General features: G+C 49.0%; 23 protein-coding genes, 1 non-coding gene and 2 pseudogenes across 39 annotated transcripts in view; 10 read left to right on the plus strand and 16 right to left on the minus strand.

Annotated features, from left to right (window-relative positions):
* Positions 1-253: 253 nt before the first annotated feature.
* On the minus strand, positions 254-5,032 carry RND2 (Rho family GTPase 2). Its single transcript, XM_059997458.1, has 5 exons — positions 4,910-5,032; positions 4,344-4,431; positions 3,420-3,529; positions 2,608-2,742; positions 254-2,399 (listed from the first exon to the last, which is right to left on the minus strand). The coding sequence occupies exons 1-5, from the start codon at positions 5,009-5,011 to the stop codon at positions 2,133-2,135; spliced, it is 702 nt and encodes a 233-aa protein (XP_059853441.1). The 5' UTR covers positions 5,012-5,032; the 3' UTR covers positions 254-2,132.
* Positions 5,033-7,168: 2,136 nt separating this feature from the next.
* Positions 7,169-14,050, plus strand: VAT1 (vesicle amine transport 1). The gene is made up of 6 exons (XM_059997440.1): positions 7,169-7,645; positions 10,598-10,805; positions 11,208-11,378; positions 11,483-11,572; positions 12,131-12,372; positions 12,530-14,050. The coding sequence occupies exons 1-6, from the start codon at positions 7,235-7,237 to the stop codon at positions 12,611-12,613; spliced, it is 1,206 nt and encodes a 401-aa protein (XP_059853423.1). The 5' UTR covers positions 7,169-7,234; the 3' UTR covers positions 12,614-14,050.
* Positions 14,051-14,069: 19 nt separating this feature from the next.
* On the minus strand, positions 14,070-24,341 carry IFI35 (interferon induced protein 35). Its single transcript, XM_059997445.1, has 7 exons — positions 24,193-24,341; positions 15,977-16,066; positions 15,465-15,612; positions 15,288-15,394; positions 15,000-15,186; positions 14,798-14,904; positions 14,070-14,561 (listed from the first exon to the last, which is right to left on the minus strand). Exons 1-7 carry the CDS (start codon positions 24,196-24,198, stop codon positions 14,370-14,372), a joined length of 837 nt encoding a protein of 278 aa, XP_059853428.1. The 5' UTR covers positions 24,199-24,341; the 3' UTR covers positions 14,070-14,369.
* A 1,733-nt stretch (positions 24,342-26,074) lies between these two features.
* On the minus strand, positions 26,075-28,571 carry RPL27 (ribosomal protein L27). Of its 2 annotated transcripts, none has more exons than XM_059997468.1 (5): positions 28,498-28,571; positions 28,176-28,258; positions 27,043-27,212; positions 26,310-26,420; positions 26,075-26,197 (listed from the first exon to the last, which is right to left on the minus strand). In XM_059997468.1, the coding sequence occupies exons 2-5, from the start codon at positions 28,254-28,256 to the stop codon at positions 26,149-26,151; spliced, it is 411 nt and encodes a 136-aa protein (XP_059853451.1). In that variant the 5' UTR covers positions 28,257-28,258; positions 28,498-28,571; the 3' UTR covers positions 26,075-26,148. The 2 variants fall into 2 exon arrangements, with proteins under 2 accessions (XP_059853451.1, XP_059853452.1); XM_059997469.1 differs by lacking the exon at positions 28,498-28,571 and adding an exon at positions 28,365-28,389.
* Positions 28,572-32,803: 4,232 nt separating this feature from the next.
* On the minus strand, positions 32,804-40,684 carry RUNDC1 (RUN domain containing 1). 3 transcript variants are annotated; one of them, XM_059997426.2, is made up of 6 exons: positions 40,078-40,684; positions 36,802-36,960; positions 35,602-35,800; positions 35,012-35,131; positions 33,718-34,619; positions 32,808-32,942 (listed from the first exon to the last, which is right to left on the minus strand). In XM_059997426.2, the coding sequence occupies exons 1-5, from the start codon at positions 40,570-40,572 to the stop codon at positions 33,754-33,756; spliced, it is 1,839 nt and encodes a 612-aa protein (XP_059853409.1). In that variant the 5' UTR covers positions 40,573-40,684; the 3' UTR covers positions 32,808-32,942; positions 33,718-33,753. The 3 variants fall into 3 exon arrangements, with proteins under 3 accessions (XP_059853408.1, XP_059853409.1, XP_059853410.1); XM_059997427.2 differs by having other exon boundaries at positions 32,821-32,942; positions 33,705-34,619; XM_059997425.2 differs by having other exon boundaries at positions 32,804-34,619.
* Positions 40,649-50,775, plus strand: PTGES3L (prostaglandin E synthase 3 like). 5 transcript variants are annotated; one of them, XR_011246276.1, is made up of 8 exons: positions 40,649-41,110; positions 41,483-41,596; positions 41,717-41,783; positions 41,888-41,986; positions 45,141-45,230; positions 46,139-46,192; positions 46,697-46,963; positions 47,506-47,639. XR_011246276.1 is itself a non-coding variant. In XM_069540101.1 (8 exons), exons 1-8 carry the CDS (start codon positions 41,103-41,105, stop codon positions 50,659-50,661), a joined length of 477 nt encoding a protein of 158 aa, XP_069396202.1. In that variant the 5' UTR covers positions 40,712-41,102; the 3' UTR covers positions 50,662-50,775. The 5 variants fall into 5 exon arrangements, 4 of the variants coding, with proteins under 4 accessions (XP_069396203.1, XP_069396202.1, XP_069396201.1 ...); XM_069540101.1 differs by lacking the exon at positions 47,506-47,639 and adding an exon at positions 50,645-50,775 and having other exon boundaries at positions 40,712-41,110; positions 46,697-46,724; XM_069540100.1 differs by having other exon boundaries at positions 40,712-41,110; positions 46,697-46,724; positions 47,506-48,037.
* On the plus strand, positions 43,016-43,486 carry LOC132414689 (large ribosomal subunit protein eL21-like; annotated as a pseudogene).
* TRNAG-UCC (transfer RNA glycine (anticodon UCC)) lies at positions 48,846-48,917 on the minus strand. Its single transcript has one exon. It is a non-coding gene; the product is annotated as a tRNA-Gly (tRNA).
* A 169-nt stretch (positions 50,776-50,944) lies between the features above and the next one.
* Positions 50,945-60,627, plus strand: AARSD1 (alanyl-tRNA synthetase domain containing 1). 2 transcript variants are annotated; one of them, XM_069540099.1, is made up of 12 exons: positions 50,945-51,061; positions 52,360-52,399; positions 52,835-52,994; positions 54,471-54,528; positions 54,935-55,091; positions 55,188-55,304; positions 55,686-55,816; positions 56,122-56,188; positions 56,380-56,471; positions 57,124-57,178; positions 58,313-58,407; positions 60,291-60,627. In XM_069540099.1, exons 3-12 carry the CDS (start codon positions 52,979-52,981, stop codon positions 60,424-60,426), a joined length of 924 nt encoding a protein of 307 aa, XP_069396200.1. In that variant the 5' UTR covers positions 50,945-51,061; positions 52,360-52,399; positions 52,835-52,978; the 3' UTR covers positions 60,427-60,627. The 2 variants fall into 2 exon arrangements, with proteins under 2 accessions (XP_069396200.1, XP_069396199.1); XM_069540098.1 differs by having other exon boundaries at positions 50,955-51,061; positions 52,357-52,399.
* A 5,037-nt stretch (positions 60,628-65,664) lies between these two features.
* Positions 65,665-68,822, plus strand: LOC132414958 (large ribosomal subunit protein eL43-like). The gene is given in 2 exon segments (XM_059997958.1): positions 65,665-65,671; positions 68,503-68,822. Coding segments are annotated over 2 exon segments (327 nt in total).
* A 21,235-nt stretch (positions 68,823-90,057) lies between these two features.
* On the minus strand, positions 90,058-99,444 carry G6PC1 (glucose-6-phosphatase catalytic subunit 1). Its single transcript, XM_059997441.1, has 5 exons — positions 99,125-99,444; positions 96,816-96,925; positions 94,112-94,217; positions 93,363-93,478; positions 90,058-91,744 (listed from the first exon to the last, which is right to left on the minus strand). Exons 1-5 carry the CDS (start codon positions 99,352-99,354, stop codon positions 91,233-91,235), a joined length of 1,074 nt encoding a protein of 357 aa, XP_059853424.1. The 5' UTR covers positions 99,355-99,444; the 3' UTR covers positions 90,058-91,232.
* An 18,202-nt stretch (positions 99,445-117,646) lies between these two features.
* On the minus strand, positions 117,647-120,111 carry LOC132414677 (primary amine oxidase, liver isozyme-like). The gene is given in 4 exon segments (XM_059997444.1): positions 117,647-118,455; positions 118,698-118,748; positions 118,750-118,828; positions 119,507-120,111. Coding segments are annotated over 4 exon segments (900 nt in total). The 5' UTR covers positions 120,001-120,111; the 3' UTR covers positions 117,647-118,179.
* A 10,411-nt stretch (positions 120,112-130,522) lies between these two features.
* Positions 130,523-136,708, minus strand: LOC132414664 (amine oxidase [copper-containing] 3). Its single transcript, XM_059997423.1, has 4 exons — positions 135,000-136,708; positions 133,186-133,471; positions 132,644-132,773; positions 130,523-131,906 (listed from the first exon to the last, which is right to left on the minus strand). The coding sequence occupies exons 1-4, from the start codon at positions 136,597-136,599 to the stop codon at positions 131,631-131,633; spliced, it is 2,292 nt and encodes a 763-aa protein (XP_059853406.1). The 5' UTR covers positions 136,600-136,708; the 3' UTR covers positions 130,523-131,630.
* Positions 136,709-137,283: 575 nt separating this feature from the next.
* On the minus strand, positions 137,284-142,877 carry AOC2 (amine oxidase copper containing 2). Its single transcript, XM_059997424.1, has 4 exons — positions 140,878-142,877; positions 138,614-138,899; positions 138,255-138,384; positions 137,284-137,914 (listed from the first exon to the last, which is right to left on the minus strand). The coding sequence occupies exons 1-4, from the start codon at positions 142,463-142,465 to the stop codon at positions 137,648-137,650; spliced, it is 2,271 nt and encodes a 756-aa protein (XP_059853407.1). The 5' UTR covers positions 142,466-142,877; the 3' UTR covers positions 137,284-137,647.
* A 2,603-nt stretch (positions 142,878-145,480) lies between these two features.
* Positions 145,481-150,753, minus strand: PSME3 (proteasome activator subunit 3). Of its 2 annotated transcripts, XM_059997454.1 has the most exons (11): positions 150,493-150,753; positions 149,779-149,811; positions 149,593-149,655; positions 149,292-149,396; positions 147,845-147,893; positions 147,180-147,292; positions 146,898-146,966; positions 146,694-146,761; positions 146,540-146,594; positions 146,328-146,414; positions 145,481-145,713 (listed from the first exon to the last, which is right to left on the minus strand). In XM_059997454.1, the coding sequence occupies exons 1-11, from the start codon at positions 150,532-150,534 to the stop codon at positions 145,633-145,635; spliced, it is 765 nt and encodes a 254-aa protein (XP_059853437.1). In that variant the 5' UTR covers positions 150,535-150,753; the 3' UTR covers positions 145,481-145,632. The 2 variants fall into 2 exon arrangements, with proteins under 2 accessions (XP_059853437.1, XP_059853438.1); XM_059997455.1 differs by lacking the exon at positions 149,593-149,655.
* A 6,605-nt stretch (positions 150,754-157,358) lies between these two features.
* Positions 157,359-168,138, plus strand: BECN1 (beclin 1). Of its 4 annotated transcripts, XM_059997437.1 has the most exons (13): positions 157,359-157,462; positions 157,773-157,901; positions 160,108-160,175; positions 161,063-161,121; positions 161,791-161,881; positions 161,986-162,122; positions 162,283-162,477; positions 163,367-163,513; positions 164,776-164,925; positions 165,436-165,496; positions 165,945-166,087; positions 166,827-166,952; positions 167,300-168,127. In XM_059997437.1, exons 2-13 carry the CDS (start codon positions 157,775-157,777, stop codon positions 167,307-167,309), a joined length of 1,314 nt encoding a protein of 437 aa, XP_059853420.1. In that variant the 5' UTR covers positions 157,359-157,462; positions 157,773-157,774; the 3' UTR covers positions 167,310-168,127. The 4 variants fall into 4 exon arrangements, 3 of the variants coding, with proteins under 3 accessions (XP_059853420.1, XP_059853419.1, XP_059853422.1); XR_009516997.1 differs by lacking the exon at positions 165,945-166,087 and having other exon boundaries at positions 167,300-168,138; XM_059997436.1 differs by having other exon boundaries at positions 166,827-168,127.
* On the minus strand, positions 168,118-175,967 carry CNTD1 (cyclin N-terminal domain containing 1). Its single transcript, XM_059997472.1, has 7 exons — positions 175,714-175,967; positions 172,445-172,520; positions 172,027-172,195; positions 170,355-170,517; positions 169,720-169,864; positions 168,983-169,079; positions 168,118-168,413 (listed from the first exon to the last, which is right to left on the minus strand). The coding sequence occupies exons 1-7, from the start codon at positions 175,880-175,882 to the stop codon at positions 168,219-168,221; spliced, it is 1,014 nt and encodes a 337-aa protein (XP_059853455.1). The 5' UTR covers positions 175,883-175,967; the 3' UTR covers positions 168,118-168,218.
* A 257-nt stretch (positions 175,968-176,224) lies between these two features.
* COA3 (cytochrome c oxidase assembly factor 3) lies at positions 176,225-177,387 on the plus strand. Its single transcript, XM_059997470.1, has 2 exons — positions 176,225-176,476; positions 176,830-177,387. Exons 1-2 carry the CDS (start codon positions 176,263-176,265, stop codon positions 176,934-176,936), a joined length of 321 nt encoding a protein of 106 aa, XP_059853453.1. The 5' UTR covers positions 176,225-176,262; the 3' UTR covers positions 176,937-177,387.
* A 574-nt stretch (positions 177,388-177,961) lies between these two features.
* Positions 177,962-193,284, minus strand: WNK4 (WNK lysine deficient protein kinase 4). Its single transcript, XM_059997419.1, has 18 exons — positions 192,673-193,284; positions 191,014-191,186; positions 189,979-190,199; positions 189,516-189,673; positions 188,930-189,018; positions 188,640-188,856; positions 186,609-186,873; positions 186,256-186,377; positions 185,974-186,032; positions 185,754-185,871; positions 185,365-185,481; positions 181,827-181,964; positions 180,687-180,741; positions 179,999-180,579; positions 179,849-179,909; positions 178,962-179,370; positions 178,674-178,873; positions 177,962-178,307 (listed from the first exon to the last, which is right to left on the minus strand). The coding sequence occupies exons 1-18, from the start codon at positions 193,282-193,284 to the stop codon at positions 178,189-178,191; spliced, it is 3,714 nt and encodes a 1,237-aa protein (XP_059853402.1). The 3' UTR covers positions 177,962-178,188.
* A 1,138-nt stretch (positions 193,285-194,422) lies between these two features.
* On the minus strand, positions 194,423-199,535 carry VPS25 (vacuolar protein sorting 25 homolog). Its single transcript, XM_059997464.1, has 6 exons — positions 199,371-199,535; positions 199,011-199,156; positions 198,052-198,105; positions 197,264-197,352; positions 196,440-196,515; positions 194,423-195,038 (listed from the first exon to the last, which is right to left on the minus strand). Exons 1-6 carry the CDS (start codon positions 199,421-199,423, stop codon positions 194,926-194,928), a joined length of 531 nt encoding a protein of 176 aa, XP_059853447.1. The 5' UTR covers positions 199,424-199,535; the 3' UTR covers positions 194,423-194,925.
* Positions 199,536-203,721: 4,186 nt separating this feature from the next.
* Positions 203,722-205,570, minus strand: RAMP2 (receptor activity modifying protein 2). Its single transcript, XM_059998562.2, has 4 exons — positions 205,370-205,570; positions 204,863-204,928; positions 204,289-204,400; positions 203,722-204,159 (listed from the first exon to the last, which is right to left on the minus strand). Exons 1-4 carry the CDS (start codon positions 205,467-205,469, stop codon positions 203,904-203,906), a joined length of 534 nt encoding a protein of 177 aa, XP_059854545.1. The 5' UTR covers positions 205,470-205,570; the 3' UTR covers positions 203,722-203,903.
* A 10,361-nt stretch (positions 205,571-215,931) lies between these two features.
* On the plus strand, positions 215,932-247,575 carry EZH1 (enhancer of zeste 1 polycomb repressive complex 2 subunit). Its single transcript, XM_059998258.1, has 21 exons — positions 215,932-215,969; positions 227,476-227,566; positions 228,179-228,299; positions 228,424-228,552; positions 229,432-229,551; positions 230,938-231,058; positions 232,804-232,980; positions 234,081-234,183; positions 234,644-234,807; positions 235,192-235,283; positions 237,529-237,709; positions 237,956-238,152; positions 239,909-240,000; positions 240,920-240,960; positions 241,441-241,566; positions 242,580-242,758; positions 243,251-243,346; positions 243,757-243,838; positions 244,300-244,380; positions 244,797-244,881; positions 245,165-247,575. The coding sequence occupies exons 3-21, from the start codon at positions 228,183-228,185 to the stop codon at positions 245,223-245,225; spliced, it is 2,244 nt and encodes a 747-aa protein (XP_059854241.1). The 5' UTR covers positions 215,932-215,969; positions 227,476-227,566; positions 228,179-228,182; the 3' UTR covers positions 245,226-247,575.
* LOC132415038 (eukaryotic translation initiation factor 1 pseudogene) lies at positions 223,867-224,953 on the minus strand (annotated as a pseudogene).
* A 312-nt stretch (positions 247,576-247,887) lies between the features above and the next one.
* CNTNAP1 (contactin associated protein 1) lies at positions 247,888-262,976 on the minus strand. The gene is made up of 24 exons (XM_059996458.1): positions 262,812-262,976; positions 261,790-261,891; positions 261,502-261,695; positions 260,905-261,052; positions 260,609-260,812; positions 259,813-259,997; positions 259,048-259,191; positions 258,168-258,429; positions 257,548-257,697; positions 257,118-257,289; positions 256,547-256,653; positions 256,281-256,400; positions 255,707-255,910; positions 255,354-255,510; positions 255,141-255,268; positions 254,658-254,843; positions 253,227-253,448; positions 252,731-252,970; positions 251,474-251,827; positions 251,186-251,313; positions 250,633-250,726; positions 250,200-250,445; positions 250,044-250,091; positions 247,888-249,206 (listed from the first exon to the last, which is right to left on the minus strand). The coding sequence occupies exons 1-24, from the start codon at positions 262,876-262,878 to the stop codon at positions 248,938-248,940; spliced, it is 4,131 nt and encodes a 1,376-aa protein (XP_059852441.1). The 5' UTR covers positions 262,879-262,976; the 3' UTR covers positions 247,888-248,937.
* A 510-nt stretch (positions 262,977-263,486) lies between these two features.
* Positions 263,487-265,823, plus strand: CCR10 (C-C motif chemokine receptor 10). The gene is made up of 2 exons (XM_059996459.1): positions 263,487-263,559; positions 264,609-265,823. Exons 1-2 carry the CDS (start codon positions 263,557-263,559, stop codon positions 265,674-265,676), a joined length of 1,071 nt encoding a protein of 356 aa, XP_059852442.1. The 5' UTR covers positions 263,487-263,556; the 3' UTR covers positions 265,677-265,823.
* A 2,052-nt stretch (positions 265,824-267,875) lies between these two features.
* PLEKHH3 (pleckstrin homology, MyTH4 and FERM domain containing H3) overlaps positions 267,876-272,860 on the plus strand; it is a 9,526-nt gene continuing 4,541 nt past the window's right edge. For 2 of the 4 annotated variants that reach the window (XR_009517101.1, XR_009517102.1), the window contains exons 1-7: positions 267,876-268,477; positions 270,487-270,542; positions 270,879-270,958; positions 271,057-271,248; positions 271,335-271,492; positions 271,604-271,724; positions 272,511-272,817. Coding sequence is in view for 2 of the 4 variants with exons in the window: in XM_059998397.1 (XP_059854380.1) it covers positions 268,316-268,477; positions 270,487-270,542; positions 270,879-270,958; positions 271,057-271,248; positions 271,335-271,492; positions 271,604-271,724; positions 272,511-272,817 (1,076 nt within the window). In the remaining 2 variants the exon portion in view is untranslated. The remainder of the gene's footprint in view (positions 268,478-270,486; positions 270,543-270,878; positions 270,959-271,056; positions 271,249-271,334; positions 271,493-271,603; positions 271,725-272,510; positions 272,818-272,860) is intronic. The other 2 variants (XM_059998397.1, XM_059998398.1) reach the window with 1 other exon arrangement.

A 272,860-nucleotide genomic window follows, 5' to 3' on the forward strand; every position in this document is an offset into this window, starting at 1 on the left:
CATAGGGAAGGGAGAAGCTATTTTATTTGTTTGTTTCTTTTTTGGCCACACTGCCTGGCATGCAGGATCTTAGTTACCTGACCAGGGACTGAACCCGTGCCCCCTGCAGTGGAAGCACAGAGTCTTAACCACTGAACCGCCAGGGAAGTCCCGAAGGAGATGCTATTTTAAATGACACATCACAGAGCCAAACCCCCTAGACACCCTCCCTGCGCCCCCCACCCCACCCCCACCCCAGCCCCCCATCACCTCATCCAGATAACCATCTATCCAAAAACCAAATCTGGTCCCTTCATTCTCTGCTTGAAATCCCTCATGCTGCCTCACATCCTCCGCATGAAGCCCTGGTTCCCTTGTGGGCCCTGCAGCGGCCTCCCTGTACTTTCCTAGCCTTGTCTTCCGCCCTCCCTGCCATGGCAGCCCCAGTGGTGCCATGCTCTTCCTCATCTCCACGTGTTTGCACATGCTGTACCCTCTGCTCAGAGTGCCTTTCCCGCCCCTTCCCTGCCTGGCAAACTCCTCTTCAACCCTCAAGGACCTGGCTCAGAGGATGGGCTTCTGAGGCTGTAAGGAGCTTCCACAACCAGGGAACCATCACACCTGGGGTACCTCTCTTCCCCACCGGGCTGGCCTCCAGAGCACAGAGACTGGTCCTTTCAGAATCCCAAGCCAGTGTCTGGCACACAGTTGGTGCTCAGTACACATTTGCTGAATGAATGAGGGAAAGATGGGCTGTGAATTAGGTGGGGATCCCAGCAGATGGGAGGGTAAGGTCTGTGTTCTCTCCCAGAGTGTGTCTGAAGAACTGGCTGGGGCTGGGGGAGGGGAGAGCCACGGATGGTTCCTGGGGGAGAATGTCACCGAAAAGAGGCCAGTGGGATCAGAGCCAGGGAGGGAATACAGGACAATGTGAAACCAGACTCCGGAGAAAACAGACCAGCACTGTCTTTCCAGACAACAAGTGCTCTGGCCGGCCCCTCCACCGTCTTTCCTTCTGTAGGGGGTTGGGGAGGTGTGACCCTCAACTCACATCTTGTGCTCCCTCCAAAATCATCAAGGAGCTCAGGATGGAAAGAGGGAGAGAGCCCCTGCCCCAGCCTCCAAGGAGACCCCAGAATCAAACTACTGTTCCCTTGGGAAACCACTCTGTACAGGGTCACCCTGATGTGGAGGCTTTTGGTGCCCTCCCTACACCCACAGCTCCCAGGGCACCAGCAGATTCCAAGTTGGGGCTGGACATGGTGAGCAAGCGGCCTGGACCACTTCAGCCGGATCCTTCCCACATTAGCAGGGGCCCCAGTTGGGCTGAGTAATGAATTGCACATCAGTCCACTTTAAAACCCCCTAACGGCTTTAGGATCATCTGGCTCATTAACTGACATGAATATTCCCAAGATATCTCTCTCTCCCGCCTCTGGCTCCGAAAAGGACACTGCTGATCCAACCCATAGCTTTTTCCTCTGCTCCGTCTGTGGGCATCGACAGGGAAGTTCTTACTGAAGTCTAACTTTCCCTCCTGCTGCTAGAGACTGGTAGATTGTTTTCTTAGAAAGCAACAAAACTAAAGCCACAGTCGTTTTCCATGGACATGGGCTTTATTTGGGGACTCTTGGGGGAAGGGAGGGAGGGAGCTAAGACTGGTGGGTAAATTGGGGGAGAGGCTTCTCAACTTGCTTTTTAATTTAGTGCATGTTGCCTGGAGGTTAGGATGAGTGAGAACAGCTGTAGAAGTGAGAGGAGAGGAAGAGGGAAGGTCAGAGAATGGACACTTTCCTTGGGGAAGGAAGCCAGGACCAGGATATGGGAACTGAAGGTGGGGAGGGAAGGCACCCTTCATATACTGAGACTCAACCAAGGTCACCGCTTGATGCCAGCTTCCCCAACCCCCTGGCCCCATCCCAGCTCCCAGCCCAGATGCCTGTTCTGCTAGTTCCCTCAACTTGCCTTGGAGAGGAGCTGAATGAGGATGTGGGGAATGGCGGTACCCTTCTGCCTCCAGCTTCCCTGCCCAGGAGAACTGCTCACTCGCCCACCCTAAAGTCCCAGCCAGAGTCAGGAGGTCAGGAGGCCGGGGGCCAGCAGGGGGACAACTGTGCCTACACCTTCCCTCCTCAGTCTGCCCACGGGGCCCTTCACATGAGGTTGCAGCTCTTGGCTCTATCCTTGTGTATCTCGCCCTCGTTTCCGGTCCCATTCCCGTTTCCCCGGTCCGGCCGTCCTGCCAGCTGAGTAGATCGCTGAAGTCCCCGGCGTGAGTCAGTACGGCGCAGCTGCCTATGGCCCCGGCCAAGGGAGGCCACTGTGGCCACGTGGAAGACATCTCTGACGCTGCGCTCAGAGGACCGGGAGGAGCACTCCACGTAGGACACGGCCCCCACCTGCTTGGCCAGCACAGTGCCCTGGAAGGATGGAGTGAGTGGAGAGAGTTACAGGGCTTAGCCTGCAGCTCAGCAAGGGGCAAGGAAGCTGAGGGCAGGGGGTGGTCAAGGGATCAGGTCAGAGGCCAGGGCAAGGGATTAGCCAAATAGGGTGTTTTCAAATCAGAGGCTGAGAGGGGCAGAGGTGAGAGGTCTAGGCTGGGACTAGGTCAGAGATCAAGGGTCCCACCTGTTCATGTGTAACAGGGATAAGCCTCTGCTTGGACAGCTCCCTCAGTGTGGCCAGGTCGGTCCGCATGTCTAGTTTACAGCCAACCAGCACAACCTTGGCATTGGGGCAAAACTCCTGAGTCTCCCCTTGCCACTATTTGGAGGAAGAAAACAGAGTTATGCAGGGGTAGAAGGCAGCACAGGGTGAATCCTTGCTCACAGCATGCAGAAACCATGCACCTCTCTGGGCTCTCCCATGTAAGTAAGCAAGGAAGTGAGAGTGGTGGGCTTGGGCTGAAAGCAGGAAGGGTGTGGGAGAAGGGAAGGGAGGAGAGGGCAGGGGTGGGGCCCTGCTTCTACCTTAGTGGCCATGAAGGGTCTGCCATCCCCTTTCCCAAATTTGCTCCTGGGAACAGACCAGTCCCGCCCTCCCTTCCCCTCCCTGGGAACTGGGGCTGCCTTAGCCGACTTCTGTCCATTCACCATGGGCTTTTCTCATGGAGATAGGGGCCTGGAGAGGAGACCACAGGGCTTTCCTGAGCTCCAGCAGCAGCATTCCTATCCCCTCCATCTGGGGCTCCCACACCCAAGGAGATGGGGAGGGTGGACGAGAAGTCCCTTGAGTACTCCTCCCTGTTGTCCCCCATCTCCCCCAGATGCCATATCCAGCTCTGAGGACTGATTTCCAGGAAGTCAGGGGGGGGATTGGGGAGGGTGAGAGCTTCACACACACTCTCCCTGATGGCCATGCTCAGCTGTAATTCCCTCCTCCTGGCCCATGTGTTTTCTGGTCCCCCTCAGTCTAGCTGTCCTGCTTCCCTAGGCTCCCACCTTCTTGAGGACACTGTCCAGTGTTTCTGGTCGGCTAATGTCGAAGCAGATGAGCACAGCATCCGAATCAGGATAGGCCAGAGGCCGGACATTATCGTAGTAAGAGGAACCTGAGAGAAGACAGGGAGGGAGGGGACAGACGAGGGTCCTGAGTGTGCAGAAGGCCTGGAAGGGAATGGGAGACCTTAGCAATCCTGGTCAAGGGATTCTGAGCAGAGAATGGAAAAGAGCAGGTATTAATACCCATCAAGGAGTCTGTGTTTCTCCAAGGAAGGGAGTAGACAGAGGGGAGGTTAGATGGCAGAAAACAGCTCTCCACTTCCCTAGGGGGTTCTCTAAAAGTAATCATTCTTAATCTTTTCTGAGTCTTTGAGAAGCTCATGAAATCTCTCAACATTCTCACAAAATTTTGCATGCGCCTTCTGGGCTTTGACAGACATTTTCTAAAGCTCTCCAGGGGAGCCAAGTAAAAATTTAAAACAAAACAAAAAATTTCTCCCTTTTTGTAGGGGAAGGGGCAGGGGCAGAGCCCTCCCACCCTCCCGGGACTTGATCTCAGATTTCTATAGTTCAGTCTAGAGAAGCAGTTTCCTGCCCCCAAAAGAAATTCTAAATGTCTTTCCTAAACCCAGGCCTATCTCCTAAGAAACATGTTCCAAAATAAAAGCCATTCCTTCCCAACTTTCCCAGGTATGCAGAATCGAGCTGCGGGGATGGGATACTGGGCTTTCTCCTTCAGGACAAGGTTTCTATGTGTCTCTGAAAGCTCTGCCTAGTTTTCCTGGCTTTAAGCAGAAAATTAATTTTCCTTCCTCCTAGAATAGGATGGATGGGCTGGGTTGACCTGGAGCCTAAGGGTCTAGTCCAGGGAGGGAGCAGGGTGGGGGCCTTGGAAGTCAGGGTGACCCCGAGGGACTTGGCTACCTGAAGTGTCCCACATGTTGAGCTCAATGCGGCGCTTGTCGATCTCAAAGCTCGCGGTGTAGTTCTCAAACACGGTGGGGACATAACTCTGCAGACACGAATGGCTCAAGATGAGATCCTCCAGTGCTCACCCCAGACAAATGCCCTCCTCATTCCTACACCCCGTGCAGCCCAGCCCGAGGACACAAGTTGGTCCGGTGTTGGGCAAAGGGGAGATCCCGGGAGCAGCTGCCTCAGCGGAATCTCTGCTAGGCTCCCGGACCCCCTCCCGGTCCTTTCAGGCCCTAGTTCTTCCCCTCTCCAATGCCCAAGACCCCCGACATTCCCCTAGCGCCCCCTCCGGGATCCTCCGGTTCTCCCAAACCCCATTCATCTCACCCTGCTCCCCAATGCCTCCCACCCAAAACCTCTGCAGTCCTTTCAGAAACCCCAACGCTTTCCCCAGTCCTCCAAGCCCCTCTCTCTGATCCCTGGTTACCCCAGCACCCATTTCCGTCCGTCCCCCAGGCCCCAGTCACCCACCCCCGCGGCCTCAGCGCCCCCCTCCCAAGACGCCGGTTCCTCACCCCGGGGTAGGCGTCCTTGGCGAACACCTGCAGCAGCGCCGTCTTGCCGCACTCCGCGTCCCCCACCACCACGATCTTGCAGCGACCGCTCTGCCCCTCCATAGTCCCGGCTACGCGCCGGCCCCCCGCGCAGCCCCCCTCCCGGGCTCCGCTGCCGCCTCCCCCGCCGCTGCAGCTGCAGCCGCTCGGGCCGCCGACACCGGCATCTCTCGGGCCCGCGCCGAGCCCCCGCCCGGGGCCTCGGCCCCCCCTGCGCCCCGCCCCCAGCCCGGCGGCCGCGCCCCCGGCCCCGCCTCCCGCCCCGCACCGCCTGGGGGCGGGGCCCAGAGGAGCGGGGCGGAGCCCCGGGGAAACGGGGGCTCAGGAGAAGGGTTCTAGCGCGCGGGTTTGGTCTAGTGGGCCCCTGCGGGTTTGGGAAGTGCTGAACCGGGTTATTAGACTGAGTTGACTTCCTTAGCGATGGGGGAGGGGCAGAGTTCGGGGAAAGTTCTGAGGGGTAGGGTGGGAGCTGCACAAGCGCGAGGCTTGGGCCTTCTGCGTACCACGCGTGAACGCCGGTGTGCTAGTGCGGACACGCGCGGGGGAAGCCATCCACTTTCTGAACAGAAGGGGGCGCGAGAAGGTAGGGGGAAAAAGGGCGTCTTTTTGGTTCGGTCTCCCTCCCCCACTCTAAAGTCCCGGCAGGGAGTCTTGGGGATGTATAGGCAAGGACTCCAACACACCCACCCGGACAATGGTGACGCCCTGGCTTTCCGTTACCATGGCAACGGACGGCCTGGCCTGGGGCTGCGGTGATTTAACCGCGGGCCCGGGCGATCAGGGAAGCAAGGACAGAGTTTCTCCAGCCAAGCGCAGGGTGGAAAGTTTTGGGGAAGCTGCGTCCTCTGGTGGATGCTTCGGGGAGACGGAGACGGGGACAAAGAAGAGGAAGATAGAACTGCCCAGGGTGACAGCCCTTCTGGAGCCAGAGACAAGCTCTAAAGTGATTTCAGGCTTGATTCGGAGTCTAACAATAATCAAACCTCTGTTTTGCATTTGCATAGCATCTTTTACCGTTTAAAAGCGCTTCTTTAAATAGAGGATACTCGATTTAATTTTATCTTTACCATGCACCTCTCTGGGCTCTCCCGTGTAAGTAAGCAAGGAGGTGAGAGTGGTGGGCTTGGGCTGAAAGCAGGAAGGGTGTGGGAGAAGGGAAGGGAGGAGAGGGCAGGGGTGGGGCCCTGCTTCTACCTCAGTGGCCATGAAGGGTCTGCCATCCCCTTTCCCAAATTTGCTCCTGGGAACAGACCAATCCCGCCCTCCCTTCCCCTCCCTGGGAACTGGGGCTGCCTTAGCCGACTTCTGTCCATTCACCATGGGCTTTTCTCATGGAGATAGGGGCCTGGAGAGGAGACCACAGGGCTTTCCTGAGCTCCAGCAGCAGCATTCCTATCCCCTCCATCTGGGGCTCCCACACCCAAGGAGATGGGGAGGGTGGACGAGAAGTCCCTTGAGTACTCCTCCCTGTTGTCCCCCGTCTCCCCCAGATGCCATATCCAGCTCTGAGGACTGATTTCCAGGAAGTCAGGGGGGGATTGCGGAGGGTGAGAGCTTCACACACACTCTCCCTGACGGCCATGCTCAGCTGTAATTCCCTCCTCCTGGCCCATGTGTTTTCTGGTCCCCCTCAGTCTAGCCGTCCTGCTTCCCTAGGCTCCCACCTTCTTGAGGACACTGTCCAGTGTTTCTGGTCGGCTAATGTCAAAGCAGATGAGCACAGCATCCGAAGATTAATTAGATTAATTAGAGCAAGCAACACCATCACCATTTTACAGAAAGGACAATTGAAGTACAGAGCTTTAACAAAGTCAGATGGCTCGGTCACCCTGCTCCAAGTTTGCCACTGCAAGCAAAGAATGGGTCTCATATGGGTCGTGTCAGAGCCTGAGGAACAACTCGGTTGGGTTCCGCTCCACAGGTGGCTGGCTCCCCACATCTGATGTAAGCTCAGGTTTTGGGATCGTCCTTCAGACTGTCCCTTAATATATTTTTAGCTTAATTATTATGAATAAATAAGTAAATTAACTCGCAGCCTTCATGATCCCAAGAAGGACCTCGCGTGGGCCCGTACCCAATAAGCGCCGCCTCTCCACTTCTCGCGCTCGCGCCGCACCTGCACGGTGGCCCTGGCCCTTTAAGTCCGCGCTCGAGGCCCCGCCCCCGTCCCGGCGCCCCGCCCCGCCCGCTCCGAGTCGGCAGCCTTAGCAAGTCCTGACTCGCGCCCCGCCTTCCCCAGCGGTGCACTCTCGGTCCAGCTGTGCGCGCACGTCGAGCGTCCCAGCCATGTCCGCCGAGAGAGAGGTAGCCGAGGCGGCCACCGTGGTGGCGGTGGCCGAGGCAGAGGCTGGAGAAGATGCCTCTTCGCAGCTCCCGAAGGCGGAGGAGGCAGCCGGCGACGCCCAGCCACCCGCGGCCTCCGAGGGGCCCGTCGCCCCTTCGCCGCCGCCGCTGCGCTGCCTGGTGCTCACCGGCTTCGGTGGCTACGACAAGGTGAAGTTGCAGACCCGGCCGGCCGCTCCCCCGGCCCCCGGGACCGGCCAGCTGACGCTGCGCGTCAAGGCCTGCGGGCTCAACTTCGCCGACCTTATGGCCCGGCAGGGGCTGTACGACCGGCTGCCGCCGCTGCCCCTCACTCCAGGCATGGAGGGCGCGGGCGTGGTGATCGCTGTGGGAGAGGGAGTTAACGACCGCAAGGTGAGCGGGCCAGTGCAGGGCAGGGCAGGGAGAGGCTGCGCGGGCCACGGGGCAGTGGGGCACGAGTGGGCGGGCGCCATAGGTGTGGCAGAGCCGGGGAAAACTGGCACGAACCCGGGTAGACGGGCATGGAAGACGTAGGAAAGGAGCCTGCGCTCTGAGGCTCCTGGAAAACTGGATTTATATTTGGGGGTGGGAGGTTGAGATGAAGTAATTGCCCCCTCCCCAAACATTTTAATTGTGGCCGCCGCCCCGAAACGGTGCTGGTGCTGGGTGGGTGGGGAAACAATAAGGAGCCTATGCGCATGCGCACAATGACCTTTAAGGCCCCCTCCCACCACCCGTGAAACCTATCCTGTACCCCTGCCCACTAAACACTCCGCGGGTAATTGTGGTCTGTGACTCTGAGTGACGGTCGGTACCTTTTTCCCGCGAGGGAGCCTGAAGAGCTATATAGTCGGGGTTGGGCGGGGGCGCAGGGCCGTGCCAGAGCCCTAGTCACATGCAGCCCCGTGGTCTGTGGGGGTGTGAGGCGGCCCCTCCCAGAGCAGGGCCTTAGAGAGAGGCACGCCCATCATGGAGGAGAGGGAGTCTGCCACCCCTTCCTCCCGCGCACCGGCCTTATACTGCCAGTCTGATCGGGGGTGGGTGGGGGTGAGAGTGGGGACGGGGTGGGGTGGGGTGGGGGGCGAGACTGGGTGTCTGGATCTTTGTCTTGGGCTCTCTGTCTCCCGTGACTGCACTGTCTCCTCCTCCGGTGACTCAGCCAGCGGACCACGACCCCGGGCTGCCCTTGGGAACTTTGGGCGGAACCCACCTCTGTCTTCTCGTAGAGGACCCTCTACTGAGAAACCGGGCCTGTGCCCATTTGGGCTGGGGAGGGGGGTGTGGCACCGGGAGCAGGTTGGCCCAGCTCTGCCGGTCTGTGACTCCTTTTTGTTTATCATTAATCTTGGCGACAGCCCCAGGCACCGGAGAGTTTCAAATGGTCAACTTTTTGAGAGACTTGGGGTGAGGCCTTTGCACGTCATTTGTTTAGGGGTTTCTTTTCAAATCTGGCCCCTGCAAGAGAGACTCATCAAATGCAGACTTTCTTCTTGCCAGACCTGCGGGTCCCAGAGCTCAGAGCTGGAATTTTTGGATTTATTGTACAGGCATACGTCTTCTTCCTCCTTAAGGGGCTTCTCTGTGGAATCAGCTCTGGCCCCACCCTTTCCACTGACTTCTAAATAATCCTACTCTAAGAAGGTGCTAAGAAGAATTTTTTTTTTTTTTTTTGGTTGGGGGAGTAATAGTTCATGTTACTGCTGAAGGCCAACCACCTAACCTCTTCTCCCCACACTTTCCGCTTCGTAAATACAGGATATCCTGTCCAGGGTAAGAATATGATGTAAGAGGCTGGATTCGGAGGGGAGAGCCCCCGCTCCCTCCTGATATCTGGGCTGGGGAAGGGTCATGGGCCTGCCCTGTAATGGGCTGAGGGGTGAGCATTAGCCTGGGTAAGTGGACCTTGTTCTGGGCCAAATCTGCGACTGGCCACCACCTGGACTGACCACTACACTTTCCCCAGCTCTCCTGGGTTATTTCTGAGTCCACTAGTCCTGAGTCCTGGGGTGGGATGCTTCCATTGCTCAGACCTCGTCTCAGGCCAGTGCTTGCAGAGAAGGGTCCTACTCTGCCCTCAGTACTCCTCCTCAATGGAGTGTGGACATGAAAAAGGGTATGTGTGGGAGTCCCATCCCCCTGCCCCATGGATCCCAAGTCTCGTTAATGTACAGAATTCCCATCATTCCTGGCAGGGACCAAGACAGACTCGGATTGTCCTGGAACAGCACCCACACCTCCCTCTCCATGCTCTTCAGAGGACCATGAGAGGCCTTCCTCTGGAGACTGACCCCTTTCCCCTATCCTCCCCTTGACCCCAGTTGTTAAACTGGAGGGGAAGGTTCTGCTTCCTTTGCTCCCTTTCCCTCCTGCAAGGAGGCTCTTGTGCAGGTGGCTGAGGGTATGGGGAAGGGGAGGGGGGATGCCTTTTCCTGGTAGGTGGGATTGTGTGGCTCTCCTTGGCCATCACTCCTCCCCCCAGTCTCTGGGTGAAGCTTCTTTCTGAGCCCCCAATGGCGGCTCAGATCCTTCTCCTGAGGTAACAGCCCTAACTGCTCAGAGGCCTTTACCTGCACTTTGGTCTGGCCCTTACAGCATACGGCCCTCTTCCTTCAGTTAATGGATTGGTGACCTCCCCTCCTTGCTTCTGATATTGTCATCATTGTTGTCCTTATTATCAGCTAACACTACGAAGTTCTTACTATGTGTCAGACATTAGGCTAAAAACCACTGATTTTTTGCTACTTAATCCTCATTAACTGCCCTGTTTTACAGATAGGAAAACTGGGGCTCAAAAAGGTTAGATAATTTTTATTTGCCCAAGGTCATAGTGTCAGTAAACAGTGGAGCCCATTTTTTTTTTAAACCTAAGCAGTTTGGTCTCTTCAATATTTCATGCTGCCCTAACTGTAAGCTTCTTGCATTCAGGGATCTTACACAATAATAAAGTGTAAGATCTGTAAAATGGAGATAAGGATAGTATCTTCCTCAGGGGGCTGACGTGAGGATTGAGCGTTTATATGTAGCGCACTTACAATAGGGCCTGGCCTTGGTAAGCAGTCAATAAAGATAAGTTGTTATTGATGATATTATTATTACTATTGTTATTATTATAACCATTACCACGAGTACTGCTGCTGCTTGTACTATTACTTCATTGCCAGGAAGAGGGCCTTGTGCATAGTAGAAGGTCATAAATTACCAGTGGGTGAATGAATGAGTGAATGAATGATGCTCTTTTTCCATTCTTTTTTTAAATTTTTTTAATTAAAGTATAGTTGATCTACAATGTTGTGTTAGTTTCTGCTGTACAGCAAAGTGAATCAGTTTCTTTTTCCATTTTTCAAGGTCGGGGACCGGGTGATGGTGTTGATCCGGTCAGGCATGTGGCAGGAGGAGGTGACTGTGCCTTCGGCCCAGACCTTCCTAATGCCTGAGGCCATGACCTTTGAAGAAGCTGCTGCGTTGCTGGTCAATTATATCACAGCCTACATGGTCCTCTTTGACTTTGGCAACCTACGGCCTGGCCACAGCGTCTTGGTACACATGGCTGCAGGTGACAGGCACCCTCCATTTATCCCTTTTCCTTACCCCACCCAGATCTCCTTCCGGGCCTCTTCCCTGCTGCTTGTCTGGACTGTTGTCATGGCAACACTAGCTGCCTCGGCCTATGGTGCCCAGAGGCCTCTGCAGTGTTGTTGCCGTGGTAGCATTCAGCCACCAGGTCCAGCCTGGTGTGCTACCCATAGCAACGTGCCCTTGCCCAGCACCCCCTCCTTCCCAGCCACCTTCCCCCCAATTCTCAATCTTGGAAATTAGACATGGAATGATGGGAGAGAAAGCCTCAAGATGAGCCCAGGCAAAATGAAGGTGATGGGCTGGATCCTTGAGAGGTGAGAATGGAGAGTGGTGGCTGGACGACTCTATATCCCCCCTTTATGAAAGTGTCTTGCTTTAGGGGGTGTGGGTATGGCTGCCGTGCAGCTGTGCCGTACAGTAGAGAACGTGATGGTGTTCGGAACGGCCTCAGCCGGCAAGCATGAGGTGCTGAAGGAGAGCGGAGTCACACACCCCATCGACTACCACACGACTGACTACGTAGAGGAGATCAAGAAGATCTCTCCCAAAGGTGGGGTCAGGGAGTGGGAAGGGCTAGGATGGCATGGGACAGGGAGGGGCGTCTCCAGATCTGTGAATCCTAATGCTCTTCCTGGGCCCCCTACTTTCTGACAGGAGTGGACATCGTCCTGGACCCTCTGGGCGGGTCAGATACGGCCAAGGGCTACAACCTCCTCAAACCCATGGGCAAAGTAGTCACTTATGGTGAGTTGGTGGGCCGGGCTGGAGGGGGAGTTAGGGGAAGCAGGGTGGGGTCTGAGGGGTAGGATATAGGGGCCCGGGGCATTTGAATGCAGAACGGACAGAGACTCCGGCGCTCTGTGGGAAGCATCACGGTTAGCCTGGTGCTGGATGTTGCATTCACATCGCTCCCTCCTGGGTGTAGCTACTCGCCTTCTCATTCATGAGTCATAGCAAGTTCTGTGTTCTCTCTGTGTTCTTGTTTGGGGATTATTCCTGATGCAGTGTCAACCAGTCTGCCTTCCTCTGTCCTACCTCCTGGGCTTCTTGGGCAAGTTGCATTTCCATTTAAAAAACTACTTCACACCAAAAATAAACAAGTATATAAAGCTTAGAGCAATCTTTGAGTCGGCTAGAGTCCATCTGGGCCAGGTAGCCAGCAGGTGGGAGGTGCTCCTGTCACTCCCGGGTGCCGGTATGGATAATTGTAAGGGGCCCGCGGGGGGCAGATGAGCTTGGATCCAGACACACAGGGATGTGCCTGGCACCTGGATTCACAGGATGTGTCTCCTCGTCCCTCAGGAATGGCCAACTTGCTAACGGGCCCCAAGCGGAACCTGATGGCCGTGGCGCGCACATGGTGGAATCAGTTCAGTGTGACAGCTCTGCAGCTGCTGCCGGCCAACCGAGCCGTGTGTGGCTTCCACCTGGGCTACCTGGAGGGCGAGACGGAGCTGGTCAGCGGTGTGGTGGCCCGCCTCGTGGCTCTGTACAACCAGGGCCACATCAAACCCCACATCGACTCCGTGTGGCCCTTCGAGAAGGTGAGTGTGATGGCCCTGCAGGGAGGGCCTGGATAGGAGCCGTGAAGGCTGGGGTCCCTAGGGGAGGAGTCGTGGGAGGAGGAGGGCTGACTCCTTTAGGCCAGCTCCCTGGATGGGCCGAATGGCGCTGGGAGCAGAGTCTTGTCTTCCTCTCCAGGTGGCGGATGCCATGAGGCAGATGCAGGAGAAGAGGAACGTGGGCAAAGTCCTCCTGGTGCCTGGGCCGGAGAAGGAGAACTAGGCAGGGGGCTGGGAGACCCTCAGGGCCCGGGGAAGAGAGAAGCTGGGAAGCCATGTGCTGTTGGCCACCAGACCCTCGCGGTTCATCCTCTATCACAATGCGCTGCCCTCTTTCCCCCCAAGGTCTCTGCGGTGATGTCCTCTCCCCTGTCCTGTTCTTCCTCTTTAGTCAGGGCTTCCCCCTCCCCGCTTCCTGCCCTCTGAAGAGGTTGGGAAGTGACCACTTGGATGTCTGGGCCCTGCCAAGGGGACAGGGAGGGTCAGAGAGAGGCCGGCCACTTCCTGCCCCCACCCTTTCCCCGGGCCTCGCTGTGCTGCTTTTGTGCCAAGGTTAGCCAATCCCTTCCCGTCCTGTTCCCTGTGCTTCCGCCTCCGCCTCGTCTGCCCTCCTGCCCCCGCCCCACACCTCCCCAAAGAATCGAAATGCCAGCTCAGGATATGGGGCCAATCTGTGTGAGTCCAGCATGTCCCTGTGTCGCCCTAGTGTCCCTTCAACCCGGGCCAGCCAGCGCCCACCTTGTTGTAAGGCCTCGTCCTCTTGTCCCCAATTTCTCGAGCACAATCGGCTTCTCCCACCTCCAGGGGTTCTGCCACTCTCCAGCAGGGGCGCCCCTTCCAGCAGGGGCGGGAGTCAGACCTGCTGCCCTAGGTCACCACTCTATGGGAGGGACACGGAGCCCCCTCCTCTTCACTGAGTTCTCTGGATTTGTTCTCAGTGCCTTAGCAATGGAAAGCTTGCTTGTGTGTGTAGGGGTCCCTGCCTCACACCTCCTGCCCCCGTCCTCCCCAGTGCCTTCCTTGTTCTGCTGGAGCTGGGGTTTCGCTGCTCCCCAGTCCCATAGCACTGCCAAAAATCTGTGTGTGTGCCGGTGTGTGGGGGGCCAGCCCCTAGCCTCCGGGGGCCTGTGCCATGTCCTGTCTTCTGGGGCTGTCATTTCTCTATGGTGGTTGAGGCGGAAGAGGCGGGGAAGCTTTTTCAGCCTTGCAGCTAAGTGTGCCACTTACCAGCCAGAGCTCTGAGAGGCGATGCCATCTGCCTCTTGTTCTGGGACCAAAGTAAAAATCGAAGCACGTTCCCCATGTAGTCACGGAGGCCCACTGTCTCCTCAGAGCAGGGAGGCAGCTTTTCAGACTCAGCCCCAAACTTTGTTTACAGGGGTGGGGAGATGGAACAGGGGGTCAAAGCGGAGGTTTAGGACCTGGGCCACTGGAACCAAAGTGGGGACTTCCCGGGGCTAGGGGTGTAAGTCCCTCTGCCCTTGGATCTGGAATTAGGGCGGGTGATTGCCCAAGCCACTGCCATTGGGAGGTGGGGGGAGGGGCTCAGCCTCTTCATCTGAACGAGGCCTAAATGTGTGAAGTGCGATTTTCACTTTTGTGTACCCACCCCGTTATGGTTACCGAAGCTGCCTTTGTGTTTGTGTCAATAAAAAGCCAAACCCTGGGTGCTGGATGTTGCCTCTGATAGTGGACGGGAAGGGGAGCTTGTGGAAGGCCAGTGCTGCTAGTGGAAGGCTAGGGTTTCTCCCTCCCCCTAGCCTTCTTCCATGGCCTAATCGAGTTTCCTTTCTTGAAATGAAATGAGGAAGAAGATCGTGCAATGCAGGCGCTTTTACTGTTCTCGGGGCAGCGTTTCACAATTCATAGTCCCTCCTGCCGTTGACCAGCATGATCTCTCTCTCCTGTATATGCGTCCAACCCCAGCCTGGTTTGAGAACCTTGGCAGAGGGGCGGGGGGTGATGAGCAGGGCAGGCTCCTAGCCCAACTTGGCAGTGAAGACTGCCAGGCCCTGCTGTCCCAGGGGCATGACTGCCACGGCTTCCACCTCCCCACCCCCACGGGTGGGCTTCTGGAAGTGGATCTCCAGGACGTCTTGTAACTCCGGGCCATCCAGGACATCGGGAATGTTGAGCACCAGCACCGAGTGGGGCACTGGCAGGGACCTGATCTGGAAAAGGAGCCAGGAGCTGGGCAAGGGCTCGTGCAGGTTGGGCTGGGGGGTCGGGGCGGGGCAGAGGTCGGGGCAGGTGGCGACCGTGGGAGTATGGGAGGGGGCAGGAGGCCTGGAGAGGTTGGCAGCGGGTAGGTCTGTGGGGTTTCAGGGCTGTGGTCCTTCCTTGGGCAAGTTTCTGGCAGGCAGACAGGTTACCGGGTCCAGTCCCCATCTTCCACCTTCCCACTTACCTCAGCCTTCTGGATCTTTCCACTCACGTAGGGAGAGACTCTCAGAGGGAACTGCTGCTTACCCAGTGGCACTGTGAACTGGCCCGTCTGGCACAGGTGCTGGGCCACTGCAGGGACAGGGAGCGGGGGACCTTCAGCATCAAGGGCTCCCCCCTCCTGTGGCCTGGTGCCTCTGCTCTCATCTCGCAGACAAGGCCCTTACCTGTATCCTTAGCGAAGCCCAGCATGACACTGCCTTGCAGCAGTTCCCGCGTCTCCACATCGCCACCCCCGTTCTTGCTCTTGCCAAAGAAGATCTCCAGCTTGTCCAGCAGCTCCTCCTCACTTAGCTTAAGCCCGGCAGGAAACCCACTGACCAGTACTCTCTGTTCATTCATCTGGCTGGACACCTAGGGGGAGGCAGGAGGGAGTCATCCCAGGCACACCCCACTCCCCTGTGCCCAGGTGCATGGGGCCCCGTGCAGATCCCAGGGCCCTGCCATTCTGTCACCTGGATGGTGGTCAGCATGGGCAGCTCCAAGGGCTGGACCTGCACCCGCAGTCGGAACCCTTCCACATCGATCGTGTGCTCCGTCTGCTGCAGCACCTGCTTGGCCACTGGGTGGGGGAGCAGGGTCAGTACTTAGGAAGCCTCCCAGCCTCCCTCCCAAGGTTTCCTGGAGCTCACCATTGGGGTCATCAAAGGTGACCAGAGCAGAGCCTCCAGGCAGAGGGTAACAGATCCGCAGGTTAGAAACCACAGACTTGGTTGTTTCCTTGCCCTGCTGAATGTCTCCTCGGAACACCAGGGGGGTCTCAGGCACTGGGAATGGGATCTGGAGGTGGGGGAGGAGAGGCTGATGCAGATTTCAGGGTTGGGAGAGCGCCCCACTCCCAGGAGGAAAGCACCCCCAATTACATGCCACTGATGCTGAGTGCCAGGGATGAACACTGAAAGAAGAGCTGGGTAACTAAGCGGATGAATGTGGGCCAAGCATGTACCGGCACTTTACATACAAAATCTTAGTTTGTCCTCACACAAGCCTGTGAGGTAGGTAGCTCCACTTTACAGAGCAGCAGACAGGTTCAGAGAGTTCAAGTAACACACTCGAGGTCACACAGCACGGAAATGGCAGAGGCAGTAGTGAAACCAAGACCTCCCCAGCTCTTTCTACCAGGCCATACCCCCTCCCAGCTTACCTTGTCTTGGGGGTTGTCCCTGAGCTTCCTTTTCAGCTCCTGTAGCCTGGTCTTTAGTTTGGCCTGTTCCTCCTGAAGGGCTTGGAGGGCCTATTGGAGCAGAGGGGAACAACCAGACATCCACCTGCCTTTCCAGAGAATGAATGACCCAGGGAAAGGGGGCCGCTATTCTGGACACTCCAGGAGCAGAGTTGGTGCTCAGCCCGAGAACAGCCCAACCCCTTTACCTTGCCCTGGGCTTGTCCTGGCCCAGCCTGGCTGCCCCCATCGCAGCTGCTCTGAAAGGCAGGAGCCTTTGCAGCAGCCACGGCTGGGTCATTCCTGGAGACCAGAGTTTAACAAACACTGATTGAGCTCCTGCTATGAGGTACTGGGCACGACACAGGCAGTGGATGAAAAGGGTCCAGCGCTTAGGCCCGTATAAAACGGTACTCAAGGGACTTCCCTGGTGGTCCAGTGGGTAAGACTGCACTCCCAATGCAGCCTGTCTGGGTTCGACCCCTGGTCGGGGAACTAGATCCCGCACGCATGCCACAACTAAGAGTCCGTATGCCGCAACGAAGATCCTGCATGCTGCAACTAAGACCCAGCACAGCCAAAATAAATAAATAAATATTTCAAACAGACAAACAAACAGTACTCAAGACAGTGCACAATCACACGACTGATGGTGGAGGAGAGGCTGATGGTGGAGGACAGCGGGAATTTGGAGGAGGGACCGTCCCAAAGGGGTTAACACAACTAGGGAGGCCTCGAGGAGTAGTAGGAGCTTACAGTTGCAAGATGTCATAAGACTATCAGCTAACATGTGCTAAGCCCTTTATATGGATTATACCACTCATGTCTTGCAACAACCTTATGAAATAAACACCCTCTTCTTATTTTGCAGATGAGGCAACAGTAGCTCAGAGAGATCAAGTGACTTACCTGAAGTCATCTGGCCCTAGGCAGTCTGACTCTCGACTCTTAGTCTATGCTTTACAGTGAAGAAATCAAACTCAGAGTAGGGGAGTAATTTACCCCACATCTCCCAGCTTGTCCCATGACTGCCACCCTTTCTGCTGTACCAAGCAGCCTTTCAGGCTGGGTGTGATTTGGAGCAGATCCAGAGAGAGCTGACAAATGGGCAGGGGAGTGACACCAGGGATGGGAATAAATGCACCTTTGTTTGTGGGATGGAGAGCTCACCCTGTGGTTGGAAGCCTGATAAATAAGGTCAGCTCAGGGAAGTGTGAGCTCACTGGGGAGGACGGGACTCTGTCCTGGCCATCTCTGTGTCCCAAGTGTTCAGCAGAGTCCCTGGCACAAAACAGGCATTCAGTAAACCCGTGTTGAATGAATGAATGAAGTGAGTGAATGAATGAAGTGAACGAATGACAGAACGGGAACATATTACAGTGGGCGTTGAATAATTCAGTGTGAGTTCACTCTATTTTAAGCAGAAGAAAACTAGGGCTTGACCAAATAATGCCAATTAATGAGTAGTGAGAAATAATCAGTGACTTTCAGGGTCAGTTACATGACATCAATGAGTCAGGGGAGCAGGTACAGTGTGATATGGAGAGGTGGGGACTCTTACATCCTGCAGACAGCATGTCCCAACTAAAGTGACAACCCCTTCTCGGCTCTAGCCAAGTTTTTTCACATGGAATGTGGTCTCAGTATCCTATATCTTCCCATTTCTAAGGGAAACCAGAAATCTGGATTTTTATTTGAAAAAGATGGCTTTATTTTATTTTATTTTTTTGCGGTACGCGGGCCTCTCACTGTTGTGGCCTCTCCCGTTGCGGAGCACAGGCTCTGGATGCGCAGGCTCAGCGGCCATGGCTCACGGGCCCAGCTGCTCCGCAGCATGCGGGATCTTCCCGGACCGGGGCACGAACCCGTGTCCCCTGCATCGGCAGGCGGACTCTCAACCACTGCGCCACCAGGGAAGCCTAGATGGCTTGATTTTAAATAAATATGAAAAATAAAAGTTGGATTCAGTCTTTAATCCATCCTCTTTTTACTTCTGCTTTAAATCTTGATCTAATTATACATATTGTTTGAAAATGTAGTAATTGGCAATGCTATTTAATAAATAGCTTTAAATAAATAAATAAGTAAATTTAGTTTTAAAAGCTTCATAATTACAGTTTAAAAAAAACATTCAAAAACGTCCATCCACTGGTGAATGGATACAAGGAAAAACAAACAAACAAACAAAACAATTCAGGCCAGAGAGTTTATCAGTGGGAAAATGGGGAACTGGTGAAGATTTCTGAAAGGGGGAGTGAGGTGATGGACACAGTGTTGAAAAGAGTGCAATCCGGTCATCAAAAAATGGACAGAAGACCTAAATAGATATTTCTTCAAAGAAGACATACAGGTGGCCAACAGGCACATGAAAAGATGCTCAATATTGCTAATTATTAGAAAAATGCAAATGAATACTACAATGAAGTATCACCTCACACCAGTCAGAATGGCCATCCTTAAAAAGTCTATAAATAATAAAGGCTGGAGAGGGTGTGGAGAAAAGGGAACTCTCCTACACTGTTGGTGGGAATGTAAATTGGTGCAGCCACAATGGAGTACAGTATGGAGGCTCTTTAAAAAACTAAAAATAGAATTACCCATATGATCCAGCAATCCTGCTCCTGGGCATATATCCGGAAAAGATGAAAACCCTAATTCAAAACAACACATGCACCCCAATGTTCATAGCAGCACTATTTACGATAGCCAAGACATGGAAGCAAGTTAACTGTTCATCAACAGATGAATAAAGATGTTATATATATATATGTGTGTGTGTACACACACACACACACACACACACACACACACACACACACACACAGAGGAATATTACTCAGCCATAAAAAAGAATGAAATAATGCCATTTACAGCAATGGATGGACCTAGAGATTACCATACTAAATGAAGTAAGTCGAGAAAGACAAATACCATATGATACCACTTATATGTGAAATCTAAAAAAAAAGACACAGATTAATTTATTTACAAAACAAAAACAGACTCACAGACATAGGAAACAAACTTATGGTTACCAAAGGGGAAAAGGGGTGAAGGACGGATAAATTAGGAGTCTGGGATTAGCAGATGCACACTATTATGTATAAAATAGATAAACAAGGACCTACTGTATATAGCACAGGGAACTATATTCAATATCTTGCAATAACCTATAATGGAAAAGAATCTGAAAAAGAATACATATATGTATAACTGGATCACTTTGCTGTACACCTGAAACTAACATAACATTGTAAATCAACTATACTTAAAAAAAAAAAAAAAAAGCTGGCAGTGATGGCAGGATGAACTGGAGCAGCAGGAACTGGGGAGTGGGGAGAACAAGCCCAGATCTGTGGCTCTAATTCTCACAGACGTGACAGGAGCTGACCTGAACCTCTGGCACTGGGCACAAGGAGCACACACAGATGAGTACATCTCAAGAGGAAAAGCTGCCAGACTCCGGATGCTGTATTAAAGCGACAGAGGGGACAGACTGGAGAGGCGATGCAACACTGAGGTTGCAGACTTGGGTGTCCAAGGATTTGGTATAATGTCATTGACCCAGCAGGCAAGGGAAGAGAGCCAGTAGTTACTGGGGACCTGCTAAGTGATCGGCACAGTTGGACTCCATCCCATTTAAGTATCACAAAACTGCCTCCTGTCTCCAACTCCCAACTGAAACTTCTCTATCACAGACTTCTTAAGGACAACACAGGCTGATTGTAGTCACTTACTTGAATTCAACTACACATGCTAATTATTTACTTAACTAACATGATAACTTGGTCTCTAAATGCAAGCCAGTATCCATCTGGTACTCAACTGAAAAAAGAAAAGGGATCCGTTTTACACTGAGCTCACTGAGAGACTGTAAATTCTGGATACTCAGGGGTGAGTTAATGATTTGAGGTTCATTTGACTACATGCATTCTTCTGCCTTACTTGCCAAGTTTAGAACCTAACAACCCCTAAGATAAAATCTCATGCTATCTGTGTTCATCATAGCAGTACTGAGAGGCAGTGTAATATAGCAGTTAAGAGCACAAGTTCTGGGGCCAAAACTCCAGGGTTTACATTCAGCTCCTCTTACTACTGCCAAGACAATGGGCAAGTTATTTAACTCTCTGTGCCTTGGTTTCTTCATCTGTAAAGTGGGAACAGCAATTTCTACCTATGTATAATTTTATTTGGAAAAGTAGTTCCCGGCATATGATGAGTGCTATGTTAAATGTTTTGTATTTTAATAATCCCCGTTTGATAGTTGAGGAACCTGAGGTTCATCAAGGTTAACTAATGGTGGGAGTTCCCTGATGGCCTGGTGGTTAGGATTCCAGGCTTTCACTGCTGTGGCCTGGGTTCAATCCGTGGCCGGGGAACTGAGATCCTGGAAGCCACGTGGTGTGGCCAAAAACAAAACAAAAAAAACCCACAAAAAACAAAACCAAACAAACAAAAAAACTTTGGCCCTAATGGGCCAAAGTAAGTCAAACCCAAGGCTGTTGAAGACACAGAGTGTCAGGGACAGGACTTGGTGGCTTGGACTCTGGGTTAGAACAGTATGTGGTAATAGTAGAAGCCAAGAGGATGGAAGAACTCATTCAGGGACAGAGCCCTTAAAAATGTGATCTTTGAAGATACCTAGTCAGGGGTCAGGAAAGATAAAGGAATGCAGAGAAGAAAAAGAAGGCATGGGGACTTCCCTGGTGGTCCAGTGGGTAAGACTCCGTGTTCCAGGCAGGGGGCCTGGGTTCGATCCCTTGTCAGGGAACTAGATCCCACATGCATGCCACAACTAAGAGTTCACATGCCACAATTAAGAGGCCGCATGCCGCAACGAAGATCCCATGTGCCGCAACTAAGACCCGGTGCAGCCAAAATAAATAAATAAATGTTAAAAAAGAAAAGAAAAAGAAGGCATGGTCAGGGTCAGGGCCAGGATTAGGTAGCATCATAGACACAAAGGAAGAGGAGTGATGAAACAGAGGCAAAAGAAAAGGAGGGCTACAGGAAGTCCCCTCCCTCATTTGCTTCCTTATTCACTCATGCAACGATCAGCTACCAGGCATCTACCACGTGTCGGGCCCTGTTCTAGGCTCTGGGGACACAGTAGTGAACCAAACAGACAAAACTTCCCTGTGGAGTTTACGTTTTAGGGGATGAGCCAGATAATAAACACAATAAATAAGTAAAATCTGCAGTATGTTAGTGATAAGTGTTATGGACAAAAACAGAGAAGGGAGGACAGAGAATGTTGGAGTACAGTTTTAACTGGGGTGATCAGAGTAGGCCTCGTTGAGATATTTGATCATATACTTGAAGGAGATAAAGGAGTTAGCCGTGTGTATATGTGGGGGAAAGTTTTATGCAGAGGGAGCGGCAAGTGCAAAGGCCCTGAGGTGGGAGTTTGTTGTATGTATTTGAGGAACATCAAGGAGACCAATGTGGCTGGAGCAGAGCGAGTGAGGGCGGAGTGGTGGGAGATAAAGTCACAGAGAAAACAGAGTGGGGCCATGAAGGGCCTTTCACATAAAGTGAGATGGGAGGCTGCAGGCAGGCTTAAATGCTAACAGTGTGAACAGACTGATGTGGGGAAAGGGCACTAACAGGGAGACTACTTAGGAGGTCATGACAGTGTCCATGTGAGCAATGCTGATGGCCTGGATCAGGTGGTAGCAGTGGAGGTGGTGAGGCGTAGTCAAGAGTTTAGATTGATTGAGGGAATTCCCTGGCGGTCCAGTGGTTAGGACTCCACACTTCCACTCCAGGGGACACGGGTTCAAACCCTGGCTGGGGAACTAGGATCCAGCAAGCCGCGCAAGCGTGCCACACACACACACAAAAAAGAGTTTAGATTGATTCAAGTTGCTGATGGATTGGAAGTAGGATGTGGAAGAAAGAGACGAGTCTGTGATGACACTAAGCTGTTAGGCTTGAGCAACTGAGGGGAAGGAGAGCCATTTGCCGAGATGGGAAATACGTTGGATGGAAGAGATTGGGGTTTACTTTGAACATATTAGGGATGAAGTGCTTATCTGACATCCCAGTAGAGATGTAAAGTGGTGGTTGCCTCTATGATGTGGCATCCAGGGAAGGGGTCCAGGCCATGAGTATAAATTTGAAAATTATCCAAGCAGAGATACTTAAAGTCACAAAATTAAATGAGATCAACATGTAGAGGTCCAAGGGCTGATTTCTGGGGCAACCAACACTAAGAGATCAGGGGAACAAGGAAGAACCAGCCAAGGAGAATGCAGAGGAGGGGCTAGTGAAACCTGAAGGAGAGCAGGCATGAAGAACAACACGTTTAAGGCAGAGGAGCCCGCAGCTGTGCCCAGTGCTGCTAACAAGCCTTCTGCCAGGAGGCATGAGAATGACTGCTGAGATTGAGCAACAAAAAACAGTCCTGCTTATCCTAAGGAGATGGTCAGTTCACGTACAAGGATGATTACAGTAGCCTTGTTTACAATGGAAAAAAAAAAGAAATCTACACGTCCAACAAGAAACAGCTAAATATAAAATATTTAGCAATTAAAAGACAGTCATAAAGAACATTTAACATGAAAAAATGCTCACAATAAGCAAAATATAAAGCTGCCTATACATTCCCTATTCTGATGGTTTAAAATGTTTTAATTCATGAGGATATTTATTAATGCATAAAAATTCTGGGAAGATAGACATCACAATGTCATTAATAGACTCTGTCTCTCAATAATGAATTTAGGGTGATATTTAAAAAATACAGTTTCCTGGGCTTCCCTGGTGGCGCAGTGGTTAGGAGTCTGCCTGCCAATGCAGGGGACACGGGTTCAAGCCCTGGTCCGGGAGGATCCCACGTGCCGCGGAGCAACTGGGCCCGTGCGCCAGAACTACTGGACCTGCACTCTGGAGCCCATGAGCCACAACTACTGAGCCCACATGCCACAACTACTGAAGCCCGCGTGCCTAGAGCCCGTGCTCCGCAACGAGAGGCCACCGCAATGAGAGGCCCGCGCACCGCAACGAAGAGTGGCCCCTGCTCGCCGCAGCTGGAGAAAGCCCGCGCACAGCAACAAAGACCCAACACAGCCAAAAATAAATAAATTAAATAAATTTATATAAAAAAAACTACAGTTTCCTGAATCCACCTTCCTTCTTTCCTTTCTAATATGTAAAGGCCCTTTAAGAGAGCACTTTTACCAGAGTGGGAGGAGTGAGGGGTGGCTGAACTGGGGAACTGGCAGTATTAACAATAATGAACATGTATTGAGCACTCAGTATGTGCCAAGCAGCGTGCTCAGTTTTTACTGTGTATTTTAGGGATTGTTTAGTTTAATTGTGGCAGGTAGGTATTCTTGTGTGGAAGTGTTACCATCATTCCCACCAAATAGATAAGGAAATGGGGCTTAGATCGTAAACTTTAGAGAGGCTAATAACTTACCCAGGGCCACACATTTGGAGGAACCAGGATTTGGAACCAGGCAGGCTGGCCTCTACAGCCTGTGTCTTCCTTCAACATTTGAGGGGCAAATGAAAAATTTCCAAGCAAGAGACCTATATATTTGTAACAGACGGGCTAGTATCAGGGAGAAATACTGAAGAAACTAGGGAAATGAGATTCATTCACTCAACAGCTGTTTATTGAGCGCCTACTGCATGCCAGGCACTGTGCTGGGCACCGAGGATCAAGGGTGAACAGGCTGAGACAGAGGACCAGCCCGCAGAGGGCTTAGTCTAGCACGAGCAGGGGCGATCAGGGGTTGGGAAAGCGGGGACCACAGCAGACAGGGTAACACTTCTTCCCCTCGCCCTCAGGAGAGGTCAAGGTGACATTTAGATGGAAATATAAGGAGGGGAGGAACTTGTTGAGGAAGATCTCAGGAGATAAAGGTTGGAGCAATTCTTAAACTTTTTGGGGTCACAGAACCCTTTGAGTATCTAATGAAAACGATGGATTCTTTCTCCAGAAAAATGCACATCCACACAAGGAATTCACGATCCCGAGATGCAGGTTATAGAACCGTCTCTGAGGCAGTGGATTAGGGGACCAACTCCCTTGCAGAGAGGTCATCCCAGCCGTCACTCCCCAGACCTGTAGCAGGTCTAAGAGGTGGGTAGGGAGAGGGTTGCCTGCCAGGCCCTGGGATACCTGTAGATTCCTGGCCAAGAGGAGCATTGCTCTTGGATTCCCCCCACCCCCAAGACCCTCCTCTCACCATCATGGTCTAAGGTCCAGTTAGCAAGGGCTGAAGCTTCAGAGCTGGCACAAACTGGCAGGGTCCAACGCGACTAAAGTCTTGCTTGCACTTTGAGGAGTTTTGGTCTCCCCAGCAGAGCCTGAAAGACACTTCTTATGGTTCTTACGCAGGCTCTTTGCTTTCACTTTCATTTCAGTAAAGTCCCTGCCCTTCCGTACTCCACCCCTGGGTGGCTTCCTGGTCTTCGAACTTCCCCCAGCTGTGAGGCCTCAGGGGAAGTTACCCCACAAGCAACTACAAACTGAATGCTGGCCCCAATCAGCCATTCATTCCCAACCTAGCAATCCCAGCACAGGCCTATTGGTAGAATTTTGTCTGCTTTGTTAATGGCTATTTCCCAAGAGCTTAGAATGTTGCCCAGAACATGCAGATGTTGATAACTGAATGAGAAATGCAACCAGGACAGATAAAGCCCCATCAAGTTGAAGAAGCTGTAGCAACAGCCAGCACTTGAGAGCTGTTATGTGCCCAATACCAATTCTGCTTCCCATGAATTAACTCAACAATCACTTGAAGTTGGTTCCATTTTCCCGATGAGATTCTAAACTTGTGAGGCACAGAAGTGCAGAAACCTGCCCAAAGTCACATTGCTAGGAAGTGATGCATGTATCCAAACCTGGTTGGAACAGTATTTGAACTTGAATTTTTAGTTAAAGGAGGGTTTAAATATAGTTCCATTTGTGACTGTGAGTGTGACTTACTGGAGACATCGAACACTTAAGGGTGAGGGGCTTCCCTGGTGGCGCAGTGGTTAAGAATCTGCCTGCCAACGCAGGGGACAAAAGTCTGAGAAGATCCCACATACCGCGGAGCAACTAAGCCCCTGGACCACAACTACTGAGCCTGCGCTCTAGAGCCCGTGCTCCAAAAAGAGAAGTCACTGCAATGAGAAGCTCGCGCACTGCAACGGAGAGTAGACCCCGCTCACCACAATTAGAGAAAAGCCTGCTCGTAGCAACGAAGACCCAACGCAGCCAAAAAAAAAAAAAAAAAACACACTTAAGTGCAGGATATAAGTTTTCTATTTTCACCTAGTCCAGGGCTTCCCACTCAGAGTAACTTACTGAGCCCCTTTCTCATGCCCCCACTCCTCACCCCAGCTGAAAGTGTGCCAAGTGTGAAGCTTGGCAAATAGGGCCATTTGAATCCTAGTTCCATTTAGTGACTTAGTATTAGCTTGCCTGGAGAACCTATTTCATCAGTAACACCAGTCACAGTAAATGCTATAGAAGGGCCAAACGCCTTTCCTGTAACACAGTGGTGACAATCCAGAGCCCCACCCCCTTCCTTGCCTGTCTCCGCTAGACAGACCACTTGGGGACCTCTCCTTGGTCCCACTAGGAATGGCTGCTCTGTGGCTCAGGCCTTCATTGTTGGTGTCCATCCCCATCTAGAGCAGTTCTCCAGTGTGGTCCTCGTCCAAGCAGCACCAACATCACTTGACAAGATGCTGAATTCTGACCTACCAAATCTGGCACTCCGGTTTAACAAACCACCTCAAGTTAGTGACTCTTAATCCAAAGTAGATGGTGTCCACTCAGAGGGGCCTTTGGTTGTCACACGGGGTGGGGGTGGGGGAACAGTTCTCTAGATATGTAATGGGTTGAAGCCAGGGATGCTTAAACAATTCCACACCTAAAAATGTCCAGAGTAGCTCTTTTGGGGAAACAGTTCAATATGACATTTTACCCACTGAGTTAGACCATTAAAGGATTATCAGGCTATGGACAGAAGTAGCCCATGTCTCACAAAGGCAGATGTACCTTTTATTTTATATTTTCCCACAGTCCCTCATCCACCACCCAGTGTCTCTCATCGTATGAATGTTCTTTCCCAGTCTAATAACAAGAAGAAAGCAGACACGTGGATTTTTTTTTGTATTTTTGTATTTGTAATGACTCAAACAAGACAGACCTAAAACCGCAGCTTCTGAAAGAACCATTTGTTCTTGCCGGTCTTGTATCTAGAGGGGGGAAAAAAGGACACTAATGAGGGGAGGAATCACAGAAGACAAAACTGTCTTCATGGAGAACAGTGAAACCATACTCCAGCATTCACTACCAAAGCCTACTTACCTCTCCTCAAACTTGACCTTGGCCTCTCGTCGGGCCTTGCGTTTGAGAGCAGGGTCTCTGAAGACATCCTTGTTGACAACAGTTTTGTCCAAGGGGATATCCACAGAGTACCTGGGAACAATGGCAGGAAGGTAGGAGCAGCCCACATGCTGCCAGGGCCTTCACCCCTCCGCCCCACTCCTGGGACATCGGCACGTTAAGGTCTGACTCCACAGGAGCTATCATCAAAACTGTGCTAAAGTCCTGATGATATTCTTTGGAAATGCCCAGTTTTAACAAACTCTTTTACATAGATTCAAGCCACTGAAAAACTTCATAATTCACTCTCAGTTTCCCACAACTACCCTACCCTATAATAACTATTATCCTTGAGAGTGGAAGAAGGCAGGCCAGATTCTATGCCTGTGTTTACTGTGGCTGGAAACAAATGGAACAACCTTTACCCAACACTTCAAAGAATTTTCAGGTGAGGAGAGAGACAGACCAAGAGCAAGTTTGGAAGAGGTTTTTCAATCCGGCTTTGCCAAGTCAGGGAAATCAATAGAAAACAACAGGAAAGTGAACACTTCCAAGATGGATTAAAGAGGCGACACTGGAAACCACGGCCAAATGACAAATTGAAAATGATGTCGCTTCCACTGGAGCGGCTACAAGGTTGTCTCCTTATTCAGCAGGGCAGAGAGTGGGAAAAGTTAGAAAAAGTCACTTTCATTCCCATTCTTGAAACGCTCACCTTGTAGGCATGAGATGATTATAATTATAAACTTTCACGAAAGACTTGATCTTTGACCTCTTGGCAATTTTCTTCTTGCCCATGGCAGCTGTCACTTTGCGGGGATAGCGATCAATTCCAGCCACCAGAGCATGGCTGTAGGGTCGGTCTGAGGTGCCGTCATCAATGTTCTGAGTGAGCAATTACATGTTATTGCTATTGAGGCCCTTTGATAGATGTAGGGCGTGTATAGAAAGAACACCGTCAACCCCTAGGCCTCTGAGACCCACTATTATAAAAACGACACAAAGCAGACATTCTAAGTGCTATGCTAGATGCCCAAAGAGTAACAGGGAAAAGGGTGGTTTCCTTCCCACCAGGAAAAATCCGGAAGGGTTCCTGGGAGGCAAGAGATTTAAAATGTAACAACAGTTAACAATTATGAAGTGATTGCTATATGCCAAGCACTAGTTCTCAGGACTTTACATCTCTTAACCTCCTCCAGGATTGCACTGCTAGGAATGGTTAGAGGCAGGATTCCAAACCTGGCTGCCTAACTCCAAAACCAGCCTCAGGCAGACGGAGGAAAGGGAACCAAGGGTGCCCCGGTGTCCCCAACAGTCAACAGCAGTGGTGTATGTGGCCAGAGCTTAGGAAAATCTCATAAAAGGCTAAAGACGTAGGTAAAAGGCAAACAGTGAACGGCTAGATTACGCTAAGTGACCATTTTAACTAGTAACAATTTCTCCTCTTTCTACGGAGTCCCAGCTGCAGAACTTACTACCTGTTTGACCTCAGGTTAAACTTAACATCTCTAAACCTTCGCAGTAGAAAGTAACCTTATAGTTACCGCAAGGATTGCACATGACGACACCTATAAGGCAGTGCCAGGTACCAAGCAAGCATTCAATAAACGTCAGCCATTAGTATCACTTAAAACCTCTCTGATAGAAAACGCGTTGGGTGTCAGCTGTCCAATTCAACTCGCATTTGTTATTATGCGTCTTTCTCTCTCAAAAGCTCTCATGCATTCAACCCCCCCCAACATTCGCAATGCTCAGTGGGTAATGCCCCCAAACTAGGTCTTGAATTCCAAGTCGCCCGCCCGCCCCATTCACGGGATACAAAGGGGCACAGGTTCGCGAGGTTGGTACCTTTACGATGACCGCTTTGCGTCCGGAGTAGCGACCGGCCAGGACCAGCACCACCTTCCCGGGTTTCATGAACTTGCCCATGTCTGCAGAGAAAAGAGAAACGGCCGCTCAGAAACCCGCCAGCTCAGGCTGTGGGCCCGGAACTTCAGCGGCGCTCACTGCGTCTCGGCTCAGGCCGCCCGCACGTACTGCTCTCAAGACAGGATCCGCTACGAAACCGTCAGAGACCGAGGAATGAAAAGCACCCGGCACCACCCCGCAACTCAACCCCCAGTCCGCGGATGGCTGCGGATTGTAATACCCTGCCCCAGCCGCTACTCACCGGCAGCAACCTCTCGGGCCTACAGCAGAGAAAGAAAGAGCACTTCCGCTTACCTTTCACCCCGGGGAGGGTGACCTCACTTCCTGCCCCGCCCCCTCGGGCTTCTTCCCGCCTCTTGCGTGGCGCTCAGAATCTGTGTTGAGGGCGGAAGAAGCTCTTGAAGGGAAAGGAAGGCCTGGCAGTTTTTTTATTCAAATCAAACTTTATGAGCAGCTCCAGCAGTAGAAAGGGCAAAGGAGTTCTGCCTCCCCCGGAAGGCTTTTACGTGGACGCAGCTGCTCCTCTGCCCCCTGGTTGTAGTTCCTTTCTCTGGCGCTAGCGGGTGGGGGAGGCACAGTTTGAAATTTACTTCTTTTGCTTTGGAAGAGTAAGAAACAAAATAGGACATTTATTAGTACCAACTGTGTACAGTTACGCATAAGGAAGAGACGAAGATCAATCAAACAAGGGAACTTGCCCTCAACATTTAGAGGCTAATGATGTCAGAGACATTTCCGACCAGAATAAAGGAGGGAGATGAAGGACGATTATGGTGATACTAGCAGCTCTGTACGCTGTGTCAGGCCAAGTTAATCTATTTACGTGTATTATCTCTTTTGATCCTCATAACGACAATAAGAGATAAGTTATCTCCATTCCACAGTTGAAGATACTGTGGTTTGGGAAGGTTAAGTAATTTGCCCCAAATCCACAGCTAGTACGTGATCAAGCTGGGAACTCAGATTCAAGCAGTCCTCCTGAGCCCATACTGTTTACCCAGTCACCAAATTGAGTACCCACTCTGTGCCAGGCAAGATACTAGGCACTTTAGGTAAGTCAACTGCTATTTAATTCTCAGGAATCTGCATCTTGGGTATTTTCCTCCCATTTAGACATGACGAAATTGAGATTTAGAGAGCCTAAGGCTCTGATCATCAAATCTGGGTTTGAACCCAGGTCTAGTTGGCTCTCAAACTGAATTATTTCCCATCACTTACTGGAAGAGTGTTTTTAGATGGGTCCTTAGGTGTCTTCCGAGTTCAAGAGAAAGAGAAACCATCTTATAGTTTTTGCTCATTTGAACACTGACGAATCTATAGGATTGGTCTTGGGCAAGACGTGGGAACAATCAGGGTTTCATCATTTCTCTTCTTCAGGCTCTCCAAGGACCAATTTCCCCCGCAGCCCTCAGGACTTCATTCCAATAGTTTATCACCCTGATATGTACTTATATTTCTATATTTAATGAAAATGTTTTAATTTGTAATATGACATTGTAGAGTTGGAAAGGAACTCAGAAATCGTCTACTCTGTCCTCTCAAAGATGGGAGGAAAGTTCTAGAGCAGCAAAGTCACGGAGTTGGTGGCGCAGATCAAGGTTCCCCTGTTCCCAAGCCGCTCTTGCCACTGCACCACACGACCCTGTCCATGTCCACCTCCATGGTCTTCTTTCACCCTCCTTATCTGCTTTTGTGTCTTTTGCTGTTTCTCTCTTGGAAAACAGAAACCAAACCCTGAAATCTTATCATTGCCTTGAACTCTTATCACATACTAAAACTCTCCAAATCAAATTAGTAACTAAATCCTGTGAATTTTGCCTCATGTCTTTTAAATTTTTTCTATCCTTTTACACCTGCTCCCTAACTGATCCAGCTTCAGTTCTTTGTTTTCTCCAGTCCCTCCTCAAAACTTTGGGTGGGTCAAAAATTGCTTGGGATGCTTAAATATGCATTGCCAACTGAAGAGACTCCAGTTCAGGTCTGGTGTGGAGCCATGAGCTATAGATCTTATTTTTAGAAAGTTCTCTAAACACAACTCTTAAGTCCGCCACTTACCTGCCTGAAATCCTTCGCTGGCTCTCTGTACCAAAGTTTGAACTCTCACTCCCTTCCTATCTTCCTTGCAGTATAAGTTCCTGTCTCCTCCACACCCTTCACATACCACCTGGGTTCCAGCCAGCTCAACTACTCAAAGATCCGACCCCTTCTGAGCACCAGGGTCTTCACGCAAGCCGTTCCGTGTTTCGTTATTCTCCTCCACTGTAGCTGGGCAAAATCCTATCCATCCTTCAAGGCCACTCTAGAATTCTCCCAGGCAGAATTCATCTCTTCCTTCTCTATGCTCCCTCAGCAATCCAATCCACACTTCATTTTACTATAGAACATATTTCAGTTGGTTTGGATCAGTGGTTGTCAAAGTGTGGTCCCCAGACCAGCAGCATCAGCATAACAAGCATGGGAACTTGTTAGAAATGCAAATTCTCAGAGTTACTGAATAAAAAACTCTGGGGATGGAACCAAGCAATTTGTAGTTGTTTTTGTTTGTTTGTTTGTTTTAATTATTTATTTTTGGCTGCATTGGGTCTTCCTTGCTGCGCGCAGGGGGACTACTCTTCATTGTGGTGCTCTGGCTTCTCATTGTGGTGGCTTCTCTTGCTGCAGAACACAGGCTCTAGGAGCACAGGCTTCAGTAGTCGTGTCATGCACGCTCAGTGGTTGTGGTGCACGGGCTTAGTTGCTCCGTGGCATGTGGGATTTTCCCAGACCAGGGATTGAACCTGTGTCCCCTGCATTGCCAGGCGGATTCTTAACCACTGCACCACCAGGGAAGTCCCAGCAATTTGTGTTTTAACAAGCTACTCAAATCTCCAATTGGCTTGCTACCTCCTTTGCTAAACTTTGTGTTCCTTGAAGGCAGGCAGAGATAAGTTCTGAGCACCTAGCCTGGCCCAAGCAGTTGGTGGGTGCTCAATAGTGAATGAATGAAGGCAGAGCATCTTGGAAATCTTTAACGATGCCTTGCAGATCATACAATGGACCCTGCACTTTCATTGGATACATATCCACGGCTCTCTTTCCTTCTGTTCTTGCATAGCCTTAGACCTCGGCTGACAGTCCCTCCTCTCCTCCTTCATCCTGTCTGCCTCACTCCAAGCCAAGCACAGACCTCTGTGCTCAGTTATAATACAGATGTTATCAGTGACTAGCAGCTACGTGACTGCTGGCCTGCTGGCAGGCTTGTCTCTGTCTCTGCATGTCTCTAAGTTTCATGAAGAACTTGGCAGAGCAATGGCTATCTGCCCATCTCCCTGCAGCCTAGTCCTTTGGCAGCTGAAATTTCTGGCAGGCATGTGGAAAATACCTGTTCATCCACAAAGTGATGGTGAAGTGAGGGTGTGGATAAAGGAGAGAGAGGAACAAAATATCTAGAAGCAGCATGATACAATGAGGTAACATTAACAGTATAAAGACCATAGGATTTGGATTCAGGCAACTTGGGTTCAAATCCCAGCTCTTCCAACATGTAAACGTGGACAAAATATTTAACCTCTGCAGTTCAGTTTCCTCAGCTATAAAATGCAGATAATATTGTCCTGCCTTACATGTAGTGAGAATTAAATTAGGATGGCACACACACAAAATGCTTCTCATCATGTTAGCATAAAAGCCTTAATACCAGTTTTTGTGAGGACTGGAAACACACTGGGGCGATCCAGGGCTATGCCATACGACTAGAGCACTTATCACCCACCCTAAATGGTATCCAGACAAGTGAATTCACAAGCGTCAGTTCCTAAAGTGGCATGTGTGGTGAGATATGCTGTGGGGATAGGACTGTAGGTCTGGGCAAGACGGGATGATAATGCCAACGACACTTTCTCATGAATTTGTTCAAGGGGGATAGTGGGGGAAACACCACCAAAGCTGAGTTGATCCAGTGCAGGGGACAGAGAAGAGGCAGAAATGCCAGGAGCCAGGCATTGCTCAAGGAAATACTGATCTGGATCAGATACGCTGACAATGCCCAGACTTATAAACCAAAGCCAACAGTCTCTAAGGTCTTTGCAGAGAAGCTACACAAAATGCTATGATTTTATTAGCAACCACAGATACCATTTTTCACAACATTTTACACTTATCCTGTTTCACGTGAAGGAGGACTAATTCTAATGAATTATCAAGAATAGATCTTAAATAATATCTTACTGAAAACATTAAGTTAAAATGCACTACATAATAGTGCAGTCACGAAGCGCAGCTGGCAATTAAATACATGAAGGATGGTAAATCAGTAGTGTTGGGAACCCATTTGGCTTTCCAGAAGGTGATATACTTTGCTCATTTTTGGTCAGTCCCAGAGCAGGATGCAAGCTGAATGGCAAATATGAACTAAAAAGGCTAAAAGAGACTCAATAGGACCAGTCTAGAGTCAGTTCTACAAGGAAATGCCAAGGCCCTTCTTTGTTACCAGTGATCTGCCACAGTTCCTACCCACGCTGTAGTATGATCACGTGGTCAGACCTCCTCCACCATCCAGCCTCCAGGACACGTGGAACACACCTTGGACACGTTTCCTTCTGAGAAGCTGGGAGGTGCGCAGAGGAAAGGTTACTCGCCAGAGGACATGGTACCAGATGGTGGCTGTCCTGGTAAACCAGCTCCAAAACCGAAAGACCATCATCTGGGCTGTGAGGAAAGGACCACGTGGTCAGGGACAGATTTCAGTTCTTACCTCTACACGAAAAAGGGCTCATATTAAAATCAACTTTGGGGAATTCCCTGGCGGTCCAGTGGCTAAGACTTGGCGCTTTCACTGCTGTGGGCCCGGGGTTCAATCCCTGGTCGGGGAACTAAGATCCCGCAAGCTGCTCAGCGCAGCCAAATTAAAAAAAAAAAAAAAAAAAACCAACTGTGGTAAACACCCTTAGAAATGCTGTTCTCAGATATTCCCACTCCTGGTTTTAGAGGCAGCTATGGAACACACAGGGCCTCCCCTGACCTTGGGGTCAGGAAGAAAGAGGCATCAGTATTCACAAAAGGAGTTTGAATTCTGACCTAGGACTCTCTCAAACCTGCTTCAAGTGAAGGAAGATGGCTCGCAACTTGACTGACAGGAGCCTTAAGTTGTATGTCTTCCAGGACCAACAACTCACTCATGCTGTCCCTCACCACCGTGAAGAGAATGGTTACAGCAACCCGGATTTTCTACAAATCAGACATGGCGTGAAGAGGGTGTGCCATGACTGACTTCTTTTCAACAGGCTCAAGTATATGTGCTCACATGCACACCGTAGTTACATGCCAGGGCAGAACCTTTTAACAAGAGGATCTCCAGCATATCTTTCTGAGATGCTAAGTTGATGGGGGAGAGAGACTTTGCATCATCTGGCTAGGGAAAATGTCTTTAGCCCCTCCTCCTCATTCTTGCTCTTATCCGAGAAGACTAACCATCTATCCTTACTGAGCAAGATGCTGGTCTGGGGCCAGGGCATTCTCATCAAAAGGCATCTTTGATGTTCTTGAGCTGGCGCACAGCCAGGTCTACAGGGAGGCTGAACTTGAGGCTGCTAAGGCGGCTGAGCAGGTTGAGGGCACTCTCAAAGCCCGTGTGTGCCATGTAGCTCCAGGGCTGGTAGTGGGGCTCGATGAGCGACCCCGACTTGCAGATGAGGTTCACCCAGGACACGAGACGCTGCTCATTCAGCGCCATGCACACCAAGGCCTTCAGCTCCGAGTCTGCACTGCGCTTAAACGGGTCGTGCTCTGTCAGCACCACGTGGATGGCTGTCAGCAGGCTCTGCTTGGGCGTCACCACAGTGCCTCCCATGACAGGCAGGGCGAAGGACTGTGAGAGCTTCCGGGCGGGGGATTCCACGTAAGCACGGCCGTTCTTAGCGTGGTAGTACTTTACAAAGAGCTCCCAGGGGTGCATGGCCTCGGGGGCCGAGGAGAAGGCCGGCAGCAGACAGGCGATGGGGGCCATGACGAGGCTCATCCCCGGTGAAGAGGCGTACAGTCCATGGGCCAGCAGGTCCCTCACGGCCACAGTCAGCTCCTTCCGCACAGCCACGGTCAGCTCATCCTTGCCTCCCAGAGAGAGGTCCTGGAGGCTGGCGGAGCTGCTGAAATGGTCGTGCGCCTGGTGCCTCAAGGCCAGCTGCTTCACCCTGTCTACTGACACCTCCAGCCTCTTCAATAAGGGAGAGTAGTCCCTGTCAGCCTGGTCCCTCTGCCACAGGGTCTGCGGGATCTGGCCCGTGGCGCAACCGAACTGGCTAACAGCAAAGATCTGGAGCACTGCCAGCACTCGCCGCATCAGGTGCAGCCCTGTCTCCCGAACTCTCTTCATGTCTTCTGCCTTCGCTGCGTAGAAAACATAACGACTCATCAGTGAGAGGCCATAGTGGTCAGAGGGACAGTCAGCAAGTCACAAGCTGAGATCCAGTCTTGCTTCTGAGCCACAGCATGGGTCCCACATGAAGCCAAGAGCCACCTAGGATGTTGCTGGGCTTACTTTTTTTGGTTAGTAATAACTATTTTGAGATATGATTCACATAACACTCAACTTACCCATTAAAAGTGTATAATTCAGTGGTTTTTAGTATATTCACAGAGTTGGGCAACCATCATCCCCCAAAGAAACCGTGTACCATTGGCATTTCCCACTCCCTACTTCTCCCCGATCCCCCAGCCTAGGCAACCCCTAATCTACTTTCTGTCTCTATAGATTTGCGCATTCTGGAAGCTGTACTTACTTTTGCTGTTTCCTGGAGGTGGTCTGCTGCTGCCAGTTCTGCAGGAGCCGTTTCCTGTCTTCCCACTGGCCTTGCACTCACAGTGTCCACTACCTGTCTGTAATGGGCTTCCTACTTCATCTGCAATCAGAGGTTACAAAGAGGAGACATTTATTTAGCCTCTTTTTGGCAGATTTTTAAAGGCAAAATACTATTTACTAGTGCCTACCACGTGACAAGACTCTTACAAATAGTATTTCATCGTGTGGAACAGTGACTGGCACATACTAGCTGGCTCAATAAATAACTGCTGAGTGAAGGAAGCATGAATCATCATTTTATGGAGGAGGAGAGCGGGACTGAAGTGGTTAGGAACCTGCCTAACCTCATTAGTCTACGAAGGACACGAAGCCAGTAAGGGGCAGGGCTGAGATTTTAACTCTCTGGTTTTAAAATCCATGTCCTTTCTACTCCATCATGCTGGCTCCCTTACTGAGTGATCAAACCTCTTGCATATACATCAAGGACTGGCACCTTTAGGTGTTAGTACTCAGAATACATATAATTATGATGACATCCAGCCACCCTTCTCTTTCCATCCCTCCTCTGACCTTGGATGAAGCTGATGAACATCTCGAGGTCTCGGATCTGAGTTTTCAGCTGCTCAACCAGCTGTTCTTTCACTCGGGCTGGGTTGACGATCTGAGCTACAGCTACATCCACACGCTGCCGAAGCTCCTCAGTGGACAGTGAGCTGAGGTCCTCGTTCAGATTCATGTCCAGTTTCTTTATTAACTCATCGATGATCACCTATCAAGACTACAAGCCATGAGCACACCCTTTGGAATTTTCAGGGAGAGGGTTAGGAAGAAGGAGAATCTTTACTAGTGTGCCTCCCTTCTACCCTTAAATGGAAATCAAATTTGTGAGAAAAATGGTGCAACTGCTGATCAAGGTGAGGGCACAGGCCTTTTACGTCTCTTATAGAAACAAGGACCCCTGGTTCCTCTCTGACAGAAATGGCTCCTCTCACTGCAAATTTTCTACCAGGCCAGGTAAATTTCACTCAAGAGAACAACAGTGTAAATGATCCAAAGCGGCTGATGATCCCAAAAGCCCCATAGTTAGCTTCCCCTCTGGCCTCCAAGAGAATAAATACTGATTTCCCTTAGTTTCTAGTCCTTCTCATCCCTTCTTGCCTTACTACTCTAGGCAACTAAAGGAAAAGCTCTATGAAACATCCAGGCGTGTTACAACCAAAATATCCTAGTGACAACATGAGGAACAATTTGAAAACCAGATAATGTATAACTCCAGCCCTGCCAGAAAAACAGCCACATCACAGCTCCAGAGAGACAAACGTGTAACTGAGACTGTGTTTTGACTAACAGATTCACCTGTCTGCCCAGGTGTTGCTTTAATAAATACAGCATTAAAGTCAGGATTCCTGGAATATTTATTGACTGGTGCTGGGGGAGAAAACTAGTTTACATCATATGAAGTGCCCAAGTAGAACGGTTTCAATGATCAAATGAAATAAATTATTGCTGTTATTATTATTTATTACTACTATTATTAATAATAATAGCCACCAAAAAAACAAAAAAGAGCTCAATCATCACATTAGAAAGCTTTGGCATGTGTGTTTCCACATGTGAATAAAGACTGGTCCCAGGTAGCAGCAAAATTTCCCTTTGATATGGGCCAGCAGTGAGGCTGAGGGTGAGCAAGCTGGACAAGGCTGTCCTGCGAACGCTGGAAGGGACAAGGTAACCCGAGGCAGTGGAGGAGGCGCCTCTGGATCTGCTCACCCGCTGCCTTTCCAAGACCACGGACTGCGGCAGGGAGTCGTAACTGCCTTCCTGATAGGCAAACGTCTCCAGGTCATCGAGCTGCGTTTTGAGCTGCAGTATCAGTTCCTTCTGCTTCTCCCTTTGGGTTTCCAGATGTTCCCGTTTCTCCTGCTCACTCTAAGATGGGAAAAGATTTGGGTTGATTTCACAGGAAAAGAAAAAGTCAGGGCACATTATGAATTCTCTTAAGCCAATAATGACTAGTAAAATATAAAATGTTTCCAAGTAACCCGAATGAAATACAGAATTCATGGGACACGTTAAAAAATGAGAATAATTATTTCATCGGGGCAATTTATTAAATGCGTGTTTTCTTTAAGAAAGTATTTATCCTTCATTGGAAATAGGATATAAGTACAATGGGGCCTTTCATTAAGATTGCTTCCCACCCCCTCAGGTCTAGTTAAGATTGACACAATTTATCTCAGCCAAGACAGCCTCCCTGGAATTAAACATGCCATCCTCCAGAGCCAATTACCACAGAACAAGTCCTGAATACTTGCTACAGCCAAATTTTGCGAGAGAATCTGGAGGTAAGGGTGTACAGAGAGGCTTTATAACTCATATCAGTTTTCTTAAGGTCCAAAGCGCCTCCAATGTATTGCAAAATCAAACAAACACAGGTACCTGGGGCAGTGAAAAAAATTCAAAGCCAAGTAATAAGGGTGAGAAGGTAATTAGGTTTGAGAAAAAAAAAAAAAAAGTTCGATAAGGTTCCCTGACCAGTGACGCCTTTTCTCACTGTTGGCCACCCAGTAGTTTCTACATTTAAATGATGAAAAACCCTTCGGAGAGGTAAAGCCTTGCCAATGTATTCTCAAATACTGGTTCTTCCTTGCCTTTTTTGAGTATCAAAAACAAAACAAAGCAAAACTAGCAAATCATTTACAGGTGTAAGGCTGCATTTTAAACTAGATGTCTATAGGATATTAAATTTAATCTTAAAATGGTACTTACCAAGGCCTCCAGAAGTAAGGTATGAGAGAGAACAAATGAAAAACAACAAATTAACTGTTTGTTTAGCTATTTAAAAAGCAATCCCCTTGCTTTAGCTTTGCTCAATATGAAAGCAAGCCTTTTCTCAGGGGATACTGCCTCTCCAAAGCTTTCCCAGTGTCGTGGTTTTTTCTTAGAACCCTGTTCTTCTCCCCAACTTAGTGGCCTAGCTATTCTTTAAGAGGTTTCCTCAATTTCCCCAGGCAGAACCAATCACTTCCTCTGTATTTTGTACAAACTTCTACTCTAGCTCATGTCACATTATAATGATTTGTTTAGGATTCTGTCTCCCCAAGTCTATGAACTCCTTAAGGGCAAAGGCCCTGACTACCCCCAGGGCCTAGCACTGTGTCTGGCACAGGGTAAGCTCTCAGTACACATTTGCTGTATGTTACTGAACGCAATCAGGTTCAGAAGGCCACATTCCAAATAATGAACTCTTACGGAAAAAGTTGTCTAACCAGCCCAAAGGGAAAGGACTAGGAAAACTTTGTTTTTGTTTTCATTGTATCCCATCCCAACATCATGAAGCCAAAGAAGAAAGAAACCAGCCATAGATCCTGATTCCATTTTCATGACTGTGCCTGCTGAACGCTGTTACCTGCCATGGTAATTACTGAGTATGCGATTTACTGGAGTGTGGGCAAACATGTTTACTAGGTGAGAACAATGAGCTCTGGTGCAAGGCAGGAAATAACAGAAATAATTTCCAGTATGAAGCGAGAGAAAATACTGGTTAAAAAAACAAAAAACTGGAACTGATAAGTAGTAAATCGTTTGGTTCTAACTGTCCCCACTTTGGCACCACCTGTTCATGTGTCAATATATGCACACAAGATTACAGCTGCTTATTAGGTGTTTTGAGCGCTACAGTTTTTTTTTTTTAAGTTGTACACTGTTTCTAAAAGTAAAAACGGACAACCAAAAGAGCACCACATCCACACCAAACCTTTGGTGCTCCTCACTCCTGAACAGGGCCTGACCACAGAAATTCTTTCTATCCTACCTGTTCCTTAAAAGTCTGGCAATTTGGGCTTCCCTGGTGGCGCAGTGGTTGAGAGTCCGCTTGCCGATGCAGGGGACACGGGTTCGTGCCCCGGTCCAGGAAGATCCCACATGCCGCGGAGCGGCTGGGCCCGTGAGCCATGGCTGCTGAGCCTGCGCGTCCGGAGCCTTTGCTCCGCAACAGGAGAGGCCACGACAGTGAGAGGCCCGCGTACCGCAAAAAAAAAAAAAAAAAAAAAAAGTCTGGCAATTTGAGGACTTGTGCAAGGAGCTGTGGGTATACGGAGAGAAGGGTGGAACAGTAAACACAGGACTGCACTGGAAACATTTCAGATTAAAATAAGCAAGTCAATATCTGCTGATAAGTCTTCTTGGTTAAAATCAATTTAAGTGGGAAGAAAGCCACATATGGGTTGTAACCTAAATAAGAAGGTGGAGAAAAAACAGCGAGTCTCTTCCAACAAGCTATCTACAATTGTGCACTTCCAGAGGTTCAAAGACTGTAAGGAAACGTCCCCTGGGGCTGTCATACAAATTCTCAGCATTCAGTGTTGACTAACTGAATGAATCTTGTCACAGTTACCAAAGGGGCTTCCTTTAGAACACCTAGTTATTAAGTAGGATGGGGAAGGAGTTTCAAAATACCAGCATTAGGAAATTCACATAATTAGGACTTGTGTTTCTTACAATTACTAAGAGACCTTGCTGTTCACCAAAGCTCTCACCCAGACAAGAGTCTGAAGATCAAAGACATTCTCTAGATTCTAGGAAAGCACAGACAAGGAGTACATCTAAATTTCCATGGATTTCAATTCACTTGCTCTTCTCTAAGCAATTTTCTCCATCTCCAGGGTCGGAGAACTCTCACAGCAAATGTGCTGAGGGCTTAGGTTCTTGAGGCGACGGCAAGGTGAGCGGGAGCAGCACTGTTTCAGTTGGCTGCTCTGTTGCCCTCTGAACACTCTCCTCGCTCATCCCTCTTCTGCCTCTCACCTCATCACACCTGCATCTCTTCCCACACCTTTGGTGAACACCTCTCACCGTCAGCTTCCCAGGCCTCTCTGTCCTCTTGCCTTTCAGCAGGTCCCGAACACCTGTCTGGTCTCTTCTGGGACACGCATAGCCACCTAGACGAGCCGGCTTCTCACCAGTGCTACCTCCGTCCGCGTTAGCATCGCCGCCCACCTACCCCTCTATTCCCATATCCCTCGGGGCGCGGCCCCAGCTGTTCACCTGGTCCTCGCCCCGCAACCGTGGCCGGTCCCCCGGCATCCCGTCGCCATCATCGCTGGTGGGGTCCTCTGGGCTCCCGTAACCCAGGACGTGAGGGCAGCCGCGGAAGGCAAAGTCCTCGAGCTCGCTCAGGAGGCGCTGCTGCTCCGCCGGCGCCCCGCGCACCACCTGCCGCAGGCGGAACTGCACCTGCGCGAAATGCGAGGACAGCGCGAGCAGCGCCGAGTCCAGCCGCCGCCGCTCGGCCCGCAGCCGCCGCAGCGTCCGGCCCGGCGAGTCCGGTGGGGAGCCCGGGGCCGCTCCGGGCTCCTCGGCCGCCGCCTCTTCCGAGAACGCCGCCGCCCCGGGCCCGGCCTCTGCCACCGCCCCCACCGGCGCCCAGCGCACTGCCTCGCACGGCGGAAGCGACTCCTCTTCCTCCTCTTCGTCCTTCGCCTTTGGTCCAACGGCCGCTACCCCCGTTACCGGTTCAGCAGCCGCTTCGAGGGCCGCCATGTTTCAGGAAACGCCGCCGGACGTCAGCCGCGCCCCCCGCTGCCATGGCAACGGCGCGCTGGCAGGGAAACCCAGAGGAGCGGATGGGCGGGGCCCAGACGTCACCTAGTTCAGACGTCATCCAGGGCCGGCCTTCCCTCGGGACTTAATTCTGGCCAGTAGTTTTTTTTTTTTTTTTTTAATTGAGCGCCTGCTGTGTGTCGGACACTGAGTGTGCTAAGCATTGGAGAAACAGGCGAATGAAGTCGGGACAAGCCCTTCCATGTATATCGACCTCTAATCCCGGCGGGCGGGTCGTCTATTCCTAACGTGTGTATTTCTGGAGACCCCAAGATGTGAAGGGCTGCAGGGACTATGCTCTCCCAGAGTCTCTTCGGAGTGCGGATCCCTTGGCTTAGGCCACGTTCCCACTTCTTCTAAACCCTTTCCCCAACCATGTAAGGAGAGGCAGCTGCTGGGGGCGTCCCCAGGATCTAAAGATAGCGGCCCCTGCCTCGGATTCCAAACGCCTCGGGGCAGCGGGAGCCGCCATGGCACGGTAAGTGCTTCTGGTTGCCTTTTTCACTAGAGATTCCTTTCCCCACGTTTTCTGGGCGCTCCAGGTTCTGCGAGGTCCCATGGGAACCCCGGACCCCAGGTCTCTGTATCCTTGGGGTGCTGAGGGGAAGTGTGACCTGAATGTTCTCCATAACTCCCTACCTCTCTACTCTCGCACTTTCGGTTCTCCTCAGGTTCATCTTCACCGCACACCCCAGTCTCGTCACTCCCCTTCCACCCCCTTCTGTCTTATTTAGCTCCGCTTTGACCGTGCTGTAGCATAAAACGTCCCTGTATTTTCCCCAACCTTTCCCAAATGCCCTCAGTCTTCCCTCTCGCACCGCTATGAAGCCCCACCTCAACTCCTCTTCAGGCAGCATGCTCGGACCCTGTGGTACGACAGGCCCAAGTATGTGTTCATGGAGTTTTGTGTTGAGGACAGCACCGATGTCCATGTGCTCATCGAAGACCACCGCATTGTGTTCAGGTAATCCCCTCCCCCTCCACTGCTGCCAGGGCCTGGCTTCTTGGGAACCTTTCCCTTCTCCTAATGCCCCCACACTCCACACTCAGCCTCCTCGTCTCCTTAGCTGCATTGTCTCCTCAGCTGCAAGAATGCCGATGGAATGGAGTTTTATAATGAGATTGAGTTCTATGCCAAGGTGAACTGCAAGGTAAGGGTGGGGTGGGGCAGTAAGGGCTGGATGGGAAGGCTGCTTGGGAAATGGAGATTCATTCTAAACCTCAGACCCTAAGAATGATGCTCTCTATCTGGCAGGACTCACGAGATAAGCGCTCTGGCCGCTCCATTACTTGCTTTGTGAGGAAATGGAAGGAGAAGGTGGCCTGGCCCCGACTCACTAAGGAGGATATCAAGGTGGGTGTGCGGGAAGTGGCCGCTTTTTCTCCTGTGCTCTCTATCTGTGTACCCAGGTTGACAAGTTGGGTCTGGGACTCACCCTTGGCTCCTTTCCCACCAACATTCAGTTACTCACCAGGTCCTGCCTATTTGACCTCTTAAATAGAATCCATGATTTAATCTCTTCCTAATTCAGGCCTTATCCATTACTGGGTGAGGTTTGTTGCATATTTTCAGCACCACCCTCAATCCATCCTCTGCATTCCTCGCAGCATGGTCTGTTTAAAACACACATTTGGGGCTTCCCTGGTGGCGCAGTGGTTGAGAGTCCGCCTGCCGATGCAGGGGACACGGGTTCGTGCCCCGGTCTGGGAAGATCCCACATGCCGCGGAGCGGCTAGGCCCGTGAGCCATGGCCACTGAGCCTGCGCGTCCGGAGCCTGTGCTCTGCAACGGGAGAGGCCACAACAGTGAGAGGCCCGCACACCGCAAAAAAAAAACCAATAAAACACACATTTGACCCTGTCACTTTTCCTCTTAAGACCCTCCAGTGGCTTCTTTTCCCCTAAAAGTTGAAAATTGGCTGCATGCTGGCTGGATCTGCCTCTCAAATTTGTTTTAGCAGTCTTCAAAGTGTTGAAAATTATTTTGATGGGCTACTGACATTTAAAAATGTGGAGATTTCAGACATCCCTGATGGCTCAGTGGTTAAGAATCCACCTGCCAATGCAGGGGACATGGGTTGGAGCCCTGGTCCTAGAAGATCCCACTTCCCGTGGAGCAACTAAGCCTGTGCGCCACGACTACTGAGCCTGCGCTCTAGAGACCGTGAGCCACAACTACAGAGCCCACATGCCACAACTACTGAAGCCTAGAGCCCGCGCACCGCAACAAAGAGTAGCCCCTGCTTGCCGCAACTAGAGAAAGCCTGCGCGCAGCAACAAAGACCCAAGGCAGCCATTAATTAATTAATTAATTAATTCATTATTTAAAATGTGGAGATTTCACCTTTCAGCCGGAACCGCCATTTTCCAGTAACTCACCAAAATGACCAACACAAAGGGAAAGAGGAGGCCACCCACTATATGTTCCCTAGGCCTTTTAAAAAACATGGAGTTGTTCCTTCCATGTGAATCTACAAGAAAGGTGGTATTGTAGATATCAAGCGAATGGGCTCTGTTCAAAAAGGAATGCCCCACAAATGTTACCATGGCAAAATTGCAAGTTTACAGCATTACCCAGCATGCTGTTGGCATCACTGTAAACAAACAAGTTAAGGGCAAGATTATTGCCAAGAGAATTAATGTGCATATTTAGCATATTAAGCACTTTGAGAGCCGAGATAGTTTCCTGAAATGTGTGAAGGAAAATGATCAGAAAAAGAAGGAAGCCAAAGAGAATGGTACTTGGGTTCAGCTGAAGCACCAGCCTGCTCCACCCAGAGAAGCACACTTCATGAGAACCAATGGAAAGGAGCCTGAACTGTTGGAACCCATTCCCTATGAATTCATGGCATGATAGCTATAAAGAAAATAAAAGATCTAGATGGTAAAAATGAATAAATACATAAATAAAAATTTAAAAAAAAAAGTAGAGATTTCACCTAAAAATCCAGATTCTCAGCTTCTCTTGGAAACTGGAGACTCTGGCCACGCTGGTCTAAATTCCCAAATGCCTAGAGTTGGAGCTTGAAATGGGGCATGCATTCCACTTCACTTCACTCCTTTTCGTTATCTCCCTGACACTCTCAGGCATTTGAACTTGTAGCTTCTGCCATTTGGGTTAGAGTCTAAGGACCATAGCATGGCGTATAAGCTGATGACTTGGCTGTTCTTTCCTTCTGCAGCCTCATACCCCTTTACTCTCTGCCTCAAATGCCACATTCCAGCCATAGCAAACTGCTTGCAGCTGTCTTCCACACACCAGGCTATTATGCACCTCAATACCTTTGCTCAAGCTATGGCTTCTTCCTGGAAAGTCTCCATCACCACTACCTTTGCCCACCTAACCCCTGCTCATCCTTCAAGGCCCTGCTACTCCAAGAAGGCTGGCTTCCTATAATATCCCCTACAGAACCCACCGCCACACTTTCCACACTGTATTATAATGATTTATTTACATTTCCCTTCCCTACTTGCTTCTTTTTTTAAAAATAAATTTATTTACTTATTTTGGCTGCATTGGGTCTTCATTGCTGCGCGCGGGCTTTCTCTAGTTGTGGCGAGTGGTTCTTTGTTGCGGTGCGCGGGCTTCTCATCGCAGTGGCTTCTCTTGTTGCAGAGCACAGGCTCTAGGCGCACGGGCTTCAGTAGTTGTGGCACTCGGGCTTAGCTGCTCCGTGGCATGTGGGATCTTCCCGGACAGGGCTCGAACCTGCATCCCCTGCACTGGCAGGCGGATTCTTAACCACTGCACCACCAGGGAAGTCCCCTACTTGCTTCTTTTTTTTTTTTTTGCGGTACGTGTGCCTCTCTCTATTGTGGCCTCTCCCATTGCGGAGCACAGGCTCTGGACGCGCAGGCTCAGCGGCCATGGCTCACGGGCCCAGCCGCTCCGCGGCATGTGGGATCTTCCCGGACCGGGGCACGAACCCATGTCCCCTGCATCGGCAGGCGGACTCTCAACCACTGTGCCACCAGGGAAGCCCCCCTACTTGCTTCTTGATGGCTGAGACTGTGTAGTGAACATTTTAAAAATCCCAGTGCCAACCACAGTATGTGTTCAATAAATACCTGTTAAATGATCGAGTAAATAACTTCTTTCCCTGTCTAAATGTGGGAACTTGGAATATGGGCCTCAAAGGGTTGTCCCTGATTCTAGGGAATGCTGCTTGGTTGACTCCTAGGATGCTTTATGATACAGTTATCTTTCTAGATGTGTTATCTTTCTAGTCAGCTGGCTCCTGGAGGACAGAGTTTCTATGCTCTTCCATCCCCTACAATGCCTGGCATTGTGCTTGGCACTTAGTAAGTTCTTGGTAAATCTTTGCTGCTGCTGCTGCTGATGACGTGGCAGACTGGAGGGGGGTTAACTAAAGGGGTGCTGTTGGGAAGATGATACCCCCATTGACCCTCTTTTCCCCAAGCATGCTCCCACACACATACCCACACTCATCTATGCACTTCTGCTGCTGCCTTCCTGGCCTGTGACTCTCTGTGCTTTCCTCTTGCAGCCAGTGTGGTTGTCCGTGGATTTTGATAACTGGAGAGACTGGGAAGGGGATGAAGAAGTGGAGCTGGCTCAGGTGGACCATTACGCAGAGGTAATGCTGTTTTCTGCCTATCTCAATCATTCTCTGGGACTTGCTGCACACATTGCTCTGGAGGCTTGTCGTCAGGGCTAGGCAGAGGGATATGATCTCCCCAGGCAGGTTGCTCAATGGTTTGATAGTCTTTATGTTTTGTGCAATGTTTATTTAGTAGGGATGAGAGAAGTGAATATTGCTAGTGAAATTGTATACATAGATTCATTCACTGTTTAGAGTAGAGCCTGTGTTCCGAACAAGTTTGGCAAAAGCTTTTCCTACTTTTCTGTAATTCTTGTTCTCTCTTCTGTTTTCTTTGTGTATGTGTGTGTGTTTTTCCTGAGCCAGATAGCTTCATGGGAAGCTCAAACTACGCAGTATAAAAATTCACATCACAAAATAAATCACCAATCCCCAATAAATTGCACCGTGCTATACGATATTTGGTTTCCAAATTTCAGCTGTTTATTCAAGTTGTAAAAACACTAATAGTAACCTGGATTAGTAAGGAGATGTGTGTGTCTAAATTTCCTTTTAAAAAGGGGGTCAATTTCATATACACACTGCTATAATTAAAATAGATAACCAACAAGGACCTACCGTATAGCACAGGGAACTCTGCTCAATATTCTGTAATAACCTAAATGGGAAAAGAACTTGAAAAAGAATAGGTATAACTGAATCACTTTGCTGTACACCTGAAACTAACACAACATTGTTAATCGACTGTACTACAATATAAAATAAAATTTTTTAAAAAGGGGTGTATCAATTTACTTTTCTTCAGTTCATTCCAGTGATGTATTAGGGACTTTAAAGCTGGGGCAGTTGTTTGCCTGGGACCATTTTCCTGTGGTCCGTCAATATGCAGGTTGCTCTTCCTTTGCCCCTCTTCTCTCTCGTGACTACTTTTCTCTTCCCACCAGCTTTTGGAGAAGGTCAGGACCAAGAGGCCTCCCCCTGCAATGGACGACCTGGATGTAAGTAAAGCCTGCTCCTTAACCTTTCCCTTTCCTTTTAGCCCTTAAAAATAAGATACTAGAAAGCTCCTGTCCCAGTCTCTAGCACATAGTGGTTCTCAGTGCATGTTAGCCAAATCTGAATTTGACACAGGAGGTCAAATGTTCTTCTCCATGCTCTAGAAAACCCCAGTAAGACCCTTGTCCCTTCCATCTCCCCTTCTGCTTCTCCAATCTAGGGCAGACCTGGCCCTGTTGACTATCTTTATAGCTGTAAGGACCAGTAGCATACGCTGTAATTCTGGCATTAAATGATGCATGGCACAGTGCTCTTTACTGAATACAAGTGTCTTATTTTATCATACAAAATTTAAATCCTTCCGTGTTAGGCTCCCAAGAAGTTGTGTGATTCAGAAAATTACCAAAGAAAACCTGGAGAGCTGGAGGGAGTGAGCAGCATTTGTGAACATAAATGTCCACTCTTTGCAGACTCTACAGGGGCTTTTGTCTTTTTTTTCCCCCCAGGATGATTCTGACAGTGCGGATGCAACAAGTAATTAACTTTCTGTGACAGCAGAGCTGGGGAGGAAGCTGTGGCTATCTTCCAGTCACTCTAACAAGCTAGGTCCTGGGTCTTTCTCAGCTCTTTGGCTGTGCGCCAGGGTCCTCTGGGATCTCCGAACTTTCCTAGAAGCTCTTTATTAAGGGTCCTCCTTCATGCTTTATTTCTATTTCCTAGGCACTTGACTAAGGCTGCTGTGTCAGATGACAGGATAGGAGAGGAGTAGACAGGTGGGGCTTCTGACTTCCTACCAATTGGCTGCAATCTTTGTGTTTGGGCCACTCATCAGGGCTTTCTGGAGTACTTGAGCCTCTGTGTGTGTGTATGTGTAAGAGCAAAAGCCATAGAAGCAGCATATAGCTTATAATAAATCTGTAGGAACTGTTCTGTGTCTCTTTCCTTTTTGTACTTCTTCCTCCTAGAGGCAAGCCTCTTCCTGTCTATAGCTCCTCTCCAGTGGAGAGGTGGGTGTCAGAGATCCTGGCCCTTACTGTCGAGATTGGAAGAAGAAAGATATTGGGAGCAGACTTGTAACCAAGCTGGGGAACTTTCCCATGCCCAGATCTTCAGAGCAGAAACCAGCCTTTCACTGTATAGCTAATACTGCCACCTCTAGAACCAGCCAGAAACCCACCTTAGCTTCCTGCATACTCCAGAAATATCTTTACATTTTTTTTTTTTTTGGCACTTAAAAAGCAGTTAGGCCATTTATTGGCACTAAGAAAGCATTCCTTTAAATATCTTTACACTTTTTTTTTGTTTTGTTTTTCAGTACGCGGGCCTCTCACTGTTGTGGCCTCTCCCGTTGCGGAGCACAGGCTCCAGATGCGCAGGCTCAGCAGCCATGGCTCACGGGCCCAGCCGCTCCGCGGCATGTGGGATCCTCCCGAACTGGGGCACGAACCCGCATCCCCTGCATCGGCAGGCGGACTCTCAACCACTGCGCCACCAGGGAAGCCCTATCTTTACACTTTTAAAGCTAATTGTTACATTACTTAATGCCTATGTCTGTTTACTACTCTATTCATCAGCTACCCCATTCATCCATAAACATTTTCTGAGGGCCCAGTGTGTACTTAAACTGTGACTTAAACAAAATGCAACACTCAGGCTTTGCCCTTGAATTCATGGTAAAGTACTGAGATTTGTTAAAAAAAATTAAATCTAAAGTTTATTTCAGTAATATAGGGACATAGTTTAAAAAATTAAATAGTATAGAAGGGTCTAAAATTTAAAGTAGAATTTGCACTCCCTCAATAGCTGTAACCACTGTTAACAATTTCTTCAATAAATTTATATATTTATGTCTGGATCTTTATATCTATATTTATACCTGTTATAAATTTCTTAATACCTATAATACTATATATGGTTATATATAAAACATACAACATATCTATATATGGTTATATATACTATATATGGTTATATACTATATATGGTTATATATAAAACATACAACATATCTGGAACATATGCAATATCATGTATTATTTATATACAGTACAATATATCAATATATTAAAATTTAACGCATATAGGCAAATGCAATGCGTCTGTGTGTACACAATGGGAATCATACTATTAATATGCATCTTGTACCCTGCTTTTTTTCACTTAATATATATTGGAGCTCTTTCTAAATCAGTATACATAGATCTGACTCTTCTTTATGGCTACATGGTATTCAGTTGAATATATTTTCCATAATTTAACTGGTTCCTTATCAAGGGATATTTAAGTTGTTGTTAGTCTTTTTCAGTTTTCAAACAAGGCTGCAAGGAACAGTTTAAAAAGTAGATCCTTGGGCTTCCCTGGTGGCGCAGTGGTTGAGAGTTCGCCTGCCGATGCAGGGGACACGGGTTCGTGCCCTAGTCCAGGAAGATCCCACATGCCGTGGAGCGGCTGGGCCGGTGAGCCATGGCCGCTGAGCCTGCGCGTCAGGAGCCTGTGCTCCGCAACGGGAGAGGCCACAACAGTAAGAGGTCCGCGTACCACAAAAAAAAAAAAAAAAAAAAAAGTAGATCCTTACATGTTTGGCAAGAATATCTGTAGGGTAAATTTTTTTCTTCTGTTTTTCCCGGCCACACCACGTGGCTTGCAGGATCTTAGTTCCCCAACCAGGGATTGAACCTGGGCCCTGGCAGTGGAAGCACCAAGTCCTAACCACTGGACCACCAGGGAATTCCTATAGAGTAAATTTCTAGAAGTAGAATTGCTAGGTCAAAGAGCAGATAAACATTTTGAAAGCTGTTGCCAAGTTGCTTTTAGATGAAATCATACCAATTTTCACTTCCACCAAGAGTGCTCCATTCTCCAAAACCTTTTAGATATTTGCCAAGATAAAATTATACGTGGTTTAATTTGCTTCATTTTTTTTCTTTCTGGCCATGACGCGGGACTTGAAGGATCTTAGTTCCCCAACCAGGGATTGAACCCGGGCCCTCAGCAATGAGAGTACAGAATCCTAACCACTGGACCACCAGGGAATTCCCTGGTTTAATTTGCTTTAAATTATGAGATGGCTCATTGTTTATTAGTGATTAATATTTCTTTTAATGTGCTCTGTCCATGTCTTTTGCCCATTTTGATATTGACATTAGTTCTTAAACTTAAAAAATAACATAATGCAAATCTGTATTTGTATCGTGCTTTGCAATTTACTAAGTATTTTAATATCATCTCATTAAAAATTTTGAACTTCATATCAACCTTGTAAAATAATTAAGTCTTCTCTTAATAGGTGCTCAAACAGGTCACAATAAGTGGCAAAGCTGGGACTTGAACTTCTATAGCATATGTCCCCTTGCCCACAATTCTGAAAACCGAAAATTTCTAAAAACTGACCTAAAAAAAAAAGTTAACACCAAAACTCATCCGGCAGCAAAACATGACCTAAAATGATGTGAGGCTATTTATAGTCTTTGTTTATTCCATTTAGCGTATTTATTTCTCAGCATAAATACCAATACGGAGTTGCTCCAGAGTTCCAAATGGAACACATTACGTAACACATGGGTATGGTCTGCATTACTGCCTAAAATCAGAAAAACCCTATATTCTGAAACATCTGGGAACTTCAAGCTTTTTATTACTTGATTTAAAAGAGCAGAAGGTTAATCTTAACTTTTAATCCATTTAACGTTTTAAGGCACCGATTGCAGTTAAACTTGTTAACTTCTGTTAACCTCTTTATTTGCACTGTCCAATCCCGTAGCAATGGTCACACGTGATTACTGAGTACTTGAAATGTTGCTAGTCCGAACTGAGAGGTGCTGTAAGTGTAAAATACATAACAGGTTTCGAAAATCTTGTACGGGGGGAAAATACTTATTTTAAAATACACATTACATGATGAAATAATATTTTGTATATGGTGATTTAAATAAAAACATTATTAAGGGACTTCCCTGGTGGCGCAGTGGATAAGATCCCAGTACTCCCAATGCAGGGGGCCGGGTTCTATCCCTTGTCAGGGAACTAGATCCCACACGCATGCTGCAACTAAGAGTTCGCATGCCACAGCTAAGGAGCCCGCCTGCCGCAACTAAGACCGAGTGCAACCAAATAAATAATTAATTTAATTAAAAAAAAAAAGAGCTTTAAAGAAAAATTAACATGTGGCTTGCATTACATTTCCATTGGGCGGCGTTGCTGTCTATCCAAGCCAGTACCATCCCCACTTCTATCAGGCAGGCTTCCGCGGGGCCGAATTACGTACATCCCTGGGGTCCAACGGGGCCAAACAAAGTGCTATGACAAGTTTAGGCCGCAGTTTTGTTCTGTCTTGTCTTCTGGTTTTCTTCAAAGTCTTAAAATAGTCCCTCAGCAACCCTGAGCGCCTGCACTTCGCGTTTTCAATAAATTTGTCCAAACCACACGCCGTTCTTAGCCCTTTTGCTTCTGCGCAGAGACGCGCCCGGAATGAAGATTGTCCCGCTTCGCTCTGCGTCCGGCGCCAGGCGTTTCTGTGTGCAAGGTTACCGGCGTACTGGGAGACAGCAGCGATGGCGTTCCAGTGTCAGCGGGACAGCTACGCCAGGGAGGTGCGGCCGGCGGGCGGGAAACCTGATGCTCCGAGCGAGTGCGGCGGTGCGGGGAAGAAGGCGCCGCGTGGAGGGGGCACCGAGCTGGATTCAGTCCCGGTGCGCTGAGGGTTGGGGTCGGGGCTTACTCTCGCATCCCTCTTTACCCAGTTCACCACCACCGTGGTCTCCTGCAGTCCCGCGGAGCTGCAGACCGAAGGAAGCAACGGCAAGAAGGAAGTGCTGAGCGGTTTCCACGTGGTGCTAGAAGACACGCTGCTTTTCCCCGAGGGCGGGGGACAGGTACCAGGCCCATCCTTTCCCCTTTCCTTCTCCCCCCTCCGAGGAAGCCCCTAATTCTTTCCGAGCAGGTCGGAAATGCTCTCCTGGTCCTCAGTCCTAGCTGTAATGAATACAGATGGAAATTAGTTCAATTCAGTTCATTTGTTCATTCAGCAGGTATTTATCAACAAATGGTTATCTATCTGTCCGTAACAAATGCTGGGTACTAATTCAAGCCCTAAGGATACAAGCTGAACAAGAAAATGTCTTTGCATACGTAGAATATTTATTGGAGAAAACAGACAAAACGGTGAATAGATAAGTAGTATATCAGTATGATAAATGCTATAAAGAAAATTAAAGGTCGAGGGAAAGAGAGTGATGGGATGGCCTCCTAGGTAGGGGGCAAGTTATTTCTGTCGAGAACGAAGTGAGGTGAGGGGGTAAGCCATTGCCATTATCTAGTGGTGCTGGTGGGGGGTGGGGAGTATTCCGGGGAGGGAGAATAAGTGCAAAGGACCTGAGGTAGGAATTCGATTAGGGTGATTGGCATGGACTGAAAAAGTTTCCCATGAAGGAGCACAACAGAGGGCAGACGTATCAGTGCTGTGATGGGGTAGGGGCAAGGTCCAATGAGAAAATGGGAAAGGAGAATAATAACACCAAAGGTGGGCATTGTGGGAGAGACTTTCCCAGCCGAAACAGGGAAGCCTGTAAGACTCTGACAAGTCTAGTTAACTGCAAAATAGTCCCATATAGTTGGAGCCTCTGGTGTGTGTTGATGACAGGCTGGAGATGGTTTTGTAAAGGTAAGTGGGGGCCAGTTCAGAGGGCCTTGAAGGATGTGTTAAGGTGTGTGGACTTCATTCAGGAGGCTATGGTGAGCCATGGAAGTACTTAAGCAAAGAAATGATGTGAGAGAACATATTCAGTAAACTTGATTGTGAGAAACTTCCAATTTTTCCCAGCATGGAGGTTTTCTGATCTGCTGAAGGAAAACATGTGCCCTCAGGTATCCATAGCAGGTCTCATTTTATATATCACCTCTTCCAGGAAGTCTTCCCTGATTCCCCAAGACTGTTAGGTTCCTTTTCTTTGAGCTCCTCTAAAACAATGTACTTTTTTGAACTATGGCATGTTGTAGATCATATTGCAGTTGCCTGTTAGCATGTCTTTATTCTTCTCCAGAGTTTTCAGTTCCATGAGGGACCATGTCTTATTTACATTATAGTCTTGGATAGGTACAGTGTCTTGTAAGTAGTTGATATTTTGTAATATTTGATATTTTTAATGAATATTTTTGAATTTAATTCTAGTAGGAGTGTAGAAGATAGAGTGGAAGAAAGGAGAAAAATTCAGGTCAGTTTGGAAACTATTGAAAGATAAAAATCTAAACCAAGGCAATGAGAGTGAGGATTAAGTTTGTTTGGGTTTTACTAAAATTTTCGTTGCTGTAGTTACATTTTTTTTTCAAATTTTATTTATTTATTTGTTTTCGAGCTTCATGTGCTATACAGTAGGTTCTCATTAGTTATCTATTTTATGCTGTAGTTACAATTTTTGTATTCATTCTGTGATTTTGTTCTGAAGAACAAAAGGTGTTCCAAGTGAAGAGTATAGAGAGAGTCCCCTCATGAGCAAAGTGGACCACCTCACTTGGCATTGCTTCTTCTCCCTTAGGGAATCTCAAATTCTGGGTGTGTTTCTCACAAACTTCTGCTAGAGGGTCTTTGTATCCAGGAGTTAGGGTGAGCCCTACCTGCTACCATCGATTATTTTTACTTCTTTCCCCAGCCTGATGACCGTGGTACAATCAATGACATCTCTGTGCTGAGAGTGACCCGCCGGGGCGCCCAGGCTGATCATTTCACCCAGACACCTCTGACCCCTGGGACTGAGGTACAGGTCCGGGTGGACTGGGAACGGAGGTTTGACCACATGCAGCAGCATTCAGGTAGGTGGGGTGGGATGGGGCAGTTGCTGCGTGTGGGAATGTCACGATGATTGAGACGTGGTTTGGGTCCTCTAGGAGTTAAACTTTTGGAAGAGACAGACATATTCAGAATCAGCTCCAGTTCAGGCAAGATGTGATAAATGTTATAAAAGCAAAATGAGCAGTTAAAGTAAAAGTATTAGAATAACTGCTGGATTTAAGTATTATAACTTCCCACTTGATATCTATATCTGTAGATGTCTCATAGCCTTCTTAAACTCAAAATGTCCAGAATGGAATTAAAAAGCCACCCCCTCCCCCAGATCTGGTCTTCTCTTCGCCTTCACTGTGTTCAGTGCATGGCCAGCATCCACCCAGTTGCTCAAATCCTGGAAGTCAGTTCAGACACTGCTTTAGGGATAGCCAGGCAATCTGAGTCATGTCGGTTTATTTTCGAAATACTTCTCTATCTGCTTCCACTGTCAACACAGTCATCCTCATCCCAGCTCTCATCGTCTCTCCCCAGCCCTCTGTAACAGCCTCCCGGCTAGTCTCCCCATGTTCATTCTTGTCTCTTTGCAACCCATTCTCCACAAAGCAGCTAGAATATTTTTTAAAAATGAAAGGCTGATCAGGCCACTCCCCTGCTTTAAAGCTTTTCAAAGGCTACCTGTAGCTCATGATGAAGGCAAACGTCTTGCCATGGGGCACAAGGCCTGCCTGGGCTGGCGCTCATCTACTGCTCCAGCCTCACCCGGTGCTCCTGCCTCCCGCTCCCTGCATCCTGGCCATGCTGGCCTTCTCTCCATTCCTTGAACACATCCTGCTTCTTTCCTCCTTCAAGGCCTTTGGCTGTCTTGTTCCCTTTGCCTTCACAGTTGATTCCTTCTCCTCCTCGCTGTCATCGATCAGGGATGGCGCTACATCTCTAGTGCCAAGCCCTGTGCCTTGCACGTGGTAGGCACTTGATAAATTTTTGTTGAGTGAATGAATCTGGCACAATTAGAACTCGAGTTCAAATCCTGCCTCTGACGAGCTACTGTTGCCTTGGAAAGTTGTTTGATTTCTCTAGACCTTGGTTTCCTCATTCAAGAAATGGCATCATAGGGCTCCCCTGGTGGCGCAGTGGTTGAGAGTCCACCTGCCAATGCAGGGGACATGGGTTCGTGCCCTGGTCCGGGAAGATCCCACATGCCGCGGAGCGGCTGGGCCTGTGAGCCATGGCCGCTGAGCCTGCGCGTCCGGAGCCTGTGCTCCACAACGGGAGAGGCCACAATAGTGAGAGGCCTGCGTACCGCAAAAAAAAAAAAAAAAGAAATGGCATCATAAAGCCTCTTGCAGAATTCTCCTGAGGGTTTTCAATAAAGTGTCTCTCAAGAGTATTACCCAGTGCCAGGCAGGTCTTCAGCAGTAGAATTTCTGTGATGACGTTGGCATTGGGGTCGTGTCACTCATGATCACTTCTCACTTCTTCTCCCATCTCCTCTTTCTGCTCAGGGCAGCATCTCATCACTGCGGTTGCTGATCATCTGTTTGGGCTGAAGACAACATCATGGTGAGCAAGAGGCATAAGACTAATTGTCAGGCATGGGTCCCTGACTGCTGGCTCCTTTCCTAGTAGTGAGTCAGGGGTAGAAGGATAAAAATCTGTGCTCACCTGTTCCCCTCGAAGATGGGGTGGTGGGTGACTTTGTGTTTTCCCTGAGAAACATCTCCCTTTGCTTAAAAAAGAATATGGACTTTGAAGCTCAGTGACGTAGGGGGTGAATCCCTTGCATGACCTTGATCATGTTCCTTATCACCCCTCACCTGTAAAGTGGAAATGACAGTCCCTACTTTGTGACATTTTTGTGAGGATTAAATACCAGCATTTACATGAACATGCTTTGTAAACGATAAACTTCCTTCTATTATTAATTGTCCCCGTCAGCATCCTGTGACCACTCTGCTTCTTCTTGCAGGGAGTTAGGGCGACTCCGGAGTGTCATCGAGCTGGACAGCCCTTCTGTGACTGCGGAGCAAGTAGCTGCCATTGAGCAGAGTGTCAATGAGAAAATCAGAGAGCGGCTGCCTGTGTATGTGCGAGAACTGAGCCTGGATGATCCCGGTGTGGAGCAGGTGAGGGGAGAGCCGGCAGGCTGGCTTCTGTAGAGTGGCCCTCCAAGGGCTCCTCATCAAAATTCAAACAGCCCTCCTCCCTCCCTTGCGTTCCAGGTGAGGGGCCGGGGTTTGCCGGATGATCATGCTGGGCCTATTCGAGTTGTCACCATCAAGAGCGTTGATTCCAACATGTGCTGTGGGACCCACGTGAGCAATCTCAGTGACCTTCAGGTAGGTGAGGAAGGGCTCTTGAGTGGGTGGGAGAGAGGGTGTCGGAGGTGGGGGATCACAGCAGGGCTGAGAGTGATAGAGGGGGACACGTGAGGGGTCCTGAGTGAAATCACTCCTTATTGCTTCTGAGCCAGCAGGGAGGTCTTGATCTCTCCTACCCTTGGGTCCAGCACCTGCTGCAGTGTGTGTGTGTGTGTGTGTGTGTGTGTGTGTGTGTGTGTGTGTGTGTGTGTGTGTGTGTGTGTGTGTGTGTGTGTGTGTGTGTGTGTGTGTGTGTGTGTGTGTGTGTGTGTGTGTGTGTGTGTGTGTGTGTGTGTGTGTGTGTGTGTGTGTGTGTGTGTGTGTGTGTGTGTGTGTGTGTGTTACTTCCTTGCCTCGTAGGTCATTAAAATCCTGGGCTCTGAGAAGGGGAAAAAGAACAAAACCAACGTGACCTTTCTGGCTGGGAACCGGGTGCTGAAGTGGATGGAGAAGAGTCACAGCACTGAGAAAGCACTGACAGCTCTGCTGAAGTACGCCCCCTTCCACTGCCTCCTTTTCTCAGCGCCTGGGCAGCCCGGAGCTTAGCCTTCCCACCTGTGCGGCAGACAGAATACTCTATCTTTAGGGGTAGGATGCAACCAGAAATGCTAAGGTGCTTTGGGTGGTCGAGCAGATGCACACAAAATGGTTTCTTCCTTTACATCCTCTTCCCCAACAGCCTGAGGCTTCCTTGGAAATGTCCCTGGGTCCCATCAGGAAGGGCGCCATTGATTTATGCCTGACACCAAAAGCAGTTGGAAAACTGGGCAGGCCTCCATGAACCTTCCTCTTGCAGGTGTGGAGCAGAGGATCATGTGGAAGCAGTGAAAAAGCTACAGAACTCCAACAAGCTCCTGCAGAAGGTGATTTATCCTTGGAGGGTGGCGAGGGTGTGGGCTCTGCCTGGAAAAGGCTCCCCAGACTCAGCCCCTCCACCTGACTGGATGTGCAGCATGTTAGTGGGCAGTGACTGGGGAGGGGAGGGGTGGAGAGACGGTATTCTCTCTGGTTACCCTTTCCCCACCTGTCAACTGAGTTATGGCATCCTTTTCAGAGCAACCTGAATCTGCTCAGAGACCTGGCTGTGCACGTTGCCCACAGCCTCAGGAACAGCCCAGACTGGGGAGGTGTGGTCACATTACACAGGTGAGGCCAGGGGTGCTAGGCTTAGGGCTCAGCCCCTCCCCTGTACACAGTGCAGAGTGGGAGGCGGGTCGCCCCAGGAGTTCTTTTTTTTTTTGCGGTACGTGGGCCTCTCACTGTTGTGGTCTCTCCCGTTGCGGAGCACAGGCTCTGGACGCGCAGGCTCAGTGGCCATGGCTCACGGGCCCAGCCGCTCCGCGGTATGTGGGATCTTCCCGGACCGGGGCGCGAACCCGTGTCCCCTGCATCGGCAGGCGGACTCTCAACCACTGCGCCACCAGGGAAGTCCCGCCCCCGGTGTTCTTAAGGCTGAGAAGACCCGAAGAAGTGTGTTGCCTTGCAGATTTCCTGGGTTTGATATAAACATCTTCACTATAACTTTCATTAGAGCCTTCCCTCATTTCCTTTGCCATCTAACAGGTCTCCACTTACCCGGGTGAATCCTGTTTAAGGGAGACAGAAACAAACGCAAAACTTGTTAGAGCGTGCCGAGGCTTAGAAAGATGCCAGGCTGGCCCTCAGAGAGCACGCTCTTTCTCTGGGACTCTGCACAAAAGGCAGCGGTGTGGCCAGCCTCACGAGGAGGAGCTGGGCTTCCTGCAGTTTCCTAGCTCCCGTTGCAACTTGGATCTGATGTCTTTGCCCTTTGTTTTAGGAAGGAGGGTGATTCTGAGTTCATGAATATCATCGCCAACGAGATTGGGTCAGAGGTAAGAGGAGCATGAGGTTCTCTGTCCGCCCCGGGTGGAGACCTAATGAGGGGCGTCAGGTTAGCTGAGGTCCCTCCGCATGAACACATGAAGAATAGGGAACAGAAATTCATTCAACGCTATTTTCTCAGCACTGACTCTGAGCTAGGCTCTGTTTTAGGTGCCAAGCTCAGTCAGTGGTATTGACCTTTCTGGGGCTGTGGCACTTACCAGCTTCAGAGCTCCTTTTATCAGAACTGGAACTCCTCCGTGCCACCCACATTTATACGTGCTGAGGGCTGATTTCAGAAATACGGCTGTCGGCTAGGCCCTTAGAAGGCCGTCCGTTCAGTGTTCCTTTGCCTCTGGCTTCAGCCACCCGTCCCGGTCCTGACCAGAGCTTAGTGGTTTCCAGGTCTCTCTTTTGCATTCACTCAGGAAACACCTTTGGGAATATCTACTCTGGGCCAAGCAGTGTGTGTGTATCTCTCCTCTTATTTCTGTGTAGAGAGTACTGATACTCAAGGAGCTCACTCTTGAGTCTGGGAGACAACCGTGTATGCCGACATTTATAACTTAGGGTGGTCAGTGCTAGAGGCAGAGGAGCGCATTCCCTGAAAGGCTGGGGAGGCTTCAGGGGAGAGGCCTAGAAGACTGCTTAGCAGTCATCGGCAGACAGGGGAGCCGAGGTGGCCAAGCAGAGGGAAACACGGAGGTTTTGGCGATAGCAGTCACAGGGTGCAAGGGGCGGTGTGGGAGTGGGGTGACCAGGCTGCAGAGTTTGGCGGGAGTCAGATCGTGAAAGACATTCTATGCTTGGTCATGGTCAGCAGGCTTCTGCCCCCTTCTTAATATTCAACCTAAGTTCCTATGGCCACTCTCAAAGTTTCTTGTCCCTAGTGGGCCCCAGAGTGGAGGGGCTGCCTTACATTCATGAGGAACATCACTTGTGGTTTAGGAGGGAAAACCTGTTTTCCTTTTAATTGAGATGTTATTGGTATGTAATACTGTGTAAGGTGTACATTGTGTTGATTTGGTATCTTTATATATTGCAATATGATAAAAGTCTGTTCCTGAGACTGAAGAGAGTGCAGTTTAGGGGGGATGGACTGCACGTCTTTTAAGTGTCAGGGCTCATCTTGTCTTCCATCCTAGGAGACCCTCCTGTTCCTAACTGTGGGCGAAGAGAAAGGTGCTGGACTCTTCTTACTGGCAGGGCCAGCTGAGGCTGTGGAGACCCTGGCGCCCAGGTAATCTTCCGTGGACTGCTTTGCACGGGTGGAAGAGCCTGTAAGCCTAACCTACTAATAGCACCCTTGTTGGATGCAAAGGGCCACCGCATCTGCATCTCATTTTTTTTTTTTAATAAATTTATTTATTTATTTATTTATTTTTGGCTGTGTTGGGTTTTCGTTTCTGTGCGAGAGCTTTCTCCAGTTGCGGCGAGCGGGGGCCACTGTTCATCGTGGTGCGCGGACCTCTCACTGTCGCGGCCTCTCCCGTTGCAGAGCACAGGCTCTAGATGGGCAGGCTCAGTAGTTGTGGCGCATGGGCCTAGCCGCTCCACGGCATGTGGGATCTTCCTGGACCGGGGCACGAACCCGTGTCCCCTGCATTGACAGGCAGATTCTTAACTACTGCGCCACCAGGGAAGCCCCTGCATCTCATTTTCATTCACATCACAGTCATGTGATGTTGCCTTAGCGGAAATAATGATCACCACCGTCATTCCCAGTTTTAGAGATGAGGGACAGCACATTGTGTACCTGAGATCTCACGGTTAAAGTGGCAGAACTGAGACTCGAGCCCAGGACTTTCGGCTCCAAATCTCACGTGCTTTGTGTTTTTTCTTTTAGAAATTGAGATTCATAAGTGATACATGAATACAGGTGCTGGATTCTCACTAGGCAGATGAAGCACCTGCTTAAGGCATCAGCAAAGCAGAGGCACAGACAAACTTGGGGGGAAAAAATTAGGGTTTTGAGACTGAATCAAAAAACCTATTGATGTAGTTATTATAGAAAAATTAGAATTGTGTTGGACTTTTTTACTCTTATATTGTTTATATTTTCTTATTTTAAATTAGATATGGAGGTGGAGTGCACCATATTCTTTCTGGCATTTAGGGTTTTGAAGTCCTGATTGGCTGTGATGAATATGTGTTCACTGTAAAACACTGAAGGAAAACAGAAGTATTCAGAGCAGAGGTTCCTGACAGGCAGCCAGCTGTGGCCTATAGACTGGTTTGGCCTGTGTACAACTTTAAATTTTTAAAATTAGTTGCTACATTTTAAAATTAGGAGATTTTTATTTAAAAATAGGGAGTTTTAGCTTTTCTCAAAAAAGGAAGAGAAAAAGGCACACGCTTGCAACACTGGACTGACGTTCCTGCAGGTTAGTATCTACGAGGACGTGAGTGGGGCCTGCTTCTTCAGATAGCACGGGCCCGGCCAGTGCCATAGGCCCACCTTTCTCGCTCAGCCCCAGTTGCTTCCCTGCTGCTCCCGCAGGCCTTTGTGTCTACAGCTCTTTACTCCTAATGACGCTCATCCTGTTCCTTGGAGGTTGCCGTAATTTAGCCTGTTTCTAGACACTTCTGTTGTTTCCAGTTATTCACTCTTTTTTTTTTTAAATCATTAATTAATTTATTTTTGGCTGCGTTGGGTCTACGTTGCTGCGCGCGGGCTTTCTCTAGTTGCGGCGAACCGGGGCTACTCTTTGTTGCAGTGCGCAGGCTTCTCATTGCGGTGGCTTCTCTTGTTGCAGAGCACGGGCTCTAGGCGCATGGGCTGTAGTAGTTGTGACCCGTGGGCTCTAGAGCATAGGCTCAGTAGTTGTGGCGCACGGGCTTAGTTGCTCCGTGACATGTGGTGTCTTCCCGGACCAGGGCTCGAACCCGTGTCCCCTGCATTGGCAGGCGGATTCTTAATCAGTGTGCCACCAGGGAAGCCCCCAGTTATTCGCTGTTAAATAAATATGGTACCCATATCTTTGTGCACATGTGCAAGTATTTCTAGAAGCCATTTACTTTTTCTCTCCCCCCAGCCCAAGGGGAAAGCCTCAGGGCTGCCCTTGGTTTTCCTGTGACTTTTCCCTCAAAGACGCCCTCCCTGACTGTCTCTCTGCTCCCCAGGGTGGCTGAGGTGCTAGAAGGCAAGGGAGCGGGGAAGAAAGGCCGCTTTCAGGGCAAGGCCACCAAGATGAGCCGTCGGGCAGAGGTGCAGGCGCTTCTCCAGGACTACGTCAGCACGCAGAGTGCAGAAGAGTGAGGGCTCGGGTGCCTCCCTGGTTGTCCGTTGACAGCCGGCCTCCTGTGACCACAGAAGGAGTCTCTTGGACGATAAAATAGTTTGACTTGAAATGATTGTGGTACCATGTGTATTTACATGATGGATTTGAATTTATACAGTCTATTCCAGTGTGCTTATGTGATCAGTGTCTTTGTGAATAAACAGCTTTATTTTTTAACATTTATTTTATTGAAGTATAGTTGATATATACAATGTTGTGTTAATTTCTGCTGTACAGTAGAGTGATTCAGCTACATATGTTCTTTTTCATAATTTTTCCATTATGGTTTATCACAAGATATTGAATATAGTTCCCTGTGCTATACAGTAGGACCTTGTTGTTTATCCATTCTATATATAATAGTTTGCATCTGCTAATCCCAAACTCCCAGTCCATCCCTACCTACCCCCCACCCCCACCCCTACTATGGCATCCACAAGTCTGTTCTCTCTGTTTGTGAGTCTTAAACAGCCTTCTAATTCAGCTTCTGTTAGGCACACCCTATCCGTGAGTGTTATGTTGATGAACTGTAGTAATTTATCTAAACCCAGCTGCAGTCTTTCTTCATGTAGAAATGCAGCTGCCTAAGGAGATGTGAGTCAGACCAGAGGCTTGGCTTAGGGCTTAGACTCACGTCTCCTTGTTTTCTCTTATTTTTTCCTTATTTCTTTTCCTAGTCTTGTGTTTCAGAATTAAAAGGTATCAATGACTTTGTAAATAGGTCAAGAGGGCACGAAAATATATAGTTGAAAGATGTTCCAAGTCTGCTATTGAGGCAGGAAAAGGATGGAAAAAGATACCAGGCAAGACTAACCCAGAGAAAGCTGGGGGCATTATTAATATGAGATAAATGAGACTTTAAGGCTGTAACACTTTAAGAATCATTATTGGCTCCGCCCCCCCAGAAAAAAAAAAAAAGGAATTCCCTGGCGGTCCAGTGGTTAGGACTCGGTGCTTTCACTGCTGTGGCCTGGGTTCAATCCCTGGTGGGGGAAGTAAGATCCCGCAAGCTGCACAGCATGGCCAAAAAAAAAAAAAAAAAGAATCATTATTAGAGACCAAGAGAGACGTGTGGTGATAAAAGGAAGATAAAATAGTTCTAAATTTATAGGTATCTAATAACAGCCTCAAAATACATTAAGCAGACATTGACAGATCTAAAAGGAGAAACAAATCCATAGTTGATGGAAGATTTAAAGTCATCTTTCAGCGGCTGATAGAACAAGAGGAAGCATTATCTCAAGGTTAAGAGCATAGACTGGAGTTTCACAGACCTGAGTAGTCCTGGCTTCGTGCATCTATAGGTGGTAGAACTATATAACAAAAAGCGAGGGATTGATTTTAAAAGGACAACATTTATTGATACTTCTGGGGGGGAGTGAAGCAGGACGAAGAAGGGACCCAAGATGGGGGTGGGAGGGTGGTTTCCGGGGTGCCCGCAGTGTTTTGTTTCTTGACTTGGGTGACAGGTAAACATCGGGCTTTGCTCTGTGATTACGCATTGTAGCCTACATTTATGATTTATTCCATGAGGTTATATTTCACAATTTAAGAATACAACTTAAAAAAAATCTGGTTCTGTTGTTTACTCACTTGGGAGAGTTATCTTGCCTTTTCAACCTTCACTTTCCTCACTGGTGACGTGGCAGTAATGGGGGTGCCTCAATCTCTGTGGTGTTGGGAAGTAACATATTCAACTGTAAGTGCTCAAGAAAACACTGGATTCCTGGAGATGACCTAGAATGGGTATTTTTGATTACCTAATGTTCAGTTCCTCTTTACCTGCGAATCGAGGATGGGTTGTAACAGCAGGAGTGGCTGCACTTCTGCCACCTCCAGGTGAGCTGCATCCCTGGGCAGTGCCCCTGTGGATGGACGTGTGTGCAGCCACCTCCTATGCTTCCCCAGGTTATTTTGGAGCTATGATTGAGGCCAAGGGAGGCGTCTCTTGAACCCAGCAGCTACCGGTGAATAGCTTCAGATTAGATGTCTGTCTCCTTGTTCACACAAGGACTTTATTCAGGTAAAATTCCCACATGAGGAATTTCTGCTGCGTTCCTGCTAGAGAAACTGAGGCAGGCAGGGAGCGTGGCTTCATAGAATTTGGCTGGATGGAATTGAGTGGTTACCTACTGTAGTGGCTTTCAAACTTTTGTCTTCAATTTAAAGGAAGCTTTTCTTCATGAGTCTTACATATAACAGCCCAATTCAGAAATGGATGAAAGCTGTGTTGATCTGGTTGGAAAAAGGAGTGGAGGCTTGGAGTTTTGCAGGAGCTTAGAGGGCCCTGAGGTACCCCCATGGAGCTACAGGGCACCATTTGGAAACCACTGATGTAGTGTAACTATTTTATAGATGAGAAGGTTCAGGGAAGGTAGGTGCCAATGGGTATATGATTAGTAATAGTACCATAGGGCAATAAGCATCCAAGGTAGTTAAAAAGATTAGCTTCACATTTAACAAGTTTTTTTTTTTTTTTTTTTTTTTAGGTACGCGGGCCTCTCACTGTTGTGGCCTCTCCCGTTGCGGAGCACAGGCTCCGGACGCACAGGCTCAGCGGCCATGGCTCACGGGCCCAGCCGCTCCGCGGCATGTGGGATCCTCCCGGACCGGGGCACGAACCCATGTGCCCTGCATTGGCAGGCAGACTCTCAACCACTGCGCCACCAGGGAAGCCCTTAACAAGTATTTTTTGATGTGCCATTCCATTTCAAAGTATAGACCAATTCTCCCCAATAGCCCCTGTGTTCTCCCTCACAGGGCATGTCAGCTTTGATGTTTGTGCTGGTCCCATAAATCAAACTTATGGTTGAATCCTGGGTCTCCGGATGAGGTTATGTGCTTACATGTGCATGTGATATAGAAGTTCAGGGTGGATACCGCTCTGGTGTGGAATCATTTTTTCCTCCTGTGTCAAGAGCTCCTAAGGAGAGAATGACGGCGTCCAGTTAGTTTTCTCCCAAAGTGAAAGAAGCTAAAACAGCTTGTCTGGTAAGACTGAAAGCCACAAGGCAGCCTACTTGGCAGGGACAGAAGTCCAGAGTCTGAGACTTCAGCTGGAGCCAGGAGGAGGATGAGTGGGAGAGCTGGGCTGCAGGCAGGTGGCCAGAGAGAAGAGAAATTTGAGTTTCTGAGGCAAAATTTAGGCATTGACGTTGCATCAGTAGGCTGCGGAGGGGGTATGAAAGGCATCGAGAGATATTTTTAAAATGTATTTTTATTTTATTTTAAATAAATTTAAATAAATTAATTAAATAAATTAAATTTTAAAAGTAAATTAAAAAATGTATTTTAAAAATTTTGGGCTGCACCACACAGCATGCGGGATATTAGTTCCCCGACCAGGGATCAAACCTGCGCCCCGTGCAGTGGACACAGGGAGTCTTAACAACTGGACCTCCAGGGAAGTCCCTAAAAAACGTATTTAAAAATTTTTTTTCTCCAGCCCTGCCTCTGCCCAATTTTCCTTGCCAGAGACAGCCACTAATTTCTTATATATCCTCTGGCAGTATTTTTTTCATAGATGTGTATAAATCTCCCCTCTTTTGAAACATAATGTACACTCCTCTGCATCTTGCTTTCCTCAATTAAATGAGTATCGTGTTTTAAAACAAAACCATAGTGTAAAAGTTAGGCAGTACAAAATGGAATCGTTGATGAGAGACGGGGAAGTATTATTTGCTTCACAGAAGGGTTCCTACTTAGAGAAGGACTCAGGCAGGATTCCCTTGAACAGAGACCCAAGGGAATTCTTTTTTTTTGAGGAGGGAGTTGTTTGTTTGTTTGTTTTTTGGCTGCATGGCTTGTGGGATCCTAGTTCCCCTACCAGGGATCAAACCCGGGCCCCCTGCAGTGGAAGCGTGGAGTCCTAACCCCTGGACCACCGAGGAATTCCCATGAGTTCATTTTCTTGTGTGTGTGATCTCCCTCTCTCCCTCTGTGTTTCTGTTTCATCGGGGTGTAATAAAAATAGCAGTGAACTGGGCTCCCCTGGTGGCGCAGTGGTTAAGAATCCACCTGCCGATGCAGGGGACACGAATTCGATCCCTGGTCCAAGAAGATCTCATGTGCTGCGGAGCAACTAAAGCCGTGCACCACATCTACTGAAGCCTGTGTGCCTAGAGCCCGTGCTCCGCAACAAGAGAAGCCACTGCAATGAGAAGCCAACGCACCGCAACGAACAGTAGCCCCCGCTCGCTGCAACTAGAGAAAGACTGCCCGCAGCAATGAAGACCCAACGCAGACAAAAATGAATAAAATAAATTTATTAAAAAAAAAAAAGCAGTGGACTGGGGCCACCCTTGCTTGCCACCACTCAGGTGGGTTCTGGTCACGTAGGCTTAGAATGACCATATGATTTATTACCCGAACTTGGGGACTTCTAAGAGTGAAAGGGGTGCCCCACACATCTCTCCAGAACCACAAACCAGGTTGGTCTCGGGCAAATCCGGGGTGTATGGTTTCCCTGCTGAGACTCTCCCTTACCTTCAATTTCTTAACCGGCAAGTGGGGATGTGAACACGGTGTCCTAAGAAAGAAGGAATTTTCTGAAATAATTAGGAAAATGCATCAACATTTGAGCTAATTATGTGAAAACAGTAACTAGTTGTGTAAAGGAAGGGAAAATAAAGCAGCACATTTTGAACTGGTGATGTCATTCACACCTGTCAAAGGGGCCCTAATCCAATGCCCTGGGGAGAGGTACAGTTTGTATTCAAGGGACGGGGTGGATTATCTTTTGTGAGGTTCACCAGAAAATCAAGCAGAGTGAGTTTGATCATTTACTAGAGTAACATTAAATGAGGACCAAGAGAATAATAGGTATTAATTAGCACAAAATGTAGTAGAGTTTTAGGTACACATATACACACATAGATTGCATATTCTGGAACATGGCTAGAATCCACTTTTACAGCATAGAAATAGTGAGAAATGGCTCCCTCTTGGCTAAGAAAGTTTTATGACTTAAGTACCCATAAATTGCTGAAGACAATGCTGTGGCTCACACCAAGGTGAAGGTCTCCTTTGTAACTATGTGTGTACATGGAGGTGCTGGATCAGGTTTTAGTACGAAAGACAAACGACATCAGATGAAAGCTGGACACAGAGCAGGAGACAGCCTGAATTCAGGCGGGCATAGTGCCTAAATGTCCTGTAGCTCCACCCCACCCTTTAGTCCTGAGTGGAAACGAGAGAGTCAGCCAAGTTATGCTAGAATGCCAGGTATTTTCCTTAATAAGAACTTAAATAAACTGCAGAGCCCTGCTGGGAAAACAGACAGCTCAACATACCCTAATGAAATGCTCTTGAAGAAAGCTTCTGTGTCTCCCATTCCTTTCCTGAATTGGATCCAAACTATGACTAAAGTGCCTTCGATGGAGGGAAACCAGGGCTATCTGGGAAAGAGTGATGGAAAGTTTTCTTCTTTTTTTCCAGAAAGGTCTGCACCTTCTGTGAAGACTACTGCTGGCAGAGTGCCAGACTCTCAATGTCAAGGAACAAGAGTGGGTCTTGGTGAACTGGCCGGTGTCCAGAGCAGAAGAGGCGCTGATAATGAGAGCCTTCTCTCTCTTTTGCTGAGTCCTTCCGTGAACTCCCTGCAGAAGCCACCCGCAGCCGAGGCCTCCTGTAAACCATCCCTGTTCATCCTCAAACATCCTCAAAGCCAAGTGTTTCAGAATCAACCTTTTCTTCTGTGAAAATAAAAGTTCCTCTATCTTCCATGTCACCTAACTTGTTTTTGTTGTTATTGCTGATTTGGGTATGTGGTAAACCATCACGGAATTCATTTGTTCATGTATTCAACAGGTATTTATTGAGAGTGTAGTGTGTGTCAGACACTGTTCTAAGAACTGGGCCATACTGGTGGATAAAACAGCTGTGGTCACTGTTTTCAATGGTATTTGAGGTCCTGGAGAAGAAAGGGGAGAGAGAAGCAAATAAATGTAAAATTATACATTCTGTTAAGTCAAACAGGAAAAGAACAGGGTGATGTGAGAGAATAATGGGGGGAGGAGAGCAGAGGAGGATTGTGGCAGAGACAACAGAGGACTGAGTGGAATTTAGTCGCTCCTGGGCTCCAGTATCCAGGCCATCTCAAATACAGCAGTGCGCTTAATAGGCAAACAAAACTAGTTTATTCTAAGACAGCTGCTGGTTTCCCTTCCAACCAGATGGTCATTGCTAAGCCCCTTCTTTATAGAAATTCTGGACTGCGAATTGTCCTCAGCCCCAGAAAGTAACAGGGTCTTAAAAAGGCTGATGGAGTGAGTCATATATTTTGGGCACCTTTTACTTGGCTGTTACAAGGAGGCGAAGAATAAGACAGACATGAAGCTTGTGTTGCTCTTCACCCAAATGAACCTCTCCCACCAATTTTAGGCCATTTCTTCTGGTCCCCAGAAGCCCACCTCCCTCCCCATTAACAGAAGGTAAATCCTGTGTTACACCCCAGCAAGAAGAGGGTGACAAAAACATAGTCTGAAAAAGACCTCACAAAGGCAAAGAAGTTACACTTGATAAAACCCTCTACTAATTGCAGTTCCAAACAGTGAAAAGCAGATTTCAGTGCCACTGCCTAATTTTTATTTTATTATTGTTTGGTATTGCTTAATTATTGGTTGCTGTTAAACATATAGAGTTCTGCCAGGTGTTGTTCTAAGCACTTTATAAATATCAACTTATTTAATTCTCAGAACAACCCCATGAGATGGATTCCATTGTCATCCCCATTTTACAGATGAGGATACTGAGGCACAGAGAGATAAGGAGATTGCTGGGGTCACACGGCTAGTTAATGACAGGGCACAACTTTGAACTAGCAATCTGGCTCCCGAGCCCATCTGCCTAACCACCATGTTGTGTGTCCTCTGAGTAACATAGCTAGTATATTTAAGTAGTTATGTAAGTATTCGTAATATACTTTAAAAGAGCACACAAATTATATATATGTGTGTGTATATATATACATATATATAATGTATATATATAATTTGTATAATATATTTGTATAATATATTATATATAATTATATATAATATATATATAAATATATTATATTTGTATAATACATATATATATATGACCAACATCTTTTCTTTTATAAACTAGCATCTCTCTCATGGTTAAATAAGTGATTTCAGGACGGGGGCATTTAAGGATCTTAAGGCTGTCTGGTGCTTTTGGCAAGGAAAAAGATCAAATAAGCAAGCTATAAGGAGAAGTGAAAACCTTCCATTATACTGTTGCCATGTAGCTTCTAATTTTACCTCTGTTAGGGCAGGTACATACCTTATCATGCTGAAAGCCAGAGGGCCCAGAAGAGAAGCCCCTTATTCCCTACATTTAATTCGAAGCCTGTCTGTCTCCCCTTTTCTGTTACTCTGGGCTCTATTTCTATGAAGACAATATTCCATGTGTTTTACAAATGGTGCTCGAAAAAGTGTACTTGGCCTGTTTGGATCCTTGGTGTGGGTGAGTCAGGGATTTCCATTCAGCTTTGGAAAAGGCTGAAAAGCTGTCTTGCTGGAAAAGTTCCACTGTCCTCCCGTTTTCCTTGGCTGTGTCTTTGCTGCCTGTTACCAGCAAGATTAACTCGTCCTGAAGTTTTGCATGAAAACTAATTTTGAGTTTCTTTTGCTCTTGTCATTTGCTTCTTGCCCCAGACCAGAATTCTCTCGTGGTCTCAGTCCCAACATCAAGACTGTAATTTAACAGCAGAGGGTGCTGTGAGCCTGTGGTTGCCCAGGCCTCCGCCAGAAAAAAAGAAGATAAAAGAGCCCCCGCTGATTCAGCCAGCCTGGAAGAAGGCTTCTCATTGTCTTGGCCCCTTGTGGCTACTGAAGATCTTGCCTGGGGGACGTGGAGTAGTGAGACGTTTCTCGAAAAGCCAGCAGGGAAGGAAGAGACAAGTTGTGGCCTTCTGGAAATGATTTGTCATTTGTGTTTTTGAGAGTTTTAACCCTTCTCTGGTCAAATTGATGCTTGATATTTTATGCCCTTACCTCCATGAAGACCAGAGATTCTGAATAGTGCTGAATCCTAACTTAATTCAGAAAACAGCATCCGCTTTCTGGGCTCAGCCTTAGTTTGCAACGACAAGGCTAAATGCACTAAGGTCAGAATCATGGGTAAACATGGGACCTGTTTTGATGCCTCCCTCAGGAGAATGGTGAAGAAAATTGAAGTCCGCCAGCACGCCAAGTACACTTGTTCCTTCTGAGGTGAAATCAAAATGAAGAGCTGAGTTGTGGGGATCAGGCACTGGGGTTCCTGCATGAAAATTGTAGCTGGTGGTGCCGGAACCTCCCAGCCCACTTCTGCAGTCACAGTAACGTCTGCCCTCAGAAGACTGAAGACATGCAAAGGCCAGTAAGAGCTCCACCATTTGAAACATTGCTAGCTCATAATAAATAGCTTGATTTATGTAACAAACACACAAAACAGAATACAGCATTCATGATTCCCATTTTCCAGCACCCCCTGGAAACCCCTGCTGAATTCCTCTATACTGATGCTATCAATGGCTGCAGTAAGACAACAGGGAACATTTCTTTCTTTGTTTCATCTTTTTGTAAGCTGAGGCTTGACTGCTACCTCCAGGTTATCTCTGTTTTTCTCAGTCTTCCTGAAATTCTGCATCTTTAACTCTTTTTTTTTTTCCAGCTTCTTGACTTCCTACAACGTTTTTCATGTCTTGATTATTATTTTTTTACATCTTTATTGGAGTATAATTGCTTTACAATGGTGTGTTAGTTTCTGCTTTATAACAAAGTGAATCAGTTATACATATACATATGTTCCCATATCTCTTCCCTGTTGCATCTCCCTCCCTCCCACACTCCCTATCCCACCCCTCCAGGCGGTCACAAAGCACCGAGCTGACCTCCCTGTGCTATGCAGCTGCTTCCCACTAGCTATCTACCTTACGTTTGGTAGTGTATATATGTCCATGCCTCTCTCTCGCTTTGTCACAGCTTACCCTTCCCTCTCCCCATATCCTCAAGTCCATTCTCTAGTAGGTCTGTGTCTTTATTCCTGTCTTACCCCTAGGTTCTTCATGACATTTTTTTTCTTAAATTCCACATATATGTGTTAGCATACGGTATTTGTCTTTCTCTTTCTGACTTACTTCACTCTGTATGACAGACTCTAGGTCTATCCACCTCATTACAAATAGCTCAATTTCGTTTCTTTTTATGGCTGAGTAATATTCCATTGTATATATGTGCCACATCTTCTTTATCCATTCATCCGATGATGGACACTTAGGTTGTTTCCATCTCCGGGCTATTGTAAATAGAGCTGCAATGAACATTTTGGTACATGACTCTTTTTGAATTATGGTTTTCTCAGGGTATGCCCAGTAGTGGGATTGCTGGGTCATATGCTAGTTCTATTTGTAGTTTTTTAAGGAACCTCCATACTGTTCTCCACAGTGGCTGTATCAATTTACATTCCCACCAACAGTGCAAGAGGGTTCCCTTTTCTCCACACCCTCTCCAGCATTTATTGTTTCTAGATTTTTTGATGATGGCCATTCTGTCATGTCTTGATTATTGACAGAAAGCAATAGCAACGTTTTGTATTCCTGGCTATTTCAGTTACCTTTGCTCTAAGCAAATTTGCTTTATAAGATATATTTTTATAAAACCCTTCACACCAGGCTTTCATGGCAAGATAGGCTGATAAGTTCATAAAATAACCTGATGGACACACTCAATTTGCTATTTCTGACAAGTGTAGAATATATCTATCGTGGAGAGCTGGCTTCAACTGTTTCTATGCGATTTCACAACCACAGTGAGAGAAGGGGCTATGGGGATGCAGAGGGAACTTGGGCAATGCGTGAGAAAAGTTGTGGTGGCAGACTGGGCTCTGATGGCATCAGCAATCACCTGGAATATAAACTTGTCAAGATTCTAGACCTGAACAAAGCAAAGATACTGCTAGACAGACAAGGACTCAGAAATGTTATTGCCTGTGCTCCCTTTCCGGACGAACAAACAATGTTTGATTTGACGTGTTGGATAAACTCCAGCCAGACAAGAGAAGAATTCAACAAAGAGGAAAACATAGGATTTAAGAAACTGAAACTGAGAACTGCAGGGAAAGAAAAGCTGCTTTACGGGGCAACGAACATTGAAGAGCTGATTAGAAACATCTAAACAATCACAAAGGCACACTGTTCAAGAAAGTCACGATCTGAAAATAAAGCAAACTATAGTTTTTAAATGACTCTGAGAACTGAAGAAGCAGAAAGAGCAGCATTTTCCAGACTACGAAGGCCGTGCCTCCGTTAGCTAGGTAATTCGGGGTGGGAGTGGGGAGTGGGGAGTGGGATTGACGGGTGCTCTAATTTTGTGAACCATCATTTTGGATTTATAATAGTTGCTAACCACAATTGTTTCCCCATGATGCACTTTGTTGTTTCTTTTCACTTTGACTGCCTTTTATAGAATAGTTTTATAGGATCTTTTTCGGTGATGTATTCAAATCATTTACCAGTTGCTATGGCATGAGTCCTGACCAATTTCAACAAATATTTATTGAGTGCCTCCATGTGCCAGACATTATCCTAGGTGCTTGGAATACATCAGTGAACAAAACAATTTCTGCCCAAGTAGAGCTTACCTTATAGTGATGCAGACACATCAGAAACAATAAATCAGTAAGAGAGGACGAAAGAAAGGGAGCAGGAAAGAGAAGCAGGATTGGGAACGCAGAGGGTAGGAACAGGGAGAGGAAGGTAGTAGTGTGGATGGAACTTTTAAATCGGGTCGTCACGGAAGGCTTCATTGAGAAGATGAGACTCAAGCAAAGACTTGACAGAGATGAGGGCATCAGGCAAGCAGGTATCTGAGGGCAGTGTGTGGGGGCAGAGGAGAGCTGGTGCCAAGCCCTCAGGCTGGAGTGTGCCTAGTCTGCGGCAGGGACCGCAAGGAGCCACGGTGGCTGGAGTGGGGGCTGCAGTGGAAGGAGAGGAGCGAGATAAGTGTCCTTGTCCCTCCATCCCTCCACCAACCCGAGAGGAGTGCAGTTCTTACTCTGAATGACATCCCACCCACTGAAGCATCTTAAGCACAAAGGCCAGCGTCTGACTTTCATTTAAAAATGATCACAATGGTTGTTCTGATGAAAAAAGACTGTAGGAGGCATGGGAGGAAGCAGGGGGTCTGTCAGGAGGCTGATGCTGCCATCCAGGTGAGAGAAGATGGCACCTTGGATCCAGATGGGCAGTGGTGGGTTCTGGATATACTTGAAAGTTAGAGCCGTTGGGATTTCCTGACCAACTGGATGTGGAAGTGAGGGAGGGAGAGGGGTGAAGGACCACTCCTGGGCTTGGAGGATGGTGCCGATCCGAGAGGGGCTGGAGCAGGACCCTGGGAGCCTCTTGCTGGCCCTTCAATGCTGTGGCGGTGTTAGGGGAGTCCCCTGGGGGGCGGGAGGCGCCAGGACAGCAGGGGCACTTGGGGAGATCTGCGCATGTCTGTTTCCGTGCTTACCCGCCATCGGCAGCCCTGGATGTTGTGCTTCCGGCTCAGCTTTTCCTCATTCGTTTCTCTTGGAGAATGAACCTAAAAGTAGGCTTAGATCTTAAACTTATTTTAAATTAAAAAATAGGTTTTTGATTCTCCAGTTAGATATCAGAGAGGTCTTCTGATTTTTAGGGGACAGTTGACTAAGTTTAACTACCTGAAAACAAATGTTACTCATTAAGAGACATTAGTTAATTAAAAAAAAAATACCGAGGGCTTCCCTGGTGGTGCAGTGGTTGAGAGTCCGCCGGCCGATGCAGGGGACACAGGTTCGTGCCCCGGTCCCGGAAGATCCCACATGCCGCGGAGCGGCTGGGCCCGTGAGCCATGGCCGCTGGGCCTGCGCGTCCAGAGCCTGTGCTCCGCAACGGGAGAGGCCACAACAGTGAGAGGCCCTCGTACAGGAAAAAAAAAAAAAAAAACACCTAAAGTATACTAAACAAAAAAGAAAAAAATTAGAGAAAGCCTGAAACCTTTGGACACCACAGTTTTTACCCTGACATTTTGATTGGAAGGGTGTTGTAACTCAGGAGACATTTTCTCATAAAGCTACATACTTTGGGACTTCCCTGGTGGCGCAGTTGTTAAGAATCCGCCTGCCAATGCAGTGGACACGGGTTCAAGCCCTGGTCCAGGAAGATCCCACGTGCCGTGGAGCAGCTAAGCCCGTGCACCACAACTACTGAGCCCGCACTCTAGAGCCCTCGAGCCACAACTACTGAGCCCTCGTGCCACAACTACTGAAGCCCGTGAGCCTAGAGCCCGTGCTCTGCAACAAAGAGTAGCCCCTGCTCACCACAACTAGAGAAAGCCTGCATGCAGCAATGAAGACCCAACACAGCCAAAAATAAATAAATTTTTAAAAAATGAAAAAAAAAAAAGGATGGCTGGCTTCAGGAGGCTGCCTCCAGTAAGAATTCTGGCCCTGGCCAGTGAATGCATACGCCCACGTGTGCGCGTGTGTGCGTGTGTGTGCGTTGGGAGGTTGTGTTTCCTGCTGTTAACGGAAAGAGGACAGGTTGATCAACTAGAACAAAGGGACCAACCCAGTGGACATCATTGTCAACAAAGAGACAGCATGATGGTAGTTGCCAAGGAATATGAGGAATAAAAAGAAGAAGGAAGTACGATTATATTGTGGGTGAAGGAATAAAACTTTAAGCAGAAATATTGTAGGTAAAATAAAATAGATGAAAGATTTTATATTAGAAAAAAATGTAATCTTAATAGGGAAAATCATTGTGAATGCATGACCTTTAACAGAAATATGTTTTTCTGACTGCAGCCCATTAATATCAGCACTTCTGCCAACCCCTGACTCTCACTGAAAGGAATTGAGACTTCTTGAAGGAGGATTCTGCATCTTGGAGCAAGGAAAATTTAGGATGGGCTTAGAAAACAAGGGTTTCAGACAGGTAATGGTGGAAGGATAAGGAAGCTATGGACCAAAATGCAACAATTTTGACACCAAAAAAGAAAAACCAATTATGATTAACTAAAATGAGTTGAGTGTGTGAAAAACCTCAAGATAAAGAAGTTGATGTATGATTTCTTAAAAAGATAAATACAGCCAAATATGTTACCTTTAATCAATAGAGTGTCAATAAATCTGGACTTTTAAGATTAAATTAGTAGCCTTATGCATTTTTTACAGTGTAATCAGGAAAGTGTGACTACAAGAAATTAATGTGAGACAGATAGTTCTGGAAAAAGGTAGAAATTGTACCAAGAACAGGAAAGACTGATCAAGACTAGTGGTCACACATAATAAACAGAAAGTATATGTGTGGGGGTCTCACAGTGGAGCAACTCCAAAGTTTTCCAAGATGAAGAATTACCCAAATATTCTAAACGGGAGAGAGGGGAAACTTCCGGAGCTCCCTGTTAATCATAATGAGATATGACAAAGCACACATACATTTTAAATATAATTGCAACAGACCCGGTCAGTACTGCGTATCATACAGATGATGAGACAGTGGGATTTGGCTAAGCAAGATTGTAGAATGCACTATTTTGGTGGGAGACACCAAGTTCCAAGGGATGAATTAGTACAATCTATCGATGTAGCAAGTCAAGTTTAAGTAGAAAACGGGATCTTGGGTTGGAAAGTACGACCAGATCCATATACTGGTCCAGAAGGTTTAGAACGTGGAAACCTAATCTTGGCTGGTCAGAGATAGTATTTTTTTTCTGTCTTGGTTCTGAAGATCACTGTAACCCTACGAAGACAAAGGAAAAATAAAATTGCTGTGAACCTACGAGAGTGTCAAATAATCCTAGAAAGGGAACCCAAGAGAGTAAGAATAATATATACAGCGACGATGAAGGTGAACATTGACACCCACAGTATTATGACTTATGTAACCACTTAAGTGTAACTGCCTAATAATGAGTTCTGCTATCGCTGTGGCGTTCTGTGGATGTTTTCTCTGCTTTTATGATGTTCAAAGCATCACAAAGGGGACAGGGAACTGGAGTGTCACAGGGGCTGAGGCAATGTGGTGACTGCTGGTTAAGACACCAAGAGATCTGTGACCTTCAATGAAAAGATAAAGTCCCACCCTGAAAGCCCTGGGGTTGAAGCAGGATTCAGTTGACACTTTCTGCCTAGAACCTTCGGGAGTCAATCTATCTTGAAAAATAAAGGCAAGAAAATAAATAAATAAATAAAATAAAATAAAATAAAATAAAATAAATAAAGGCAAGACTTACTCATGACTTCCTCATCATCAGCTGCTTCAGGAGTTTGTTCCCCGCCTACTGGGGAGTAAACCTCTCCTGGGAACCCAGAGGCCAGAGTTTCTCCATAACCTACCCTGTCCTTTGGGTTTTCAACCTCTTTCTAATTTTCAGTTGGGAACCTAAGAATGTCTTTTTATTGAGTCATTTGTGGAACTCGAATTTATAATTTGTTAGCTGGTTTTTCCAACTATTTTCCAGGAAATAGCTGTCTATTTTTCACGTATCAGTCAACAGAGACTTTCGGAGGCCACCTCTGTGTTAGGCCCTGAGGCATGGTGGTGATCAGAGCAGGCACGAGCTGCCCTCACCGGGCTTGTAAGGGTCTAGTGGGGAAGACAGACGTGGCTCAATAAATCACACACCTGGCACTTGCTAGAGAGGAAGGGTAACCGGGGAGCTATGCATGGGCTTATCAGGGGCTCTTGATCTAGCCTGGGGGTGAGGGGTGGTTTCCTTGAGAAACTGCTACGGAATGGGAAGGAATTTTCTTGTGATGTGGGGGAAGAGTGTTCTGAGAAGAGGGCTGTGCAAAAGCCCCGAGGAACCAGGCTGGGGTACACAGACCGAGGCGAAGGTGGCAAGGCGCCACCCAAGGCGCAGCTCAAGCTGACTCCTGGAGGCCACGTAAAGATTTGTTTCTTTTTTTGTAGTAAGAGATTTATTGAGATCATTCACATACCATAGAATTTATTTATCTAACGTGTACAGTTCATTGGTTTTCAGTAGATCCACAAAGTTAAATAATCACTACAACCAATTTTAAAACATTTTCATCACCCTCCCCCCACCCCCAAGGAAACTTTATAGTCTTTGGCAGTAATCTCCATTCTCCCCATTTGGGTTCTGGACCCAATTTCAATGTGTGTATGTGAGTGTTTCCCCAAACATCCAACAAGCAATTATGGGGACACAGCCTGGGCGTCCTACAATTCAACTCAATTCTGACACCGTCTACCTGGACATTGAGGTTAAGGGCTCAGTTCTCCGAGACTGCCCTCCCCTCCAACCCTCCATTCAGAGGCCAGTCTTGTTTTTTTTTTTTTTTTGGCGGCACATCATGCGGGATCTTCCCTGACCAGGGCTCGAACCCCTGTCCCCTGCACTGGCGGGCAGATTCTTAGGTTCCACCGACCCCCTCCTTGGGTTCGACTAACTTGCTAAGTGGCTCAGAGAACTCAGAGAAACATTTTACTTAACTAAATTACCGATTTATTATAAGAGGATATAAACTCAGAAACAGCCAGATAGAAGAGATGCCTAGGGCAATGTATGGCGAAAAGTCGTGGAGCTTCTATGCTCTCTCCACACACCCTACTCTGCCCAAATCTCTTTGTGTTCACCAACCCGGAAGCTCTCCAAACCCCACCCTTCTGGGGTTTAGGGAGGCGTCATTACATAGGCATGACGGATTACATCATTGGCCATTAGCAGTTGATTCAACCTCCAGTCCCTCTCCCCTCCCAGGAGGTCAGGAGGGTGGGACTGAAAGTTCCAACCTTCTCATCACGTGGTTGGTTCCCCTAGCAACCAGCCCCCATCCTTAGGCGCTTTCCAAAAGTCACTTCATTAACATAAACTCGGGTGTGGTTGAAAGAAATTTGTTATGAATATCGACACCTTTATTGCTCATATCACTTAGAAACTCCAAGGGTTTTAGGAGCTCTGTGCCAAAAACCAGGGACAAACATCATGTATATTTTTTATTACATCGTATACCTGGCTGGTATGTTTTGAGTTTGAGGCACTGTGAGAAATTCAGGTTAAATGGGTAGTTGAATGAACAGCTCTAGAAAGCAGTGGAGACTGGTCTGGAAGGAGATAATTTGACAGTCACCGGAAGACAGGCAGAGGCCCTGCAGGAAACAGATGTATGCTCCAACGGCTTGCTTTGAGGAGAGTTTAAGAAAGGGGCTGTTGTAGGGTTGAAGGAAATCAAATAAAAAAGAGAGCGGGTACTTTCCTGGTGGTGCAGTGGTTAAGAATCCTTCTGCCAATGCAGCGGACATGGGTTCGAGCCCTGGTCCGGGAAGATCTCACATGGCGCGGAGCAACTAAGCTTGTGCGCCACAACTACTGAAGCCCGTGCGCCTAGAGCCACCGCAATAAGAAGCCCGAGCACCGCATCGAAGAGTAGCTCCCACTCGCTGCAATGAAGACCCAAAGCAGCCAAAAATAAACAAATAAAAAAAAATAAATTTAAATGTGGCATGTTTTAAAAAAAAAGTACATAACTGGAGGGGTTATATTTGCAGAACAGAAAGTAAATATTTTTTTAAAAAAGAGAGAATGTCCTTATTCTTAGGAGCTATGTGAAGTACTTAGAATTGAAGGAGTCCTGATGTCTGAAAATTACTCTTAAATGAATGACCAAAAAATAAGAAGATGTATATATATCTAGTGAGAGAGAGTGATAAGGCAAATAAGACAAAATGTGACTAGTTGGTGATTTAGACGAAGGGCATATAAAAGTTCATTGCACTTTATTTTAAAAATTTTCAAAATAAAAAGTAGGGAAAAAACTAACACCTGCTTAGTATAGAACAATTGAGAAAAAACAGAAACACGAAAGAAGAAAATACCCATGATTCCACCACCTAAAGATAGTCAATGTTGACATTTTGGTGTATTTCCTTTCATTTTTCTTAGGCACTTAGAAACTGTATTTGATGTTACTATATATACACACAGACCCACTGAGAGTTTAATTTTTTTTTTTTGTTTTTTTTTGCGGTATGCGGGCCTCTCACTGTTGTGGCCTCTCTCCCGTTGCGAAGCACAGGCTCCGGATGCGCAGGCTCAGCAGCCATGGCTCACGGGCCCAGCCGCTCCGCAGCATGTGGGATCTTCCCGGACCGGGGCACAAACCCACGTCCCCTGCATCGGCAGGCAGACTCTCAACCACTGCACCACCAGGAAAGCCCTGGTAGTTTAAATTTAAATGACATATTTGAATAACACATTGTTTCAATTTAGATGAGTAGAAGGCAACAGAAATAATTCTAAACATTCAGAAGTTTTTAAAAGAACCTAAAATTGGGGACTTCCCTGGTGGTCCACAGGTTGAGACTCCGCACTCCCAATGCAGGGGGCCCGGGTTCGATCCCTGGTCAGGGAACCAGATCCCGCATGCAGCAGGTAAGATCCCACATGCCCCAACGAAAGATCCCACACGCCACAGCAAAGATCCTGCACGTGGCAACTAAGATCCGACACAGCCAAGTAAATAAAATAAATAAATGAATACTTAAAAAAAAATGAACCTAAAAAATTTGATATTCTAGTGCATCATTTAACCATGTATGAGCCATTTTTCTATTGCAGTACCTGAGGCAGTATGGTGCAGTGGTCAGAGCCCAGGCATGGTGGTCAATTGCCTGGGTTTGAATCTGGCTCAGACTAGCTCTGTGACCTTGAGGAAGTTTCTTAGCTTTATGATTCTGCTTCCTCATCTGTAAAGTGCTGATAATAATTGGTGTTGGGAGGATGAAGCAAGTTATATGTGCAAAGTCTTTAGAAAAGTGACAGCTACCTCACCATCACCACCATCATCACCACCACCATCATCACCACCACCATCACCACCACCATCATCACCACCACCATTATCATCATCACCACCACCATCACCATCATCACCACCACCATCACCATCACCACCATCTTCACCACCACCACCACCATCATCATCATCCCTATTATTAGCTCGAGGAACCAGGTGGTAAGGATGACTCAGTAAGTTATTTTTTGTTTTGTTTTGGTTTTGATTCTTAAACCAAAGAGACCAAGGTCCTCAAGCATTCACAGTCCTTAGAAGTCACCTACAGATAGTGATTAATCTGAATCTCAAAGGCACAGAATCAGCTTATTTCTCTCTCTGCTTGTGCCATCACCCCAAAAGCAGCAATGACAAGAGAGCAAGTCCTTCCTTTTTTTTTTTTTTTGGCTGCAACCAAGGATCGAACCCGTGCCCCCTGCGGTGGAAGAGCGGAGTCCTAAACACTGGGCCACCAGGGAATTCCCCTTTTTTTTTTTTTTTTAATTTTTTACCTCCTTTCTTTTTATTTTCCACCTCTCCCCTATCCTCCTTACCAAGTCTTCCTGATCGCTTGTCACTTGCCAGCTTTAAATTCTCCTCAAAACTATCTCGGCCTCAGATATCGTCAGCTGACATTACTTCCCAGAACCTTGGTGGCATTTTCTATTCTGCCTGGAATACAGCTGCTTCACTCCAGCACCTGTGGGGTAGCATTCTATCAAGTTAACCTAAAAGAGCTCGTCTCTGGCTACACAAAGAGTGCTTCCATCCTTATTTTTGTTTTATTTTGAAATTTTGTAACTGCCGTCCCCTACTGAAGATTATGGAAGAATAAGAGAAGATAAAAGTTACTCTTACTGTAGAGCGTGGGAAACCTGGTTAGTCATTTGAAATGCCCAAATATACCACAATCTGCCTAGAGAATATTCTGTCAGTGGGTAACAACAGCTATGAAACTTTTCAAACCTTTGACCCAGTATTACCAGTTTTGGGAATATACCCCAAAGAAATAAACTAAAAGGGAAAAAATGTAACTCGTGCAAAGATGTTTGTGTGCAGCTATTTTTAAGAGTGAAGAATTGGAAATAATCCAAATGCCAAATAAGGGAATGGCTTGGCAAATTATGGTATAGTGACATATGGAGAGAGACACCAGGGAACGATTTTCAAGGACAGGAGTATAGCCTCTGCTGGCTCTGGGGAATGCGTAGATTAAATTATTTTAAGGGACAAAGAACAACAAATGAAAAGTTTGCAGCTGTGTAAAATGTGTGTTGTGCAGAAAAGTTTGGAAGTGAATTTTGAGGAAAGGAAAATGTAGTTCAGAGCTGAGTGATACCTCTGCTGTAAAGCTGCGTGTGAATTACTGGAAAGTTGTGAACTGCCGTAATGTTGCAAACATCTATTGCAGTACCTTCTGGGGTCTGACCTTTTTGACAGCTGTAAGAGCATAGAACATAGCTAATTATAATATAAATCAACCAGTGGGCTATGTTTTGCCCCCCGCGGTGGAAGCACGGAGGCAACATCTTCATAGTTCTGTGCCAAGGCTTGGGAAAATATGAACTCTGGCATCAGAAGTCTTTGCTCTAGAATCTGGAGACACTGAGAGCTGCAGAAAAGACATGCTGGGTATTAAAAGCTGTTTGGAATCAGACCCCTGGCAGATCAATACTCAGACCTTGCTGAGGGCTCCCCAATAACCAGGCGAGCGGAGGGGACCTATTTTTTTAACAGGGAGAGAGGAGAAAATTAGATTTCAGAGGCCAGAATGTATGAGACATGCCGAAGAAACATTTACCAAAAAGTAACACAGACTCTTCAATGACTATTTACAGACTCAGGCCTACAGTAGACTCTCACTTCTTTTTTTAAAAACTAGGAATGCAAGAGTTCAGAATAGGAAACTGGACAGTCAGAGCAAGAAACTAAGAGGACGTTAATCAAGGCGCTGTAAAAAACAGGAAGGTGATGGATAGATATTTGTGGCAATTTTAGGGGCGTATAGAGTATTTTTTTAATAATATATCTTGGATATGAGTTAATTTTTAACAACTAGAAAACAAGGAAACACGTTCACTGGAATGAATTGTTATTAAAGTTTACACGTCAGTTTTAAAAAATTCTATTTATTTTATTTATTTATTTTTGGCTGTGCTGGGTCTTTGTTGCTGCATGCGGGCTTTCTCCAGTTGTGGCGAGCGGGGGCTACTCTTCATTGCGGTGCACAGGCTTCTCATTGCAGTGGCTTCTCTTGTGGAGCACGGGCTGTAGGCGTGCGGGCTCAGTAGTTGTGGCTCGCAGGCTCTAGATCGCAGGCTCAGTAGTTGTGGCACACGGGCTTAGTTGCTCTGTGGCATGTGGGATCATCCTGGACCAGGGCTCGAACCCATGTCCCCTGCACTGGCAGGCAGATTCTTAACCACTGCACCACCTGGGAAGCCCTACACATCATTTAAAGTCATTTTTTGTAGTGAAGTTTTACCTTATCATCATCCGAAGGCTATTTGGCCTGGGATGGATTTTTTTCTTTCTTAGCCTTAACTTGGGCAGTAAGACACAATCAAATTTGCATTTTTTTTCCATCAGCCACTAACAGAAATTAAAACAGGAGTTTGTACCAACACTATTGGACACTGAATTTTGTAGCGATGAGACATCAAAGTATCCCATGTCTTCTATCCTCTCCAAAGAAGTCAAGTCCAAGCTCAGCAGAGTTAAGCGCCCGTGTTATGCAGTGTGTCTTAACCAAGGTCTTTGTTCATCTCAGAATGTGTTTTTTTTTTTTTTTACCATCTTTATTGGGGTATAATTGCTTTACAATGGTGTGTTAGTTTCTGCTTTATAACAAAGTGAATCAGTTATACATATACATATGTTCCCATACCTCTTCCCTCTTAAGAATGTGTTTTGTTTTACTCATTCCTCTCCCTGGTGATTTAACAACAATGTTAAGTACATCCAGAGCCTTTGGAACCAGGGTGGGGTTTGTCTCCCAAACGTTTGCAATTGGTGGCTCCCTGCGAGACACCGCCCCTCTTGCTGGCTGAAACTCTCAACCCGTCTACACGTTTTGTCCTGTGTTTAATGACGGCCACATCTATGAATACCTAGAAAGACATTCAGCTTCAGGGTCTCTACAAAAGTCCTGGAGTCAAGGGTAGTTTTACTTATAGGAACCCAGCTGCAACGACTCCTGTTACTTTCACAAGTTGACCTCGTTGGAGGGAAAGGTTTTAGAATTTAGAGTGATAAATCTCCCACCTCGAACAGAACCGAAAGAGGGGCCGCCTGGCACCCCAGAATCACCCCTTGGCGCAGAGGTGCTCTGACGCCGAGTTGGATAACATTCACTGGAGGGAAGTTCTTTCAAGTAAACTGTGATTGAACTGCTTCTTCTCTGGTTTGTCACAGTGTTTCTCAATCCTGGCGTTATTAACATTTGGGGCGGGATGATTCTTTGTTGGGTGGGGGGAACGGGGAGCTGTGCATTATAGGATTTTTACGGCCTGTGTGGCTTCTACGTACTAGATGCCAGTAGCACCTCATCCAATTATGACAACCAAAAATGTCTCCAGGTACCGTCAAATGTCACCTGGGAGGCAAAATCACACCCAGTGGAGAACTATTGGTTGATTAGATATTTTGTGTGGACATGATGGTATTTGGGCAATAGTGTGAGATTCTCTCCCATCTCTGAAATGAATGGAACATTTCAACTTCATCTGCTCTGCCCTTGCCTTCCCAGCTGGCTCAGCCCAAAATAAAACTTGTTTTCATTCCTAACTCTTCCCCTCATCAAGCTCTTCTCAACACTTTTTTTTTTAATTAATCTGTTTATTTATTGGCTGTGTTGGGTCTTCGTTGCCCCACGTGGTCTTTCTCTAGTTGCCGAGAGTGGGGGCTACACTTCCGGGCAGCGCGCGGTCTTCTCTTGTGCGGAGCACAGGCTCTAGGCTTGCAGGCTCAGTAGTTGTGGCTCGCGGGCTCTAGAGCACAGGCTCAATAGTTGTGGCACACAGGCTTCACTGCTCCGCAGCATGTGGGATCCTCCTGGACCAGGCCTCAAACCCGTGTCCCCTTCATTGGCAGGCGGATTCTTAAACACTGCGCCACCAGGGAAGTCCCTCCAACACTTTTTTATTCTTCCTCAAATCCATTTCCCCCAGTTAATCTTCCTCAAGGATTGAGTATTATAGGCATTCCCTCCAAAGAACACTTGGAACTACTTGGAAACCTTGAGCTGTTTCAGGTGAGAGAGCCCAAAGTGAGCCGTATCCTCCCCAGGTCTTTTGTTTTTCTTAAAATGGATCGAGTTCAGTCACTCCCCGCAACTTGAGGAATTAACTCACCAGTCTGACAGTTATTACGTTTGGGGTCACTTGCCCTTTGGAATTTCTTAGAAGCGTATCATGCAGCTGTGTGGAGCTTTGTAGGTAGGAAGCGAGAAAGGGCAGAGTTCTGGAGATAACTGTTTGGCGGCCGCTGTAAGTAGGGAGGCTGCTGACAACGCTTGGGGAGCCAGATCAAAGCCTGGAGCTGCAGCGTCAGCCTTTCCTGAATCAGCTCTGATACCCGTCGAGAGCCTCACCTAAGGAACCTCACCTAAGGCTCCCCAGAGCAAGAGAGCCCTTTGGAGGCTCTGGAGCAGTGGCCACGGTGGTTTCACTGCAGTCTACAGGGAGACGCGATGCCATCGTCATTTCACTGCAGCCATCGTGTGGGACAAAATGGACTGGTAAGGAGGGCATTGGTAGTCTAAAGACACTGAGGCAGTCTGGGACCTGAGACCCTTTGCTGCAGTGCTACAATGCTTGCACCTGGACAAACATCTCTTTGAGCAAACAAAATACAAGGAAAATATAAGGGACTAAAAAAACTGCGTGCATGTTGCAGTTGGGGCAAATTCTGGACAACAAGATATAAAAGATACAAAAAGTCCAAAAAGACTCAACTGCCACTTCTGAAGAGGTGGGAGCGACAACACGGTGTCTGGAGCAAAAGCAGGGTACTGGGCATGACCCCTGCACTCAACAGCACCAAAGGGGTGGGCAAACACCTAAGCCGCCCCTCTGGCCCAACCCCTGGAAACATCCCTACTCCTCACCCCATATAGGGAACCAACTCTCCCTTCCTCCAGGAGTGAGCAAGGGAAACTGTTACTTGTTTTCACTCCCCCCTGCTGCAGCAGGGGCCCCAGTAAAGCCTTGCCTGAATTTCTTGTCTCACCTCTAGTCAATTATCTATTGCTTGGGGAAGGCCAAGAACCTGGTGGGTAACAATGTGATCAAAATAAACAAAAATAATTTATGCCACTTGGACTTTTAAGTTAGTGAAGCCAAATCACATTTGTACAAAAGCTCACTTAAGTTCATTACTAGGGTGGATCAAGTAGGGATCAGTGGCAGGGTTGCCTATGGGCTGGGGTTGAAGGAGGAGATTATAGAGAAAGACAGAGGAACAAAGATGGAATTTTGGTGGCAGTCCTCAGCTAAAGAGTCCAAAATGGTTCACCATGGAGGAGAAGGAATTAGATTTTCATTCTTTTTGCTCTGGAGAGAAGAACTGCAGCTCTTGAAGGCTGGAATCCCAATTCTGTGATGGCGCGGAATGAGAGAATGAGAGAAGTCTGGCCAGCCTTCAAATGTTGAAGTGCAGTTGAGCTGATCGGAAGGCAATGACCATGGAATGTGAAGATCAAAAGAAGAAAGCCAGAAGACAGCAGAAAAGAAAGCATTGAAAATTTGCTGACTGGAAAAATACCCTCATGCTAAAAAAACCCCAAACCCCATAAAAACATCAAGTCGTTTCATGTTGTTGTAGTTACACTCCTGCCCTGGAAAGATTTATGAAAGCAAAGGAAGAGAGGAGCACATAACATAATTAGGAACAGGCTACCTAGAACACAGTTATTCTAGCTGTGGCTTAATTTGGTTAACAGACTCTGGTCCTGGTTCAAATAAGCTGGCTCTGCTATTCACTTATGTCTTTCACTTCTGTGTCAACAGCTGCCTGTTGACCCCACTGCCCAGGTAAATGCCAGAGTCAGACAAAGTGGAGACAGTTCTCTGCTAAGAACCAGGAGACCTGAGGACAGGTTACTCATGTGACTTAGAAGGGCTGTTTTACCTCTGTAGATCTGCATTTTTGTATCTATGAAATGAAAAATTTTTTTGAATAGAATTAATAATGAACAACTTAAAAAAAAATAAGGGCCAATTCAGGAAAAAGAAAAATATTAAAAACTTTTTTTCTTTTTATTAAGAAGCCAGCAACCCAGAGGCAGCTTTTTTATCTCTCACTCTGAAATTAGATTTTGGACTTTGGGTTGCCCATCGTTGGACTAGACTGTTGCTAGTTTCTCTTCCAGATAAATTAGGTCCTTGGTTCCCTAATGGAAGTAACTTTTATTGACTGCTACTCATACTGTTTCTAGTCAATTCTTTCCTTAACAACATCATCAGAAGGCTCTTTGGCCAGCGTGTTTTCTGTTCTCAAGAGGCTCTTGAAAAACTCTTGGATACAAATTCTATTCTGCTATTTGATTTACACATATAGGCCTTAAAGGCGTCTGTCTTAGTTTGGCGATTACGACAGAGTGAAATCAATAAATATTAAAAATTTAACAGCTAACGTAATGATTTTCAGAAAACAGCTCAGCAAAGTTTGACAGGTTACAAACAACTAGTCAATTGTTAAGGACTGGAACTTCGACTATCCAGGTGTGTCTTCAAATGAAACGCTCCTGGAGCGATAAAGCCACTGCCGACAGAAGAAGGAGGCTCCCACTGATATTTCTTCATGTAAATCTAATCACCTGATCAATCTTGCTTTGAAACTCTTCCAAAGCAAAGAATTAGACAAAATTTTGATATAGGGTCTGATCCTAGGAAACCAAAAGAGATGGCAACACCAAAAACACTATAAAACTTTTCCTTCCTAACCCCTTGGGAAAAGTTTGGTCGTTCCTTAAAAGTTTCTAGTAACTTTTTCTAGTTTCCACTAGTTTCTTAAACATAGAGTTACCATTTGACCCCACAGTTCCACAACTAGGGATATACTTAAGAGAAATGCAATCATGCATCTACATGAAAACTTGTACGCAAGTGTTCCTAGCAGTATTGTTCATAAGAGCCCCAGTGTGGGAACAATCCAGATATCCATCAACTAATGAATGGATAAACAAGATTTATCCATACACTGAAATATTGTTTGGCCATAAGAAGAAATGAAGTACTGATACGTGTTACAACGTACATGAACCTTGAAAACATCATAAGTGAAAGAAGCCAGACCCAAAAGGTTACATGTTGTGTGATTCCATTCATATGAAATGTCTAGAATAGGCAGCTCTATGAGTCAGAAAATAGATGAGTGGTTGCCGAGGGCTGTATGGGTTAGGGTGAAATGGAGGTGACTTCTAATGAGTGTGGGCTTTCTTTACAGAGTGAGAATGAATGTTCTAAAATCGATTCGTGGTAATGGTTGTACAATTCTCTGAATATGCTGAAAACCATTGAACTGTTCACTTTATTATTTTTTATAAGATTTTTTTTTGATGTGGACCATTTTTTGGAAAGTCGTTATTGAATTTGTTACAATATTGCTCCTGTTTTATGTTTTGGTTCTTTGGCCTCGAGGCATGTGGGATCTTAGCTCCCCAACCAGGGATCGAACCCGCACCCCACCCCCGGAATTGGAAGGCAAAATCTTAACCACTGTACCGCCAGGGAAGTCCCTGGACTGTTCACTTTAAATAGATGAATTGTACAGTATGTGAATTATATCTCAATAAAAATTTTTTTTGTTTTTGTTTTTTTTTTGCGGTACGGGGGCCTCTCACCACTGTGGCCTCTCCCGCCGCGGAGCACAGGCTCCAGACGCGCAGGCCCAGCAGCCATGGCCCATGGGCCCAGCCGCCCCACGGCACGTGGGATCCTCCCGGACCGGGGCACGAACCCGCGTCCCCTGCGTCAGCAGGCAGACTCTCAACCACTGCGCCACCAGGGAAGCCCTGTTATAAATTTTTAAAGCTATTATAAGTTTTGTTAAAAAAAAGTAAAAAAAATTTTATGCCCTTGGTTTCTCTGCAGTGAAGCAGCAGACATTGCATTTCCTTTTCTTTTTTAAAAAAATAAATTTATTTATTTATTTTTGGCTGCGTTGGGTCTTCGTTGCTGCGTGGGGCTTTCCATAGCTGCGGGGAGCAGGGGCTACTCTTCGCTGTGGTGCACGGACTTCTCATTACAGTGGCTTCCATTGTTGCAGAGCATGGGCTCTAGGCGCATGGGCTTCAGTAGTTGTGGCACACGAGCTCAGTAGTTGTGGCTTGCGGGCTCTAGAGCACAGGCTCAGTAGTTGTGGCACATGGGCTTAGTTGCTCCATGGCACGTGGGATCTTCCTGGACCAGGGCTCGAATCTGTGTCCCCTGCATTGGCAGGCAGTGGCGCCACCAGGGAAGTCCCAGAAGTTGCATTTTCTTAATGGGTCTGTTTTCCTAGGGCAATAATACAATTGTATAGTGTGTGTGTGTGTGTGTGTGTGTGTGTGTGTGTGTGTGTGTGTATCATCCTCAAACCTATTTCCCTAAAACGGATAGACTGCTAGACCAATCTATCAAATTATGCTATAATATAACATGGACCTTGGTTTAAAACGGTCATTGGTCACTTAAACTTACTTCCATCCTGAGGTTTCACAAGTCGTTTCTAAAGCAAACATACATCTGTAACTTGGGGAAAAGATCTGTGTTCAAAATGTGCTGGTACATTGGCTATATTACAAATTGATCATGGCCTGACACTCTGCTCGGCTTTACCCGTCACAAATTCTTAGCCCTTAGGGCTGTCCATTTCTAGACTTTGCCTGTCCCAGTGAAAGGTAGCAGTCCTGTATTTGTGGAGTCTCTGATCTAAATAATCTTCCACGGTGTCTCTTTACTTTCTACTCCTGTATATGGTTCTATACCAAAAGTTCTTTGTGGTAATTCTACCTTCTCGTGCTATCTCGATTGTAGAAATAAGTTACTTACTGTCTGACACAGATAGGCTGAGCATGGCTTTTAAGCTCTTCCTTGAAAGAAAGAAAAGAAATAGCTAAGGTTGTTTTAGACACTGCTGTTAATCTAACATGGTCATGCCTGTTCCAATAGCTAGTTTATGAAATTAACTTTGAAATACGGTATCTTCATACTTAGAAATAAATACTAGCTCGCTGGGAGGATCACTCTGTGTGTGTTTTTTTTTAATTGGAGTATAATTGCTTTACAGTGTTGTGTTAGTTTCTGCTGTAGGATGAAGTGAATCCCCTCTTGGACCTCCCTCCCTCCCCTGCCCCCTTCCCACACCTCTAGGTCATCACAGAGCACCGAGCTGAGCTCCCTGTGCTATATAGCAGGTTCCCACTAGCTATCTATTTTACACATGGTAGTGTATTTATGTCAAACCTAATCTCCGAATTCATCCCACCCTCCCCTTCCCCACTGTGTCCACACGTAAATTCTCTACGTCTGTGTTTCTATTCCTGCCCTGCAAATAGTTTCATCTGTACCATTTTTCTAGATTCCACATATATGCATTAATATACATTATTTGGGGGCTTCCCTGGTGGCGCAGTGGTTAAGAATCTGCCTGCCAATACAGGGGACACGGGTTCGATCCCTGGTCCGGGAAGATCCCACATGCCGCGGAGCAACGAAGCCCGTGTGCCACAAATACTGAGCCTGCACTCTAGAGCCCACGAGCCACAACTGCCGAGCCCATGTGCCACAACTACTGAAGCCTGCACGCCTAGATCCTGTGCTCCACAACAAGAGAGGCCACCGCAATGAGAAGGACGTGCACCACAACAAAGAGTAGCCCCTGCTTGCTGTAACTAGAGAAAGCCCACACACAGCAAGAAGACCTAACACAGCCAAGAATTAAAACAACAACAACAACAACAACGGTATTTGTCCTTTGGCCACAAGAAATCAAAATCTCTGCGGTCTGAATGAAGAGTTGTATCTGGTATTGGAAGGATGGTTTGATGCAGCCATTAGTCTTACTAGCATCTGTGGGGTAGAGGATAGAGGATGAACTTGGAGTCAGACTGCCTAGCTCTTAAACCGGCTCCTCTATTCTGGGCAAGATACCTAATCCTTCTGTGCCTATTCATATGTAATGTGAACATAAATTCTAACACCCACCTCACAGAAACCTTGGGAGAATTAAGGGAATTCACTCTATAAATAAATAAAATACTTAGAACAGAGCCTGGTATATATTAAGCCCAAATTTCATCTTTTATTATGTGTCTTTATTAACCTCACCAACTGCTGGGGGCAGGGACATTATTTACTTTCTGCCAGAATCCTACTGCAAGGAACCTGGACTTGGTCCCTGAGGGCAAATAAACCATCCATGCTGGAGGCCGTGCCCAAGCAGTGGGGTTCAATTCAGACAGAACAAGACTGTTTCCCTTCATCCTTGGTGAGACCGTTAGTGTCTCGGAGGGGCCTGGTGCCACCCCTGAAGAAATAAAATTCGGTAGGAGGACTCACCTTTCCCTAAAGATTCACATCCCAAAGTTCTGAAGCGAATGATCCGACTCACTCTCAGTAGATCCGGAGATATGCCGATGAGTCAAGGCTTCTGGAGGTGGGACCCTGCGCCCAGGATGAAATAAATCCTGCAGAAATACTTTCAGTAGCTCCCTTGAGCAGCCCTCGGTGCTATCACTTGCCCTGTTCATATTTTCTTTAACTATAACCCAAAACCTTGCTGACACTGGGTTACCGGATTCCACAGTCTGCTCAGTTTATTTTTGGCCAGGACCAGGGATTGAACCTGCGCCCCTTGAGGTGGAAGCGCAGAGTCCTAACCACTGGACCTCCAGGGAATTCCCCGCTCAGTCTTGTTCTGCTGCTATGACTTACATTCCCTGATTGCTTAGTTTGGTAATGATCTTGCCTGTCTGCCCCCAAGTTGCAGTTTTGTAACAGGAGAGAGCCAATCCTGACTCCATGTTGGATCTGTTTCTTTTATTTTAACCTTTGCTTCCGGTTGCTTTTGTTCATTAAAAGGATACTGTCTATACACAGTGGCCTGCCTTAGGGAACCCTGTCCCCTCTGCTTGAATGTTAAACCAAAGTGCCTTTGTTCAGGGAAACATCCTGACCCTGTCCACCTGTGGATGGCGGCAAGAAAGAAGAAATGAACACATCCCCTCCCCAAGGCTGGCCATTCCAAGGGACATTCGCAAACCTTATGGCCTTTTAATTTTACTTCCTCATCTCCTCCCCCTCTGTTCTATAAAAGAAACTGGCATCCAAACCCTGATAAGATGGGTTTTTTGGGAGACATTAGTCTGCCATCTTCTCCGTCTGCCAGCTTTCCGAATAAACTTGTATTCCTTGCCCCAGCACCTCGTCTCCCGATTTATTGGCCTGTCGTGTAGCAAGCAGAGCGAGCTTGGACTCGGTCACAGTTTGATCCCATAGAGCAACTCACGCTGCACTGTGGTCTGGTAAATAGTGTTCAGCCTTGGCCAACTAGAATATGATATTGTGACTCTGTTGATATGCTCGACTCTACCTGTGCCCCTGTGGACACTTTGTAAGTCTCAGCAGCCCTACTGGGACTCCTGGGCAACCCAAGACAAAGCACCTTCCTCTTGCAAAAAGAAAACATAAGTATATAGAAACCAAATTATTTGTTTAGGGAAATAGAGAAAGACCTAGAAATTTAGCTAAGCCAGAATGAGAACCTTCAGATCACGTTGCCTCTAAAATATAGTAATCAGCAAGACTTCATTCTTAAGTAAAATGTTGTTTTAATAAAATACTGCACGTATATATTTTTCTTTGCAAAGATGTTATGACCAGGATGGTTGGTGTGAATGATACTATATGGTAAGCTATATAATGAGTAGAAAAAACAAGGACTCTCAAATAAATAGGCTTCAACATTTTTTTTAAAGGACATATTCTGCAAATTAGTTGAGACTAGAGAATAGGCAAAGAGCAGGAGTTGGCTTTTCCTCCAAGAATGCACTCTTGATTGGCTTGGGATAGAGAAAGGAGTCATATTTACCTCCAGGAATCAAAAGTAACATTGGAGTGACCTTCTGGAGAGAGAAATCCTGGCCCTCTCCTTGCCATTTTGCCCAAGATTTCAGAGCTTAACTGAAACACACAAAAGCACCACTATAGAGTCACTTTTAGGCATCTGAGGATCCAGCAGGGTGGTTGTGGAATCAGTGGAAAATGCTGGGGAAAGCAGAGCTGGGCTAATAAGGAGAAAGATCGAATGTTATAGAGGAGAAGCTGACATTGCCTGAGTATTCTGACCTAGTGCAATACCCAGATCACTGCAGCCATTCAGAAATCCCAGTAAATACAATGACCACGGATATATAATAGAAAAATACAAGAAGCAGAATTACTCCACTAAGGACCTATCCATTGTACTTTAAGTGGGTCCCCCACCGTTGAGAGCCCTTTACCTAAAGATTCGTATATCATCGAAGCCATTAAGATATTGTTTGACATACAATTTGCATGACATGCAAGATATTTAAAAATCCTCCTTAATCAATCCTTCTTTCCCTATCAAATCCACTGCTCCTTTCTCCTTTTCTGGGTAAGGATGAGCATGAGTAGAAAATTCAGTGTGATCCCCAGCCTGGCGTTATGAGCTGGCCCTACCAAGAAGTCTCGCTTTTGTGTATCGGACAAAAGAGTAAGTATATCTTCGTGGAAAAAAAGCCAGAATGACCCAACCTCCAATAAGGCTTTTCTCAAAGAGCCTTATTAGCTTTTCAAAAAAACATCACCCAATGCAATTAGAATTGCAAAGGGGGAAGGGGGTGTCGCCTGAGCTGACTCTATAGTACCTCTGGCCTCACAACGGGCTGGCAGAAGGCCCTAGCCACCTTCAATCCTTGGTGCAGTCATCGACTTTTAAATTCTGAAGACTCCACATCCCTTTACAAAGTCTTCTTGTTCGGCTGGCCCAGGACCTGGGCCAGGCAGTAGGGGATGAGACTGACAGACGCCAGGGGCACTGCCGCACTCTTGCAGAAGGACAGGACATAGAAGATCAGCTCAATGTGGGATGGGGGTTTCAAAGAGTCAAAGAGATGCAGGAGGACGAGGGAGGCCACAATGCAGCTGAGGCGGAACGGGAACCACTTGCTAAGCTTGCCTTTGCAGCTCTCCCTGTACATGCTGGAGTTGAGAGCCAGACCCAGGCCAAAGAGTGTCCCCAGGTTCTTGAGGAGGCTGGCAAAGGGCGTAGTGTCAATGTGGACCCATTCTGGCCGCTCACACCTTCGCTTGGCTTTCTCTACGGTCCACAGGAGGTCGACCCCCAGCCCCTTTAGCAGCAGGTAAAATCCAATGGCAAAACTGAACAGGAAGAAGGTAATGAGAAAGTATTTCTTGAGATTGGCGTTGTAGATGCTCCGGATGTGGCGGAAAGTCTCAGCAACCGCGATGCCTGAGCGGAAGAAAGAATGACCGTGAGAACTGGGGAAGACGCTAGCCCTTCAGCTAGAGGTGGGTTTGGAGCAATGGGTGACATGCCATCCACCTCACCACTGTGGAGTTAAATCACAGATGCCAGATTGAGGGTCGTTTGTTTTCTTCCCATATGTGATTCCAGCCTGTCCTCAGCCACAGATTCTTTCAGATGGAAGAGTCATGTCACATACTTCCTCACTCCACATGCAAGTTTCCTCTGTGTATCTGTGTGTGTGTGTGTGGGGGGGTCCTCCTGTCTCTACTTGAATACCCTCAGGGATGAAGAGCTCACTGCCACTCAGGGAGCCCATTTCATCTTTGCATGGATTTGATCATTAGACAGTTCTTCCTTGTGCTGAGCTAAATAAAACCTCTCTCCTTCTAATGATGTCTATTGGTCTCAGTTTTTTTCCACAGGTGTTAATAAGTGGTAAATCTAGAGCCTCTGTCAGCACATTTAAAGATACTTATTCTCAGCGGTGAGGGATAAATTAGGAGGTTGGGATTAACATATACACACTATATAAAATAGATAACCAACAAGGACCTACTCTATAGCACAGGGAACTAAACTCAATATTTTATAATAACCTATAAGGGAAAAGAATCTGAAAATGAATATATATATATGTGTATGTGTATATATATATAGATAGCTATACCTGTATATATATCTGAATTACTGTGCTGTACACCTGAAACTAACATGATATTGTAAATCAACTATACTTCAATTAAAAAACTAAAAAAAAAAAAAACACTAATAAACTGGGGGGGGGGAAAAAGAAGAGACTAAGACAGACTGGGAACTCAAAAAATAAAATAAAGAAAGATAGTTATTCTCCTCTCTAACTTAAACATTCCTGGGTCTTTCATGTAACATGAACTTCCAGGCTCTTTCTCAAACACGGAACCCCGTGCTGAATGCTGTGTTAATTCCGTGGTTGCCATGAAGCCATTATTTCCCTTGTTCTCAACAGGCTTCTGTGAATTCTACCCTGCTCTGCTTTTTCAGGTCTCCAGGGGAAAAATGTTGCATTTTCCTTAAGGTCTTATATTCTAGTGCTTTCCACAAAGTCAAGAAATTCTTGCTTACACTTAACCAAAGTCTCTTCTGCCCCTCAAAAACTGGATCCAAGAAAACAAAATATTCAAAATTCAGAACCTATAATAAAGACCAGCTGTGGGTATCTGTTAGGTTTGCAAATGAATTTATTTAAATAAAGAGCTTTCCAAGGATATGGTGTTAATTTGTTAAATTTGGTAGCTTTTCTTAAGACTAAACTAGGGGCCACTTCCAACTGAAGACCCGTAAGAAATAAAGAATGTAAATATCTTGGAGATTTCAAGCGAATTCAACTGGGTAGGTTAATTTTCTGTATTGTCATGTTTCTGGAACATACTTAGTTGTGTACATCTGGGCACTCCTATAGAAATGAGTCCTTTCAAATCGCCCACCCTTGACTTTCAACCCACTGAAATGCTAATAGCATTGATTATACACAGAACATGGCAGGAATGCTGGGATTTTGTCCTGATGAGGGAGGAATGGTATAGGTGGGGAGTTGGAGGGAGGGAGCCAGAGCAGCTGGTACCTGACAAGACTCCAGCAACAACTTGATGGGGAAAATGAGCAGCAAGGTAGATTCGCGAAAGACAGACATTCAGCTGCACTGCCCAGAATCCCAACCACAAAATGATGTTCAAGCACCTGCAATGGAAGAGGCAGCCATAAGAGAACCCAGTTATAGATCCTTCAGCAAAGAGAACAGCCTCAGCAGGAATGTTGGAGCCTGGCAAACTCAGGTTTCATCAGTGGAATTTTTGTAAATTGAAGCCTGTATTCAAAATTCAAAGATAACCATGGCAAGTGGTGAACCCCTGTGTATGTGAATTTTAACCTCCCTATTTTATGTTTCATAATTAAGGATTTTCACAGTGTCTGCATACCCAGAATTCCCCATAGAAGGAATGTCTTCTGCTTCTTTGTTTATTTTAACCTGGACGGGGCGTCTCAATTGTTGGTACAGAAATGGGTTTTTGTTTAAAGCCTGCTTCTAGCTTACTAGCTGATCTCGAGAAACCCCTCTGCTATGTTAGGCCTTTTTTACTGATCTCTAAAATTAGGTGTTGCCCATTCACAACATTCATTAAGTGGGTCCCTTCCAGCCCTAACATTCTGTGACTCTAATATTCACTCTCAGCAGAAATGCCACAACTCTTATCAGTACCAGCCTAAGGCATGGGGTGGGCTGGGGGCACGTGAAGAAGAGTAAGTGGTGTGTCAGTTTCAGAGAGCCACCTCCTGCCCTCCACCACCCACAACCCAGAGCTGAGTTCTTACCGAAATCTGTAGGTTGGCTTTTTCTTTCCCCGAAAGATAGAGAGGGTAGACGTGACCATCACATAGTATACACCTGCCGTACCCATGGCATGGCCAGAGGGACTCCCTAAAGAATAGGAAAGAGATGAATGAATGAACCAAGGGTTAAAAGTCTCCATGTGGGAGATTGCTAGGGGGCATCATCTATCCATCCAACCATCCATCCTTCCATCTATCCATCTTTCCATACATCCATTCATCCATCTATCCATCCATCCATCTATCTTTCCATTCAGGAAATTTAATGGAAAAGCTACAAGATGTTGAAGTAGAAGGACCCTGGGCTCACCTCCTCTCATGAGCATACCAAAATCTCAACTAACTGCTGAACAACTATTGATGGAAAAGACTGAAACCTATCTTTCCATCCATCCATCCATCCATCCATCCAATTATCCATCCACCCATCCATCCTTTCATCCATCTACCCATCCTGCCATCCATTCCTTTATCCATGTAGTCATTTATTTAACGAATATCTATTGAGCTCCTACTACGTGCCCAGCACCATGCTAGGCTTGGGGAGTACAGTGGTGAGCAAAGTCAGAGAAGGTCATAGCTCTTGCGGTTATATACAATCTAGAGATTACACAAAGAATCAACGTGCTGGGTATACAATCACAAACCGATCTGCCTTCCATTATCTCCCTTCCATTCTCTTTGCTCAGTCTGCTCCAGCCATGCTGGCCTCATGGCTCTCCTTTAAACACACTCCCACTTCAGTGTCCCTGTGATGTTGGCCTTTCTAACCAGACACTTCTTCCTTCAGAAATTTACTGGCTAATTCCCTTGCCTCTTTCAAGTTTTTGCTCAGATCTCACCTTCTCCACGAGTCCTACCCTGACCACCTTATTTAATCCTGCGTTCAATTCCTATTCCTGCTTCCTCTTCCCTGAAAGATGGACGGTCCTGAGATGTGCCACTCAGATCCCCTTCTGGACTGAAGAGTTATTTCCCCTTTCTCTTGTTGAGAGTGTGGTTGCAGATGGCCCTCAGCTCTCAAACTTCTCTGGAAGTCTTGCCCTGGGCTGAAAAGAGCTGTCTTGATCACAGCTACCCTCTCCCTGGCGGGGTGGAGCCTGCACCCAATCACTGGTCTCTATTGGGGTATAAGGGTCTGGTCTCCTTGAATCAATTCAGAGCTCCTATGGGGTTGGCTGAGACTGAATCGCAACCAGGTTTCTTCTGCCCAGGTGGCTTCTGTCCCTTTCTTCTACGAATGCTGCTCCCAAGAGCAGCCTACCTCCTGCATGCTGATCTCCATCTGAGTCTGCTTTGCAGGGAACCGCAGAGGTAAAGCCTTGCCTTTCTTTCTTCCTCCTCCTCCTTCTTCTTCCTCTAATATCCTAAATATTTTACTTGTGTATTATGATTTTTTTTATAACACACACACGCACACACACACACACACACACACACACACATACACACCCCATGCAAATTTAAGCTCCACAAGAGGGGGAACTTTTTATTTTTTTGCCACGCTGCACGGCTTGCAGGATCTTAGTTCCCTGACCAGGAGTTGAACCCAGGCCACCACAGTGAAGGCACCGAGTCCTAACCACTGGACCACCAGGGAATTCCCACGGGTAGGGATCTTTGTTTTATTCACTGAAGCATTTCAAGTACCTAGAACAGTGTTTGGCACAGGTGTTAGATAAATAACACTTGAATGAATGCATATGCTCTGAAGTGAATCAAGGATTTGTGAGAACAAGTAACTAAGGGCCATGCCCTAGTCTGGGGGTCAGTGATAGGGTGTTTGAGGAAGGGACACTAACACTGAGACCTACGGGTGAGCAACGGGGTTGAGTTTTCCTTTCTTTACTGAAAAATTAAATCTATCATGTGGCTGAAAAACACCTGTCTGGATGTACCTAGTAAGATACAGACAGGGTGTGGGATCGGACAGTCAGCTCGGGAGGCCACATCTCCCGGGCCAGGCCTCTGGGAAGCACAGCCAGGGGCTCAGGCCTCTACCATGTTCCCTTCCCTGGACAAAGGGCCACAGCACAGTTACTCTCCTGAGCCCTTTGCCTGTGACGGAGCCCTTGCCTTTCTGGACTAGCAATTTCGGTTCTGGAAACATTAGGCAGATTTCCAAAGTGTCAGTCATGGGCTATTTGGGAAGGCCTTGCTTAAGTGAATTCAAATGGAGTTGTACTGGATTTCCTTGGTGGTGCAGTTGTTAAGAATCAGCGTGCCAATGCAGGGAACATGGGTTTGAGCCTTGGTCCAGGAAGATCTCACATGCCGCGGGGTAACTAAGCCCGTGCGCCACAACTACTAAGCCTGTGCTCTAGAGCCTGCAAGCCACAACTACGGAGCCCGCGTGCCACAACTACTGAGCCCGCATGCCTAGAGCCCATGCTCTGCAACAAGAGAAGCCACTGCAATGAGAAGCCCACGCACCGCAACGAAGAGTAACCCCCGCTCGCCACAACTAGAGAAAGCCTGTGCACAGCAACAAAGACCCAACGCAGCCAAAAATAAATAAATAAAATAAAATGGAGTTGTACCAAATCCAAGACCATGACCAAAGCTTGCAAGAGTGGCTCTGCTCATGTCTCCCTCAAAGACAGCTTCATCCAGAACATTGTTACCAGGTGTCCACTGTGAGCAAGGTCCACTCAGTTTCTGTCTGGACAAGGGCTGCGAGTCTCACCTGGACCGGTCTCACAGGTGACCGGGAACTGCTTTATCAGCGGCACGGAGGTGTTGCTGTAGTAGTCGGTGTCCAGGACCCACCAGTATGGGCGCTGTCCAAAGAGAATCCTGTGAAAAAGCAGAACCGATATCTGGAATTACTGAGGGAACACTTTGTCCCAATGCCACACCTTCGAGAAGAGAGAGTAGCTCAAGGAGAAGACCCATGTGATCCTACACAGAACACTGGTATCACGGGCACCTCCAAGAAGGGGAACTGGATGGCTGGAGAGGGGCAAGGGAGGGAGACTTTTTTTTTTTTTTAATATTTTATTTATTTATTTTTAGCTGTGTTGGGTCTTCATTGTGGTGCACGGGCTTCTCATTGCAGTGGCTTCTCTTGTTGCAGAGCACGGGCTCTAGGTGCGTGGGCTTCAGTAGTTGTGGCACACAGGCTCAGTAGTTGTGGCTCATGGGCTCTAGAGCACAGGCTCAGTAGTTGTGGCACATGGGCTTAGTTGCTCCGTGGCATGTGGGATCTTCCCGGACTAGGGCTTGAACCCGTGTCCCCTGCATTGGCAGGAGGATTCTTAACCCCTGGGCCACCAGGGAAGTCCCGGGAGGGAGACTTTATGGTGCACCCATTATATAACTTTTGAATTTTGCACTATTTGAAGGTATTATTTATTCAAACATAAATAAATAAATCCAATATCCTCAAAGCCGTATTAACGGCAACTATGTGACTTTTTTTTTTTTTTAAACCCCAAGAAGAATTTGTTCTGGCAGGATGCATAGGAACTACAGTTTGCAACTTGGACTTGCATATTCTACGGGTTCTCTTTCTGCTGGCCTCCAGCGTCTTGGGTTTCTTCCGGACACCGGAGAATGAGCCCCAGCCCCAAGCACAAGCCCCACCAGGGGATGTGGTCTCTGTTGCCATCAGAATCACTCTCTGTTAGGACATACATAGCTTCAGGGGCTTGTTCTGTATCCTCTCAGCTTTGAAACAGAATATCTCAGACAAACCGCTTTCCCTTTCATAGCATGTTTTTCATTGTGGAAACAGGTGTGAAGGGTTGGTCAGGATGCCTCCTTTGCCCTGCAGTGGAGGAACAGTGATTTCTCACTAAAATTAGCCACGAATTCTGACCTCTACCAACTCAGAGAAAGTCCATGGTTCTTTACATGAAATTAGATGTTTGGAATAACGTTTTATCTTTTTATTTGTTAGAGTTATGCTATTGAATACCAGAAGTTACAGACAAAGTCGATTTTTCAACAGGAATTTCAGAATCCCATCAATACGCCTTGGGCTTCTGAGCCCAATAACGATGTTCTTTCCTACCCTAAAGGAGTTTTCTTGTTTATGGCCAAAGAAAATTAGAGCTAGAAGAGATCTTAAGAATCACCTACCAGTGAACAAAGATAATTTTAGGGATGGTAAAGGTCTTAGAGGGCGGCTGGTCCAACCTCTTCATTTTCTAGACGAGGAAATAGAGGTCAAACCAGTAATGTGTTGGAGTCATCCGGTACTGGCTACCAGATGCAAGCTGGACCCAACGGTAGCTTGAAAGTGGGATAATATACACAGTAGAAACTGGCAAATACTAAAATCAGGGCTTTTTACCCCCAAGAGTCAGTTTATCAACACTGGATGTAACATAGTTCATAAGAGCGTTGCCTCTGAAACCAGCCTGCCTGGGCTTCAATCCTGCCTCCGACACCACCTGTGTTTTTCTAGTCGTTTAACTCAGTGCCTTAAAGTGCTTAGCACATGGCCTGGCACATACTACGTGTTCGATAAATGTTAATAACTATACTAATTATTAAGGTCTCAGAGATAATCTAAGTTTACAGATTATAAAACAGAAACTCAGAGAGTTGCTACGAGTTGTCCAGGACATACAGCCGGTAGGTGGCTGAGCAAGAGAGTTCCCTGGATTACTTCTCATGACCCCACACAACAAGTTTTGAAATTGCCTATGTGTTTCCCTTCTTCATACCTCATTTTTCTTCCTTCGTACATCTATCTTTATGTCACCTATGCTGTTTCATAGTAATAAAACGGTGTTTCTTTGCTTATAGCCTATAATTCACAAGGTCCAGCTGGCCTTCCATCCATATGACATAGCCTTTCCTGTATCTTCAGCTCACTGACAGGGTTTTCTCTGTCTACCCTCATTCTGTAGAGGATCCAAAGTCAGGAGGGGAGTAAGCTGTGCCTTCCTGAATAACATGGAGAAGGCAACTTCTGACGGGCAGACATTTCCAGAGAGAATGCCAGCCTCTCCTTGCCGAGGTCCTCTTTGTCTGGCTCTTACTCACCACTTAAAGACGAGGTTGAGCCAGTCTCCAATCACAGCTACCCAGAGGAGTTTGATGCCCACAGCTTCTCGGAGATGGAACCAGATGGGGAAGAGGACATAAAAGGCATTCCTGAGGTCTGCGATCACGGACACCAAGATGAACCAATCCTGGGAGTTCTGATAATTCACCTGGAGGTAGTGCGTTGACTGGACCCCAAAATCATGCAGAGCATTCATTCCCTCCTCCATCGTCACTCAGGAAGCCTTTGGCTGCGGCCTTGCAGTTATTTCAGACTTGGTGGTGATTGCTCTGCTATCAGCCTGTGTCTTGCCTCTGTTTTATACACTCTGTATCCAGTCTGCAGGTCAACCCAGCCCTGATCTTTGGACTCAAAAACCGCTTTTGTCTAAAATCTATTGATCAAAGGTGCATCACCAGTAGGTTGATGCAAACGTGTTCAGTGTGATTTACGTAAAATAGGAAAACAGGCACAGAAAAACAGCCTGATCGTCCGTGGGCTGGCACGGCCAATGATTAACTTTGGCATTGTTGCTTGACAGTGCAAGGGGCTGCCCTCCTGGTTCCGAAACCCGGCCAGAGACACAGGACAGAGTCTAAATCTGCCATGGTTCTTGCAAAGATGCCTGATTTCCTAAGTCTGCAACTGCACTTATTTGGGAACAAAGAGAAGTCTTGGTGCTCTAGCTATTCAACTTTTAATTTATTAATTTTAAAATATAGTAAGTTCTATTGTACTGGGAACTGCCATGTTGCTGGGCATTTCTTAACTGCATTAGGGTCTAGGAAATGCCTCTGATTTGCGAGATCAAACCTTCTTCACAGTATTGGCTCTATATCTCTTAGGGCCAGAAAATAATCATCTTTGAATGCACTGATTAATTTTGTTGTTGTTGTTTTTTTGGCAGTGCCACGCGGCTTATGGGATCTTAGTTCCCCGACCAGGGATCGAACCTGTGCCCCCTGCCGTGGCAGCACAGAGCGCTAACCACTGGACAGCCAGGGAATTCGCCCTTTGGGGTTTTAACACATAAGTTTAAGCAACAGAGTGAATGCATGTTCATGCAAAAACAATATGATGAATATGTGGTTCTAAATAAAAACACCAGCAAACTGGGGACTGGGGACTCTGGAAAGGGCTTTGTACTTTGAGCTTTCTTTCATTTGTACCTGGAGATTAGATACAGCTATAGATATGATATAGATATAGATATAGATACAGATATATCAATATATACAAATAATCACCAGGAAGTAAATACAATGTTATTATAACCATGGATGTAGACAAGGAATAAAGTAACAAACACCAAGTTATGAGAAGCAATGCTGCCTGCTCACCCCTACAAACAGAAACCATCCTGCAGTAGCCTAGAGACCAAAACCTCACACTCAGATGACCTAGGACTGTGAAGGGAGCAGGGGCTGACTCAGGTGACAGACTGATGCATTTTCAAGAATAAGAGCCAGGGGGAATAAAACTTGGTAAAACCCACAAGAATTCCCCATTAGGAAGTCCATGGTTGCTTTGTAAGGGGTAGTTTGGGGACAGGGAAAAGAAATTCAGAGCAAATGAGTTTGTAGCAAAGGTTGACCACATTCCGTGCTGGAAATGATTAAAACCTCGTCCAGGAGGTATGAGCTGGAGTCTCATCCCCACTCCACCCCCTGGGCTCCTACCCAGCTCAAGCAGAATCCAACTGCCCTTGACCACATTGTCTCTGCTGGTCCAAGCAACCCTCCCCTGCCATGCCTTACCTGGAGAGCAGGGATGATGGTGGTGGTGGCCTGGTGGGCTGCAAATGACACATGTACTCGTAGTGTTGAGGGGGAGGGTGTTCTGCATCATCGGGACTGCCTGGCTACAGGTAATGGGCCCCGCAGAAGAGGTGACCCCTTCCCTCTATCCAGATAAGCCTTCCTAGAATGTATTGAGTAACTCTTGTGTGATCCCTGGGGACTGAAGTTTCTGTGGTCTGAGGTGAGTCAAGGGCAAATAGGCCAGATGCTCTGACACAATATTCAAAGGCCACTGTCTGGGTGTCCCCTGGGCTGCTAGGAGCCGGCGTGTCTGAGTTGGGCGGGGTACCATCACGTGCTCAGCATATAGGGAGCCAGGGGTAAACCCTACCTTCTGGAGGAAACTCAGGGAGCATACTCATGTTGATAAGGAGTCCAGATGGAGCTGATATCCCATTCTGGGCACACTGGGCAGTGGGGGAGTCCCTCTGGTAGGCTGCCCGCCAGGCAGGGGGACTCTCTTCATCAGAGCAATTGCATACATCATGAGACTACTTGCCAGTCTCTACCTTTCTAACTTCCACCCCCGTCCTGCTGCCTCCAGCAAAATTTTATCGCGCGCGGAAAGAGGTGAGGCCCCAAAGGACTTGAGCCTACTAGAAAGCTGACTGAAGAGAGAAACGGTGGAACTCTTAAGTCCTCAGAGGACTTGTGGATAGTTGTGGCGAATACAGTGGAAGAAGCATTTGAGTTGCTGGAGGTTTTGTTGAGAATTCTCTCATTCAAAGAACTATCTCCAGGACTTCCCTGGTGACGCAGTGGTTAAGAATCCGCCTGCCATTGCAGGGGACATGGGTTTGAGCCCTGGTCCGGCAAGATCCCACATGCCACAGAGCAACTAAGCCTGTGCGCCACAGCTACTGAGCCTGCGCTCTAGAGCCTGCGCACCACAACTACTGAAGCCTGCGCGCCTAGAGCCCGCGCAGCCAAAATAAAGTTAAAAAAAAAAAAAAAAGAAGTTCCCCAATTTAATTCAACAAACATTTATTGAGCAAATCGCCTCGCTTGGCTCTCTGAGGAATTCAACGTTAAATCCCAGTCGTCCTTAGGGATTTCCACACCCTCTCTAGTTGGGCAGGGAAGCCATTTACTTAACTATGTGGACTGGGGGATCCTTCGATGGAAACTGAATCCATTTATACAAATACCAGTGAGCTCCCTATTATTTTGTCCTAATTGCAGATGACTCAAGACTTCTTAATGCCCTCTGGGGAAATGACAGCTGAGTCTAGGAATCAATGAAGATGGAAAATTATATGGGTCCCTCTTCACCAGGCACATTAGCTGGGCACTCCCCAGGCACTCTCTCCACAAACAGAAATTCAGAGGCTTGGGAATCTTGGTTTGGGAAGAACATGAAGGCAAGGTTCCAGAAAGTACAGTCTGGTCTGCCATTAACTAAGTGCAGCTGGTTCCAGTGTATCTGGCAACTTCTTCCCAGAGCAAGGTTGAATCATTCAATCAGACAAGCTTCTTTGCTGACAGGAAAGCAAAAGGGAGGGAGCCGTAATTGACCATGCACCTCATCCAAAAATTACATTTATTACCAAAAAGAAATTGTGACTTTATCTACAGCCAAATCCTCTATTCTGACTGGGGCTCTGGGTTCTATTGAGAGAGGAGCTGCCTTTCTGCTCAGTGATGATCACGAGAGTGGGTCTTGTCTGCACAAGGTAACAGGGAGGCCAAACCCAGCTTCGATCCAAGGCTTTGTCTGAGTAACAGCATAGATGTCTCTCAAGGGTGACGGGCTGAACTGCAAGATGTATAGTTTTATTTTTTGAAAAATTTATTTTCAGGTGCTTTTTTTTTCCTACGAAGTGATCATTGGTGGGGTGGGGGGGGTGGTGTTTAGGGGTAGACAGAAATCGGCTGGATCAGCTGCTGTCACCTTTGACGTGAGTGACCCAGATCATTTTTCACAAAAACATGTTGGTAAAAACAGGTGGAGGGAGAGGTGGATTAATCATTGTTAGCCAGTGAAAATGGCTGATTTATCTCCAGCGTGGTGGGAAAGTTCACCTGCAGGACCTTGAACTGTGCATCTATTGACCAGGTGGAAGGAGCGTGGTGCATGTCTCAAGATGAGCTGGACATTTTTTAAAAATTAATTAATTAATTAATTTTTGGCTGTGTTGGGTCTTCATTGTTGCGCGCGGGCTTTCTCTAGTTGCGGCGAGCGGGGGCTACTCCTCGTTGCGGTGCTCGGGTTTCTCATCGTGGTGGCTTCTCTTGTTGCGGAGCATGGGCTCTAGGCGTGCGGGTTTCAGTAGTTGCGGCACGTGGCCTCAGTAGTTGTGGCTCACGGGCTCTAGAGCACAGGCTCAGTAGTTATGGTGCACAGGCTTAGTTGCCACGGCATGTGGGATCCTCCCGGATCAGGGCTCGAACCTGTGTCCCCTGCATTGGCAGGGAGATTCTTAATCACTGCACCACCAGGGAAGCCTGAGCTGGACATTTTGTCCACAGAAAAATGCTGGAGGGCATTTGCTTCATCGTAAACCGTTAAGAATTCTTGTCTCATTACCTTCCTCTTGTCACCCCAGGGTCTGCCTTCTACTGAAATCAAATGAATCATCCGAGCCATTATGGGAAGCACTGACCAACCATCTTCTTCCTCTCCTCCCTCTTCCTTAACCCCCTTCCCCAAAGAAGCTGTTTTTCCCTCCAGAGATTATCCTCTTTCCACAGACGGTCAACCAGTTCCCTCACGACCAGAGGGTAGACATTTCTACCACTCTCCATCAGCCCTTCGGGGGTGACAAACCACCCTAGCAGCTGGGACACATTCTTGCTGTCAAATTCGATTCTTCCTGCCAGAAGTTAAACTTTGCTGATGGTGCAGGGCAGAGGCAGAGGCAAAGGAAGGATGCCTCCAAAAAAAGTGCTTGGGACTATTTGAAAAAAGCTCATTTTCTTCTTTGTCCTGGTCTGTACTCCAGAGACAAAGACACACTGGCTAAGGAGAGACAGGAAGGGTGACTCAAGCTAAGGATCCAGCCTCGACTGGCTGTTCCTCCTTGCTTCAACTCATGAATTCTTTGGAAGAACTGGAACAAACTAAAGGACGGGAGGAAACTGAGGGGTCATCAGTTGCACAGTGCTAGCTCAGCCTGATGCAGGGGGGTGAAGTGAGGTGGGGATTGTTGAGTGGGAGGTGGGTGTGGGGCAGAAGGAGCATCTTGGTTTTCCTTAGAAGATTCAGAAACATCCTCAAGCTTCCAGCAGGCAACCCGGGAGACTGTCCCTCCTGCATTGCCATCACTAGGATTAAAAGGAAAAAAAAAAAGAAGTTAAAGATCTGTGTGACCTTGGCCAAGTCACTAGACTCCTCTGGGTTTTACTCTTGTCAACTGTAAAACTGAGACTTGGTCACCCTCACCCACCATTCAGTTTTTTGGTTTTGGGTTTTTGTTTTTTTTTTTTGAATTTTATTTTTTTATACAGGAGACTCTTATTAGTTATCTATTTTATGCATATTAGTGTATATATTTCAATCCCAATCTCCCAATTCATCCCACCACCACCCCACACCACCCCGCCGCCACTTTTCCCCCTTGGTGTCCATACGTTTGTGCTCTACATCTGTGTCTCTATTTCTTCCCTGCAAACCGGTTCATCTGTACCATTTTTCTAGGTTCCACATATATGCATTGATATACAATATTTGTTTTTCTTTTTCTGACTTACTTCACTCTGTATGACAGTCTCTAGATCCATCCATTTGTCTCTACAAATGACCCAATTTTGTTCCTTTTTATGGCTGAGTAATATTCCATTGTATATGTGTACCACAACTTCTTTATCCATTCATCTCTCAATGAACATTTAGGTTGCTTCCATGACCTATTGTAAATAGTGCTGCAATGAACATTGGGGTGCATGTGTCTTTTTAAAAAAAATTTATTTATTTTATTTATTTATTTTTGGCTGCATTGGGTCTTCGTTGTTGCGCATGGGCTTTCTCTAGTTGCATCAAACAGGGGCTACTCTTCAGTGTGTTGTGCAGGCTTCTCTTTCTGGTGGCTTCTCTTGTTGTGGAGCACAGGCTCTAGGAGCATGGGCGTCAGTAGTTGTGGCACATGAGCTCAGTAGCTGTAGCTTGCGGGCTCTAGAGTGCAGGCTCAGTAATTGTGGCGCACGGGCTTAGTTGTTCCACAGCACGTGGGATCTTCCCGGACCAGGGCTCGAACATGTGTCCCCTGCATTGGCAGGCGGATTCTTAACTACTGCGCCACCAGGGAAGCCCTGCATGTGTCTTTTTGAATTATGGTTTTGAATGGGTATATGCCCAGTAGTGGGATTGCTGGGTCATATGGTAATTCTGTTTTTAGTTTTTTAAGGAACCTCCATACTGTTCTCCATAGTGGCTGTATCAATTTACATTCCCACCAATAATGCAAGAGGGCTCCATTTTCTCCACACTTTCTTTAGCATTTGTTGTTTGTAGATTTTCTGATGATGCCCATTCTAAGTGGTGTGAAGTGATACCTCATTGTAGTTTTGATTTGCATTTCTCTAAAAATTAGTGATGTTGAGCAGCTTTTCATGTGCTTCTTGACCATCTCTTCTTGGAGAAATGTCTATTTAGGTTTTCTGTCCATTTTTTGATTGGGTTGTTTGTTTTTTTAATATTGAGCTGTGTGAGCTGTTTATATATTTTGGAGATTAATCCTTTGTCCGCTGATTTGTTTGTAAATATTTTCTCCCATTCTGAGGGTTGTCTTTTCGTCTTGTTTGTAGTTTCCTTTGCTTTGCAAAAGCTTTTAAGTTTCATTAGGTCCCATTTGTTTATTTTTATTTTTATTTCCATTACTCTAGGAGGTGGATTGAAAAAGATCTTGCTGTGATTTATGTCAAAGAGTGTTCTTCCTATGTTTTCCTGTAAGAGTTTTATAGTGTCCAGTCTTACATTTAGGTCTCTAATCCATTTTTAGTTTATTTTTGTGTATGGTGTTAGGGACTGTTCTAATTTCATTCTTTTACATGTAGCTGTCCAGTTTTCCCAGTACCACTTATTGAAGAGACTGTCTTTTCTCCATTGTATATCTTTGCCTCCTTTGTCATAGATTAGCTGACCACAGGTGTGTGGGCTTATCTCTGGGCTTTCTATCCTGTTTCATTGATCTATATTTCTGTTTTTGTGCCAGTACCATATTGTCTTGATTACTGTAGCTTTGTAGTATAGTCTGAAGTCAGGGAGTCTGATTCCTCCAGCTCCAGTTTTTTCCCTCAAGACTGCTTTGGCTATTCAGGGTCTTTTTTGTCTACATACAAATTTTAAGATTTTTTGTTCTAGTTCTGTAAAAAATGCCACTGGTAATTTGATAAGGATTGCATTGAATCAGTAGATTGCTTTGGGTAGTATAGTCATTTTCACAATATTGATTCTTCCAAACCAAGAACATGGTATATCTCTCCATCTGTTTGTGTCATCTTTGATTTCTTTCATCAGTGTCTTATAGTTTTCTGAGTACAGGTGTTTTACCTCCTTAGGTAGGATTATTCCTAGGTATTTTATTGTTTTTGTTGCAATGATGAATGGGATTGTTTCCTTAATTTCTCTTTCTGATATTTCGTTGTGAGTGTATAGGAATGCAAGAGATTTCTGTGCATAAATTTTGTATCCTGCTACTTTACCAAATTCACTGATCACCTCTAGTAGTTTTCTGGTGGCATCTTTAGGATTCTCTATGTATAATATCATGTCATCTGCAAAGAGTGACAGTTTTACATCTTATTTTCCAATTTCTATTCCTTTTATTTCTCTTTCTTCTCTGGTTGCTGTGACTAGGACTTCCAAAACTATGTTGAATAATAGTGGCGAGAGTGGACATCCTTGTCTTGTCCTGATCTTAGAGGAAATGCTTTCAGTTTTTCACCATTGAGAATGATGTTTGCTACGGGTTTGTCCTGTATGGCCTTTATTATGTCGAGGTAGGTTCCCTCTATGCCCACTCTCTGGAGAGTTTTTATCATAAATGGGTGTTGAATTTTGTCAAAAGCTTTTTCTGCATCTATTGAGATGATCATATGGTTTTTATTCTTCAATTTGTTAATATGGTGTATCACATTGATTGATTTGTGTATATTGAAGAATCCTTGCATCCCTGGGATAAATCCCACATGATCATTTTATATGACCCTTTTAATGTGTTGTTGGATTCTGTTTGCTAGTATTTTGTTGAGGATTTTTGCATCTATATTCATCAGTGATATTGGTCTGTAATTTTCTTTTTTTGTAGTACATTTGTCTGGTTTTAGTATCAGGGTGATGGTGGCCTCATAGAATGAGTTTGGGAGAGTTCCTTCCTCTGCAATTTTTTGGAAGAGTTTGAGAAGGATGGGTGTTAGCTCTTCTCTAAATGTTTGATAGAATTCACCTGTGAAGCCATCTGGTCCTGGACTTTTGTTTGTTGGGAGATTTTTAATCACAGTTTCAATTTCATTACTTGTGATTGGTCTGTTCATATTTTCTATTTCTTCCTGGTTCAGTCTTGGAAGGTTATACCTTTCTAAGAATTTGTCCATTTCTTCCAGGTTGTCCATTTTATTGGCATAGAGTTGCTTGTAGTAGTCTCTTAGGATGCTTTGTATTTCTGCAGTGTCTGTTGTAACTTCTCCTTTTTCATTTCTAATTTTATTGATTTGAGTCCTCTCCCTCTTTTTCTTGATGAGTCTGGCTAATGGTTTATCAATTTTGTTTACCTTCTCAAAGAACCAGCTTTTAGTTTTATTGATCTTTGCTATTGTTTCCTTTGTTTCTATTTCATTTATTTCTGCTCTGATCTTTATGATTTCTTTCCTTCTGCTAACTCTGGGTTTTGTTTATTCTTCTTTCTCTAGTTCCTTTAGGTGTAAGGTTAGATTGTTTATTTGAGATTTTTCTTGTTTCTTGAGGTAGGCTTGTATTGCTATAAACTTCCCTCTTAAAACTGCTTTTGCTGTATGCCATAGGTTTTGGATCATCGTGTTTTTGTTGTAATTTGTCTCTAGGTATTTTTTAATTTTATCTTTGATTTCTTCAGTGATTTCTTGGTTATTTAGTAATGTATTGTTTAGTCTCCATATGTTTGTGTTTTTTACGTTTCTTCTCCTGTAATTGATTTCTAACCTCATAGCATTGTGGTCAGAAAAAAATGCTTGATATGATTTCAATTTTCTTAAATTTACTGAGGCTTGATTTGTGACCCAAGATGTGATCTATCCTGGAGAATGTCCCTTGTGCACTTGAGAAGAAAGTGTAATCTGCTGTTTTTGGATGGAATGTCCTATAAGTATCAATTAAATCTATCTGGCCTATTGTGTCATTTAAAGCTTGTGTTTCCTTATTAATTTTCTCTTTGGATGATCTGTCCCTTGGTGTACGTGAGATGTTAAAGTCCCCCACTATTATTGTGTTACTGTCGATTTCCTCTTTTATAGATGTTAGCAGTTGCTAACAGGTGCTCCTATTTTGGGTGCATATATATTTATAATTGTTGTATCTTCTTCTTGGATTGATCCCTTGATCATTATGTAGTGTCCTTCCTTGTCTCTTGTAACATTCTTTATTTTAAAGTCTGTTTTATCTGATATGAGTATTGCTACTCCAGCTTTCTTTTTCTTTCCATTTGCATGGAATACCTTTTTTCATCCCCTCACTTTCAGTCTGTATGTGTCCCTAGGTCTGAAGTGGGTCTCTTGTAGACAGCATATATATGGGTCTTGTTTTTGCATCCATTCAGCAAGCCTGTGTCTTTTGGTTGGAGTATTTAATCCATTCACATTTAAGGTAATTATCAATTTGTATGTTCCTATTACCATTTTCTTAATTGTTAGGGTTTGTTTTTGTAGGTCCTTTTCTTCTCTTGCGTTTCCCACTTAGAGAAGTTCCTTTAGCATTTGTTGTAGAGCTGGTTGGGTGATGCTGAATTCTCTTAGCTTTTGCTTCTCTGTAAAGCTTTTGATTTCTCTGTAAAGCTTTTGATTTCTCTGTTGAATCTGAATGAGATCCTGCTGGGTAGAGTAATCTTGGTTGTAGGTTCTTCCCTTTCTTCACTTTAAGTACATCATGCCACTCCCTTCTGGATTGTAGAGTTCTGCTGAGAAATCAGCTGTTAACCTCATGGGAGTTCCCTTATATGTTATTTGTCGTTTTTCCCTTGTTGCTTTCAATAATTTTTCTTTGTCTTTAATTTTTGTCAATTTAATTACTATGTGTCTCGGCATGTTTCTCCTTGGGTTTATCCTGCCTGGGACTCTCTGTGCTTCCTGGACTTGGGTGGCTATTTCCTTTCCCACGTTAGGGAAGTTTTTGACTATTATCTCTTCAAATATTTTCTCGGGTCCTTTCTCTCTCTCATCTCCTTCTGGGACCCCTATAATGTGAATGTTGTGTTTAATGTTGTCCCAGAGGTCTCTTATGCTGTCTTCATTTCTTTTCATTCTTTTTTCTTTATTCTGTTCCATGGCAGTGAATTCCACCATTCTGTCCTCCAGGTCACTTATCCGTTCTTCTGCCTCAGTTATTTTGCTATTGATTCTTCTAGTGGATTTTTCATTTCAGTTATTGTGTTGTTCATCTCTGTTTGTTCTTTAATTCTTCTAGGTCTTTGTTAAACATTTCTTGCATCTTCTCGATCTTTACCTCCATTCTTTTTCTGAGGTCCTGGATCATCTTCACTATCATTATTCTGAATTCTTTTTCTGGAAGGTTGCCTATCTCCACTTCATTTAGTTGTTTTTCTGGGGTTTTATCTTGTTCCTTCATCTGTACAAAGCCCTCTGCCTTTTCATTTTGTCTATCTTTCTGTGAATGTGGTTTTCCTTCCACAGGCTGCAGAATTGTAGTTCTTCTTGCTTCTCCTGTCTGCCTTTTCCTGCCTTTCAGTTTTAACATTGTTTAAGTTTTTGGGTGCTCCTTTTAAAGTAGCTCCAATGATGTGGTGCCTGACTTTTAATGATTTAATAGAAGTAAATGATTCATTATTGCCAGAAGGAAAAAGATAAATGTGTTCATATCTTTTTTTAATTAAAAAAATTTTTTAGGGCTTCCCTGTGGCGCAGTGGTTGAGAGTCCGCCTGCCGATGCAGGGGACATGGGTTCGTGCTCCAGTCCGGGAAGATCCCACATGCCGCGGAGCGGCTGGGCCCATGAGCCATGGCTGCTGAGCCCGCGCGTCCAGAGCCTGTGCTCCACAATGGGAGAGGCCACAACAGTGAGAGGCCCGCGTACTGCAAAAAAAAAAAAAAAAAAAAAAATTTAAATTGAAGTACAGTTGATTTATAATGTTTCAGGTGTACAGCAAAGTGATTCAGTTAAGAATATATATATATATTCTTTTTCAGATTCTCTTCCATTATAGGTTACTACAAGATATTGAATATAGTTCCCTGTGCTATACAGTGGGTCCTTGTTGTTTATCTATTTTGTATACAGTAGTGTGTATCAGCATATCTTTTTTAAAAATAAATTTATTTTATTTATTTATTTATTTTTGGCTGCATTGGGTCTTTGTTGCTGCGTGCAGGCTTTCTCTAGTTGCAGCGAGCAGGGGCTACTCTTCGTTGCGGCGCACGGGCTTCTCATTGTGGTGGCTTCTCTTGTTGCAGAGCATGGGCTCTAGGTGCTCAGGCTTCAGTAGTTGTGGCACATGGGCTTCCATAGTTGTGGCTCACGGGCTTAGTTGCTCCGCGACATGTGGGATCTTCCTGGGCCAGGGCTCAAACCCGTGTCCCCTGCATTGGCAGGTGGGTTCTCAACCACTGCACTACCAGGGAAGCCCACTGCATATCTTTTTAATTAAAATATTTTCATAAGTAATGTATCCACATGGTTAAAATAAAAGTTCAGAGTTTGAAAGATCATTCAGTGAAGTCAGTTCTTCCTTCCACCTCTGGGCATCTTCCAAACATGGGTTCTGCCAAGACCCAGCTGAGACCTGAGGTACACCAGGAGTCACAGAAGCACCTCACAATTCTCAAGTGGAAGGCAGCTCCCTGCCCAGAGCCTGGCATCCAGCTGTGATCCAGATTGGGAGAGGGGGTCATCCCTTCCACCCTCTTCTGTTCCACCTACTGTTTTTCTCCCCCAGCTCTGCCCTGTAGTCCTTTAATCAACTCTTTAATTTTCAGAATTTTCATCCTAACCAAAACACCCATGTTGTATAGTCAGTTATTAGTCCTTTCCTCTTCCGGAGCCCAGTTGGGGGACATAATTAGGAAATTAGTAGTCTCGGACCCTGTTAACCTATACCTTACCCCCTCTGAGTGCTCCCAAGTATGGACTGTGATGCAGAGAAAGAGGAAGAGGTGAGGCCCAGAATTGTCATGAAAACAAACAATGAGGTTTCCTCACCCTGCAAGAGCGCCTTGGAGAGCGCCAAGGAACTATTCTGAGCTATGAAAACACAGCAGGGCTCTGCTAGGAAATAAACAGCTGTCTGTCCTGCCAACGCCTGTCTCTCTGGACTCGAGTCCTGACGGTGTCTGATCTCTAGCCAGCAAGTAGGAGAGACAGGGAAGAGGGCGAGGAGAGCGTAGTGGGCCTCCCTCCTTTAGGATGGAAAGGAAAGCTTGTTTTATTTTTAAGATTTTCTTCACTTTAGTAGGTTGGAAGTGGAAGGAGGGAAGTGCCAGGGTCATGTAAGTCCAGGGGATCCCTCCAACCTTGAATTCCAGAGAGCAGGGTGTGAGCTGCTCCCTCCTCAGCCTTGTGCAACTTCAGCCTCCTCTGCTCTACTGGGAGGGAAACATGATCTTCTCGCTGGAAGGTCTGCTGGTTGACCTTTTCTCACCCTTCTTCTTTGTTAATTTTTGGCCACATCTGACACTTTCGACAGACGAAACACTCACCCTCACCCTCACTGTTTCCAGTGTCTCTCCACCAAGCTCTACTCTCTTTTCTCCCCTTCCTCCTCCCACCATCAGCATGATGTTAGGTGCCCCCTTGGCCACCACCTGGCTGCTGTATACATTCCCCAGATCTATGAGTTCCGTCCAGACCAGTTGTTCCTCCAGACTTCCTTGCTTTGTAAATGCATCTCTTCCTCCTCTGCCATCCTACAGGCACCGAGCCTGGCAATCTTTGAGTCATCCTTGTTGCCTCCTCATCAGGTCTTGTTTGATTTTCTACTCTGGTGGCCACTCGTCAATCCCTCTGCCTAGACCTGCAAGTCCCTTTGTTACCTAATGATGGCCTATGCCCCTTCTCACTCCCCTACCTGAGCCATCCTACAGACCACTGGCAAAGGCAAAGGAGCCTTCTTTATTAAAAAAAATTTATTTATTTTTTAATTTTTGGCTGTGTGGGGTCTTCATTGCTGTGCGCGGGCTTTCTCTAGTTGTGGTGAGTGGGGGCTACTCTTCGTGGAGGTGCGCGGGCTTCTCACTGCGGTGGCTTCTCTTGTTGCGGAGCACGGGCTCTAGGCACACGGGCTTCAGTAGTTGTGGCATGCGGGCTTTGGTAGTTGTGGCTCGTGGGCTCTAGGGCACAGGCTCAGTAGTTGTGGCGCACGGGCTTAGTTGCTCTGCGACATGTGGGATATTTCCAGACCAGGGGTCGAACCCATGTCCCCTGCATTGGCAGGTAGATTCTTAATCACTACGCTACCAGGGAAGCCCCCAAAGGAGCCTTCTTACAATACAGTTCTTTCCATTTATCACCCAGAAAACATCCCGTGACTCCCCACTGCCTTCAGAATGAAGTTCAAACTCAAGCTCACCCACAATCCGACCCCAGGTTATCTTTTCAGCCTTATGTCTTGCAGCTCCCCTTCATGGACCCCTCATTCCAGATACACTAATGGTCTTGGATTTCCCAAACATGCCTTGGTTTGCCTAACTTGGCTCTTTCCTCCAACTGGAATATAATTCCTCCCATCTCCACATGTCCAGGTTCTAAACATACTTCAAAGCCAAGCTAATAAAGCCTTCCCAACCCACTGATGCCCACCCCTCATCAGCTATAAAGGATCAGCCTGACCTGAGCTCCCCTAGCCCTTAACCATTCCTACCTTAGGTCACTCAGCACGTTCAAACCTTGCATTACAGTTGTTTGCATATTTCTTAACCCTTTTCCTATTATCCTGAGCCCTGAGGGCCAAGAAATCATCCCTTCCAGCACCCAGAACAGAGTTCTGCTTGCATATCTGGGGCCAGTATGGTAGCTTGGTTAGATGCCTGCAGTGGTTCCTCCCATTGCTGATATATATCCCTTTGCACTGTGACTTTGACTCTTTTCCTGTCAAAACGTGACGTTTATGTCTCCATCCTTTGAATCTGGGGTTGATCTTGTGCCTTGGCCAATGAGACATTAGCAGATGTGATGTAAGCAGAGGCTTGAAAAGCATTCCCTCACTAGGATTTGTTCTCTTTGAGCTACAGGTGGAACCCTGGACCACAAAGGGGAGAAGTCCAGGCTGGCGTGCTGAAGACACACTGCTGTCATGTGTGGCATGTCTGACAACTGGCCCCAGCTCCAGACCTGTGAGTGAGGCCATCTTAGACCATCCAGCTCCAGTCCATCTGCCGGGTATCTGCAGCCACAAGAGTGATCCCAGGAGACTCCAGAAGAACTGCCGAATGAGCCCCGCTCAGAGGGCCGACCTACAGAATAATGAGCAAATAAAATGGTCTGTTGTTTTAAGCCACTATTTTCCAGGGTGGCTTGCTGTGCAGTAACTGAAACACCCAATAGATGCTGGTTAATAAAATATCAAATAAGGGAAAATTCCCTGGCGGTCCAGTAGCTAAGACTCTGAGCTTCCATGGCAGGGGGCCGTGTGGTATGGCCAAAATAAAATAAAATAAATTATTAAAAATATCAAATAATAACTAGCATTCAGTGAGCATTCACTATACGTCAAGAACTAGTCTTGGAAAATTACATGAACTAATTCATTTAATCCTCATAAAAATCCTGAGGTAGATTTTATTACTGTTCCCATTTTACAGGTGAGAAAAGTGAGGCACAGAGAGGTTATATAACTTGTCCAAGGTCACACCTGCCAAACCCCAGCAATCTAGCTCCAGAAACCGTACTACTAAACACTATACCATGTTGCAGAATGAGGAAAACTTTAACTCATTGCTTTGCTGCCTCAGAAACACCCTTCCTTACATACATGCCGAATTCTATAGCATTTTGGGGTCCAACGTCCAGTCTATGCTTCAAACCCTCCCATACAATGTGCCCTTGGGCCTACCCCAGGCTCTGGATCCCTCCTACCTGTTTCACGGAAAACCCAGTGTGGGGAACTAATTTACAGACCTGCCAATGTCTACCTACTCAGAAACTTTTCTGTCCCATCTCCTCCCTCCTGCAACCTTGGCTGGGCTGCTGGTTCCAGCAGTGCAGGTCTCATCTGGAAAGGAAATATTCAGGCTAGTGTGTCAGCGTTGCCCTTTGGCCCCGTGTCCCAGCTTAACCTGCGCAGCCAGGGTGATCATTCACTCAGGATCTTTGGGCTTCTTTAGATCTTCCTTTTTGAGGTAGTCAAAGGAGAAACTGGATATGAAATGTTTTTTTTACAAGACAAAGAATTACCTGAATATAACAACTGTCATTATTTCAACAAAGATGTATTTAAGCACCCACAATGGGCATGACACCATTCTGGGCATCAGGCCACCAAGGCCAACAGGACATGGTTCTTGCCCCAGGGAAGCGAGGGGAGGACACATGTCGATGATGAACTAGAGTTCAGCGTGTGAACCTCCATTGCAGGGCTCTTTCCAAAGAACCAAGGGTGCAGGGAGAACAAAGCAACGAGCAGGGAAAATGGGACGGGGATGATATTTGAGTTGGGTTTTAGAGGATGAATAAGCCTTCACCAGATGAAAAAGGGAGGAAGGGGAAAGAGGAAGGAACCAGAGGAGGGAAGGAGGGGAGCGCATGGGCAGAGGCATGAGTGGATGGGAACAGCCTGTTTGGGGAAGGTCCCATGGTTGGGGGCGTCTGGTGGGCAGGGCATCAGGATGGCAGGAGCTGCTGAACCTGGTCCGTGAATGGCCTAATATGCTCTGGAGAGAGTGGGAAGCTCTGAAGATTTATAAAGGGCCGTTGGCCAAGGAAAACTATAGGAGGGGGACGGAAGGAAGGTAGGATTCCTGAGTCTGGGCTCAGGAATCTAGTTGCAGAGTCTGTGGCGAGGCTGGTGTGTGCTGTGTCAGGACAGGCTGGCTGATGTCCCCCGGGACACCCCACGATGGTTTCCTGGTGAATTCACCACAGTCCAAGGGAGGGGCCTAAGTCAGAAACCAGATTTGTCAGCTCACCAGGGGGGGATGGTCTTTTAGGGAAGATCTAAATTTATCAGAGTAACACCTGGGAATTCCCGGGCAGTCCAGTGGTTAGGACTCCGTGCTTTCACTGCCGAGGGCCCAGGTTCGATCCCTGGTCAGGGAACTAAGGTCCCTCAAGTCTCACGGTGGGACCAAAAATTTTTTTTAATAAATAAGTAAATAAATACATTTACCAGAGTAACACCTGAAGGCTAATCTCCATTTCCAGTAACTGCTAAAGCAAAAGCAATTATCAGGATACCAATTTACAGAAGATATATATATATATATCTCATATACCTATATCTATATCTATATAATCATTTACACAACAGCTTATAACGGACTTGCCCATTTTCTTTCCATGACTGAGATGTGGTGGGAAGCTGGCCCACTGAGCTGCGAATCAGAGGCAGCAGTTGGTCGTGAGTCATGAGAGAAATTTGAGAGGGCCTGGAGCCCTCATCCACGTGGCTATTGTGCCTCCAGGGCTGGACAGTCCTGGCCTTGGGCCGGGTCCTCTGCTCCAGACACGGGTGCATTGTCACTGCCGGGGCAGGCTCTGTAATGCCTCTTTTCTGTGCCGTCTGACAGCCGCCTTCTTTCTTAGATTCTTGGTCATGCTCCTCTGGCAGGTTTGGAACTGAACTGCTATCCCAGGCTTTTCTCAACCTTGGTTTCACGTTAGAATCAGCTGGGGGAAATTTCAAAGCTGCTAATGTCTGAGCGTCACCCCCAGAGATTCTAATTTTATTGGGCTGAAACGCGGCGTGGGTGTGTGGAGTTTTACAAGCTCCTCAGTGATTTCGGTGTCCTGTCAAGGTTGAGCGCCTTTGCGTTAAGGCAACTGCAGATCTCTGTTCTGGTCCACTGAACGCTGAGTTTTCCCCTAGAGGGTCACTTACCATGGATCAGGTGCCAGGTTCTTCTCAAGCATGACCTCGTTGAATTCTTTAACCCAGCTCTGCCTTCACCCCGTCCCCATCCGAGCACTTTTCACCATATGCTGCTGCCAGTCTCGATGGGAATGTGTCTCCTTCTGCGTTTAGTCTTTAGGTGAAGGTCCGTTTGCCAGAACTCAATGCCTTCCCGGCTCACCTGGTTGAGCCTGGGTCCAGGCAGTTCCTGCAGGAAATGATGGGACTTCCGTGTGGTCTGAGCTTCCAGTTTCCCTCTGGTCACAAGCTGAGTTGGACCCAAGTCTCTGTTCCCTGAACTCCCCTCTGGCCAGGGCCTGCCCACTCAGTGTCCTTCCTTAGGGCTGGGTCTGTGGCCTGGGCTTCCTGTTGGGGAAGGAACCCCCTCTCTTCCTGACCTCACAGGTCCCTCTAGAAAAGACACTGACAGGATAGGTCAAACTATAGAAGTAGACACCACACTCCACGTGGGTTCCCTTAGCCTGGAGGCACCTGAGAAAACTCGGTCTTTGAGGTCTACCTCCTCCCCACCCTACTCATGCTCCCACACTCCTTTCTGGAAAATGTCCCAGTTCTCATTTATAGCCATCCAAAGTCCATGCCCCAGGAGGGGCAACAGGGATGTGAGGCTCTGAAGGCTGTTGCCTGACTAGGCGGAGACTGTCCCCACTGGGACACACCTGGCTCCACAGTCCCCTGTATGCCCAAGGCTTCCCCATCCCAGGGACAGAGGAGGACACCAAAGCTGAGGGGATTTGGGGTGGGGGATTATAGGACCTGAGGGGACTTCCAGCAGGGACTTCCCCCCAGGACCTCAGAGGGAAATACCAGGGAGTGGAAGTTGAAGTAGCAAGAGGAGGGGAAGGACAAGGGGAAGAAAGGAGAGAGAAGGAGGAAGCTGGGTGACAGGGAATTGAGGGAAGCACCTTCCTAAGATCTTGGACACAGGCCTTGTGGGGACCCTGTCCTGGGGCTCCAGAGAACAGCTAGTCTCTAGATGCCTCACCTTCATACTCAAGACCCAGGGCAAAGGAGGAGCTGGGGAGGCCCAAGAAACTTCTGAATGTACTTAAGGTAACTGAATTGTACATTTTAAAATGGCCAAAGAGTACATTTTATGTTGTGTATAAGTATGTTGCATAAAAGTTTAAGTAAAAGTTTTATGTTATGTTATGCAAAAAAAAAAAAAGAAAAGAAAAGAAAGGAAATGGTACAGTTACTTTGGAATGGTGTCTGGCAGCTCCTCAAAACGTTAACCATAGATTACCATAGGACCCAGCAATTCAGCTCCCAGGTATATACCCAAGAGGAATGAAGGCATTTGTCCACATGAAAACTTGTATACAAATGTTCATAGCAGCACTATCCGGAACAACCAAAGAGTGGAAACGAAATACGGTCTATTCGTACAATGGAATATTATTCGTCCATGAAGGAATGAAGTACTGATTCCTGCTACAACATGGGTGCTCCTCAAGAACGCTGCACTGAGTGAAAGAAGCCAACCTCAAAAGACCACTTATTGTATGAATATATTTATATGAAACTTCCAGAATCTAGGCAAATCTGTAGTGACAGAAAGGTTAGAATTGGGAATGGGTTGGAGGGAAATAGGAAGTGACTACTAACAGATTTTGGAGTTTCTTTCTGGGGTGATGAAATTGTTCTGGAATTAGATAGTAGTCATGGTTGCACAACTTTATGAATATATTAAAACCCATTAAAACTGTACATGTTAAAAGGGCGAATTTTATGGTATATGAATTACATCTCATTTTAAAAATAAGATTAAAAAACTGTTAAAAAAAACAGGAGTCTTCTGGGAAAAGTATGGCCATCACTTTAGACTCCCGGCTGGCCATTCCTCTCTACTCTGCGACAGGAACCCAGGAGGTTTGAGGTCAACAGAGCTGAGAGCCCCCTGTGTCAGGCATCACAGACTCAGGATGCTCCCAGCAGGGAGGGGGAGGGAAGGGAGGATGGTGCGAGAGAGAGGACTGCCCCATCCAGTGCCCATCCCCTCCCCTCCCCACACTCCCTGGCCCTGGGGCCCCAGCCACATTCCCCATCCATCTAGTTGTGGGAGAAGCCCGCGTGGGAGAAGGCAGGGAGGTGGGGGGCACAGGCCTCAGCCTGGGGGAGGCAAGGCAGGCGGTTGACCTCACAGGCCCCAGCATCCTGGTCCTCCCGGAAGTAGACGGAGTCGGCAGAATCGATGGAGGGGTCCTGGTCAAAGAAGTTGTAGGGTCGGAGGAAGAAGCCCACGCTGTTCCCCACAGTCACTGTGTTGGGAATGTCCTCTGCATGGGGGATGTGCAGGAAACCGGTTGTCACCCAGGCCACCAAGTCCTAAGGGGGCGAAGAAAGAGGATCGTGAGGTCTGGCTTTGCTACGGGCATGTCTGCCTCCCCCAGTGGCCTTGCATGGGAGGGCTGAGTTCAGCAGCCCAGGAAAAATGTGACATCATAGCGCTTTCTTCCTTAGTGGGTTCTAAAGACCCTTAGAGGAATCTGCCTTGGGAGAGAGTAAGGAGGTTCATCCTTGCTCCCCCAGCCTCCCCCCTCATGCCCACCCCCTCCCCCTCAACTCACCTGCCCAGCAATGGTCTCGTTGTTGAGGAAGTCAGTGAAGTCCAGGGTGGGGGGTCCAGGGGTCCTTCAAATTATAGATGCTGATGCTTCTGGGCTCCTCCTCCTTCCGCTGGGTCACAGCCAGCTGGTACCTGCAGGGGATTTGGATCAGACCCACAAGGTCATCGAGCCATCCTGCTGCCTGAAGCTGCACTGAAGAGAGGACACAAAGGGGAAACGAGCATAAAGGTCTTATGTTGTCCAGCCTCTTTATTGTTCTCTGTCCACTTCCCTCTCTCTCTCTCTCTCTCACAAAGTTCCCGCATTTGCTCAATATCCTGTATCTCAAACATCTACCGGCCCATTGCTCAGACTTCAGGTGGGACTGTCGCTCACGCGTCCATGCAGATGGAAGTCAGGGCCTGGACGCATGTGCACAGACGTGGCCTGATTCCCATCTTAGGTGAATTTCAGTATCCCATGTGCCTGCATTTTAGGGAATATTCCCTCAGATCTGTGCTGCTCTCTTTGTTTTCCCCTCCAACCTTGATTGTGAACACTTTAAACATACAGAAAAGTTAAAAGAAGTCTAGTGACCATCCTAGATTCCACCTGGAGCATTTTGTCATATTTGATTCAGCACATATCTTTCCATTCATTCATCCACGCAGGAGGCTTCATTCTGAGCGGCCTAAGATTGTGGCTGCAGGAATGTGTGTGTGTGAATGTACACACGCCCATGGGAGGTGGGGGAACCTGGGTTCCCAGCAACATGGAGCCTTTTGTACAGTCTGCCTCCCTCAGTGCCTCTCTGACACCCCATCACCCACCTTGCCCAGCTCAAGGCTCTCTCCATGGAGCTGTTCTGGGGCAGAGGCTCCCCAGCAAAGCTGACTGTCTGGATGCGGTAGCCTCTCGGGTGCCCCCACTTGTTGCTGTGATTGCTGGCCAGGTACAGGTTGCGAGGGGAGGGACCTCCCAGGGGGAAGGCGGCCTGCTCCTCCGTCTCCAGCAGCTTCCGGGTCACCTGCAGCCTCTGTATCTGGTGCTTGGGGCTCCAGGGTACCGCCGTAGGGACAAAAGCCATGTCCTCAGCCCAGACCCAGTTCTCCAGTCCTGCAGGGGTGAAGTGGAGATGGTGGGGGGAAGGGGGGAGGGAGGGCTGGTCATGCAGCTGCTCCATCCCCTCTGGACTCTGTCCCCACCTGGCTTCAGAGTAGGGGCCAAAGAGAAAGCCAGACTGAGTGTGCCCCCTCTTCCCTCCCCTCTCCCCAAGATGTCCCTGATCCAGAGATTTGAAGAAGGTCTTTCTTCTTGATATCATCACTGGTAATAATCCCAGATGCCTTGTGACCGGGCTTCCACTGACCTTCCCCCTCTGAGGAGCTGAAGGGAGGGGGATTTATCTGAGGTTGGAGCAGTCTAGCAGGCAACGTGCAGGACCAGGTTCTTTCTGACCTGAGGAAAGGGTCTGCCCCTCATATCTGAAGCCCCCTGGTGTCACTAGAACTGCCTTCTCGTGAAAATAATCACAGCAGTAGCTCATATTTTTTGAACTTGGAGGAGCTCTGCACAGGCAGTGTGTTGAGGGCTTTACGTGGATTGATGCTTTACGTGCACAACAACCTGATGAAGGAGGAAATATAGTTGTCCCCATTGTACAGATGGGACAACTGAGGCTCAGAGAATTTAAATAATGTGCCCCGGTTTGTCACCAAGGGCACGTGGTTAGTTTCATGGCAGTGCTGGGGACCCAGGTCTCAGTCTGGCTCTACACTGCCTACACATCAGTACCCAGAGGAAACCAACACAAAGGGGCTCCACCACACACGGACAGCAGACACGCAGGTCAGAGGGAAGGAGAGTCAGAGCCCAGGCCCAACACTGCTGGAGCTTAGCAGTGTTTTCTATTGCTTGGGGATTGGCAAGGAATAAGGGGCAAGGCCAAAGACATAGTCTGTTGCCTGAATAGTTGGAGTTTTGAATGATTTTATTGGAGTCCAACTAGGTTCTATATTAGGACTCAACTTAAGTGATCTGAGACCAAAGAGCAGTAAACCAAAACATGCCGGAAGCTCCCTCCATACCTTCCAAAGATCAAAGAGAGCAGAGACTGATTAAGCAAACCCTCAGTTTCCCTTTGTGAATTACTGCTCCTAGCCCACACTCCACAGTTTCGACTTGTAGACGACAAAGGCCAAGAGTTCCTTTTCCGGTACATCCGCACAAGCAGGCTCACGTGGATAATACTTACGATAATAACTAATACTTCTCTGTGTGTGTCAGGCACCGTTCCAAGTGCTTTAAGAGTTGTCATAGCTTAGATGTAGAGATAAAGAGAGATGTGTGCGTCAGTTAGAATACATACATGTATTTTCTAGCTAAGTCCGATGAGAGAGCCTAAAAGCAATGACATCCCAGTAATAATGAGCACACCTGGTACCCAGATCTTGGTTTCTAAATACTATTCTCCAATAAAAGGAACCAGAGATTCTTGGAGAAGTGGTTGATTTCCGGGCTGGAGCAGGGAAAATACAAGATGTAACTGGAATATCTTGCGGTGCCAGGAAGTAAAGAAGTGCTCAGAAAAGGATGGAGGCATGTCAGCAAGACACAGGAACCAACCTGAAGGCTCTCCCAATGGCCAAAGTTGAAACAATTTAAGGAACAAAATAAATGATAGTATGGGGTTATAACCCTTAGAATAAAATATCCATGAGTCCATACAGTTATGAATAAATAATTACATACATAAATAAAGTAAAAAGGAGGGATAACACTTTCTTAATGGAGAATTCCAATTAATAAATGTATAAAGAATAAGAGAAAAAATGTAAATGGGACAGTAATAATAATTGTTGCAGGAAAAATCCACCAATAGATGCTAAAATTCGTGAGCAAGAGTTTGAGAAGAAAAGAAATAGTATATTTGCATAGCATCAAAAATTTCCCCCAAATATTTATTAACTGAAAACGGAAAAACAGTAACTTTTGCAATGGAGGAAGCTGCTAAATACCACCTTAACCAAGTACTTGAGGCCAATATCACTGGTAATAAGACATATGGACATCACATACCCCTTGATATGACGCTCTGAGAAGGGTATAAAGTCATTTCTGTGGTTTTCTTACCAAAAAAACCTCCATAAAAACGAAAACACAAGCTCAACCCAATCATGAGAAAATATCAGAGAATCCCAAACTGAAAGACATTCTACAAAATGATTGACTAGTATCTTCTAAAGTGTCAGTTCCTGAAAGACAAGGAAAACCTAAAGACCTGCCAGACTGGAGGAGACCATAAGGAGATAGGACATCTAAGTGTAAGGTGGGTTGCTGGTTTAGATCCCGGAACAGAGAAAGGAAATCAGTAAAGAACTGATGAAATTCTCATAAAGTCTGTAGTTTATAGTATTGTAATAATGTTAATTTCCTGGTTGTGATTGTCCTGTGGTTATGCAAGATGTTAACATTAGGGGGAGCTGGTGATGGGTATGTGAGAACTCTATATAATGTCTGCAACTTTTCTGTAAGTCTAAAGTTATTTCAAAAGAAAAAAATATTTTTAAATAGTCATCATTAATTCTCACAACAGTCTTATGAGGAATGCACTGTTACACCATTTTTACACTTGAGTAAACTGAGATACAGAGAAGTTAAGCATAAAAATGTTTCAGGTGTGGAGAAAAGGGAACCGTTTTACATTGTTGGTGCGAATGTAAATTGGTGCAGCCACTGTGGAAAACAGTATGGAGGTTCCTTAAAAAACTAAAAATAGAGTTTCCATATGATCCAGCAATCCCACTCCTGGGCGTATAGCCAGACAAAACCGTGATTCAAAAAGATACATGCGCCCCTGTGTTCAGAGCAGTACTATTTACAATAGCCAAAACCTGGAAGCAACCTAAGTGTCCATCAACAGATGATTAGATTAAGAAGATGTGATACACACATACATACATACATATATGTACAGATACACACACAATGGAATACTACTCAGCCATAAAAATGAATGAAATAATGTCATTTACAGCAACATGGATGGACCTAGTGATTATCATACTAAGCGAAGTGAGTCAGAAAGAGAAAGGTAAATACTATATGATATCACTTATATGTGGAATCTAAAGAACGACACAAATGAACACATCTATGAAACAGAAACAGACTTACAGATATAGAGAACCGACTTGTGATTGCCGGGGGGGAGGGATGGATTGGGAGTTTGAGGTTAGCAGATGCAAACTATTATATATAGAATGGATAAACAACAAGGTCCTACTGGATAGCACAGGGAAATATATTCAGTATCCTGTGATAAATCATAATGGGGGACTTCCCTGGTGGCGTGGTGGTTAAGAATCCACCTGCCAATGCAGGGGACATGGGTTCGAGCCCTGGTCCCACATGCCGCAGAGCAACAAAGCCCGTGCGCCACAACTACTGAGCCTGTGCTCTAGAGCCCACGTGCTACAACTACTGAAGCCCGTGTACTTAGAACCCGTGCTCAGCAACAAGAGAAGCCACTGCAATGAGAAGCCCGGGCACTGCAACGAAGAGTAGCCGCTGCTCACAGCAACTAGAGAAAACCTGCGTGCAGCAACAAAGACCCAAAGCAGCCAAAAATAAATTAATTAATTAATGAATAAAAAAATCATAATGGAAAAGAATATGAAAAAGAATATATATATGTATAACTGAATCACTTTGCTGTACAGCAGAAATTAACACAACATTGTTAAGTCAAGTAAACTTCAATTAAAAAAAACTGTTTCTCTCACATTTTCCAGGAGCCCTCCACTGTGCTCTCCACTCCTCCATTACAACCTCAGCCTACTGAGAGCAGGGATATTGTTTCTTCTGTTACATTGTTTTAGTGCAGTGCTTGGCACAAATACGCATTCGTTCGGTAAATATTTGTTGTTTGCCTGAGTGTAATACGTTGTTATGTGAGAAATTAGAAGTGACAAAATATATGTACATTATGATAGAAATTTGGTGGTAAAATTCTAAAAATGTGTATCAGTATATCATATACATAGTATACGCTGTAATATATTCTAGAGTGCAGATGCACAATTTTAAAAAAGGAAAGACTTTTTTTAAGCATGAGAGAATAACCATCTAAGGGTGAAAATCTCTGAGGAATTTGATGACTTTCACATTTTCTTCTTATACTTTTACATTTTTGATGTTTCAATGACAATTTTTAAATCTAGGCATGGAGACATCAGCCCCCTTTACTGGAATCCTGGCCTCCGCCAGGATGTCTTACCACCTGCGTCCAGATCCACCTTGAAGTGGGCACTGTGGGTGTGGTCAGGGGTGCGGCAGCGGCTCCACCAGCAGCTCAGTCACATTGGGCTGGGGTTGTCCGCCAAAGAAGACGATGGCCAGTGCCTCCCGGGCAGGTGGGGGGCTCCCCCTGTCCAGGTGGGCCAGGGCTGCAGCCTTGGGGGGCAGCTGCAGCTCCACTGAGAAGATGCAGTTGTCTGAGGGTTGGGGCTGAGCTGCATTCACCAGGCCTGGCCCTAGCTTCTGGGTCAGAAAGCTCATCACAGCCGTCAGCTCTTCTCGGCTCAGGTCTGCAAACAGCTGGCTCTGGCCAGGGTGTGTCCAGGGCTGAGCACTTGGTGATACGGAGGGACAGAGGGGAGGCAGGCTGGGATGACACTCCTTCCCAATTCCTTCCTCACTCCCAGCACCACCTTCACCCATGCCCATCACCAGAACACTCCACAGGAACAGAAGAATAAAGACAGCCATAGCTAAAGCTCCTGGCTGCCTCCAGGCTCTTGCATCGGAATGCAAGATAGAAAGACAGACAGACAGACAGGACCTGGGTGCACGATGCCCCTTTCAGTCTCTGGAGGTTCCTGGCTCTGGGTGGGGCTTCTGGGCAATGGCATGATGGGTATTCTCAAGACAAACATCCAAGGGCAGGAGGTTGGCAGGGGGTGGAGGCTGGGGGAATCAGTGGTCAGGCCAGGCTCGGGAGGTGGGGCTGATGTAGGAATGTGGACTTTAAGTGGCTCAAGTAAGCCTCTGTCCTCCTGTTCCAAAACAAACACACAGGTTCAAGGTTGTGGAACGAAGTGGGGGAGGGATCGGTTTGGGAGATACACCTGGAGAGAGGCAAGTGGAAGAAGTGACAGGGGCAGAAAGGGACTGTCCTTGGGCTCCTCCTCCACTCTCCAGATACGGCCTTTCTCCTGGCTACAAGGCCGCAAGCAAAACTCACCTGTGCACACCCCTCCAACCAGATTCCCTCCTTCCGTCCTCTAGCTGACAAAGCCCTCATCACAGTCTACGGCTCCCCCATCAACCAGAATGCTACTGGCACCCATAGGAGACTGGAGAGTCATGCTGAGAACATAAAGCACCTGGGAGGAGCTGGGGAGCTCAAGGGCTGACCCAGGTCAACATCTTGGAGGCCCTGAGCACCCTAAATCACTGGAGGGGAGCATGAGGGGGGCGTTGGAGGGGGTGGGGAGTTTCAGTGTAACAGAGATCCCTCCCCACTTGAGCAGGACTGATGGAGCACGGCAGAGGTCAGGGTGCCTGGAAACTGGCTGTGAACATAACCTAGCTGCCCACAACCCTCATTTCCAGGAAACCCGCCTCCAAAATACTGCAGAGGCAGAGAGCAAAGTGGCCTCCATTCTTGGGCAGGTGATGTGTGGGAGACTGCCATCCTCTGTGCAGCCAGGTCCTGAGGGGAACTAGGAGAGACTGAGGGATCCAGAGAGAGGACATGCATCTCTTGTGAGCCTGGAGGAGAATCCTTTGCAACCTGGACATGTCCAAGAGCTCTTCCCCAGGAAGCCATGTTAGACCGACCTTGTAGACAGAGTGCGTGCGCCTGCAGGAGACTGGATGGGGCATTCCAGCCGAAGGGAACAGAAGCTGCAAAGGTACAGGAACTTGAAACATCCTGGGCCTGGGCAGGGAACGGCCAAGGCCAGCTTAGGGGGTGTGAGGTGGGGATGGGAGGGGGGCGGGCAGAAGAGGTCAGGTCAGGGAGCCTTGTGAGGTGTGTGTCTAAGCAAAGTAGTAATTGCGGAAAGACAGTGAGAAATCTCAGAACATGTAAAACCAGGGAAATCAACACCAGAAAGGTGAGATTCTCCAAATATCATCTGGTTATGCAACCAGCTCTATTTTGATATGGGAATTCCACATAAGGGGTCATTTTATTACTGACCCGTGTCCTTGGACTCTTTAATTGATAGAATTGATAAGAAGCCAGAGGAGGAATTCAGGCAAGGCTTTATTGGGACTCATGCTGCAGCAGGAAGGAGTAAGAACAAAACACAAGTTCCCAGGACTTCCCTGGTGGCGCAGTGGTTGAGAATCCGCCTACCAGTGCAGGGGACACGGGTTCGACCCCTGATCCGGGAAGATCCCACATGCCGCAGAGCAGCTAAGCCCGTGAGCCACAACTACTGAGCCTGCGCCCTAGAGCCCGTGGGCCACAACTACGGAGCCCATGTGCCACAACAACTGAAGCCCACGTGCCTAGAGCCCGTGCTCCACAACAAGAGAAGCCACCGCAATGAGAAGCCCACGCACTGCAATGAAGAGCAGTCCCCGCTCACCGCAACTAGAGAAAGCCCGCGTACAGCAACGAAGACCCAACGCAGCCAAAACTAAATAACTAAATAAATTAATTAAAAGCAAACAAACACAAGTTCCCTTGCTTGCTCTCTGTGGAGGTTGGGCTGATTCCTTACGTGAGGTGAGGGTGAGGGTGAGGGTGAGGCTGGGGGCAGATCGGTGGGTCGGGCCCGAGGGGAGGCTGAGGTGTTTGCCCACCCCCTTGGTGGTGCTGTGTGCAGGGGTCATGCCCAGTACCCTGCTTTTGCTCCCGGCACCTCAGAAGTGGCAGCTGGTTTGTGGTTTTCTTGTATCTTATGGTTCATAGTTGCCCCGATTGCCCATGCGTGCAGTTATTTTCAGTCCCTTGTAGTGTCTTTGTGATCTGTGGCTCCAGGAAACATTTGTCCAGGTACAAGTGCAAGCACTCCCGTAAAGGGTCCCAGGTCCCAGCCTGTCTCGATTTGAAATGGGCCATGTGGACTTTATAATAAGGGGGAGAAGAATCTAAGGTCAAACCCAGCCCTGGCCACAAGGCAGGTATTTCCAGCCTGGGAACTTCATTCTGGGCCCTTTCATAAGTGCTGGTCTTACCTCCCAGCTAAGAACACACCTTTAAGAGGACGGTTAATGTTTTATGTCCCGACCAGTGCTACCAAGCACAGGTCAAGAATGTCCATGCTGGCGGGTATCCCCAGGCTCTCCTATGGGAGGTGGGTAATGATCAGAGAGTGGGAGGGAGAGCCTTTGCCTTGCCTGGTGGGGGAACTGGTTCAGAAGAAGGTGTCCCCTCTGCCCACCTTCCCTAAGTGTCTCGCTGTCACATCGCTTCCTCTGATATCGTTTCATCCTCGGCTTCACAATCATCATGTCAAACACCCTAAAAACGTGTTGAAAAGTTGTCCCTTTTGGAGAATTACTCAGAAGACAGGACCACACGTCCTGCTTCCCCCACTAGGTCTTATTTTCATTTGGACCAACTTGTCCCCAGCCTCTGTGAATGTGCTGAAGATGCGTTTATCCCTGGGAGCCAGAGCCCACCTCCCAGCCCACAGGCTGAGGACTGGGCCCCAGGACGTGGTGCCTGAGTCGAGCTGTTGCCCCAGAGGCCCTGTGTGGCCAGCGGGACCATCCCGGACACCCAGGTCAGTGCACTCTGATCTGCATTCTGGGGACATGGCTCTGGCTCCAGTGTGGAGTGGGGCTTGGGTGTGGGACAGACGTGGGGAGGACACTGGACAGGAAACAAAGGGCCAGGATGAGGCCGGTGACCTCGAGGACAGAGAGGAAGGGAGGGGTCTGAGCGATGTGGTGGGTGGAGTTGACAGGACTCGGTGTCTGATTGGGTGGATGAGTGAGAAAGGGCACAGCCTCTTAGGTGACACAAGGACACAAAGGTTGCACTGGGTGACTTGGGATGGTGGGAGACTTTCCTCAGAAGAAGGACATACAGGGGACTTCTCTGGCGGTCCAGTGGTTAAGATTCCACACTTCTGCTGCAGGGGAACTAAATCCCGCATGCCAAAAAAAAAAAAAAAAAAAGCAATGGTCTTCCGTTCAGGAGGTCAGGGACTGCAGACCAGAGTCAGTGACCAGGCATCCTTTCTTACTTTCCCTGTGATCTCAGCACAAGTTGGGAGGCGGGAGGGGGGCATCCAGGATGGGGCTCTGATCAGGGCACTCTGCAAACAGGGCCTCCTTGGGCCACATTCTCACAGGAGTCCTCCCCCAGCCTCACCCTGAATTCAGGCCACCATCATTTCTTCCCCCTGACCCACCTCCCGTGCCTAAGCCTTCTGTCAACTCTATTCTTTGTATCTGGGCCAGAGGCAATGTCCTCAGAGGCAACACTGACCCTGTCACTCCCTTGCTTAGAATCCTTCCATGGCTCCCCATTTTCCTTACGGTAACCGTGGTTGCAAGGACCTGCCTCCTCTGCCCCCTGCTTGGCCCTCCAGGCTCTGCTCACAGCCCACACACATGTCAATGAACTTGGGTACTTGGATGGGGCCAGTTTGTCACCTCCTGGCTTCTGAATATGCTGTTCCCTCTTCCTGGAACCTTATCTCGCTCTCTTCCTTCTCCCTCGGCCAACTTCTACTCCTCTGCCAGGATCAACTTAGACATCAGGTCCCTCAGGAAGCCTCCTCAATCCCTAAGTCCGGGTTAGGAGCCCCTGCTATGTCCTCCACCTACCTCCCCTGGCAAATTCCCTGATGTAACGGACCCTTTACTGGCCCCTCTCTTCCCTGAGGGTAGACATTGTGCATCTTATTCCATAACGTATCCTAGTGCCTTTCAAGGTACCTGGCATGTAGGAGGCACTGGGGAAATCTTTGTTGAATGCATGTAGGAATCCTTCTCCTGCACCCTCAGAGGGAGCCCTTCTCAGGGGGCTACAGGAGAGCAGAGGCAGGCAAGCATATCTTGTGCTCCTCACAGGGACTTCCCATGTCTACATTCCTGGAAGTCCAGTTATGCCCCTGACCTAAGCCTCAGGCGTCCCCTTGTCCAGCTCCTCTTATAGGGCAATGGGCCCAAGTCCTAAAGATCTTGGCCTTGGGGACACCAGTTATTTCAGAACCTGACATCCTGGGTTACGATTCCCTCCTACGGCTGGACCAGAAGTCTGAGGCAAACGATCCAGCCAGCCTCAGGGGTTTAGGAAGAGAGCGGGTGGGGTAGGGGCTGGAGGTCCACCTTGCAGCCCTCCTGACCCCAGCCGGGCTGATGAGCTCACGATCCCCGTGTCCACTGATGCCTGGGCCAGAGCTGTCATCTCCACGTCATCTCCGTGGAGGGCTGTCATCTCCATGACGTGACTGAGAGACACACCACCGTCCCTTTTTCAGATCAAAGCTCGTGAGCGAGCATTCACACGCACACGCACACTCACCGCTTGCAAACACTCACACTCTTGGTCTGGAGATGGGTTTCAAGGCCATGAGTGTCATGTTATAATAACAGGATGGGATGAGGGGTGCACACCAGCCTTCCTTTATTCCTTTTCCCTCCAACACTGACTGTTGTGCAACTGACCATGAACAGGAGCCAGCAGGAGGTGGAGACAAAATCATAAGCATGTCACGGAGAAGTGAAGTTACTCAGGTCAGAGAAAACAGAAGCATAAACTCAGTATCAGAGCCACGGTGGCCACAACATGCCTTTTTCCCCTCGGTCTCAGTCTTCAGTCCCTCCTTGTCCTCAATCTCTCTCTGTCCTCTGTCACCCTGGCTTCCACCCCAGCCTGTGTGATAAATTCATCCAGCCATCACTGGCCCTCCCTCCCGACTGAAGTCTTTCTCTCTGTTCTTTGGAACCTAGTTTCTCTCCAGCTCACTAACTCGTCTCCATCCGCTGTTCTACTGACCCAGAAGTGAACCTGGGCTTGGGGCAGGACAGAAGGTAGCAGAAGCTTCTGTGTTGGCTGTGCTCCCTGGATATGATCTCCCTCTGGTCAGAAGCTGAGCAGCGCCTGAAATCTGTTTCCTGCATTTCACCTCCTAGCCTGGCCTGGGCTTCCAGCAGGCAGAAGTCACCCCTCCCCTGTGCTTCTCATCGCCCCCACTTCTAAGAGAGAGAGAGACAGGGAGAGGGAGTGAGAGACAGCAAAAGAGACATTGACTGAGGTTTAACATTTTCTTGGAGATGTACAGGCAAGAGGAGGCAAAGCAGTTACCAGAGGCCACACCCATTTCTCTGGGTCTCAAATACTTGAGAAAATTGAGTCCCTGGGGCTCTTAACTCACTCTACCCTTCCCCCCTACCCCAACCCCTTCCTAAAAGACAAGTCAGTTTAAAAAAAGAAGTCAGGTGTTGTTTGGGCCCATTTATTATTTGAATAATAATAAATGAATAGGTAATACAGTCTCATGGTTCAAAATTCAAACGTACAAAAGGGTGTATAGTACTGTCTCCTCCCTCCTCTGTCCCAGCTTCCTGGTTCCCCTCCACAGAGGCGACCAGTGTTACCCGTGTCTTCCGAATATGCATCTATAAGATATGAAAATATGTATTTATATGATCCTCCCCTGTAAAACACAAATGGAGGTGCCCTATACACACTTCTGTGCCTCTCCTTGTTCATTGGAAGATTATTCCCTATAAAGAGATATAATTAGTTTTACAGCTGTGTAGTATTGCTTTGTAAGGCTGCATCAGAATTTATTTAATCAGTCTTTGAGGGACGACAGTTCTGCTGCTTCCCATCTCTGGCTCTTTGTAGAGGGACCCCCAATCCAGACTGCTCCCACCCACCCCTCCACACGGACAACCTGCCGGGGAGGCTCCACCCCCAGAGGCCTTGGCTCATTTGCATGCCCACACGTGATTGGACCCCTGGCCCTATGACTGGAGTCCCTGGTCTTCCTGCTTCTCATCCTTGGTGTCCACCCAGCCTCCCATATTGGCTACTGCAGAGGACAGAGGGCACTGGTCACGCACAGACTTGGCACAAAATGACCACTCCTCATTACCACTGCACCCGCAAAGCCATCTAACGTGCTAACTTGAGCTGCTGCTGTCTCCATGACCATCCTCTGCCAGAGAATGCAAGGCAGGCCTATACAAATGGGCAGAAAGAACTGTGGGGAAACAAATCCTGCCCCAAGACTGGGGGTGGGGGCAGCTCGCAGACACAGGGACACAGACGGGGACTGTCCTCTCAAACTAGATGTCCCTTGCATTTTGAGACTTCCACAGGCCTAGAACCAGGAGAGGAGACCAGAGGTGAGAAATGAGGGCTGGGTAACATCCCCTCAGGGCTGGGAGGGAAATCCCAGGATATAAGAACAGGCGGGAACTGGAGGAGGCTAGGCAAGAGGGGAGAGAGAGAGAAGGAAACATGGGCCAAAGAGCCCCTTCCAGCTTGATTCCTAGATTCACGGGCCTGGCAGGAACCCTGCCCCATGGCCTCCTGGTGCCTATCCCCATAGCAGAGCCCCCCATCCTCACCGCCCAAGTGAGGACTCAGGAGTCTCAAGAGAAATCTGGGATGGCTAAGAAGATTTGGGAAACCCAGAAAGCAAAAATAAAAGGAAACAAAACAAAAAACACCCAAAACAGGAGTCTTCTGGAAAGTTTAACCATGACTCCAAGCTCCTGGCTGGCCATTCCTTTCCTCTCTGCAAGAGGAACTTAGCAGGTCTGGGGTCAACAGAGCTGAGAGCCCCCTGTGTCAGGCATCACAGACTCAGGATGCTTCCAGAAGGAAGGGGGAGGGAAGGGAGGACGATGGGAGAAAGAAGACCCCCAAGATGTGATGAGGGAGAAGACATAGGCTGCCCTGCCCAGTGCCCATCCCCTCCCCTCCCCACACTCCCTGGCACTGGGGTCCCAACCACATTCCCCATCCATCTAGTTGTGGGAGAAGCCCGCGTGGGAGAAGGCAGGGAGGTGGGGGGCACAGGCCTCAGCCTGGGGGAGGCAAGCCAGGCGGTTGACCTCACAGGCCCCAGCATCCTGGTCCTCCCGGAAGTAGACGGAGTCAGCAGAATCGAAGGAGGGGTCCTGGTCAAAGAAGTTGTAGGGTTGGAGGAAGAAGCCCACGCTGTTCCCCACAGTCACTGTGTTGGGAATGTCCTCTGCATGGGGGATGTGCAGGAAACCGGTTGTCACCCAGGCCACCAAGTCCTAATGGGGGCGAAGAAAGAGGATCATGAGGTCTGGCTTTGCTAAGGGCATGTCCGCCTCCCCCAGGATTCACTTTGGCAGCCCACCTTTGCTCAGGAGGATTTTAAGTCTTCAAACATTTTTCCTACTAGTCCAGAAATCAACGCATAAATGGTCGATTTCATATTCGGAGCAACACCTGCCTCCCATCCCAGCCCGTACCCTCCATCATCTGACATTCCCCATGACATCACCATCAGCCTACACACCCCCAGAGGAATGATGACACCCACGGGCAACTTCAGCTCCTTTCCCCTGACTCAACGAGAGCTCCCTAACTCTGAGAGAAGGAGGATGAGGAGGGAAGATCAGGGTTTGGGAGGCAGAAATTAACTTGGAAATTAATCCTGTAATGGTCAAGCCAGCAACAGAGAAGCTTTAGATATAAGAGATGTGGTCTTCCCTGGTCACTTCCAGCCCTCCTGAGTCCTGGGGCCCTTAAAGGACTCAGTCCACGACGCTGAAACTTAGAGAGCTGTAGAGTCTTGAGGATAGGCTGGAGCCTCAGCCACTGTGTGCAAATGAACTCCCAGCTTGGGAAGATTCCCTCAGCAGGTAATGATCAGATCCACAAAAGCACAGAAGGCAGGAGTCAGCTCCGTCCTTGAGGAGATGGTTTTCAGGGACCTCCCCAAGAGGAGGTGGGGCTCATCTCTGTGTCCCCGAACCCCTCCCTCAGCCTCCCACAGCCGGCTGACCTCTCCAACTATGGTCTCATTGTTGATGAAGTCAGCAAAGTCCACGGTGGGGTCCCAGGGGTCATTCTGATTGAAGATGCTGCTGCTGCGGGGCTCCGCCTCCTTCCGCTGGGTCACAGCCAGCTGGTACCTAGAGATGCTCTGGTCAGGCCTCCATGGTCACTAAGCCCATCCTGCTGCCTGATCATCATGGAAGGGAGCCGAGCCCATGGACCTCAGCATTCCCATCTCGTTCACACAGTCACTCTGACGCCACACTGGTGGGTGGCCCGAAATCATTCCATGTCCTCCTGTTCATCCCTTGCCATTTCACAATATGCCCCCTCCCAAACAGAAAAGACTTTTCCCACCTGGGCTTTAGCCTTCCAAGGGGACCATGTATCCACTGTGGGCCTTTGGATAACCAGGAAATCCTTTTTGAGCTCTTACCTCACTCACCTCGTGTACAGTCTGAACTGAGTTCCCAGTTGCCCCTCCCAACACTCCCTTCTCACTCTCATCCCCTCCCCAACCCCATACGCATACCGCACCCCATCACCCACCTTGCCCAGCTCAAGGCTCTCTCCATGGAGCTGTTCTGGGGCAGGAGCTCCCCGGCAAAGCTGACTGTCTGGATGCGGTAGCCCCTTGGGTGGCCCCACTTGTTGCTGTGATTGCTGGCCAGGTACAGGTAGCGAGGGGAAGGACCTCCCAGGGGGAAGGCGGCCTGCTCCTCCGTCTCCAGCAGCTTCCGGGTCACCTGCAGCCTCTGTATCTGGTGCTTGGGGCTCCAGGGTACCGCCGTAGGGACAAAAGCCATGTCCTCAGCCCAGACCCAGTTCTCCAGTCCTGCAGGGGTGGAGTGTAGGTGGGGGGAAGGGGGGGAGGGGGGGAGGGAGGGCTGGTCATGCAGCTGCCCCCCACCGCCCCCGGACTCTGTCCCCACCTGGCTTCAGAGTGGGGGCCAAAGAGAAAGCCAGACTGAGTGTGCCCCCTGCTTCTCTCCCCTCTCCCCAAGATGTCCCAATCTTTCAGCCAAACCTGTTGACCTGTGAAATATTTCTTCAAGGATTTCATTCCTTCATCCTTTCACACTCATTAGTGGAGAGGCCTGTGCTCAGCACTGGGGACACACTGATGAATGAAACAACATCCTTACCCTCCTGCTCTCACAGAAGCCCCAGAGAGGCCAAGCCCTGAAGGGACTGTAGTGTGAGAGGAGCCCATTCCAGATTGAAGGTTAGAGGAACACAGGTACAGGCAAGAATAGAGGGCTTCCTCGGCCACTTTTCAGCCTGGCCTTAGGGGATGTCACCAGCAGAGGTGACATGGCAGGGCATTCTAGACAGGGGCAAAACAGGAGCAAAAGCAAAGAAGCGTGACTGTCACATGTGGTGCGTGTGTCCAGGGACAGGGCGGGTGTGTGTCTTAAGCAGCACGGGGAAGAAGGTGAAAGGCAGGCAGTAGCTGTCCTCTGAAGGGAAGGGCCTTGTAGGTCCTTCTGTGGACAGGATCCTATAGGTGATGGGGAAAGTGGGAAGTGTGTAAGGGAGCAGGCTGGCATGGGCTGGTAGGTCCCTCTGAGCACAGGGTGAACCATGGATCTGAGAGGAAGAAGAGTCGAAGCAGCAGAGAGAGGGCTGGCGCCCACAGGGGGCCGGTAGCGGGGCCAAGCGAGGGGTTGGAGATATTTCAGAGGCAGAAAAAAATCTGGTGATGAACTCAGTGTGGGGAACGACAGTGAAATGACCAAGACTCCGAGGCATCATGTAACCCTTGGCTCTCTGTGACCACCAACTCCAGGAACTATCTGGAATATTCCACAGTATCCACTCTGCCCCTCACACTTAAGTGTATTGTGCCCAGAGATGGAAATTCAGGGAGGAGAAAGGTCCACCTCCCAGGGAAATGTATCCCCCGGGGGCGTTCCACGATTGGCCTGCAGGTGCCAGGGACTCTGCAGAATGCAAACAGATCCTCCCCAAAACCTACACTGCAGGCCAGACACAGATAAGCTGAAAAGCACATGGCTGCCTCACTGAAGTGGGGCCCATATAAGTGCCAGAGAGGGAAGAGGGCAAAGGGGACCCTTAGCCTGGATCCTGCCTCTTCTCTGAGCTTAGCTGTTTCCCAAGATTTTCTGATGAGGTCATGTGGAGGGTGGGTGGCAGCTCTGTACCCAGCCAATGAGCTAAGAGCTCAGTAAAATTCAGCAGCCAACTCTCTCCCATCCAGCAAAAGAGGAAGCATGAAACTCCAAAACATATACTCATGCTCAGATCTTCCTTTCCTGGAAAACCTCCAACAAACACAAAGCAAACAAAGACAACCCTTCAGCCCCCTATCTGGGATCCTGGCCTCCGCCAGGATGTCTTACCTCCCACGTCCAGATCCACCTTGTAGTGGGCACTGTGGGTGTGGACGGTGCCCAGCGTGTGCTTCCCAACCTGGTTTCCATATCTTCGGGCAGCTCCAAAGAGGAACGCTGAGCTGATGTAGCCTGTGGCATGGAATTTGACTTCGATGGCCCCATTGGGGTGGAAGACCATATCCCACACATAGTCGTAGTTGAGCAAGGTCGACACAGATCTGAAGACCAGCACTGTCTCCGCAAGGCCCCCAAAATAGTGGGAGTGAAAAGCTGAGTGGTGTCGCCTCAGGGGCAGGCCCTGGTTCTGCTCAAACACACAGAAGGCATCAGGTAGTGTCTTGGGGTCTTGGGACTCCAAAAGGAAGTACCAGTCCACGTAGGTGGCCAGATAGGGGCAGTCCACCCCACGGGTCAGGGGTGTGGCGTACTTGCCCATACCAAAGCTGCCGTCCATATAGTGGGTCAGCATTGCCGCCGGGGAATTTCCACCATAGACAGCCAAGGCCTCTTGGAGGCTGATCTCGTAAGCCAGCCGTTCTCCCTGGAATCGGATGTCAAAGATCCTTGGACCACTGAAAGCTCCGAGGCCAAAGGAGAAAGTCCACAGTGAGGAGGCCACTCGACTCCCCTGGACACTGAAGCGGGGGCCCTGGGGATGGAACTGCAGAGGGGGAGCCGGACCCGGAGGCGCCTTGGACTTCAGGGACCAGGACCCACCTGTGCCATTGTCTGGGATCACCACCACATTCACCAGGCCGGCCTCAAACTGCTCCTCCAGGTGGGCCAGACTCTCATAGTAGCGGCCTTGAAAGAACACCTTCTGGATGGTCCAGCGAGCAGGGTCCAGAGCCTTGTGGTCTACCAGAAGCTCCAAACCTATGGGGTGCAGGAAGAACCCAGCCCCTGAGATGTTGTAGTAGAGGCCAAACCAGGTGGCCCTGTCCCCTGATTGCAAGCCACGGGGGGCTGTGGTCATGGTCACCAGGTTCCCTCCTTGGTGCTTGTAGAAGCAGCAGTGGTGGAGGAGACCAGCAGCCTGGGGCAGCTCTGTGTTGAAGATCATCTGGTCTATGTCCAGGTACTCTCGCATGAGCACGGGGCGTCGGTGATAGGGCAGGGGGCCCCCGTGACGCTCCACAGTCACGTCCCGCAGGTAGGAGGGGTGCGGCAGCGGCCCCACCAGCAGCTCAGTCACATTGGGCTGGGGTTGTCCGCCAAAGAAGATGATGGCCAGTGCCTCCCGGGCAGGCGGGGGGCTCCCCCTGTCCAGGTGGGCCAGGGCTGCAGCCTTGGGGGGCAGCTCCAGCTCCACCGAGAAGACGCAGTTGTCTGAGGGTTGGGCCTGAGCTGCATCCACCAGGCCTGGCCCCAGCTTCTGGGTCAGAAAGCTCATCACAGCCGTCAGCTCTTCTCGGCTCAGGTCTGCAAACAGCTGGCTCTGGCCAGGGTGTGTCCACGGCTGGGCACTTGGTGATACGGAGGGGCAGAGGGGAGGCAGGCTGTGTTCACCACCATCTCCTCCCCTGCCAGCTAGCAAGACACACACCAGGGCAAAGATGGTGATGACAGCCAGAGCGAGGAGCACCAGGGTGGTCTTCTGGTTCATTGTCCCATGAACGTAGAGACAGAGGATTGAACCAAAGTGGAGACTTGTATTCTCAGTCCAGCAGAAGAGGGTCTCTTTTGCTCCCTGTACTGGGGGCTCCTAGACTCTGGCTGAGGTTCTCAGTATTGCGACGCAATGGAGACTGAGGATGGGAAGAGCATGGGAAGGCTGGGGAGGGGGGCGGAGCGGGCTGGGGTTGGGAGGCGGGCCTAAGGCAGGGAAGCAGTGATTTCCACAGACCTTACATGGCTTTGTGTTCCAGGCTCCAGCTCACATTCTGCTCTCTGGGTCAGGGTTGGGACAGGGGAGCGCTGGGTTAGGAGGAAGGGGTGGTGGGGATTTCAAACGAATGCAGCTGACCAGCCTGAGCACAGACATGCGCTGACATGCACAGGAATGCCGGGGAGGAGGCAGCCCCTCTTTCCCCTCCGCCCCACTTCTTTCCCCAGCGCCCATTTCTCAGGGCCAGATGTTCCCTTTCCTGCAACTTGGAACTATTGTCCTCCTTCCAAGGAAACCCCACCCCCAGCTCTTCAGCTTCCCAAGCAGCATTTCTTGGCCAGGTCTGTCCCCCTTGCCCCCTCTCCTCCATGGCTAATTTCCTTGGCCAGAGTCCTTAATATCTCTGGGGGATTCTAGATACTTCAAAAGTCAAAGAGAAGAAATCCAAGTAAAAGTCTTGTAATACTTTTTATTATAAATTACACACACCATCAGTTTTTACAAAATTCTATCTATTCTTCCACTTCAATGCACATGCATTAAAGATATGTCTGGTGTAACATTCACCAAATGTGAATGCTGTTTCTGAGTGGTAGGATTTGTGGTGTTTTAGCTTTTTTAATATCAACGTCATTTGTATAGATTCATCATTTTAAAAAAATGAACTGGAAATAAGAATTAACCAAAGGATATATGGGGGTTTACATGGTAGGAGGCGGTTTCCCAAGGGTCGAGTGTCAGGGGAGCAGGAAGTGGGAACAGAGAGGAAGGTACATGTCTTGGCACCCCCTCTCCGCCCTGCCCATGTCCCACCACACACTCAGGGCTACAAGTCTTGGTAAGAGAAAGGCGGCAGGTCCGGGACACAGGCCGCCAGGTGGGGGATGCAGGCCACATGATTGACACTGCAGAGCCCAGCATCCTGGCCCTTCTCAAAGTAGACGCTGCCAGGGGAGAAGATGGAGGGGTCCTCATCAAAGAAGTTATAGGGTCGGAGCAAGAAGCCAACTCTGTTCCCCAGAGTCACTGTGTTGGGGACATCCTCAGCGTGAGGGATGTGCAGGAAGCTGGCTGTAACCCAAGCCACCAGGTCCTGCAGGAAGAGGAAGAACTGGAGACTCTGGAGGCGAGATCCAGAGAACCCCCCCCTCAGCCACAATCCCCAATCTCCAGTCTCAGCCCTGCTTCCACCTCTGCCCAGCCGCAGGCCCAAATAACAGGCGTGGTAATCCATGTGAGAAGCTGTAGGGTGGTCCCAGGGCTAATCTCACCCCCAGGAGGGATGACCCATGTTGGTCATCAGGGAACTCCCTGGCGGGCCCCTAATCTAAGAACCGGAAATCTACCATTCCCTCCATCCTACAGCCAGGGGCCGGGCAGCCAAGACACCAGGCTTAGGGGAGCTCCTTTCCTCTGCCCCGAGGGCTACCAACCTCTCCTAACAGGGTCTCATTGTTGATGAAGTCAGCAAAGGCTGCAGTGGGCGTCCAGATGTCATTCTGGTAATAGATGCTGCTGCTCTGTGACTCCTCCTCCTTCCTCCGGGTCACCACAAGCTGGTATCTGACCAGGAATGTTGTAGGAAGGTGGTGTCAGAAAACGTCAAGGGCCTTTCAGCCCAGAAATCCTTTGGATCAGAGTCTGTGTGAGACCATTCCCGTCCCATATCTACTTGGATCTGAGAAGAGGTCCAGGGGTGAATGATCGAGGTTAGTGAGTTGGGGTCTTCAGGAGCTGGGATGGGAAGGGGACCAGTCCTTCCCTACCACCCAGTGCCCAGGGCCCTCCTCACCTCCCCCAGCTGAGGGCCCTCTCCATGTCGCTGTCCAGGGGCATGTGTATGCCAAGAGGGCTGTGGATCTGGATTCGGTACCCGCGCTGGTGACCCCAGGAATTAGTCTGGTTGCTAGCCAAGTAAAGGTAGCGGGGAAGGGGGTCCCCCAAGAAAAAAGCTGTCAGGTCCTCCCTTCCCAGGACCTGCCGAGTCAGCTGTGGGCGCTGCAGTTGGTGCTCCGGACTCCAAGGGGCTGCCACAGGTTTAAACACCACGTCTTCAGCTACCACCCAGTTTTTCAGCCCTGCCAGGGTGAGGGGAGGGAGAGGAGTGCCACAGCAGGTGAGACAGGTCCCTTGTTTTCTCCGTGATGCCCCCTGCACTGGCCTGACAAAGGACAGCAGAGCTCATCAGCTCTGCGCTGGGAGCCAGGTCTGGACTTGAGAGCTAGCCCGCCTTCTTTGAACTTGCCCTGTCCAACACAGTTACCACCGGCCACAAGTGGCTCTTTCAATTTAAAAAATTCAGTTCCTCAGTCACACTATCTACATTCCAAGTGCTCAACAGCTACGTGTGGCTAGCGGCTAACATATTGGACAAGGCAGACATGTAACATTCCATCATTGCAGAAAGTTCTATTGGCGCTGGTCTACCCAATACACTTTGGACCAATTGCTCGCTTCTCTGATTCTCACTCGGTGAATCGCTACAATGGGCATAAGGAAAGCTGTTCTGTGGCTGAGCTCTGTAGATGCGAAAGCACACACAGGTGGCTAATAACATTCTTCTAACTATGAAAGGGATATTTGTCTTGGAGAAGCCGGATGGGAAAACCCAGTCCCCTTCCGTGGTGCCCTGCGTACTCCTCCTGGCTCTGAGACTTTGATTTTTTTTCTCAGTATGGCAGGTATCACTTTGTCTTTTTTACAAGGAAGTAGATTTATATCTTTAAATTGTCTGGGAGATCCCTGGAACACTTATACTCTTTCTGCAGGTTCAGACTGCTAGTTCCTTTGGGCATGACTCATATGAATGTGCCGGCACACAGGGAACTCTCCTGAAGCCAGTGCCCCTGCCAGTTGTCCTGTGTGCAGGGGCCTGACACAGACTCTCTGGCCCACAGCACCAGCCTGTGCTGCACGCTGGTCCAATAAATGTGATTTGGTTTTATGTCCTAAGACAAGGCTCTTCAATGCCAAAATGCTGGAAAGAAAACTTCAAGTCAGAAAATAGTCATATTCCAAATATGTCCAAGAATAACCTAGTTAAAATGCATGATTTAAAATAGCATTTCAATCATGCTGTTTTCTTAGCTCTCTCCCCTCCACCCGCACAGCACACACACACACAGATGCACACACACGCCATCTTTATACTCAAGAGAATATGGAAATGTTTCACAAGAAATATGCTGTTACAGTGCATTATACTTGGACAGCCACTTCCTGACCCATCTCCCCCCACCCTCCTTAGTTTCCGTAACTGAAAAATGGAGAGGGTGTGATGGATTCCCAATTTTCTTTCTGGGCCTAATAGTCTAACTTGATTAAGTTAATTATTTTGTTCTGGACAAAAATCTGTCAGGAGCTTTAGGTCCCCTTTGTGCTTAGAGCCCTACTTGAGAAATCCCTTTCTACACTTGCAGCAAGCCTATTGCATGCCTGCCATGTCACCAGAGAGCCCACTGCAATGACACGTGCTGGCAGGAATGGGATGGTCCTCCCCAGGAGGTGGATGGGCCCCCGTCTTGTAATCTCAGTTGCCTGAAATCCTGCGGAGCAGCCCCCAGCTAGCACCTCCTTTTCTCAGGCCCCAGGACCACCTCCACTCTCAGGAAGCTCTTTACACAGACTACTCCCTATCTCTGTTCAGGCCCCAGCTTCCCCCACCTCCACCGACTCTCAGAATGAGGAAGAACTCAGAGCCCCAGCTCCAGCCGTGTCCAGCCTCAGACAGGCAGGGCAAGGGCAAGTTCACCACCCACAGACAGGCTAAGGCAGCCAGCTAGTACAGCGCAGCCATTACATCTGGTTTCACAATTGCAGCGGGTCAGAGGGGCTGGGCGGGGGAACACTCTCTACCTTTTGCCAAATACCCAATAAGCCCAGTATTTAGGCTGACTGCAGTTGAATACAGTCAGATCAGTCCCTGCTGTTGCCACAATAAATTGTGGTGCTGGAACGCCACCCTCTTGCCTCTTCCGGCTTGATGTGGCTTGATGTGCGGGTCTCCCTTCCCTCTGGCCCACCCCAATGCTCAATCCTCATCCCCTGGGCACTCACCTGCCACATCCAGGTCCAGCTTGAAGTGGAAGGCATGCGTGTGCACCGCCCCCAGCACTCTCTCCCCAACGCGGTTCCCAAAGAGGAGGCTCTCCTCGCCCCCGCTCAGGAAAGCAGTGTTGATGTAGCCCGTGGCATGGACCCGCCCTTCAAGCGCCCCATTTGGGTGCAATACGAAGTCCCAAATGTAGTCATAGTTGCCTACAGAGGACACAGACCTGACTACAAGGGCCGAGCCAGCCAAACCACCATAGAAATGACTCTGAAGGTGACCGTGGTGCCTGCGGAGGGGTAGTCCCTGGGCCTCCTCAAACACACACACAGCCCCCGGGAGCAGCTGGACTGCCCCTTTGCCCACTAATACGTGGATGTCCACCATGGTAGACTGATAGGGGCAGTCCACTCCCCGCACCAAGCCCCGGCTGTGATGGCCAAGTCCATAGCTGCTATCCAGGTATCGGGTCATCATTGTCTTGGGTGAATCGGCACCATAGATAGAAACACACTCCTGGACACTGACTTCATAGGCCACTCGCTCACCCTTGAACCGAACATCAAAAATCCTCATGCCACTGAACACCCCATGGCCAAAGGTAAACGTCCAAAGGGAGGACGCCACTAGGTTCCCTTGCACACTGTACCGGGAGCCCTGAGGTGAGAACTGAAGAGGGGGAAGAGGACCTGGGGAGACCCGCGATCGCAGCGATGAGGCCCCATCTGGCAGGGGTAGAGGAACTCTAACCACTTCCAGCCGGCCAGCCTTAAACTCCCATTCCAGCTGACCCAAGTCTGCATAGTAGTGCCCAAGGTAGAAGACCTGCTGGACAGCCCAGCGGGCAGGGTCCAAGGCCCTGTGGTCCAGCAGTAGCTCGAGCCCCACAGGGTGAAGGAAAATCCCAACACCTGAGATGTTATGGTAGAGGGCTATCCAGGTAGCACGGTCCCCTGAGCGCAAGCCACGAGGGGTGGCGTGCAGAGCTGCCAAAGTGGAACCATTGTAGTTGAAGACAGAAGCCAGGAAGACTGGTGCCTTGGGGAGCTCCACCTCTTTCAAATGCTTCCACATCTGGGCAGACTCAGTTCCCAGCACGGGGCGCCGGTGATAGGGCAGGGGGCCCCCGTGACGCTCCACAGTCACGTCCCGCAGGTAGGAGGGGTGCGGCAGCGGCCCCACCAGCAGCTCAGTCACATTGGGCTGGGGTTGTCCACCAAAGAAAACGATGGCCAGTGCTTCCCGGGCAGGCGGGGGGCTCCCCCTGTCCAGGTGGGCCAGGGCTGCAGCCTTGGGGGGCAGCTCCAGCTCTACCGAGAAGACGCAGTTGTCTGAGGGTTGGGCCTGAGCTGCATCCACCAGGCCTGGCCCTAGCTTCTGGGTCAGAAAGCTCATCACAGCCGTCAGCTCTTCTCGGCTCAGGTCTGCAAACAGCTGGCTCTGGCCAGGGTGTGTCCAGGGCTGGGCACTGTAGGATACAGAGGGGCAGTGGGGAGGCTGGCTGGAGCTACGTTGGCTGGTCAGCAAGACATAGGCCAGGGCAAAGACAGTAATGAGGGACAGTGCCAGGAACACGAGGACTACCTTGAGATTCATGGTGACTGCCGAGAGCTGAAATGAGAGTCCCGCCAGCTGCTCCTTCTGCTTACTGACATCAAATCAGGGTTTATATTCAGTAGGATGGATAGGAATAGTGAAAACTCCACCCTGTGGGTTGGACGGGAAATTTCTGACCTTGATTTATATAATTCTGCTCCAATTTTCTGTCCTGTGGTTTGGCTCAAGGTACTACTTCCACGTGCATAGCCTCTCCCCATCCCTGAACTCCTCCCAGCAGCACGGTCAGTACCCACTACCGATCTCCATCATTTAGACCAGATTAGAGGGCATTTGTATATACACTAGATTCTACCTTCCACCCAGAATGGGTCTGAGAAGTATGCAAATCTCAGACGCCCAATCAAGTCCCACGTACTACATGCAGCCACTCTAACTGTCCACTTTCCTACCTCCTGGCAGGCACTCCCCTCCAGTATTTCCAGGATCCACTGCCCAGCTCAGCAGTAAGCACTGTGTTCTGCCACATGCCTAAGACCAAGCCCTTGATCTGTAGTCTCAGGCCTCTTCCGTCTAGTCCGTGAGAAAGGAGTGGTGAAGGCCTGGGCACAGCAGTCAGATTTGTACACCAATCGCAGGTCCCTAAGCTGTGTGACCTGAGGGGAGTTACTTATCGTAAGTCTCAGTGCCCTCACCTATAAAGAAGGGATAAAACTACCCCAGAGATTCACGGAGAGTAAATGAGATCAGGCGCGTAAAGTGCTTAACAGCCTGGCACGGGCAGGCATTCAAAAATTGTCAGCTACTGGTAAGGATCTCTGAAACAGAATAGGGCAGATGTTCCTCCATTGTTCAAGACCTTAAATCCCTTTCTGCAGAGACAACAGATACCAGATCATTGGATACCAAAATGCTCCTCTGCAAGGTGGAAGTTAAGGAAACTTTATTTCAGAGGGAGCTAAGGTCCTAGATACCCCTCCAATTCATTTGAAAACCAAAAACCAGGGGTCCCTGGCATCTCCGCAAGAAACTTAAGACATTATTCAGAAGGAACTTTTAGTATAGAGCAAAGAAAATGACCGGGTCGGGTGTGCCTTGAACCAGGTGATTCCCCACACACGGAACTAGAGCGGCCTCTACTGGCAGTTCATGCGTATCACTGGGGAGGGAAGGAAGGAAGGAGCTGGGATTTTGCGAGGGTAGAAGGCAGCTTAGCTTTGGAAAGAGCTAACTTTCATTTAATTCAGACTGAAGACAAATGAAGGACCCACCCTTGCCTCTTGGTAGGCAGAAGCCTCAGCCTTTCCATTATTCCAGAGAAAAGAGGCAGCTCAGTTGGTATAAAGACACCCAATAGGGTGGCTGGAGGTATATGAGGAGGTGGGTATCCCAATGTGCACACACGTAAGTGTGGGTATGTTCCTGGACACCAGAGCATCGCATCAGGGTCTGCAGCTTTAGAAAGAGGTCAAAGTACCTGTATTTTTAATAATTTCTTGACATGGTAAAAGAATTTTACATTACGATCCAAGGGTGGTAAGGTGAGGAGGAGGGACATGGGAACAATCCAACAAACGAAAAGGGAAACTGAGAAACACATGGTGGGAGGACGGAACATTTTAGCTGGAAGGGGTCTGAGGGTGGGTAGGGGCATTGCCCAACTAAAATGCAATTGGTTTGTTACTGAGTACTATTCATGGGAAGACAGCATCCTAACTCCTTCTCTAGAGCACACTGGGAGGAAAAATGATGCATCCAGATGGAAATATGATTGGGGGCTGCAAGACAGAGACGGGGGTAGAATAAAAGTCAGCAACAGACACAGAGAATCACCAGCAGACTCTCCAGTAGTGGTAGAATAGAAGTGGGGGTTGATGAGGGCTAACACAAAAGCTGTGACAAGTGACATCTCTGGAAGATTTGAGAGATAAGAGGCAACTCTTCTATGGTTTTGACTTGCCCAGCAGATTTCCACATACACACAATGTGTACATGCATGTGTGTGCATGCACACACATATACACACAAGTGACCGCTTTCCCTGGAAGCACAATACTATAAAGAAGAAAACATTTCTCCCAAAGGGAAAACCCAGTAGGAGCAGCAGCATCTGGCCTCACAGCTGCAGACACCCCCACCCCAATTTACAACTGGCCTGGGAAGAGGAAACCGGGATTCAGAGGACCAGCCTTTGCAAAAATGCCCCAAAGGACCCGAATCACAGAGGAAGGGGAACCCACTACCCCTGCTTCTCATCTTTCAGTTGTCCTCCAACTCACCAGCCTCGGGCACCAAGAGGCTACAATACCAGGAGACAATGGGCCCTGGTGGATGAGAACTAAGACACCTAACACCTTCTGAACGGGGGGGGGGGGGGGGGGGGGGGTGTGTGGGTGTGTGGGTGTGTGGGTGTGTGTGGGTGTGGGTGTGTGGGTGTGTGGGTGTGTGGGTGTGTGTGACAGAGACAGGGTTTGGGGGGGTGGGCAGGGCTGGGGGGAGGGGGGCATCAAGTAACAGAGTAGGAAGGCATGTGTGTGCTGCATGTGTGTACGTGTGTGTATATGACACACATATGTGTATGTGAAAATCCTAGTTATAAAAACATCTGAAGCAGCTAGGGACTTGGCAGAAGGTCTAAGGTGTTTCTTGTCATGATCAGGTTCAAGGTGCAATGTATATAGATGGGAAACCCGAAGTCATCACCAGGGCAACTGTGGCAGGAAGGATGCAACGTCCCACTGTCAAGGGACACTAACCTCCCATCAGGAAGAAAGGAGCTGGTCCCCCACACTCTGCCCCAGTTCCTACAAAACACCTAGCACTCTCCTTCCAGTTCCCTCAGTTTCTAACCAACTGATCATCAAGAGGAAGAATATACAAAGCCCAAGACACAGGAGGAAGCCAGGGAGAAAAAACACAAGTATTCTTGTGCCAATATCCTGCGTACATAAACCTGGAGGTCTCCAGAAATTAGGACAGGGGGGCGTGGGGTACTAGGGAAGGAAATAGAAGAGTTCCTGAGGCCTGAAAAAAGAGGTAAACACGTCACAGAACTACATGAGAGTTTCATTAGGCTCTAACTAAAAACAGAGAGAGGGGTGATTACTACTTCCAGCCAGTTTCCCCATCACGATAGTCATGTAACAAACCAAGGCAATGTCGGTCTTGAGCCAGACTCACAGAGTCCCCTGGCCCTGGCCCTGGCCTCAGTACAGTGTCTCTGCATTGCTGCTCCGGGGCCGTTTGATCTTCTCGATATTTTTCAGGATCATGTCATGTAGAGTGACCTGGGAGAAGAGGGATCATGGACTCACATGTCTGTTGTACCCCTACCTCACTAGGAAAATAAGACACCGCCACAAACTCCCAAGCAATCACTCACATAACCTGGATCTCACTCACCTGAATCTGAATTCAGCATGGCTGCCCTACTACCAGGGCACACCTGGGTATATCCAGGGCCCAAGGTGTGCCCTACCCCACGCACACCTGGGTATATCCAGGGCCCAAGAGTCTAATACATTACATTTACTGAGCACATAACATACCAAGAATTGCACTGGGTCCTTTAATGTGTTAACTGAAGTTTGAGATTAAACTTGCCCAAGGCCACACATTACAGGTAGGATTGGTTCTAAACCTAAGCCTGACTCTAACACCCACATCTTCACCCCTATTCTATGTTGTGCCCTTTCCCATCCAGGTAGAAAGAAGGGAGATGCCCAGCTAGATACCTTCAATGACCTCATAGCTCTCAACACTTGGCTAATGGGCAGAATTTATTCCACTCATTTTACCTCCACCCCCGCCCTCCATCTCAACCTCCAGAGAGTGGCAAGAAAATGGTCACCAGAACTAAGAGAAGCCAGAGCAACTGTGGGCAGGGACCAAGGTTACTTACATATTGATTCCTTAGCTCTGATATGATGAGCCGAAGGCTGATATATTCTTTCTCATCAATCTCTGTCACGGTGCGGCGATAGTCCTCCTGAGAGCGGGGCGGAGAAAAGGCTAGTTCCCAAAGCCTGACTGTCCCCACATGGCTCCTCCCAGGAACAGCCACTCCTCCCGGTCCTACCACTTCCACCCTCGGCCCACAAAACCCTTACTTACCACATGGGGATATTTAGCTATTTTAGAAACCAATTTGGCTCTTGTAATATAATATCTGGAAGGAGAGAGAAGAGGAGGAAGCTGCAGGAGACCCTGGACAGTGCTTACCACCTCATCAGCCCCCAATTCCCGGGCCAAGCCCAAGCAGCCCTACCTAGATATCTGGTCCAGATAAGATGCAGCTTCACTCTCAACAGTTCTTAGTTCTGCAACTGTCTCCTCCTGAAAAAACAACTGAGTCAAAAGTCACTTCCATATCACCCCAAGGCAGACCAAAGAGAAAGGGAAAACAGAAAAGCAGGGGAGATGAGATTACCTCCCAAACCTTCCTCTCCAGTTTCTAATGCAAGCACATTACCTGAATGGACACCCCAAAGTTGTTCCCATCTTCTATCCTAGGAATCAGGAGTTGTACCCACATTTTGACCTGGAGAGTGAGGAGACCAAAATATACATATGAGGACCTTGGCCTTTTCTACTGAAGCCACGAAGTATACAATTCATGCTGCTGGGGCCAGATGTCAGGAGCACAGGAGCCAAAATAGACTTCCAATTCCCACATCATCTCCACGCCTCCAGCCCCATATCCATCATCTTGCATAGTTCAAGCCAGGCTATTTGGGGTCAGCCCCTGCCTCACCGTGTTGCATTTCTCGATCAGCAGCCGGATCTCAGGCTTCACTTTTTCAATAATGTCCACCAGCTGCTGGTTGCTTTTTAGCATCCCATTGGGCATCACGAACACCTTGGTTCCTGGCAGGGACATGAGGAAGGTTAAATGATTTGGATGGAAGGCAGGACATAGCACTCCACCCCTTTCTCTCTTTCCCAGACCCATGAGATGCTATGACCTCTGCCTTTTATCTGTCACAACTCTATCTATAAACCTTGACACCCCCACGAAATCAAAAAGAGAACGCATGGATTAGCAAATGGGTGTCTAAAGTATCCCAAAACTCTGAAGGATAAAAAAATTAAAATATGCTCTATAGACTTAATGTACCAACTATTACTGAAGAGGAAAAAATGATATGGCACTGTGACTTCTGTGAAAAATCTGTGATGTGTAGCCACTTCCAACCTCTCTCCCTTGGCAGTCCACAATAAGACAAACCCTCCCTATTAACTGGAAAATTAGGTTTACAGTGCTAAATAATGACAATGCTTGGAGGACTTGGGAATGCTAACGTCTGGGAAATAAATTCAGATCCTGCTTCCTGGCCAGGAGAACACAAGATTCATCCTGCATCTCAGGGCTGCAGGCCAGGAAAGGCTGGGGTGGGATACAGTGAAGGGAGCTCTTACCCTGGAAGGCCTCTTCACATTCATCCAATCTTCGCTTCTTGTAAGTGGGCTAAAGATACAAAAAGATGGGAATTAGTCTGCTTGACACGTACATCCCCATCATAAGCTACCCTTCGAGCAAGTTTTATCCCTTCCTCGACCCCATTATTAATTTACACACAATTTACTAAGCACATACAAGGCTTTAAGAGAAGATTCTTGGGGCCTCCCTGATGGCGCAGTGGTTAAGAATCCGCCTGCTAATACAGGGGACACGGGTTCCAGCCATGGTCTGGAAAGATCCCACATGCCAGCGAGCAACTAAGCCTGTGTGCCACAACTCCTGCACTCTAGAGCCCACGAGTCACAACTACTGAGCCCACGTGCCACAACTACTGAAGCCCACATGCCTAGAGCCCATGCTCTGCAACAAAAGCCACCACAATGAGAAGCCCGTGCACCACAAAGAAGAGTAGCCCTCGCTCGGCACAACTATAGAAAGCCCGCGTGCAGCAACGAAGGCCCAACGCAGCCATTAATTAATTAATTAAAAAGATTCTTGCCACAAAGCAACTTAAACTCTAGTTGGGAAGACCAACCTTTCAAGAAATATAACAAATTAAGCAATTAGGGGTAATTCCCTGGTGGTCCAGTGGTTAGGGCTTGGCACTTTCACTGCCAGAGGCCTGGGTTCCATCCCTGGTTGGGGAACTAAGATCCCACAAGCCGTGCAACATGGCCAAATAAGTAAATTTAAAAAAATTTAAAAATTAAGCAATTGGGCAGGGGGATACTATAAAAAACAGGAAAAATGAAGCACTGAATGCAGAGTTAGGATAATTAAGGGAATAAATACAAATCTGCTGGTTCCACAATGAAATGCGATATTCAATCAACAAACATGTATTTAGCACCTGCTATGTACCAGAAACAATGCTAGGTGCTGGGGATACAAAGATAATTAAGATAGTTTCTGCTCTCCAGAATTGCAAGTTCTATCAATGAGACAGTAATGCAGACAAAGGACAATACAGTACAGTGTCATCAGTGTTATAATAAAATGTGGATATATAGCTGATAAAAACTAGGCACTAAAGATACACAAAGACTAGGACTGCAGTTACACAGCAAGAAGAACTGTTCATTCCATAACAACACTCAAGACACTGAAACGGGTAAGAAAAGTCTTGCCTAGAGTCCGGGGGACAGACCAGATCACCTGAGGGAACCTGTAGCTATTTGTCCTATTTTTAAACTCACTCTAACAGAGTAACATTAACATATTCACTTCATGCTACAAATGAAAATCAGGATCTAAAGGGGGTGTACTTCAGTCATAACATCTGTAAGAATCCTCATTCCCAGATCCAAATCCCACTGTCCCCTCTGTATATGTTCACACTGAGCAGGGAATAATGAACAGAGAACCTACTGCTTCCGAACACAAAGATAAATATACGACACTTACACCGTCCAGTCCATCATGGCTATTGGTGAGAAGAATGGGGTCAGGGACTGGGAGATTCATGTCTGAGTGGATCTGAGTTAGGTCATGGATGTTTAGGATTGGTTCCTGAAAGAGAGAAGCCCACCCCGAAAACATTAGTTTTTTTCCAAGATGAACAAAGAAGTATTTCATTTAAAGGGCAAGAAATGAGAGCGCTTTACAGTACAAAACAAAACAGAATTAACACGTGATTTGTCCCATTTGACAGAAAGACCAGGGCAAAAAAATGGGGGAATCTGAGAAAAAGAAAAGCGTCTCTCACCTTCAAAAAACTATCAAGTTCTAACAATTTCTTTGGGAAAAAATTTGCCACCAAGTCTTCTGCCTAAAGATGAGGGAAAATACAACCGAATTAGTAACTGTGGGAAGGTCTGTCTCTACAGGTATCTCTCCTCTGGGGAACTCCCGACTATTAACCAACATTCATTTTTCTATTTATTTCACTCACCTCACTTGTGATCCGTTCCCTGAAAGAATCAACCTAAAATTAATAAAGAAAACAATTCACTATGAGTAAGTCAGTACCTGGCAACAGAAGTATGGGCAGGATGGGGAAACCCAAATCCAACTGTCTTCCCCTCACCCTGTAATCGTAATGAGAAGCTGAGAGGCCCCCAGACTGCAAATACTTTTTTTCTGAGGATCCATTTCTCCATCTCAGGAGAAGGAAGCCGGGCTTGAGGGCAACACCCGCCTGTCTTCCCTCCCTCCCTCCCTGTTCTGAAGCTGTCTGACTTTAAGAGCAGACAAAAGACAGGTAGGTGGGGGAGGTGTGAGCTCACAAACGTTGTCAACCACCATCCAAACCTGGCCCAGGATACGAGGCAGGCCTGATGCCAAGGGCAGGGGCAGCAGCAGCGTCCGGAGGCGGGGACGCTGCTGGGCTGGGGGACTTCCAGCTGTCACTGGCCTAAAGAACTTAAGTCCACCACGTGTCCGCAGAGGTCTCCCCAGGCTCTCCACTATTAGACGGGGTACAGAAGGCCATCCCATATTATCCTCTCCCCCGATGCTGTCCCGGGAGTGGGGGGCTGGGCTGAGCCGAGCGGAAGCTCAGGGCTGGTGTCCCCAGGGAGACAAAGACGCCGTGGGGAGTGGGGAGCCGGTCAGACTGCTCGGGGATCTAAGCGAGGGGTAAGGAGGCCCGGGCCGGTGCCGTTACCTTAAGCTTCACTTCCTGATCCACCTTCAGCAACGAGGCCATGGCCGGGCCGGGCCGTGTCCGCTCCGCTGGAGACCGGAGGCGCTGTGGGCTCCGGGGAGGGGGTCAGAGGGAGGCGGGAATGTCGGCTGCTTTCGGGACGCGGCCGCCCTCGCTGGCTCACTCACTGCTCTCTCGCTCCCTCCCTTCGTGCCGTCCGCCCGCCCGCCCGCCTGCTGCCTGTGCCTTCTGCCTGCTCCCTCTCTCGCTCGCCCTCCCGGCTTTCGCCGCTCACGCCGGAAGTTACGTCACAGACAACCGCCGGGATTTCGGCGAGGATGCGCACAAGCCCTGCGCAGCCGCGCTGAGGTTCGGCTCTGGACATTCTTATTTCCGGGCTCCTCTCCGCTCTACGGGTGAAATAAAAGGGAGTGCGGCCAAGGGTGGTTTAGTGAGATCTGAGGCTCAAAGAGACTCGGGGATTACTTGCTTCTCTGTTATCCCGGCACTCGCCTTCTCCGAAGTGACCTTCGGAGCCGCTACCGCCTCGAGCGTGGACCCGACCGACGACGCCGTCGCGCCCCAGTGACGCCGTCGCGCCTCGACCTGAGGAAGCCGACGGTCCCCGCGCTGGGTTTGGGGCGTCTAGTCTGTGATTTCTGCCGCCTCCTTCTCTTGGCCGGAGCTCTAGTGTTAGGCTGGAGCCTAACAGAAGACAAGTCCTGTTGCACCAGGCTTCCCAACGTTTCTCTGCCATGTAGCCACTTAATGTCATACACTTTCACCTCAGTGATCAACTGCCTGATGGATGGGCAAATTGATGCCTGGAGGCCGGTAGTGCTTGTCCAAGGCTGCACAGTGTTTCCAGAAAATCCAAGACCAGAACTCAGATCTCCTAACTTCTAGGGCAATGCTGTATCCATTTTCCTCATGGAAGGCAGAGTCTCTAACCCTTAATTCACCCTCTCATGGTCTCTTAACATTGGTTATTTCGCTCTAAAATGGACTAGGCTCTGAGACAGCAGTGTCTCAGAGGCTAGAAATAATGTGTCACTTATGTAAGTTAAAATCTTCTAGCAGCCACATTAAAAAGTGAAACAGGTGAAATTAGTTTTAATCATATTTAACCCAGTTTAACCAAATATTATCATTTCATCATGTAATCAATATAAAAAATATTAATGAGATCTTGTACATTCTTTTCTCATACCAAGTCTTTGAAATCCTGTATGAATTTTACACTTACTTGCACATCTCAGTTCAGAGGAACCACATTTGCAGTACTCAGTAACCATATGTGGTTAGTGGCTCCTGTATTGAACAGCACAGTTTTGGGAAATCAAAGGTAAACAAGACTCAAGTTCTCTGGTCTCCTGGGACTTAATACTTGGGAAAGACACCAGAAAGTAAACTGACAACATAATTGCAAAATTTGATAAATGTTAGGGGAAAAATGACTGACATAGAGAATGCCAGGGGTCTATTTTAGTTAAAATGGCCAAGAAAGGCCTCTCAGATGAAGTGACAGGCTAAAAGGGTGTAAAAGGGTTAGCTTGGGAAGAGTGATGGAAAGAGGCTTCAAAGGTATGGGTGCAGCACAGGGAAATGCCCTGGGGAAGGAAAGTGGTTGTCCAGTTGAAGAAATTTTTTTAAAGAGCATATTTATTTATTTATTGGCTGCACTGCCACCAGGGATCAAACCCGTGACTCCTGCAGTGGAAGCGTGGAGTATTAACTTCTGGACCACCAGGGAAGTCTCCGTTGAAGAAATTGAAAGACTAGTTAGTTAGTTGGGGGTGGGAGTGGGCTGGGGAGGGTTGTTAGGAAACAATTTGGATTAAGTGCAAAGGCAGGTCATCTGATTTACATTTTATCTTGAGCACACCTCTGTGTTAAGAGCAAGGGAGGGACTTCCCTGTGGCGCAGTGGTTGGGAATCCGCCTGCCAATGCAGGGGAGACGGGTTCAAGCCCTGGTCCAGGAAGATCCCACATGCCACGGAGCAACAAAGCCTGTGCACCACAACTACTGAGGCTGCGCTCTAGAGCCCACGAGCCACAACTACAGAGCCCGCGTGCCTAGAGCCCATGCTCCCCAACAAGAGAAGCCACCGCAATTAGAGGCCTGCGCACCGCAAAGAGGAGTGGCCCCTGCTCTCTTCAACTGGAGGAAGCCTGTGTGCAGCAACGAAGACCCAACGCAGCCAAAAATAAATAAATTTATTTTTTTAAAAAAAAGAGCAAGGGAGGTGGTGGGAATACACAGTTAAATGAAGTGTGACTGACTATGGCCTCTGGAATCAGAGAAACCTGCCTTCAAATCCCACCTCAGCTCCTTACTAACTGTGATATCTTGGGAAAATTACTGAAATGCTGAGTCTCAGTTCCCTCATCTGTAAAATGGAATTTCAATTATTATTAACAAATAGTATGCAATTTTGTAGGGTTGTTAAGAATACTGGAAATCACATATATGTAAAAGAACTAGTACAGTGCCTGGATACAAGGCAGGCACTAGATAAACAGTAGCCATTATCAGACAAGCTACCTGTTCATGCTTAGCATGAACTTACCTCATGCTTACCTTAAACTATATAATTATTATCAGCCCCATTTTCAGACTCAAAGTTCTTTTCCACTTATTCAAGACCACATACAACATAGCCCATACTACCCATCTCGTGCATTAACATCTAACGGTTTTCCGCCTTTTACCCCTGCTTTCTGTTACACTTGTCCCTAGTAACTTTTCAACTCTGATCTGGAACTTAACTTCAGGAATGCTTTCCCAAATTAACTACATCCTATTTTAAGTGTGCCATTACCCTGCATTTCTTTCAGAATTGATAACTTCAGCTTGAAAACTTAATGTGTTTCTGCTTGTTGAAATATGGCTTTGTTCTCAAATAATTGTATTTTGTCTTCTTCAAGTAGGGTTGTAAGAAGACAGATACACATTCCTTTTTTATTTCCCTTTCTCCTCCCTTATCCAAGTGTTTTATGTAATGTGCACTCATTTGTTTATTTATTCAGTGAACAATTGCTGAGGGCACTGCTACATTTAACAAACTATTCATTCCTGGGTGCTTATGAATCAAACATGATCACTGATGACTGGTCTTATTTTAAATTCATGTCCACAACATTCAAATGGGTGCTCCTGGGAGTCTCAGGTGTTCCTTGGCTTGGAGACAACCATCTTCTCCCTGTGTCTCTTCACATGTCTTCCCTCTGTTCATGTCCACCTTTGTGTCCAAATTGCCCCTTATTATAAGGACAACCAGTCATACTGGATTAATGACTTAATGACCTCATTAACTTGATCATCTGCAAAGACCCTATTTCCAAACAAGGTCCCACTCACAGGTACTGGGGGTTAGGACTTCAACATCTCCTGGGAGAACGCAATTCAACTCATAACACCTACCATTATCTGAAATCACCGTATTCATTTGTTTACATGTTTATTGTCAAATTCTCTCCTCAAGAATATAAACTATTAGAGCAGCTCACCAGTGTATCCTCCCAGACCTAGACGAGTGACTGGCACATAGCAGGTCTTCGATAAATATTTGTTGAATTGATGACAATATGTTGATTATTCACAATCCCTCAGGCACTGCACATACTGATTGTCATATATTCTCTAAGCAGCAGAGCACACGGAGAGTTTACTACGTGCCAGACATTGCTCTTTGTGCTTCATATTATTAGTTCATTTAATCATCACACTACCCTATGTGACGTACACTATTATCCTTATTTTAATCTTTTCTCTCTTTTTTTCTTTCTTTGGCCGTGCCGCACAGCATGTGGGATCTTGGTTCCCCAACCAAGGATCGAACCCATGTCTCCTGAAGTGGAAGCACGGAGTCCTAACCACTGGACCACCAAGAAATTCCCTATTAATCTCATTTTACAAATATGAAAACAAGGTACAGAGTGGTTGAATAACTTGCTCAAGGTCAGGGTTGGTAAATGACAAAGACAGACTTCCAAACACACAGTTGTCATCTCTATAGGCCCTACCTCTCCAGAAGCCCTTTACGTCTCCCCGCCTTTCTGAGATGGTGTTAGTGGCAGCCACACAGGAAGAAATGTGGGACTATGAATCCGCCACACGAGGCCTAAGTGAAAATTCTTTGAGGATGATTCCACCCATCTCCTCTAGAGGGGGTCTCATGCTGAAAGATCCGAGAGGAATAAGGGTTGTAAAGACCATCTCTAATTAGCAATACCAGGAGAAAATCAATCTAGTCCCACATATTACATGTGATGCTAATTATAGGAGGATCGTACACATTTAATATATTAATAGGAAAGTCACTTCTGGAAGTGGGAACAACTTTCTAAGCAATATAAGTCATCAAGAAAAAAAAGCAGATTTGAATTCATAAAAACATAAAACGTCTGCACATCTGGAAAACACCTTAGTTAAACAGACCATTCATACAAATTAATGAAACATACTGAGAAAAATACTAAGAACCTAATAGACAAACAAGCAAAGGACACAAACGAATTTCACAAAAGAGGAAAACCTTCACAAAAGAGTCCATATTTACAAGGAACCAATGATATATCAACTAAAATAACAAGGAAGAGCAATTTTTTTGCCCTCGTCCCTCAACTATATGATATCTAATACTGGCCAAGGCATCGTGAAATAGGCTCTCTCATACATTACTGGAGGTACAATATAATTATGTGCAACCACTTTGGAAAACAATTGCTAACGTTAATCAAGAGACCTGAAATAGCCAAACTCGGTAATCCCAGTTGTGAGGTTCTATCATTAGGAAACAGTAAGCTCTTCACTGCAGCATTATTGTAATCACCAAAACTGGAAGCAATGGAAATTTCCAGCAACTAAGAAACACATTAAGGTAGCGCACTTGATGCAGTGTAATGCAGTCATGAGAATGACAATTACAAAAACTGTATAGCAACATGGGAAAATATTTATTATGTAATGTTAAAGTTTAAAAGCAGGATACAAAAACTGCACATAGATTACAAACATAAATACAACCTTGTTAAAATACATAGGGAAAAAAACATCATAATGGAAAACATAAAAATTATAGTGTGGTGAGATTATGGGTAATTTCCTGACACTATTGCCCTAACTTCCTGTATTGTTGTATTTTCTTTCTGTAAAATGTTTAATTTTGCTGTAAATGAGTTATAGGCTTATTGTTAAAAAAAATCTCACAGTACAAACTTGTATGAAGTAGAAGTCTCTGTCCCGTTGTTCGGTGAAGGACACTGCTTGCTGTACATCATTTCATATAACATAACATTTAACATGTCATGTTATATACCACATATGTTACGTTGTTTTCTGTACAAATGGAATCGTATCATGTTTACTGCCTATAACTTTTCTTATTTCAATTGATAATCATCTCTTGCCTCAATTCATGCAAAACCTCCCAACTGGTCTCCCTGCTTCTACCCTTGCCCTCCTTCAGACCATTCTCAAAGTAGTCAAATGAACCAAGTAAAAAGCAAGTTACTTCATTCTTTCTAATGGTTGCATAGTATTCTGCTGAATGAACACCACCATAATTTATTTAAACAATCCCTATTACTGAAGGAAATTTAGCCGTGAACTTTCTTGTACATCTATATTTGATCACTTGCATATCTATGAGGACAATTCCTAGAAAGAAATTTTATGAATCAAAGACTATGAACATTTAAATTTTTGAAAGACATTCCCAAACTGACCTCCAAAAAGATTATGCTAGTTTACGCATGGAGTTCCCCAACTGCTCATCAACACTCGATGTTATCAACTGGTTCAGCCTTTACAATCTCATAAGTGAGAAATGCTGCCTGACTTGTTTGATTTTCACTGACTTAAGTACAAGTAAAATGAAATATCTTTTAATTTTTTCAATCAACCATTTGTTTTTCTGTGAGCTTTTTCATATTCTTTGCCCATTTCATTACTGGCCTATCGGTATTTTTATTGATTGAATAGACTTCTGTATATTAAGAAAATTTACCTTCTTTCTTATGAGCTGCAACTATTTTCCATATTTTTCTTTTGTAACTTTTTTTTACAGTGTCTTTGATAGTTCAGAAAGTTTTAATTTTTGAGTACAATTCAGTATTTTCCTTTTCAGCTTCTGATTTTCATGTCATGCTTAGACAGACCTTCTCTACTTCAAGATTATAAAAAATATTCACTCATGCTTTCATCTAGTACCTGTAATCATTGCATTTTTGACACTGAAATTTGTGACTAACTTCAAAAAGTGAAGTAGAAGATTCAACTCACCACCATTTACATGGCTCTTTGGCCCCACCCATCACTTATTAAGTAGTTTATTTCCCCACTGATTTGAAATACTAGCTTTATCACATACTAAATCCCCCTGTATACTTGGTCTATTTTTGAACTCTAGTCTGTTCCACTGATAGTCCTGCACCAAGACAAAAATGGTTTAGCTTTATAATTTCATAATACGTTTCAATATCTGAAGTGTTCGGCTTTCCCTAATTATAATTGAAATTTTAAAATCTAAAATGAAACAATAAAGTTTACCTCCTCACTTTCCCCTCCAAGTGTGTCTACCACTCTCTCGGGCGCCCAGCTCTCCCAACGAGAAACTTTAAAAACTGACACAGCAGTGAATAATGAAAGTGGCTCCGCTCAGAAGTGACAAATCTGAAGAAAAGTCACTGCATTAAAATACGGGAGAGTGTCCTGACTCCCCCCCAACTCGGTCCTTCCACTTTCCCTCGCAACATCAGCCCGCCGGCTGACGCCTGCCGCAATTCCCAGTTCAGCCTCTAGAGGTGGCAGCCAGACGGAAACGAGTGGACCAGGATTGACTCCCAGAGCAGCTGCAGCCGTCGTGACGTCACGTCCGGTCATGGCGGAAGTCCTCCGCTGGCCGATCGGGAAGTAGCTGAAGGCTGGGCGATGGCAGTCCCGGAGGCCCCGCGCCCGGACAGACCCGAGGCCACAGTGCCCCCGCGGTAGGCCGGACCAGGGTGGCGGGCTCCGGGTCCCGAGATGAAGAGCGTCGGGGGCTGAACCGCTACCTTAGAAGGGAACCTGGGAACCCTCACGGCCCCTATTGCAGACCCTCCCTGACTTTGAACTGTAAACTGCCTTTGCCGGGGCTACCCCGGAAGAAGGTCTGCCTGGTATCCTACCGCTCCTACAGGGAACGGTGCGGGCGGAGATTTTACCCTTTCACCATAATAGTAAGGCTGGTGGTAGCCCCGGGCCGGGGGTTCAAGGCCGCCGATTCCCCTTAACATCGGCTCCTTTCCACCGCCGCAGGGATGGAGGGCTCTAAGACATCCAGCAGCACCATGCAGGTGAGCTTCGTGTGTCAGCGCTGCAGCCAGCCCCTGAAACTGGACACGAGCTTCAAGATCCTGGACCGTGTCACCATCCAGGAGCTCACAGGTCAGCGAGACCCTTAGAAAGAGGGTGGTCAAGATCGTTGAAAGTGGGCAGCTTTGGAGATGAAGGTCTTAAAGACTGCACATAGCCTGCCACAGACACGCCTTGTGAGCCTCAGAAGTCGCGTAGTGTCTCTGGCTTCTTGTTTTCTTATCGAGAACATAAAAGAATGTTGACACTGTGTGCTTCTGAGAGCTTTCTATAGCAAGGAAAGGTCCTTAGTTTTCTGCTTCTGTTGTTTCAGAGTAAAGGAATATGTACATTTAAAAATAAACGGCAATTGTTGAGGACTTGCCATATACCAAATGCGTTACATGCATTACTTTTAACCCCCATGGAGTATTACAGTTATACTCGCCTATGGAGTAGTAGTAAAATTATCATTTTATCCATGAGGAATTGAGGCTTAGAGAGGTTAAGTGACTCACCCAGTGGCCAACAGCTGATAAGTAGCGGAACAGAGTCTCAAAGTCCCAAGAAGTGAGATGAAGCTAGAAAAAAAGAAAAGACGGAATAGACAGTTAAAATAAGCTCATGGGTCTAGAGTCAGCCTGCTTAGCTTTAAATCCTGTCATTTACTAGCTGAATGACTTTTTGCAAGTTACTTCACGTCTCTTGACCCTGGTCTCTTGGTTTTCTTTATCTGTAAAATGTAAAACAATCTCAAGGTAGTTGTAAGGATCAAATATGACAAAGACCATAGATACTTAAGAATATGCTGGGGAAAAGTACTCAATAAATATTAACTATTATTATTAATACCTGATTTTTATTTTCTGAGGGGAATTATCTCTTTAATATATTTTAAACTTTATTATGAAAAATTTCAAACATGCAGTCAAGAGAATAGCGTAGTGAACTCCCTTGTATCCATCATCCAGCTTCAACAATTAGCTACATCCTGCCATTCTTGTTTTCTCTATACCTCCATTCACCTCCCATCTCCACTCAATTACTTTGCTCTTTACTTCCTTTTTTTTAAGGTAAATTGTCATGAATTGACAATTTTTAATTGTCAAGTTTTTTGGGTTTTGGCCACGCCATGCAGCATGTGGGATGTTAGTACCCCAACCAGGGCTGGAACCCGTGCCCACTGCAGTGGAAGTGCAGAGTCTTAATCACTGGACTGCCAGGGAAGTCCCTAATTGTCAAGATTTATACATTACAAATCTTAGCCTTTTTTTTTTTGGCTATGCCACGCAGCCTGTGGGATGTGGGATTTTAGTTCCCCAACCAGGGATTGAATCTGGGCCCTTGGCAGTGAGAGCACGGAGTCCTAACCACTGGACTGCCAGGGAATTCCCCTTAGCTGTATGTTTTTGACAGATGTATGCACTCGTGTAACTTAGATCTCCATTGTGATGTAGAAAGCTTTCATCTTCCCAGAAAGTTCTCTCATGTTCCTTCCCACTTATTCTGAGGGAAAGGGGATATTAACTTTTGTTACGGAAAACTTCAAAGTTTATGATGAAGCCCCGTGTACTCATCACTGAGCTTCAACAGTTATCCATACAGGGACTTCCCTGGTGGCTCAGTGGTTAAGGATCCGCCTGCCAATGTAGGGAACACGGGTTCGAGCCCTGGTCTGGGAAGTCCCACATGCCACGGAGCGACTAAGCCCGTGCGCCACAACTACTGAGCCTGCGCTCTAGAGCCTGCGAACCACAACTGCTGAGCCCACGTGCAACAGCTACTGAAGCCCACGTGCCTAGAGCCTGTGCTCTGCAACAAGAGAAGCCACTGCAATGAGAAGCCTGTGTGCCACAGCAAAGAATAGTCCCCGCTTGCTGCAACTAGAGAAAGCCCGCGCACAGCAACAAAGACCCAACACAGCCAAAAATTAATTAATTAAAAAAATTATCCATCCATATTTAACCATGTTTTCATCTACAGCCCCATCCATTCCCTTCCCGCCCCAAATTATTTAGAAGCAAATCCCAAACATATAAATACCATAAATATTTTAGTAAGTATTTTTGAAAGGTAAGGTGTGTCTTTAAAGACGTAATCATACCATTATACTGGAAAAAATTTAACAATCCCTTAATCCGATTTAATGGGTGTAAGGGAAAAAAGACAACAGATTCTTCTTTGTATAAATTGTGCTTTAAGAAAAAGGTGAAGGATATTTCTGATTCTTATACTGTCATACATGCTTCTGCTTTGAGAAGACTCTTTCTGAAAGCTTCGATATTTTCCTTGCTCTTAGCTCCATTACTTGCCACAGCCCAGGTGAAACCAGGAGAGACCCAGGAGGAAGAGGCTAACTCAGGAGAGGTATGAAAACACTGGAATGCGAAGTAGATTTCTGCAGGGTACTTGGTGCTCTTAGACCCCCAGATGTTTGGGATCTCTGGTTAACATGAGACATTCTGCATGATCAGGCCACTGTGGATCATTGGAGGCACAGAAGTCGCACCTGAGGTCACAGGGTTGCTGAATGAGGCATCCATTCAAAAATGTGAAGAGAGGCTCTTCTTTATTTGAAGTGGAATTATAAGCCATTATAGGTGGGAGATGGGATGACCTGGATGCACAGGTCATCCCAGGGCATTCCTGGTTCACCTGGTGTTGTCCTAGCTAATTATTAATATCCACTCCTCTCTAGTCTCAAAAGTATCTTGGTTTGGACACTGAGTTGTGTGATTACACTAGCTTGAAACGGTTGTCAGTGTTAGAGAGTGTGTAATTTTTTTAAACGTGATAACATGAGTGATAATTGTCATTGTCAGAGATCAATGTCATAAGATTTTGATCACATATAAATTATATCAAAGTATGGAAAACATAAAGTATCTACTTTGTTCTATGCCATGGTAAACTTCATTGCAGTCTGCTCTGGCTTTTTCCTTGTGCCATGATTTAGGGCATTCTCTCCCCTACCTTGACTGGTAAATGCAAATATAATAGGGTATAGCATAGTTAGGAAACGCTGTTCCCCACAAAAAATCAAATGGGACTTGGGGTTTGTCTGTACCAAGGGTCCTTTCTTAGAGCAAGTATCCAAGGATTGGCTATATAACACCCATTTCTTAAGTCTCTGTGGTTTCTCAAGTCTTGTGGTTATCAATCAAGGGTAAAGCCAAATAGTTCTGAGGCCACTGGGGAAATGGACTCCACCTCTAAGCTGCCAGGATTCTAATGCTCTCTTATTTCCTCCCCAGGAGCCATTTATTGAAACTCGCCAGGATGGTGTCTCTCGCAGATTCATCCCCCCAGCCAGGTGCCTACTACTCCTCAGCCCCCTGTTCCTTGCCAAAGGCCAGTAGAATTTTAATTAAACCCAGAATTGAGACCTGGAGCCAGGTGATGAAGATGGATCATCACGTAGCCTTTTGGCTCTTCCAGAAAAGACATATTCCCTTATACCTGGCCCATCACTCTCCAGTGTTGATGGAGTTTTTCCTGTAGCCATTCACACAGTGGGAAGGGACAATATCTCTCATGATGAAGAACTGAGAAAAGTTGAGAACGTGATTGACTAATAAAAGAGATGGGCCCTTGAAAAGTTTTAAGATAGCAAATGTTGTTAGATGTTCAGGTTCTTAATTATTGATGCACGTGAAGGTGGCTAGCAAGGGGTAGTATTAAGAAATGGTCTTTCCTGATTCTCCTTCCTTTTCTACTATAGACACACACATATCAGTTTTTGATGCCCCGTCTCCCCCCTTAGTCCATCCAGGCCAACCTTCGTGCTGAGTGTCCCTGTGGAAGACCAGCATGGCCTTCCCTTGGGAGAGAGGTACCCTTGGGAGGTCAGTCGGTCTAGGAGTGGGTATGTGCCTTGAGGCCCCTCAGCCGGTGCTTGAGAGTCTCTGCCACTGGCACTGCAGTAGGTGGAGGAGGCCTCTCTGCTCCCTCATGTGGCCCGTGGGCGGGGGGCTGTCTGCAGGATGATGTCTACAGAAAGTGCCAACAGCTTCACTCTGATCGGGGAGGCATCCGACGGCGGCACCATGGAGAACCTCAGCCGAAGACTGAAGGCAAGTCTGCCTCATGGGTGTCAGGCAGTGGGCCTGGCTGGTAGAGGGGGTGTCTGGGCAGGTAGCATGGGGTAGGCCCTACCCTGACTCTCCCACACTTCCAGGTCACTGGGGACCTTTTCGACATCATGTCAGGCCAGACAGATGTGGATCACCCACTGTGTGAGGAATGCACAGATACTCTTTTAGACCAGCTGGACACTCAGCTCAACGTCACTGAAAATGAGTGTCAGAACTACAAGTGAGTACGTCCAGAGCTTGGGCCCGGGAATGGAGCTCTGAATCTTAGGGCTCTCCCTGCTCTGGGGCTGCGTGGCCCTTACCCAAGGGCTGTGCTCCACTCAGATAAAAGGAATAACAGGTTCCCTCTGGTAAGCATTCCCTGCCTGTGTCCTTGGCAGACGCTGCTTGGAAATCTTAGAGCAAATGAATGAAGATGACAGCGAGCAGCTCCAGATGGAGCTAAAGGAGCTGGCATTAGAGGAGGAGAGGCTGATCCAAGAGCTGGAAGATGTGGAAAAGAACCGTCAGATAGTGGCAGAAAATCTCGAGAAGGTCCAGGCTGAGGCTGAGAGGTTGGATCAGGAGGAAGCTCAGTGAGTGATCACCCTGTTCTTCTATCTTCCTGCCCTCAAGGCTCCAGCAGCGGAAATGGCTTCCAGCTGAATGTGTCTGATTAGTTTGTAAACAGCAGTGAGCTGTCATTCAGCAGCGTGTCTGCTCTGGATCCTGCATATTGTTTCCAGGCCCTGTTTCTAGAGGTTGGTGGGGAGGATTACGTATGAAGGGTCAGCATGATTAAGTGGCAAAAGCGTTGGTTAAATAGAGAGCCGAGAACCAGGCCTCTAGTCACAGCTCTGTCCTGTAGGGACCTGGGCTCATTTGAGTGAGTCAGCCACTGAAGCCGGCATCCTCCTCTGGAAAGATGAGCCTGTTGGCCTACGTTCTTTTCCAGCTCAAAAATTTCATTGGTGCTCTTGACCTGAGAGAACCCTCTGTCTAGTGGAGGAGACAGTGTCCACAGTAACTACGGATGGGGAAGTGAAAGACATTGAACAAAGTTAATTTTTTCATGGGATAGTGTAACAAGTTCCATTAGAAATGATGTATACTAACCATTTAAAAGTCAATAAGGATGTAGAGGGGAAGCGATAGACGCTCAATTATGGCCAATTCAGGGAAGAAACCACCATTGACTAACTCACTTTGTTTCTGGAAAAGATCAGAAATCCAAGAGGTCCTGGTTTGGGAGAGTCCTGTTTTCCTCCCCGTTTTCCATATGGGCAGCTGGAATTTGAGACATTTCTGCCCTTCCCAGGCAAAACATGTAGGGCAAGTATGTTCCTTTGAGTGGGATATTTGCCAAATGTAAAAGATGCTGTAACTAGAAGTGACCATAATCACTAGAAGAAATCATTAAGGGGGGCGGTGGGAGAGAAATTTTAGCCCCAAACAGCCTTTAATGGTCACCTTGGCTGTTCACAGGTATCAAAGGGAATATAGTGAATTTAAACGACAACAGCTAGAACTGGATGATGAGCTGAAGAGTGTAGAAAACCAGATGCGTTATGCCCAGATGCAGCTGGACAAGCTGAAGAAAACCAACGTCTTTAACGCAACCTTCCACATTTGGTAATGAGGGTTGGAGGGTGAGGAGCGTCTGGGAAGCACCACAACCTGGACGTTAGCTGCTGGCCGCTACGCCAGGGTGCCCACCTCCCACGGAATGGGGATCTGTGTCATTTTCACCCCATCTAGGTTTCTTTCACTCCTTGTGATGGGATAGGCACAATCAGGGGACTGGAATTCTAGAGCTTGGTGACTTCCGTTCTTCCAAGGAAAGGGGAAGATTGGAGCTCTCCAGCTACGTGAAAATCTGGTCACCTGCCTGGTGCTGATTTCTTGCCCCCGGGGTCGTTTGTTTATTCATTGATTTGACATTTTATCCATTTCAAATGGTATCTTTTGAGCATCTACTGTGTGGTGACACTGTGCTAAGCACTAGGAAGGCAACAGCAAGCAATATACATTTCGCTTGGGCGAGATGGCTCGGTAACAGGCACTTGTAATACAGTGTGGTCACGGTGAACCCTGGGTGCTGTGAGAACACATAAGGGCACTTTACCCAATTGGAGGAGGCTGCATGGAACGATTCCCCCAGAGGAAGTTGATGTTTAAGCTGAGATACGGAGTATAAGTCTGCAGAGGAGGGGGGTTGTTCCTGGCAGAGAGAACATCATGTGCACAGAAACAGAGGAAAGTGGGAGTGGTAATCTCCAGCTGAACTGAACGGAGCTTATTGTGACTGGAGATTGAGGGTGAAGCAGAGAATGACAGGATATGAAACTGGAGCGTTATCAATTCCTAAAGGATCTTGTAGGCCTCATTAAGGATATGGACTTTATCCAAAAGGCAGTGGGAGCCACTGAAGCATTTTAGTCAGGAAAGTGACATAAGTACAGTTGCATTTGTGCATTTCTGTAATGTGAGAAATGACTTGGGGTAAGAGGGCAAGATTGTTGGTAAGGAAACCTGCCAGCAGGAATCTAAACAGGAGAGGGTAGAGTCGCAGCATTGAGTCTGAAGAGAAGTGGACAGATTTAAGAGGTTCAGGAGGTAGAATCAACAGAGCCTGGTGGTGTTGGGGGGAAGGGAGCTGAGAGAGAGAGAGCATTCAAGGATGACGCCCAGGTTTCTACTTTGGCGTCTGAGCAGCAGGGAGAAAGATGACGACTCACGTTTTAGACATGTATTTAAAGTACCAATAGGACTTGGATATATGAATCTGGAGATAAGGAGAGAGATTTATGCCAGGTTCTAGGTGAGAGCAGGAAACTTCAGAATTTGCTAAGTTTTAAATCCTGTCTGTATTTTTCCCTGCCCTTCTTCTGTAGGCACAGTGGACAGTTTGGCACAATCAATAACTTCAGACTGGGTCGCCTGCCCAGTGTTCCCGTGGAATGGAATGAGATTAACGCTGCTTGGGGCCAGACGGTGTTGCTGCTCCATGCCCTGGCCAATAAGATGGGTCTGAAATTTCAGAGGTAAGAAATGTAGTCCTTTCCTGAGTGTGGTGTGTCTGTGATATAATCTGTATCTCCTACCTGGTACTCTTGTCCACTATGGCAAGAGCCCTTGCTCCCAACGAACGGGGAGTATTCTGTCCATGGAGACTGTCTGCTTCTGGTTTTCCCCTCACCACAGTCCCTTTCCAATGATTGAGCAGTCCTTGAACTGCACGACCACAGCCGTGGTCCCCAACTTCCTGTCTCCGTAACCTAGTGTTCCTAAAGCTGTTTTTCAGTTTTTGTTTCTAAATCTAAACCAGGACATACATGCATCCATAAAAGGCCCCCAGATAATTATCTAATAAATGTAGTTTGTTTGGGAAACAAAACCTTTTAAACATGGAGCCCGTGGGGAGGTGAGAGAGGAGTGGAAATAATAATAGAGGTTCTTGGGTAGCTGAAGACTGAAAATCACTGGGTTATAACATCCCAGTAATCACTTTAGGAGGAGTCCTATTTCCATCTCTGTCTGCATCTCCATTTTAGGTATCGACTTGTTCCCTATGGAAACCATTCGTATCTGGAGTCTCTGACAGACAAATCTAAGGTACCCAGGAAGGTCCATTTTCACTGGAATACAGAATCCTTTTACCTTCTAACGAAATGGTTTAGTTTTGATAATGGCATTATTTAGCTTCTTTCTTAGACTGAGATATCTCATGTTGAGCCAATGTCTGGTTCAGTGTCCTGTCTAGTTCAGGATTAGCTCTTTGGGGCCTGTAAAGAAAATTAAATTTTTACAGTGTTGAGAAGGGCTATGGGCAGATCAGAGCAGAATATGTGCACCAGGACGGGGAAGGCATCGCTGTGCGGTAGATGTTTAACACATTTCCACTGATGGTGAAACAGTCTTAGGTGCATTGTTATTTGCCCAAGGTTACTGTTGCCGGTGGAATACAGACATAACATGACTTGAGAGATCGATAGGATTGGGAACAGTCTCCGGTAACCTGTGTTAGGGCCACAGCTATAGCCAGTTCTCTTTTCTCGGGCAGGAGCTGCCATTGTACTGTTCTGGGGGGCTGCGGTTTTTCTGGGACAACAAGTTTGACCATGCAATGGTGGCTTTCCTGGACTGTGTGCAGCAGTTCAAAGAAGAGGTTGAGAAAGGCGAGACACGTTTTTGTCTTCCTTACAGGTCAGTATCCCCCGGTGCTGAATGAACCTAGAGTAGCACCAGAGTGAGCAGAATTGAAGGGACAGTAGAGTGGAGGCAAAACTAGTACATATAGTGGGAAAGCAGAAAATGGAGTAAGATGAGATTGACACTGATGGGCAGAGACTGATCCAACACTGCAAACAGGACAGAATGTAACCACCTGGTCCCTGGAGAAAAAGAATGTTGACTTAGATGGTGTGGGGGATTTTCTTGCTGCAGAGCTCAAGCCTGCTCTCCAGTTTCAGGGAGGTTTTTCCCTTACACCCTTGGAAATACACAGGAATGCTTCCTTTGATCAAATTTTGTAGGAGCCCAGAGATGGATGGACACCTTGGTTAACACAGTAAGGCTGAGCTGCTTCCATCACCCCAAAACAAAGCATTTCTTTTCTTCTGCCTCCCTTCTCTCCCCATAAGTGAGGAATGCCTAGGAAAACAGTGAGGAGTACTGTAACCGTCACTTACCCTCTGCTCCAGGCTTCTCATCTGTTTGGGTGTGTGTCTTGTCCCTGTACTCCGCAATGACAATGAGGCTCTTGTGACAGCCTTCCTGATATTGGGCTTTCAAGCAAATCCAAAATACACTACCATTCCTTGCCAAGAGTTCTTTAGTAGATAAAATGACGTGAATGGTCCCATGATCAAGTCCCTGCCCATTTGCCTGAACTGACTTAACTCGGATCTCAGTTACTAATGAGTTCTGCTGTGTTCATTTGCAGGATGGATGTGGAGAAAGGCAAGATTGAAGACACAGGAGGCAGCGGTGGCTCCTATTCCATCAAAACCCAGTTTAACTCTGAGGAACAGTGGACAAAAGCTCTCAAGTTCATGCTGACGAATCTTAAGTGGGGTCTTGCTTGGGTATCCTCACAGTTTTATAACAAATGACTTGCTTTTTTCCTTAGGGGTTTGTTTGCCTTAAAGGCTTTAAATTTTGTTTTGTTTGCAAAAAAAAAAAAAAAAGTGTTAAATTCAATTCGGGTACTATTAAACAGCACATGTTTACAATACCGAAAAAGAAAAAAAAATCCACAAAAGCCACTTTATTTTAAAACATAACAGATACTTTCCAGAGCTACAACATGCCATGTATAGCAACTGGCCTTTATCACAGTTTTGACTCTTAACCCCATGCCTTCCTTTCCCTTTGTCCCCGCAAAACAACTAATTTAAGTTTGCTTTTTTTTTTTAGACTGAGTTGAATTGAGATTGATGTGTTTTCACTGGATTTTATCTCTCTCAACTTCCTGCACTTAGAATATGAAATAGAAACTTTTGTCTCCACTGAGACTACAAGATGTGTGAGATGCACAGTTGGATAACGTGAGAAAATGACATGTAAGCTTTGGTCACCACGTGATGTGATCAGAAGCTTGAAATTTAACACTTCTCACTTGGTTCTAGTACTGAATGCCTGCTCTGCTCTGTGTTAGAGATATGAAATTGTGTTTGATACTGTTTGAGACCTTATGGAGAGATTTAATTATTTGTAATAAAAGATTTACTGCAGTCTGATAACTGCCCAGAGGTGCACTGTTGGGTTTTTCTTTAACTAGAATAGAGTACTTTGTATTCTGGGAGAATCGAGTTCAAGTGCAGGTATGTGGAAAGTCTGCTGAAACATGTTTAGAGATGGGTGTTAGTTTTTTAAAAAGACTCTAATGAAAAGTAGACAGCTGTAGAGAAAGCCCTATTTGTGTAGCTCTCAGTAACAGAACAGAGATATTTAACTTTAAGGGGAAATAAAGGCTACCTCCTTGATGCTCAGTCAAGGTCACCCAGATGGTCTCAGTTTTTGAGCCCCTGGTTAATACTAATCTCCATGTCTGATGTTCTCCCTTAATGAACAGTTAAGAGGAAAGCCATAAATATCTTGTTAAACAAAAATAAACTAATTTCACTGATATTCTAATATCTTGTCCCAGCTCTTGGACATTTTCAGTCTGGTATGACGAAGAGGACGTGCTTTATTCACCTTAACTCTTTCTCTGATGCAGAAAAATAAGCATCAAGTTGGAATATAAAACACAGCTCAGAAGATACTTGGAACTTCCATACGCTGAGTATGAAAGTAAGGAAAGGGAGAGATGAGTGCAGTGACAGAAGGCTGTTTATTTTGGGCGGATTCCGCCGGCCTCATGTGTTGGAGAAGTCGCAGCCCTCAGTGCTCCGGCCACCAGGTGGGGTGGAACAGGCCGCTGTCGACCTGGAGTGCTGGCTCCCACGCTGTGAGTCAGGATTGCATAAGAGAGTTCGGCAATGCTCTCCAAGGCAATGCCAGTGATGCTTTGCAAATGCCCCGCAACCTTCAGAAACAGAGACAGATTTCTTATTACTAAATAAACATGTGTTAGTGCACAGACACATTGCTGGGGCTGTTTTCTCAAGCCAAATGTAAATTTTTTCATTTCTCTGAGCTTACAGAGAAGATTAAATCCAGATCCCAGCGTTTGCCAATGGCCAAATTACACTAGGATACCTTTGCCCTGATAGTGTTAGCATGGAAAGTTTCTGGTAGACATTTCCCTCTGCTGGAGATAAGTTTTGTGAAATATGAGAGGGATATTTGGGTCTTGACATTTTTTCTATTTGGGAGGATACACTTATTGGACTTTAACATAGTAGCAGATTATCATCATAATGGGAAATGAACAAGCTGAACTTGGGCCTCCATTTCCAATTTCATAAGAGGAAAACTGGAGAACATTTTTCAGTACCACCGTAGTTTTTCCCTCCCAAATCCTGCTCATTCATCCTAGTCCTGGGTCTTGGCACTTACCTTTTATAGCTTGTCTTCTGTTTTCCTTTAACTGAGGGGAGAATGCTTTCTATTAAATGAATTCTGACCATGCTGGTCCTGCTCAGTGGTGCATACCTGGCTCCAACACTCATGGTTTTGGATGAAAGCACTTGCTGCAATGATTCCTACTGCCAACAGCATGAAGTCTTCCTTCACGGAAATAAACTTTTCCCTAAGTGATTAAAACCATATTAATTTTGGAGCTAGAATGACACTTGATCTTCCAAATCCTAGGGTTATGGGACTTCAACTATGAGTTGTTTATGTTGATCATGGAATTTTTATAGATGGAAAGAAATGGTCAAATAATAGCTAATTGATTCCCTCTTCCAACCTCCCCCAACTCAACAGATTAAAACATGAGCCTCCTGTCTGAATGGCTTACGGACCTTTAGTTGTTCCGTCTGTCTCCCTAACAATGTAACTGTGAGGCTTTTTACCAGTCTGACTGTACAGTAATCAAACACTTTTGTCCAAGTTGCAGCCCTGTGACTGGCTTTTTTTCCTAAGTGGCTATAAAAGCAGTTCAGTAATCTCAAATTATAAGCAGCTATAAAAGAAGAGCTAGGAATGAAAGTATGTTAATTACTAGAAGTCATTTAAATGTTAAAAGTAAAAGCCTTTAGGGTTTTGCTGATTGGGCTCAGTCATCCAACCAAACAACGTATTGGATGTTAATTAGAACGAGATAACCCATGCAGGTTATCTGTGGACTGGGTGCCTTGCTAGGTAAATTCCATTTCCCAAGTTCTTGTGGTATGTTACTGACTCCCTGTTTCTGGAAGGAGCCTACAATAAAGGAGTTGCCTTACCCTTGCAGCTGACTGGGTGTGGAGTTCTCAATTGAAGCCCTCAGCAGGCTCTCATATACAGGTTCATGGAGAAGATAGACTAGGTCCAGTAGGTTCAGGCAGGTTGCATACAGCTGTGTGGCTGGCACCAAACAGCCGTTGTATCCTAGATGGAGTATGCGCACGGTAAAGAGCATTATGAACCTCTTCTCTGATCATAATCACAGCTGTCATGTGACACAAAGCTGCTGAGCTGCTACTGTGCTTCCTGGTTGCTATGTTCTACCGTAAGAAACCTCTGTAGCTGGAGGTCGATTTTAAAGGACAAAGGGAGAGGTAGAAAAATCTCCAGCTACAGTATATATACAACTGGGGCGTATTTGTTTGTTCCCCTCTCATCTCATGCCTCTCCACGAAGTCAACTCTTTGATGCTACAATAAGAGAGTGCTTAATGAGGCCAAATAGAAGCCAGGTGCCGAGACTGGTGTTTGTTTCCCTGACAAGTACTAGAGGAAACTACTTTCCTCAGTCAATGCGCGCTTCCTGCTGTTCCTCACTGGCAGCTTCTGCCCACTGCCCTCAAACCCCTAGGCACATTCTTACTGCCTTCTATGGAAGACTCCAACCCACACGCCCGACACACTTAATAAAGTACCTAAAACCTCCAAGAGCATCTCCACATATGCCAGGGGAGTAGGCAGATTGATTTGGAAGTTCAGGGACTTCAAAACATCAAGCTCTGACTCCAGCAGTTCTTCTTTAGTGTGTAGATACCCAAGAGCCTGGAGGAAATTCAGGACTGTAACGTTGCTGATTATCTGAGCAAAGAAAACCAAAATAGAGTGAAAGGGAGAGCAGGGTGTCAGAATAGAGGTCATACATCTTGGCATAGTAAACAAAGCCCTTCACAATCCAGCCCATGCCTTTATCTCATCTTCTCTCTTGGTAATTCCCCCTTACACTCTACACTTGCCATATAGAATTACTTGCACTCCCCAAACCCACACACTGTCCAAGCCTCTACACATGCTCTTTCCTGTATCTGGATCTCCCTCCTCACCCCCAACACCCCCACTGCTCTCCTTACCTCCTCTCCCTCTTTCCTTAGGATCCACCCATCTCCCCCACCCTCCCCTTCAAGAAGTCATTTTCTCTATTGGTTAAAGTGCAAGTACCAGGGACTTCCCTGGTGGCGCAGTGGTTGAGAATCTGCTTTCCAATGCAGGGGACGTGGGTTGGATCCCTGGTAGGGAACTAGGTCCCACATGCATGTGGCAACTAAGAGTTCGTATGCCACAACTAAGGAGCTGGTGAGCCGCAACTAAGGAGCCCACCTGCCACAACTAACTAAGACCCGGCACAACCAAAATAAAAAAAATAAATAAAGTGCATTACCAAAAATCCTACAGCTAACACCACTTACAATGGTGAAATATTGAACACTTTCTCCCTAAGATTGTGAAAAAGCAAAGATGTCTGCCCTCACCATTTGTATTCAACTTATACTAGAGGGTACAGGCAGTGAAACATTCTTGGATAACAAAAGAATAATGCACTACTGTAAGTTAATACAAGAAAAGAGTTATTAAAAATGTTTGATTAATCTCAAAGAAAGGCAGAACTGAGAGAAGCTTATCTCTAGATGGGAGTGGAGACAGAGGTTAACAGCAGGTGGAAGATAATGAATAAATGTTCTGTTGTTTGTTCCCCCAAAAAGTCATTTTCTCTAAATACACTTCCTCGACTCTCCAAGGCTGATTAGGTCTATTCAGAGCCCTCTGTATTTACACTAATCAGAACACTTGCTCACATTATTAGCCTGTGTGTCTTCTCCCGTCAGGTAATAAATTCCTTGAGAGCACAGACAATATTTTTACTCTTGTAGCCATGGCACCTAGTGCAGCATCTGGCCATAGAAGACAATAAATATTTGTTGAATAAATGATACTATACAGACATCGCACAGTGATGTGGAAACGTTTTATCCTTTATAAATGTAATAGGTTGCCTCTAATACTAATAGGTATGTTGGCAATTCAGGCACCTTAACTGTCCTTGAGTCCAAGGGGAGGAAAGGTGACCTGTATGAATGATGGCATCCGTCCAACAATTATACTTTGGGAACAGAACTTCAGACTATTTAGTAACTGCTTCTGTGTGACCCGTGTGTGTGTGTTTAGGAGGTATGCTTAGGAAGCATAATTACACTCTGGAATTTCTGCATGAGTAGTATCACCTAGCCTAGGAGTGGGTTTCTCAAAGCCACCTTTGGATGAACTGGTTTCTCTCTAACACTCAGGTGCCCATGCGCAACCCCAGCTCCTTACTTTGTAGTGGAAGGAAAGTTTGCTTGCCAGCTGAACACATGACACAAGACGCAGGATAAACTTGTTGAAAAGCTGCTCTTTCAGAGCCCTCCAATTCTGAGGCCCTGTCTTCTCTCTCAGCTGGATTGTGGCTTGCCTGCAGATGTTCTCTGCCTGCTTAACCATAAACCTATAAAGAAGGGAAAGGGGAAAGGAAACAATCCACACTCAGACTAAATGGAGTTTGTGCTTCAAACCGTGTTACATCTTATCCTCTCCAATATCAATCGCTGGCTAAAAAATTTTACATTTGCAAGAAAAAGAGGGTGCAAACCAGGTCTCATGGTAAGGGGCAACTAGCATTTTTTTTTTAAAGGTCTGGGTACATTAGGCATTCTGAGAGGTACCCCTCACAAAGGCCTTATGCTCAGGGCTTTACCTTTCTAGGATTTCTACAGCCTGGTAGCTCACGGATTTCTCCAGACACCATTGTTCAGACAGGAGAAAAACAAACTCTGCCAAAACAGGAAAGAAGAGCTTAATTCACAAGGTGCAACCAAAACGACTCTGTGAACTCTTGGCGTTGTGTAAAAGCCATGATGGGGCCCAGGGAAGAGGGTCAGGAGGTGAGAAAGATGAGACGGAAACAACCCAAGCTGAACCTGTTTCCCTTTGTTGCCAATAGGCAAATGAGAGGCATGAAAAGGAGGCTGACTGCGTGCAAAAACAAAGGCTTACTGAGCCCCCTCAGGGCCCCTTGAGCCTTCCTATGGGTCTCAGCTGATAAAAGGCTTGGCCAGCGACACACAAACAAACCAGCTGGTCTAGCTGGCCTTTACACCATGCTGGGAACCTCCAGCTTCAAGAGAGATTTTGGATGGATAAAAACCCTAACCCCTATATTCTGTTTTCAGTGGAATGTTGATAGGAACAGAAAGGTCCCTCCTGGAGCTTTGATATTCTTTATAACACTGTTTGTTTAGTAACCACCCACTGGAGAACTCCCATTGCTCTACAAACACAATTCACCTTACAGCTGGACACCACTTCTCCACCACCAGTTTGTTGGGTAAGTCTGTGGTGGCTAAGCCTCTCCCCAGGAGCAAGCTTGTTACTCTGAAGTGGCTTGTTTGGAAGCAACATCCCCTAAATCAGGGAACATAGCCCAACTTGGGTGGGGGAAGTCATTGGGAAGGTGGGAAGGGTAAGATACCTTGGCAAGATTTTAGGCTGCCTGTGTTTCTCTTTGAAAGAACAGCCCCAGATAGAATTCTATTTAGTTAGCAATATCATTAGAGGGTGGAAACAAGGATAAACGTTAGTTCTCAAAGCTCCTGCAGAACTAGGAACTTTTAGCATTGATCAGCAACAAATTACATACAGTCAAATTTCCATTACCATATGTCGTCAGAGAAAATCTGACTTAGAGGAAAAACAATCTATACAAGTTAAGCTAGCACAAGACAGTTTAACAATCTACTTGACACAGGTTACACATAGCTACAAGCACAAAACCTTATCATTACAGAGGCCAAAGCTCTGCTAACAGTGTCCAATGAAGAAGATAATTAGTTTAAGCAATTAAGCAAAGTATCCTAGAACACATAATGTGTGTTATTAGCCAGTCCTTTTATTTGCTGGAACTTAGGTGTTATTTCTTTGTTTTCCTGTGTGTGTGTGTATAGTTGTTTGGTTTTATTTTGTTTTTGATCTGAATCATCTGGGCAATTGTTTCTATTTTCCATTTTAATTTGCCAAGAAAGCAGTTTTGGTTAGGTGGAATGGATGAGGGTTACACCCCTCTCCTGCTACTGGCTCCACCTCCGTACAAACACACTCAGATCTATTAACTAAAAGACCCTCCCCTTCTACTCTCTTAAGCTAGGGCTCTCTCTCTCTAGCTTCCATGACTGTGAAATTCCTTGAAAGCCTAGCTTCCACCTGCTGCTTCCACTTCATCATTCACTCCCTAATGTTCTGCAATTTGGCTTCTACTTTTTACAGCCTGCTGAAATGATTGTCTCAAAGGTCAGAAAATACATCCAAATTGTTAAATATCATGGCCCTCTTGCAATCGTCATTCCTGGTGTTCATATCCGTGAAGTATCTGAAATTGCTGACCATGAAACTCTCCTCTTGCTTCCAAAGGTTTCTAGGTTCTGTTCCTAACTCCCCAACCATTCCATCTATTTCCTTCATGACTCTTCCTCCTACTCCACTTTCCTGAACACAAAATGTCTCCCAAGGAACTGTACTAGACCCGCTTCTCTTCTCTCCCTCTAGGAGCTCATCCTGTGCCACAGTTTCAACAGTATCATTCTGGAGAGAACTCCCAAACCCTTATCTCTAGTTTGACCTCTCTTCTGACTTACTCTTTAAACAACCTGCTAGAAACCTTCCTCTACATGTCCCACAAGCACTTGAAACTCAGTAGGTCCCAAACCAAAGCTATTTTCTTTCCCAAACAAGTCACATTTCCTCCCATTTTATTTATTTTAATGTATGTGTGTGTTTCTCTTAGTGGCACCGCTATATGTCTAGGCTCAACCCTTTGGCATAGTCATCTTCGCCTTCTTCACTTCTTAAAATTCATCCATTGCAGAACCCTAGATTTTACCTCTGAAATGTTTTTCATCCATCCTCCCTTGTCATTCCCTCTGCCCTATCACCTAAAAAACTACTCATGAAGACTCCACTGGTCTTCCTACCTCCCATCTCTCTCTACTCCAGTCCATCCTTTACATCACAGCCAAAATAATTTTTTCTAAGGCAAAAGTTACAGTTATATCACTCCCATATGGAAAAAAAAAAAAGACAAAAACAAAAACCCTCAGTGCCTTCTTGTTTTCCTATTAAGTCAGGTATAAACTCCTCACTTTGGCATTCAAAGTTCCACATGGAACGTCTCCAAACCACTTTCTGGTCTGGATTTCAACTACTCTTCCACAGGCTCTGGCCAACCTGGATGACACGGTACCCACATTCACCCAAAATGTCCCTATTTCCATAGCTTGACTCATGTTATCCCCTTTCAGTAGAACCATGGTCCCGGGAGTTCCCTGGTGGTCTAGTGGTTAGGATTCGGCGCTTTCACTGCGGAGGCCTGGGTTCAGTCCCTGGGTGGGGAGCTCCCACAAGCCGTCTGGCAAGGCCAAAAAAAAAAAAAAAAAAGAGAAAGAGATACGGTAAAAAGGAAGGAAAGAAGGAAGGATGGGAGGAAGACGGTCCATATCCACCACCTTCACCAGCCAAAATGTTATCCTTCCTTCAGGGTCTACCTCAAATGCCACGATGCCTGGAGGACTCCTTAATTCATCCTACCCCCACCTCACTCCATCTCTCCTTTCAATCCCCATAAAAGCTTGTTTTACCTGGTATGTCACTTATCTAACCATACTTGTACCTAGTCATTTGCAGATTTGTCCTAATATCCTCCAAAGATGATATACATGGTTTGGAAGCGGGGACTAGATCTCTCGTTCATCTTTCTAACCCAGGGAGCAGGGAGAATAAGTGCTCTATACGTGTTGAAATCTAGGGTAGGGTGCTGGTGAGTCTTGCTCATCACTGTACCCCCAGCGCCTGGCAAAGAGTAGGTACTAACGAAACTTATTTGAATGAATAAGGGACACTGAATCTCAAGGTCGGTGCCTCAAAGAGCGGTGCCCCAGCCTCCCATAAGCCCCGCTCCCCGGCCTGCATCCCCACCCACGATCCGGGTCTCCCTGAAGCTGCCCATCCGGCCCGCAGCCTCCTGCACGGCTTGCTCATTCTGCTGGGCCAAGTGGAGCAGAGCGTCTTCGATCGTCTCTGTGGCAACAGCTCCAAACTGAAAGTCACTGAGAGAGGCCAATCTTGGCCTCACAGGTCGGTCCATTTTCAGAACCTTGTTTGTTGCCCCGGACGTCTCACTGGATCCGTCCCCCTTAGCTTCCCTTCAGAGTCTTCTGCCACACCCTGGATTCTTCGTCCCCTTCCGTGTGCTTGTCCTCCTGGCCTCAAGTCTGAGGAAAACTCATTTCCCAGCACAGCCTCGAGCCTTTCACAGCCTTTTCCAGCCCCAACGGACGCGGACCCTTCAGCCAATCGGAAAGCACGGCCTCTTCTCGCCTGCCCCGCCCTTTCCCTTGGGCCGGGAGCCGCACTCTTTGTGGAAGGAAATGCGGACTACATCTCCCAGCGTTCCCTGCGGCGGCCATGGACTGCTATTCCCAGCAAGTCCCGCGCCCCGGGAACTGCGGAGGGCGGAGCGGCAACATGGCGGCGCCGGGAGGTGGAGACCCTCTGGATGATAAGAGCGGAAAGGGCCCCCTGGCTCAGCGCATCGACCCGACGCGGGACAAACTGACTCCTGCGCAACTACAATTCATGCGGCAGGTGCAGCTCGCCCAGTGGCAGAAGATGCTGCCACAGCGGCGGACCCGGAACATCGTGACCGGCCTGAGCATTGGGGCCCTGGTGTTAGCAATTTGTATCCGTCTGGACTGTAGACTCAGGAAGACCGCATTTGGGGGCAGGAGAAAGGCAGCAGAGGCGTGTAGGAGGGCAATGTGGGGGTGGCAGAAAGAGCCCGAGCTGTGAAAGTCTTGGCTACTTGTAACGCTGAGCCAAGCTGTTTAAGTGTACCTTACTTTGTCATTTTAAAGGTGCTCTTTTAATATAATTTATTAATGATAACGGAATCAGGGTCAGGGCTCAGAAGAGCAGAGGGCAGAAGATCGAATCACTGATTTGGGAGGATGAGAGATCAACAAGGGTGGTTGAGCAAGTCTGGGAAAAGGGAATGTGCATTTTCCACGTGGTTTCCTGAACCCACCTCCCCAGATGGTTACACCTTATACTCGGTGTCCCAGGAGCGTTTCCTGGATGAGCTAGAAGATGAGGCCAAAGCTGCTCGAGCCCGAGCTCAGGAAAGGGCATCAGGACACTGATCCAGACGGGCATCCTGCATCTCCAACCTGCTGGAGTCCCTTCACATGATGGCTGATGCCCCACGACCCTGTAGAAATGGAAGCCTGCTCACAGCATTGCTTTCCTTCTTACTAACTTTGGACGATGATAGAGCCCAAGTAACCACGGGTTTGTGCATTTGGCCATTGTCAAGGGAACATGCCCACCTTGCACTCACTGTGTGTGGCCACTGACTCCTTTTCCTAGTTTGTTTCCTTGTTTGAGGTGTCTGACCTTGGCTTTTCCCAAGCTTTCTGACTTTGTGGTTTATCCCCTTCAGGGTCTGGCTGGGAGGGTGGAGGACGAGAGGTGGGCTCTTAATGGGGGTGAGGGTGGCAGCTCTGTGCAGTGTTGGAGCCTAAAGTGGGAAAAATGGGGTCAGGTTGAGAACAATAAACTGAGTCATCTCTCTCGGAGTCCAATGAGTGTGTTGGGGCTGACACTTCATGCTGGAACGCTCCACAGGCAGTAGCTGCAGCTGTGGCATGGCCCCAGGGAGCCGTAAATGTTTAACTAGAATTGCTTTTTCCATGAGATCTTTCCACCTGATTTAAGGGAGAGATCGTGGTGGGTCACTGGGCTGTTTGAGACTGAACCAGGTCTTGGGGGGAAGGAAGGTCACTCACTCTTCTGTCCTCTACCCTGAGGAACACACTACTCCAACTTTACTGCCTTTTCCCATAGAGAGAGAGAGAGAGAGAGAGATGAAGGATGAGGGACAAGCAGCTTTCATTCTTTTAACTTCCACTGGGGTCTGCTTGTGTAGGCCTAAGGTGGGGTCTGGGTGGACTCTTAGCTTGGTCAGGTGGATTACTGACCTTGCAGTTTCCTCATGAACTGCTGGCAGGAAGCCATAAGGCTGGGCTCCACCCCTGCCTCCCGTTGTGAAACGGGAATTCCTTGTAAATCCTCCCCTGCCTTACCCTGTAAAGCTTTGTCCCCAGTTCCTAAGGCCCGACATACAAATTCACCAGGTTCTAGGTTCCAGCATTTTTATTGGCTGCTACTAATTCTGGTGTGAGAACACCCCCTCCTCCTGCCCAGCTGGGAGTGTGCCTTGTAGAAGCATCTGGGCTCGGGTGGGACTGCTTAGTGGTTCACTCTTGGCTGGAGAGGTGGCAGGGATGAGGATGGTAGGCTGCAGAATTTATGCCTTCTACACACAGCAAACAGTTCCCACGTGTTTGGCTCTTCCCTATAATGGAACGGCACTCTCCAGGCCCCTGGGGCCTCCTACTCCCTCAGGGTTGAGGTCTTCCTTGCAGAGTAGTGCTGGTCAGCAGATTCTGAGAGCGCAAGCTCCACGGTGGGCCCTGGTGTGGATGAGACACATGGCTTCTGTTCGGAATTCACTGGAGGGAAAAGAAAAAGAACTGAAGAAACCTCCAGGGTGGGAGGAGGGTGAAGCTGCAGCCAGTTATCATTCCCTGGGCTCTCCCTCCCTTGGGCCCGCCCTCACCATCCTGCCAACATCCCTGGCGAATGTCACCCCCTTGCTCGCCCGCTGCTCCTGGGAGCCGGTGCTGCTGCCACTCAGGGAGTTCCTTCGCATGATGCCTGGGTGCAGGATGGGGAGGGAGAGCACTGAGTGAGGGAAGGGGCCATGGGGAGAGGGGGCTAGTCCCCCCCAGACTAAGGGGCAGACCCCCAGGGCCTGAAAGAAAGATCACTAGGGACAGGTCTTCAGAAAGATGGGAGTGGGGCAACTGCTGTCTCACCAGGGCCCAGGGGCTCAGAGCGCTGCAGGCTATTGCGCCGGGAGGTGGGGAAGCTGCCCTTGGAGAGGCGGCGCTGGCGGCTAGACAGCATAGCGGCAGGGGCCACAATCCCCGGCGGGGGCTGCTTCCCGAGCCTGCTGTACAAGTCCTCAATTTCCTGCTTCTGTAGTGTCTGTAGTGCCTCCACCTCTGACAGGTGCCTGAAGACACATCAGGAGCGTGAGAGGGCCAGCCGAACACTTTGCTCTCCCAAGTCCACCTCTTGACCTCCATCCTCCCCAGACTCACTTCTGCCGAAGACTCCGCAGCTCAGCCCAGAATTCCTCATCCTCCCCACTGCTCTCTGACTCCTCACTGCTCAGATACAGGCTGCTGTAGGAGTAGTTCATCCACACTGGGCTGGGATGGCTCAGGGGTGGAGGGCTGCCCCCCACTCGGGGTTCCTTCCCATCGTCCCCTTCCTCTTCGGCTCCAGCCCCCAGGCCCTCGGCTGCACGGTCACTTTCAGCCAGAGCCTCCCTGGCCTCTGGCCCGCCTCCAGCACTATCCTCCGTGTCTGAGCTCTCCGAGGTCAGCTGAGGGGTTGGAGGCTTCAGGGAGCCAGAGAGACTAGGGGATGTCGGTGGCAGGGGAAGAGGCTCAGCTGGTTCCTTGGATGAAGTCACTTGGAAGCGCCCAACAAGCTGGGGCTTTCCCTCTGTAGTGAGACAAGGAAGGAGTCATGGAAGAAGGAAGAGACATCAGTGGCAGGATATAAAGTGACTGAGGGACTTCCCTGGTGGCACAGTAGTTAAGAATCTGCCGCCTGCCAATGCAGGGGACACGGGTTCAAGTCCTGGTCCGGGAAGATCCCACGTGCCACGGAGCAACTGAGCCCGTGCACCACAACTACTGAGCCTGCGTTCTGGAGCCCACGAGCCACAACTGCCGAGCCTGCGCGCCACAACTACTGAAGCCCGCGCGCCTAGAGCCCGTGCTCCGCAACAAGGGAAGCCACCGCAATAAGCCCGTGCGCCATAACTTAGAGTAGCCCCCGCTCGACGCAGCTAGAGAAAAGCCTGTGCACAGCAACGAAGACCCAACGCAGCCATAAATAAATAAATAAATTTATTTATTTATTAAAAAAAAAAAGTGAGGATAACGGGCAGGGGAAGGTCAGTGGTCAGAGGCCTCACCTTCAGAGATGGGAGCCAGTCTGGCTTCACCCAGGAGTGGCCAACCAAGATTTGGAGAGGCCTAAAAAGTGTGGATCCATGAGTAGAGAAATGATCCAGAATGGACCCCACACACACACCCCGCAATCGTCCCTCTTGGTTCCTACTCACCTCACTCTCCATCTCAGATGTCAGAGGTGAAGGCCTCTCCTGGCCACAGGGAGCAAGGGGAGCTGGAGGGGGCAGGCTGGGCAGGGGACCAGGAGGAGCTGGCGGGGGCTGGGAAAGGAGCCCAGGGCAGGGGGACAGCAGGGACTGAGCCACAGTCATCACAGCCAGTGAGAACGCACTAGCCAGAGAGAGCAGAGGGGCTGCTGTGGTGGAGGGGACGGGAGAAGCAGAGGGACAGGGCGGAAAGGAGGGAGGAGCAAGAGTAACCTGGGAACAGCTGGGGAGGAGAGAATTCAGTGGAAACTGAGCAGATGGGACTGGAAACCGGGATGCACTGGGGGAGAATGGAAGTGGGGAGCTGGGGGGGTGTGGAGAGAGATTTGAGGAGACCTGGGGAGAAACTGGAGAGAATGAGGAGGAGCTGGGGTGACATGGGGGAGAAGTGATGGGGAAGATGGGACTTGGGAAAGCAGGGGATCCAGGAGAAAAGGGGTTTCCAGGAGACGAGGGGGTTCCAGGAGAGGATGGGGAGGTGGAGAAGGCTGCCCAGCTCCTCTGCTCTAGGGTGCTGCTCTGGAACTCTGCTGGGCAGGGAGCGGATGTTGAGATTCCCATCCTCCATTCCCTATGCCCTTCCCAGGAGCAACCCCAGGGGTTGGGATGAGTAGGGACAGAATGTAGTACATACCACTGGATGGGTCTGGGGTGTACCCTGGGAGGGCAGGCAATGGTGCTGGCTCCTCCTGAGAGCGAGAAATGTCACAGTGGGAAGAGCTGAGTCTTAGGACTCATGAACCTCTAGGAGTCCACAGATGAGTTTCAAGGGGTTCAAAAGTGTATTTGAGGGACTTCCCTGGTGGTCCAGTGGTTAAGATTCCACGCTCCCAATGAAGGGGGCCCGGGTTTGATCCCTGGTCAGGGAACTAGATCCCGCATGCCGCAACTAGGATCCGCATGCCGCAACTAAAGATCCTGCATGCTACAACGAAGATCCCGTGTGCCACAACTAAGACTGGTGCAGCCAAATAAATACATATTTTAAAAAAACTGTATTTGAGAAATATGTAGTGGTAAAGGGGCATGATGTCTGCAACTTACTTAAATGGTTCCCCCAAAAATGCATGCACACACACAGATAGGGGAGAGAGGAAGAGAGAATGGTAAAGCTCATGTGGCAAAACACAACTGGCAAATCTAGGCAGAGTATCTAAGAATTCTTTGTTCAATTTTTGCAACTTCTCTGTAAGTCTGAAATTTTATTTATTTATTTTTGGCCGCAGCGCAAGGCATGTGGGAATCTTAGTTCCCCAACCAGGGATCAAACCCGCGCCCCCTGCATTGGAGGTATGGAGTCCTAACCACTGGACCACCAGGGAAGTCCCCTCTGTAAGTCTGAAATTGTTTCAAAATAATGAGTTAAAAGGATGCACTGGGGCTTCCCTGGTGGCGCAGTGGTTGAGAGTCCGCCTGCCGATGCAGGGGACACGGGTTCGTGCACCGGTCCGGGAAGATCCCACATGCCGCGGAGCGGCTAGGCCCGTGAGCCATGGCCGCTGAGCCTGCGCGTCCGGAGCCTGTGCTCTGCAGCGGAAGAGGCCACAACAGTGAGAGGCCTGTGTACCGCAAAAAAAAAAAAAAAGTATGCATTGAACACATTTTTCTAGAACAAGAGTCTGTGGCTTTCATCAGATTTCAAATGGGGGAAGAGCTATTGTTTTGGGGTCCCAGAGATGAAGACAAGTTAGATCCAAGGGGACTGGTAAGGGCAGAGAGTAATGAAACCTGGAGCAGAGTCCCTTCCCCCTGGAGGTGCCCAGAGGGGTCTGACCTGGGGGCCCAGGGGGTCTTCAGCAGCCTCCACAGGGCCAGTATCTCTCTTCAACAGGGTCTCCACTCGCTGGATAATCTCCCGAATCCGGTTCAGGAATCCAGCTCGCTCCGAGGGCAGAATGAACTCGTTATACACCTGGCGAGAGTCAGTAGGAAGGGGAAGGAGGGCTCGGTTATCCCACTCATCCCTCTCTCCCGGCCCCAGTCTTTAAAAACCAACCCTTCACCCCATGCTTGTGCTCACCACCAACCTAAAACGAGTATTTAGTAAGCATCCATTGTGTGCCAGGCACTGTGTGGCATAAGGAGAAATACAGCTTAGAGAAAAGCAGGTAACATTCACAGCATGCATGTATATACCAGATCTTTACATATCTTATCACATTTAACACCAACGACAGCTTTCTGGGGTCTACATTAACACCGCCACTTTAGAGCTATGCTAACCAATGCTCAACGAGGTGAAGTTCAGTCTGCCCAAGATCAGGGGATTTGCACCCAGACCTGTCTAAAGCCAAAGTCTGAGTTCTTTACACTGTTGCCTCACAGGCTTTTGGACACAATTCCTCCTCTCATAGGGCTTATAAAGTATGCCCCCACAGATCCACATACACACACAGCCCCACAAAGTTAAGTAACAATAAGGCAATAAATGGTAAATGTAACATTCAAGTCCGCAAATGCTTACTGAGCATATACTATGTGCCAAGCATTTGCTAGGTTCTTTGAGGGAACAGGGAAGTATGAAACAAGGTCCTGGTCCTGAAGCAGCCCAAAATCTAGAGGAAGACACACACGCATACGTAACTCAATAGACTGCAAGTCAGCCCATGGCAGGTAAGGCGTTTTTGATTGGCATAGAGATAAAAATGCTATTCCTGGAAGGGGAAAGGGAAAGCTGCTGTTTCATGGGCAGAGATTCAGATTTGCAAGATAAAAAGGTTCCAGAGATCTGTTGCCCAACAGTGTGAATATACTTAACACTACTGAACTGTATACTTGAAAACGGTTAAGATGGTACATTTTATGTTATGTGTTTTTTAACACAATTTTAAAAAATCCATTCTAAGAAGAAAGCAGTTCATACCACCTCAGGGGATAGGGGGAAGCTGGGATGGCTCCACAGCTGAGGCTTGAAGGATGAGTAAGAAAAGCAACCCTTTATTGAGGACCTACCATGTGTGGACACTTCCCATACTTTTATCAGCATTTCACCTCTTGTACATGCTGTATCACTTCTCATAGATTATATATTACATCAGAACATCTTTGCAAAATAAGTATTATCCCCTGCGTTTTACTGATGAAGTTCAGAGAGGTTAAGAAACTTGCCCAAGTTTGCCAAATTAGTAGCTAACAGAGCTGAAGTTTGAACTCAGGTCTTATGTGAAAGTCCACCCTTTCCTCTGTTCCATGCTGTTCTGAGGCAGGAGAGGGCACAGCACCTTCACAGCACATTCAAAAAGGGCCCAGCACATTCACAAAATAGCGAAGACTGGAGTATAGCTGAGAGCGCTGTGAATTTTAAAGGCTGTGCTCCAGAGCTTGGACGTTACTCTGTAACCACAGGTAGCCTCTACAGATTCGGGGGGCAAAAAAGCAACAAGAGGAGATCTAAGTCTCAGGAGAATTCTGCAGCAGAGGAGTGGAGGGTGGGCTGGGAAGGAGAGAAAAGAGGGCAATGGACCCTGGGTTCAGGGACAGGGTCCCTTTGGCTGTGTGGGATCTGAGTGGGGCTTGAAAGCCCAGTAGAGAAAGCTCCCAGGGCGAGACCCCCGAGGAGATGGAGCCAGAAGCTGAAAGGCACCCAAGCCTCTTCAGAGGACCATTCAGAAACCAGTGTGGCTGGAGGAAAGATTCTTGAAGGGTTGAGTGGCTTGACAGAAGTTGAGAAGCCTGCACGCCAGGTGATAGTTTGTCTCTGTCCCCGACACAAGCTGAATGACATGATGGAGGAGAAGCTTTAGAGAGAGTTCCTGAAGTCTGACGTTTCTTCCATTCCCTTCCCTCTTTCATCCCAGAGGCTGGCATCCACTGCCCCCACTCCACTGAAACCGGTCTCCCACAAAGACCTCCTCCTGACAAAAGCCAGTGTGGTCTTGCCTCAGGCTTCACCCTATGCCTCCTTGAAACAATCTCCTTACTCAGTTTTTAGTAACATCTCCTGGAGCTCCTCCTACCTCTCAGGCTCCATCTCTGTCCTTCGATGACCTATCCCCACCCCCCCATTCCACAACTGGAGGTATCCACTAAGACAAACCTCTACGCCTCAGGCTTTGCAGGCCCTCCTTGTCTCACACTCAACTCTGCTGAGAGCCCCAGATCCACCGCTCTCTCCAGCCCCGTATTCTCTCCTATAGAGGATCTTATCTTGCCTGTCTCTGTCATTCAAGCTCATGATGATCCCTAAAAAAAAAAACAAGCCACTTTCATTTTCTAACTTCCTCTCTCCTTTGATGGCCTATTGCCATTAGTTCCTCTAAGCTACAACTCGCCCTTGATATCCCCTCTCCCTAACTCCCTCTCATATCAACTCAGCAAATATTTATTGACCATCTACTATGTACACTGTACCATGTCAATAGATTACTGGATTACAGAGTAATTTATTTTCCCAAAATACCCTCAGATTCACCCCTTTTCTTCCTCCTCCCCCATAATCCATTCTCTCCTTGGACCACATCCGGCTTCTTGTATCCACCTGCCAACTGGATTCCCTACCCCCAACCCTCTCCCACATCCCACAGCAGAACAGTCTTCTTAAAACCTACTCTCACCATGTTACACTCTAACTCTTAAGACTGTCTGTGATCTGGACTCAACCTCACTTCCACAACTCTCCTACAGGAACCCTTTTCTTTTTGGATTTTTTAAAAATTGAAGTATAGTTGGTTTACAATGTTGTGTTAATTTTTGCTGTACAGCAAAGTGATTCAGTTATACATATATACACATTCTTTTTTTTTCATATTCTTTTCCATTATGGTTTATTACAGGACATTGAATATAGTTCTCTGTGCTATACAGTAGGACCTTGTTGCTTCCTACAGGAACTCTTCCAATGACAAAGTCTCCTCATGAAGCCCTCCTAGCCCCATATTTCAAGGCACTCCGTATATCCATGCCTTTCCTTTGCCATACCTCCACTGGACATGCCCTTTCCACTCTTCACTGCCATTCTGACCCATCTGTCAAGACCTCACATAAGTCCTTCCTCTTCCCCTGCTGCCCCCAACCCATCCTTTACTTACAGCCACAGTATCACGTGTCTAGCACGCACTTCACTGCACTTATGTATACCCTATGTTACTCTCAAATTGCTCCAGCTGAGGATCCAAACCTCACTGGATAAACAGAAACCTCCCCCAAAACAAGGGCAGAGATATCTTCAGTGTCACTGTGCTGAGGGCCAACGAGCTTTAAAACCCTTTTGCTGTTGGATGGGGTGGGGGTGGGGAGTTCAGCAACAGGGGACATCAGGAAGGAGACTCTTGTCCCAGATCCAAAGACTCTGTCTTCATCTCTCTCCCCCTCACCATGGCAGCTGCAATCTCTTCCGGGCTGTCCCCGTCCAGATCAAATCGGAAGGTCACCATCTTGCTGTTGTGCGTCTGTAGCTGGCACTCAACCACTCTGTCATTCTGGTCTGAGACCTTCAGAGTCAAAAGTCAGCAGAGGGAGGAGGTCAAGCTCTCTGTCTTCATCACGTGTGCCCGCCCCACTCCAACCAAATGACGGTGGCCAGACTGGAACTGGAGAGAGGCAGATTCTGCCAGCGTAGTCTTGTATTAAAAACATGTCTGGCTGACTCTTGGGTACCAGTAGCACACGGCTTCTCCCCCTTCCTGGCTAACCTCCCCCATCCCTCGGACAGTTCCCTCCAGGCCCTGTAGCTTATTCCCCAACACCTGTGCCCCTTCCTTACACTTGTGACCCGAAGACGGGATCGGGGTCTGCGCCGGAGGTTTTTCCCTGGGGGTCTCCTCATCTGTTCCATCCCTTCTCCCATGTCACTAAGGCCTGATGCTGCATCTGAGGCATAGCTGGAAAAAAAAGGAAGAGAAGACAGGAGTGTCAGAGTGGACACTGGGAGCCCAGAGCTCCATATATTTCACCCTAACACCCCAACTCAGACCAGAACTTACCTGTCTCCAGGGGAAAAGTCATTGCCAGGGCCAGAACGTGGAATGGATAGGGCAAAAGCCTGAAATAGGATATGGGTTCATGAGGTCGGGGGAGGATAACTGTTGGGCTCCAGGGAGATGGTGTCAAGGGTGCTGGGGTACTTGGCAGAGGGAATTAGGAAGAGGACAAGAGGGGTGGATTTCCAAGGACATGGGGCCATGTCAGGGGTTTGGGTTTTACAGTATGGGAGATAGGTCATAGGATTGGAATGGCTGGGAGCCCCCCATGTGACCCCCTCTCACCGAGGGCAGGCAGAGATGGGACTCAGCGGGGCAGGATGGCACGCCCCTAGGGGGCTGAAGGGCAGGGTCTGAGGCATCCAGGAAGCCGGAGGAGCTGAGGTAGCCATCAGTCTCGCAATCCGCTGGTGGGGAGGGAGGGGATCAAAAAGTGGAAATAAAGGGGAGTGGTGGCCAAGGAGGGAGGCTGCCTGAGCAAGGAGGGGCCTGGAGCTGTGGCACAGTTCTTTCCCAGAAGGAGCTATGGCTAGATGTGGAAGGCTGGGTAAGTGACAATGCTGTTGGCTTGAACTTCTGGGTAGGGGGCAGAGGCCGAGGGTTCTGGGACCTGGGTCCCAAGGTCAGAGGTGACTTACAGGTGGTGGATGAGTAGCTGGCATGGCGGAAGAGGAAGGGCTGGTGCTGGTCTGCCTCTGGCTCCTCGGGTTCAGGGGGGAAGACACTGGAGGGGGCTGGAGTCATGGGGACAGCTGCTGGTAGGGGCCCTGGCGCTGGGGGGAAGGCCGCCAACTCCTTAGCTTTGCGCAGCTTCTCACGCTTTCGCTGGATGGCAGCAACCCGTTCACGCACTGCACGGGCCACCGGCTGGTAATCGGCTTCGCACACTAAACCCAGGGCCACCTGGAGTTGGGAGGGTGAGGAACACAGTTTGAGACGAGATTCCCCCTCCCCCAGCAAGGACCCATCATGACACCTTCTTGAGGCCTCCAGGACATGGGAGAAAGGGAACCAACATTCATTGATTATCCACTGTGTCCATTAACTGGCAGCTCTTCACATTATCAACATTAAATCCTTCCAGCAACCTTCTGAGGTAGGTCTTATCAGCCCCATTTTAGAAATAAGTAAACTAAGGGACCAGTTCATGGTTATACAGTAAGTCAATTGCTCTTGGGGGCTGGGAGACACTTGGCAATATCTGGAGACATTGTTAGTTGTCACACTTAGGGGTAGGTACCACTGGCATCTACTGAGTAGATGTTAGGGATTCTTCTCAATATCCTACAATGCACACAGTACAGTCTCCCAAACAAAGATGTCAGTAGTGTCAAGATCAAGAACCTCTGTATGTAATGGATCAGGATCCGATCCCAGGTCAGCTTTGAGCTATGCTTCGGAGACCCGCTCCTATGCCATATTTCAAACACATTCTCAGGTTCCTGACCCAGACCCACCAAGAGATGCTTCCCACCCTTTCAACTGCATTTTTTTTTTTTTTTTTTTTTTTGTGGTACGCGGGCCTCTCACTGTTGTGGCCTCTCCCGCTGTGGAGCACAGGCTCCGGACGCGCAGGCTCAGCGGCCATGGCTCACGGGCCCAGCCGCTCTGCAGCATGTGGGATCTTCCCGGACCGGGGCACGAACCCGTGTCCCCTGCATCGGCAGGCGGACTCTCAACCACTGCGCCACCAGGGAAGCCCTCAACTGCATTTTTCTATCAAGAATTTCATACTCTTTCCCTTTCCCCCTCAGGCCTTCCAAGACCAGCCCCACATCTCTGTCTCCCACATATGCCTCTCCTGGTCCACCAGCTTCTGTTCATCATGTCCTTATTCATTTCAATAACAAGCTTTGCTGGGCATGTAAAGGCGGTGGGGCAGGGTGATCTGACCTAAAATCTGAACAACCTGGGCCAGTTCTGCCCTTAACTTGCTTGGGACCTTGTACAAGATATTCAACCTCTCTGAGCTTTTATTTCATCAATAAATCGGGATAATGTCACTCCATGCAGGGTTGGTAACAACCATCAAATGCATGGGAAAGGGCTCTAGGCTGTGTACAGATGTGGGTGATTAGCAAGCTCCCACCACGTGCTAAGCACCCTCAGGGATAGAAAAACCAATACACACAGTCCCTGCCCCCAAGACTTTATAGTCTAGTGTAAGAGAAAGACAGGAATGTATCCTGGTATAAAACAAGACCAATGGGGGCCCCTCCAGTAATGGAGGACCTGCTGAAGTGGGAAAAAAGCATTAATTTTGACTCTAGACAGGACAGGCTTTCTGAAATGGATGGTTCTGGGCATGAAGGAAGATCGAGAAAAAGACATGGGGGGGATGGGGGATGAAAAAGGGAAAAAAAGATAAGCTGGAGAGAAGGGCATTTCAGGAAACCCGGATCAGTAGGAAGTAAAACAGGGAGGTGGAAGGACCCAAGGCTGGAAAAGGAAATCTCCAACTTGTGGAGAACACTAGGTGTGCATGCGAGTGGGGTGCGTTAAGGCCGGAGCTGCAGGGTGACCCTTGCGGGAGATGCCGAGAGGGCTGGCTTGAGCCCCCCCTCCCACCACCCAGGCACCCCTCCAGCGAGGCACTGGGCCCCTCCAGTCGACGTCCAAACGCCCCTCACATGCCCAGCCGCAGGGCAGGCAGTCTGTCCTCCGCTCACCATCTCCTGCGCCACCTCCTCTGCTGCGTCCCGACCCAGCTGGAACAAGAACTCAATGGCCTGGTTGTCCCGGCGGCGCCCCCCTCTCCGCGCGTCCTCCATGCGCAGCCAGAGCTTGAGGTCTGGCTTCTCTCCGTCGTCCTCCTCCGCCAGCTCCACGTGGACGCCGCGCTCCTCGCGGAAGAAGGCGTGAGCCAGAAGGTCCTGGATGGTGAACCTGAGGGCGGCGCCACCGTGAGCCGAGCCCCACCGCCGCCCGCCCCCACCCCCATCCTGCCCCTTCCACCCACCTCTCGTTCTTATCCGTGCGGATGCAGCCTTCAATAATCTCCTTCACCTCGGGCATCTTCACCTTGTAGAAGCTGTTCGGCTTTGTGCCCTGAGGAATAGGGTTGCATGAGGCCTCTCGCCCTCTGCGCCCAGCTCTCTTTTTGACACACCCGCCCCTGTCCGAGGCAGCAGGGCGTGCAGACGCAAAAGCACCGCGACTGCTACTAGAAGATGTGATTTCAAATCCCAGTCCCCCCACGTATCGACAGTGTGACCTTGAACAAGTCTCTCGCTGAGCCAGTGTCCTCATTTGTAAAACGCAGGGCAGAACATTTGCCCTGCTCACCCCGCGGGGCAGCAGGAAGGATTTCACATCGATTGGATGTGAAATCGTTTGTAAGCTCTAGGGAGCGCTACACACGACATTATTCTAAATAGCTTGTATTGGAGGGGCTTTGGGTGCATCCAATATCCTTCAGTGTTCACCAGGGCGTCTTTATGTCCAGCCTGTTTTCATTAAGGGAAAGGGCACTGACCGCGGGGTGGCTGGAGCAGGAAAAGTGTAAAGGGGACCTGTAATTCCCTCTCCTCCCTGCCCCCTCTCACCGAAGTGACCTTGCGGTAGATTTGCGCGGCATTCTGGCACTCAGAGTAAGGGTACTCCGAGGTAGCCATCTCCAGCATGCACATGCCAAACGCGTACACGTCCACGGCCTCATCGTATTTTTCCTCGTACATCTCCGGGGCCATGAACTCCGGGGTCCCTGTAGGATCCACAGCAGGTGTCAGGCTGCAGTGCCTCCTTTATGGCTTCGTCCCTCCCCTCGAGCGTACAAGAGGCTAGGCAGCTCTGGAGTGCAAGTGACCGACCCTCCCCGTCCTGTGTGTGTGAGGGTGGGGGATTGGGGGAGGGGTGTGGGGAAGAGGGAATGCCATAGGTCTCCCCATCTTCCCTGTGGTCTTCTACCTCCGTGGATCCCGAAAGACACTGCTAGGGGGAGGGGGTCCCCAGGCTCTCTCCTGACATGGGGGAGGGCAAGAATGGCAAGGACCCCCGGGAGGGACGCACCGATGACGCTCTTGGCGAAGGAGGCGCGTTTGAGCGTGGCCAGGCCCAGGTCCCCAATCTTAACGGAGCCTGTAGGGCCCGTGATAAAGACGTTGTCACACTTGAGATCCCGGTGCAGGATGGGGGGTACCCGGGAGTGTAGGAAATGGAGCCCCCGAAGGATTTGGCGGCTCCAGCGCTGAAGGACTCGCGGCTTCATCTCGCGGAACCGCCTCAGGTATCTGGGGGAGGGCGCATAGCCACGGTCTTGGTGGGGGACGTATAGGCTGGGGAGGGAGACCACCACTGGGAAGTTCCCCGTAGCCCCACCCACTCCCCCGCCTTCGCATCTTTTGCCAGCCTCTCCTAGCCTAGATCCGCGCCAGTCCTCAAGCAGAAACGCAGTCGGGAGTGTGGTAGGTAGACAGGAGGTTACAAAACGGGGGTCGGGCGGTAAATGCACAGACAGGGCCGACCCCAAGGTGCTGTGGAAGTGCCAGAAGGGATAACTAACTGCCCCGGGCGTGGGGGAGGGCTCCAGAGAGGAAATAACTTTTATGTTGAGTCTTGAAGGATAAATAGGCGTTCAAGGGTGAAAATGGGAAGGGATGAAGACTTTCCAGGTAGAAGAGACACCCCGTGCTCAAAGGCACGGAGACAGCATGGGCCAGGGTGCGAGGAGCTGCTGGGAATTTGGTTTCTCTGGAACGCAGGCTGGATCCTATAAGGACTTTGTGAGCAGTCCTTAGAGAGTGTGGACTTTATCCTGAGGGCAGTGGGAAAACCCGAAAGGGTTTTAAGGAGAGAAGTGACAGTGCCAGATCTCTGCAGGCTGCAGGAAGATAGGATAGCTTGCAGAGGAGAGAGGCAGCGTGGGGGAAGACTCCTTAGGGGGCAGCTGAGGCCTCCAGACGCTCAAGAGAGGAGGATGAGAGATAGTGAGCCTGGTTTGGGACCTGCGTGTAGCGTTTAAGGAGGCTGGGCTCCTCCAGAAGCAGTGGAGACCTCCCACCACCAGTCCTCCCACCAACTCCCGCCACCAGGCGCAGAGCTCACGTCTTGAGCGTGCCCGAGGTCATGAGTTCGGTGACCAGCACGATGCAAACCTGGCCCCTCAGCACCGACTTCCACGAGTCGTAGAAGCGGACGATGTTGGGGTGCTGCAGCCCCTTGAGCATCTCCACCTCCTCCGAGAATCGCTGCCGCTCCACTCGAGACAGTTTCCGAGTCTGTGGGGTAGGGGGTGGGGGTCACAGTCACATCAGGCCCAGGACCCCCACGGAGAGGGGGGATGGGAGCACATGGAGCAGGGCTGAGGGAGAAGTGAGGGTAGGAGCCAACGGATGGGGCTGGGTGGGTGGGATCATTTGTCCACTGACTGTAGATCCCTAATTCCCAGTGTGCCCCCCTGGGCTGCTCCAAGGACACACCCACCATGGGCCTGGGGCCGCCCCTTGGACCCCCGCCTGGACACAAGCGCTTTTATGCAGCCCTGTCCAGGAGCCCTGAAGTCAATAGCGCCTTTGTAGCCGCCCAGGCCGGCCGTAGGGTGGGAGGGGACGCCCAGGGGCTGGCAGCGGGCTGGCAGCGGGCAGGCAGCAGGCGGGCAGCAGGCGGACGGCAGGCAGAGAATTGGGGCCGGCAAGGGGATTGGCCTCAGAAACTGGGAACTGCTAGATCCAGGCAGGAGGCAGGAGGGCTGCAGAGGGAGGTACAGAGTAAGAGACAAAGGATCCAGGACCAGGTGCCAGGAGACTGCCCCCTGCCCCATGGCTGTCTCGCCTCCCCCATCTCCCTCCTCCACCACCCCCCCCACCCCAGTTTGGCCGCCTTGCCTTGCCTGGCTTAGAGCCTGGGGCGCGGCACTGGCAGGCGCAAGGGGCAAGCCCAGTGCCAGGGCTGGAGGGGAGGACCCTTCCCCCAGGCCCTGTCCCCCCAGTCTGAATCCAAAGCTGCTAGCTCAGACTTAACTGGGTTCTTCCCCTATGGGAAGAAGGTCCTTCAAACCAGCATACCCCTAAAGTCTATGGGGTTCAGCACCTTTAGATCTGAGAAAGGAGAGCTCAGGTAGGCAGCGGGATGAGGGGCAGGACTGGACTCAGGCCAGGGCTGGAGCTCCCTGTCTCCCCTCCCCCAGCTGTGGAGAAGTCCAGAAGTCTGACTGCTTCAGAAGGGGCGTGGGAGGGCCCCATCCTGCCACAATAGCCCTAAATCATCTGGAAGTGGAGAGGACCCTGCCTCAGCTGCTGGCCTCCATCATTCCAGCCTCCTAATCTGCAAAGAGCCAGGGTGAGGGAGCAGGGGGACCAGGGTCACACTGAGGGTCTCAGGACTTAGGGGGAAGGGAGAGGAAGGGAAGAGATAGTAGGTAACCACTGCAGGAAAGTGGTGAGGCCAACCACCTCTCAGGTCTGAACTGGCTCCCTACCCGATTTCCCATCCTATTTCCCACCTCTCAGGGTTGAGTACAGAGCCCGTAAAGTGAGAATGTCTAAATCCATAGGGGAGCCACCATACACCACCTGCCTCAGTTTCTCCTTCTGCAGCCCGGAATCAGCCAGGTCCATGGATCATCAGAACAAGGGGAACAAGAGTGTCTGGATATTTGACTGGAAAAATACATCCCTCTTGCTGCTGTCCCCTGGGTCTCCCATCCCAAGACCTCCAAAGGGTCCTCCCATCCCGTGGCGTCACCGAGGGGGCTCCCAGCCGCACCTGCAGCTCACACCAGGCCACCTCCACCGTGGTGTCGGTGTCCAGCCCTCGATACACCGTCTTGAACGAGCCACGTCCAATCTCGATGTCAAACTTGAGGTATCGGCCGTCCGGGGACGTTGCCACAGCCTGAGTCTCCGTGTCCTCCTTTTCCTCCTGCTCCCGCCGCCGCTCCCGGGCCGCCGCCTCGGTGATCCTCGGCGGTTCCCGGGGCCCCGACCCTCCTGCGGAGCCCGCGAGTTCCGGACGCTCGGAGTCTGCGGCCTTCACCGGGGCGCCCGCGGTCCACGTGTCCTCAGTGGGCTCTTCAGAGCTAGGCTGTGGGCTCATTGTGGGGCCGGAACCAGCGGAGTCCGGAGGAGCAGGGGGCTCCGGAACGGGTGAGGCTGGCTGGGACCAAGAGCTCAGCAGCCCCAAGTCGACTGAGCTGCGGCGGCTGAGACGGGAGGAGCGCGGCCGGGTCTCAGCCTTCCCGGAGAAGCGGCGCGCCCGGCGAGGGGGCCCGAGGCGGGGGGGCCCCGCCGCGGCCAGAGGCGGCGGGGGCCGCAGGGCCAGGTCGGCCTCCGCCTGGGACATAGGGACCTCGGTCTCTGGGGCCGGCGGTGCCAGCATGAGGAAGGGCCGGGCGCCGCAGGGCGGTAAGCCGGGCGGCTGCGGAGGCGGCGGCTTGACAGAAGTACTGGCTGGGTGCGCAGCGCTCCGCCTGAGCTACTGGGGCCCCAGCCCAGGGTCGCCTGCCCCGCAGCCACGCCCCGACACGCCCCCGACACGCCCTACTCCCCCAGAGCCGCCCCCTCGGAACCACGAGCGCAGTGGAGCCCGTGGCGCAGCCCCTCACCTCGGCCACCGCCCCGCCCCCGGCCGCTGGCCCTCCTCCCCCTGGCCTCCCGGAGAACCCGCCCTCAGTCTCATTCCGAAGCCGGAGCCGGGTGCGAGGCGGCGGTGTGTCCTCCCGCACTACGAGTGCGCAAACCTGTCTGGGGGAACACAGTACTGGGACAGGAAGATGAAAAGTGACCGCGGCTCCCTGGCCCTAGAAAGGGGGGTGGTGAGGAGGAGGCTACCACCAGCCTGCACGACCCAGATAAGGTAGCGCCACCCCCTCCTAATCGTCCGGAATGGCCCCAGGCCGACAATACAGAGGTCAATGGAAAGATCTGGTTTTCTCCGACGTCGCAGTTCCCAGTCCCTCCGGGCTGCACAGGGATGGGTGTGTGCACCCCAAAGCCAGCCCCTCCCCCAAACCAAGGACCAGGTCACCCATCCTCTCCACCTCCCCACCTTGACCGCATCCTGGCCGGAGTGGCTGTTTTTGCTCTGTGGGCTCTCCTTCCTCCCCGTCTGTTTGCCGAAGTTTCTACTAAACCGAAGTCCATATCCGGTTTACTCCCCCTCAGCTCCCCTTGGCCTCAGCTACCCCACCCAGAGCAGATGGATGGAGGGAGGGGCTTCAGAGTAGTTCAGGACTTCCACGGGGAGATGGTGAGGGAGGGGGAAGTCGTTAAGCTACTCCATTTTAGAGACAGAAAGCAGTCTGTCCGCAAGCTGTGTGCCATCGGCACTCCCCCGCACAGCCCACCCGGCAGATGTAAAACCACAGGCTCGCTGGAGCCCGCCAGCACGAGAGGACCTTTTCAAAGGCCATAGGCATTCTCTCCCCTCCCCTAGGCTGGGATTCACTCAGGGGGTTAACACTTCACAGCCTTCCCTTTGCCCACTCCAGTAATAACCTCAGCAGCAGGCAGTAGGGTTAAGCTTTTTAATATCATAAATCAGTGTCCGGCCCCACCTCTCATTGCCAGGCCCCTTCCTGGGCCTCCTATCTTCACATTGCCTGAAAGGCTGCCTGCAGCCAGGGCTTCGCCCATCCCCTAGGAAAGATCCAGCACCAGCAGCATGAGAGAGGAGGCAGCAGCAGCTAAAGGGGTGGGAGGGGGAAGAAACAGAAGCTTGTGCAGGTGCATGTGTGTATGTACTTACGTGTGTGACACAAATGAAGTTTGTGTTTAGGTTTACAGACCCCAGCTCACGAGAGGAGGTGAGGCAGGGAGCAGCACATCTTTTCTCCCTGGCACCTCAGCCTCACCCTATCCCAGGGACAGACACATGGGATAAGTGGGAAACCCACCCCTGGACTGCAGCCCTTTGGAGTCTGGTGGAGTCACGGATCCAATCTGTGGGGACACTTGGTCTGTCTCCCTTTGAAAGCCCTGGAAGGGTAGGAGGTAAGAAGTAAAGGGAGACAGGTTTCTGCTAGAAGAACTTGACACCTCGGCCATCGCTGACAGTGATGATCTCGGCCTTGTGCTCCTGCTGTAGGGCCTGCAGAGCCCGCAGTAGGGTTGCCTCATCCAGCCCGTGGAACTCTGGACAGGGAGAGATGGGTAGTCAGGGACACTCAGCTCCTTGGGGCTCAAGACCTCTGAGAAGAGCAGTCCAGCTGGAAACAGAACTTTCCAGGCCAGCTGTACTGCTACAGCTGCCCCCACCCACCCTTCCTGGGTATTCCTTAGGAGTAAGGAGTGGAAGAAAGCCTGAGTCAACATGAAATGGGAGTTCATGCTTATTCCCCCTTCCTGTTTCTTCTGTCAGACTCAACCCCCACACACCCTCGCACTAACCGCCCCCCCGCCCACTAGTGTCTGATATACAAGAGTAACACCGTTTCCTTGTGGGCCACAAAGAAGGGGCCCTGACAATCAAGTGTAGGGAGGTCAAGTCCCTTGTCACTGTACGCTGACCCTAACTGCACCTGTACCCATTGGGAGGACCTGTTCTAACACGAAGAGGTATAGCCATGCCTCTGGCCAGGAGACTGTTAAGGTCCAGCACAGATATCTGCCCTTTCCTAGTGAAAAGGAACAAGGCTGGGAGCCAAGGGCCCCCTGAGTATCTGGAGATATGGCAAGATACTGCAGGGAGATGTGAGAGGCAGGAGGCAAGCCCTAACAGGCTTGCACACCTCACCCCCTGCAGGGGCCCAGCTCTTGAGTCAGGGAGCTTGCTTTCTGAGGAAGCTTCCAGCTTTGCCTGGCCTGAGCGGTGGGCTGGGCAAGGCTGCAGCACTGAAGTCATGGCATGATGGTGGGAGTAGCAAGCAGAGGCCTGCAGGAAAGTGGGGGGAAAGCCAAGAGCTGTAAACTCTGCTGGGGCAGCCAGGCCTGGCAGAAAGGGGAGGTGCCCCTTTTTCCCCAGCTCAGATTGGTACTTTTGGTGATCCTGGGGATCAGAATATGAAGTCAGAGATAAAAGAGCTGAGAGAGTATTTACACTATGTAAAAATCAAACAGTATACAAATCCTTGTCTGGCCAGAAACCATAGTATTCTAAAGGGCAGGGGGTGGGGATGGGAGTGTTGGCCCAATCCCTTCAGCTGACACCTACAGATCTTGAGCCCTCTATAAGAATAAAGGGTGAAAGAAAGCCTGGGTCAGCAAGGAATGAAATTTCAGGCTTAATCTCCTGCCCTAGTTCCTCATTCGGCATCTCTACCAATAATTCTTAACTTTTCATGGGTCACAGATGCCCTTCAAAATCTTATAATATGGACTCTATGCTGAGAAAAATGCACATACACCCCCACAAACAAAATCTCTGCATGTGAATTCAGATGGTTTATGGAAATCTTGGACATGGGTTAAGAACCTTTGTATTTAGTATTTGGAATTTAGAGGCAGAAAAATGGGAAATCTGAATGTCAAGTAAACAAAAATTAGACAGAGGAGGATTCAGATAACAAAACTGGGGAGAAAGGGAAAAAGCATTACCCTCATCCTCTGTGTCTTCCCCATTGGTCAGTTCGTACAAGGTGAACACGGAGTTGTTCTGGCCACTCCTGGAAACCTATGGACACAAAAAACAGGACTGAACAGGAATTTCCTGGGAGAAGGTAAACTCACCAGCTCCACCTCTCTGACCCAGGAATGATACTTGTTCCCAAACCAGAGCTGTCACCTCAGCAGAGGAGTGGCCTAAAACCCACAAACCCTACAGGTGCTATATTTATACATGTACACACATGCTCGGAACCACTAAACCACAGGCCTTCACGTGTCTGAGGAGTGACCTCTCATTCTGGTTGTTTTCCTGTTCAAGAATGGGTGGTGTGTGTTTGTTATATTTGGGTTGTTGGCGCTTCTTCCCCTCCTCTCTCCCTTGGGAATGTTTAGGGCTAGTGGTGACAGGGGAGAGAGTCTGTCCCCACACCCACACTGTTCAGAAAGTCTCATTTATATTGTGGACAGCCCCATAAGGATGTAGTGGGGGAGGGGCTCCAGGTTTTTGTGTTTTTTTTCCCTTCCTTTCCCCATTTATCTCCTGTGGCCAAAGGCTCCAGCCAACAATAGTACTCGTGGTTTCCAGTACTGCATTCTCCAAACATGGCCTCACATAGCCTCTGGCCTCCTACAGGCAAAAAAAGGAAAGTTCTTTCCAGCCAGGGAAATTGAGTCATTGAAAGAGGCTTGCCTGGAAGACCTTCCTCTTTCTGCCCCCTCCCACTCTGCTCAGTGTGGATCTGAAAACACCAGGCATCTGCTGAGCACAGATTCATTCTCCTTTGCCATGGGTCACTGCGTCAGAATAGTCTCACCCACTGATAGATGAGCTTCCCCCATTCTTCTGGCCTCCGCCACATGATCAGGAAGCTAGACTTGTTCTTATCCAACCACTCGAGGTTCCCTGCAAAACAGATACTTATGAAAGCACCATGCTATAAGAAGAGACAATGAGGCAAAAACCAAGGTGGAAGAGAGTGTAAGAGACTCAGCTTTCAGAAAAAGAAATTCAAGGATTGTTTTACTATTACTATCTGCAAGGCATCCATTCTCCTCTTCAGGTCTTGGGGCACAGATGGAGAGATTTCAATTTTGTATACCAGTGGGGGAAAAGAACCCAGGGAACTGAGCTACTGTACAGAACACTCTGGGCTCCAAGCCAGGAGAGGAAAAAAAAAAAGTTCTTAAAAGAAAAGATTTGTGGGGGCTTCCCTGGTGGTACAGTGGCTGAGAATCCGCCTGCCAATGCAGGGGACACGGGTTCAAGACCTGGTCCGGGAAGATCCCACATGCCGTGGAGCAACAAAGCCTGCGAGCCACAACCACTGAAACCCGCGTACCTAGAGCCCGTGCTCTGCAACAAGAGAAACCACCTCAATGAGAAGCCCGCACACCGCAATGAAGAGTAGCCCCTGCTCGCCACAACTAGACAAAGCCCGCGCGCAGCAACAAAGACTCAACGCAGCCAAAAATAAAAATTAATTAATTAAAAAAAAAAAAGCCACTGAAGGGTTAAAAAAAAAAATGAAAAGACTTGTGCTAATCTGCCCTCAGGAAAACCCAACTAGGATGAAAAATAAGGAATCTGGGGAACTGAACCCACCTTTCTTCCTCAGTTCTTCTAATACAACCTGGATTGATTCCACGGGCAGCTTCCCTGGTTTAAGGTTAAGGGAATGGTATTAATGGAATGAACTGGGTGGGATAAAGTTTCTCAGAGCCAGGCTTATGCTACAAACTACCCTTCTTCTCCCACCTACACACATAGATGTGCAGTGCCCCAACAGGATATAAACTGGCATTTTCTGCATATTGGGGGGAGGAAGGTACAGAGAAACTAGTGTAATTAAAAGGAAGAGCTTTAGGGGCTTCCCTGGTGGCGCAGTGGTTGAGAGTCCACCTGCTGATGCAGGGGACGCGGGTTTGTGCCCCAGTCTGGGAAGATCCCACGTGCCGCGGAGCGGCTGGGCTGGTGAGCCATGGCCGCTGAGCCTGCGCGTCCGGAGCCTGGAGAGTCCGCAGCTGGAGAGGCCACAACAGTGAGAGGCCTGCGTACCGCAAAAAAAAAAAAAAAAGGAAGAGCTTAGGAGAATGAAAGGTACTATCATTTCTCACTCTCTGTCATCTCTCCTTCCTCCAGCCATTCTCTAGATATTTTAGGGATGAATCAGGCAGCAAAAGAAAACAACCCTTACTTCCTGGGACAAGGAGAGTAGGCAGAGAAAATTACTAAAGGTAATGCCAGAGTTTGAGCCTCATACAGAGGACAAAAGTTTCAACGAGTCAAAAAGGCTCAGGTCGAAAAACTTGGTACTTGGCTTCAGGGCAGAAATTCTAAGATCTGAATGACACCTGGGTACTCATCACTGCCGCGGACAAGAGGGCTTGGTGCTATATTTGGGTTGGAGCTGGAGGTAGAATGGATGTCAGCTACACAGTCTGGCTCTTTCCCAAGGCCAGTTGGGGTGGGAACCTGCCTTCTGTGGGTGAAGAGGAGTGTGAGGTCTGGGCACGTGGGGAAGTGCATGTGTGGGGGGTGTGGAAGAGCCTGAGGGAGGATACGCTGTAGCTTCACGTTGTTGAAGAGCGGGCTCTCCTGAGCTTCCATCACCGTCATGCTGGACTGTTTGTGCAGGCGACAGAAGGACAGGACTAGCGAGCACCAGGCGGCCAGCTGCTTCTGCCGAGTATCCACGTTCGGCTGCAACCTGCCGGGTGAAGCGGGTGGGGCGCAGAATTAGAGGAAGTGAGAGAGCGAGCGGCAGCACTTGCCAGGGGCGCATTCGGGGGAGAAAGTGAGGGACTGAGGGTGGCGGCGACCGGATCCGTTCTCCCCCTCCCCACTTGAAGCATCAGTGCTGAGCCCGGGGTCCTAGGGAGGGGAGGGAGGCCCAGCGGGGCTTCTCGGGGTCTGAGCCTCACGTAAAGAAGGGCGGGAAGCGATACTGCCACGGCCACTCGAAACTCATCGCCATCGTAGTAGCCCAGGAAACCCGGAACCCGCCGGCAAAGGACTTCCGGTCTCCTCTCCGGCACGTCCGGGCAGAAAGCACAGCAGAAAGGTTCCGGGCTCCTCTGGGGAGAGGGGCTGCCCAACGGGAGGGATCGTCCTCGTCAACCCGTCCCTTCCTATTATCCCCAAATCCTTACCGTCTAGAGCAGAAACGGCCCTGAGAAGTCTTCTGATTCCACCCCAGAGAAGGGCAGTCACTCCCCCAAAGTGGGCACAGTTAGTAGAACTGCAAGTAGAACCCAGGTCTCCAGAACCCAGCCTAGACTTGTTTCCACTATACTAGGCTTCTTTTAATGTCAACATTTGTGTCATTTAACTTCAGTCCCTCGCAGCTGCCCTCAATTCCTGTGTCCTTCGACTCCATCATTCCCCAGGAGCTCATTTGTAGCTTTATCGCTTGAAATGGCTCTGCTTCCATTATTCAGAGCTGCCGTATTTGAGCACAGCCACCTCTCTCTCACCTCTCCCACGTCCTCACCTTTCTAGCCTCAAGTCCCTGGACCCCTTTTGGTCTTATCTGACTCCTTCCCCAGCCTAGACTACTCAATTCCGTCCCCTTGCCTGCCTACCTGCTGCTCAGTTTCCAAACCAGAGTCGTTGATCCCTGCCCACCTCCCCACCCCACCCCGATCTTCTTTTTTTCACGCCTGGGTGCAGGAGTATTACTGAAAAAGAAAAGAAAAAAAAATTCACCGGAACCTGCTGACTGAACCCCAGATTCCCTGACTGACCTCATTGCTGGGCAATCAGTGCAGCCCAGTGACGCTTTGTCTTTTATTGGCTCCCTGTCACATCCCTCAAGGTAACTCTTCAAACTTTTCCACACTCGTCATGCCATTCCACCTGTTCCCATCTCCTCCATCTCTGCAGAATGCCCTTCCCTTCTATTTTTATGAGACTGAGGCCATGCATGTGAACCTCTTAATCTTTCCTCTCTGTCACCACACTGGATTCATCTCTCAAAAATTTCTCTCACTTTTACTCCTTCCTTTTGGACTCAAAGGAAGAAGTATCACTCTTCCTTTACAAGGTCAACCCTCTGGCAGCTGATTGCCTCTCCTTTCCAGTTTCCTCCAGGACTTCTCTGTGTATCATATTCCCTCTTTCCCTTTCCCCTGGCTCCTCTCGTCTACAAACATGCTGACGTCATCCCTACTGGAAAATATGTAGTTCCCTTGACTCTACCACCCTCTCAATTTCCTGTCTGATCTCTAACATCTCCCCCACCAAAGTCCATCCTACACTGTGTACAGTTCCTGGTCCACAGAAGTGCCCAACAAATATTTGTTGAATGAATGAATGAATGAATGAATGAACCATTTAATAGATAATGTTCTCTTGGGACTTCCCTGGTGGTCCAGTGGTTGGGACTTTGCCTTCCAGTGCAGGGGGTGCGGGTTCGATCCCTGGTTGGGGAGCTAAGATCCCACGTGCCTCGTGGCCAAAAAACCAAAACATAAAACAGAAGCAGTATTGTGACAAATTCAATAAACTTTAAAAATGGTCCACATCAAAAAAAAAAAAAGTTCTCTCAAAGGGTACCATCTCCTTCGCTTCCATGGCACTGCTTTATCCTTGTTCTGCTATCTCTTTGATCTTTCCCTTTGTCTTCTTCTGTCCTCATTGTTTACATGTGGGTGTTTCCTAAAGGACCTTAGCCTTCTTCAGTACACCTTCTCTCCAGGAACTCTCATCCCTTTCATGGCTTCACATGGCTTTTCTGTGCAGGGGACTCCTAACCCTATATTTCTAGCTCCAACCCTTTTCTACCACTAGCAGCACCACCACCACTCCCATTTCTAACTCTCTACGGTACATAACAGCTTGTTCCATTGTTATTCATATTATACACCATTTTCTTCAGGCCAGCTTCTCCTTCTAATGGCACCCAGGTTCAAAGCCAGAGTCAGCTCTAACCTCTCCTCTACTTCACCTTCATATCCAAGTCCCTCCCCTATTTTTAATAACCTTTCCTAATTTTTATTTTTTTAATTGCTTTTTTTCCTGCTCACTTATTTGTTTAATTAATTAATTAATATTTTATTTTTGGCTGCGTTGGGTCTTTGTTGCCACGCACGGGCTTTCTCTAGTTGCGGCAACCGGGGGCTACTCTTTGTTGCGGTGCACTGGCTTCTCATTGAGGTGGCTTCTCTTATTGCGGAGCACAGGCTCTAGGCGCATGGGCTTCAGTAGTTGTGGCACACGGGCTCTAGAGTGCAGGCTCAGTAGTCGTGGCTCACGGGCTTAGTTGCTCCACGGCATGTGGGATCTCCCTGGACCAGGGCTCGAACCCGTGTCCCCCGCATTGGCAGGCGTATTCTTAACCACTGTGCCAACAGGGAAGTTCCCTACTTTTAATTTTTTTCCATTTCCCCATTCACCACTCCTTTGGTCCATGCCCTTGTTCTCTCAAACCTGGATTATTGCAATAATTTTCTAACTCACCTCCCTTTCGACTCTCTCCCATAGGGGAATGTACTCCATCTAAGGCCTAGTCAGGTGCCAACTCCACAATCACCCTCCTGTGATCTCACCTCCTGTGACTGCACCTTAGCTAAATGGGCCCCTCCTTCCTTTGCACTTAGAAAACATTTGGCTTGCATCCCTTGCATGACTCTCATCACACACTCCACTGTTTTTTTTTTGTTTTGTTTTTTGTTTTTGTTTTTTTTTTTGCTGTACGCAGGCCTCTCACTGTTGTGGCCTCTCCCGTTGCGGAGCACAGGCTCTGGACGCGCAGGCTCAGCAGCCATGGCTCACGGGCCTAGCCGCTTCGCGGCATGTGGGATCTTCCCAGACCGGGGTACGAACCCGTGTACCCTGCATCGGCAGGCGGACTCTCAACCACTGCGCCACCAGGGAAGCCCTCCACTGTTTTTATTTGTGTACATGTCGGCTTCCCTACTAGATGAAAGCCATTGAAAGCAGAAGCCAAGCCTTATCTAACTTATCTTCCCAACACAATATGCAATATACAGTGTCTTACACCAACATGCCTTTGATGTATATTAGTAAAATGTATGAAGGCAAATATGGGTCAAAAAGAGCATAGATATATCCTTGGAGAAGACAGATGCATTCATGGAAATAGAGCAAAGGTTTCTCTCTGGTGAAAACTCTAAATGTCCTAGGGAATAGGTATGTCTCTAGACAGCCAGATGTGTCCTGAGAGGACAAGTGTGTCTCAGAGAATAAACAGATATGTTCTAGAAGCATATAGGCATATATCTGTGGAACAGACAGGCACGTCCCAGGAAGTGGATATTCATGTACTCAGGGAGGCTTACATTTCAACAAGGAGAGGAGAGTTCCTAAAGAGGTGCCAGGTGCCACAAGGAATAAACGGGTGTCTTTTTGAAGAACCAAGTTATGCTCTAGACATTTTTGATGACCTGGCAGGTTTGTCCCATGGAGAACTGGAGGTGAAGTTTCCATGGGGAGAACTGGGCCTCACCATCCAGGGAACATATAGGAGTGTCCATATACAGAAATGTGGATCGCTAGGTATGTCCCTAAGAAGTGGGAAAGGGAGCATAGGTATGGCTCAAGAAGCTAACAGAAGCATCCAGTGAAGAACGAGTGGTTGCTATGGGGATGACAGGTCTCTGATCACAGGGTTCAGTTTTGAGCTTCTTCCAGGCCACGTCCATCTTCTGATTGTTAGCTTTAGTGGACACCAGGGGGCAGTGTGTGGCCAGGCTGCAGGCCACACCCACCCAGGGTCCAGGACAATGTAGGATGAGGGCCAAGGACCTGGAGGAGAAGTCCTGTGGCGAGTCTAGTAGAGGAAGCCCCCACTGCCTTTGCCCTCAATCCTGAGGTCCTTAGGGATGGACTCCTGTTGGTCAGATCAGAGCTCCTATTCCCAGGCCCTGGGAGGAAACTGAGGCATCAGGAAAGGGAAAATTCAGGGCTCCCGGGTGGCACCCCCTTCCTTCTTGCAGGAGCCACGGCAAAGTGTCCTCCCTCATCCCACCCCCCTCACCTCCCCGGCTGCTCTCCAGACCGGAAGGGAGTCTCTTCCTGCACGTTTCCTGGAGCTGGGTTTGGATAGACGCAGGAAAGGCCTGGCCTTGAGAGAAGGAAGTATATGGGTGTGGCCTTCGGGTGGGGGAAGGGGTGGTGGGGGGCAGGTAAGTGAACAAAACAGTGGGCCTATCCAGATTCTTCCAGCTCTGCTGCTCAGAACAGAGGCCCTGTGGGAATGGCAGAGACTCTGGGAAGGACACAGGCCCCACTGGGATAGGGAGGGGAACAGTGTACAAAAAAAAACAGTTTTATTTTGAAGATTACAGAACTTGAGCCTTGACCCCACCCAGCTTCCATTTCCACTGATCTAAGGATCTGCAGTTGGGGTAGGAGTGAGAGAAGGAAGTAGGGAGGGGAGGGGAGAGACCTGCAGAGGAAAGGAGTAAGATGGCGGCTGAAGAGCTCACGCCACCCTAGGTCTGGGCTTCACTGTCTTTACTCCTCCACACCACAAGGGTGACAAGAAAGGGGATGAGGCAGATGGGGGCTATGATCATGGCCAGGAGCACATCCTCTGGGGGGTCTGAGAAGGGGGGCTGCCCCAGGGAGCAGTTGGCAAAGTGGATCTGGTGAGTCTCAAAGATGATCTGTTCTGCCCAGGGATTGGGGAAGCCCAGGCCAAACTCTTCTGCATTCCTTTCCAAGCAGTCTCGAAGGATGCTGTAAGGCCTGGGGACAGGAGAGGACTAGAGTGAGGGAAGGGTTGGGCCCAAAAAGAGGACTGTCCCACACTTACTCAAGGCCCACAAAGAGCAAGCCCTAGCCCTGGCCCAAGCCGCCCTCCAGCACTGCCCCTACCTGCTAATGAGTGCCCAGTCACACCAATCCTTTTCGATAGAGTCCATGTGAACCTTATAATCATCCCAGCAACGTAGGACATTTGTCTCATACTTCTCCTCCACTGTTTTCCCTGTGGGCAGAGATGCTGCACGTTGACCACACCCCTACGCCACCCTCCAAGCCCTCTGGTCCAGGCACTTCCATTGAGGAACCACTGTTCCTGTCTTCAAATATGGGAACTACCCGGAGAGCCTCAGAAGCCTTCCCAAGCAAGACAGTCCTGGCTGCGGAGAGAGTCTCAGCTCAGGAAAAATTTAATGTCTTCCATGTGCCCAGCACTACCCCGCCTGGCAAGAACTTCCACATACACTTTTTCTGGGATCTTCTAATCCACCTGTGAGGTGGGCCAGCTCAGAGCCGGCTGGAGGCTTTGTGGGATGAGAGGTAGACCACAAGGAACCCCAAGAGAGAACAGAGCATAACTTAGGGGCACCAGTTGGGTTTGGGGCCTGGCTTGTGAGAAAGGGACACTCCCCACAGACCTCTCTTCTCCTTGCCCTGGGCCACCCTCCCACAGCTGCTGGGTACTCACCTTCTGACTTTAAGACGTCTGGGGTGGGAAGAAGTTGAGCCAGGGACTCCTGGGGCTTCAGGACAGCTGTGGGCAGAAAAGGGGCAGGGAGACGGGATGCTGGGGATCTGGAGCCTGGAGGAAGGGGTGTGTGGGTTGGGGGCTGAGACCCTTGGAAGTCAGGGCTACGCTCAGAAAAAAAAAGGGAAGCAATCCAGGCCCCCACGGGATGCCTCAGTGCCCAGAAGAGAGGGGCTGCACCAATTCATTCCCACTCACATCCAAACCCCTCCCTCCTCGCCAGCTCCAGACGTCCCAAGACCTCTCTGTGGGACCCGGGCACGCCAGCTTTTCCCCAGTGGGAAGCAGCTCGCGCTGCGCCCTCACCGTGGTGGGGCCAGGGACCGTCCAAAGAGCAGCGCTGTCCGCATCCGCACCCCGGGGCCCGTTCCGGTCTTGGCCGTCCAGCCCGTCTCCCCTCCAGGGCCTCCCGCGCCTCCCGCCCGGGCCTCGGGGCGCTGCGCTTACCGCCCAGCAGCAGGAGGAGGCGGAGCGCTGCCGGTCGCCCGGCGCCGGTCGCGGGGAGCCGCGGGCCGCCGGCAGCGCGCTCCGCCCGGAGCGAGGCCATCGCGCGGCGAACAGGCGAGGAGGAGCGGCGGCGCTGAGCCGGTCCCGGGCGGGGGCGCCTATATCCCCGTCCCAAGCCGCAGGAAGCCGCGCCGCTTCCTCGCAGGGGCTGGGACGGCTGCGGCCACGTGGGGGGCGGGGGCGACGCCCGGGGCCGGCGGGCTGGAGGGGGAGTCGCTGCCCCACCCGGCCCTGGCGCCCGCCGCTCCCTCCGCCTGGCCGACGTTGGCTCACCCTTTCTGCTAGCTCACCCTGCGGGGCTGGACAGCTCCCCTCGTAACCCCAGAACCGGCATCCATTTCCTGGGCTCGGCTGCGTGGCGCCCAGGACTCGTCGGGGTCTCTGAGCCTCCGCTCCCCGAACTCTAGCAACTCCTTCCCTTCCTCCGCGAGGCGGCGGGGGCGTGGGGGGGGGGCGGGTAGCGAAAAGAGGGAGGGGTTTGGGAGCTCAGAGGGCCTCTGAACGCTGCCGTTTCTAAGGCTGGGGGTTGGGGCTGTCCGGGGCCGTGGGGGAAGGGGCCCGTGGAGCTCGACTCAGAGTTCCCTTTCCTTGGGAACACCCACTGATGTCAGCCCGCCTGCCAAAATCGAGGAGGAGGAGGAGAAGAGGGAGCCAGACCTTCAGAGTGTGGAGAAGGCCTGGGGATAGAGGTAGAGGGGAAAGCAAAGTCCGAATACCTTGCCTTCGAGGCACCCCCTGGGGCCTAGACCCACGAACCAGATTGAGTGCAGTGGCAAAAGTAAGACTGCTCCATTCCCAAGAAGAAGGTGGCCACAACTCCTCAGGGCCAAGGTTGTGAAAAGGGAAGGTTTAGAACCTACAATGTGTGACTTCATTCAGGAGGTGGGTACATTATTTACAGAGGAAGAAGCTAAAGCCCAGGGGAAAGTGCCCAGGACTTGAGCTCAGAAGCTCTGAGTCCTAATTCCATCTTCCCATTTTCCAGCTATATAGCCTGGAATGACCTCAGTTACCTTCATGAATTCTCAGATTCCTCCCATGTGAAACAGGGACGTTACCCTCCTCACTAATCTGTAGTGAGAGTGACACTTGTGAAAGGGCACTGCGCTCACTTAGGCAGATGCTGGTTTCCTTTCCTAAGGACTTGCCTAAAGCCACACAGCTGAGAAACAGCAAGGCTGAGCATGGGGCCCCAGCGGCCCTGACTTCTGCCACACCACAGCTGTCTCTGTGTCCTGAGCCAGAGCTTTGTAGGCCTGAAGCAGCCGAGGATCCCAGGAGCTGATTTGGCCATGACGTTCAACTCCAGACACAGCTGTCAGCACCGAACTTTCCTAAATTACTCCCAGACACTGACCCTTGGACTCAGCTGCTGCTGTTGTCCCAGTTTACTGACTCCTTCCCACCACAAATTATCTTGCACCATCTCTCTTCAAATCTTCATCTCGGGGTCCTAGGCTCTTAAATCATGGCCACTGATAACCCGTTGTTCCTCCATAGCTAGGATCAAGAGGTTGCTTTAGCAAGGCATCCAGAGGGAGAAGGGAATTGGCCCACTTGGCATGAACCCCCAAGCCTTCCTGGTGAGGGTCATCTTCTGCAACGGGCAGAAAAGAGCCAGGCTGCCTTGGAGTCACTTCAGGCCAGGGACAAACTCCGTTCCTTCCCTCCCACCTGTGATTGCCCTTTTCAAGAAGGAAACATGGGGGCTTCCCTGGTGGCGCAGCGGTTGAGGGTCCGCCTGCCGAGGCAGGGGACGCGGGTTTGTGCCCCGGTCCGGGAGGATCCCATATGCTGCGGAGCGGCTGGGCCTGTGAGCCATGGCCGCTGAGCCTGCGCGTCCAGAGCCTGTGCTCCGCAACGGGAGAGGCCACGACAGTGAGAGGCCCGCGTACCGCAAAAAAAAAAAAAAGAAGGAAACATGGTCAAGAGGGAGATTTCTAGGTGATAAGATGGGAGGAGGAAGCAAGGAGGGGCAGAAAGCAAAATCAGCCATTTCCACTGGCCAGAGGCACCTGAGCCCACAGTGGGTAAAGACTAGGGTTGGGATCAAGATTAAAGTTGACAAAAACAAATGCTGGGTTTTAAATAAGGCAGTATGGTATAATGGATAAAAACAAACAAACATTGGTTAGGATTCTGAAGGCAGGTTTTGCCTCTGTCTTGCTGTGTAACCTTAGGTAGGCCATTTCACATCTTTGGAGCTCAACATTTTCATATATAAAATATATATTTGAAGCTCAACATTTTCATATATAAAATATATATTTTATATATTTCATATATAAAATATATAAAACATTTCATATATAAAATAAAATTATATATATATAATTATATATTTTCATATATAAAAAGCAAAAGGGAAAATACAAGTGACTTGGTAGAAAGCGGTATTTTAGCCTAGAGTTGGAGTTAAGCTTGCATCATGAGGTGGAGACCTCTAAAGGAGAGCTTGTTGTAATCCTCCCTGAACTTGGGAGTTCAAACCTGTTGGAGAATCTGTAAATTTCCTCCCCTCCTGATTTTCCTCTTCTCACTTTTCCTAGCCAGTTGGATGTTTGGCTGTTTTCATTTGACCCCTGGGGGCATCCTGGTAACTGCCGGTCTGCTGCTATGGGGGTCCTTTGGGACTGAACGGGGACTAGAGACCTCACCTTTTCCAAGTTGCCATAGGAAATAGTCCCATGATCTGCAGCAAGGGGCCAGAGAAGGGCTTCATTAGGGACAGGGGCTGGCTCTTTCATGGGAAGTCGTATTTTCCACCCCTGAGGGCCGTTACCTTTCCTTTCTGAGCCTGTTTCTGCTTTAAAATATATACTTTTTGCTCTAAAGACATACTTTTTAATTGCAAGTAATACATAAGTATATACTCATTGCAGAATACTTAAACACAGAAAACGTTATAACCCCATTCCTTTCTCACCTCCCCCAGGTATTTTGGACCTAAAAAAAGCATAAATGGGAATTAATATCCTTGTTCAGCGACTTTTTAAAAATTAGTAATGTCTTGGGTCATCTTTCCATGATACCATATACAGATGTGCCTCTTTCCTTTTAACTGCAGTGTAGTATTGTCTTCAGTCTTTTTTCCTTATATCTAGTAGCGTCTAGGCTTTGAGTTTCCTACACAATCCCTTATTCCTCTGTCCTTAGCCCACTCCCACCCCCCAGGGCTTGGGAAGAGAGGGATCTGGTTCTGATCCAGCTGGACATTGACCTGAGATTTCTGGCCTCAACCTATATTGACTTCTCCTGGGCAGGGATCTTACTGCCATGTAAATTTCCCTTCTTATTAGGGGCCAAAGGTCATCCTGCCTGGAGCAGGGGGAGAGGTAACTTGATCCTAAGGAGGAGTGCCACTTCGAATCCTCAGCCTTCCCCCTATGCACACAGACAAGTCCAGAACAACATAGGGGGAGTCAGAAGCACTGGGGGCCTCCTACACAATGAAATTACATGCAGAGCATCCCGGAATTCGCTTTTCTACTGCATAGAGACAATCATACATGCTGGCCTTTTCCACAGCTGTCTGCAAAATAAAGAGCAGAGCACAGGAGAAGGTGTGGGGGAGAGCCAGGGTCAGGGAAGCCTGAAGTTCTGGCTGGGGACAGCTAATCTTTCTAATCTGGAGAGAGGAGACAGGCTTCTTCAGAGGGCAGGGAGGCAGCAGCGAGAACCAGAAGAGCTACAGCCAGGGAGCCAGCTGGCTAAGGGAGGGAAGACAAAGGGGTAGGGACACAACTACTCCGTCTCTCCCCAGCCTCCTCATCTCCAGGGTGCTGGCGTGAGGAGCCTGACCACCTCTCACAGGGAAGAATGGTTATTGGAGAAAACGCTGGCTCTCTTATAATATCTATAAGTTATATGTAAAAAGCAGAGAAAATTGTCAAGCCATGTTCCTCATCAACTGCTGGGGACTTAATAGTAGCTACATTTATTGAACAATTACTATGTGCTGCAGAGTGTGTTCCCTGACACATATGCTGAGTGATTTCCAAGCATTTCTTAAAACTTCACCACCATAACATCAGAATTATCTTGTCCATGGGTGAAATGGGGAAAACAGGAGTGATTTTCTCAAGGTCCCAGAGGAAGTAATTGGCAAAGCCAGGATATGAACCCAGGACCGTTTGATGCTAAGCTTCAGGTCTTAACCATTAGATTTATCACCTCCCTCTCACTCCAGATCAGAACATTGATTCTTTACTGAGTCTTGAAGGGAGGGGAGAAGGGTAGAGAGTTTCTTCCAGGACCAGATGGGCCCCTCCAGAAATAAGAAGATCCTGTTTCACCCAACTCTGTACACACAACCTCCTCCCTGCTTCCTTCCCTGACCAAGGCTGGACCATGACATCACATGGTGGAGGCTGTTTTTCTGAAAAGAACCCAGGCCAGATTTATAAGAATGACGTTCAGACAGTGTGACTGAAGAGGACCATGGCCAAGAGACCACAGCACACACCCAGCAGTGCTGAGAACACTGCTGGTCCCTCGGCACCTGGGGCTGACTCATGGTTGCTGTCAGGACCCAATGCCAGATGCCAGGATTGCTTTCACCCTTCTTCCATTCCTTAGGACTGTCCTCTGAAACCATCCCCAGGAATCCTTCTACCCCTCCCCAGCACCCCAGAAGTCTAGGTGTTGTGTAACATGGGGATGCCCTGAGGGAGCCAAGCAGTATGCTCAGTGCTTCACACAAATTGTTTCACTTAAAAATCACAACTCAGGGAATTCCCTGGTGGTCCAGTGGTTAAGGCTACACGTTTCCACTGCAGGGGGCATGGGTCCGATCCCTGGTTGGGGAGCTAAGATCCCACATGCCTTGTGGCGTGGCCAAAACAACAAAAACCACCACCACCACCATCAAAAAAACCCTCACAACTCCATTATAGTAGGTACCATAGCAACCCACTTTACAAAGGAGGAAACTGAGGCTAAGAAAGGTTAACACCTGATGGAAGTCAACCTGCTATCCAACCTGTAGACAGAAGGTCACTTATGTGACCTTGTGCAAGTTACTTAACCCCTTTGAGCTTGCCTGTTTTCTTACCTGCAGAAATGGGGTTACTAGCATGTATCTCACTGAGCAGTAGCGATGAAGCGTGTTAAAGCATTTGGCCCGATGTCTGGCACTAGGAAGCATGCAATAAATGGTAGTTACTATCATAACGTGTACCACATATAGTTATGCAACTCTGTTTCCAAGATATTCTGGGATCCTTCCCATTTCATAATTTTGGTTGTTTTCATTACACAACACTCTTTATTGAAAAGAGTACAGGCTTTGGAGTCAGATAGTCCTAGCCTGGGTTTGAATTCCAGCCCTCCTACTTACCAGTCATGTGGCCATGGCCAATGTTGTCAGTCTCCCTGAGCCTCAGTGTTCTTCTCTGTAAAACAGGGATAAAAGTACCTACCCCCAGGCATCTTGCAAGGATTGTACGAGATGAGGTAGGTTCACCTACAATCCAATAGTTAACGAATATGTGAATGCTAAAAGCAATTTGTTAAATGTATAAAGAAATGTGATTTATTTTTGGTTCTTTCCATACAATGTCGTGCATGGAATCTGTAGATTATGTATTATACTTTTCTTTCTCCAGAAGAGTTTCCATAGCCTTATATCTCATCCTAGCTGCAGTGGGGTGCAAAGGGCCGTAGTATCAGCAGCATGGGACCCTGCGGATAAGCCAGGGAAGAAAGAAGGGGGAGTCACAGAACCAAGGGGAACTCCCCTTTCCTGTCTGGCTAGGATTTGTTTGTCTTTCATACAGGCTGTGCCCTGCTGATATGGGGGTCTGTCCAGTGTCCAGCTTTGATTGGCATCTCTAGTACAGAGGAAGTAAGGAGCCCCTTGTCTATTAGGAACTGTTTTCCTCTGAACTTGCAGAGGAGAGTCCCAAACACATTTCTCTTCCTGGCACCGCCAGTGAAAGGAAAAAACCATGGAGAAAATCCAGACTTGTGATTCAGAGCTAGAAGACCTCAGAGAATAGAGGAGGTAGAGTGGAACGGTTTAGAGGGTAGGTTTGGAGTCAGAATGATGGGGCCCAAATCCTGGCCCCGCCATTTACCAGCTGGCTGACCTTGGCCAAGTTCCAGAATCTCTTTAAGCCCTGGTTCCCTCAGTTGTAAAGTGAGCGTAAGAATATTGCTGACTTCATATGGAACGAGATGACCTACTGTAAAGCACTTAGCACAATGCCAGGCACATACTGAGTGGTCAGTATTTGAAGGCTATTATTGTCTTTCTACTTCTGCAGTTTTACAGTTGAGGGCCCTGATGGCCAGGAAGGAAGCACAGCTCATTAGCTGTCCACCCGATCAGAGCTACTTCCCAGGCAGCGCCGTGCCAAGAGCGTGTCCCGTGGGATCAAGGCCCTGCATTCACTGTGCCAAGAGAGTGAGAATGGGCAGCACCACCCTAGCTGTGGCGTTGGAGCTTTCCCAGTATGTGCAAAGCAAGGCCTGAATCCCACCAAATAATCCCCCAAAGTAATTCTCCTTCCTGCTGGAATTATTTATTTTGTAATTAACAAAAGCTAAGGAGGCCCTTTCTAATATTTTGGCTTGGAGGTTCAGAGTTTAAACTTCTGAGAGCCCTGGACAAGGGTTTATTGTGGGCCTGTTCTTACTTGCTGAATTGAATGCATTATGATCCCTAAGCAACTAGGGGTCAGGAGATAAGTACCTGAGGCGGAAAGCTGGGTTTTTGAGATTAGAAGACAAAATGTCCAGGAGTGGAGAGGCTTCAAAAATCGAGCCATGTTTCCAGGCTCAGTAATGTCCAGACCTCAACTTGCTCTGGAGCTGCCTTTGCTCTAAGTGTTCAGGGAGGGGTCTGGCACCTCAGCTGGTCCCGTCAAGGCCTGGGCAGCAGCTTGTTTCTGGTGACCTTCATGCAGGCTTTGAGGCTGTGCTTTGTTTTGTTTGCTTGTTTGTTTCTCCGCAGCAGGGTGGCCTTTCCCTGCTTCTGGGTGGGAAATGGGGGAGGAGGGAAGATGGGTTGCTCCCATCTCTACAACTGTGTTTACATTTCCCTGTCAGGGACTGTCTGGGGCCCAACGGTTCCTCAATCCTCTGTGTCCCTTCAGAGAAAAGCTATTTGATATCCCTGTGGGCTTTACAAGGGAGGGGCAGAATGAGCAGAGGGGTTACCGTGGAAGGGAGGAAAGTTGGAAGGGAGGAAGGAACAGTACAGAAAGCCCTGTTTGAATTCTGGGAAGCATCAGCTCCCTCCCTTTCTACTAGTGGCCTGAAGACCAGCAGGGGACAAAAGTACACTTAGAACTTGCCTGCCCCAGAAGAAACAGAACACGTGACATGTCATTTCTAATCACCGGGTGGAACAAAATCTTGCTTGTGATGGGGTTGTGAGTGCACAGAGCAGAACAGTCTTCCCTGAGGCTTCTTTGGGGCCAGTGGTCAGAGATACAGCATGGTAAAGCCAATAAGATCATGCTAAAATACATGCAAATTAAAAAGGATTTAAGAAAATGGTCAAGTAAATAATGCTCTTCTTCTCCAGGGAGCAAGTTGAGCTGGTATTAATCAGTATATTAGTGTTGCTGGACTCTCGGCCAAGCCCAGGAGGATGGCTGCCAAGGCAAATCAGGCATCAGGTTTCAGAAATTAAACACATTATTTTATTTTTCCACAATAGGGAACTTTGAGGAAAAAAAAAAAAAGTCCTATTAGGCTACTCAGCACACTTTGTCCAGTTTCCTTCAGCCCCAGAGGCCTCCAATTTAAGAGCAAGATGAGCAACTGGAAGCCAGGAGTGACACAGTTATTCCTTTCTCCTATTAACTGCCTGGGGGTGGGGCTGGGAGGAGTGGGGCAGGGGTGATGGTACTGTTTTTCAAAGGTCTAGTAGCTGACCACTTGCCAACAGTTTTTCTACGAATTTATAGGGCAAAGACGTAAAGGGTTGGAAAAGAAAAAGTTAGAGGAAGAGCTGGCCAAAGATTGGCTGATAGCGTCTCATGGACCATGGTCAGCTAAGAAGGAGCCTGGTCTCAGGAAAAACTCTCTCCCATCAGAGAGGGAGAGAGGAACCAATTGGCAGACAAATTTTCCCCAAGAACCCCACACTTACTGGTGATGTGGAAAGTTGGTTTTATAATCCTCTAGTGAACAAGGATAACTAAACCCTGGGTTTAGTCCTATGTCTAACATTGTGATGGATATCAGAGAGGTAGACAGCCTGGTAGCGAGTATAAAGTGGTAATGGAGTTGAAGCTGGGGGAGATCCTGGGGGGCTGGCAGGAGGAGGTGGAGCTTGAGCTGCATTGTACACTCTGATATGTACAGATATATCCCCTCTCCTTCCTTCCTTTCCAACTCAAAATATTTTTGTAACCATATTTTCTTTGTTATCACAGAATGTCTTTGTATCTCTCCTCTTGTCACTTGGCATACTTCCTGAAAACCAAGTGGTCCACTTCCATGGTGCTAGTTAACAACAATAAGCTGATGGTTCTCAGACTGCTCTCCAGTCTCAGTCCTGACATTCAGATCTTCTGAACATCTCTCCTTAGATAACCCAGATTCTTTTTTTTTTTAACCTGCTGGCTGTCCCCTTCCCCCCCTTTTAAACCCATATTCTTTTTTTTTTTTTTTTTTTTTTTTTTTGCGGTATGCGGGCCTCTCACTGTTGTGGCCTCTCCCGTTGCGGAGTACAGGCTCCGGACGTGTAGGCTCAGCGGCCATGGCTCACGGGCCCGGCCGCTCCGCGGCATCTGGGATCTTCCTGGACCAGGGCATGAACCCGTGTCCCCTGCATCGGCAGGCGGACTCTCAACCACTGCGCCACCAGGGAAGCCCTAAACCCATATTCTTTATTTCAACAATTATTTATGTAGTGTAATGGTTCTCAAACTCGGTTACACAGTGGAATCACCTGGGATGCTCTGAGAATTCTTGAAGCCCAAGCCAAACCCCAGACCAATGTATCAGGCTCTCTGAAGGTGGGAGGAAGAAATCAGTAGTTATTAAAACTCCCCAGGTGATTTCAATGTGAACCAAATTTGAGAACCACTGGTCTAGAAAGCATTTGGAATGGAAAGGAACATCATTGAAAATTGCCAAGTATTAAGGAATATTTGCCTTGATTTTCTTGTGAATTGGATATAAGCAAGAGGAAAACAGAGAAGTCAAAGGTTCTGATATAAGGAAAAGAACACTAAATCTGCAATCCAGAGACCCGAGTTTAAGATCTGACAGAACAGTTTTTCATCTGTGTGAGGCAAGTCTTTTAACTCCTTTACACCAGAATAGCCTCGTGTGTAAAACTGAAATCCTTCCTACCTACTTCATAGAGTTGTTATGAAAATTATTTGAAGAAAAAAATGATTATAGGCTTTTAAATTATGTCTGTGGAGACAAATTTAAGGTAATGTTATTTTGTATTTTAAGTTTTAACTTTATATTTTGAAATAATTTCAGATTTACAAAAGAGTTACAAGTGGTAGAGAGTTCCTCTATGCCCTGGAGCCAACTTCCTCAAATGTTGAAGAAATGCGATTGCCGAAACCAGGAATTAAGATGGAAAAAATACTATTAACTAATCTACAGACCTTATTCTAATGTCATCAGTTATCCCACTGGTGTGCTTTTTCTGGACAAGGATCCAAGCCAGGATCACACATTACATTTAGTTGTCATGTCTGCTCAGTCTCCTCTAATCTGGACAGTTCCTCACCCTTTGCCTTTTTTAACCTTGACATTTTTGAAGATACTGGCTAGTTATTGTGTAAACTGCCCCTTATTTTGGATTTGTCTGATGCTTCCTCATGATTAACTCAGCTTATGCATTTTTTTCAAGACAACTATGTAAGTGATTTTGTACCCTTCTCATTGCATCATATTGAGAGGTACCTAGTAAGAATATCTCTCAGCACTAGTAATGTTAACTTTGATCACTTGGTCAAGGTGATGTCTGCCAGATTTCTCCCCTGTAAAGTTACTCTTTTTCCTTTGGTAACTTACAGGTATCTTGTGAGAAGATACTTTGACTCAAGGCAACTGATTTGAATCTAAGTGACTGAGAAAACTATTGACAGAAATAGGGCAGTCCGGTGTAAATAAAGCAAGAATGATAACTTAGAGCCCATAGACGGGCGTTTGGGGGTATTTGTAGATGTGAAGGATCTGTAATGAAGGGGTTCCAGGTTGGTTTCAAATTATGAAGTGAGGCATGTCACTAGCGTGTGGGGATGATGCAACTACTGGATAAAGTCTTAAAGATATTAATGGCTCCGGGAGGTTTCCCAAGAGCCCTTCCTGTCCCCTGACAGCGCCGCCTTGGAAACCGTCGGGATCGGGTTGCACCACCTCGGACTCCCGAGTTTGGGGTATTGGCGCCAAACCGCAGAAGTGCGAAGAAGGATATGCCCAGCCGGCCTGACCAGCGGTCGCGGGCAACGCAGTGCGCACGCGCCGGGAGGAGGCGCGGGGCGGGGCCGCGGCGTGGGGGCGGGGCCGCGGTGCGCAGGCGCCCTAGCGGCAAGTCCCTGCGGCTCAGGATGGAGGATGAGTGAGTAAACAATCCTGGGCCCGGCGGTGGGGCCGGGCCTCCGCACCTTGCCACCCGGGGCCTGAGGGAGGGAGAGTCGAAGGGGTCAGAGAACTGGAAGGAAGCGGAGGAGCACACTATCTGCCTGGCGGGGGGTAGCGGGGCGCCCACTCCCCGTTCCGAAGGCTGGGGAAAGGGGGCAGCGGGGCGAGAGAACCCCCGGCGAGAACCGCGTCTGCGGCGGGGAGGGCGGTGTGTCGGGGAGGAGGAGCGGCGGGGGCGGGCCCGGGGACGGGGAATCCCGTTGGAGGGCGGGGTGGGGTGGGCGGGAGCCCCAGCGCCGGGAGGGCGTGGGTGGGCGGTGGCACCTGCGGGGGCCCTTAGCGAGGTGGGCTCCCGGGGACCTGGGGCAGTGCACGGGAAGGACCAGACAAGGGGGCTCAGCGTGCGATGACTTTGGGGGTGTTGAGGAAGCGGTGGCAATAAAAACAGGGTGAGGCGAGTGAGGCTCCTAAGGAGCAAAATGGAAAGGGGAGCTCACTGTTGGGGTCGAGCCGGTGCCGCGTGCCTCCTTTGGGTTTGCGCACTAGGCGCCCAGCTAGCCTCCCCCTAGTCCCAGCCCTGAGTAAGAGGCTTCTCTCCAAATTTGGTCTCGCGCCAATCCCTGCCCACCCCAGAATTCTCTTGGGGATCAAATAATGTAAGGGAAAGAGCCTTGAAGCAAGGCAAGGTGGTGTATTTGGGACATGCCTGTTAGGAAATGTGGGACAAACTTATTTAGGTAAAAAGCGACTACTGAGAAATTGTTTCGGGGGCGGGGAGGGGAAGGAAGGTGGAAGGATGTTCGTGCCGCCGATGGAAATATTGAGAGTGGGCTTTTCATAGGTGAAATATGGGATTGTTAATAGAGTCGCCTAGGTATCGAGTCTAGGGCTACAGGGGTGAGGATGGGGGCTAAGAGCCGAGGTAGCCGAACCACTGGGTGCGTGCGAAGATGGCCTTGAAAGTGTAGGTCTTTTCTTCCGCGTTTGCTGCCATGACGCCTTTGAAGAGAAAAATCCCCCACCCGGTGCTTTTAAGTTTAGGAAACTTGAAAGACGTTTCCAGCCGGAGAAGGTGCTAACTCCATCAGAGGTTTCTGTGAGAGCTTGTCTATTTTAAGCCTTGGAAACCCCAGGGCTGGGATGTGTGGCATTGATAAAGGAGATTACTTAATTGCGTAGAAGAAATTATTAGGAGATAAAGTACTTAAAACACACACACACACATTTATAATAGAGGAAAGGATCATCTGTAAAGATGTAATAATACTGTTATTGTCAGGGTGTATGCTGAGTGTGTACAGACAGTGTGAATTAATTCTCCCAGGGCAGAGATGTTGGTTTGTTTTATTCACTGATGCACTTTAAGCACTAAAACACTACGAAGCACACAGTAGGTGCTCAATACATGTTTGTGGAATAAATAAGTAGTGGGACGATCTCTGGGACTGGGAGTTGGGAGATCTGGATCCTAGTTCTTCCACTAACTGGCAGAGTACTTATAGGCCAATCACGGAACTCGACGCCAGGGCACAGCTTTAAAACTTACTGAGGTGGAAATGACTTTTTCATTATGGTGTTACTTTATTTATTATTATTTTTAAAATAAATTTATTTATTTATTATTTATTTTTGGCTGCGTTGGGTCTTCGTTGCTGCGTGCCGGCTTTCTCTAGTTGCGGCGAGCGGGGGCTACTCTTCGTCGCGGTGCTCAGGCTTCTCATTGTGGTGGCTTCTCTTGTTGTGGAACACCAGCTCTAGGCACGCGGGCTTCAGTAGTTGTGGCACGTGGGCTCAGTAGTTGTGGCTCACGGGCTCTAGAGCGCAGGCTCAGTAGTTGTGACACCTGGGCTTAGTTGCTCCGTGGCATGTGGGATCTTCCCGGACCAGGGCTCGAACCCGTGTCCTGTGCTTTAGCAGGCGGATTCTTTTTTTTAATTATTTTTTTAAAAATAATTTATTTAATTTATTTTATTTTTGGCTGCCTTGGGTCTTGGTTGCTGCGCGCAGGCTTTCTCTAGTTGTGGTGAGCGGGGGCTACTCTTCATTGTGGTGTGCAGGCTTCTCATTGCGGTGGCTTCTCTTGTTGCGGATCACAGTCTCTAGGTGCACAGGCTTCAGTAGTTGTGGCTTACGGGTTCTAGAGAGCAGGCTCAGAAGTTGTGGTGCACGGGCTTAGTCGCTCCATGGCATGTGAGATCTTCCCCGACCAGGGCTCGAACCCATGTCCCCTGCATTGGCAGGTGGATTCTTAACCACTGCACCACCAGAGAAGTCTGGTGTTACTTTAATTCTCTTTGAAACAGCACTAGAATAAGGAGCCTAGGATTAAAAATGAAATTTTATTCCCAAGAAGACTTTCATGAGAAGGGAAAAGGGGAGAAAATGTAGTTGGTTGGACTTGTTTCTCTTATACTTGCCTTTGAATTAGCATGCCTTTTAAAACCATTTAAAGTATTATTTATGTCTCTTTAATTCTTGAGATCTGAAACCTGGCTTCCTTAGTTCTCCAGGTAGCAATTCCTGCCCTTGATTTGTGCCTTATGTGAAAATTGTAACAATTTATTTCACTAAGTATATCTTTTTCCTGTCTTGTACTAACTTTAAAAAGTCTCTACTTTGTTGACTAGCTACTTCCCAAAGAAGGTTTGAGGCAGCAATACTAAAAACACATTACATTTCTACAAAGGATAGTTAACTACAGAGAAAGAGAAAAAAACAGGACGGAGGAGCTGAATAGGCATTTTTCCAATGGAGACAAACTGATGGCCAACAGGCACGTGAAAAGATGCTCGTCATCACTGATCATCAGGGAAATAAATACAAGTAAAAACCTCAGTGAGATACCACCTCACACCTGTTAGAATGACTTTTACCAAAAAAGACAAGAGATAACAAATGCTGGTGAGAATGTGGAGAAAAGGGAACCTTGGTGCACTGTTGGTGGGAATGTACATTGGTACAGTCACTATGGAAAACAGTATGGAGGTTCCTCAGAAAATTAAAAATAAAACTGCCATACAGTCCATCAATTCCGCCTCTGGGTATTTATCTGAAGAAAATGAAAACACTAATTCAAGAAGATATTTGCCTCCAGTGTTCAAAGCAGCATTATTTACAATAGCCAAGATATAGGAACAACCTAAGTGTCCATCAGCAGATGAATGGATAACATATGAGATACATACACACTCACACACACATACACAGAATATTACTCAGCCATAAAATTTTTGCCATTTGGGGACTTCCCTGGTGGTCCAGTGGTTAAGAATCCACCTTCCAGGGGCTTCCCTGGTGGTGCAGTGCTTAAGAATCTGCCTGCCAATGCAGGGGACACGGGTTCGAGCCCTGGCCCGGGAAGATCCCACATGCCGTGGAGCAACTAAACCTGTGCGCCACAACTACTGAGCCTGCGCTCTAGAGCCTGCGTGCCACAACTACTGAAGCCCGCACGCCTAGAGCCCCTGCTCTGCAATAAGACAAGAAACCACAGTGAGAAGCCCGCGCACCACAACGAAGAGTAGCTCCCGCTTGCCGCAACTAGAGAAAGCCCGCTCACAGCAATGAAGACCCAACACAGGCAAAAATAAAAACAAATAAATAAATTAAAAAAAAAATCCTCCTTCCAATGCAGGGGACGTAGGTTCGATCCCTGGTCAGGGAACTAAGATCCCACATGCTGAGGAGCAGCTAAGTACACACGCCGCAGCTACTGAGCCCTCGTGCCACAACTAGAGAGAAGCCCGTGCACTGCAATAAAAGATCCCGCCTTCTGCAACTAAGACCCGACACAGCCATAAATAAATATTTAAAGAAAAAAAATTTTTTTTTGCCATTTGCAACAACATGGATGGACCTGGAGGACATTATGCTTCTTGAAGTCAGACAGAAAAAGACAAATACTATATGTTTTCTTTTATATGTGAAATCTAAAAGATAAAACAAAAGAACAAAATTTTTAAAAATAAAAATATGTTGAGAAAGATGAAGAGAATTATATCAGATTAAGATTGAGGGAGAGGGTTTTAAAAGGAAAAACTTCTTTTAGAGAACACCTCCATTCCAGAAAGTCCCTGGTTTTGTTTGTCTTTAATTTGTCCAAACTGTGTATTGGGCTCTTTCCTGGCCTCTTTAGTCCAACAGACTGTCAATGGGGACTTCAGTCCTCCAAAACATAAAGTCAAGAGTTCCTCAATGGGTAGAGTTCAGTGCCTCTGATGTGTTGTGTTCTCTGACACACTTGCCCTAATATTTTGATTCAAAATGGAATAACTAAAAAGTCTTGTTTTACTGAATGATAATGAGCAGTCTATATATATATATTTTTGTTGTTGTTGTTGTTGTTGTTTTGGCCAAGCCATGCGGCTTATGGGATTTTAGTTCCCCAACCAGGGATCGACCCCGGGCCCTTGGCAGTGAGAGCATGGAGTCCTAACCACTGGAATTCCCAGCAGTCAATAAATATTAAGCTTTATGCTAGTGTAATGCAGAACCAGCCAAGGTAGGATTCTAGCCTATTAGGAAGTTCCTTTAACTCTTCTGAATCAGTGTTGTACGTCCTAAGAGCCAGCGTTTGGGTCTCATAAAAACTAATCCTGCTTTGGTATTTATCACCATTGTCTCAAGTGCACGTGACCTGATTCTTTTAATAAAGCAACACTAGAAAATATTAATGCTATAATTTTATTTTAAATAAGAATTCAGGGGCTTCCCTGGTGGCGCAGTGGTTGAGAGTCCGCCTGCCGATGCAGGGGACACGGGTTCGTGCCCCGGTCCGGGAAGATCCCACATGCCGCGGAGCGGCTAGACCCGTGAGCCATGGCCGCTGAGCCTGCGCGTCTGGAGCCTGTGCTCCGCAACGGGAGAGGCCACAGCAGTGAGAGGCCCGCGTACCACACACACAAAAAAAGAATTCAGTGTCGCAACTTCTTGTTAGTAAGGTTCTTTCTGTGTGTATAGTGCCCAGAAACTCAGTGAGTTTTCATAAAAGTACATAGTCATATAACCTTCACCACAAGCAAGGTATAGAACATTTTCATCATCTCAAAAATCTCCTTTATGCTTCTTTCCAGAAACATTCTAGTAGAATGTCATGTAAGTGGAATCATAAAGTATGAAGTTTTTTGTGTCTGAATTCTTTCGCTTAGCATAATGCTTTTGCGATATATTTTGCATATACAGGAACTGTTTGTTCCTTTTTATTGCTGAGTAGTATTCCATTGTACGTATACACTGCACTTTGTATACATTCACCAATCCATAGATATTTGTGTTATTTCCACTTTTTGGCTGTTACGAATAAAGATGCTCTGAACGTTTGTGTACAGGTCTTTATGTACATATGTTTTCATTTCCCTTGGATAAATAATTAGAAATTGTGTGCCAGGTTTTACGGTAAGTATATATTTAACTTTATTAAAAAAAAAAAAAAAACTGGCGGGACTTCCCAGTGGTCCAGTGGTTAAGAATCCGCCTTCCAATGCAGGGGATGTGGGTTCGATCCCTGGTCGGGGAACTAAGATCCCACATGCCACAGGGCAACTAAGCCCACATGCTGCAACTACTGAGCCCATGCGCCAATACTAGAGAGGCCATGCGCTCTGGAGCCTGCGTACCACAACTAGAGAGAAACTGGAGAGAAGCCCGCGTGCTGCAACAAAAGATCCCACGTGCCGCAACTAAGACCCAATGCAGCCAAAAAAATTAAAAAGAATAATAATTAAAAAAAAAAACCTGGCAAACTTTTCCAAAGAGGCTGTACCAGGGAATTCCCCAGTACAGCCAAGTTTAGTCGTTAAGACTCTGCACTTTCATTACTGAGGATGCGGGTTTGATCCCTGGTCTGGGAACTAAGATCCCACAAGCCACGCAGTACGGCCAAAAAAATCATAATAATAAAAATAAAGTAAAAAAAATAATGTTGCAAAGTGGCTGTACCACTTTGCATTCCCACCAGCAATGTATGAGGATTCCAGTTGTTCCACATCCTTACCAGCAATTAGTATTATAACTCTTTTTAATATTAGCCATTCTTGTGGTTGTATAATAGTTACGTCAATGTGGTTTTAATTTGCATTTCCTTAATGACTAATGATGTTGAGCATCTTTTTGTGTGCTTATCTGCCATTCCTGTATCTTTTTTGGTGAAGTATCTGTTCAAATTTTTATTTTTTATTCTTTTTTAAATCTATGGCTGTGTTGGGTCTTCGTTGCTGTGCGCAGGCTTTCTCTAGTTGCCGCGAGTGGGGGCTACTCTTTGTTGCAGCTCACAGGCTTCTCATTGCGGTGGCTTCTCTTGTTGCGGAGCACCGGCTCTAGGCGCGTGGGCTTCGGTAGTTGTGGCTCGTGGGCTTTAGAGCACAGGCTCAGTAGTTGTGGCACACGGGCTTAGTTGCTCCACGGCATGTGGGATCTTCCCAGACCAGGGCTCAAACCTGTGTCCCCTGCATTGGCAGACGGATTCTTAACCACTGTGCAACCAGGGAAGCCCTCTGTTCAAATTTTTTGCCCACTTTTTATTGGATTCTTTATTTTATTGAGTTGCAGGAGTTATTTAGATGAAGACTTATTTTTAAACTTCTTGACCATAATAGCATATTTTGGAGTTTATTCTCAATGTATAGGTGAATGTAATGAAAAGCTCTTAGCTTAGTACTTAACTGGAATATAAATAGTGTTTTGTGTATATAAGTAACTAAATAACAGATCTAGTAAAATTTAAAGTATTTTTTGTGTGCCACTTCCTTTGCCTAAGATGAATGGACCCATTTCTCCAAATCTGTTCTAGTGAATGCTGAGTTTTTTGTTTGTTTGCTTTTTTTTTTATATGTAATCTTGGAAGTGATAGCTGTTGTTAATGTCCAGATGCTGTGAAAACCCATCCTATGGCTGTGTTTCAGGTGTTTATTTTAATCAAACTTATCTGTTCCAAACAGTATGTTTCATCTTCCTCATTCACTTTGTGGGGATTGGCCAACTGCCAAATAAACTTTTTGAGACACCGAAAACACATTAAAAAGCCAAGCAAAATAAATATTGACCCATGGTCACATGAGATTCAAATATCACTTAAATTGTAAAAGGAGGAAGCATGGCTTATTATACATTATGATTGGTTAAAACGCAGTGACATTTTCATGTACATGTGTGTACTGCTCTGGCCAAATAAAGCACTTGAGTAAAATTAGAAATAGTGGGGCTTCCCTGTTGGCGCAGTGGTTAAGAATCCACCTGCTAATGCAGGGACACGGGTTCATCAAGTCCTGGTCCGGGAAGATCCCACATGCCACAAAGCAACTAAGCCCGTGTGCCACAACTACTGAGCCTGTGCTCTGGAGCCCGCAAGGCACAACTACTGAGCCCACGTGCCACAACTACTGAAGCCCGTGTGCCTAGAGCCTGTGCTCCGCACCAAGAAGCCACCGCAATGAGAAGCCCGCACACCGCAACGAAGAGTAGCCCCCGCTTGACGCAACTAAAGAAAGCCCGCGTGCAGCAACGAAGACCCAATGCAGCCAAATAAATAAATAGAAATAGTGCCATTAATTATTAGACTATTGTGGTGTGCTCACAGTCATCTCTTTTGGCAGACTGTAGGAGATCACATTTCAGCTATAACTCCTTTTATAATAAAAATAGTGATGTTTTCCTGTGGCCATCTCCTCTAAGAAATCTACACACACACACACACACGCACGCACGCACGCACGCACGCACCCTAGCAGCTGTGGATTCTTTTCTTTTCCATTACTTGGCCTCCATTTTTACCCTTTTTTCTTTCTTTCTTTCTTCTCCTTTTTTTTGTTTCTGAAAAGTTTTATGTAAATAAGGGTTTAAATACAATACATAACATTAAAACTGAAGGAAAAAAAACAGTTTGTTACTTCACGTGGCATTGGGCAGCTGTTGCTAGTAAGTTGCGAGCTCTACAGCTACATGACTGATACATCGGTTTGAAATTTGTTCCCTTGTCAAAAGTTTAACTCTGATAGAAGGTTGGCCTCACATTCTAGTTTGGACATCGATCAGCTAGGATATGTCTGGTCAAAAAGACCTTGGTGGCAAGCCAGATGTCCTGTCACCTCAATAGAAGGAAGGTGGCTGCTCTAAGCTCTGCCCACCTGGTCACGTTGGAGATACCACGGGATCTTTCCCCTGATGATCAGAGACTCCCTCTAGCAGTACAGCTGCCGTCGCTGCCTCACCCCATCCTCCACTCTCAGCTTCACCGAGGGCTGTTCAGGTGGCGACATTCTCTTAGGGCAGGGAACTCTGTAGAGGGGTTGCTGAGGAGCTTCTGGCCAGACATAGCCGCCTGTGATCTTGGGGCTCTGGACTTGGCTGAAACATCACCGTTATTGCTTTGTTTCAGGCCGGACACTGCCAGGTGCCTACTGCTTGACCTCTGTTTAAATGAGGGACTTCAAGACTAGACAGCATGGCTCTTTTCAGTTTATTGCATGAAAGAGTTACACTAGTCCAAGTTAAAAGCAGACCCCAAATGGTTACATTACACAAGCTGTGAGGTTTTTAAACTTGTGACAAGGGACAGAAGGAAAATTCTACTCATTGCAATGAAATCCTCACTTAAGCTTCAGTGAGCCAGGAGCACTTAAAACCCATGAACCTTCAGCTGATCGTCCTTAGCCAGTCCAATCTCTACGAGGAACTGGCATATGTTCTTGCGCTGGTCACCCTGTAGCTGAATTACTTCTCCATATTCTGGACGCTCAATTACAGTTCCATCGCAGGCAAATTTCTTCTGAAACGCCGTCACTAGTTTCTTTTTATCGTAATCATCAGCTATCCCTTGGACAGTAGTAAGGGTCTTCCTGCCATTTCTCTGTTAAATTCTTAGATGGCTATAATCCTCAGCGGCAGCAGGAAGCAAGGAAGCAGATCATCACCCGTACTGGCATCAGCAAAGGGGTCGAAAGAGTGGAGGTTCTGGATAGTGGACATACCATATGATTCCTTTTCCTTGGTGGAAACGACCTGCACCTGCGTAAGACAGAAGACGGCGGGTTGGGGGGACGGAGCGTCAGGAAGCGAGGGGGCTCGAGGGGAGGCTGCTGAGTCCTCGGCTGCGGCTCAATGACTGGGACCCTTTCCTTCCTTCCTTCCTTCCTTCCTTCCTTCCTTTTTCTCTCTCTCTTTCTCTCTCTCCCCCCCTCTCCCTCTCTCTCTCTTTCCTTTTCTTTTTTTTGGCTGTGCTGCATGGCTTGCACGATCTTAGTTCCCCGACCAGGGATTGAACCCCAGGCCCTTGGCAGTGAAAATGCAGAGTCCTAACCACTGACCACCAGGGGATTCCTCGTCTCCAGTTTTAAATGGATGGAGCAACCTACCTTAAGCTTACTGTTTCAAAAAGGGAAATGAGTGGGAGTTCCCCCGTGGGCCAGCGGTTAAGACTCCACGCACCCAATGCAGGGGACCTGGGTTCGATCTCTGGTTAGGGAACTAGATCCCGCATGCTGCAACTAAGGCCCAACGCAGCCAAACAAACAAATAAATATATATATATATTTTTTTTTAGAAGGGGAGGGCTTCCCTGGTGGCGCAATGGTTGAGAGTCTGCCTGCCGATGCAGGGGACACGGGTTCGTGCCCCAGTCCGGGAAGATCCCACATGCCGCGGAGCGCTAGGCTAGGCCCGTGAGCCATGGCCGCTGAGCCTGCGCTCTGCAACGGGAGAGGCCACAACAGTGAGAGGGCCGCGTAACGCAAAAAAAAAAAAAAAAAAAAAAAAAGAAAAAGGGAGGCTTCCCTGGTGGCGCGGTGGTTATGAATCCGCCTGCCAATGCAGGGGACACAGGTTCGAGCCCTGGTCAGGGAAGATCCCACATGCCTCGGAGCAACTAAGCCCATGTGCCACAACTACTGAGCCTGCACTGTAGAGCCCAAGAGCCACAACTACTGAAGCCCACGCGCCTAGAGCCCGTGCTCCGCAGCAAGAGAAGCCACCACAATGAGAAGCCCACGCACGGCAACAAAGAGTAGCCCCCACTCACCGCAGCTAAAGAAAGCTTGCACGCAGCAATGAAGACCCAACGCAGCCAAAAATAAAGAAATTTATGAAAAAATTTAAAAAAATGAAAAAAAGGGGAAAATGAGTTCCAAAGGGAATGGGAGAGGGATTGCAGTACAAAACCAATTGTTTGGGTCATGTGGGTCTCGATAAGGGTAACCTAAGGTTTCTTAGGGAGGCATTTTGTCCTAGATTTGAATCATTTTTTCATTTCCTAAAGCAGATTATTATTAAGCTTGTTCAGGGCAGAAATTATATGAGCAACTGCTTAATATTACATGTGAGCAGGGTGTATGTTCTTAAATGGTTTTTTCATTCTAAAAAAGAGTCCCTCTTTTGGTCCCCATTCCATAGAGGCATGAGAAGTACTTAAAAGATGTAGGAAGAAGAGAGATGCTGTAATTTATAGGAGAGAACTTCAGGTCTGCTTAATTTTTGTTATAACCCAGCACCGTAGTACCTTAGCTTCTGGGATTCAAATTCTTAGGTTATGGTATTGTCGTTGTTAAATTCCCTTCCGCCAGAGAGATAATATTTAACTCACAGAGAATTCTGTTTTTAAGAGCTTGAATCACTTGATTGCTTTAACAGTAAACACAGTGAGTCTGTCTGCTTCTTTGCTATTCTGTCCTTACTTCATTTATCCTTTAAGTTTAACATAGCATTACACCAATCCGTCTGGTTCTTTAAATGAAGCATTCAGATATAGTCCTCTTGAAGTCCAGTAGCATGAGATATAATTATGATCTGGTGGTGGCATATGTGTGACAGTGGGTTAAATTTTGCTGTTTTCTTGTCTGTGCTGTCATTTCTTATGGGTGAAAACAGGTAATTTAAAAATGCTTCTAGGGGACTTCCCTGGCGGTCCAGTGGTTAAACCTCTGCACTTCCGCTGCAAGGGACACAAGTTCGATCCCTGGTCGGGGAACTAAGATCCCACATGCCGCACGATGCAGACAAATAAATAAATAAAATGCTTCTAAACTTTAGTTTCTGTTTCAAATTTTGGCTCTTCATAGCTCCTTGTAATGTTTTTAGAAATGTAGAATGTTAGGTGAAATAAATAGGCTTCGTTCTCCAGGAAACCTAAGTAGTTGATGTAGAATGAAAACATAACCTTGCAGATTTTATTGAATTTTTACATGCACTTAATATTTGTTCTTTCTCTAAAATATTAATTTTTGGACCTGCTGGCTGAGCCTAGAAATTGGTGCAGAAAAGCACACTTGGTAATTGTGAGAATATATTTGTATGTATGACTGGAAGGATAGAATTCAATAAAATAAAGCACACTTCTCAAATGGCATCAAGTATTATTAGGACCTGACTTATATGCAGATATAGTGGTAGCAGAGACCTCAAAGTCTTCATAGTTCTTAGGGAGCATCCTACTGAGGGAATCAGGGTCTAAACATGCTCCACTGACTTGAAACCACTGTCTGTTCTCTTTTGAAAAGCTGAACATTTGTTTGGCCTTTGTGTCTTGCCATTCCTCTGAAGAACAGAAGACACCTGTAAAACTATACCCTTTGCCCTGCATTCTACGAGGTAGGTAGAGTGTGGTACAATAAGTACTTCTTTAAAACTGTGAACCTTAATTCAAACACTGCCCCCCCAAAAAAGTGATTTGCAATGTTATTTGATTTGCAATGTTATATTTCCATGTGTCTTGATTTGGAGATAAGATTATGCTGTTGTCATATCTGACCTTTATTGCTAGGCATGTGGTAGATTTAGGCAGTTTGGCGGGTGTAGTTTTATCCTGTGGGTGGATCTTTCCACGAAGCTCTTTGATATTAACTTAGTTCTTGCTAAACATTTCTCTTAATAAGGTAGTGGGTAGACTTCCAAATTTCCAAGTAATCCAAGTTCCTAAATATCTGTGAAAGAACTTCTTGAGAGCTAAATTAAAAACAAGGTACCACAGGAGGACAGAGGCTAAGCTTGTGGGTAATCAGACCAGAAATTGCTGGTATGAAATCTTTTCTTAATTGGAAGTTTCTGTTGAACTCATAGATTTGGGTTCTTTAAGCTTACGTTTTTATGACTAAACGTAACGGGAATGAAAGCATAATTGACCATGTTTATTTGAATTTGTGGAATGCTTCATTTCCAGGCAGTTGAATGCTATTTGTCATCTCTGCCTCTCTTTGATTACAGCAAAATGGATATACCAAACCCCCCAACTTCCAAATGTATCACTTACTGGAAGAGGAAAGTTAAATCTGAATACATGCGACTTCGGCAACTTAAACGGCTTCAGGCGAATATGGGTGCAAAGGTAAAAATACTTCTTAACTGAAAGGTTATGTAATTTAAAATATTGATCCAATATGGAGGGGTTGGATTTCTTTTTTCTTAGTCTTCTCTTGAAATCCTAACAGTTTTTTCTTTGGCTCTGCTAGGCTCTGTATGTAGCAAATTTTGCAAAAGTTCAGGAAAAAACCCAGATCCTCAATGAAGAATGGAAGAAGCTTCGTGTCCAACCTGTTCAGTTGATGAAGCCTGTGAGTGGGCATCCTTTTCTCAAAAAGGTACTTCCAGTGTCTAAGCTCAGCCTTCCTCTCTTCCTTGAACTTAAGGGTTTTTTTCTGTATTTGTGATATTAGAAAATAAGGATAATGGATACAGCTACTGTAGTCATCTTTGAATAACTGGGATGGTAATTGTTCTCCTCAGTTAATGAGTATAATCATGAGTTTTTCATAGAAAAATAAGACGTTTACTGTCTACCATCCTGGGCTCTGTGTACAAGCTTCAAAGCAGCCTTTTTTGTGTCTTGTTTGGCACCTCCACTACTTTGAAATTGGGAAAGGAATGCCGTGGATAATGGATAGGAGTATATTGATCAAAGGGACATCCCTTTCTCTAAACTAAAAAATCATCCTAGTTTCTTATAGAGATAATATTTTTTAAATATAAAAAGCAGATAGTTTATTGAGAACAACTTTCTTTCCCAAAGCAGAATGTGACTGTAATCTCTCTACTACTTTGCTTCCCCCTGTACTGTCCCCATCAAGCTATGCAGCTAAGTTGATGTCCACTGTCTTAAAGTTTAGGTCTTCAGGAAAACTTCCTTATCTTCCTCCTTATCTCCCAGGACTCTCAGAGGCCCTTTGCTGTTGGGTCCAGCCCAAGGAGACCAACAGTTTTAGATTGAGATAAACATCAGTTGAGTGTGGGAGGCACTGTGCTGGACTCTGTAGAGGATGCACAGGTGGATGAGAGACAGTTCCTGCTTCCCACAGGTTTACACCTGAGTTGTTCCTTTTAGGAGCTGATTGTTACAAAACCCTCAGCTTATTAATTTGTAAGAAGTAGAAGGCTACTGGGATCATGTTGGAAGGAAACTCCAATTCTCTCTTGGGCTGTGTGCTTGCCCTTCCCTTTCCATGTCATTTCTTATATTTCAGTGTACCATAGAGAGCATTTTCCCGGGATTTGCAAGCCAGCATATGTTAATGAGGTCTCTGAACACAGTTGCGTTGGTTCCCATCATGTATTCCTGGTCGCCTCTCCAGCAGAACTTTATGGTACGTATTGAAAGTACCGTGGTGATTGTTTAAACTTAATGATTTTTTTTTTTTAATGTTGATATGCTGGCACTCCTCTCAGGGTAAATATTGTCAGAATATACTTAACAAAGCTTGGACCTGCAGAGCAGAATGTTTTTGTAATTTATTGACTCTGAAAAACACATATTGCAAGCTGTTCTAACTTGTTAGATTTTGTGCTCTCTGAAGTGTACCTCAGAATTGATGCTGGTTCTTTTTTGAATGAAAGAGACTGGGCAAGAGTCCAATTTTCCTTTACTACCTTGGCCCAATTTTATAACATTATGTGCAGTTAAATGCAGTCTAAATCAGACACTTCTTTCAGCAGGTTGACAACTCCCTGCTGATGGAGCAATCCTTTCCTAATCCCCTAAAGGCAAGATGCTATGAAAGCGACTAAGATAACAGAGGTGCACATGGATCTACAGTCCTTTCATCTGCGCCTTTATGCTGACTCCCACTAGGATTATTTGTGGTTCTGATAATCAGTCCTCTCTAAATATCATGGCAATCGCTTATCATGCCTGGTGACAGATAGCAGTTCTGCTGACTGGAATAGGGTATAGGTTTACAGAAGGAAATCATCTCTTAGAAGAAAACTTCAGAGTAATTTTACCTGATAGTTGGAGAACTAAGAATGACCGTTCTCTGCTGAACCAAAAAATAAAATAAGATAAAATAAAATAAAAATGATCCATTAGTATTGTTTATTGCCAGAAAATATACATAGCTTGTACTGCAATTGACTTTAGATTCCCACTGAGTGTGAGTAATTTGAATTGTAATCATAATTTTTTATTATGTTAATCCGAGGTTAGTCTTAGTCTATATAATAGAATATACAAATACTTTATGGTTGCCAGTTTCTGTTATAAACATTCCAGTTATACTGCAGATTATACTCTTGGAAGCCTTCCTTTCATCTGTCTCTCCACTTATGAGAAGAATTAGAATTGAAGACCTTTTAGGCTGTTGTTTATGTGATATTTGTACCTATTTCACAATGATGTTTAGTGGATCAAATGACGTAATAGATGGAATCACTGTGAAAAAGAAATGTGCTGTCACATTCTAGATGTTGGTGAAAATATCATTGTTAATATCCAGCTTAACATTTGGTAGTTAATATTCTCCAATAGTAAAACTGACTTCTTTTTTTCTTCCAAGAGTAGCATTACCCCCTTCCATTTGAGGTTTTGTTGGCAAAACAAAATGGCCAGTCTTTAAAATGTAGTTAACTTTGTAACCAAAGGCATTTTCAGGGGCTTCAAAGCAGCAAAAAAGGCTTGGCAAAGGTTCCTTTAAACAGGAAAGAGGAGCTTCACCGTGGATTCATGGAATGAATCACATCTGCTTTGATTTCAGGTAGAAGATGAGACAGTTTTGTGCAATATTCCCTACATGGGAGATGAGGTGAAAGAAGAAGATGAGACTTTCATTGAGGAGCTGATCAATAACTACGATGGCAAAGTGCACGGTGAAGAAGGTAGTGGCGCTGGGCTCCTGGACTTTGTTAGGATGGTGCCTCTTATCTGATGCAGCATTGTCTTGCTTTTATCTGCTGCCTCATGGTGGATACACTGAAGAATATTTCAATGTCACCACGTGGCTGGGAGTAAACATTTTATATTACCAACACCCCTGTTCAATTTTAAAAGGAGTTGGGGGAATTCCCTGATGGTCCAGTGGTTAGGACTCTGAGCTCTCACTGCCAGGGACCCGGGTTCAATCCCTGGTTGGGGAACTAAGATCCCGCAAGCCACGTGGCATGGCCAAAAAAAGGAGATGGGACATAAAAGTAATCAGTGGCTAGAGAGAAAGTTTAGTGAACAAATAAGTTTGATCTTAGGAGTTTTCCATAAATCCATCCAAGGCTGTTTTGTTCTTTGTTTCCCTTTCTGTGAGACTGGCAATGAGTATAACCTCTCTTCTTAGATCCAGATACCCCCTGGATCTCCCAGAAGTTGGTTATAATATTCTGACTTTCCTAAAAGTGTTACCAAACCAAACTTGGGTCTGCTTGTCCACGTATAGTAAAGCCCATCTTCTGACACCAGGTTGGGGTGAAGGAAAGTACGGCATTTATTGTAGGGTGCCAAGCAAGGAGAAAAGACAGGCCATGCCCAAAGGACCGGAACTCCCTGAAGACTTTCACGGAAGGGGTTTTAAAGGCAGTGTGAGGAAGGGGGCCGCAGGGCGCATGATCCGCTTGTGCCCAATGCTTGGATTGGTTGGCATCAGGGTGAAATTTCAAGCATCATCAACTTTCCTGTTTCAACCAGTCTAGGGTCTGCATACTTGTGGTCAGCAGTTTTCCTCTGGTGGGGGTCTGCGTTTTGTAAGACAACTTAGGAACATGTGTCAGGCCTGTATCTGTATCTTTCGGGGAACTGGGACTACAGTGGTTCTCCTACGTTGTAGGTTTATAGTCTAAACTGTTACCGGTTTCCTGGCCCAACAGCTGTTCTTTGTTTCTGCATCTTCACATTTCCTAATCGTTACCTCTTGAGCCAGTCTTTTGGTGACTCAGGGAAGACCTGGGAGACTAAAGCAAAAGCCTTTTACTTCAGAGGACAGGGACACAGTGGCTTGTATACGATTTCAAAAGCAAGTCACTTGTATTTAGTTGTAGTTCTAGAAAAGGCGTTAGTGTGTACGAAGGGGAGATAGGGAGAGACTCTCCGTGGACTCGCAAACCAATAGCCTCACCTGATCTTTTGACAATTGTGGGTGCTACTGTGATGCTGTTGAAATGCATTATTTATACACAGTGCCCCCTAGTGTTCAGAGGCTTTATCCTAGGTTGTAGTATAACCCCATATACTGATAGTATGATTTTTTAAACAAGTATGCTATCTTTTGATTCAAAGAAGTCATTACTGACCCATCAGCAGCAAAACCAAGTACATTTTCATTTTATCATCTTCCTCTGTCCCATTTGTATTGTTGGAACACTTTTGTGATATTTTGGACCATAAATACAGGTTGATATTACTGAGGAAGTGAAGACCCCAGTAAAAAGAAAGCCCATAACTGGATTTCCCACTCTAGCCAGCTGAACTGTTGCAGTTGTATGAGCCAATCCAATTATTGTAATTCCCTTGTTGTCCACATAAAAATGTACATATATTATCTATCTGGGTCTCAGGAGTGAACACAGGACAATCTTCCTAGGAGGACTAATGGACTATAAAATGACCACTGCTCATCCGTCTAAATCTTATATTTCAGAGATGATTCCCGGGTCTGTCCTGATTAGTGATGCTGTTTTCTTGGAGTTGGTAGATGCTCTGAATCAATACTCCGATGAGGAGGAAGAAGGGCACAACGACACCTCAGATGGAAAGCAAGATGACAGCAAAGAGGATCTGCCAGTAACAAGAAAGAGAAAACGACATGCTATTGAAGGTGAATAGCGCGACTTCCCAATTCCACCGTGAAAGTGACAGTGAGAGGGAGGAAGGCAAAAACAGAAGTTTATTGCTTATTAAAGTCTGTTGGTGCTTCTCATTGGTCCACTTAAAAGGAAAATGTGCTCACTGACTAATGGTTTAAGATAGCTGTGATCTAGCTGAAGAAGAAAGTAGGAGAACTTAGACAGTAATCATTGTGCATTTCTAATTATAAAAATAGTGTCTTTGGAATATACGGAAAATTATAAAGAAGAAAATAAAATTACCCTGTTGTGCTGCTGCCTAGAAATAACCAGTATTCATATTTCCTTCTAGACTTAAAAAATGTATATATATAAATATACATATGTACACCTAAAATGGGTACAATATTATATATCAATTATACCTCAATTTTTAAAAAGTACATATGTAAATTAACATACATATGTGGTATGTGAAATTGGTGTCACGCCACATATGTGTGTATACCCATACATAATTTTATACCCCTTATTTATTTAATCTTATACATCATGAGCATTTTCCCATGTTAGTCAATATTTAATTACTTAATTAATTTCACATTTAATTATACTTTATGTTATCTAATTATACTATATGTCTAGACACATAGTCTCTCTCTCTTGTTATAACGAAGTTATAGTATCTATCTTGTTTTTCAGCATCAATATTATGGTGGGGTCCTTCTGCACTCAGGTCTCTCCATAAAAACTTCTGTTTTCACCTCCAGATTCTGTCTGGGACTGTGGATTTTTTTTTTTGGCCACACCACACAGTTTGTGGGATATTAGTTCCCCGACCAGGCCCTCGGCAGTGAAAGCTCAGAGTCCTAACCACTGGAGCGCCAGGGAATTCCCCTGGACTGTGGATTTTGTTGTTAACATGTAGATGAATCTGATTTCCTTATTTACTGGTGGCCTATTAGATAGGTCCAGGTAGCATTGACCTTCTTCATGTATTCCTAAACCGTCAATGGTTAGGTTAACAGAGCAGCTCTAATCAAAATGCCGTGACAAAAGGAGAAACGATCGAATAGCTTTGTTTGCATATTCTGATTATGGCACGCAGGAACTTTTTGTCTTTCTAATTCAGGCAACAAAAAGAGTTCCAAGAAACAGTTCCCAAATGACATGATCTTCAGTGCGATTGCCTCAATGTTCCCTGAAAATGGTGTCCCAGATGACATGAAGGAGAGGTAGGGAACGCTGCCCCCTGCAGGCCATGTAGAGCACCGGGGGGCGGGGGGAAGCTTTCATACAAGCTTGTTTTTGGTTCGTAAAAAGCCCCATTTCTGGTAAGTGCATTATGATTGGCCTACACTTCTGATTATCTCTGAATGCCCATTCCCATATTAAGGGACATCATTTGCTGGCTTTTAAGTAAGTCTGGGCAGAGAAGTTTAAAGATTTTGCCACTTTTCTGGAGAGTTACTCCAGCACCATATTTATCAAATCTTTGCCTCCCTTTACTTTCAGACACACGCCGAGCCCAGCATAATTACAGTGGTGAACCCACTTGGTTATACATCAAGACCTATAAAAAAACGCCCATTCTCCCTTGGCAGACCATTCGCGATGACTGTCACTACTCAGTGTGCATTTTCTCAGTGCAAACATTCCCTTGGAAGGAACTCTCACCTCTCTTTTCTTAACTAGGTATCGAGAGCTCACAGAGATGTCAGACCCCAATGCACTGCCCCCTCAGTGCACACCCAACATCGATGGCCCCAATGCTAAGTCCGTGCAGCGGGAGCAGTCCCTGCACTCCTTCCACACGCTCTTCTGCCGGCGCTGCTTTAAATACGACTGCTTCCTTCACCGTGAGTGGGGCGACCCTGAAATGCTCTCCTGTTTTCCATCCCCAGCCACCATTTCCTTCTCTTCATTTCAGTTTATCCGATAGAGTTCCCGGCTTCTGGTCTGATGATGGTTTTACAAAGGGCCCATTCTATTTTCTCTTGTTCAGTTATAGTGCAGTGTGCTTTGCATGGTCAGGACAGAATAACCAGCAACACAGTTGTCCCCGAGTACCCCCTAGCTTTGGAAGAAGTGTGTTGATGTCAGAAATGATTTGGTTTTGTGCACCTTGATGATAGCTGTTTATATTTAAATTCTCCTGCAGTAGCTCCCTAATTCAATTTTGTTCCTCCCCCTCCTGTCAAGTGGATGAACCATTGGCAACAGGACAGTTTTGTGTTTTCCAGCTTTTCATGCCACCCCTAATGTATATAAACGCAAGAACAAAGAAATCAAGATTGAGCCAGAACCATGTGGCACAGACTGCTTCCTTTTGCTGGTACGTTTTTAAGCTGTTCTGCCATCGTTAAACTTTGTTGAAAACTGAACAGGAAATGGTCCTTGGGCTTTCTACCCCAGAAACACAAACCAAGTGAGCTGGTACACAGCACCCTGGGGGTCACACAGTACAGATGAAACATGGCTTCTGCTCTTAAGGAGCTCCCAGTTACTGCAGCAGTAGGACTGTGAAGTTAGTCTTGTGGAGCGAGGTTTGAAGAACATTGAAGGCCTTCTCGCTCTAAATATCAGCTACTCAGATTTCAGAGTCTGAAACTGTGTTGTTTGAACTGGAGCTGTATGTGTGTGTGAGACACCATTTTCTTTGCTGTCTCCCTTTAAATGCATATAAATGTAGGAGGAATAACACGTGAAGGTGCTGATGTCTTATGTGAGTTAATCAACCAGATGGACCCTTCCCCGATGGACAGACCTCATGCAGCGGCATAAAGTCTCCTGCATTCATGTGGGGAGGCGGTACACTGAGAGCTCGAAGGGAATAGGTTCAGTTGGACTTGCCAAAGACACAGTTCTGCTTTCTACACAACAGGGTGAGCTTAGGTAAAGAATAAAATACCTTGATAAAATTTCTGCTACCAAATAAAATGAGGTTATACAGCCAAGTGCCTCTGGGACCATCTTTAGTGGGATAATAGAAGGAAGATGGTAGAGCGTTTCACTGGATAAAAATCTGGAAAATGTGCCATATGGTAAGCAAAAGAATAAATAGACTTTGTCTGATTTATTTTTTCCGTAATATGTATTAACGCTTTCCTACGTGTCAAGCAGTAGGCTGGCCCTTAACATATATTATTTTCATGCTTATAACAACATCTCGAGGTGGAGGAACTGTAGGTTATAAAAGTTACATATTTTGCCTCAAGATTGTTACTATGTCAGTGGTGTGGCAGTGAGGAAACTCAAGCTCTGGTCTAACTCCACAGTCCATGCCTTTTTGTTTTTAACACCATGTTATGTCAACATACCAGCATTTATATAACTCAGAAGGACATTGCCCTCTCCACAGTAGTTTTCCTGGAATCTTGTGTATGGCACATCGTAGCATAGGCCCTTAATATCAGATTCAATTAAATTCAAAACTTCTCTCTTGGAATTTCTTTTAGGGCCTTCTGAATATCCTTAGTAATGGTAAACCTTTATCCTTTACTTGTAGATTTAGTTTTCAGAAACAGCTAGAAATCTTTGGAAACCAAGTCTGGTGAGAAGACAGATGATCAAGCTGAATGATGTTATTTGGTCTTTAAAACAAAACAAAACAAAACCCCACAATAAACGTAGCTATAAAGTAACAAAACAGTATTCTTCCAAGTTTAAAATACTGACTTGGAGGGAAGTTCCAAAATTAAGTAGGAATATTATACAAATTCAGGGATTATACGTTTTCTTATTGAAACAGAGACCGTGTGGTTAAATGTAAAGAAGAGTCAGGCCTGGAGACCAAGAGCCCTGATTCTGTACCTACTCTGGAATACTAACTACATGCTCTCAGCAGGTCCCTTCCCCTCTCTGAACCTCATTTTCTTTCTTTCTTTTCTTTTTTTTTTTTGGCTGCTTTGGGTCTTTGTTGCTGCGCGCGGGCTTTTCTCTAGTTGCGGCGAGCGGGGGCTACTCTTCTTTGCTGCAGTGCCCAAGCTTCTCATTGTGGTGGCTTCCCTTGTTGCAGAGCATGGGCTCGGCACGGGCTTCAGTAGTTGTGGCATGTGGGCCCTAAAGAGCACGGGCTTCAGTATTTGCGGCACGTGGGCTCAATAGTTGTGGCGCATGGGCTTAGTTGCTCCGCGGCATGTGAGATCTTCCCGGACCAGGGATCGAACCCGTATCCCCTGCATTGGCAGGCGGATTCTCAGCCACTGCACCACCAGGGAAGTCCCTGAACCTCATTTTCTCATCTACAGGAGAATGTGTTCTCAAATTCCAGACAGCTAGCATGCAAATGAACGTAAGATACAACTCACCAGACAGTTGAAGATGCATAGATGCATTGATTATATCTTTCTAAAGATTATTTTATAGGGCAGCTCTTTTGTGAAGAGGTATAAGTTTGTAAGCTTTAGAATGTTAAGAAACTATCATGTGGTCATACTTATGTGGTACAGAGAAAAGAAAGAAAAAGAAAAAGCATTGTTGTAAGTAAGCCCAGATATTGAAGATAGTTTGTGATGACGGGAACAACGTGGTGGCTCTGGGCCTGGTTCTGTTTCCTAACTGTGACACGGCCATTGCAGGAAGGAGCAAAGGAGTATGCCATGCTCCACAACCCTCGCTCCAAGTGCTCCGGGCGTCGCCGGCGAAGGCACCACGTGGTCAGTGCTTCCTGTTCCAACACTTCAGCCTCTGCTGTGGCTGAGACCAAAGAAGGGGACAGTGACAGGGACACTGGCAATGACTGGGCCTCCAGTTCTTCAGGTACAGTGAACAGAAAATGATCTCTTCTTTCCACACAAGGTAAACCCAGGATCATTGCCTAACACCTAACATCACTACCATAAAATTGTTCATTCTTTCCACATGTTCACCTGTAAGCAGTAAGGACAGGGAACATTTTTGTTTCTAACGATTCTGCCTTTAGAATGAAGTACTGAGTCTGTGGCGCACCACTGCTGACAACTGCACTCCACCTTCTTCTGTTTCTCTTATTTCTTCCTTTCTTAGAGGCTAACTCTCGCTGTCAGACCCCCACGAAACAGAAGGCTAGTCCGGCCCCACCTCAGCTCTGTGTAGTGGAAGCACCCTCGGAGCCTGTGGAGTGGACCGGGGCTGAAGAATCTCTTTTTCGAGTCTTTCACGGCACCTACTTCAACAACTTCTGTTCAATAGCCAGGCTTCTGGGGACTAAGACGTGCAAACAGGTACTGTCTGAAAGGAACAAGAACAAGTTGCTACTCTGGTGGCCCTTTTGCCTTTTTTTTTTGGCTGCCTTGGGTCTTCGTTGCTGCGTGCGGACTTTCTCTTGTTGTGGTGCGCGGGCTTCTCACTGCAGTAGCTTCTCTTGTTGCGGAGCATGGGCTCTCGGTGTGCGGGCTTCAGTAGTTGTGGCGTGTGGGCTCAGCGGTTTGTGGCTCATGGGCTCTAGAGCACAGGCTCAGTAGTTGCGGCGCACGGTCTTAGTTGCTCTGCGGCATGTGGGATCTTCCTGGACCAGGGATCGAACCTGTGTCCCCTGCATTGGCAAGTGGATTCTTAACCACTGCGACACCAGGGAAGTCCCCTTTTTGCCATTTTGTAAGGCTGCCTGTCTGGACAAAAGCTTTCTAAGGCTCAGTCCTTCATGAGCCTGTGCTTCTGGGCCATGAGGTGGGTGCCCCAAACATGGGGCCTCCTGCGAATGCCAGGCCTAGCAAGGTTTGGGGATCTGCTCTCCTTGCTGAATTCTTATTTCTGTCTCTAGCCACTCTCTACCTCTTCTGGATGTTTCTACCCTCTTCAGCTTTTTTTTTTTTTTGGTTCCTGCCTTTCTTTCTAAATGTGGACCCATTTCCTAGAAGGGACTCCTGGGTCTTTCTGGGGATCTTCTTATCTTGCATTTCCACTGCTGCTCCTGCTTCTGTAGCTGCAGCTGCCACTGCCCCCACCCCACCCCACCCATCAGTCTTCTCAGTTGCTGTATTCTTCAAATGTGGAATCATCAGATTTTCTAAATAGGACCCCTGAGAGCTGGGCCTGGAACTTGCCCATCTCACTCAGATCATCTGTAGAATCGCAATCTGATAGCAGCTGCTGATACTCTGGAGGCAGGAAAAGCCTGCGCTGAGAAGACAGACTGAAGCACAGGGACAGGGAGTCAGGTGTTAGGGCCAAACTGTCCAAAGAGAGAGGAACACCAGAGCTTGAGCCCTGCTCGCGTAGCTCCCTACCTTCTGAAAGTGTCTCTGTGACGTGTTCTTCATGCTCCCTCTACTTAGAACAAATAGAACCGTGAGCTGAAGCGCCGTTTGCTTTCATTTTGGAGCTCACATCTATTTCCCCAAGGCACAGGTTTTCTTGACCTAAAAATCTGCAGAAATGTGTGCAAAACCATTTTTGTGTGTATTTTCCCGAGAAGAAGATTCATAGTTTTCACGGAATCTCAAGAGGGCCTATAACCAAAAAGGAGAAGAAAAAGCTGAAAACGAACGCTCTAAGGGAAGCAGCACGTTGAACGGGAACCAGCCTTCCTGAAATGCTGTCCTACTGAAATAGTCAAGGCTCTGACATCTTTACGCCAACAGAGGGAGCTAGTGCTTAGCCGGGTGGTACCTCTGGTCACGTCAGACTCAGTCACACAAGGTACACGGTGCTGCCCTTCCTAAGAAGAGGCAGATACTGTTGGTAAGAATCGGCCCACTCAGGGCTTGGTAGGCAGAGCAGTAGATGAAAGCTACTGACCGGGAAAACTGTACCTGTACTCAGTATTTCTCCTTCTCGAATCAGGATAAACACTTAAGAATTAACTTCAGAGCCAGTAACCCAATGTCCCAGGGCCACTCTACCTCTCCCTACTGAAGATGCTCAGGCATCGGCCTGTGCGCTCTCCAGAACTCTCCCGAGCCCAGCACCTGGCTGGGTCACTTATCTGACCACTCAGCTCAAGGAGAAGTGACAGGTCCTGTTGGATTTCTCTTCCAGGTCTTCCAGTTCGCAGTCAAAGAATCACTTATCCTGAAGCTGCCAACAGATGAGCTCATGAACCCCTCACAGAAGAAGAAGAGAAAGCACAGGCAAGGGTCGGACAGAGGGCTTTCTATGGCCGGGCTGTCCCTGTGCTCTGACCTCCCCTAGGACTTCCCTGCTGCCTCCCTCTTCAGCCACTGCCCATCGGTTCAGCATCACCCAGCGGGGGGCCAGCCTTCTCAGTGCTCCCTGTGGGTCTGTGCCTTGGACCAGCCCTTCCCTTGTCCCTCGATGCTGTGGACCATGAAATAACTGGTTTTCCGTCTAAGCTCCCGGCCAGTAGGACGTGAGCTAGCCTCGTGGCTCCACTCCGCCATTTATTCTCACTGGGCTGTTAGTTACCACTGTGCCCACTTCTCAGCTCTGACCAGAGTTTTTTTTTGTCTTTGGTTTTTTTGTTTTTGGCATTTGTGTTGTTTTTCTAAGTTGCATAACAACACTGCCTTCTAGCTAGTCTTTGCTTAGGGTTGGAAGTCTTTTTTTGTCTTTTGGTTTTGTGTGTGTGTCCGACACTCTGTCTGGCTTTATTCCCCAAGGAACTGACACCAGTTCTAGATGTAGAAGGAAATCCCTGTGTCTTCTCCCTTTCAACCTCCCCGTCCTGAAATGCCCCCACATCTCCACCTCCCCAAAGAGAGGGAGGGCAGGGGAGAGGAGACGGGGAGAAATGATAGCATTTTAATAGACGTAGAGGGTTGGGTTTTGTTTTGCATCTGGTTTTTGTTCTTTTACGTATGTTTGTTTATTGAGAGGGGTGTTGTTCAGGTCTAAATCCTGAGGCATAGGCCAGCTGCAGGTAGGATGGACTCCAGCTTCCATGGACCAACGTCCAGGCCTCCTGTGAAGGGATTTGGGGAGGATCCCCAGTCATCAGACAGCAGTCCCTCAGAGCAGGTCATGTTATCACTTACCCGAATCTGCAGAGTTCCCCAGGGCCATGACCCTGAGCTGTACCATCTCTTGCAGGCTGTGGGCTGCTCACTGCAGGAAAATTCAGCTGAAGAAAGGTAAGTTCCACCAGGGTGATCCGCTCAGGTTGCAGCCTGTGGCCGCCCCTCCCGCTGCCCCACCCATGGCTGCACTTGTTGACCCGGCACGGCCTCCGCACACATTGCAGGTCCCTCTGCAGCAGCTGAGAAGAGCTCAGCCCCTCACTGCAGCCGAGAAGACCTCTTAGGAGGTAGAGTCACAGGCCTGTGGTCTCTGACTTTCATCATGGGCCATTTGCCAGGATTTAGGCTTCGTTTAGTGTTTAAAATAGCTGCCCTGTGATTGGACCATTTCCACACTCTCCCCACAAAGCAAATCACACCACTGTAGCTTATGAACCATCACCTGTGATTGCTTCTCACTTCAGGTGCTAAATGTGTGTCCAAGGTTATGATCAGAACAAGCCTCCTTTGAACGGGGGCAACTGGACCCTTGGGAGGGAGGGCAGCTTGGGAGTGTGGGCACAGCAGTGTCCTGTCTGTTCTTTTCTCTCCTAGATAACTCCTCCACCCAAGTGTACAACTACCAGCCCTGTGACCACCCAGACCGGCCCTGTGACAGCACCTGCCCCTGCATCATGACTCAGAATTTCTGTGAGAAGTTCTGCCAGTGCAACCCTGACTGTAAGAGTTCTCCGTTTGCTGCAGTAGTCGGCCTCAGCATCCTAGGTTTCCCTCCGCTCCGGCCCCCACCCCCCAGGCCCTTTGCTGCTTACGGGCCTTGTCATATTCTCCTTGCTGTGTTTGAAGCATTCTCCAGGGAAAACAAGATACTTAAGATCTGGAAGAACCATTTTTTTAAAACCCTGATGTGTATGATTTTAAAAGCAACAATTACACAGAAATCAGCTGCTTTTCCAGCTTCACCTTTCAGGGCAGCATTAAGAAACAGGGGAATCTTTTTCCTTAAAGTGCAAAAACACAGCCTCCCTATCCAGGATATTGTTTTACAATGTATACAGGCTACAATTCTGTGTGTGTCTGTTTTAGTCTCATATCTGGAGTTTTAGCATCAGGTCAGTCTGGATGTCAGCAGAGCGTGGAACAGAGGCTCAGAGTGCTTCTCTCTCACGTCTCATCCCCGCGTGCCCTCCTCCACTCAAGGCTGAGCAGTATGAAGGCAGCCCCCAGAGCTTGCAGACCTTGGTGCCCAGGCAGTTGTGCTGGAAGCGCCTCCTAACCCAGAGCAGATATCCATCTTAACCACGGTGGAGGGATGGGTGTTCATGCTGGGAGGAGTGGAGGAGGATGATAGAACGGATGCATTCTGAAAATGATTCTTGTTTTGGTAGTGAGGATTTACCAGCGAAAAGCACTGATTTCTTCTTCTCTGGGGCACTCTCCACCTCCCTTCCAAATTCTACTAACAAAGCAGGGGAGAGCATTGTTAGGGAATCTCTAGGAAACACACCTCCAGAGTCAAAGCTGCTTTTCTGACTTTCAGGCAGGAATGTTGGTAGGCACTCCATTTTCTCTGAAAAACACTTGAGTATGTGATTATTGGGAAGGCAGCTTCTCTCCTCTGTTGCCACATACCCTTGAACCCCTAACATGGACTTCCCTGCTGTCCCTTGAGTCAAACCCGAGCCCCAGCACTAGGCTGCTTCTCTCTCTACCCTCGCCTGCACCCTGCACAGGTCAGAATCGCTTTCCCGGCTGTCGCTGCAAGACCCAGTGCAACACCAAGCAGTGCCCGTGCTACCTGGCGGTGCGAGAGTGCGACCCCGACCTGTGTCTCACCTGTGGGGCCTCGGAGCACTGGGACTGCAAGGTGGTCTCCTGTAAGAACTGCAGCATCCAGCGTGGCCTCAAGAAGGTGAGGGCTTTTCCCAGGACTCGGGGCCAGATGGAGTGGGAAGGACCGACGGTCCGAGTGGCCCCTTTCTACTGGTTCCTTAGGCAGTTTGTCCACCAGTGTCGGTAAATCCTAACAGACACACGCTTTCTGAGTTAATCAAGTGTTTGGTCCCCTTGAGGGATTAGAAAAATGATCCCCTGACCTGGCCAGGCTGAGAGGAGCAGAGAGGAGGGCCATGTCGTTGACATTGTCTGTTTTTACTGGACACCCACAGTGAGTTCCATGGGCTCAGGCCCAGGAGGTCCCCAGGGCTAGAGGAAGGGGTGTCATATCTCCTTTCACCACCTCCCACCGGAACACAATGGCTTAGAGCCTTTTCTGTTTTCAGATCCTCTTACAGTTACTAGCTCTTTGCACCCTGCTCCCCGCAGCACACATGCACGTCCAGCACACATCCCCCACTGGCTCGCACACGCCCTGTAGCCTGAGGCTTGACTCCCTCTTCCCCAGCACCTGCTGCTGGCCCCCTCAGATGTGGCCGGATGGGGTACCTTCATTAAGGAGTCTGTGCAGAAGAACGAATTCATTTCTGAATACTGTGGTGAGGTGAGTGCTATCGGTTTGGCCCACATTCTTATCTGGGGAGATACTGATGAGAAACCCTGATTTTCTGTGGGCCAGACTTCTGTGAATTAATCTCTAAATAACTCAGCTGAGTTCTCATGTGGCCTCTCGGGGGATGCCACAGAACGGTTTGCAGTCCTGAAACAAACCACTCTTTCTTGGGCTTTTTGGCAAGTCAGGCTACTCAAGGGGTGCGGGCAGGAGACTCTGGTCCACCTTAGTGCTGGTCAGCCTGGGTGGGTGGGGATTGGGAGGAAAGAAGCCGAGCTGTCCGTCCGACGATTCTCATCGTGGTCCTCAATAAGCCCCCTCCCAGCCCTTTCTAGAGGCGGGGTGCGGTGCCCTGAACAGACAGCCACATCCCACTGTTTGTTCCTTGTCTGTCTCTGCAGCTCATCTCTCAGGATGAGGCTGATCGACGAGGGAAGGTCTATGACAAGTACATGTCCAGCTTCCTCTTCAACCTCAACAACGGTAGGGAGGCTCTCTCGCATCCCCAGGTGGTCTCGGACAGGTCTCGCTACCACATTCCCCTGGTCGTAGTACAGGTTCAGGTCAGCTCTGAGTCTTCCAGCAGATGCTCAGAGCACAGCGGTGAAACTGAACTCAGAGACTCCATGAGCCATAGTTCACTGGCTTTGGGAGAACCTCCATTTCCGGGTTGTGTTTGTATTCAGAGCACCGAGCACTTACACCTCAGAAATCTCCCTCCCCAGTAGATGGGAGGGGAGGTATGTGCTTCCAGCAAGAAGAGGGGCACCCACGGGGAGCGCTTCCACACGAGGCTGGTTTCTAGCTCCTGTGGGTGTGCTGGCTTCAGAGGCCCCCCTGCATTGTATTGTTTCTGTTACAGTTTAGTTGATTTCAGACTCAGGCTCAGGAAGCTGTAGAGTTGCCTGGTGAGCTCATGGTCTTCCTTGGTTTACTTTATACAGATTTTGTAGTGGACGCTACCCGGAAAGGAAACAAAATTCGATTTGCAAACCATTCAGTGAACCCCAACTGTTACGCCAAAGGTGAGCTCCCGGTAACCTGGGAGGTGGGGTGGGAGGTGGATGCTTCATTTACTATGATTTCTATCCATTATTCAGGTTTTTTCACAGCTGAGTTATTTCTGTGTCCAAAGATAACCATGATTCACGTCTGGTATCATTTTGAGCCTCTCTCTCTCAGTTTTTCAATCTGCTTTTTTCACTGGATACACTATAAACATTTTCCCCAAAACATGAGTCTTTTAAAGATAATTTTTTTCCCCATCACTGGCCAGAATAACAGATCTAAAAGCAGAGAGACAACTACCTTCATTGAGTACTTTCTAACTCCACTTCATGTGTGTTTTCACTGGGAATTTGGAGAAAATCAGCCCAGACTCACTGCTGACTGTTGACTTGGAGTTAAGTAGAAATCTAGCCTTGGGTTTATCCTGTTTCAGTGGTCATGGTGAATGGGGATCATCGGATTGGGATCTTCGCCAAGAGGGCGATTCAGGCTGGTGAAGAGCTCTTCTTCGATTACAGGTGAGGCAGCCAGGAGTAGTCCTAGGGAAGTGACCCTAGAGGTATAAGGGGTGGCTGTTGAAACTGATTTGGGGGCTTAAGGTGAGCGATACGGATGAAGGAGAAGATCTCATGGTGGGCAAGGCTTTTTCTTTGTTCTGATCTCTGATGCCTCGCCTCAGAAGCGGGAGCCTTGTAAGCTGCTGGTAGGGAGTGGGAGGGGAAGTGAAACGGGAGGGGACTCCTTATTTTCAATCCCAAAAGCCTTGCTAGTAACCTGGTTCCTCCTCCTGCTTTGGGACAGGTACAGCCAAGCTGATGCCCTCAAGTACGTGGGGATCGAGAGGGAGACCGATGTCCTTTAGGCCTCCTGGGCCCCTCGCCAGCACTGATGGTAGCGGCACTGTCCTGCTTTCATGCACACACCACTGCTGCCCCAGTTTCCTGCACTATGTGTCTCCCACACCGAGAAACCCCTACCCGCTCCCTCTGTAGTGAGGCCTCAGCTGTGTCCAGCGGGGACAAAACTGTCTCAGTGAGAGGGGAGACAGAGGCAGCTAGGGCTTGAGCTCCCAGGAGAGAGTTGCACAAGTGGGAGACCGACCTCAGGCCTCGGAGGAAGAGAGCACAGGCTGGGGGCGGGTGACTTACGCTTGAGTTCTCATCAGCTACCCAGGCTGTGGGCCTCGGGAGTTAACTTGGACGGTTCCTAACAAGCATTACCCCAACTTTCCAAATCAAGGGTCCTTCTGTAGTTGGGTTGCCAGCATATCTCTCTGTGGTCCTAAGACCTGGAGAGGACAGGCTAAGTGAAGTTTGGTACCTGGAGCTTATGAGTGGTCAGGGTTAAAGGCGAGCCTGGCGGGCAGCACAGACCGAACTCAGAGGGGAGATGGGTCATCTTACTACCTCTTTCCTCCTGACAGGCTTCAAACTGAAAGAGTGTGGGTTCTAAGTAAAGATATTCAATGCTGGGAGAAGGAAAGCTGAGTGCCATCCTTCCACAGGCAGAGAGTGAGAACCAGCCTGACGACAGTAATTAAACTGCTAAGCTTGGGGCCCAGCAGGCTTTGAGAAACCTTCTCTGTGTACTCTGGAGATGGATAGACACGTTTTCAGATTCCCGGGAGCAGGTACCAGTGCCCTGTCAGCCCCTTCCAAAGTTCTGGCTTAGCGACTGCAGGCAGGCATTACGCCACCACTGAAGAACGGGGGTGGGGGGCGGGGGTCTGCAGCCTGGGTGTGATGCTCTGGTTCCCTGCAGATGTAGTTGTCTTCAGGCCTTTCATTCCCCTTAGAGGCTGGGAGCCACTCTTGCTCCTCTCTTCCGGGTACAGGGGTGCAGGCCTGGACTAGAGAGGGGGGAGGTTAGTGGTTGATTACTTTCCTGTCTGTAGCCCCTGCTGTTGGAAAGGACAGTATGTGTTTGGAGGTGGGCAAGGAGCTCCCAAATTGCACGTGTTTGGGATGGCATCACGCATGCGGTGCAGACCGGCAGAGGGTATCTGAAGTGTCGAGAAGCAGGCCGGCCACCTGTGCCAGTTCATGATGCCGTTCTTTCTGGGATTCATGCAAAGCACTTTATTTCCTTTAGAAGGTCTATAGATTGAGGTGGAGTTTGAGCTGAGGTCTCTGGGGTCCCTGCCCAAATCTCGTTCCTGAGGGAGGAGGGGGAAGGAGACAGTGGAAGACTCTCCTTCAGTTCTGTCTTATGTCATGGTGGAGGCAGGAGGAGCTGCCTTGAAACAGAAGAACTGAGGGAGAATGGCGCCAGCTCTGAGAGCCGCCCCTGTGTCAACAGCTGGTGCTGAGCTGCAGGGAACAAGGAGCATTGTGCTGGGGAAAAAGACATGGGCAGGTACAGACTGGCCTAGGGAGTGTTAGGTATGGGAGCAGGCTTCTCCCTTCTCTCTGGGGAATTAGAGCCTCTCTTCCCCAGTCTGTGTTGACCACCCCCTTCCTCTAACCCCACTGGCTGTCCCATGAAGCAAGGAGTAGGGTTCCCTCTGGCCAAACTGTCACCTAGGGATTTTTGTGGAACGTGCACGCACGCACGTGCGTGCACACACACACACACACACACACACACACACACATACACACACTCACATCCTCTCACTCACCGCACTTGTGGGCACACATGCAGCCAGCACTGAGCACACGCCTAGCTAGTTCCTGACAGAAGCCTCTTTCCACCAGACTGGGCCAGCCCCCACTATGATTCTGAAATCTACACCTGCTGTGGTCTGTATGCACTGTGTACAGGGGACACCCTCTAGCTGGACTGTGGGCTCCAAATTACTCATAAATTATAGGGAAAAACCAGAGACAGATGAAGGAGGAAGAGTTAGGGCTGTCTGAAATGCCGGGGGCTGGCTATAAGGAGAAGATGGGGGGAAAGTTACATCCAGCCTTTGAGAGGCTAGGCTGACCCCACCCTTCCCTCCGTGTACAGAATCACTGTGGTTGATCCCCTCCCCCAGTGTCAGACCACTACTACTGCTGTTCCTCCAGCATTCCCGTCCTTATCCCCTGCTGTCCCCCACCTTTGAATGACGGGTCTTAACCCCTCCCCCTCAGACATGTAATGACGGATGGAGCAAGGTGGTGGGGACCGGCGGGGGGAGGCTGGTATATGTGCGGCTCTATTGCCAGTGAATTTCACGCACTTTAAAGTCCTGTGGCTTGTGACCTCTTATCTGAATAAAGTGGTAGAATCCATTTTGGCAAGTTGTGTACTGTGTGCTTCGGGGTCCAGGGATGGACCCTGGAAGGATCCAGGGATGGTGGTACAGGGGCAGCTCGGGCTGAAGCTGTAGCATTCTGATCTCCGCTTGTCCACGGAGATCTGGGGTTGGGGGAGATCTGGGGTAGGGCGTTGGCAAGAAGCAAGCAGGCTTCCAGTAGGTGATGCAAGGATTTTGAGTGCTCCCCATAGAGTTTCTGGAGCCGTCAGATTAGCTGCCTTAAAATCATCCCACTGTGCCCTAACCACGCCGCCAGCTACCACACACAGACTTAGGCTCTGTCACTCTGCTTTATTAGAACAGCTCCAAGTCTGAGAGCACAGCTTCAGAGTGGAGGCCGGATCAAGCTTGGGTGAATGACCGGCAGACCTCATGAGACTTCCAACACAGGAGAAGCACACTACAGACCATGGGCACAGCACAGGACAGGACAGTCGATTGATTTTTTCTTTTATATATAAACTGATAATTTAAAAAATTAGAGCAATATATAGAGTTTCTCTAGAGAGAGACTTTGCAACAAAAAATATATATAAAGAATATGACCTCCGGGGCGAACGAAGCAGCATCTCTGAGCGGAGGAAAGAGGGCTCCTCATGCATTGGAGAGGGGGGCCAAGCCTTTGGACGGGCACCAAGGCGACTGCATATCTTGGAAGAGGGAGGAAGAGTGGAGGGCTGGCTAGTCAGCGTGTCTGCGTTATTCTCTCTACATTGCAAGTTTTTTATGGCTTTGGCTAAAGCATGTAAAGCAGTGGAGGTACTAAGGTGCTAAACTGAGGCCTCTCGGTCTCTGTAAAAAACAAAAAACGGGGGTGGGAGACATCAGCGAAGCCCTCCCTGATCCCCAACTGAGTGGAAGCCAATGGAAGATGTTCTGCAGGGGAGGGGGGAGGCTGGGGGGTATGATTCAGCAGCCGCCTCCCCCCATACCCCGTGCATCCCTGCAATCCCACACATCTGTCCCTGCTGAGATTGAATATTTGAAGGGAGGCAGTTAATCTCCCCTGCACCCTGTTGTTAATCCCCGGCAGCAGCTGGGACAGGGATGGCAGGAAGGGCCTGTCTTAACCCCATGAGGCTTCTCTGGGGCAGGCAAACCACCAGGAGCCTGGGGAATGGGGACGGGCAGGGCATTGGTTTAGGCAGTGCGGCGCAGCCACTCCCTTTGGTCCCATCTGTGGCTCTGCCCACCACACTTGGCAGGAGGGAAAGCCTCTGGGTGAGCAGAGCCAGCTAAGAGGAGCCAAATGTCCCTGACGCATGGGGCAGAGGCAGGGATTGGGGAATTTGGAGGAGATGGACTTGGTCCCTGAAGCCCTTCTCCTGATTCATTCGGACCTAGACTCCTCCAGGATCTGGGGTAGGTTTTGGTCCCGGGGGCCAGGGGCTGGGGCTGGAACTTGGGTAGAAGCTGGTGTTGGGGCCGGGTCTGGGGCTTGGGCCGGGCCTGAAGTAGGTAGGGGAGGTTTGCTGCCAGGGTGGTAATCGTGAGTGGCCTTGGGCTCATTGGTGTGGTAGGAGCCCTTGTAGCGATGATTTTGCAGATAGAAGAGCACCAACATTCCCACCAACCCCAGCAGCAAGAAGGCCACCAAAACTGAAAGAGAAAAAAAGGAACAATTCAGGGCAGATCTTTGGGGTTTCACTTATATACATACACACATGTATGCTTTTGGCCTAAAGCATACGTGTACAAGAGTGTCAGCTGTATGGCCACATCAAGCCATTCGTAAGTGTCTGGTAGGTCTAAATTCCTGGCTCATCCCCTGCCGTCTTCTGTTTGTAACATTCTCTTTCCACATCCCTGGCACTTACCCCAGTTTCTCGTCCCTCTGGATGTTACTGACCCCCATTTCCTCATCCCTTAGCTTTAGCCTCATTTTATTTTTTAATTTTCTTATAACAGTTTTATTGAGATATAGTTTACGTACCATAAAATGTACCTTTTTATAGTGCAGTGAAGCTCCTTTTAATAAACAGTTCCTGCCTAATTCTGGGACCTTTTAGATACTGAACACCTGACTTTGGTGGAACATAATGACCATGATCCAGCAGATAAGCATGTGACTTAAGCTGCTCGTCAGGAAGTGGAGATTATCTGATCCACAAGGTCATAAAGTCAGATGTGCCCAGCAATGGACTACCACTGAGAAGAGATGGTATATGGGATCAGGCATTGATGGGCACATCACTGTAGAAGCTTAGCCCCATTTTGATATTTCATTTCAATTAAAAGTCTATAGCATCCTCAGACATTTAAAAATCTCCAACCTGATTATCAGCTACCTTCAGCATAGCCTGTCTCATCCTTCTGGGCGCCACCATGCACCTAGTGCCTTCACCACCCCTCAGCCCTGAGGATACGGGGCAGGGAGGCAACGCTGACAGCCAGAGGGTAGAATGAGGAGGTCAGGGTAGTGACTGTGCTACTCACAGCCCAAAAGTACGGCAACCCATCCGTCATCGTGGTAGTACGGGAAGTCTGAAAAAGAGAAAGCACCAGGTAGGAGAAGCCGCCTCCAGGTTAAGAATCATTTCCTTTCCCTGTTGTCCCTCTCTTCCCTTCTTTTATTGTGTCCCAGGGATGTACCTGGGGGCAGATACCAGGGGTCCAGCTCAGGTGGCACCTCTGAGACGAGACGTGGCATGGCCCCGCAGTTAGACTCAGACAGTTCTCCCTGAACGCGAAGGGCCTCAGCCAGCTCCGAGGTCATGGGTCGAGGCGTTCGGAAGTGGCTCTTGAGGGGGGCCACATTGTTGAATCGGACACCAGACAGGCAGCCCGAGAAACCTGGCGTGTTGTAGCGCTGGATCTCCGGGTCAATCACTCCCGTCTCTGAGGGAGGGGCAGCCCAGAAAGAAACGGGCTTGGACCACCAATAGCACTGCCCCCTCTCACCATCGCTAGGTTCCCACTCCTTATCAGCACCTTCAATGCCACTCCCCGTCCTTCACTCCCCTCCGGGCTCCAGGGACTTCACCCACAGCTCCTTACCCAGAACGCCCTCTCAGCCCCAGCTTACCCATGACGCGCCCCAGATACAAGGCCTTGGGTGAGTCCAGCTGGCTGTCCACCAACAGTGAGAACTTCTGCTCTGTCAGGGGGAAGTAGTCCACCTGAGTGGGGAGGGGAAAGGAGATGAGGGAGGGAGAACCGGGGGCAGACGTAGCCCAGGCCGGGCTGGAACTCTCCTCTCCCAGTTGGTGGTGAGTCCTAGCTCGGTCCCAGGTGGGGAACCCCTGGACCCAGACATAGGATTTGGTATTAAAAACCCAGCAAGCTGGTTTTGAGCCCTGTCTTCGCAGCTTACGGTGGTTTGACTTTGGGGACCCCACTTTACCGTCTGAGCCCCTTTAGTGATTTGTCAAACGAAGACAAGAAGAAGAGCTGCCTACCTGAACCACCTCACAGAGAGGTTGTGAGGTCCCGTGAGATTACACACATGAACGTCCTCTGTAAACTGGAACGTGCTCTACAAATGCTAAACGTTTGGCATTTCCCACTGCCGCAACCTAGATGGCGAGGTTGTGGTCTGAACCGGCCCGCCTCCCTTGTCCCCCTCCCCCTGCACGCACCTGGATGAAGAGGTTGCGGTAGACCCGGGTAAGGTTGACGCTGTGGGGCTGGCCGTCAGTCACGGGGCGGGTGGTTAGTTGGTACACGTAGGGACTGGTGCCCAGCTGATAGCGCAGCTGCAGGGTCCCTGTAGGGTGGGGAGGAGGAAGAGGGGGGTCTCCTCTCAGCTCCCAAAGCCGCCATCTTGTAAGAGCACCTGAGTCCTTGTATTGGTCAATCGATAGTTACGAGAATGGAGGGCACCCAGAGACAGCTGGAATGGAGAGCGAGAGCCTCGGGGGGCTTACCGTCTTCCTTGATGAGCACAGCCATGTAGTCACGCACAAAGGAGCTGACGTAGAGCAGGACGGCGGGGGCGGAGTGGGTGCTGAAGCTGAAAGACACCTCCTCTCCAGTGACATTATAGACGGGTCCACGGTAGCCCGGCACCGGCCGGCCAGGCCGCGGGTAGTCAGGCAGGCGGTACCCAGGGCCATGGTAGCCGGGCGCGTAGCCGGGAGTGTCGTAGCCGGGGACGTAGCCGGGCTCGTAGCCCGGCACTGGCCGGCTCAGCATGTGGGAGAACTCGCGGGCTGCGGAGCGCAGCGCTGACTGGAGGTTATAGCGCATCCAGGTGCCCGGCTCAAAGAAACCGCCAATGTCTGAAGGCAGAGGGAGTGAGGTCAGGGCCCCTGTTCCCACATTCAGACGCTGTGTATGTCATCCACACACACCCTCTGGCACGTGTTCCCAGTCTCAGCCACCACCACAACCCGTCTCCATTCGCTTTTAGGTCCTCTGGCACCCCTGTATCACGGAATGGAATCCTAATATCATGGGAAATGTAAACGATCATCTAATCCAACCCCCGCGTTTTACAGCTGGGGAAAGCGAGGCTCAGAAATGGGTAGCTCCTTGCCTAGGGATGCACAGTAAGTGGACAGTCAAGATTAGAATCGAGATACCATAAGCCCATCTGGTACACCTGCCACTACTCACGCTTCCGAACCAAAACCAAAGGCCTTCTGTCAGTCCCTTAGTCCCTGTATCTCCCTACCTCACCAGACTTCTCCCACCAGTGACCGCCCTGCTCACTCATCCCCCTAGACCAGCCTTAGGGAGGCTGCAGTCTGGGTATATGTGCAGAATCTTGCTATGGTGAATGTCAAGGCTTGCCTTAACCAAGGACCAGGTTGTAGACATGTTTTAGGAGTGAAGCGATTGTCCAATAGGAAATGGCATAGGAGGGCGTCGTGCAGCCTGGGGGGATATGCTTGCAAGTGGGGTGACCTGTGTTCCCTTGGTGACAGTGGGAAGATGGGGAAGTTATTTGCTTGTTGCTTTTGATCTTTTTCGTGCCAGCTAGCTGTACCATCCCTTCCTTGCCCCACTTTATGCCTTTGGAGTCACCCAACATCTTCAACTGCCTGACTGCCCCAGCTCAGAGCGCAGGAGCCCAGGACGACCACAGTTTTCCCCGATGCTGACTTTGTGCCCTCCTTCCTTTCCTGCCCTCCCTACATCCCATTATGGCTCCCTGTCCTCCCACAACCAGCAGCACTAACCGTGGTTGCAATATGGCCCGTCAAAAGCCGTGAGGTCACAGTCACAGGTGTAGTAGCTGTAGCGCTCCACGCAGCGGCCTCCATGGAAACAGGGGAACCGGGGGTGGGCGCAGTGGCCCGTGCAGTTGGGTGAGGTTCCCTCAGAGGCATTGGCACGGCCCTCCAGGTTCAGAGTCACTCCGTTCAGACGCATAGCCCTCAAGCAACCCACGAAGGGCCGCCTCTTAAGCTCCGCAGATCCTGGGGAAGGTGGGCAGGTCAAGAAATGGGTGTAGAGCCAGAGACAGGGATAAGCATTGGGGTTCGGAAGGGAGCCAAGGGGGCTAGAAGAACAGAATAGATGCCAGGGACTGGAGAGGAAAGGTGGGCCTTTGGCTCAGTCTGAGGTCGAGGGGATCGGGACCTAAGACACAGGGTTCCTGGAAACAAGGAGAGTGGCCTTGAGAGCGGGGGAAGGTGTCAGAGGCTTCAGACCTGCCTCTGGGTTGCTGCTCACCAACATAGAGGGGCTGGTCGTACTCCAGCCAGATGTAGGTCTGCAGGGGCATCGGCCGCACCACCCAAGGCCGGTGATCCACGCGGAGCCGGGCCTGCTTTACATTGATTTCAGCCCGGACCAGGTGCCACTCGTCATCGTTGAACTCAAAGTCATCGGAGTGCACTGTCAGGTTCTCATCCCCATTCCCCACGTCGAAGGCGAAGACCACATCCCGGGATGCTGGACAACGTTGGGGGTTAGGGGGAGAGGACTCAGACCTCCAAGATCCCTCACAGGTTCACCTGATACAACCTCTCTTCTTCACCCTTTGGAGCTCCTTGAATGTCCCTCCAATCTGTCTACAGCCTGGGACAAAACCCATAAACTGCTTAAAACCTCATACCCTGGACTTCCCTGGTGGCGCAGTGGTTAAGAATCCGCCTGCCAATGCAGGGCACACGGGTTCAAGCCCTGGTACGGGAAGACCCCACATGCCATGGAGCAACTAAGCCCGTGTGCCACAACTACTGAGCCTGCGTGCCACAACTACTGAGCCCACGTGCCACAACTACTGAAGCCCGCACTCCTAGAGCCCGTGCTCCACAGCAAAGAGAAGCCCCCACAATGAGAAGCCCACGCACCGCAAAGAAGAGCAGCCCCCGCTCGCCGCAACTAGAGAAAGCCCACTCGCAGCAACGAAGACCCAATGCAGCCAAAAATAAATAAATAAATAAATGTATAAAAAAAGAAAAAAACCCTCATACCCCTGGTCTCTCTCAAATTCCCAGATCCCTGGAGCCAGCTTCCCAGCCCCACTTCTCAGGTTAGAAGCATAGCTCATCAGGTAGAAGACCCCCACACACCAGGAGTCCAGCTTCCTTACAAGTCAGGGACCTAAGGCCCAGAGAGGCTAAGTGGGCGCTCGGGGTCACGAAGCCAGCTGTCAAGACAGAGCTGGGGGACTTCCCTGGTGGCGCAGCGGTTGAGAGTCCGCCTACCAATGCAGGGGACGCGGGTTCGATCCCTGGTCCGGGAAGATCCCACATGCCGCGAAGCAACTAAGCCCGTGCAACCATAACTACTGAGCCTGTGCTCTAGAGCCCGCGAGCCACAACTACTGAGGCCCACACGCCTAGAGCCCGTGCTCCGCAACGAGAAGCCACCGCAATGAGAAGCCTGCGCACCACAACGAAGAGTAGCCCCCGCTCTCTGCAACTAGAGAAAGCCCGCACAGCAACGAAGACCCAACGCAGCCAAAAATAAATAAATAAATAATAAATAAATTTATATATATAAAAAAAAGAGCTGGGTGTAGAAGCCAGCGCCATCTGAAGCCCTTTCCATGCTGCCTCGCAGAGGGGCATCTTACCCCTTGTCACTTGTCCCAGCCTCCACCCACCCCACACCTCCCCAGGGATCTTCATCCCCCGGCAACGTCTGCCTGCTCACTGTTGAGTTCCACCCGCACGTAAGGTCGGCGCCACTGGCAGTAAGGGCCCCCTGCATTCTCTAGGAAGACTCCTGAGGGAGCCGAGGTCCTGAAGTAGAAGGAGACATCAAGGCTGTGGTTGGCCTGGATTGGGGGAAAGCGCAGTGCAGCCCCAGTGTGGAAGGCGATGGTGTTCCAGGAATTTCCTACAAAACCAGATGGAGGAAGGCCTTGTCAGCGAGGTAGGAGGGGAGAAGAGTGAGGCAGCCTCAGGTCGGGGGGAGACAGGGCAAAAGGGGACAACTAGGGGTCCCCAGGGAAACTTAAGGCGTGTAATGAAAGAGAGGAAGGTGCCGAGGAACAACACAGGTGTGGGCATATCACACCAGGAGCTGGGGTGTCTGGCAGTGTGTCCTAGAGACCCCCAGTGGATCAGGTAGCCTAGATTTTGGAGACTGGAGAGCTGACCCTGGGAGGGTACACAAAAAGGGTCTGTCACTCACGATCACCATAGCAGCGCAGAGGTCTCAGGAAGAACTGGGCCTCAGAATTGGAACGGTTCGTGTCCCCCACCACCACCTGAGTGACAGGCAAATGGTCCACAAAAGTCAGCAGGCCCTTGTCGGTCCTCCTGTGGGGACAGGATGTGGTGGCTCAGCCTGTGCCGCTCAGGGGTCCCTGGCGTCCTGAAAGCCCTGGCCCTTTGCCCCCCTTACCACTGGGGCTGGTCGGCGTCACAGTTACAGTGCAGAGCGGGGTCCACACAGCTCCGGTCCAGACCACAGGCACAGCGCTGAATGCCGGGCTGCGAGCCACCCCAGTAGAAGTGCTGCTCCTCATTGCGGCCGATCCAGAAGCTATAGGGGTAGCCTCCTGGGGAAGAGGTGCAGGCAGTCTCCAGGCCCTGCCCTCCATTAGCCTCTGGGCTCCTCTCTCACCCTTCCAACCAGCCCAGACCCTTTCTTGAATCCTGTAGCCCAGGGCTCCCTTGAACCCTCTAATCCTCTTCTCCCAGACCCCACCGGTCTCTCCTCCAGCTCTTGCCCTCCCCACCCCCACCCCCCCTAACCTGCAGTGTTGAGCAGCCGGGAGTTGTAGCAGGAGAACTCAATCCACTGTTCACAGTGCTGGGAAGCATTGGCCAGGGCACTGACTTCCTCCCAGGATGCATTCCAGTACTGGACGGCCCCGAGGAATGGCCGCTCCATGCTAGAACCTGTCACCCGAGTTGTCCACAGCCTGTCATGCCTCACAACTGTCCAGGCCCGGTTCTCTGGGGGAGGGGGATGAGACAGAGCTGTGGCTGGAGACGGGCCTTCCCTACCCATGTCCCTGCCCCGCCCCCAGCACCACTACTGCAATCCAGAGACAAGAAACGTGGCCAGCAGCTCCATTTCAGCCCAGCTCTAGGCCCCCAACGTCATAGGCCGGAGATGAGACAGCTGGAATGGATCAGGAAGCTGGAATCTACCTGCAAGGCTAGATTACAAATCCCTGAGTGTCCCCTTCCCCCTTCTGTCCTCCTTTACCCCCACCACCATTTAATCTCACTGGCCCCTGTCCACCCTTCCATCCTTCCATTTCCCCCACACTCCCACATTGCCTCGTCAGCTGCCCCTCCACCACCCGTCAGAGCCACTTACCTCGGATATCACAGTACACTACAAATGGCTTCAGGGGGCCACTCCCATCAGGATCAATGGTGAAGTTGCCGGAAGTTTTCCCACTGAGCCGATAAGCCTCACAGGATTCCTTATACAAAGCTGGTCGGTGGTGAGGTGGGGAAGAGGCAGTTATAGGGCCAGGGGGCTAGGAGGGCCAGCCCTACCATCTCTAGCGGCCTCAGGATTGCCAGAAACCTCCTGACCTCCCCTGCCTCTGACTCTCCCCCGTACCCAAGCTGGCTTACGTTGGTGGCAGGTCTCCCCCTTGTAGCCTGTCAGTTCACAATAGCAGATGAAGTCATCCCAAGACTGGTAGCAGCGTCCGTCATGCTCACACATATTAGGGCTGCACCTAGGTGAGGGGTCAGCACCGAGGGAAGGAGCCTTACGGGGAGCTTGAGCGTACAGTCTGATGCTTACAAGCTTCACTCCCAGCTCCCGGGAGCACCAAAACCCAGTGCGAAACATACTCCACCTACCAAGCTTAAATGCTGGGGCATTAGGCAGGCCTCAGGGCTCAAGTACTATACTGTTTCCCCTTCCCCAAAGGAATAAATAATGCCTTTCTTCCCCCACCCCCCAAATAAAACCCTCGAGGACCAAAAACAGATGCTTCATTTCCATTCTGAGCATGTGTCACTTTAAGGGAAGAAATAGAAGGTGAGAGGTCAAGGAGGAATCATCCCCAGGTAGGAGACTTTGGAGCTGGGACCAGGAGAAGGGAGATCATTGAGAAAGGCCATTCCCGTCATTGGGAGACCATGGAAGAGGGCTTTGGAGGGGTCACCTCTTGTAGGGAGAGGGGCTTCTGGATACCTATCAGTGATGCCACATGTGTCAAAGAGGACCTCAGCATAGTATCCAAGCCGCCGGCCCTCCACCAGAGTCAGGTTGACCAGTTGACCATCCACCTTGAGCAGCTCCATGCAGCCATGGAACGCCGTCTGGTTGGAGTGGCAGCCCGATCGACTGGCTGGCTTGGGACAACCTGGAGCAACCACCCCTGTGAGGCCCTCCCCAGGGGAGACTCCAGCGACCCTCCCCCAGGGAGATGCCAAGGGAGAGCCAGACATGAAGGAAGGAAAGGGGCTAGTAGACAATGACAGTGACCTTCCAGTCCCCAAGGCCCCAGAGGGACAAGAGGGATTTACTGCTACAAAACTCTCCATGTAGCCCTGTCTGGGTGGACTTAGATGGGGCCTTCCCACCCAGAGACAGGGGTCTAGCCAGGTCGGCCTCTGCTTACCTCCAAAGAAGTATGAGGTTCCTGTTCGGATCAGCAGTGGGTATGAGACCCTGACCTCTGCCCCCTCCACATCATCAATGCTGATGACTGCATGGTTTTCCTGTGCCACAAAATTCACCTCGTGCCAAAAGCCATCATTCAGGCGGAACCCTGGACAGGACAGGAGGATGGTGTGGGGGGGGAGGGGGGCACCACGTTCTAGAAGAGGCAGCAACCCCACTCTGTGTCCTAACAGTAGCCTATGTGCCTCCCATTTTTACACTTATCAACCTGAGTGGTGACATCTCTGAATGTCTCTCTTCACTGTGTGGAACCCCAGTGGCTGACACAAAAGTCATAACTGAATGACACCTCCAGAGACCCTCCGGAACTGGAGAGTACCAGGATTCTCGGCCTTCCTGCTTCTCCTTAGCTCCTCAGATCTGCCCCGCCCTCCAACTCCCAGCAGCCTCCATCCACTCCCACCTTTTCCCAGGGCCCTGGGACCTCCTGCCCTGCTCCCTCCCCTCACTCCCTCACCCCTCTCCGGTGTGCAAAGGCTTCAGTCCAGGCCTACAAACTCCTCTGCTCTTTGCCCTTCCCTGGCCTCCCTGTGCCTCCCCCTTCCCTCCACCCCTCACCAGCAGCAAACTGAAGTTTCTTTCGGCCCGTCTGCACGATGGACACATTGACCTGCCCTTCACTGAGCATCAGCTCCACGTGGCCCAGCCCATCCCCCAGGCGGGAGAAAAGTAGCAGCCCGGTGAGATCCCAGGTACGGAAGCGAAAAGAGACTGCGAGGCGGCCTCGGCGAGGGAAGCCAGGCACTTGCACGAAGTTGTGAGGGCCTCCAAAGTTGATGGGGTGAGGAACCGGGTCCAGGCAACGGAATGCCACCTTACCCTAAGGACGAAAGTGAGGGTCTGTCAGCACCCGAGCCGATGCCCCGCCCCACCTCTGTGAGGAGTGAGGTTCCCTGGGTGCACCTCCCCAACTCCCCCAGAAACATGTCCAGCTGTGGAGGAGGTCTCCAGCCACCAAGTCGGCCTGCAGGACTCTATCCTGATCTACATCGTCTCCAGGGGCGACCGCTCCTTCCCTTCCTTCCAGCGTGGAGAGGCCATTTCCCGCCTGCTTCCCGGCAGCAGTGCCTGATTACGCTCCTGAGTTCGGGTGGGGGGAGCACCCACACCCACACACCGAAACAGCCTTGGGTTCAAGTCCCTCCTCAGCCCCTGCGCAGCTCCGTGACCCCTGGTGGAGCCACTCAGGGTCGCTACACCTTACTTTCCTCAGTTGAGGAGATGCTTAGACCGCGCCACAGCTTTTAACTGGGGGGTTGGGAGCTGGCCTTTCGCACTTCCTGTGAGGCAGTGATGACACCATCACCCCCACTTGAGCATCCCGCTGGGGAGGGGGGTCCTCGGCTTTTACATGATTCGCAATATCTCTTCCCACTCCACCTCTCGGTTCCAAGCGGCTTTGACGCCCCAGTCCTCCCAGATCCCCCGGCCCACTGGCCTCGAAGGTGATCCGTGAATGGCGCCGCACGGCCAGGTCCGCGATGTTGACTCGGTTGAAGATTACGTTTTCCATGCAGCCGCGGAAATTATGCCGGTAGGCAAGGTTCTTCTGCGCGGCGCCCACCAGACCCCCGATGAACATCTGCGGGGCGGAGTGAGGCGTGAGTACACTACAAATGGCTTCAGGGGGCCACTCCCATCAGGATCAATGGTGAAGTTTCCAGAAGTTTTCCCACGGAGCCGACAAGTGCGGCAGCGCGCACGCCTTTCTCACGCTCCCCACCCCCACCCCCGCCGTACACTGTCCCACGCTCCAGGCAGATTGAGTTTTATAAGACTTGAGACACACAGTGCCCCAGTATCGGTATTGAAGCTGGAAGCTCGCTGGGCCTCCCCAGGCTTGGGTTCTAGCCCTGACTCCACCACAAATTGGCTGCATGCCCTTAGGTAAGTCAATGAACCTGTCTGGGATTCTTTATCTGCAGATCAGGGCCTGAAGGGGGCAATTTTCTCATCCTGTCCAATCCCCCAAATCCAGATTTCCAGACTCCATCTCAGTAGTTCTGGGGTGGAGTCCGGGAATCTGCGTGCTAATAGCAGCAGCAACAACAAAAACCCAGGCCTTTCTGGGAGTTTGCCAAGAGCTGCTAGCATATTCAGACACCCGAAAGCAGAGTCTTACCTCTGGTAGAGAAAAGTGCTGTCCCCCACCGGCCCACCCAGCATCCCACTTAACCAAATGGCTCCTCCCCTCTCCGCTCACCTCGGTGTCCAGGTTCAGTCTCTCGAAGTCGCCATTGAGCACGAAGCGCTGCTCGTAGCCGTCCAGGGTGAGATTTGCTTCGCGGCCAAATCGGTCCACGCGTACGTAATGCCAGTGCTGGTCATTGAGGACGCCACCAGCGCTCACGGTTGTGTGACCGGGCCTTGGCTGGATGGGGCTGCTGCCTGAGGGTAGGGTGGGGCGGGGTCAGACCTGGAACCTGGAAAACCCAAGCGAGCCCTACTGCCCAGCTAGTCCCCAGGCAGAGCAGCAGCTGGCAGCACAGAGGAGGGACTGCCCAGGGCCCAGGGCAGCCAGGGAGGGTGGGCATACAGAGATTGGACCACCCTCAGCCTGGGATGGAGCAGTGGCCATTGGCCAGTATGGACTTAGAGTAAGCCATTCAACCTCTCTGGGCCTCTGTTTTCCTATCAGTAAAACTTGAGGCACGATAGTTGCTTCTACCTCATTATGTGGATGTTATGAAAAGCGATTGAGATGCAAAATAATAACGCTTCAGGCGTGTGTGTATACGTATATATAACGTTTTTACAATGAGGAAACAGACTGGGGAAGTGCTTGTCCCGCTGGTAGGTGGTAGAGCTGAGACTGGAATCCGCTTCTCCTGATCCCGAGTCCAGTGTTTTGCTAGCACCAAATTTTACACGAAAAAGGTGGGTTGGTCCAAACACTAAGGAAGGGAAGGATAAGGAGTGGGGTGCGGCTTCGCGGAGGAGGTGCAACAAGAGACGTGGGAGGAGAGCCTCAGGCTTTGCGCCGGGATCTCTGAGCTCACCCAGGCTCATGTGCAGCAGCAAGTGCGCCCCCTGCAGCTCGAGTGTCACGTAGTCGCCCTGGGCGCCCTCGGCGTGCAACAGGAGCCCGTCCTTCTCTTCGGTCTTGAAGCTGAAGGCGAACACGTCCCACAGACTCCGGCTGACCCCTCGCGGGAAGCGGTACGAGATGGCATCATCGCCATCGAAATAGAGCACGTCGGACTCTGCGCGAGGGGCACTAGGTGGGTTGGGGACCGGGGAGACTCTTTGTCTCCCGGGCACCACCCCCACCCCGCCCACGACCTCACACCCTTACTGTAAGGGCAGCCGTAGAGGCCGAGCCTCAGGCCGATCTTGCCGCGCGGGTTCCAAGCCAAGGGCACGATGCGGATGTAGCGCGCCGTGAAGTGGTAGTGCAGGTCGTGGCGAACCACCGCCGACTCGTTCACGTTACCGAAGAAGGTCTGAGGGGCAAGGGAAGAGGAGTGACCACGTCCCCACCCCCTGCTTGTTTCTCCACAGCCTCCCAGTCCACAGTTGTCGCATCTAGCCAATCTCAACTTCTGGAAGGCAAACACTCCTTATCTCCCCTGCCTTCATGGTTTTACACAAACACAGTTTCCCTAGCCTAGAGCGTCCCATTATATCCTCAAAGGTCAACTCAGATGTCACCACCTTCATGAAGCTCTCCCAGATTTTACTCTGAAGTATGTTAAACCCTGTCACTGGGAATATCTTGCACACATGGGGAGCCGACAGTCCCTCTGGACTGAGTCCCTGGGGAGGAAGTCACTGCTCCTCATCTGTGCCCTCACCACTGCCTGCTGCCCCTCCCCCAAGATTGTGCCCGGCCCAGCCCAGGTCACAGAGCTGAAAAGGTTCCCCAAGTGTGTGCGCAGGGAGCCTGGAGTACCGCGTTGTGCCCTCGCTGATAGAACGGTGTCCAGCTGTCCACTCGGTCACCATAGAGCAGCATGTAATGTGTGACCCAGTCCCAAGAGTTAAAGGAGCCCTGCGTGGCCACAGCCCGGATCCGGTGCTTCTTCATTAGGTCGATCTGGAGCCAGGGATTTGGGTCTCCAATCCGGGGAGACCATCCGCTTATGCCTATAGAAGGGGCAAGGCCTTTCACCACTGGCTCCCCATTCACCTCCAGCCCTCCAGAGTCCCCCACCCCACCATGGGGCGCCACCACGCTCACCGTGCAGCCGGGCAAAACGGGGTGCGGTGAAGAGCCCATAGTAGGAGGAGGCACCCAGGGAGCGTGCATACAGGGGCCCAACCAGCTCCTCGTCACAGCCGTCTGGGTTGGGGGAACAGACATGTTGATCAGGGTGGCCCCTCCCAGTCTTCCCAAAGGCCCAGCACGCAGAGCAACCGGAGCTCTTTCTTCTCTCTCCCCCATTGCAGACCCAGCCCTAACTTAAACCATCTACTCAACCTGGTCTCCCCCATTGCAGACCCAGCACTAACTTAAACCATCCACTCAACCTGGTCTGCAGCAACAGCTGCACACTTCGGGGAGGCTGCCTTCTTCTTCTGGAAGAACCTGTAGGCCAGACCCTGCCTAGTACCAGCTGGGGATCAGTACACCCACAAACACAATCCCAAACCTCAGCATCTTTTAGAACCTGAGTCACCCCAAGACACCAATCCAGCCCCAGCCTTAGCCTCAATCCCAGTCAGCAGCGCCCACAGACCTGCACCAACCCCAAATCCAGGCCTTGGTCCCAACCCCAGCCGGTCCAAGCACCATCACCAGTTCCACGTGCAACCTTAGCATCATAAAGGGTCACCAAATACTGCATGGATCCCAACCCCAAAATCCAGCCCCAGCCTCAGCCCCAAACTCTGGTCCCTGGGCCAGCTCCAAGCCCAGCCCCAGCCCCTGGCAAAACCTTAACCCTAGCGGGGTCACTGGCACCACCCTTATTCCCAACCCTCAAACCCAGGCACTAGCTCCCGCTTGGATCCCAGTCCCCAATCCTCGCCCGGGCCGGCTCTATCTTCAGCTCTGAGCCCAGCCCCATCGCCGGGCGCGCGCGCCAGCCTCGGAGCTGCATTGCGGAGCGCCGGGGAGAGGCAGGAAAGGATGCAAGCGCACGAGCGCGCGCCGGCCGGGAAGGGACCCGCGACCACCCAGCCGCAATGCGGTGCGGGACCCGCCCTGCAGACCTTAGACTCCCAGGCCCAATCCCGCCTGCCTGCGAGCCCCGCACTCACAGTAGCCCCAGCCCCGGGCTCCCGAGACCGCGGCGAGCAAGATGCAGAAGAGCCGGAGACGCATCATGCAGGGCTGACGGATCCCGGCGGCCGCCTCCCAGTGCCCGTCTCCGGCTAGGGCTCCAGTTCCAGCTCGGGCTTTCCTCCTGGGGTTCGCAGCGGATGGCTCTCTCTCGACCCCTTACCCACCCCTCCCTCTTTCCTCTCTCCCCCCAACCTTTCTCCCTTGTCTCTCTCTGTGCTGTTCCTGGTTCTCCGCTGTTCTCGCCTCTCCTTCCACCCTCTCTCTTCTCACCTCCCCCCTCCCCCAGCCTCTCTCTCCTGGCACGCGCCGCTTTCCCGGACCCCGCGCAAGCGCGCGCCTCAGCCCTACTGCGAATGGGCGGGGGTAGAGAGCCTCCCGTCGCCGGGAAATACCCTGAATAACCCGAGGCCGACAGGGACTGTGGCCGCAGGGATGGGGGAAGGGAGGCTAGGGACGGTTAGGGGGTCCTGAAAAAATCCAAGAAAAGGGAGATGGAAGGGGAGGGTGCTTGGAGATGGGGAGAAGAGTAAGTAAAAGAATCTAACATCTTCTGACAGCAAATTATGCTCCAGGTACCCGTACTAGGCACCCTCAGCACCCTGTGAATTCTGCATTTTTACCTCACTCCACTTCGCAGATGAAAAACCTGAGGCTCAGAGAGGTCAGAAAACCTACCTGAGATCACACAGGTGGCTGCAAACCCGTTCTTTTTCTACTGGCATGGTAAGGAGAAATTACTTTTTAGGACGTAGAATAGGAAAGTTAGGTAAAGACGGCCCACAGACCCTAATCCCCACCGCCCTCCTGGCCCTTCTCCCCGCCCCTTCCTTCCTGTCCCACTAGTTTAACTTCTGTACCCAGTGGCTTTACCTCAGAAACCCGAGTAGCCAGAGATGGGGACTGAGCCCGCAAAGCAGGTGGGAGTGGGGGCAGGGGGGTAATGGTTACAGAGAGGGAGGGTGAGGTGAAGGGACGGGATTCTCTACCTAGCACCAGGCCTCTGCCATGCTGTGACCTACCTAGGATGCCTGGAGCCCTCTGGGACCAGGGGCCCTCCAGATAGATCGGGCTGGTAATGAGACGCTGGGGTTCGGGGACGGGACTGGGGTTCAGAGGGAGGATGAGCTGAACCTAGAGATCTAAGGTCCCAACTGAGCTCAGAAAACCTGAGCTCCAACCCTTACGACCCCCTTGTCAAGAGTAGTTCAGTGCACCTGTACTGGAGGCTAAGAGGTGGGGGTGAGAAGGGGAGAAGGGAAAGGAGACATAGAAAACCTCTTCAGGCCAAGCATGGAGTCCAGGGACCAGGTCTCAGGCAAAGTCTGCATGTGGATGTTCTTCCAGGAGAGGGCGCTGCAGAAGAACTGAAGCGCTAAGATTTATTAACAAAACGGACACTTGGCCTATGGAGAGCACAGATGCTTCACATTCATTATCTTCCTTATTTCAAACAACCCTGCCGGGTGGGCTGGTCAGGATTTCTAATCTCGACATTATGTATTAGGCAACTGGAGAGCCAGAAAGAGCAAGTGATTCAGTCAAGGTCACCGAGGAAGCTGGATGTAGAGGCAGGAGGGGTGCGAGGGAAGCCAAGGCCTGTCTGAGGGTGTGCTAAGAAGAGTGTGGAGAAGAGTTTATGTCTTCTCCCCGGGTACTGTACCATTGTACCTGGTCACACAGGAGCCCCCAGCTTGGAATGCATGTGCGGGAGGGGGAGGTGTGTGGTGGAGGCATGCCTCATAAGGTCTCTCTTCTCATTTTGGCCTTCCCAGGTCTCCTGGGGCCCCTACTCCGGGGACGATGAGGAGGCATACTCGGCTGAGCCGCTGCCAGAACTCTGCTACAAGGCCGATGTCCAGGCCTTCAGTCGGGCCTTCCAACCCAGTGTCTCCCTGACGGTGGCTGCGCTGGGTCTGGCTGGCAATGGCCTGGTCCTGGCCACGCACCTGGCGGCGCGACGCGCTGCCCGCTCGCCCACCTCCGCCCACCTGCTCCAGCTGGCCCTGGCCGACCTTCTGCTGGCCCTGACCCTGCCCTTTGCCGCAGCCGGGGCTCTGCAGGGCTGGAGTCTGGGAAGTGTCACCTGCCGCGCCATCTCGGGCCTCTATTCGGCCTCCTTCCACGCCGGCTTCCTCTTCCTGGCCTGTATCAGCGCCGACCGCTATGTGGCCATCGCGCGGGCCCTCCCAGCTGGACCGAGGCCCCCGGTGCCGGGCCGTGCACACTTGGTCTCAGTCATCGTGTGGTTGTTGTCGCTGCTCCTGGCGCTGCCTGCTCTCCTTTTCAGCCAGGACGGGCAGCGAGAAGGCCAGCGGCGCTGCCGTCTCATTTTCCCCGAGGGCCTCACGCAGACGGTGAAGGGGGTGAGCGCCGTGGCGCAGGTGGTCCTGGGCTTCGCGCTGCCGCTGGGCGTCATGGCGGCCTGCTACGCGCTCCTGGGCCGCACGCTGCTGGCCACCAGGGGGCCCGAGCGCCGGCGCGCGCTGCGCGTCGTGGTGGCCCTGGTGGCTGCCTTCGTGGTGCTGCAGCTGCCCTACAGTCTCGCCCTGCTATTGGATACTGCCGACCTCCTGGCGGCCCGCGAGCGGAGCTGCCCCGCCAGCAAGCGCAAGGATCTGGCACTGCTGGTGACCGGGGGCTTGGCCCTCGCCCGCTGCGGTCTCAACCCCGTGCTCTACGCCTTTCTGGGCCTGCGCTTCCGCCAGGACCTGCGGAGGCTGCTACGGGGTCGAGGCTGTAGTCCAGGGCCTCACCACCGCGGCCGCTGCCCCCTCCGGCCCCGCCTTTCTTCCTGCTCGGCTCCCACGGAGACCAACAGTATCTCCTTCTGGGACTACTAGGGCTGCGAATCAAGAGGAGGGGGGCGGGCTGAGGAAATGATTCCAGGGAGGGTAGCGGGAAGAGGGAGTAGGTGGGGGACACTGAGAAAGAGGTAGGGACATCAGGAATTGCTTCTGTACTTCGGCACATTAAACTGACAACATGGAAATGAGGGGAACACAACAACTGTTACTATTTTTGACTCACCGGCTTGGAAGTGATTTGCAGCAGGGCAGAGCTGGTGGGTCCCCCACGGCCCCGCCCCTTCGCGCTCCGCCGCGCTTGGCTCTGAGTGGAAGGCGCTGAGAGCCTGGGTGGGGGTGAGGGGCTGCTGAGCCTGCTAAGGCTTTAGGCACTGACACCCCCTCCACCTTCACCCGGTCTCTGCCAACAGAGGTGAGGTGGGGAAGCTGCCAGGCGACGAGGGGCGAGCGTTCCTCCTGAAATAGTGTAAGAAAGAGCTTTCTAACAACCAGAGTGCTATCCAGTAATGGCTGCCTTAGCAAGTACCGAGTTCCCGGCCTCTGGAATGTTCCGGCTGAGGCTGTCGGGGACTGTGTGTGTGCCTATGCCTGGTGTGGGGGTAGGAACGGGGCCAGGAGATTCCCGTTTTGGGTTGGATTCGGTTACCACTCTACAGTCCCTTCTAAGGTTCGCTGGTGGAGAGAAAAAGTTATTTGAAAAGTTGAGTCGCAGTTTTTCACCTTGGAGAAAATCCAAGGAGAGAATTCCAATTTGCAAATTTCCAAAGAGTGGTTAGCACGGGCGGGGTGGGGGTGGGGTGACAGCCATTCTCCGTCTTCCTTGGGGACGGGCTCAGAGGGAATGTACTGAGCCTGCCGGAGAGAGGTTAGACAAGGGAAAGAACTTCCCTGCAGGCAAGGGCCTGGGATCCAGATAGGGAAGAGAGTATATGGTGTGGTGTTTCCATCCCTAGGAAGTCTCAGCGCAGGCCACTCTCATCTGGGGCGAGGGCAAGGCTGGGATGGTCTCTAAAGACATTGATTCCTGGTCTTTGTTTTACACAGTCACGACAGGCAGGAGGGTGTCCACGTGCGACAACTCTCGCAGTTTAATATCCGGTCAGCCAAGCTGCCCCGACCACTCCAGCCTGGAGTCTGGGGACCCAGGGCAAGAGGGGCGGAGCGTGGCGGGGATGTCTCCAGGGAGGCGCTGGCCTGTCGTCCCCGCCCTGTCCCGCCGCGCCCAGCTCCGGCTAGCCTTCCTTCTCGGAGTCTCCGGCGGCTGAGACCAAGAACCACGGCCTCCAGGGGCCAGGATCCAGGGAAGTCCCGGACACAGAGCCGATCTTCAAAGGGTCCCACACGCCAGTCACTGGGGGCCAACCTGGAACCCTCCACCAGTGATCTCAGGAATCGCCGCTGAGTCAGCAACGCACGCGCGCGCCCGCGGTCGCCCTGGCCCCGCCCCTCCTCTGGCCCCGCCCCGTCCGCTTAGAGCCTTGGTTAACCCCTTCCTACACAGAACCGCGGGATAGTCACCCTGAGGAGACTCCACTCCATTCGAAGACCACGGAATTCCCTAGAATCCGAAGTCACTCTCCCAACTGGAGTTCAGTGAGCTGTGCGCTCTACATTAGATTTTATTTCCGGCCTTGGTCTGCACTCTCCCAAAGTCTCTTCCTCAGCTTCTTCACCTCAAGAGGAGGTGACACAGATCGCGGAACTGGACTCCTTCATCCAGCGGCGGAGGGCTACCTCTAGGGCTGTGCTTGGCGCAGGTAGCTAAGGCGCTTTCCTTTCTCTGGAACCCTGAGACGAGACAGGGGTGCAGAGGGCAGCAGTCGGAGCCTTTCTCTATGCCCTATGGGCACTTTGTTCTCCAAAGCTCCTGCTCGAGTGCTTTTAATTTGTTGGTTGGTGAGCCAAGAGTTAAAACAAGAGCCTGAAGGCGGGCTTCCGTGACGTCCCTAGCAGTCCGTGTCCGACCTCCGAAGCGGGGGCGTGGCTAACATCGCATTGCCCCCTCCCTCCTTATTCCCCTGCCCCTCCCCGCTGTCACCAAGCCAGGGACACATGATGCAACCCGCCGCGGTTTCAGTAGCTTGATTGGTGGCCGCGCCCGGCGCCAGGCACAGGGATTGGGCAGAGGAGGCTGTGACGAAAACTGGACACAGCCCTGTAAAGAAGGGAGGAGAGAAAGAAGGGGGGGGGCGAAGGGGAGGGGGTTGGGGAGGCGGGGTCCCGGCACTGTGCTCGCGCCCCTAGCGCGCCAGTCCCGGGGCTGCAGGGAGCGCAGCGCGCTCGGCCCGGGCCCCGGCCACCGGACGCCCTACCGGACACGACCCTCCCTGGAGCTTGGACAACTGCCCACCTCGGACACTGCACCGGACACTGCCCCCCACAGGGCTGGACACTACAACGGACACTACTTCCCAGCTCCGGACATTGCTCCCTCCTCCCCCACCCCCGCTTCCCCCCTCCCCCTCCGGGGGCCCAGACTCTGAGCCCCCCGCAGGCTCTAGCTAGCGACCCCTTGCACCCCAGAGCAAGACACCGCCTCCTCCCAGTCCCCCTCTCCCTTTCCCTCCTCCCTCCTCATCTTTCCCCCCGCTCGGGTCGGAGCCCCGCCAGTTTCTCCGACCCCCTGCAGCTCGGCCCCGGCTGCCCGCACCCCAATCCCCCGGCTGCTCGCCCGGATGCCTCTCCCCGGGGGATTGTGGTGGCTCCTCTGCTGCCGTCGAGGCTTTACTCTTCTGCACCGGGACTACGGGGACGGCGAGCTTAGCGGGGACGGGGACGAAGACGAGGACGAGGAGACCTTTGAGCTACGGACCCCGAGTCCAGCGGGCGGCGGGAGGGTAAGTCCCGGGGGGTTTGAAGCCTTGTCTCAATCCCTCTCACTACAACCGGCCGTCACGCCTGATCCTGCTCCAGACTCGAGCCAAGCGCCGTGCTCTTGCGGACTGGGGACTCAGGAGACGTTTTTGCCTGGGGGCCAGAAGCCCCCGAGAGCTCAAGCAGCAGCCCGCCTCGGGATGTGCCTGTGGGCCTCGCGCAGCACGCTGGGCGCTGTCCACCTGCTGGGGGCCCTGAGGCAGGGGAGGCGTCACGCCTGGCCCGACCTGGCCCAGCCTCTCCCTTCCCCGCTGGGCCCGCGTCCCATCCCGTCTCCTTCCGCCTCCGCCAGCGCCGAGGAATGTGGCGAGGCCGGCTGGGCGGCTCGGACACCTGGGTCCGCTCCGCTTCCAATTCATGAGCACTGAGCGCTGGGCCCAGATGCGGGAGTTCCCGCCGCGGGGACCTGGGCAAGGGGAAGCAGGCATCCTCAGACTGGGGTCCGTGGCGGGGACACCATGGAGAGGGAGTTGGGGGCCACAACTCTCCGAGGACCCCTCATCATTACCCTGACACTCAGGGCCTCCCTGGTGAGGCTCCTGGGGAATCCCTGAGGGAATGGTGAGGGACACTCGGCTCCCGGGTTTTGTCGAATCTCCCCGTGGCGAAACTGAGGCTCTATTGGTGTGGGAGACCATCATCCCCTGACGTCCCCTCTCTGATGCCCCTGCACGCCAGCAAGCAAACTTCGGGCAACCAGACTCGCGTGTGCTGTGGCCTGGGTCAGGCTCCCTTCCCCCGCTCAGGGGTCCCCAGCAGGCCCGGTGGCTCAGTGCCCGGGTGGGGCGGGCTGCGCCGCTGGGGCCGGCGCCAGCACCTGGCGGAGGCGGAGGGCGGATAAATATAGAGGGGGGGCGGGGAGGGAGGGAATCAGGGGACTGCGATTAGGGGAGCTGGTCTAAGAGAGGGGTCAGCACCTGCCCTTATGGTGGTGTGGCTGAGAGCCCCTCTCAGACCCTCCAGAAGATAAGAGGATCTGTGCCCCCGAAGGCACAGGACCCAGGCGTCCCCAAGGTTCCAGCCTGAGCAGGGTCGGCTTTGTGAACCACTGCCATTGCCTCCCTCATGCTCCACCTCCACCACCGCCCCCCTCCTCGGAGCTTGGGGACAGGTGTCCCTGGCCCCCTTCCCCCACCTCCCCCTCCTGACTTTAGCTGCCTGGATGCAATGGGACCATGGCACAGTTCCCGCCTGACCTGGCTCCTGGCAGGGTTTTAGGCCTTTCTTAGACCCCAGTCTACAGTAGGAGTTCCAGGGCACAGGGAGTGTGGTAGGGGGAGGGCAAGATCCGGGACTGTACCTCCCAAGGAGAGTATTCTTCAGCCTGGCCTGAGCCCCAGCAAAAGGACAGCGTCTTTACTTCCTACTGAGTTTCAGGGGTCCCTGTGGGAGGGTATAAGAAGCTCTTGGAGAAAGCCCTATACCGAAAGGGTCCCTCTTCCCTTCCTTCACCTCCGTGCCTACTGCCTGCCTGCCAGCCTGAACGCCCGCCAGCCAATGAAGGGAGGTGAGGAGGAGGGGGTGACTTCGACTGCCAGAGCAAGAAAGGACTTCATCCACCTCTCCCTCTTCACAGATGGGAACCTAAGGCCCAAAGACTCGAACGGGCTTGCCAGGGTTCCTCAGCAAGTTTGCAGATCCGAGTTAGCGGTTGAGCCGGTGTTAGAACCCAGGTCTCCTGACTCTCTGCCCAGTGCTTTTTCTACTCCACCCCAACACCTGATTGCCTCTTTAAAGAGTCACAGAGACCAGGCGAGAGTCTTGGCTTTTTAGCTTGGGCTGTTCTGTAGAGACTGGTGGAAGGGGCTAGCCCAGTGGCTTCATTCAGCTCGCTCGGTCACAGTCACAGTCACAGTCACCATCCCACTCCTTGATTCCCCAATCCTCTGAGCAGGACTGTCCTGGGCCAGAAGCCACTGGCATCCTGCGAGGAGGGTTCTTAGCCTGAGGGCCGCCCTGCCTGTTTCCCCAGGGCCCCCTGGATGTGACGCTGACTCAGCCTGGGAGGAGCGGTCCAGTCTCAGACAGGTGAACTCAGCCCCTGCGTCCCATGGTCTGGGACCCCCATGTTCACCGGCTTCCCTCCCGCGGTTGTGCAATAAGGGAAAGGCCTTACGCCGGACGCTGTGGTTTGGCCGGGGTCCCGGGGGGCGGTCCGGCTGGGGGCGCGGGGAGGAAGGGGGGGTTCAGGCTATTTCTGGTGCGAGGTCAGAACGGCCCAGCAGTTCCCACAGCCTGGGGGAGGGGTGCCCAGCCCGGGGAGTAGGCACCCCTCGCTGTCTGGGGAGCCCTTAGAGAGGAGCCTCCTGGAGGCGGGGTGCAGGACCGGCAGGCTTGCCCAAACCTCGCTCCCTTCTTGCCCAGGCTGCAAAGCTGGGAGGAGACACGGAGCCTCATCCCGGAGAAGGGGCCGTCAGAAGACGACCCAGACGTCGTCGTGAAAGGTGGGGATCCACCTCATGCGCTCTAGAGGCCCCAATCCCAATCCTCCACGGGATAATGTCTTCTCCTGCCGATCCCCTTTCCCTCTTTCTCCCCGCAGGTTGGCTGTACCGCGAGCCCCGCGGAGGAGGGGCGCGGCCCTGGTTGCCCCCGCGCCGAGCCTGGTTCGTGCTCACCCGGGACTCCTTGGACCAGTTCAGCAGCAGCGGGAAGGGGGCGCGGCGCCTCGGGAGCCTCGTGCTCACCAGCCTGTGCTCGGTGACCGGCCCTGAGCGCAGGCCCAAGGAGACCGGTGAGACCTCATGGGGATTCTCCTACCTCCCTAGGTAGCTGCCCCAGCCAGCCCTGATTGACCTCCGCGGCCTCTCTTTCCCCCAGGTCTGTGGTCAGTGACCGTGTCTGGCCGGAAGCATAGCGTCCGGCTCTGCTCGCCCCGCCAGGCTGAGGCAGAGCGCTGGGGGGTGGCGCTGCGCGAAGTGATAGCCTCTATGGCGCCGCTGGAGACCCCCACCCAGCTGCTGCTCAGGGACATTCAGGTGCGAGGGAGGGAACTCCATGGACAAAGAGGAGGGTGGTGGACCCATCAACTTTCTGGGTTCATGGTGAGCCCCCTTCTCCATCACTTTGATCATTTCCATGGCCTCTAGGAGAGTTATGGGGACCCGGAAGCTGTGGCCCTTATTTACAGACGGAACCCAATTCTGAGGCACACTAGTGGGGCCCTGTATGCCCCACTCCTGCCCCTGCCCTACGGAGTCAGTGCCCCAGGTGAGTGTTGCCATGGCCCAAGTCCCTTGGGTGGGGAATCTGAATGCCTCACCTGATAGGGATCTAGGAGTCCTCAGGGGGCCTACCCAGCCCCTCATTTTTCAAAGGATGAAGATGAAACCAGAAGCTGAGCAGACTGGTACCCAAGGTAGAGGGGGAGGAAAGCCAGCACAGAAAGTAAAGGCTCCCTTTGACCACCTTCTCTGGATCTCATTCTGACTATTGATGTTCCTTCATGAGTTTTTTACACTCTCTATTTTGTTCTTTCATTATACTCTCAACACCATGGCATACTGCCTTTACAAGTGGTGGGAAAGCCACCACCTTGGGAGAATGTGCTGACCTCATTTAGTTATACTTCTCCCCAAAAGGGAATAGTGACAGGCCCAGGTCCTCAAGCTAGAGGATTAAGGGGAGCTGGGAGAAGAACCCTGGTTTTCTGACTCGCGGTCCAACCTGTTTTCTGGCCCATGGTGATAGCTGTCGGTACAATTACAGAATCTGAAGGTTGACCCTGTGTCCTTATAGTCCATCCATCCAAGCTACTAACTCAAAGTGCAGCCTTAGGGGATCTGGAGGGGGAGATTCCCGGGAGGCAGGGGTTGAATTTGGCTCTGTGGGGACGATTGCTTTCCCTTCACTCTTCCTGTCCTTCGCACTCTCCCCTCCTTGCCACCCCTGTCCCCTTACACTCCCTCTGACCTTCCCCTGGTTCACACCTTCCTCCCAGGGCCCAGCTCTGTGTCCCCTCTCCAAACCGTCCCTCCGCCCCCGCCGTCCCCGCAGGTCCGGGCTACGCTCCCTTGCGCGAGGAGGCGGTGCGGCTGTTCCTGGCGCTGCAGGCCCTGGAGGGGGCGCGGCGCCCCGGGCCCCTGATGCAGGGTGTGCTCCAGACCTGCCGGGACCTGCCTGCGCTCCGAGATGAGCTCTTCCTGCAGCTGGCTAAGCAGACCTCGGGCCCCGCAGGCCCCCCCGGGCCTCCAGCCACCCAAGACCCCGCGGCCCTGCGGTACTGGCAGCTCCTCACTTGCATGAGCTGTACCTTCCGGCCTGGTGGGCCTGTACGGGGGCACCTCCTGGGGCATCTGGAGAGGTGAGAGGGGAGGCGTGGGGGTAAGGCCAAGGCAAGGGAGCTA

Source organism: Delphinus delphis, chromosome 19, assembly GCF_949987515.2.
Source record: "Delphinus delphis chromosome 19, mDelDel1.2, whole genome shotgun sequence".
Taxonomy (NCBI): Eukaryota; Metazoa; Chordata; class Mammalia; order Artiodactyla; family Delphinidae; genus Delphinus; species Delphinus delphis.

Coding starts and splice junctions, on each gene's coding strand:
- VAT1 (XM_059997440.1), top strand. CDS start 7,235: ATGTCCGCCGAGAGAGAGGTAGCCGAGGCGGCCACCGTGGTGGCGGTG. Junction 11,379..11,482: donor CAAGAAGATCTCTCCCAAAG/GTGGGGTCAGGG, acceptor ACTTTCTGACAG/GAGTGGACATCGTCCTGGAC. Junction 11,573..12,130: donor GGGCAAAGTAGTCACTTATG/GTGAGTTGGTGG, acceptor CTCGTCCCTCAG/GAATGGCCAACTTGCTAACG.
- RAMP2 (XM_059998562.2), bottom strand. CDS start 205,469: ATGGCCTCGCTCCGGGCGGAGCGCGCTGCCGGCGGCCCGCGGCTCCCC. Junction 204,401..204,862: donor AGACGTCTTAAAGTCAGAAG/GTGAGTACCCAG, acceptor CTCTGCCCACAG/GGAAAACAGTGGAGGAGAAG. Junction 204,160..204,288: donor GACTGGGCACTCATTAGCAG/GTAGGGGCAGTG, acceptor TCCTGTCCCCAG/GCCTTACAGCATCCTTCGAG.
- COA3 (XM_059997470.1), top strand. CDS start 176,263: ATGGCGGCGCCGGGAGGTGGAGACCCTCTGGATGATAAGAGCGGAAAG. Junction 176,477..176,829: donor GGCCCTGGTGTTAGCAATTT/GTATCCGTCTGG, acceptor CCACCTCCCCAG/ATGGTTACACCTTATACTCG.
- PSME3 (XM_059997454.1), bottom strand. CDS start 150,534: ATGGCCTCGTTGCTGAAGGTGGATCAGGAAGTGAAGCTTAAG. Junction 147,894..149,291: donor GCCATGATGGACTGGACGGT/GTAAGTGTCGTA, acceptor TTGTATCTTTAG/CCCACTTACAAGAAGCGAAG. Junction 146,415..146,539: donor TAGCTAAATATCCCCATGTG/GTAAGTAAGGGT, acceptor CCCCGCTCTCAG/GAGGACTATCGCCGCACCGT.
- PTGES3L (XM_069540100.1), top strand. Junction 41,597..41,716: donor GACCACCGCATTGTGTTCAG/GTAATCCCCTCC, acceptor TTGTCTCCTCAG/CTGCAAGAATGCCGATGGAA. Junction 46,193..46,696: donor CTGCAATGGACGACCTGGAT/GTAAGTAAAGCC, acceptor TTTTCCCCCCAG/GATGATTCTGACAGTGCGGA.
- CNTD1 (XM_059997472.1), bottom strand. CDS start 175,882: ATGGACCGACCTGTGAGGCCAAGATTGGCCTCTCTCAGTGACTTTCAG. Junction 170,518..172,026: donor AACTTTCCTTCCACTACAAA/GTAAGGAGCTGG, acceptor TTCTTTGCTCAG/ATAATCAGCAACGTTACAGT. Junction 169,865..170,354: donor GATGCTCTTGGAGGTTTTAG/GTACTTTATTAA, acceptor TACTCCATCTAG/GATACAACGGCTGTTTGGTG.
- EZH1 (XM_059998258.1), top strand. CDS start 228,183: ATGGATATACCAAACCCCCCAACTTCCAAATGTATCACTTACTGGAAG. Junction 228,553..229,431: donor GGCATCCTTTTCTCAAAAAG/GTACTTCCAGTG, acceptor CTTATATTTCAG/TGTACCATAGAGAGCATTTT. Junction 231,059..232,803: donor CAAAGTGCACGGTGAAGAAG/GTAGTGGCGCTG, acceptor CTTATATTTCAG/AGATGATTCCCGGGTCTGTC.
- AOC2 (XM_059997424.1), bottom strand. CDS start 142,465: ATGAATCTCAAGGTAGTCCTCGTGTTCCTGGCACTGTCCCTCATTACT. Junction 138,900..140,877: donor GCTGGACCTGGATGTGGCAG/GTGAGTGCCCAG, acceptor TCACCCTGGCAG/GGCTGAAAAACTGGGTGGTA. Junction 137,915..138,254: donor ATGAGACCCTGTTAGGAGAG/GTTGGTAGCCCT, acceptor CTCTTCCTGCAG/GACCTGGTGGCTTGGGTTAC.
- IFI35 (XM_059997445.1), bottom strand. Junction 15,613..15,976: donor GGGACAACCCCCAAGACAAG/GTAAGCTGGGAG, acceptor CCCCACCTCCAG/ATCCCATTCCCAGTGCCTGA. Junction 15,395..15,464: donor CACCTTTGATGACCCCAATG/GTGAGCTCCAGG, acceptor TCCCCCACCCAG/TGGCCAAGCAGGTGCTGCAG.
- CNTNAP1 (XM_059996458.1), bottom strand. CDS start 262,878: ATGATGCGTCTCCGGCTCTTCTGCATCTTGCTCGCCGCGGTCTCGGGA. Junction 258,430..259,047: donor ATTCACGGATCACCTTCGAG/GCCAGTGGGCCG, acceptor TTTCGTCCTTAG/GGTAAGGTGGCATTCCGTTG. Junction 256,401..256,546: donor GGGGGAGACCTGCCACCAAC/GTAAGCCAGCTT, acceptor ACCACCGACCAG/CTTTGTATAAGGAATCCTGT.
- LOC132414664 (XM_059997423.1), bottom strand. CDS start 136,599: ATGAACCAGAAGACCACCCTGGTGCTCCTCGCTCTGGCTGTCATCACC. Junction 132,774..133,185: donor AGAGCCTTGAGCTGGGCAAG/GTGGGTGATGGG, acceptor GAGCATCTCTAG/GTACCAGCTGGCTGTGACCC. Junction 131,907..132,643: donor ATGAGACCATAGTTGGAGAG/GTCAGCCGGCTG, acceptor CGCCCCCATTAG/GACTTGGTGGCCTGGGTGAC.
- RPL27 (XM_059997468.1), bottom strand. CDS start 28,256: ATGGGCAAGTTCATGAAACCCGGGAAGGTGGTGCTGGTCCTGGCCGGT. Junction 27,213..28,175: donor GCAAAGCGGTCATCGTAAAG/GTACCAACCTCG, acceptor TTGCTCACTCAG/AACATTGATGACGGCACCTC. Junction 26,421..27,042: donor AATCATCTCATGCCTACAAG/GTGAGCGTTTCA, acceptor CATTGTTCCCAG/GTACTCTGTGGATATCCCCT.
- AARSD1 (XM_069540099.1), top strand. Junction 54,529..54,934: donor GGGCTGAAGACAACATCATG/GTGAGCAAGAGG, acceptor TTCTTCTTGCAG/GGAGTTAGGGCGACTCCGGA. Junction 55,817..56,121: donor GCACTGACAGCTCTGCTGAA/GTACGCCCCCTT, acceptor TTCCTCTTGCAG/GTGTGGAGCAGAGGATCATG.
- WNK4 (XM_059997419.1), bottom strand. CDS start 193,284: ATGCTGGCACCGCCGGCCCCAGAGACCGAGGTCCCTATGTCCCAGGCG. Junction 190,200..191,013: donor ACCTCGGGCACGCTCAAGAC/GTGAGCTCTGCG, acceptor GCCCTCCCCCAG/ATACCTGAGGCGGTTCCGCG. Junction 186,378..186,608: donor CAGCTACTCATCCACCACCT/GTAAGTCACCTC, acceptor CCTCCCCACCAG/CGGATTGCGAGACTGATGGC.
- BECN1 (XM_059997436.1), top strand. CDS start 157,775: ATGGAGGGCTCTAAGACATCCAGCAGCACCATGCAGGTGAGCTTCGTG. Junction 163,514..164,775: donor AACGCAACCTTCCACATTTG/GTAATGAGGGTT, acceptor CTTCTTCTGTAG/GCACAGTGGACAGTTTGGCA. Junction 164,926..165,435: donor ATGGGTCTGAAATTTCAGAG/GTAAGAAATGTA, acceptor TCTCCATTTTAG/GTATCGACTTGTTCCCTATG.
- RND2 (XM_059997458.1), bottom strand. CDS start 5,011: ATGGAGGGGCAGAGCGGTCGCTGCAAGATCGTGGTGGTGGGGGACGCG. Junction 4,432..4,909: donor CCAAGGACGCCTACCCCGGG/GTGAGGAACCGG, acceptor TCGTGTCTGCAG/AGTTATGTCCCCACCGTGTT. Junction 2,400..2,607: donor TCCCTGTTACACATGAACAG/GTGGGACCCTTG, acceptor CCATCCTTCCAG/GGCACTGTGCTGGCCAAGCA.
- G6PC1 (XM_059997441.1), bottom strand. CDS start 99,354: ATGGAGGAGGGAATGAATGCTCTGCATGATTTTGGGGTCCAGTCAACG. Junction 94,218..96,815: donor CACCTGTGAGACCGGTCCAG/GTGAGACTCGCA, acceptor CCTATTCTTTAG/GGAGTCCCTCTGGCCATGCC. Junction 93,479..94,111: donor AAGCCAACCTACAGATTTCG/GTAAGAACTCAG, acceptor CTTCCATTGCAG/GTGCTTGAACATCATTTTGT.
- VPS25 (XM_059997464.1), bottom strand. CDS start 199,423: ATGGCGATGAGTTTCGAGTGGCCGTGGCAGTATCGCTTCCCGCCCTTC. Junction 198,106..199,010: donor CAACAACGTGAAGCTACAGC/GTATCCTCCCTC, acceptor ACCTTAAACCAG/GGAAGCTGCCCGTGGAATCA. Junction 195,039..196,439: donor GGAAGACACAGAGGATGAGG/GTAATGCTTTTT, acceptor CTCCCTGTCCAG/AGTTCCACGGGCTGGATGAG.
- RUNDC1 (XM_059997425.2), bottom strand. CDS start 40,572: ATGGCGGCCCTCGAAGCGGCTGCTGAACCGGTAACGGGGGTAGCGGCC. Junction 36,961..40,077: donor GGTTGCGGGGCGAGGACCAG/GTGAACAGCTGG, acceptor TTCCCATCTTAG/AGTGAGCAGGAGAAACGGGA. Junction 35,801..36,801: donor TGGTCTTGGAAAGGCAGCGG/GTGAGCAGATCC, acceptor TAGTCTTGATAG/GTGATCATCGATGAGTTAAT.